The following is a 287,345-nucleotide window of genomic DNA, read 5'->3' as shown; positions in this document are numbered from 1 at the left end:
GCCAGCATGGCTTGGGATGGAGGGGGCCTTAATGATCATCTAATTCTGAACCCCCTGCATAGGCAGGGACAACTCCCACAAGACCAGGTTGCTCAAAGCCCCATCCACTCTGGCCTTGAACACTTCCAGGAAGGCAGCAGCTACAACCTCTCTGAGCAACCTGTTCCAGTGTCTCACCACCCTCACACTGAAGAATTTCTTCCTAATGTCTAGCCTAAATCTACCCTCTTCCATCTTAAAACCATTACCCTTTGTCCTGTCACTCCATGCCCTTGTAAAAAGTCCCTCCCCAGCTTTCCTGTAGGCCTTTTAGGTACTGGAAAGCCCCTATAAGGTATCCTGGGAGCTTCCTCTTCTCCAGGCTGAACAAAGCCAACTCTCTCATCCTGTCCTCATAAGAGAGGTGCTCCAGCCCCCAGATCATCTCTGTGGCCCTACTCTGGACTTCCTCCAAGAGCTCTATGTCCTTCCTGTGTTGGGGACTCCAGAACCAGACACAGGGATACCTATGACTGCACAGCCAGGTGTCTGATCAAAGTTATCCATCAAATAGCTCGGTCAGTGATACTCAGGCATGTAAAGCTGGGATGGCACAAGTCTGTCTTTCTTTGTACCAGGAAGCCTTTTAAAAGTAAAATGAAAATATCTCTTGAAATAGGTGGCTGTTTTGCAGGATGCCAGGCACTCCTGAATGGGCCCTGGGTGGCAGAGAACAAGGGCTTCATTTTATAAAGCTTTAAGATACCCTTTGCGCTTCTGGAAGCAGTCCCATGCCTGTCTGTCATGGTAAGGTGGCAACCTTATTTCCTGAAGATGCCACTTATTCTGTCAAATGAACCCAGGAAGATGCATCTTGGTGTGGCAGCTCAAGGCCAGGCCCCTTCTGCCTGCCTACACCAGACCTGTCTGCAGCTGTGGGGAGAGGCAGCAGGCTCCAGGCAAGGTACAGCCAAGCAGTGCCATGGGCAAGGGAAGGAGAATGTAGACCACAGAGCTCTGAGGTGGGGAGAGCACTGAAGGAGAGGCCCTCTAAATGAGATGAGGCTGAAGGTGCTGGAAATCGGAGATGGTGGGAGCAGAGCTGATTGCCTCATCCTGGCAGAGTGTTTTTGCTCCCCTCCCACAAAATCCCTGGCTAAGCAGTACCTGCCATTTTGGAAGAACATCTGCAGTGGCCGTAGGGGATGCATACCCTGCTGTGCTTGGGAAACGTCTCCGTGGGTGCTTGAACATGTCTCCCAGGCTAGTGCTGCTGGATACCTGATCCAGTTTTATGGAGATGGAGATGGTCACATGCAAGCATCATCATTTGGAAAGTGACTCAAAGTCAGATATGGATCTTAATAAAATGTATTGGGGAAAAAAAAAGAAAAATAAAATAAAAAAAAAAATAAAAAAAGGAGAGACATCAAAGTGAGCCATCAACAGAGGACCCAGAAACTGCTGGATTTCACACTCAGTTGATTGTTTGAATTAATTACAGAGGAGATTGTGTGTGTGTGTGCGTGTGTGTGTGTGTGTGTGCGTGTGTGTGTGTGTGTGTGCTCCCCCCACACAGCTGGAAGCTCCACTGTTAGCCAGGCCACAGGAATCAGATGTTGCAGAGGATCCAGTTGCACCCTACATTTCCACATCTCCCCAGGAGAGCGTCTGGGTTTGGTTTCTGCGGCACCCCGTCAGGGACAGGCGTGTCGGTGCCTGCTCCCTGCCTGCCCCCTTTGCCTCCCCGCGGGGGGGAGAGGGGAAGAAGCCGAGGAGCTTTTGGGTTTGCGTTTCACCGCTGCCTGCACAACCCAGGTCTCCGCGCAGCTCCCGCGGCCTCCGGGTCGCAGCGGGATGGGGAGCGGGAGGGAGGCCGTGTTTACACAGGCCGGCGGCCGCTCTGCGGTCACCATGGCAACCTCCCAGGGTCAGCTTATAGACCGAGAGGAAGTTCACTTTTGGGGAGTTCAGCTTCCCAATGCCAGCATCAAGCGTGGCTAAAAAAAAACCAACAAAAAACAACCCAACAGAAAAGGCCAGGCGGTGGGAGGAAACACATTTAAAGGAGTTTCCTATGTGCAAAACCACCCAAGCTTTCTCAGTCACCAGGAGATAGGATCATAGAATGGCACCTTATAGAATCATAGAGGGACACCTCCCACTAGACCAGGTTGCTCCAAGCCCCATCCAACCTGGCTCTGAACACTTCCAGGGAGAGGGCAGCCACAGCTTCCTTCAGCATCCTGTTCCAGTGTCTCACCACCCTCACGCTAAAGAATTTCTTTGTAATGTCTAACCTAAATCTCCCCTTCTCAAGTTTTAAGCCATTTCCCCTTGTCCTCTCACTACACACCCATGCAAAAAATCCTGCCTCAGCTTTCTTGTAGGCAATGGATGGTGCATTCCCTTCCCCTCTGTGAAAGGCCTCTGTAAAACACCATCCATCCAGCTGATGCCTGTGCCCAGCTCTCCCCTCTCCAAGGGGTATCTCCCCTCTCTGGCAAGATGCCTGTGTGCTTTTGAGAGCTGGGCAGTGGCAAATCAGTGCAGGGTGGTGCCATGCTTCCAGAAACACTGCCGTGATGGCAGCCCCAAGCTGAGAGACACAAGCCCAATGTCCAGAGGGTGCTCACTGCATTCCCTGGATGGGCAAAGGCTATTTGCAGACCTTCACAATGTCTCCCATGGCAGGAAGAAGGACCAGGCACTGCTTTTTCTGGTCTGGAAGTAAATGATCAGATGCCCGTGCCTTCCAGCTTGGGTGCCCTATGTGGAGACACGTGTTTTTTTCAAACTTACCATGCTGAGACTTAGTCTGCATGTTGCCAGGGTGTTGCCAGGGGTACCCTGATTAAATCCAGAACAAAAACCAGGAGTCTCTGAAGTGGTGCCCATGGAAACACCTTCTCTCCAAATACTGCCATCTTCCCAAGACAGCTCTCCTTGACCTGCATGTCTCCTTGCTGTGTTCTATCTCACTGCCAAAATGGCACCAATACTGCCCAAGAGCTAAGAGAGCATTTGTCAAATGTTGTTACAACACTGGGACAGTGTCAGAGTGCAGTCACCCTGGGGAATTGTTTTTTCTCAGGGAAGGAGGTAATAAATGCAACATCTCCTTAGTCACAAGGGAAATCAGCCTGTGGTCTGTAGTCATCCTCTCCCCAGCAGCTCCCATTGCTGGGTCCAAAGCAGCAAAAGAGAAAGAGGCTCCTTGGGGCACTGGTGGCCAGGAACTACTTTAAAAAAGGGTCCTCCCCCAGATGAGCAAAGCCAGCACTAGGTGGGAGAACAGTCCCCAAACTAGCTGAGCTTTCCTGTGCATCAACTCTGTGGCTTCAGAGCAGGGTTTCAGTTTACCTACCTTGCATGACATCCCTGTGTGATGGATATAAGGCTATAAAGAGATCTCTGCACCCAGCAGATGGTGGAGTAATGGCCCTGAGGAGTGCTGTGCTTGGTCAAGGACACATTGCATTGGACATGCAATGGTTACTCCTGTGCCTGGCCTTGGCAGGGGTGGGGAAGGTAGGGAGAAGGAAGCTGGTGAATTCCAGGGAGAAATTTTCCCCTCTAAAATGACAAGTTACATCAGCTAAGGATCATTCCAGTATAGCTGCTTCTTCTTCTTCTTCTGCCCATGAAGATCTATCCACCAGAGCTTAGAAGCTGGCTGACTGAGATCTAAGATGGGTGGTAAGAAACACTGGTGGAAAAACACAGTCTCTGGAGAGGGGAGAGTGACACCATGAAGCACTGTTTAGGAGAAAGAAGGACCACATGGATGGGACAGAGGCCTCTGAAAACAAAGTGATAAAAAGAGAGGACAGATAATGAAAATGCAGGGGGGAAATTGCAATGAAGACTACAGAGATGAGAAAGGTGGATTTGTGAGGTGAAGGAATTAATCTGGCCATACAAAGATGTCAGATCTACTTGAGAAACAGATGTACTGAAGGTGCAATTCATCTCATCCCAAAGCAGATGTCAGATACATCGTACATTTACTTCTCCCTGAAAAGAAGAGACGTAATGATGCCAAAAGAAGACATGCACACCCATGCAGGTCAAATTTCAGTGAATGGATCCTTTATGCCTAATAATCCTCTGTTCTTGGGTGGCAAGCGGAAGGGCAGAGTTTTGGGATGAGGGCTTCGTGTGTGTGTGTATTTGAGGCCAATTTCCTGGGAGATTTTCCCCAGGGCTGGGTGTTGCCCAAGAAAACATGAGTAGGTTTCAGTGCTGCTTTACTCCTGAACTCATCAGCAGAGAGAACTCTCCCAAGGAAACTCCACAGGTGGGTTTCACTTTTGCTGGCAACACCCATCTGGTACGTTTAACCCCACAGGCTTTGAGTGGGGGATGGCAAGAAAATGCTAAGTCCAGGAACAGCAGGCAACCTTGCAGGACAAACCATGGGGTTTAGCAGCACAGACTGCCAGCTGGCATGGACCCTCATCCTGGACAGTGGCTATGGCACAGCAGTGATGCCCACGGGATTAACCACTGCTACTGTGTGGCCGTGACAAGTGAGCTCCAACATCTCCCAAACAACCTGTGGTTCGGGCCCTGGCTTGGGAAGATCTTCTGCCATCGCCCTCTCTTTCCTGCTCTGCATGTGGATGAGTCAAAAGAGCTCCTAGTGTCCTCAGTGCCACCTGAATCCCACACAGCCTGCTGCTAGCCCTTGTTACAGGACAGACCTTCCTGATCTCCTTACAGTGATTAACAACAGCCTTTCAGATGCATTAAGGTGCATTCAGATGCATTAAGATGCATCAGGAGGAGCCTTCTACAGGGTCAGCTCTTGTCCTAGAGCACTGAGATATGCTTCCCACTTCTTTTCCCATGCCAATAAGCAAAGAGGTCTCTGCCATCAGCAGTTCCAAATCCCTGCATCTGCCTCACTGTACAGCCCAGGCACAGTGCATGGGGATGCTGCCATATGAGCTGAACCAAGCCACCTAGAATGGCAAAAAGCAGGAGGACATCCAGGTGACTAAGGTACCAGCAGCAGCTCTTTGGAAATACTACTTGGGGATTGGGTGTGGAGTGGTTTTGACATTTTCTTATTAGCATCGTATGAAGAAAAATACCCAAAAATAAGGCAGTGGTTATTGGAAGCAGATGCAAGGGACTTGCCACCTCCTCCCCCTGGTCCTCCACACCCACAGCAGCTGCAGGCAAGGGGTGACAACATCTGAGCAGTGGCTGTGTCCAACATGTACTCAGTCCTGTCTATAAGGCAGAGGTCCGTGTGAAGCCCCAGCCAGAGCAAAAGTTCAATCCAAGACGTTGCATAAAGATGTAAAAATGTAAGTGTTGGTACTGGCTCACCATCTGCTTCTAGCTACATGTAACAACACAGTAAATACCATTTGCATGTATTTTCAGATTTAATGGTCAGATAAGTGGTAAGAATGGCATGAAAAAAGGTATGCTTAGAAACAAGTAGCTAAAACCAAGTATCTTCATCTTTGTTGCTACCACTACTTTGTATGGAAATAATGCTTACATTAGTTAGACCATAAGTGGTCATCACAGAGAGTAAAAATAATTAGGGAGGAAATAATAGGAAGGATGTTATTTAAGCTTATAAATGTTTCTATATCCTCACCTGTACTTGGGTGTTGCCACTGCACCCAACTCAAAGGATGTTTATTGAAAGGGAAAGATTACAGAGAGAGATGACAAAAATGGCATTGAAAAAGGGTGGAAAAGGCTTGGGGAAAAATCCTTTACTCCATAAGCTCCTCTGGCTCATTAGAGAAGACTTAACACCCTCAAGCATAGAGGAGGCCAAATCAGCACAGAAAAAACTAGAGAAATATTTGTTAGCTCACTTCTACCCCAAGAAAAACTTCACCATTTTACAGTTTTCTAACCCTGCCCTGTGCTATGCATGGGCTTTGGACTCAGCACAGAGGCCTACCTACAGCCCAGGAATAGCTTTGCCCCTTAGCTTGGGAAGCATGTGGGCCCTCAGGTTTTGAAATAGGACACTAGTCACTGAATGATAGTTAGGATGAAAGTCCCTCTCCAAACAACTTAACCCTTAACTCTCTAACATGAAGTGTTTTATCTTGGCCCCAAAGCCTTGGATGCTCAGTGCTGCCCAAAACAGGCTGCTTGCTGCTGCCCTGATCCTGCACAGCACATGTGCCCTCACAAAAGCATCATGTTAGGTTGGATATTAGAAAAAATTTCTTTATGGAGAGGGTGATCAGGCATTGGAATGGGCTGCCCAGGGAAGTAGTGGATTCTCTGTCCCTGGAGATATTTAAAAAGAGACTGGATGTGGCACTCAGTGCCGTGGGCTGGTAACTGCAGCGGTAGTGGATCAAGGGTTGGACTTGATGATCTCAGAGGTCCCTTCCAACCCAGCCAATTCTATGATTCTGTGATTATATATAGGAACAAAAAAGCCAGTTAACTTCACCCATCGTGCTGTGCCCCTTCACTCTCCACTGAAGATGAAAGCCTGGGGGGTTATTTCTGTTTTCTGTGGGATGCTGCTGTCTGAGGGGAAGTGGAAGCCAACTTTGCACATTTTAGGGCACCCAGTCTGAGCCAGCTTTTGGAAAGGTGTCAGGTGTCAGCAACACACCTGAATGAGAGGTCAGGCCTTCTGAAGGCTGGGAGGCTGACACCAGCACTCTGGTGGGAGCTGGCATAGGATGAATCCTTGTGAAAGTGAAGCATCCTCAACTTGTTCAGCTTAGGGTAAAAAGTACATTTGAGGCTCCAAATGGGATACAGGGAGGGTTATGTTTTAGCATCTTTAATGCAGGAGTCCAGACAACACTTCCACTTTCTCATTCTCCTGTGCTGGCACACAGTGAGTGTATTTAGGTTTGTAGCTCTCTACAGGGAAATGGTTTAAAAATTATAAGATGTCCCCATGGAAACTGCACCACTTTTCAAACACGAGAGAACAACAGTATTCCTCCGAGGCAGGGAAACCCTTACTAAAAGAAAAAAACACCGCGTTTTTCATTCCTTCATCTTGCCGGTGTCCCTTTAACAGCACTCAACAGCTGTTAAATGGGATAATCGCCTGTTATCCTCATGACACTAATTCAAATGCTAATGGCTCTCAGTGCATGAGAGGTTATTCAGCCATCCAGCACCCCAGGTACACTTTGCATGAGGAGGATGCTGAAGCAATTAAGCTCCCCTCTGGGATTCTAGAAACACTGGAACGAAATGCTTCCAGATTAACTCAGAAAGGAGGTGATGTCCAAGACAGAAAAGAAAACCGGGCAGGGAGCAGACGGGCAGGAAGGATTTGCATGTTTTGATGCCTCAGAAGGGCTCCATCCCCATGCTGAGACCCAGTGCATGGTCCAGCCACTGTGCCAGCTCAGTTCGATACCAAATAACTATTACTAGTATGGTGGCAGAGCTCAAACAAGGGTCATCATTCACTGTCCTAGCTAAACCAGTGTCCCAGTACTGCAATATTTGCTATCCACCGGGGAAGAGAGGCATCTCTTCCCAAGGGTCTGAGTCACTGCCAGGAGGCTGCTAGCAGCAGAAGAGTAACTCTGCTCCTGGCCAGGTGACACCAGGGTCAGTGACCCTTCAGCTGTTGGCACTTTGTGGGGCAAATACTTTGGTGGTTTTTGGTCTGTGACAGGAAAAAGGCTGCAGGAGGAAGCAGCAAAGTCTTTAAAATCAACACTGCTTTCACGGAGCAGAGCTTGCAGCCAGAGCCACTCTTGTACACGTGTGGGTGCGTATGGGTAGAAAATACAGTTCGATTCATTCATTTCTATTATGCACATGCAACTTCCCCAAAAAATCTCCCAATCTCTACTGAAGTATTTAGTGTCTTTTACATGGTAAAAAACACAGATTCTGCAGTCACACTGTTAAACAGCTTACACTATTGCCCATTAATGATATCAGTGCAAAAAGTAGAGCTGGAGTTAAGCTTGAAACGTTTTGTTATGCAACTGCTGATAATACACAACCTGCAGGGAGGGATGCAACCAGTGTCTGTCCTTGGCTTTCACAGAGACCAGATCACAGTGTTATGGGTGATGCTGAAGGAAAGGAAGAGTGGGGACTTTGGCTTCCACTGCAGGAACTGGGGGATGTGTCTCACCCATCCCTCTTGATCTTCATGGAGGGTACCCAGATCCCACACACTGCTGTCATCTGTCTAGAAAGTGGCAATTAGGAAGAGAAAAGGGGGGATTCACAGATCAGTATAACACATGGGAGGTGAAGATACAGAGGGTGAGGGGTGTAAATGGCTGGAAAAACAATAGCTCTTCCACAGCTCTCAGCCATGATGAACTCAAATGCTTGTGACCACATTCTCTAAAGGGGTCAATAATCAATGAACACCTAGTTTTTAATTCTGAAAAATATATTTTGACACCAAAACAATTATTTATTTCTTAGCCTGCTTTTAGGCCCATGGAGGCCACTATTATGTAAGGAATTCACTGACCAACACAACTTCTCAGACTCAGTCTCCATCCTTGGCTTTCTTTTTAAACTTCGAAATGGTCCTGCATTTAACTCCACTGGCCTGCTATCTCCAGTCCCCTCAGTATTTCATTCCTAATTCTACTTTTTTGATATTTTCTCCTCTGAAGAGTTACTTATGGGCAAGAAAAGTTGCTCCATTGCATGTTAAAGAAATTTAAAATAAATAAAAAATTATATATCCGTTGCCATGGCAGCGGTGTGGGTTACAACCAACCATTTTAGCCACACTAAGTTTGAAATGGTAACCCAGTTAAGAACTCTTTTGTTTCCTCGGGGGAAATAAAGAACCAATGCAGTCAGCTCAGTGACTTACAGGTGATGGGCAGGCAGCCACGGCTGGTCCCCTCTACTGGCTGCAGGGCTGACCCAGTTTCTCCTCAGAGCTGTCATGGCAACCTCCATGGTTGCGTTTGCTGCTTTGCATGGGGAAACCTTCAATTTCTGGCTACAGCAAAGCAAGAAGGCAAAAAGGGCGGCTGTGAAAGCTGGAGATTGGCTCAGCCTTTCCCCCCGGGTCCTGCTCCCAAACTAAACCCACATCTATGGGGTAGCAAAGGGGTTAGACATGAGAGGGAAAGCAAACTGTCACTTATTTCTGTCCATTCTGGTCTTGCTTTCTTCTTTGGAAGAAGCACGTTCAGCTTGGCTTGATAAAGAAATAATGTACGTGCAGTCATTTCATGTGTGCCTACTGCAGGGCAGTGCCTGCCCCTCCTCTCTCCCAGTCCCCCCTCACCTTGAGGCCATTGCCCACACAGACTGAACTCAGCAGGGAGGTAGCAGCACCAGATGCCAGGGGAAGGGCAAACAGGGGAGGGCAATCATTCCTCCACGCAGGAGAAGGCGACAGCGGAGCTCAACCCACATTTGATGCCAGAGAACCTGCACAAGAGTGGCACCAGCTGAGGGGTCCTCCCAAGGCTCCCATCTCAAAGGTGGCTCTGCATTTACCCATCCCATTCATCACCAGGAGAGCTGGCTGCCTACAATGACAATGGAATGTCAGCACTTGGCACTAAAAACGTCAGCCTGAGTGGGAGAGAAAAATGTTCCACAGGGTCAGGCAGACACCCAAAAACCATTCACAGGTCATCATGGGAAGGAGGGAAAGGGAGAAAATAAACAAATAAAAAGACAAAATAGCTGGGCATTTTTACTTGTTAGGTAAATTAGCTATAAGATAATGTGCCTGGACCAGCTAAGCTGAGGTGGGCATGGGCAAAGTGGGTGACAGCCAAGCACCAGAAAGCCCAGGCAGTAGAGAGGGAAAAAGCATCAGCCTGCACAGAGGGAGCAAGAAATGCAGAAAGCACATGTTAAGTAGGAGCATCAGGATGACATTTGAAAAGGGGAAAATTTAGGCCGAATGGCAGAAAAGGCTTCCTGACAGTGAGATGCATACACTGGAGCCATCCCGAGGGAGAAGCCCTGGAAGCCTCATCACTTGGCATGTGAGGACTGAGCTGAAGGAAAACTGCAAGTCCTGGAAAGGCCTTATCCAAAGCTCTCTGAAAGTCAAGCACAAGGCTTGCATTAATTACAGGAGGCTTGGCTCGGAGACAAACTCCACCACCAGGAATGAGCCTGCAGGGAAAAGGGAAACTCCCAGTAGGTGATTGGGTGTGGCAGATCCCCAGCACAAGCATCCCCCTCCCCACAGGAACTGGGGAAGAAATGGGCAAGTGTGATGGGGAAATAAATGGGGAAATAAAAAAATCCTTTCTCCTTTAAGGGAACATTATCTCTCAGAAAGGAACTGCTCTGCTCTGGCTGAGGCACAGGCAGAGTCAGGGCTCAGGCTTCTGTTAGTATGGGCCCCTGGGAAGGCCAGCTGCCAAAAAAAAGGGCAATTTTGCTTTAGTCAGAGGGTAGGGCATGGGTGGGTGGGGAGGGAAAGGAGGGAGAGAGCACAGCAGTGCACATGGGAGAGGACATAGGCACCGTTTCTCTGGGTGTGCAGTAAGAAGCCCAGCAGGATGGGGCTTGGGATGGGGGAGGAGGCGACGGCCGCAGGCAAAAGCCAAGGCAGAGGCAGATCAGCTCCAGGGATGACGACGTTTCCCTCCTATCAGGAAGGAGCCTTTTCTGAAGAAACTCGCTTTAAAAACAGCTGGGACACTGACTCTGTCCCCAGAGCTCACTGAGCCACCAGCCCTCCCAATCACAAGAGGCAGGAAGCTATTTCCCCTGCGGCTGCGGGGAGGCAAGCATCCCATCCCTGGGCATGATGCTTGGTTGGCTCAGGTGGAACCTCTCCATTGTGGTGCAGAGAGAGCTACAGAGCACAGCTGCAGAACTGCTGACCGAGCTGGCAGGTACCCTGGTGTGAGCTGAGCATTATCCCACCGCTTCCAGTGGCCTTACTGGGAGCTGGTGTCATGGCATCTCCTCCACAGCACGGAGCTGAATTTCAGCCTCTAACCCTGCGTGGGTTCCTTCTCCCCGCAGCTGTGCACCAAGGGTATCCACACACTTAGGTGGGAGAGAGCCAGGCACCAGCAGTTAAAGCAATAGCCAGGCTGTGCACGCAGCAGCCTGAGAAGTGCTCATTGCACGTGCCATCCATCCCCCATCTCTGCTTTTAGTGCTGTGTTCCTTTTCTCGGACACACACCGCCTCTCCCAGTTAAGCAGCAAACCCGGCAGGGCAGGAAATGGCAGCCCATGATTTTGCCGAGCCAACAGAAACGGAGCTACAGTGGAAAGCCTAATTTAAGAGTCAAGTACAATATAGAGAGGTTGCACTTATTTCCAGCTCAGGAATTACAAGCCCTGGGAATTCAGAGTTAAAGTTACACTTAAAATAAATTCAAACTTGTTGAACTGTGGCAATGTGCAACCAAGCCATACCAACAGCCTTAATTCTGCCCTGCAGTGACACATAACCATATGACTGTGATTAAAATGTTTTAGTACTTGTGCTCCTAGACTAGATTACCCTGATAAATACAATATTTTTTCATATTCCCTTGCTTTGCCCCTCACCCAACAACTCTATGCCCCAGATATTGCCACTAGCACAGATTTCACTGCCTACCAGGAAAAAAAAAAAAAAAAAAAAAAAAAAAAAGATATATATCAAAGGTCCTTCACATATGTAGCGGGAGCCTCAGGCTAAGCGTTGTCTTGGAAATACCCTCCCTCCTACCATCAGACCCACAGCCACCCTGCCCAACACTCCACTTCAGTGTGCACCCAGCAAGCATTCAGTTCAGGTGAGGAGATAGGAACAGCTTTCCTCACACCCTTTTATATCACCTTATTCTACACTCATGTATTTATTTTACAAGCCCATTAAAACTTTGGTTTTAAAGTTTAGAGAAAATAAAAGAGAGACAAAGACAGATCATCTGGATAAACAATTATGGCTTTCTGTCAAGGACTCGGGAGCTAATCGAGTCCAGATCTGTTCCACGTTCACATTTACATGCAAAATTGTACTTACTGAGCTAGAAAAAGTCAGATTAGCATCAAGAGTCAGCTCTGCCCTCAGCTACATAGTGCAAACTCCATGGAATGAACGGGGGCTCCCAGGGTGTAATGGAGGGCAAAGTCTGTCCCCTAATACTTGAAGACCATTTGGCCTAGATGCACGTGAAAGTGGCTGCTCTGCACTTCAGTCCAGTCTGAAATGACTCTCCAGAAATTGTATTTACTTAAGAGTGTGGGTGGCCTGAATTGTCATGATGTGTTTAAATATTTGACACTAAATCACAGCTGTCCACTTATTTGCACTTTTGCTGCTGGGCAGCAGTAACACCCCTGGAATTAGTCAGCATCAGACTCATTAATGAGCTAACAGATATATTATAGTTTACAGTTTGGACTTCTTTTGTTCACATAAATACACACCCCATCTCCACTTCTTTCCCAGAACAGCGTATCTTTAAAACATGTTGACTTTCTCAGCTTTATTTTATTTGGCCCTTATTAACGAGCTTGCTAAGTTTTCTGTTCTGCGGGAAAGCACCTTGCCCCTAGCAGGCTTTCTGTGCATTACACACAATCCTGAAGAGACTCATTGTGCGAGGGGAAATGGTCCAGCCTCAGAGAAGTTCCTTTTCACAAGCCAAAAAACCATCCCCTGCATGTGAAGATCCAAGTAAATATGGAACCAATAACAACCACGAACCTTTGCATACGGAACAAATTTACAAAGTTGGTGTTGGAAATCACGCAGGAGAGAGGAAAATACTTGCACCTTTGCTGTGCAGAAAGGAGGAGATCTGTTGCACAAAAGGAAACAAAAATCTTGTTTTCTGAGTTAGCACTCCCACATCTCATTTGTCTCACTTCTCCACCATCAGTAACCTTTTATAAATCACAGGCATACTGTAAGGTTGTGATTTAATAACTTGCCAACAAACTGTATCCAGTACTGGGATCGCAGTGTCAGTATCAATTCTTTGTGACTTGTGTGCCTAATGGATACTAATTGCAAATCATAATAATTTGCAAAACACTGGAGATTTTTCCAGTGTAATGCTTGAGAGTGGACTCAATGAGCGCCAGTTTGTGTGCGTGAATAAAACAGTTTTTCCATTAAAAAAAATGCTATTTGCTGACACTGAGGTTTCTTGTGGGAATACATCACTTCTGTAATTAAATTTTCATCTGGAAGATTTTTCAGGTCAAAAATGGAATTTCTGGTCAAAAACACAGTGGGGAGGAACACACAGGAAGCTGGGCTCTGAACTGAGCAGAGACAAGCTTCTCACATCCTGAGCACTCAGCTTAATTGCGGAGCCAACAGCTCGCCTGCCATATGGCCGCTCCTTCCCTGGTCCTGCTCATTTTTGGCCATACTCCTCCAGAGCCGTTTCCCAGTTCCCCCCCCCCCCAGCCCCTCCCAGAAGCAGAAGGTGCAGAGCCTCACACACAAAGCTGCAGGCTGGAAGCATCTGTCTGCTTCGCAATTGGATTTGCCGGGAAGCATCCCTGAGCGGGTGGCTGCCTCCAGCTGGAGGAGAACAGAGGAGCAACCCCTCCACCAGCAGCCACTCTCACCCACGCAGCAGGGCCAGGGAGAGGATGTCTGGTCCTATCTGCCTTCCCTTCCATGCACAGGAATGCACCGTATCAGCAAAAGGCACCTTTGGTAAGGGTGTAAATACATCCTCCCCTAGGCGGCTGCACGGCTTTATCTGCAGCAGCACAACGAATGGTGAGAGCCGAGCTGCTGGGAAGCCTTCCTCCCCTCACAACCTGATTCACCAGGTCAGCTCGGCTGCCTTTTGCCACCACAATGACACACCAGAGCTGCCAGCCTGGTTTAACCGGGCAGTTTGTGACACTCTTGCATCCACAGAGTAGCTGGAAGGGGCCATCAAGCCCCTCCGTGAGCTCCTCAGCATTTCATGCCTCAGCCAGGCTGCTTCAGCAGAGGTAGAGACCAAGCTGGTGGAGACAGCACACAGCCTCCTTCCTCCTCCATTCACCTTAAGGAGGACAAATCAGAAGTGGCTCAGCTCGGCCTTCACAGCCAAATGAGTCTGAAACACTGTTAGGGATCCAAATCACATGTGCATGTGCGTGTGTGTGTGTGTGGTTTCACAACTACTCCCTCTCCTCACCGCCGGCCACACCAGTTTCCTCAAAGAAAAGCAGAACAGTAGAGCACAGACCCAAAGATATGCCATGATGTATTAAAGCCTTGTTTTTTCCCCACTGCTTCAAGGACTGACCCAGCCCCCTCAAATGTTCCCAGCATACTTGAATTCTGAGTCAGAGACCACAATGGAGATACTTGCCTAGCTTGACAAAGTTTAAGTATCTCCTGCCAAGTAGTAATCACTGATTTTTTGCTCTGTCACTCATGAGTCCTGTTTCCTCCTCCCTAACCATGCAAAATACAGCAGCTCATTGAGGAAGCAAGGATTACTGCCCAGATGGTTACCTGTAACTTCTCCAACTTCTTATGGTCACAGTGCAGAGTGCTGCTAACAAACAGGATGGAACTTGCAGGTATTGGAATCTCACATCCCTGTGCCCACAGTGGAAGCAATGAAGATAGAGGATGGAAAGAACAGCAGCAATACTGAAAAGTGAGGCCAGGAAAATCTTCATCTTTGCAGGCAGGGTCTCACACTGGAAACAAAGAATAATTCAATACTGAGATTTCCATGGACTGGACTAGCAACTCACTTAGCAAAGCATCCTGAGGCTTAGGAGTTAATCTGTGATCAACCATCATATCCTTAACTGGGCCACCACCACCACTACTGCAGTAAACTTTGCCAAAACAGAGCAGCCAGGAGCAGAAAGCACCAACCATGTCACTCACCACAGCTAAAGCCACCATCTGTCACAAGCTAGCATCCAAAGTGGCAAAGTAAGTTTTCACTGCTCTTTCTTCTACAGTAGCAACAGGGCTGCAGCCATGAGTGGGGCTCCATTTCCTCCCTCCATCATCCAAACTATTCATGCAGCTCCACTTGGGGCAAAATAGTAGAACACACTTTTGGTTATTATTTTACTATAGGTCACATTCATTTCCCATTTTTAAATTTCTGCACACAAGGAGTACTAGAAAATTGTTTCTGCTTAATTAGCTTTCCCTCCCCTCTTTTTTATGTCAAAAGCCAAAATTCTCAGGTGACCTCAGCAGTCTGGTAGAGAGACACAAGAGCTTCAAAGAAATCCCTGGGTATCACTGTGCAAGGCTTGATGTGGAGCAAGGAGAGCTGGCAGAGCTGCAATTCAGCTCCACACTCCAGCTATTGCTCCAGTGATGGAGCCATGTTGGGAGGAGTCTGAGGACCAGCAGCTGAGAAAAAAATACGGAGACAACCAAACCCTCCAACCTTACATGAGGCTGAGGTCATGTGCGTGTGTGTATGTGTGTGTGTACATTTTGGGGTTTTTGCCACCACAACTGGTCTTAATATTTCTTCAGAGGATTCGTGCTCGTACTTGTACCAAGAAATCCTTCCCATATCTTCTCCATCGCCCAGGCTGCCGTGCAGAGAGCAGCCTGCTGCTATCCATCCCTGCTGTCTGGGGTTTGGGACAGCTGGGCTGCAAGGCTGGCGAGATGGGGGAGTTTCTGGGCTCTGAGGTGCACTAGGAGGAGAGAGATCATATTGTGTGCTGCTAATCTCGCTCTGCAGGAGCCCTGACTTTTGCCTCTTCAGCACCTGCCAAGGGGAGCCTCGGGGGTGGTACGCAGAGGACAGCAAGAAAAAAATTTCAAGCACGATTTACTCCCTTCCTTATTTATTAATCCTTGCCCAAAGAAATGACGCAAGGGCAGGGGGGTGAAGAGGTCCAAATGGACTTCACGTAACAAATGCAAACATCCCACTTCAACATCTTTCTGCCTTTAGGAAGGGGGAGTCTTAGACTCAAGCTGTGTTCAAAGCCCTGGACAAAAACCCAGGAGCTCTAGTATTTCCCTCCCAGCTTCACTTCAGGCTTGAAATTTCAGGGCTGTGGTGCCTCGCTGACAAACCTGAGCCATGCTAAACTGCAGATAAAATAGCAGTGATCCCTTTAAACTTCCCATCCCCCCGCGCACATATTGCTCTGAGCTGAGCACATGTACTGACCTCTCCCAGCTGGGTCTTGGCGACAGGGTGATACACGGCCCAGACCTGCACTCCCCGAATGCCCCACGGGCTTTCCTCTAGCAGGGAGCCAGGCACCAGAGGTGCACAAGAGGAAGGAGGAAAGAAAAAGAAGCTGTTGCAGCAAGCAACAACTGCAGATCCTAAAATGGATCTTAGGATCCCAAAACAATGGTCCTAAGACCATTCAAGTCAATCAGTAGAAGCATTTCCAATGCTTTTACTAGGCTTCAGCTGAAAACAGTAAAACCAGTAGACAGTATCATGGCAGCAGGAACAGATTTTAATTTGAGTGCCAGCTGATGAGTCAAACCCTGAACTGAACACTGAATTAATCCACAGAGGTGATTGCTCCAGGATAGCCTCACTGACAAAGCCATGGGGAGTGAGAGAAGGGTACTTGTCCTCCCACCAATTGCCAGTTTGTGGGTGACCAGGTTGCTTCAGATGTCCAAACTTGCCAGTCCGACATCATCTGAGCAATCAAATGTGCCCATTAAAAGCCATCTACTCCAGTTAGAGCTGCTGGTGGACAGCTGACTGAAAAAACAAACAAATGGGGCTACCATAATGTTGGAGCAAGAGGCTTCAAAGCTCCTTTGCTGCTTGTAGTTCAGATGATACCAAGGTAACCTGGCTTGGAAGGAGAACTGCCAAGCTGCATGAGACCACTGTCATCTCAGCTGAAAGAAAAACCTTGGTGTATGGCCACAGGAGGAGGTTGGACCAACTAGTGCAGGGGGATGCAATGCAGGTTTAGAACAAACTATTCTGGCCAACAAGCTTTTGGAAAGTGTTCCTGGAGGTTGAGCCAATCTCACAGTGCTGGCCTCAGAAATAATTTAACACATGCCCTTCTTTTAAAAAAAGGGGGCCTTTTTAGAGAAATCTGGATTGCAATCTGAATGCAAGGAGCTTCTTTCCGTTCTTCATCCTCAGAGGGAATGCAAGCAGGCCAAGCAATTCAAGAAGCATAAGCTGGTCCTGGAAGAGCCTCATCTCAACGTCTGGGCCTGTTCCTTAAGCCAAAGAATAAGAAGGCAGCTGCAAAACCATTGCAGTAAGTAACCTGGAAAGTTTCTAATGCTCTTTTCCAGAGCAGTGGCTGCAGCCAGGAGAGCACCAGAGTCCTCTCCCTGTCAGGGTGCTGCCACCATGCCATCAGCTGGGCCATGAGCTTCTCAGCTATTACTCAGCAGCCCAGGCTACTCGCATTACAAAATCTGGAAGAGAGATGGAAACTGAAACCAGAGAAGCTGCAAACAAGGGCTAGGAGCCTCCTGCAGTAGAGCAAGAGAGGTTGCCCACCATGAGTAACTCTGGAGCCTGGGAGAGGACAGCTTTTCAGTGCTGGGTCCTTAAAAAACCTATGTGAGCACATGTGTTTGCACGATGCCCAACAAACCTCTGGTTCTGGACCCATGCAAGGTCCTGGTCCGTTGCATCTGGCACTCAAATGGACTTTCAAGGCCTCAGACAGGAAATGCACTTCTCTCCTGTCCCTGATAACTCTCAGTGGTTGCAAGGGGAACAACAGCAAGTGCCCCCTCTCCAGCCCACTGCTGGGTTGTTACGCCTCTAGGAACAGGCTTGGCAGAGCAGCCTCCCCAGCCAAAGTAAGGCTTGTATCAAGGGCTAAAGATAAAACCCTATCTAACTGTGAACACGCCTTTGTTAGTTTTGGCTGCACCCTTTCAGGTATCACCTGCCTCCCCAGACAAACACATTCTCATCCTGAGCTCCACAAGCCTCACTGTGCTCCTCCAAGGACTGCTTTCACCCAGCAAGTACCTGTGCACCTACAGCATCTGCAGCTGAGGAGGGAGAGCCCTGGGAATAAGGTGGCTGCAGCAAGGGAGGCTGCAGGGAGTGAAGGAAGGAGATGGAAGCAAATTCAGGGTCAAGCTGCTGTTTGGCTTTGCTGGAAACAAGAGTGGAAAGCTGGCACCACCATCCAGCCGCCCCAACAAACATTGCATTCATATGCAGAGCTATGGAGCAAATGATCTGTCAGTTGTTCATCTGGAGAACAGGTTTCACCAGCCTGGATTAAATGATTACGTTGCTGCAGCATGTGCTTCTTGCTGCTTTTGGAGATAAAGGAAGTAAGGCAAAAGCACTGCGGAGGGAGGCCTGATCCTGCCACCCACCTCCAAGCACTTTTACGCTTGGAGAAGGTTTGGTCCTGGCAGGGAACACGGGGTACCCAGACCAAGTGGATTTAAAAAGCAGCATTTCAGTGCTGATGAGCTGAAACCACTGATGCAAGAAAACACCTCATTCAAATACAGGAGGTGTATACTCTGCCTCAAGTTACTGCCTCCAGATGTGCACCAGACTGGCTGTGTTTCTGAGCCTTCTGCTCCTCATTCCCACAAAGCTGAAGGCCAGATAAGTGCACTTGGAGGTCTCACAGCACATGTGCAGCAGTGACAGGCTGCACCAAAGCCTGTGTCCTGCCGGCACAAAACCCCTGTTGAGTGACTCCCTTAGGATGTAATTGCAGTCGACTTCATTCCAGGCCATGAGCATATGTCTGGCTACGGACATTACTGTGAGCACACAAGAGAAAAAAGAAAGAAACATAAGGGAGAAAATGCAAAACAACAATCTTGTAATCCAAGCCCAGTTAGGATAAATGAGTGTTTTCCTATATAGGAAGAGGTTACTTCGCTAATTCTAGGAGCCTGGCATCCCCCCTGTATCAGTCTTTTTCAAGGCAGAAAAGAAAGGCTGACACTAGCTTAGCAGACCCAAACCCACAACATTGCATCAAACCCACGGCCCTCAGCAGCACCCCCTGAAGCCCTCCTGTGTCAAAATAGCTGACACAGCAACTTTAGGACTTTTCCAGACCTCAGGAGGCCAAACCCTCGCACCAGAGAGCCCACAGCACCTTTCTCCACTTCACTTTGGCAGGTCACCAGAGCTTGCCCCATGGCTTTGTCTCTCAGAGGAAGATGCAGATCTGCAGTGGGGGTGGTGAAGGGCACAGGGATGCAGGCACAGAATACCGTGGGCAGCAGGGCAAGAGCTGGAGCCACCACCCTGTTCCTCCACCAAGTTCCACAAGATGAGTGGTAGCAGCAGCATGATCCCTTTTGCATTTTCCTTCTGTTTTTTTCCTTTGGTTTTTGTTTTTTTTCCCAGAATGAGAAAACCCAGGCATCAATCCATAGCCCACCCTCAAGAACGGCACAAACACTGCTCTGGGGGAAGCTGTCTAGAAATACCCTGCAGCAAGCACACAGCACCCAACACTCCCAGCCCAAGCAGTTGCAGGCTAGGAAATTTCTAAGACATCCAAAGTAAGGTCCTATCAATGGGAAGTGTCAGGCAGGCTGATGCAAGATTGAGCTGCCCTCCCCACATCAAGTGGCTGTGCAGACACAGAAGATTTGTCCAGCTGGGATGGCTCCCAGTCAGGCATTTTTGTTTGTGACTCGTGGACGGGTCTTTAAAAATACATCCTAGTGCATGCACGAATGTACTCCAAGACACACATCCACAAGCACATGACCCAGGAGGTGGGTTCGAACTAAAGTGACTCAGCCTCCCAGTTACAGGAACAAAATTAGCAACCACTCATAAACGTCTTATGTCTTAGATGGGGCTAGATGGCACTGTAAGTTAGTTAATGTGCAAGCCCTTCACCTCAGGAGATTTCACTTTGGCAATTCTGATCAGTGGAAAACTAGGAAACCTGGTGCTCCCTAGGGTATATTTTCCAGAGCTGGGCTACAAATCCATACTGACAGCCTGATTCAACACATTTGTAGGTACCTAGTCAGGAACTGTGTCCAATAATTTACTCATTCTCTGGAATTTAATTTCTTTTTTTTTTAAGCAAATAGTTCTTGGCTTGCAAGCACTCGAACATGTAATATTTATTATAAAACATATGTTTTTTTCCCCCAATACTTAGCCTACATTTTCCCTGTTTTAATTTATCCCATTTCTCCTCATTAACCCCTGCCCCCCACCCCCGTTGTTCCCATGCTGGATCCCTCTACCTCTCCCAGGAGTATAGTGATGAAATGACATTCGCCTCCCAGACCTCCTGGCACATCACCCCTTCTCCTCGGGATCAGCTCGACGAGGCAGAGAGCCCTCTGGCCCCGAGCCCCTGAATCACTTAAGGATGCACAGCTGAAACAGAGCAAAGTGGAGGAGGGAAGCGAGGACGGGGCTCGTCCGGGCTCTATTCGGATCAGAACATTCAGGTCCCGCAGCCTCGGGCCTCTGCGTGAGCTGGGGAGGAGACGAATGAGCAAGGATCTGCCCGCATCTCACACACGGACCTTCCAGAGGCTCAGCGCTCCCTCCTCCAGCCAGAATGCCGCGGCTGATGGCACCGTGCCACCTCCAGGGAATGGCACCCACATGTCCCGGGGGAAGGGAAGGAGGAGGAGGAGGGGGGGGGGGGTGGGGAGGAAGAGGGAGATCTGCCTCTGGGGTTGGGAAGAAGCTAGCTACATCTTTAGCAGGGATCCATCCCATCTAATGCTCAGGTGAGTTGCCCACTCCTGTCATTTAACAAGGGGAGCAGCCCGCTGGAAAATAAATAAATAAACCCACAATTAAAAAAAAAAAAAAAACAAAAAACAACCAACCAACCAAAAAAAAAAAAAACAACAACAACAACAACAAAAAAAAACCAACCACAAACCACCAAACAAACCCAAAACCCCACCAAACTTTTCCCAGCAGAGAATCCCACCAGGTTCCTGACAGCCTGGGTCATTTGTGCCTGTGAATCTGCCCCTCCGTTCCTCAAGTAGCAGATTAGTCACGTACATTTGCAATGGCAGCGATTCTGCCAAATAGCTGAGGAGCAAGGCAGGAGGAGGAGAACAGCAGCCTGACCAGAACAGGCAGAGGCAGAGAGAGGGGAAACTTAATGTTTCTTCCTCTTCTCCCATGCCCCTGAAGTTTTTAACAGCGTTTACATGCACAGGCTGCAAAACAGCTGCATCATGTGCTGGAGGTGAAATCCAGAAGTTATCTAGCCAAGAGACTTGGACAACCCCATCTCTCCTCTTTCACCCCCAGGCTGGCAGGAGCATCACCCAGCAGCCAGAAAGCTGAGAGCTCCTCTGAAGTTGGGACCAAAAGCCTCTCTAAATACGGGTGATGTTTGGCAACTGGGAAAACCTCTTGCTTGAGTTCCTGTATTCAGAGTGACTGACAAATGCCAGACCCCAGCAGGGCTGACAAAGGCTCAGGGCTACACAACATCCTGCTTAGAGGCAAACCACTCAGAGAGGAAACCAAACATACAAAAGGCCCCCAAAATCTAGCTCCTGATTAGTACGTGGCTTACTGCAAACTGCTACTTCCTTCTTCCAATAACTTGCATGAAAAATCACCACCATCCTTAAGAGCAGCAGTGCATGGAGCCTGGAGGTCAGACTGCTCCTTCGTGCTGCATGCACAGAACAAAAAGCAGGCGGTTTCGGGTCATCATGCACACATTCCCAGATGCTCAGTCTGTCCCCTGTAGCTCAGGGAAATGCTAAATGGGCAGCATGGCCTGGAGAAACTCTGAAGAGGGGGAAAGCAGCTGAGTGCTTAGGGGAAAGCAGATGAGCAGGTTTTCAAGAGAAGTATTTCTACTGCAATAGGAGATAGGGACAAATGTAGGCAGTCCTTGTCCTGGTAATAAATGACAGCCACGAAACTCCTATTAACCTCTGCAGAACATGTTCATTTTGCCAGCACGTCCGTCATGAAGGTGTCTGTCACATGTTAGCACTGTGGTACCATTTCATTTGTCCCACAGAAAGAAAGAAAACATAGCAGGCTGGTCACAGCATCCCATATATCAGCTGAGGGGAGTCACAGTCTCAAAGGATAGGGGACAGCACAGAAAAAGGAGAATTAAATGCAAGCACCACTTGCATTTCACCTCAACATAAGATGAAATATCAAAGAAAACCTCAGAAATGGTGGTCTAGCTTTCCCTCCTGGAAATAAGCAGACATTAGCATTTGGGCACCCACAGCCCAGCACAGGTCTGGCCTCATCCACTGATGGGGATGGAAGCACTGTGCTCCTTTTCTCCACATCCCACTTGACAGAGGGGAATTAATGGAACACACATCCCAGTGCCAGTAAGAGAAGTCCACTCCCGCATGCTGCCAGGCTTCCCACAGCATGGAGGGGGAAGCACATGAACCAGTGCTCTGATATCTGGCACTACTCCAGAACATAGATTAGACTAGTCAATCATTTTAATCACCATCTAACAGTTATAATCTATTTATGCACTGGATGCTGAAATGTGCATGGTGAGATGGTCTGTTTTTAACTCTAATTGGGATGGTTCTGAACCAAACAACCACCATGGCTAGTGAAGACATGTATTTGGGGGGATTTTTTTTTTTCTTGCCTGTTTTTAGAACTGAGTCTTTCATTTTGCTTAGGCTTTTATTTCAACATGTATATTTTTCTTTGTTGACTTTTCAATGTCACATATTTAACAGACAGCAAAAAATGCAGAGCAGTAACCAATTCTACACATACTTACCATGCAACATAGGTTTATTCTTCCAGAGCACCCATGTCCTGGGTATTTATTTTTGTACTCCTGTGAGGACTTGGATGCTTGGAAGCTGGGTTTAGAACTATTGGACCTGAGAAACTGGAGGTAAATAAACAAGCAGTATGCTGAGACTCAGGGGGAGCCGATGGCTGTATCCACAGAGCCAGGAGTGCAGGGTGTCAGTGAAGGAGATAAGCTGGCTCCAGGGCAGACCTCAGCATGCATCTGCAGAAGAAAATTTTGTACTTAAGGGAGAGTACTTTGCACTTTGGTCCCCCTTAAGAGGGGCCATCAGAGAGAGTTCCTCTCCCTGCATCCACACCAGTGAAGTCGTCAATGTTGCATGCACTGGGAAGGATATGTTGGACACGTAGAAGCTATTTTCTACCATCTGCTGAGTAAAACCACAGGGAAAAAGATGGTGCAGCCTCTGCTCTGGCTGTGTCCATCCCAAGTGCCAGTGAATAATAAAAAAAGAGCACTGAAAAATAAAAACCACTGCTTTAAAAAGCCCTCAGGAAAGCGTCTTCAATGGTACCATTTTTTTTCCTGCTTCTTTCCTATCCTTTTTTAAACTGATGAAGTTGACATCTTTCCCTCTTGCTGAACCAGCATTTCCTGACAGCAAAACATTGTCAGAAATTTTCCATCCAGCTCTTGGGGTGTATTTCAACACTCGGTGTTTGTGCATATTTATGAGAAGAGGTTAATGTCAATCTCAGAAAATTATCTACAGGACAAGAAAAAGAAGAGAAGCAGCTCCTTCGTTTGGAGAAGTTCAGGCTCTGGCCCGTTTCTTTGCCATGAAACTGGAATCAGTTCCTCTCTGCTCCACTGCAGCTGTAATCCTCCTCCACACATTTACTGCCCAACTGATTGGTGACTTGGAAGACATCCTTCCATGGGGAACGCTGGCTTTTGTGACACAGCACATCCCCTTTCAAACACCCTAGGGACATCTTGATGGCTTTAAAACCAACCATCTCAGGGACAAGCACTGCTGTCCCAGAAACAGCAGTAGAGACAGGTCTCAGGAGCTAAACAAGCAAGGCAGGAGTTTGTGGGATGAGATGGTAATAAATGCAATAGCTAGCTTCTTAATCACCACCCCTGGTGCCTTATCACCATTGCATTGTCACAGCAGTGCTGTGTGTAGTGGTGATGAGATGGCTTTCCATGTTTGGAGGACTTTATGCAGCAAAATCTCTCCAGAGATGGACATGCACTGAAGTGTGAGCACACCCAAGTAACTTTTTATGAAGCTGGAAAAGAAAAATCCCGTGCCATCCATGCCTTAAGGCACAAAGTATCCCAGGACCATCAGCCCCAAGTCTCTAGCAGTTGGTCTCCAACAACACTAAAAGCCAAGGATTTTTTTGAGAGCAGGGAGGCACGCAGTGAAAACCAGCTTGCCCCCATTCAGAATTTCTGCCCGCAGGGCATTCAAGCCAGAGCTGCCTTAATATGTTTTTAAAGGCAGCAGGCAAATGAAAAGGGAGGCATCTTTCCCTTCGAAGCCCAGCACTCCTCCTCCCCCCGAGACATCTCTGACTGCTGGCATTAGCTTAAGGGGCAGTAACTTCACCAGCAGGTGAGGCTGCTTTATGAGGGGGAGGGGGAAGAGTTAACCCAAATTCATCAACCCACCCACTGTCATCGGTCAGCAGCGGGGGCGGGGGGATGTGGGGAGGGATAAGGAGGGACGGACACTACATCCTAGCAGCAAATCCAAGAGCGGATGCCTTTTTTTAAAGGATACAGCTGATTCATCGCTTGCTTAAGTATCACGGGCAATTTCAGCTGCAGAGCCCTGACCTGTTTGGCAGCAGCCGGCTGGCATCAGCTGCCTCCTGGAAAAAGGAAGGAAAGAAAGAAAGGAAAAAAAAAAAGCTTTGAAATGGCAGAGTGAGCAGAGGAATGGGGGAGGAAATGGAGGTGGGGGGTGAAAGAGGAGGGCTTGGAGTCTCTGGTTGGGTAACAGGCTAATTCGCCCCTGCTCCCTGCCTGTGACTCCATCTAATTACCCTGTTTCCTCTGAGCTGATTGGAAAGTGGCCTTGTGTCTGGAAAAGGCCATAAGCATCTTACATGCATCTGTTCCACCTAATCCCTAATAACTAGCGCCTGTGTGTTCCGGGAGAGAAGGAGGTGGGGTAGGACGAGCTGGGAAGGGTTTCCCATGTGCGCTGCCGTGTGGTGGTGGACAGGGCTGCCCAGCTGCTGGAGGCTCTTGGAGAGCTAATGCTGTTCCTCTTCTGCCTGTTTCTCCATCCGGAGGCCCTCTCTCCTCCTTCCCCTTGCAAGAAAGGAAAGTTTTAATTGGAAAAAAAAAAAAAAAAAAAAAAAAAAAAAAAAAAAAAAAAAAAGAGAGAGAGAGAGAGAGACAGCCAGGAGCTGGTAGAAGGACACATTTTGCTGAACCTTCCTGCAGTTTGGATCTATTTAAGCCACTCTTTTTCCCCTTGCCCTAATCCTGCATTATCCTTTAGGAATGACATTCAATTCCTGAAGGGGGGTGGGAAGTGCTCTCCAGGGCCCTGCCTGGTTTGCCCAGGAATTTGGATTGCACTTTTTATGTGCAGCTCCGGCAAGGGGCAGAGGGACAATTATTCAGCCATTTAGTAGCGAGGAAGGCACATTTTCAGCAAGCTCTGCCTAAGTGGGAGCTAATTCAACGCAAGGAGAACGTGGGGATAAACAGCTTCCTTCTCCAATAAAAGGATTGCCACATCTGGAATTTACACAAGTTACGAGGAGCCACTATTTTGTTTCCCTCGCACAGCATCATAAAACATTTTAGTGCTTTAAAAGCGTTGCGAGGCAGACACACACGGGATGACATCTCGCACAAACCTCACCATGCCCTCGGATGGTGGGGGATGCCAGGCTTGGCCCCACGTCTTGCTCAACATCCTCAACTTTGCTCCAGCCCCTGGGAAGGGAGGTTTTTTGGCCTCCAGAACAAACAGCTGTGGGTACCACATCACACCACCACATGGAAGCCCTGGAGGGCTCCAGGCATCTCCTGTGCCCCCTGCACATGGCACAGGGGATGCCATCCATCCCCCAAGGTTCAGCCCACATGAAGAACTGAATTACTGATGGCTTTAAACCAGTTTCAGAAAGGGTGTCTGCACCTCCACAAACTGTTTATTTCCAAGCGCTTTCTGCATTTATGCAAATGGTTTTCTGCTGTTTTACTTTGGGATTTTTGCAGTTGCAAGCCATAAGATCCCCCCTTGCAAGAGCCTCGTCGCTTATCCTTTGGCACACAAATGATGCCAGAAGTTGTAATGAGTCCCATGGGCTGAGCCACACCTGGTTCCCATTGGAAGCCACGTCCTCACCCCAAAAAAGGTGTTGGGAAGCATCCTGCAAAATAATGAAGGGATATGGTCCCATCCTGTCAAGTTAACAGTGGAGATAAAAAATTAAGAGGAAAAGATAAAGTCAATTGCATTAGCCATTGCTAATGGCATTAGCTGAGATTTTTATCTTTGGTGCTTCACACCTTACATAGCCCTTAAAGATAAGCAAGGCAAAGCCCATCTTTTTCAGTTTGTTTTTTCTCTGATTCTGTGTCACCGAGCAGAGGTTACCCAAGAAACTTGCTGCCCACTGACTTTCATGAAGAACTGAGCCAGCCTGGGTGGGAAAACAAGTATGAACACAAAAGTAATCTCTCAGCCCTCTGTGCTGGTTGAGAAACATTGTGCAGAGGTAAAGGCCTGCAGGTTACCATGTGGAAAACCCAGCTGTGATTTACACATCCTACTCATCCTCCCACCAAGGGACAAAGAGCTGCCTCAGGCAGGCTCACCGCACCCTGCCGAGGACCAGCAGCATTGCTGGTTCCTTTGCTGCCTGCCAGCAGGGCAGAAACGTGGTTTTTGTGAGTCATCCACCTAGCCCATCCAGCAGCAGATCCACTGCCCAGAGTCCCACCAGCGCTCACATGTGGCACCAGCCCTGAAAGGGTGATGGGAGAGTTGGCTATCTTCTATTTCAGCTCTTACGACTATCTGGAAAAGCAAAGTGAAAGAGCATGATGGGAAGCTGCAAACTTGCACTTTGTTTCCTTGTTCCCGGGATTTTTTATTTTTTTTTTTTTATAATAAATGTTCAACTTCAGCTTTGCCAGCATGATGTCGAGGGCATCCCACATCACTCTGACTAAAACTTAAAGCCCCTCAAGACAACTTGGTGCAACCTTCCAGTGAGCACAGGCTCCTGCCACTTCAAGATTAGCAGCTGACAGGAAAAAAGAAATTTAAAAGTATCTTCAAATCCTCCATCTTTAAGTACCAGATAAATGGCATAAAGACTTGAAACAGTCTGCCCAGAACCACTGGCAGTTTTCTGTTAATTCAGCCCAAGGTGCTGCAAAAATGCAGGGCCACCGTCCTCCAAAGCCACAAAGATGTCTTTGGTGAGGAGTGCCCAAGGCTCCTTAAAGTCAGGCTGTGCACTCAGGTCCCTACATAACCATCTTAGAGACTGTTTAAACCCTTTCTTTTCTCCCGTTCTTAAAAGAGAGAAAATAAACCTTGAAGCCTGAGAGCCTAAGGTGCAGAAGGACTGTAACAGGCAGGGCACTGACAACGCTTTCTGTACTCCACCTCTTCATGCTTTGGTTTGTCACTGCCTGGGAGTAATAGAATGGTCTGGGTTCAAAGAGATCTTTGAAGGTCATCTAGTCCAACTCCCCCTGTAATGAGCAAGGACACCTTCATCAAGATCAGAGCCCCATCCAACCTGACCTTGAATGTTTCCTGAAATGGAACTGGTGCACATCTGGTTCCCCGGGCTGACTGAGGGCTGGCTGTGATCACAGGGTGTCCCAGTAGCATGGGCTTGCTTGAATGTGCAAGAGCTGGCATGGAATATAAACACCACCAAGAAGATAGTGTTTCGGTATGAGAAAACATCCAGTTGAGCAAATTTATGGCCAGAAGTTGTGCTTACAATTCCAGCTGCAGTTCTCACTCCCTCCTCTTCATTATCTCACCAGCTCCAGGGAGGAAGAGACCAGCTACGCTGCAATGGCTCCAGCCCTCTAAACACCTTTTCCACAGCCTGGTTATTCCACCATCAGAAAAAAAAACAATCAAACAAACAGAAAAACAACCCAAGCTGTTCTTCAAAATACACACTGTGGTGAACTTGGAGCTACACCTCCAAATGATGAGACATGCAGAGGGGTTGGGAAGAAGAATGTTTGGCCTGAACATATCCCCTGTATTAAAGTCAGCACAGGAGGACATTTACTTGAACCAAAGTACCAAAGACAGGTATCCAGATAGTTCTGCAGACACAGGTTTGTCCAGCTGGTCAAAATTTACCTTGTATTTACTTGCAGAGCTGGGAGGAGGATGTGGAGCTTCCTCCAGTCAATGCCTATAGCAAGACCAAGTGACCACAGGTCAGGAGCTGTGTCCCCTGGTCCCATGCTCTACACAGAGACCTGCAACAAGTCCCTCAATATCTTGCATTCTGTAAGATTGCTTTCAAACTCTTTATAAGGGTGTTTACATAAAAAAAAAAAAAATCTTTGCATGACAAATTCCCCACATTGCATACATAGACATGTGATGGTTTTAAAAAAACTGCTAAAGGAATAAATTGATTGTATCTTGATTCATGCACTGCATATGGCATGACGCTCCCAGCCTAGATGTATGACATAAAACAATTGCTATATTGTATGATAGGGCTTAGCACGAAGAGGCCTCTATTTTCTATCCTTCTTTCACTTGTGTCCTATTTTTCCAGGATGAAACCTTCATAGATTTTCAGTTTGGAGATAACGAGCTGACACCCTTCTCTGAGGAAAGCCTGCAGACTCCAAAAGACAGGCCATGGATGCAGCATCACAACCCACTGAAGGGTGTTCGTTATCACTCATCCCAACTGAGCTGATTAATCTTTGATAGCAATGGCTTATTTTAATTGTCAGCAATGGCTTGTTTTAATTGTCCAAACTCTGTTAAGGCAGGACAGAATCCCCTTAACTCTTCTAATTCCAGGAGCTGGATTTTCAGCTCACTTCATGGTTTCTTTTTTTTTTCCTTTCAATCTTGCACTTTCTTTGCACATACCACAGGCCATCCCTTTGGGAAAGCCCATGTCCAGGCCAGGGCAAAAGTTGATCTAACTTGGAAGATGGTCCTATTCTAAAGGTGTCCCTCCAGAGGTCCTTTCCAACCAAAATGTCTCTGAGATGAATTACACAACTTGATGAAGTTTCAGAGCCAAAGCTGCATGAAGCTGGGCTGACCCAGAGGATGTTTGGGCCACAAGGCTCCCCTGGGAGCCTGGAGATGCCTGACTGAGGGGGTGGTATCACCAGGCCGGAGAGACATTGTCTCTTTTCAGGCTATTGATACTCAGCAATGCTTTTTAAAAAGCATAATGGCACACCAATGGGCTTCAGGACTAGAGTGACCACTCACGAAAATCTCAGCTGAAAGAGGTGGCCCAGAGCTAAGCAGAAAGTGAACTGGCAGAGGCACAAATGGTGCCTCCATTCTCCCAAATCCCAGATCTCTTCTTTAGCCACAGGCTCTGTGGTAAAAACTTAGCTGCTGCAACTTTATATAACTGTTATGTCACCTTTAGATTTCAGAAAGCACCTGCAATATCTAGTTATCTTACCACACACACACACAAAAAAAAAAAAAAAAAAAAAAAAAAAAAAAGTAAATAAAAAAATAAGGAGCTTCAGATGAGAAGATAAACCAACGGCATTATTATCAAGGATGAAGCCTTTATGGTTTACATTTAAATATAACCCCCTATTTAAGCTATTAACCTAACTTTAATGCAAATCCTTGAGAACTTTACCTATTACCATTCTGTCATGGGAAAATGTAAATGAGAAATTTCCAAGGCAGAAATGAAACTGCTTTTACAAACAGCAGGAGGTATTTGTCCACACCTCAAACTTTATAGATAATTTGACTGGGGGGGCTGAGCAGACAAAAACTGTACACAATTCCATTTTCACATGAGCTGGTGTAAATCAGGAAGAATCATTAAGTGTAACAGAGATCTAGTTTTTTGCTCTAGCTGAAGCAGATTCAACTATGGCTTTATATTTAAATGTTTTTACAGTATCTTTCACACTGAGGCTTGGGGGTTCCCAGACAGTCAGTGATATGATTAGGTAAAAGACCAATTTAAGGACTATTTGAATTTTCATCCTCCCTGCTTACTGCCTTGCTTTTGTGGGTTTCAAGCATAATCTTTTGTCTAATTAAATACATACGAATATTCTGTTGCCTGCACAATGAATACATGGTAAGACTCCGGAGAAAGATTATGTGCTCTCTAGCTGATACTAACACTTCAGCATGAAGGCACCCCAGACACCACTAAATGTAACCTATGAGTTTCTGCCAATAACATGCTGCTTCTGATTTCCAGAGGATTATTTTACTCTGGAGCTCTTATAGGAACCATACATTGAAAGGGATCTGAAACAGATACCTTGTAATTTATGTTCCTGCTTAGGGAAGGAGGCCTTTGCTCCAGACTGTAAGGCTTTCTTCCCTTATCTTTTTTTGTGGGGAGTCTGAAGTTAATGCATGTGATTGTCAAGGAGCAGGAGGCTGTAAGGAGCCTCTGTGTGGCTTCAGTGAAGACAGAGTATTTTGTTGCCCAAGCTCCATCCTTTTCCATGTCCAGGACCACTGTTGCCCCTTAAAAACACAGCGAAACCTCTTAAATAATTTGTATCAGGCACAGCCCTTTCTCTCTGTTCCAAAATTGAAGAAGTATGTCTGCTGCCTTATCCTCACCGAGCATACACTCTGTAAGCAGTACTATCTCCCAGTGCTATTATTTGCTATACCTCATGAATATTAGAGTCTTTTCTTTTCCTCCTACTTGGCACTGTTCCCATCACTTTTAGGTTGCTGGGTTTTGTTTTTGTTGTTGTTTTTTAACAGAGGTTACCCTCCCGGCCACCACATGATAATGCTTTTTTTTTTTTTCCCTCTGTGGTTAGATAAGCTCAGACAATTAGATAAATATTGTGGGGAACTGACCCTGAAATATCAGGTTTGACTGTATTTTTTCACCAAGGTCTTTATTTCTTTAAATTGTAGGTGGTCTCCTTAAGACAGCACAGAGACAAGCCTGATGTAGCAAAAGGGAGGAAACAGAAGAAGCAGAAAAATCCCCCCAGGATGTTTCCTGTGGTAAAACAGAGTAAAGAATATTTCAGAAACGGTAAGAAATGTTTCGGGACAGCTCCAAATTCAAATACAAATCTTCTGTGAGGTTCAGTGAACTCTGCAAATTGCATGTTTCCTCCAAATCCCCAAACCAGGCAACCTGAACCTGATTTTGGGGTAGGTAGTGGTGACATTGGCATTTCTGTACCCTGTGGCAACTGTGAAGAAGGTTGAGTAGGTTTTTATTTTAAATGTCTGTTTTTTCAGAGAAAGTCTGCTTAAAAAAACCCAGGGGGCTAGCTACTGAAAATCAACCTCTATCAATTAGTGTGAATCAAGGATTTAGACAAGGAGGGGGAAAGCTCCTTTATTAGAAGCATGGTCACAGTGTAAGTGATTTGCAAGTTTCCTCTCATCTTAAAAAAAAATATAAAAATACCTGGACAGACCAAGAGATAACAACAAGCATGCAGCCTCAACATTGGCAATACCTGTGCCATTGCCAGCATTACCCTCAACACAGCAAATCATGGGGTAATGCTGCAGTTCAGTCACTTTTCCATAGGGTCTAATTCCTTAAATAACTCCCTTCAGCAGAAGCCCAGCTTACTTTTTTGTCATTGTTGTTTACACTGTCAATAAACCATGTCCTCTGCTGGCATTGAGGAGAAATGTACCAGAGAGGACATAGGACCTGTGTCACTGTATTTGATCCCCAGATTTCATCATGCACGTAATATGCTTCATTGCAATTGCCTGCTCAACACAAAGAGGTACCTGGACTTCAGAGCTTCATATCCATGCCTAAACTTGAAGGTTGAGACACCTGAACATCATGAATGAAGTGCAGATCTCCCTTACAGCCCCAAAAGCAGAGAATGTGGAAAGTTTGGGGATGAAGCAGGTACTTGGGTAGAGAGCACCGTGCCTTTGTCTCATCTTATGTCAACCAACCCCAAGTAAAGCTGCTCTAGTTTCAGAACCACAGACAGTCATTGCCACCCCTCTGCAGCACACACCCAGCCGTGATGGAGCTGCTCCGTGTCACTCACTGTGCTCTGCTTGCAAGGCTTAGGGCAGGTTGCAGTTACCTGACACAAGCAGGCATCTGCTGGGACCCTTCACTCACTTTTCTCACAACCCTTTCCTTCTGGGAAGGAAAACCCAAAGTTTGGGGAGGAAAACCCCAAGTATCTGCCTACTCACATGGAAACACCACATATCTCAATCAGAGCTGCTGAGGTGGATTGCTAAGCTGAATTACCAGTTCCCAGGGCTGAGACAATGAATGACAGGTCAATTCATGCAGGGAGCTAGCAAAGATTGCTGATAAATGCTTTCTAATTGAAAGGATGATAAACCACCTGTTAGTCACTGAGGAGCTTGAAGAATGAGTTGGTCCTAGGTTTTGGTTTTTTTTTTTTACACTGCAAAGATCACAGTGCTAATCTCGTCAGCAGTCGTCATTTCCTACCAGCCTAGTCACTCAGAAGGCTCAGGAATGATTGTGACATTGCAGGGAGGTGGCCAGTCACTGCTCCCTCACTCCTATTAAGGAGATGAATAGAAAGAAGCATTAGCAGCCTGGATGAAATCTATTGTGCTGCGGAGAATGTTGGATATATTTGTGAGTTAGGAAAACATCAAAGAACAAAAATGACTTCTCATGCACAGCTCCCTTGGAAAACTGTCTCTATTAACAGCATGATATCTTGTTTCCTCAGCACCTTTTAGCCTGAAGCATATGGTGGATGCTAGAGAGCATTAGGAGTCCTGGTGCTTAAGGCTCAGAAACCCCAATGATCTGCTGTGTACAAGTAGTTTGAAACTCAAAGGCTGGACTTTGCCCTAGGAAGGCTCTGCGTAGGCACATGCACCTTTTTTCAGACTAAGGCATTGGTCACTGTGGCAGTAGGACACAGCAGTCATGTATGACATGAAGCACTCTAAAAACTGTCACAGCAGGAAAAGCCACAAGAGCTGCCCTGCAAAAGCCCTGTGAATAGATGTGATCCAAAAGTTACCTTCTGCAGCATAAAGGGACACAATACTCCCTGCTAGGGAGGCATGAAAACAGCCACCACCCATTAGCAGGAATCTCTGCTGCCTTGTTTCCGTGCTGTGTGATCCTGGAATAATTTTTTCAGCTGTTTCTCTATCCCTTCCTTGTCTTTCGCTGGTGGTTTTAGACCATGAGATGCTCAGAATGAGACTGCCTCCCACAACACCTTTGCTCTGTGCCTGCCACAGTGCGTTACAGCCCTCACTTAAGCCTCTGTGTACTGCTGCCATATAAACAATAATTCACCATTATTTCCACACCACGTTGCTGAAATGTAGCCACGCTAGAGTTAAGGTTGAGACCTGGCCAAGTGACACAACACCCAGAGCACATATAAAGCAAAGTTTTGCCAAAGACAAATGTCAAGCCATTTGTACAACCTTAAGGAACAGACATCACCTTATGTATTAGGATGTGCCTTACTTTCCCTTTCCTCTCTCACCAACATCCACACAGAGTTCTCACTACATGGTATTTAATATCCACATTTTCCATGATGTTGCAGCACTCCTGAAGCTGTGCATTACATGCTGAACTAGTGACAGGTTTACTGTGTCTACATCAAAAATTATGTAAATTCTTTACACAAAGAAGTGCATTTCTCATGGAAACAAGTGGACCCAGCTGGCATATCTGACTAGAAATTGGCATGAGAAAGAGAAAAAGTTGTATGTGAATGTGTGTGAATTTATCTTAATGATGGCATGATTACTGGTGCTTGTATTTATGAATTCAAATAGTGGAGAAGCTTAAATTCTAAATTTGTAAAATCCTAAGAACCTGTTCCTTTAATTTTAGATTCCCAAACTCTTGAAAGTCCACATCAATTGAGGTCTCCTTGCTCTTGTTGTACTTAATATGGTTTGCCTCAAGCCAAGAACCTCAGGCTATGGAAAGATGCCCTTTTTCATAGTCAGATGTACAGGCAGATATTTTGACTGAAGAGCTCTGCCAGTAAATCTCAGAGCTGTAACTTGCAGAGAAGGCTCAATGACAGCTAATGGAGGGCAAAAACTTCTTCCCAGCAGCTGGGTCCAGAAGATACACAAACCAGTAGTGTAATGCCTGCAATACTACATCAGCATGGCACTGGTGAGGCTGCATGATCCTGGGGTCAGTTTTGAGCCCCTCATGACCAGAAGGACATTGAGGGGCTGGAGTGTGTCCAAAGAAGGGCAGTGGATCTGGGGAAGGGTCCAGAGGACAAGTATGCCAAGGAACAGCTGAGGGTTCCTGTGTGACCTACTTTAGGTGATCCTGCTCTGGCAGGGGGGTTGGGCTTGATGATGTCCCAAGGTCCCTTTCAACCCCGAACATTCTGATCTAGTGCCTGGCCACAAAGAAGGTCATCTCATGCCACTCACTTTACAGCACCCATCTCAGACCTGTGCTCCATACAGTGTCCACACATTATAATTATGTATCAAATATAGGTGGATACTACGATTTATATTTTTTTTTTAATTTTTGTGGTGTCTGAGAGTACTATTGCTGCTGTTCAAGTAGTTATGCTGGTATAAAGCTTCCTTTTACTGATAAAATATATTTTCTTTATAACGTGGGGATAAGCCATGCCACTCTACATCCACATAGATTACTACACTCCTATTCTTACTGCAAGATTTTCTAATAAGTATTTGGAAAAGTAAACTTGTGGAGCAGGCCAGTCCACTGCTGTAGTGCCTACACAAAACTTCAATACATACCCCGGGATAGGGATAGGGATAGGGTTTCGCACAGACTTGGGAGTAAAGGACACACATCCCAACAAATCAGAAATTTTTCTCCCTTCCTCTGTATTCCAATCATCAGTCAATATCCTTCAGATCAAACATTGCTGCTTGATCCCAGGAAAAGGCAATTTCAGTGGTTGCAGAGCTTAGGTAGGTGCTTCATTCATTCATAGGACTGCACTGCAAATCAGATCAGGCAACTGTTGTTTGGTTGGTTTTTAAAATATATTTAATTTTGGAGGGGGGGGGGTTAGTTCTTTTCTTAGAACACTTTCTCAAGCCAGCTGCAGCCTCCGTCTCATCAAACCACAGCCTGAACTAGCATCCATTCAAATGAATTAGGCTGATATCCCAAGTTTCATGCTTACTGGGTTTGAGCAGATGTGAAGCATGTTTACAAATGCAGAGACATTTTGGGAGTTGCCCTGTTTGATGTCTGGACTTGTTTTGTACACACTTCTTATATTGCTGCAAGTCCTTGGAGGAGGTTCCTTCCGTGGTGACTTTACTAACAGAAATAAAACTGAAAATAAAATGAAGAAAGGAACTTGGCTTAAATTTTTTTTTTTTTTTTTTTTTTGGGGGGTGGGGGTGTTTGTAGTTGCAAGATAGCTCTTTAGCTTATATCTTACTGTGTCATCAGTAATTAGGCATGTACAGGAAATCAATCTCAACAGGGATGTAAGATTCCAAACCTGCCAGTAAGCCTTAGATAGCAACTCTTTTTAAACACAAGCTCTCCCAAATGATGCTTATTAGTGAAATACAGAGTCCGAGTCAAACTCCTAAATAACCTAACAATAATTAATTTGCTCACAGGAGTAAGGCTGATCTGTTTTGGTGACAATAGGAATACAGACCACTAAGATAAAGCCTGGCCAGAGTTCCTCTAGGATGAGAGGTATGAATGAGCAGTGTGACAATTGCTAGGAGGGACACCAGTGTAAAAAAGCAAAACAAAACAAACTCCTAGGAGAGTTTGGGAAGGGCTTGGAAAATGCAGATCAGCTTGTAAGAAGCTCTGTTCTTGTTAGGCTGGAGATTCAGGATACCATAGAACCATAAAGGTTGAAAAAGACCTCTAAGATCATCAAGTCCAACCATTAACCTAACACCACCATACCTACTAAACCATGTTCTGAAGTGCTACATCCACACATTTTTTTAATGCCTCTAGGGATGGTGATTCTACCAATTCCCTGGGCAGCTTGTTCTAATGACTGACCACTCTCCTAGTAAATAAGGTTTCCCAAGCTCCAACCTGAACCTCCCCTGGTACAACTTGAGGCTATTTCCTCTCATCCTGTCACTGCTTACATGGGAGAAGAGGTCAACCCCCAACTCACTACAACCCTCACTTCCATGTCTTCACCTGGTGTAAACCACAAGGACTGCTTTCAAGGCCTTTATTTCCTCTGATGGTCATTTCCAACAAAAAGTTGTCACCAATAAGTACTGTAGCTAAGATTTTGTGTTCATGTATGTACTTTCATCCCTCTAGACTCACAAATGCAGACAAACACGTAAACACAGAGAAGGTCAAACGTTGAGCAGAAGAGAGGCAGTGTCACTCCTCTGATTACATGTCTGCACACATAACCTCAGGTTCAAACATTGATGATGTAAACTGGAAATGCTATGTTTAAGCCAGCAGAGTTAGGCCATTTGATTCTTTTCCAACATATCTCCTCTAAGTAGGAAGGCAAGACATGCTCTCTTAAATATGAACATATCCACTGATCTAGAGGTGGTTTGCAAAGAATCAGATTTACCCTTGTTTTCTTCCACTTGCAGCCCATTAATTCATAACATTTGAAAAACAATTGAAACCCATTGCAATTTATTATTAGATTTTCAGCAGACCTGTTGGAGTTACTTGCAGGAGCTATGTTAGTGAAGTCACTGTAGCAACACGTCTTCAGACAAAACTAAAAAAAAGCAGCCCACATATCAAGACCACAAGGACATGCAACTTGTTTCATTGCTCCTGACAGGACAGAAGTTTAAGCCCTGCTTTCATTTGGGCATGTGCCCTTAGTGATTACTTAGTCCCAGTAACTGGAAAGGACCTATTAGATATGTTGAATTGGGGTACTGCCAGTAGCTATTGCTTTCAAGACCTTTACACACTGAGATGGGAAGAATGTGTCCATGAAATAGATACTGGACCATGTGTGTTTGTACATGTGTGTGTCAGCCTCATAAGCAAAAAGGCCTGAATGAGTTAGGTCTGTAAGCTTAGTTCCCTTTGGGAAAACTCCTCCTCCAGAAATCTTCTACTTTTTCAGAAAATACACATTCTTGTTATTCCAGCTCTCCTCATCTTGTATACTTTGTACTTCCAACAAGCAGTGAGATCAGTGTTTACACTGGCATAAAGGATTCCTGCAATTATGGCACGAATGAGGAATAAAAAATCAAGACTGCCCCACAGACACACAAGCAGGTCTATCGAAAGGCTGAACACGCTGCTTAACATTCATGAATAACAGTGCATGGGTACATGGATATATTTTCATCCTTGCTCAGTATAGTTTTCACTTAATGACTTTATTCAGTCAAAAATCTTCTATAATGTAGAAAGAGGCACTAGAAGACACTTGTTGAACAGATTGCTGAACAGACATCACAGCACTCTGCCTGTTTCCATCTTGCATCCACATCCTGTGGTTTCCCTTCCACCTTCAGGTTGGAAAGAGACAGGACTGAGGTGAATCATAAAATAGCAGCCTCTCCTCAGAGTCACTCAGAGAGAAAGATGTGGGTGGGATGGAGACTGGCTCGGAGGATGCTCAGCTGACTGGTTGCTCTGTGTTGCCTGCTGCACCCCTTGACTCCGCCACTTCCAGACATTCACTTTTGTGGTGGTCCATGGGCCCTTTCCTCAGCCCTACCTCCCAGCAGCTGTCTGTCTTGATGATTTCAGAGCTACCTGCTTGCTAGTAAAGGAAACAGCCATCCAGCTGGAACAACAGACAAATCCCTATTGCCCTCCCATAGAGTGGGACGTGCCTTCCCATCCATTTTCTGAGCTCTTCAGACTCCCAGGTTTGACCCCCTCCATGACCAGCAATGGGGATTTTTCAGATAAATGCTCCCACCTTGGAGCTTGTTCTCCTTGGCAGCTCCTCTGATCTTGAGTCTAATGACCTTCAGGACACCATATAAACCTAATTAATTTTGCTTAACATTCAATCAGCTGTTCACTCTGAGATTGAGGTCTCCATGGCAAACAGTAATGAGAAATAAACTTCTTAAAATTTTCTGCAAAAGACAGAATGGCATCAAAAGAAAAACAGTTGCTCTGTGCAAGTTAAACTAAAAAACACTACTGAAATTTACAGAAGAAAACAAACTGAGAAGAGAGAAACTTAAAAACACAGTCAGGGGTCTGCACAGAGTTTACTGCCTCTGCATGTCTCTTTGGGAAAGAAAGCCACTTCAGATAAAGAGCAGAGATGCAGTATAGGGCCAAATAAAATTCACTTTTTAAAATTTTTTTTTTTTTGTAACAACACCTGCTATGCTAAGGATGCAACAAAAACTTTTCTGTTTCTTCTCTCTCTGAATGATTGCTAGAGCTGCTACAGAGACATTTTGCAATTGTGAGTACAGAAAGAGGTGGTTTATCTGGCAGTCAAGCTGTGGTTCCCATGATGAAATAGTCTGAGGACTCTGGCACTGACATGCACATACCAGCTACTCCCTCTGTGCTGCAGCTCACCCAGTTCTCCCTTTTTATTTTCCACATCATGACTTTGTCCAAAAGTTTCTGAATGCCTTGCCCATGGCTGCAGATCCTCTCCCACCACAAACGAAGAGACTGCATCAGGGAGACAGCCTAGCTAAAGGCTGATGTCCTAGTTCCTAGGACAAAATGGGGGAGGGGAGAGATTTAAGAGATTTTAAAGTGTTCCCTGTAATTTAACTATTATTAAAATAATGTTAAAATAAATTAATATGTTAATATTAATGTTAATGTTAAATATGTTAATGTTAAAATAAATTAATAATGTTCCAGCTCTCCAAGTGCCTCCAACTCCTTCATAACTCAGTAGGTACCTGCAGAAATCCAAGGGGTTTTATAGAGCTGCTTAAGGTGAAAAGAGAAAAGATAAAGAGTGCTTCCAAAGTACTTTGAAATCCATTGGGTAAATTGGGCTGTTGAGGTTTGTTGAGCTTTTCCAGTAATCCTGACAATTCTCATGTACTGAAACAGGGTGGAGCTGGCTTTCAGAGTCAGCAGGTTTGAAGCACTTTGCATTTCCTCAAAGATAAGTGAGAGAATAATTTCACACTTCCCCTGGATCCGCAGTAACACTGGAGGGATGTGAATCATGATGATAAATGTTGCAATTCAGAGAGAACTCCTAATTCAAAATCTTCTCATATAAAGTTTGTTTTCTTCTCTCTCTGGGAGTATGTTCTAGCTCTTGGGTAGATAGATCCCAGACTGTGGAAACCCACTTCAGCAGAAACCCCACTGAGATGTCCATGGCTGAAGTCTCCTCTGCTCCTGAGAAGACAGTGCAAACACAAGCCAAACATGCTCCATGGGCCAGATTTGGTGAGATCTGGAAAAAAAAAGACACAAGTACTACATTTTTTGTGCCTCAGCCATAGAAAAGGACAGTCTGTTGCACAGTTAACTCCTGTTAACCTGACCATTAATGATGCATCCATTGGGCTTCCAGCTATGCAGTATTTTCAGTTTGATCCCTGGTAAGCTAAGATAGCATCCAGCACATATGCATCCTCACTATTTTGGGGCTGCTTGGGGAATCAAACAAAACTCTGTACTTCCCAAATCTAGATCTGCATCCATATTTTATAGCTCTTATCCAGCTCTGCTTTTCATTAATAGCTTTGGAAAATGCCATTATAAGAAGAAGGGAAAATAAAAAATTTCCTATTTTGTGTAATGAAGGTCCCACTTGGGAAATCACCGCCCCACTGTCCCTGCAAAGAAGATGCCAGGCATAAATACTTTGCCCAGCTGAAAGCAAATCCAGATCCCTCTGCTAAACCTGCAGTTCCAGACAGACATAAAAAGGTTTAAATGAAAGTAGAGGGGCCAACAATGAACTTCATCAGCATGAGCAGGCACACTGCTGGGGAGCATAGGGGTGGAAATCATTTAGCAAGAGTACATGGTGGGAATTTGAGTGACTCACAGGAGCAGCAGCTTTAATTATTTCCAGCTATCAAAAAACCATCCTGGTCCCTGCACCACAGTGTGGCTGTATATACCCAGGGGTGTCTTAGGTTCCAAGTGTCAGAGGCAATCATGGGGCACCTGGGCACCCCTGGGATTTCTTCCTGCACCTTCAATTCCCAGGCACAGGGGCAGGAGCTGTATGTTCCCTGAAGGGCTGCCTGCATCCCCACTGCTTCAGGCAGGTTAGAGTGGCCAGGGAAGGCAGGTACCCCCATGTGGGGTGGCTGAGGGATGCCCTCCTCTAGGGCTAAGCTAGCAAAGGGATTAGGGCCTGTGTGTTGCTCTGAAGATGACTTTGATCCTCTTCCATCTCCTGGAATAAGTGGGGTGGTGGAAAAGACACAGAGCATTTAAGCACCCAGAGGTATCATCCACCACCTGGGAATCCCCTGAATATGGGAGAGGGCTTCCTTTGCCAAAAAAATCAGCCAGCTGTTTTCCCAAAGGGCTCGTTGGGGCTACAAGTATCTACGCATATCAAGGAACATCTTTTAGCCTGCTCTGCTTTTTATTAAGGACTTAGTAAGCACTTCCTTCATTCATTTAATGACATCTTTCCTTCATTTCCCAAAGATAATCATACACTGAAATCAGGCTGACCTTAGTAAACCCCCCCAAAAGAGTATCACTTTTCTTGGAAAAGCTTGGCATTATTTCTCAGTAACAACTGCAGAATCTTTATGGAAGAAGCCAATTAAGCAATAAAACACAATAAGGTGCAGCCTATTATGCTAACATAGTAATTCACACCTACAGTATTGCTACTAGAATCACACCTGCAATGTTACATAAAGCCAAAAGCCAGGACCTATTGAAGCAAGCTAGCCAGTTTATTCTCACAATATAATTTGTTCTGGGGGATACACTGCAGAAATTATAAAATATTGATACGGGTTTTTTTTTGAGTGTGAACAAAAATCTGAATTTTAAAAGGGAAACGATTGAGTGGTTTAACAGTAAAATCAGATGGAGCTTCATTAATTTAAAACTATACAAGGCAAAATGCTGACAAGTAGCCAGTGGGGCTGTGATTTGCAGGAGAAAGGGAAAGGAGTGGATGAAGTGATACCACAGCATCTCACATCTGCTCTGTGGCCTGCTCTCATGGGGCAGGTACTCAGCTGACCTTAGCTGGGGGACCTTATTGAAGCCAACAAAGCTATTATGTACATCAAGCTAGCTGCTGGGCTGGAAGTAATTTGATGGAAAAAATTAAGTGCTTAGTCAGAGTCTCTAGCATGAATTCCCTTTGAAACATCCTCCAGTGATAACTATCATAATTATACTTCCTTGCTCAGATTGGTTACAGAGGAATTAGGCTGTCACTGTCCATTCTTGCTCTGTGAAGACTTTCAGCTGAGTTGAAGGCATCAGACATGGCACTGCTCAGTTGTGTCAGCAGAAGGTCGCCCCATCCTCAATCACTCCCAAACAAGGAGAAACTAAAAACAACAGATCCAGAGGCAGTAAAGACTCCCTCTCTTATAACACTCCCCAATTCATTCAGGAAACAAAATAATCTGCTGTTTTCTTATACTTACTGCATGAATGGGGCTGGATGTTCCCATTTCACTTGGTTATGACCCTAACTGAACCAGCTGCAGGACACAAACAAGGGAGTTGAGCAGTGCTTTAGTACTTGGGACATACCTTTTCCATTCAAAATTTTGGCAGGCCAGAGAGCAGATGTAGCCTTCTCCTGCTCTAACACCTGGCAGGTACTGGGAGGCATGGGGGAGCTGCATGCCAGCATTCATTGTTAGTGCACCTGTAACACGGTGCCTGCAGCCATCCCTGGTATTACAGGCAAAATAAAGGCATTGCCCATTCTCATGCAACATCTAAGAAACTCTGCTCACTACTGCCAGCTCCTTTGGCAGGCTGGCACTCTGACTAACAAGTCCCACAGCTTCTGAGCCTCCTTATCAACCCAATGGCCTGAGGCTGGTCACCTCAGCTCAGCTATTGCATCCGTCTCCTGCCTGACCTCCTCCTTCACATCTGCCTGAAGTCCTGCCACAGAAATTACCTTTCCCTCCCTCTGCTCTGCCCCTGCTGCCCCTGGGGGCAGTCCCTTCAGAGTGGTCCCTGCATCAGCTCTGCTGACCAAGTCCACGTCTCCAGCCTGGGACACCGAGGTCCCTCATACAGGTAGCCTCCTCACACTGTTGTAAACCCTGCCAGTGTCCATCCTGTCCTTGTCCTAAGATGGATCCACATCTGGAATCCCCTCCGAGTACCTTCAGAACAGACTGTGCTGGGGCTGCCCCCTCCAGCAGAGGCAGGGGATTATAGGGGCACCTGATCTCCAACCATTTCCCGTTGCCCTGCGTGGCTCCTCCAGAATCTCCAGACTATGCCAGACACTCCCCAGGACTCCACATGCTAGAACACCTTGGGGCCCATCCTCTCCAGGAGGAAATAAACACAGAGCCTGCAGAAACCCCATAAATTACAGCCCACAGTGTTGCTGGGGGTTACCACTGATCAGCTAAACAAACCCTGTCATTCCTAAGGACACCCAGTGGGCCCACCACTTCAGCAGAGGTGCTGAGAAGTTGTCACGAGCACTTGGCTCAAAACTGGGTTGTCTTGCAACACTTTTCTGAAGTACTGTTTGCTTTAGCCTGCTGATTTCTTGTGTACAAAACGGAAAAACAAACCAAAATACAACACAACAAGCTCGTAGATAAATTCTCGGAACAAAATAATGGCTTTAGGGATCAAGCTAGGCGAAGGGGGTGAGAAAAAAGCAGTGGGAGGTGAGGGATTTAAGAAATCCCTGGAGCATGCCCAGAGCTTATGCTAAAATGAAATAGGGTGAAAATGGGTCAGATAATTTTCTTTTAAATTTGTATTTTTACCTGTTATAGGGGCTCCTTGGAAAGCTGTAACAGTCAAAGTATGTTTCACATCACTGAAAAGTAATCTTACCTGTCCCTGCCTTTTTTATGAAACATCCTTTTCCAAAGGCACAGTGCTGTGCCCTCTTCAGTACCCAAGCTGTAATATTAAACTACCACACATTCATACATGCAGTTAATTCTAAAACCTATAGGTGAAGGGGGGGGGGGTACTCTATTTTTTTAAAGCCATTTCTAAAGATGAGTCATGGGGGTGGGGCAAGGCAAAAAGACACATTTTATATTAGGACCAGCTGGGGAAAGGGGTAAAAAATTAGGTTTGTGCCAACCAGCATCAAGGAGAAATTTTGTTTCAGCCTTGGAGTAGAATCTGTAGCATGCCACACCACATGCTGATATCCATCAGTCTAATGACTGCAGTGTATTAGCAGCATAACACTCCTACCAGCAAAAAGAAGAGAGTTGGTAAACTAACAGCAACCTCTTCTCTCCATCTATTAGAGTATAACCTTTTGGACAGTGGAAACCAGTTCAAACTCTGCTGTCGTCCAAACTTCAGACCCATTGAAAAGCTTGCCTTGGCCCCAGGCCAAAGTCCAGTGTTTTATTACCAGTTTCATGTCCTTCTGTCCCTTGCCTTCCATTATTCACTTATTTTCTTAGCATTTTAGAAAAAAAAATAATAAAAAAAGCATTCTTATAGAACAACAACTATTTTAAATTCTGGTACATGTCGTGGACCTCATTAATTGATTCCACATCCAAAACACAAAAATTTGGGCTATTTTTGTTGTTCAGAGCTGTACATTGGCCAACATCCTCTGCATATAATTAACCCCCTATTTCCATGGAATCTCTGCATTAACTTATTACAGACTCAGCTGGTAATGAACTCCTGGGAGAAGTCCACATACAAACACTGGCCATTGGCTTCGCTGCCCACGTGGATTAAACAAAAATTAATCTCATCTATTTGGTTATTCATTTGGTGTCTTTAAATTGGAGGCATTTTTCTGCTTCGTTTGATGCACACAAAGAAAGAGGGATCTGGCTACTGAACTTTATCCAGAAACATCCATGTGTGGAGCAGATTAATGGGAACTTTTCATACCCATAATAGCTTTACAGCAGCAAAGTAGAACATGCAGTTCTCCCTGGGTGACTATAATGCTCTGGGAGACAGGGAAAACAAATGTGGCTTAAAGATAGTAATGTTTTGCTCATCAAGTGCTGTGTAGTTTAGATATCATTAAAGTGACACTTTGAGAAACAGACCTGGGGGGAAACTTGGCTACCAGGGCTGATTTTTTTAATACTTTTTTTTTTTTTTTTTTTTTTTTTGAGCACTGAAGTTTTGGACACTGAAATATAAGTCATGTGACAGATAGAGATGTCCCAAAGCAGCTGCTGGTATCAAGTGACCATATGTAAAATGGTAAAAGGGAACTGACAGGTGGGGTAGTAAGGAAAGGCAGCAGGAGCAGAGCTTACCAATTCCCTCTCTACCTGCTTCCCACTGGAAATTAAGATTTCTAAGCAAAGAGAACAGAACAGGAATTTTTATACCACTTATAACTTAACTTGTAGTGTGCATCTGGCTGAAATCGAGCCCCAGGTCCTTCTCTGGGCTTTGCACTGACCATGGACCAGTCACCATACTGCTGGTTGCCTCAGTTTCCCTACAGGTTAAGCAAGGGTAAGAATAACAGCATCTCCTGGAGATGGCTCTGAGAGCTACTAGGGGAGAAGACTGTAAGAGGGTAACTAAACAAATCCCCTGCTTCTTCCCCACCTCAAACTCCTCAAAAAGAGTGCGGCTCTTGGGTTTTGGGGTTAGTTTTCAACACCATCCTTCTTTATACCATGTGGGCATCTCTCTGATATAGCACATTCACATGGAGGATTCTTCTCCCTGCCACAGACACAAAAGCTGCCTCTTGGCATGATTTGACCTCGCCAGGTTAAAAACATCAAGGTCAACCCAGTTGTGCTATGGAGCTTCCTCAACTAGCCCTTCCAAATTCTTGGTCTAACTTCAGTGGACGGTAGTAGTCAAAAATCTCACACGAAGTCACAGCATAGCAGTTCTGCCTTTTCTGTTAACACCCCTTCCTGCCTCTCATGTGAGTTTGGTCCCATTTAGAAAAAAAAAATGTTACTTGGAAAGGTATTTATGCAAATTCTTAGATTGGGGTGGGAGCCCATGTGCTGTGAAAGCCCACAGTCCTGTCTATATTACCTCCTCACACAATATTCATAGAATCATAGAATCAACTGGGTTGGAAGGGACCTCAGAGATCATCAAGTCCAACCCTTGATCCACTACCGCTGCAGTTACCAGACCATGGCACTGAGTGCCACATCCAGTCTCTTTTTAAATATCTCCAGGGATGGAGAATCCACTACTTCCCTGGGCAGCCCATTCCAATGTCTGAGCACCCTCTCCCTAAAGAAATTCTTTCTAATATCCAACATAAACCTCCCCCGGCACAACTTGAGACCGTGTCCTCTTATCTTGCTGTTGCTGTAGGACCTTTTAGAAGAGAAGCAGACCTGGCCACATGCTTAAAGGTCCTCAGGATTTCCCCAAGAATTCCTCTTCCTGAAAGCCAGGGATGCAGCCCCTCAGAGACCACAACATTTTTTCCACCTGAGGGTGGCTTGAGCAACGTGTAGGATCATCTGCAGTGCAGCCCATCCCTCATAAGAGAGCTGCCAGCCAGGATTTGTGTCAGACAAAACCTCTGCCTTTTGCTGCAACACTGCCTTTTCCATCCTGAGCTTTTCAGGCTCACATGGTACTCACACAGGTGATTAAAGGCTGGGGCAACAATTCCCTGCCTACCACAGCCCTAGCCAGCTGGATTAAACCTACACTCATCAAAGCCTTGGGTGGCCATGCAGACATCACCTTTGACAAGCAGGGGCAGATGGGTTTGGAGGAAAATCAGCATAGAGGCCCAACTCCATCTTGGAGGCATTTCTTCCCTCCTGTTCCCCACCTTTCTGGCCAGCATATGCCCCGTGCAGAGGGGCTGAGGCAGCTGTTCTCCCCCCATCCCCAGCAGCTGCTCTTTCCCTGCCACCTCAGCATCCCGCAGCCGTGGCGAGTTATGTCAGTGGGAAAGCAGCCAGGGCTCACTGGTGTATGGCGAGAAGCAGAAGTGATCTGCACATCCCCTCTACAAATAGCCTTGCCCCTCACAACACAGGAAGCACATGTGGGTAAAGGCCCCCAGGAAGGAGGGGGCTACCTGCCCCACACCCCAGCCTTGCTCAAGGGAAGCAGCAGAATCTGAACGAAAAGTGTTAAAGCTGCTGAAGGGCCCAGAAAAAAAAAGATGTTTGGAGAGAGTGCTCACATCCATGTCCTTAAGAGCTCTGCATCTGAAAACACCAACCAGTTCCCAAGGTCACACTGCCTTGAGTCTCACAGCAATGCCACCAGCACGGTATGTCCTGGGATGCCACTGTCCCTCGTCTCCTCCACACTGAAAGATGAGAGACAGGACCATGACTTGGTGTCCCATGCCCTCTGTGAAGTTTTTGGGCTGGGCAGAGAATAAGTAGGCTTTGTTCACCCAGCAAAGGTCTCTATCCACTTCTGATGGCCTGCCACAACCCACTAGCCAGCACATCCTGCCAAACAAGAAGAGGAACGGAATGCAAAAGGTGTCCAGAAACTGGAAATCAGGCTTGAGGGTGAAATAAAAAACCCAGTGGGGACGTGGCAGAGACCCACCCACTTCTCCAAAGCAGCTTTGCAAGTTTTTTTCTACCAATATTTAACCAGTCAACCAGTTCAGCTAGTCAGCTATGTCAGCAAGCAATTCTGCTCCAACCACACCACTCTGGTCCCTTGTGCAGTTGCTGCAGGGACATCAGGGCTGCTCAGGCACACCCTGGGTACTGAGGTTGTGGAAATGGGCAGCACAGCACAGAGATGGGCTGCTCACAGGAGGGCTGACTCAAATTGTCCAGCAGAGTTGCCCCACTTAATCCTTTTCCAGATGCAGTGTTTCTCTGGCTGGGTAACAGAAAGTGGAGCACAGCTATGACCAGCCTAGAGCATAGCAAGAAGAGGAAGCAAAGAAGTGGCACTTATGTTTACTGCATCAAAGGCAACACCTGAAGGATGTTCAGGCAACACCTGACTCTAAATAGTACAAGGTGGTTTCTGCAGGCAAGCAAATCAGGTGCACATGTCCAGGCCTGTGTTCATTACCAGCTTGAAGACAAAATCAGTGGGATTCCTGCGGTGCTGAATTACTTGGTTTGTTACAAACACACATTCTCACATATAATTTTTTTGCACTTAAGTGCAGAAAACAGCATGTAAGAACTGTGATTTTAAGACCAGGATTGCATCTAATCCAGCTATCGTACTTTCTTTCACAGTTCCCATAAAAACAACAGTGTGATTGCCCTTTATTCAATATTTACTAATGCTTCTAAAATACCATGAAGAATTTCGCTAATCATCCATTTCCTTACGCAAAGGAGGTGAAGTAAACCCTGAAAGGTTACAAGAGGTGTGACGACTAGTGAGGAACTTTAAGCAGCACCAGGGAAATGCCCAGCCAGCAGATTACAACACAAAAAACTTTTCAAAGGGCTCTTGGTAGCAGAGCGTTGCCAGGAGAGGATGCAATGAATTAAGAGAGATGAGTTGTCTCTGAGGAAGAATGTCACTTCCCATGAAGTCCATGAGATCCTAGGGGAGAGATTTAAGGAAATGACTTCTCATTCAGCCTGAAGTCTTCTCAAAGCAACTTGAATAACACAAAGCCTCCAGATCAAGCACCCAAAATTCAGACCACCCACAGCTCTCACACAGATTCAGTCTTCTTTTCCCCCAGCAGAGTCAAGGGGAGCCCAGTGGATCAGGAGTTCCCCATTTCTCTGCTCATATTTCCTGACCCTTTGGAAACTATGATAAGCACAGGATGGAGCTGCCTGTATTAACAAGGAGTTTGGACCAGAGAGGAAGACAACAGAAGAAAGCAACAGCTCTTCAGCTGACCTGACCACTCTGCAAGGCTCTGCAGCTTTGCAGGGCTCTGCAAGGAAGAGGATGAACCTTGGGGAACTTGCAGCACAAGTAATTGCCTGGTGACAGTGGTGACAAGCTGCCAATTAGGGGTCAGAGGACCCACAGACAGAGCAGTCATACCCTTGGCACGTCCCTCAAAAAAGACATCATGCACTGGAGTGAGATAAAGCTGCAGGATGCTCCACGATGGGATGCAGTCCATCTTCCTTACCTTCTTCTTGCTGGCAAAACAGTAAAGACTGAGTCAATGGAACTGGTGACCAGGCAGCAGACTGAAAGCCCTGGGATTTCAAACACTTCCCCACAGTTTAAAACTCACATCTCCAGATCAGGGATCCCATGACTCTCATCCATTTTTACCTTTATTTTCCCTATGATACTCTGGATAAAAGTTATCAATCCATCTGTAATCACACAAAAATTACTATTAAAAGTCCCAACAAGCTGCTAGAATACAAAAGTTTCTAAAGATCACATTTATTATTTAAATTCAGGGAAGAAAAATAGAAAATTCATCTGCAGTAAAAGCAGACAATAGTGTATCAAGCACCACTAGAACTTCCCAATTCATCAGAGCAGTGTCAGTGTGAGTTTTAAAACCCAACCTCTATGTGTCAAAAATGTAAAATGTACAGCAGATCCAGGTTTCCAAAGGTTTATCCACATCATTGCACATCTTCTGCAGCCAAAGTTCTACTAGCTCAATAAATAACATGATTTTTAGAGTGAGTTATTCTGACCAGCTCAACAATTTAGATTTCAATTGTGGTTTATTCTAGCTTAGCTTAAAATTGACTTCAACAATGATTATGCTGGTTTCAGATTTGTCCACCCAGGACTTTGTAACAATTTTAAACTTTGCTTTCAGTCATGGAAAGCAACTTTCCCACAGAGCAGAGTACAGGACAAGTTTGAATTCACACCTTTGTTCATTTGAGAATTCCTGTGTGGAGCTATTCTTATATTAGAATAAAAGCACTCATGCAGGGACTCGGGTAACGATATTTAGAGTCCATATAATTATTTCTGAACATTTTGTGGGTATGCCAGCTTTGTATCATAACATCCATCCTGTATGCCAGCCTGATGTGATGACATAACTCATCGTAATAGATTATTTGGGGTTTAAAAAACCAAAACAAACAGGTATTATAAGGAAAAAATATTACCACATGAGGGCATGCTTCATCTCTTTCAAGAGCTTGCCTTTTCATCTCATATATTTAAGAAAAGTTACATTCTGAGACCCACTTTTAGGAAAAAGAAAAGCTTAGGTTTCAATTATGATTTCCTAGGTTTCTTACATACCCATTAAATGCAAAATTATCACAGACTTAGAAAGTGCTCCCATCCATGGACATACTATTTTCCTTGCTGACGGCAGCATACACTTTGGTCTTAGGGCAAAGGAGATGAGCTGTCTGGAATTCCAATGCATAACATTCAGGTTTTTAGTCATTTGGTACAAAACAACCATGGGACACAAAAATCAAACTGAAAGCTATGAAAGATATAAACTTCACCTTTCACCCAGTGGAAACTTTCCTGGTTTACCAGCCACATCAAGGCAAAGGCTGGCATCTCTTACTGCCCTCTTGAAAAAAAAAAAATAAAATCATAACACCAAAAAAGTCCAAGTTTCTCCCCAAAGTCCACATTTTAGGCAAAACTAACACCATCAGTATTTCAGAGCCTACCTGGTCATTTGTGATAACACACAATAAATTAATTAGTTCTGTAAATGGCACTGATGGGCAGCAAGAAGTTAGTCTCTACACCCTTTCTGCACGGTAGCAGAAAGGATTCTCGAGGCCACAAACTTTCTCTGATCCTCAGAGAAGGATTTTGGACCCACAGTGGAACACAGTGATTAACTAGGAAACAACAGCATCCAAGTCTTTGAGTCACTAGGAGTGATTTTTCTTGTAGTGAGTCAGAGTATCTGCCATATCCTTGCTGCCTGGAAACTTGAGTACTTAAACATGAAACATCCCACTTGAGTATCATGGAAATTATTCTCCAAAACCTTAGGTTTCTCCCAGCTCTAGCCAATACCCAAGGATGCTCAAAATGTTAAAGGACCTGGCCCCAAGGTAATTTGTTAAAATCAGAAGGGTGTTTTCCTAAATTCCAGAGGAGTAGAGTCACATGCCAAGTTTCAGGTGCCTGCCATTCATCTGACCTGGACTCAGAAGTTCCTGCCAGAGGAGCACCAGCTCCCTTGCCTGATCCAGGGAACCAGGAAACTCCAGGGTTTGTAGCCCCGATGGCACCTGGCTCTGCAATTCTGGCAGTCTGGGCTTGTGCTGAGTAAGAAGTTCACACTCATGATAAGAGCCAGCTCACAGGGGAATCTTTCTTTGGCTTCTCCCTTTATCCCAGAGATGTAAATTCACTCATACATCTTTCACCACCACATCCATGCTCCAAAATTATTTCATCTGTCCACAGAAAAGACAAATGAAACACGAATGCTCTGATGCTTGTGGAAAAGCATGCAGTAAAAGCCATAGGTTCAGGGATAAATAAGTTGAGAGGCAGGCTTTTAATCCAATGGCCTGGACAATATTGAATTCCTACATATTTCTGTTATTGTAAATATATTTTGATTCTAAAGTTGAAAGACGCCTTGCTTGTTGTTTTCACTGTAAAACATCACAGGAAAATGCACTGTGGTATTGAATGGGAGCATCACTGGTATTCTGTGCTAGTAGTGCCTAAAATTTTTGCTCTTTCTTCTGTGATTTTACCAAAAGCAGTTTTGAATTTGCATCACCACATAGGTAAACTAGGTATTTTTAAGCATCAGTGAGGCCAGATACATTTTGTCATTGGACGAGCAGACCCAGAGAAACAACAACCCCAATTACCCACTAGCAGTTTAGGCAGAGATCAGCTTTCTCCCAAACTCCCTTAACAGGCCATAAACTGGTTTTTTTTAGTACACATCCTGTCTTACCCACCAGCTTTTGCACTGCAGCCTGAGCCCATCCATCCCCCAGGGCCCCACTGAGCCTTGTGGCTCCCAGCAACCAGGAGCCACAACCAGCCACCGCGGCAATGTTATCTGTACCTCTGAGCATCCCAGGCTTGCCTGGTGTGGGGAGATAAAGGAATCATATTGTATCTTTAAAGAGGGAGAGGGGGATGGGAGAGGTGGCCTGTGGCCCTATCTCGGACCTGGCAGGAAAAGGTCAGGGAGCAGATGGGAGCAAGAGACTGCTGGAGCACAGGACACTCAAGTCACACACAGCCACAGCAGCTGAGGAGGCTGCCCCGCACCCAGGTGGACTGTGAAGCTCTCCCTGGTTGCCCGTGCACCCTGATTCACACTGCCATTTCACAGGCTGCTCTGGCTGGGAGTCAGCAGGGACCCGGTACCCTGGTCAAAGGCTGGAGTGGCTCCCTGCTGGCCACTGCAGGCTGCCAGGAAATCATAGGAGCAGATTTAGGCAGTGGAGGAGGGAAAAGTGCTTCCTTCTTTGGTTCACAGACTCCTGGATTGGGCAGGACAAGGACACCTGACATCACCTGCCCAATCCAGGTGGCCCGTGCAGGTCCCTTTAGGGGATTGCCAACCTTGATGACACCCAGGCTTAGGTGGTGTTTCTCACCAGCCGCTGTTTCAGCAGGTAGCACACTAGCTTGTGGGTCAGTACCTGCACTTGGAGATCTCTCTGCCAAAACTTGCTTTTATTTCACAGTGCAAGTGTGGCCTGTAGGTCTGGGTAGGATTCCCTGACTACAACAACCTAAAAGTTTTTAAAAGGCAAAGCCTCAGCAGGAGTCACATGCTAAAGTTCCTTTGGCATCAGCTACGAAGGGGTACATGAGTTAAAGCCCTCCCAGCCATAGGCTAATACAAATTCTAAGTAGAAAGCCAAAGTATCAGCCATTTGAAGACAAACAAAAACCTTAGGGTGTACATGGCAAAAAATCACTGGTGGCCATAATAAAAAAAAAAAAAAAAAAAAAAAAGGCTAGGCTTTCCATGGAGTAAGGAGGCAACAACTGCGCCTGCTTCTCTCTCTGCAGAGGAGAATTCCTCTTTGACCAGCGAGAAAACAGGGAACAGGCATAAGGAAAACAGCACATGGCAGCAATCATGAGAGAGTGGCAAACAGCCATCCTAACTGGTGGTCACAAAGCTGTCCAGCAGCTGCAGAGAGGGGGGTGGAGGGGGAATAAGCCAGAGGGAGATGGAGCCAAGGAGGAGGGGAGGAAGCTTTAGAGACAAGCAGCCTCTCAAATGATTCAAAACTCACAGAGGTGTGGTCATGACTCCCTGTTTAGCAGGAGGCATCCACGAATGAATAAAAAGGAATAAAACCTGGGCCACTAGCAAGCAAAGTCAATCAGATTCATACATATTTAACAGGGACATTCATCCGAATAGAGGCCTGCCTGTAGCATGCTGGAAACAAGTCAGCTGCCTGGGAGACTCACAGAGAAAGCCTTGCTCCTGGCCAGCATGGGACAGAAAGGCAGGGGAGTGCTCACTGTGCTGGGGGAAAAAGCAGTCCTGATGTGAACAGAGGAGAAGAAGGAGCAAGTGAGAGGCCAGAGAAAGGGTATATTCCACACTGGTGGGATGCCAGGAAAAAGACACACTATCTGGACCCCAACCCCGGGAGACCCAGGGAAACCATGCTCTGTTTTGCAGCTGAAACCTTCCTCCTGGCACATGCTGCAGGGGACAAGCAGGGCTGCTGCTGCCTGTGGAGCTGGAGTACAGACATCATGGCTGCCCAGGCTGGGATTGCCCCAGAAAAAAAAGCTTAACCTCTCATTTTCTGGTCCAGAGCTCCTGTCCTCAGTGCAGCAGTACAGCTCTGAAAAGAAGCTCCAGAAAGCTGGAAGAATGTGTGCCAGGATCATGACTGACATTGGAAGGAGAAGGGATGGAGGGATCACATTTCCTTTAGCCTCTAGCAATGGGCTGGATGCAGGTATGGACCTGGGTTATAAACTTTTTGCCACAATATCCCAGTAGGTCCTTTCACACCCAGATTACTGGTAATTCAGGCCTAAGAGAACCACACCACATCAAACTACTTTGCTTCTGCTCCACCTCTTCCTGGGCACTGGCTGAACAGATGCCCTTCTGCGAAGCTCTGCAATGGCACGCCCTGCATCAGAGTTGCTCTACAGGCAGCCCTCATCAGCCTCTTGGAATTTGATGTGAGCCCCACTAGTATAGAAATGGGAAGCTCACCTTAGGTACTCCTGGCTTGGGAAGCATCAGCATGGGATTCCCCCTGCCTACTGACCTCCGCTGGCACCCCCACGCAACATCAAATTAATTCATACCAAGACAAGTTTCCTCTCTGTCCAGTACAGCCTGTCATAGGAGTTCTGCAACCCGTGCTATGTCCTCGCTGACACCTGCTCAACCTCAAAGCTCTCCAGGGGTTTGCACAAGCACAACTGGCTGAACTTTCTGACGAGGCAGAAGAACACAGGCACTCTCATCCCACAGGAATTGCTGCGGCCCTGTTGACACAGAGGCTGCTAGATGATGTTTCCAGAGCAGATTTCCCTCTCTCTTAGATGCAGAGGCTCTCCCCTGGGGCAGAAGCAATGGCTCTGGTCCACCCTGTCACCTGTGGCAAACAAGCATCAGCCTGACAAGGAGAGGCTCTTCTCTGGCAGATGGGAAGCAGGGTGCAGCTGAAGAAAAAAGGGGAGCACACCTACAGCACATGGCAGTAGAACGTGATATGTTCCAGAGATACGTGAAAGCCACAGTTATGAAAGAGACAGGAGGGGAAAAAAAAAAAAAAAAAAAAGTCTTTTGGCCTGCATCCAGGGGGAAAGGTTCATTTCTGTCATCAGACTTAATAGTTCTGTCTAGGGAGAAATGCAAACAGCATCAAGTCCTCCCTTCCCAGAGAGAGCAGGGTCAAAGGCAGCACCACCTTTCCTCTCCCTGTGTTTGCCATCCGCCCCAGCCTGACCCGAGGCAGGAGGTTGTCCTGAACTGCCAGGGTAGCTGGGTTTAAGGAGAACAGCAGTGCTCTGGTGTAAGGAATCAGAAGTACTTTTGCCTCAGGCACCACAGTAACCTCAGTAAGAACCAGTTTTCAAGCATCAGATATATTACATGGATGCCACACATCCCATTTGGCAACTCCCTCAAGTATTGGAAGCTTCTGGACAAAGGGACTCCAAACTCTCTGGATCTGGCACAGCACTCACTGGGCTTGAATTTAGACTTACATTCTTGGCCGGCAGCCTTGAGCACTGGGAAGGAATCATCCTTATCCCCCATCTCCTCCCTCTTTCCCCCTCCTGCCCCCGGATGGAAGAAGTATTGGATTGCTCCTCTCCACGGGTGAGGGAGTGCTCTTCTTCTGAATAACACCCTCTGCACAGGGAGCTCTGCTGGTCCTGCTCTTCTCCATCCACCAGGAAAAAAAAATCTCTGCTGGAATCCTGTTCTGCTGGAATCAAAACACATCAGAAAATCCAGCTGATTTTTCCAGGATTTCCCTTAAGAAGAAAATCAGGAAAACAAGGAGTTCCAGCAGTGCTGTAACATTTTTCAGTCCCTTTGAAATGCAACACAGAATTATTATGCTAAAACTACTTTCATTTTAATTTTTTGTCTATTTGTATTGCATTAGGTAACCTGCAAAACTCAAAATCAAAACCTTCAGTTGATCCAAAATGAAAAAAAAAATAATTTAAATTTGCCAGATCAAATTCTGAGACGTAAAAACCCCCAACAAAACTGAACCTAAATCTTGATTTTCACCCTCTGCACGAATGTTAAACATCATTTGAATACACTTCTCAATCTGGGAAATCTCCGGGTGTAGGTAAGACTTTAGGACTAGGTAGGATAGGAAAAGTGCTATATTGTGTAAAAAGCTGTTATATTAGTGTTGCAACTCCAGTAAGGGGTTCTACCAGTACAGTATCTATTTTTTTTTCAAAATATATACATATCTTTTCACCAATAAAAGTATACAGCCAAGAAAGAAGCTATCTGTACATCAAGATTTATATATTTAGGAACTATATAATCCTAAATGATTAGGATACCAGCATTAGTCCTCTAGACCACATGACTCTTGGGAACAAGAAAACAACTTCAGCATCCTGCTAACTCTGTCCTCGTGTGCATGCACATGGTTTCACTGCTCTTACAGGTATAAGTTAGGGCAAGATCTGGTCCATAGTATCCATAGTCCAAAAGAACAATTGCAAATCTTTAACAGAAAAGGGGAAAAAGAGAATAGCCATAAAATAATCAAGTCACATTAGAGATAAAAGAAAAACAATGTTGACAAAAGCAATGCTCTGTGTTAACCTGATTCTAAAGAAAACCTTAGATACTGGTTCACAAGTACGCTGTCAAAATCACTGAACTGAAGATTAAAATAAAGCCACTTTGAAGGGGACAGCAGCTTCACATACCAACCACAGGCAATGAAAACACTGTGTTTAAGCAGAAATTGCAGGAAGTGTGTGGGTGGCAATAGCCATCCTCCACTCTGGAGTTTAGCGACCATTCCTGTGGCTGGTATAGGAAATCTCCAGGCCATGGTGAGATACATCACCAAGGAGCACCCTGCTTTCCAAGGGTTTGGCAGCCAGGCTTGGGATGAGCCTTCGGGAATTGCCAGAGACTGAAACAGAATTAGAAGAGCCAGAAAGGAAAGGTGAGATCTTGGACCAAACACAATAGAACTTGGACGGTGTACAAAAGTCACAGAGATCAGATGTCACCCAGTGATGAGGAAAAGATGGGATAATATCAATGAGAAGGTATGCCAGCTATGCTAAGAGAAAGAAAATTCCTTCTATTATAGCCCAGACCCATGAGTCAAAAAATCTAGTTCATACCCTTGGCAAAGCTGAAAACTTCCTGCGACATCTTAAGCAATACAACAGGATAATATCTTACAGAGCTTTACATTCACTGAGGTTTGCAGGCTCCTTGGAGCTCCAAGGTGTAAAGTGCTCTTATCTTAGAACCCAGCACTAAAACCCTCTGGCTGGCTAGCTGCTGAGCCCAGTGGGAATCCTCCCACCAGGGTACCACAAGCAGCCACCTCCCACTGATGAAGTAAAAAATGCTTCAGTGCTTGCTGCTTTGTGCCATTGACAGTCAGGTCCCAGCATACCACTTCCTCATCTGCCTCCTCTCCCTCATAACCAGCTATATCTCACCACATTCTTTGGGAAGGGAAACTATCCGTACTGTTATACTAGGAGCAGCCAGGTAAACAGGAAAAAAAACCAGTAGATTTGCTAGTGGGTGCTGGGGAAGGCAGGAAGTAACAGAGATCAACAGCTTTGGCAGGTATGTAAATGGCACCAGGCATGGCAACTTCATTAACCAGCTCCCTGTCAAGACAGCCAGAAGAGGGGGGATTCTTATTTAGAGAAGGCTTTCCAACATGATGTTGGCTCTTATCTTGACCCAGCACTACATATACTGTTCATCACAGGCCATGACAGAAACTGTATCAGCATTAGCAGCAACCAGAGCAGCAGAATGTTGTGTGAAAAAAAAACCAACAACATCAAACAAAAAAGCCCACCCACATAACCCAAAACCTACCAGTGTTTACCACGAATAATGCCAGTTGTACCAGAGTTTCCACCTTCCTGTTGAAGCAGTTTGGCTCTGAGGTGATGAAAGTGTTTTTAGAGTATCAGCTGGAAGGAAGACAGCATCCAGATGTATTTGACAGAAGTAAAAACCTATGCAAGCCCTACATTTCTTGTCTAAAAGTCACCACCTCAAAATAGCTTGTGATCTAGTTATTTTTATTTAGAGAGGAGCCTGTGCCTTGGGTTCGGACCCAAGGCCAAATTCCACTAGAGTTTCAGACTGTGGTTAAGGTAGGATGCTCCATTCTGGCCCAGCTCAGAAACATGATGACCAGTAAGTCAGGGATCTCCTTTACAGCCAGACTTGGGTGGCCCATTTCTACAGGTTTGTGTCACAAAACAGATCATCAGCTTTACCAGAAAGGTCAGGTTTGTTTCTTGATGAAGGGAGAATTTTAAAATTGTGTGCTCGTTTCCATGTTTCAGAAAGGCTACGGGTTGTTTCCAGGATGCTTGGAGGCTCCTGAGTCTCAACAGTCCTTCAAGAGGACCATTCAATAGTGGGGAGCATGTTTCAGTACCTGAAAGTCATAGTAGTGGTTACTGTCAGCTCTCCATGCTAAAGCACTGCCAGCACACATTTACAACTGGGCCACACACGGTATTATAGCTTGTTCCAGTTTCCCAATGCATGCATCCAGGATTTTTCTACAGTTGTGTATTTTTGGATCTGCAAAACATGTAAGGACTCCAGCACTGTTTATAAACCAGTCACACATTTTCTTCCTGCTTCCTCCCACTTGTGAATGAGCCCTTGAGCACAGGAGCTTCCTTCTTTGCCCTTAACTGGATATTCTTGAACATTTTGTTACAACTTGTTGGTTCAGCTTTAACGGCAGTGATGCTAACATAACAATTAATACAAACTTCTTGTAAATGCTCTGTTAGTAAATTTGGCTACTAATTATCTCTTAGTTACCTGGGCTTCCACCACATTTTGTACCCATCCTACAGCTCTTAGACAGGAGGCTGGCACAGCTCCAAATACACCATTTTAGTTGTTCATGTAACAAGGACTTCACATGTATTTTAGGCACATGCTTGGCACAACACACCCAGCTGCATATACACTGAAACAGGAGTGATATGGTCTGTTCCAATAGATGTATCCAATCCCACACACATGCCTTACCCATCGTCAGCCCTGTAGGAGGCAATACAGGAACCCTGCTATGGACACATTCTGTGAGAAAGGCTGCAACCTTCTCCCCTTTCCCTCCTTTCTAAAACTAAGACTAAGGCTGTGCTAGTAAACAGCTCTCTTTTAAACGTAAATCAGTGTCAGCTGGGTTTACTAACACCACTTTTGTAAGCACTTAAAACTGAGAGGTATCACCTGACAGACTAGAAAGTCCTTGGACCACCTTTACTAATAGCAGAGCAAGTGGCACAGGCGCCATCAGCAGAGGATTGGTAGCAAGCGTCTGGAGTGCTGTAAGATCTACAGCCAGCTCAGCTGCTTGAAAATAAATGCCTGTCTGCAGCCTTAAGGAACTGAGCTGGTACATCTTCAGACATCCTTTCCATAAATCTCTTGTACACTCAAGAGATTTATGATAAACACTTGCTCTTTCCTTAACCTCCAAAACTTTTTCCACTTGCTGAATAACACAAGATTCTTTCCCCTCACCCAGCCTGTTCAATATCTATATAAAGCCTCTAGAGAAGGTTCAGTGGCACCATGGATTTTCTTGTCAGCAGTACACATATGACACCCATCGCTCCATCATCTTCACCTCCCATGCAAATAACACCATTACCCAGCTCTTCAAGGTCTTGGCTGAAATCAACAAATGAATGAAGAGAAGTTGGTAGAAGCTGAACTGTCACAAGAGACTGGGCTGATGATGGGACAGGAAAGTATTTTACACTCCCACAATGTCACCCATTTTCTATCACTGGCATTAAAACTAGTGGAAGATCTAATGTTTATCTGAACTCATTCATCACAGAAACCCCAATAACTGTTACTGCAAAACCCTCAGTTCTTCAGCACTATTTCTCATCAAGATAACATACTAGATTAAACTTGGCCCTTATGCTTGATTTCTACAACCTGGCAGGTTTAGAAATGATGTCCCGTACAAGAATGCTTCAGTCCATTTGCTCAGCAGCACCACCAAACAAGCTTGAGCTATGATCTTTGCTCTGCTGACTATTCATTCCCAGATTAAATTCCAGGCTTTGACTTTATCTGCAAAGTCTTCATGACCTTAGCAAAAAAATTTGGTTAACAACATCCCCATCCCAGTTTTTACTATTATATTGAAATCCGATGGTTATAGTGCTCTGTAACAAAATAAATACCCAATATGAAGGTAAGAATACCAGAGATACCCCAGTGCCTAGGACACACCTACGGATTCCTGATTACCTGCAGGAGACAACTATAAATCTCAATAGTGTAGAAAAAAAGAGAAACTCCAGTTTTTCAACTCAGCCTTCCAGTCCCTATTCTAGCTGTACAAAAAACCACCAGTACAGACAAGTAGTCCACAACTGACAGACAGGATTAAGTCTGATCGATTTCCAAGAGCACATTCCAGTGGGAGTTTTCTGGTGCTTGATCAAAGGTGAGCTGAGCTGACAATACCATGATGCTTGTAGCACAAACAGGCACTCTTTACTCATCTGGCTCTCTTGTTTAACCTTATAGGAAATTCACTTCCAGATGAGTATTCTTTTGCCATATTAACTGACCAACAGGCCCAAGCTTTTGGAGAGGAGCAGAGGTAAGGCACATGGAGTCATATACATGGACAGACATACAAGCACAGCATGTGAATTCAGAGGCATTGTTTTGCTAGGAAATACCTATGTGCAAAAGTGCCTCTGTAAAAAAAAAAAAAAAAAGAGATGAAAAGAGAGAGAAATTGTGTTAATTTTCATGAGTTCATGAAGTAATTGGAGCAAATCCATAAAGGTATCCAGACAGGAACATCTGAGGACTCATTCCTCTCCAACACATCAGTGACAGTCAAGGACTCAGAACCTCTAGAGAGAAGCACACAAACATTTTCAAATGAAAAATGAATCTCTCATAATAATCAGATCTAAAAGAAATTTAGTTTCTCCTAAAGGAAACACAAAAGCTGCTTTTCAATTATATAAGTTGCAAACCAAGTCAAAAAGTCCAAAAGATAACACTGAAATACACCTGAATCTATGTCCACAGGTTACTGCTGCACAGGAAGAGGTCTTGTTTTAAGGTTGCATTTCCATGTTACTTTTTAATTTTGGGACCCTGCTCAGCTGCGATTTATCTAAATATGTTGTCCCTTGTCTGCCAAGGAAAGCAAACCAGCAGTACCTCAGTAAGGAAACCAACCAGCCCTGTATCTATACAATGTTCAGGATAAATGCTCTGACAATGCAGAATACTCATGAGGCATCTAGCATTGCATGAACTGCCTTGCTGGTTTTCCCTGGATGGAAAAACATGGATGTATGAGCAGGTATAGCATTCAGAGACACTAAAACAAGTTTATAATACTCCATCCTGTTTTCTTCAGCATAAAAATAAGCCCTGTAGAATATATGCCAGATTTTATTTCTGGCATCTGGCAGTAACTTAATGCATTGCAAATTCCAGATAACTTTTCAAATGATTGAAAGGTGCACAAAGGTCAAAAAAGCTTGGAAGAATTGACAAGGATGATAACACTTTGTTGAATTTTTTAAACTTAATGTTCCCGTGAAATGTTCACAACAACCATTCAACCTGACATCTGCCTAAATCTGGCAGATTGGCCTTTGGGCTGACCTGACAAGAAATAAGTGACCAAGTGAACCATCAGAAGAGAAGCCTGAAATCACCAGAGTCCCACTCAAAGCCTGTGCTGTGGTGGGGTTATATCATCAGGCTCTTCCAGTGGTTGATTCCAGCAGCAACATTTTGGTTGGCCCATTGTGCCAGTGAGTCAGTATTTTGAACTGACAGAACAAGCAAAAAGAAAAGTTAGGGGGGAAAAAAAAAAAAAAAAGTTTGTCTAATTATTTGGTAAGACAGCAAGAAGCATCATTGCAGCAGTGCAAATTCAGTGCAAACCAACCTCCTCAAAATTTCCTCCCAAACCTCTGCCTTAAACTGGCTGTTCAGCAAACAGCCCCCATGCTGCTGCTTTCTGCCTAGTATCCTCTGCCCTGCTTGGCACATGTGCTTATCCAGTAACAGGCATCGATAGTGAAGTGGGATTACGTTCCACTGGTTCAGAGCATGAGCACAGACCTGGGTGGGGCTGCTGGAGGATCAACTCTTAGTAAGGTGTCCAATTCATAATCTAGCAGGGCAAGGAGCAACTGGCTCTCAGAATGAATAGCTCTTCTGTGTTACCATCTCTTGAGGCTGGCTGGTTGGCCAGCCCGCCTCATCTTTCTCTCTCTCTCTCTCTCTGTCTCACACAGATGTTACCCTCTTCACTAAGTTTTTTGCCGTTTCCCAGACTGGAAATATAAAGAGGAAGGAAGACAAGAAGTATCCACCCGCATTTGGTCAGACACTGCAAACTGCAGCAAAATGAAACAACTCTCTGCTGGCTTGATAGGAAATAAAACCCTATTCCAAGAAGGCTTCGCTTCAACCTAGAATCCTGCTTATAGGGAACGGCTTTATTCCAACACATGCAAAAGTTCCACGCAACAACCCCCCCAACCCTGGGACACTACACAGTGTGCGCAGCTGATGGGGAGAGGAGGAATGGCCAAGCGCTGTGGAGCAGAGGAGCAAAGGGATGCGATTCCCAGACTAACTCCCTCTCCGGGTTTGACTTAAAACCCCTCCTCTTGAACGATGCCTGCTGACTCCGCCGTGGAGAGGGAGGGAAGTCGGCAACCTGGTCCTTCCCAACAGCCCGGCAGCTCCCTCGGAGGTCACCCCCGAGATGCCACAACCGCCTCAAGCCGCCGCCGCCGCCACATTTGTTCCCCCCGCGGAGCTGCGGCGGCCCGCGGGCGCTTTCCTCACGGGAAGCCGAGGTGCAGCAGGTTTCGCCCCCAGGCCCAACACAGCATAACGCCGGGCGGGTGTGAGGTGAAAAGCTTGATGTGGGGGAAGCGGAGTGAGCTGGTTGCAAAGAAGCGGGGGGGGGTGGGGATCGGGTCCAGGGCCCAGGGGCGGGGCCGGTGGGGCGGAGAGGGAGGGCGGGGGCGGCCCGGCCCGGCGCGGCGCGGCTCCCCCTGGTGGCAGGCGGGAAGCCTCCCGCGAAACCTCCCCTGGAGGGGTTCGGTCCGCGTCCCGGCTGAGGGGAACACCTGCCCCTCGGCAGCCCTCGGAACCCGAGTGACACCGAGCAGCGCTGCCGACTTACCGTGCAGGTCGGCAAGAGTCAGGCCGGCCCGATGGAGGAGCAGCTGACGTCCTCAGACCTTGCGTCCCGGCTTTGCAGAGGAGGGCAGCGCGGCGGAGTGTCTGTCTCTCCCTTCGCCCATCTCCAGAGAGGTTCCCTGCCCAGAGATTCAGCCTGCCCCAGGAGACTTGTCGCAGATCCTCCCATACCTCCAGGAGATACGGTCGATGGATTTCCTTTCCACAGCGATGATCTAACCCGAGCTCTCACGGAGCATAAATCCACGCCGGATGCAGGAATGACTGCTCCTCCGTACCTACAGCCCTCCTCCCTTTCTGTCCCTGTGCTGGCACTGCACTCTGTAGAATGACTCCCATCTGCAGCATTTAAAACAAATAAGAATAAGTAAATAAATACATACATACAGGCATACATAAATTAAAGACAAGTTCAGGTGAAAACTCTGCATCATTCTGTGCTCCCCCCCTTGCCAAAGCAAAGTGAAAGATGATCCAGCCAAGCCACCCAACCAATCTTTGTCAGGGTTGAGGGCATCTGGCTCCTGTAGGGCTTTTTATATTAGGAGTTTGTTTCTAGGACTTTCTGTCTCTTTTGCAGCAGGATGCTGTTTTCGGCATCTGATTGAAACTGAGCTCCAAAAGACCACGGAGCAGGGACTGTGCACTCCACCTCCTGGAAAAGATACCTGAGCTGTTCTCAGGACCTCTTGCAACCACGGTCCATCCTCCCCAGGCTTTAAGGCTTACTGCAGCCAGCACCATGGACTCAAGAGGGCATGGGAAGCAGCCCACAGTTGTCCAAGGGACCGTGCCCATTTTGAGTAATGTTTTCAATTAATAGCCTGCTCCATAACCACATCATGGCCTGTGAGAAATGCTGATTGTCATTAGCGGTCTCTTGGTCCAAATTGTTTGGAAGAGCCACTGTTCTGTCCCCATCCTCATGGGGTCTTTGCATCTGGGAGGAGAGCCTGGGATGGAGAACACAAAAGGACAAGCTGGACCAGAGTACTCGTTATGCCATTGGAAAAAAAAGAAAATAAGATGTCAACAACTGCTGTGGGTTTAATTGTTTCTCCTCAGACAGATTGTTAGCTTGTGGGAATCAGGGTAGCTCCACTAAGCAAACCAAAGAATGGAAAGGGGGAGGAGGGAGAGCCTTGGGATCTGAAAAGCACAATATGGGTCTTTATCCCCACTACTTGCTGACTACCGAGTAACATTAACTTATTGCCACCACCCACCAAGACATAATGGCACAAAGAGAGATGAAGTGTCACAAGGTGGCAAAGATTAAGACTGCATTTCTGCAAACACCACTATGCAAGGTCACCTGAAGGATCAGTCCTTGACTCCCTTTGCAACTCCTGCTTTTGCCGTGCACGAAACTGAACCACACAAAACTAAGCTGATTGAAAACCAGGAACAGTTATTTTCTGAGCCAGATTGCTTCCCTCTTCTGGTCCAACTTACAGCCACATGAACTCTGGACTAGGTACAAGAGAACAGGTATAAAGAAAATACAACTGCTTCTTGCAGCATTGGTGCCAGCTTGAAGAGTGCATCAGACTGCAGCCTGGTGAAACGCTGGGAAATCCCACAGTGAGCAAAAGAGAAGGAAGCTGTACTTTAATTTCAGCAAAACACTGAACACAGACAAAGAGCAGGCAGTGAGTGCATGATGCAAATGCACCTAGTCAGATTTCTCCACTGGACCTTCAAGAGAAAAAAGAGGTAAAACATCAAGCACAAAGGGCAGCCTGAGCTCTCCAAACACAAAATCAGGACAAGCCAAATCCTGTCCAATTGCACAACATTAAAGAGTGATTCTGTGCTCTCTTGCCTTGTGCTAAGGGAACAGCAATGTTCTGACCTGCAGTGATTTATGTGTAGCAAATTTGTTCTCATAAACAAGTGAGAGGAACCAAAATCTCATGCACTAATCCTTTCAAGCAAAACCAAATTCTTTATGGGCATGCAACATTTAGCTGAGCTTGCTGTTGAAGGAGGTCATGTTTATCCATGTTTGAATCCAGTGAAAAGACCAAAACAAGAGGAACAATGCTTTAAGTGCTCTTTTTAGATTTGCAGATAATGCTATCAAGAAAAAAAAAAAAAGTTAATTGCTTCACATGCTTTACAAACATTAAATAATTTAGCCTGAGGTCTCCCCAGCTGGACAGGTGTTATCATCTCCACTGAGCATGTGAGCAAGCTGAGTGAGACAGAGCTGACCCTGTGTTTTCTAAGCAGCATCCAGTTTTCAGTGCACTTCTGTGTACAGGCAGCTTCTGTTAATTTTGGCTAGAGCTGTAAGTAATTAATACATGTGCTTGACCCTTTCTGGGTATCTCGAGCTAAAGGGCCAAAATTAAAGCCCATGCTTGAAAATGCGAACCCAAAGGACTTGCCCATGGCTGGGCAAGGCAAGAAATCTGTTTCAGGATCAGGAAAATAAGCCAAGTCTTCAGATTCCTTGGGGCTTGTCTCCACAAGAAATTTAGAGAAGCAACGTAAAATTGCAGCATGCCAGAAACATTACCCCAGGTGGACCCTTCAATGTTCACTGCTTTCAAAGAGCAAATTTTAACCCCTCCATAAAATAATCCCTGCCTCACGCACACTCACAGGCCCACTTTTGACTTACTGCTGAATACCATAGCTTGCTGCCACTTTCTAAACTGAAAGGTGATTAAGAAAAGAGAAGGATGTGGTGATGTGGGAGGTAGCTATAAGAAAGCCGAGGGTGAAGTTTCAGCTTGGTTTCAGCAGAAAAATTTCCTGTGAAGATGCTCTTACTTGGCAATCACTGATGAAGTAGCTTACCTGCATTTCACAGAGGTGTGAGCTACCTCCCCTACTGCTACCCAAAGATTATGTCTCTCCATTTTAAGCAGTCAAGAGACAATCTGAGCAGCTGCCCCCGTTAGCTGGAGCACAGTGCCAGACCAAAGGAGGAGCTGGGTGATTTCATGCTAGAAATAAGCAGGAGGTCTCTCCACAATAAACTCCATAGAGATAATTTAACAATATCCACAGAGGGGGCTGGACCACAGATACACATCTTCCCAAGTGAAGGTGCTGGTGAAAAATGCTGTCCTCCCAGCCTGTGGTTACCATCCCTTCAGTTTTGCTTTGCTGAACTGTGCTTGAATCCTTCTTACGTATTTTCAGACTGAATGAGGCAGATCAGCAGAAGCCTTGTATTTCAGCGTCACAAACTATGATCCAAAGCAAGATAGGAAGTGGTCATCCCACAGCCTACTCTCTGGATCTGAAGCAACAAAAACTTCCTGAGCCAGGGAAGAGCTGGAGATGGTAACTTCTGCCACAGTCTACATGAACATCTATAGCCTAAGTGCAGGGGCCAAGAAATTCCTGTTCTGGTCTGCCACATGCCAGCTTTCACATGGAGATGAGCCTAATGCAGTAGGCTAAATATTGTGGACATAGCTTTGCCATTATTTAAATTCTCAAAATGGTATGATATAGCTTAACTGGCAAAAATCACTGTAAGCTAGATCTGCCAAAACTGGTGAGCCCACAGGAATACACTGTGCTGTAGTGGGAACCCTGTGGTGAGGATGGAAGCTCACCACAGAGTGACCACCCAGTAGATCCATGCACTGCAGAGGCAAGCATAAGGTCACTGTATAGTCTTGGAGGACTTGAGAAGAACAGCAACACCTAAACATATGTAACACTGGTTTTGCCACTTCATCCTACAGACGTATGTTTGTTCAGGCTAAAGCAGAGCCCCTTGATGTAGCTCCCCCTCATCCCTTGCACACCCACAGAGACACACCTGCTGTCCAATGGCACCAAATCAACTGTTTGTGTAGCTGAGATTTAAAGATTTCTAGGGACCTTTGGGTTAAAACAAAATCACAAAACACTACACATGCTCCCTGAAAAGTACCTCTTTTCTGTTATGTGTTTTCTATCGTGTCACAAAAATGGCTTAAAGGGCAGCTAGACAAACAGCTGAATCAGCACAGCCAATGAAGCAGTAACAGGGCAGCAGAGAAGCCAACTGGAGTAGCAGCCTCACTCAGCTGGAAGCTAGGGCAGGATGCTTAAGTGCATCCCAGCTCTACCAATACTTTCCAAAGTGTGTGGGTTGTGGGGTTTTGGGCCTTTTTCCTTAAGTTTCCTAATGAAATTAGGCTTATGCAATTTCTCTGTCCCACAGTCTCCCTGTAATCACTTTCAAATCTGCTGTCCAGTCTCAGACACATCGGAAAAAATCTTGAACATAGCATGTCCCTCTAAATTGACAGTGTCTGGGTAGAAGCCCAAACTTTTGTCCCCTGCAAGGAGAAAGGCAGGAAAAACTCAGCTACCAGCCAGTTCTCTCACTTAGCCAACACTCAGGTCTGGCCTATGGTTTCAGAGTGACAGGAAGTGAGCTGAGTTGGTGACCTTGATGCTCATATGTGGCCAGGCTTTATCACCTTCATTGCTCACACACAGCCTGCTTTAATCCAGACTTTGAAACTTGTGGCACATAAATGTCAGTGTGTACTTGTGTTTTAAAATATAGTATATGGTCAAAAGTTGACCTACTTGTGTAGGTCATTACAATTAATTTAATACTTTTAACTCCATATGATCTTTTCTTTATCAGCCTATCGTAAGATTGTCTCAACAACACAATATTTCAGATATTCTTAGTGCAAAAAGGCTGATACTTACTTCTGTGCATGGGCTTAAATGTACCATTTGTGCAATTGGATGCCCAGTACTGTATATTACTAAAATGCATTTTCTGGGGGGAGCTGAACACAGACATATATTCCACCTAAAGAAATAACTTTTCAGCCAGATAGGTCATTCACTGATCTATAAATCAGAGAGAAGAGCAATGTTTACTGTATTCCTGCCTGCTCCCACACACTTCTTCTTGTCATTGCAATGGGTCTTTAGTACCCTGAAATACAGCTTGACAATAAAAATTAATTGAAAGTGTACTAGAATCGTTAACTTTTGGAGCTTCACAGTTTGACCATCCTTAAATAGCACTGGTTATAAAATCCTGTTTGTGCTACGATTCCTTGGCTGTCTGCCATGTAGCATGTATAGAAATCACCAATATGTGCAGCAGGGACTTAGCCAGCTATATGAGCACACATAATGGACTTTCTTCTTTAGCTCAGCAGCAAAGCACTGACTCAGATCTAGAGACTGGTTATAGTCCCAGCGACGTTTACTCCGTGTAATTAGCAGTATCAAGTGTGTTGTCTTTTGGGTAGCCTGATTGTTTCCATATGCACGGGTACCTTCTGTGAATGTAGACAGGGCAAGAGGCAGGCAGCATTCAAAGCGCACGCAGCGCTACAGGAAGCACATATGTTTTAAATACGTTATCTCTGCAATTAAGAAGGGTTTATAAATTGGTCATATAAATCTTCAAGAAGAGGGCCGGCAGAGAAAGAAAAAATACCTTTCTTTCCAAGCACGAACTTCACCCTGGAAACTACTCGCACACAGGTCCCTGGGATGGGGCAGACATCTCCCTGCCTGCTGATGGGAGAGCCACATGAATCAGGAGCTCACATGGAGCAGGGAGCCATGCTCCGAAGCTGGTGTGTGTCGCTCCAGGCAGGGAAAGGCTGCTGAAGCTGTGCTGGGGCCTGGAGGAAGATTGGTGTTTGAGGTGGGGCGTGCCTGGGAATGCTGCACAACATTCATCTTAGGGGCAGGTACTTGCTGAAATTCCAGTTACTGAGAGAGAGATGTCTGAGGTAGAGCAAGGCCTTGCCTTTGCTGTGCAAAGAGGTGCGGTTTTCTACTGCGGGGTAACGTTTCTGACCCATCCCGAGGTAGAAGAGCAATGAAGTCAGGCACCTTCAGCCTCACTGCGAGGCAAACCAGACGAGGTCAACCTTAAACAGGGGTGTGCTGCTGGCCTCACCTACTTAAACACATCAGCAGCAGTTACAGCAAGGTTTTGGGAAAAAAAAAAAAAAGCCCTTGAGAGGAGGAGAGACAGGCCCTGGCATCAGTTTCAAAAGAAAGGGTATAAAAAGGGTTTTGTTTGGGGTTACTTGCCTCTTGTTGTCTCTTTCACACACCCTGTGTTGTCCCCAAGCCCCAGGGCTTTACCCGGCTGCAGGCAGTGCAGCTGAAGGATGCAGGGAAGCAGGAGAGACAGGGAGAGCCATTCCCACTGCAGCCTGGATCCTCCTGCTCCGTGCAGTGCCACATGGTTCTCTGGGTCCTCTCCTTACAGCAGAGCCTCTCCTGGCTTCAGCTGTCCTGGGGTCGTGCCTTGTTGTTTGGGAAAGCCTCTCCCTGAGGATTCCCTCACAAGCCTGTTTTTATGGCTTGCAGTGGGTGCCTGAATAAAGGCCAGCTTAAGGAACTGCCTGGGGCTGCTCAGTGGATCCTGTCCTCGACCTGTTCCCTTGTACTGTTCCCAAGGCAGCTCAGGACAGCCCAGGACAGCCTCCCCACCACATTCCTATGAGCGTTTTGAAACTTTCTGCATGCACATTTGGTTTATTGCTTTACTAACCAGTATTTCAGTATCTGTTCTCTAGCAAACCACTCTTTAATGCAAACTCACCAAAGGAGAGTGCCTGACCAAGGTATTGCAGCCTTCATCTTTACTATGATGAACACGGTGCAGAGTTCACCTTAAAACTTGCCTTGCAATACAGAAAATAACACCTGTGCAAAGCAACTTTAAACTTAAGCAGCTGTGGCTAGGTTCAGTGTCTGCACCAACTTGTATATAATTTCACCTCCCTTTCTCCACTGCTTCTAGGAACTAGCAAAAAGCTAGTTGGGGGAACAAAAAGTTCCCTGAACAAGTTGTTTAATTAATAAATCTTCACACTATACAGTACTGCAAAGCAATAAATCCAGACAATACATTCTTCTCTACAGCTCTTCCTGGAAATATCTTGTACTTGTTGATTTGGATAGGATTGTTGCAAGCCTAGCAAAAAGTAAAAATCCCTTATAGAGAGTGGTATATGCTGCTCATCAACAATCATTTATTAAATAGCGTTACAGTTTGTTTCAACTATGTCTTCTGATATCGAGAATAAGGATGCCATTATTTTAATAACTAGGTATCAAGCAGCATTGCAAATAGTTGCTGTTCTTTTATTTCTCAAAAAGCTCTAAAGAGTTGAAAAATTAATTGACAGCATAACTACTGCTGTTTTCTCAGGAGTGTGTTTTATTTCAGCCAGAAGATTTGGTTATCTCAGTGAAAAATACTGTACTAAAAATTAGTAGCTTTTACATTTATCACTGTTGTAGTTCCGCATTTACTATTTTCTTAGTGGTTTCTCTCATTTTTCTTTTAATTTTTCTTTGCTCATTTCCACTTAAACATCTGCCAGTAACAAGTGCACTTTGTGGCATGCAGTTGCTACCATGGTCACAACAAATGTGGGAAGGCCAGGGTATTCGCCTGACCTAAAAAACATCAGGGAGTGAAGTAGTCTGTGTGCAATCTCTCATCCTTACAAACACCTCTACAAGCGTGTAACTCTTCCAAAGCACGTGGCTATCTATAGGCATCAACTCACCGTTGTGCAGAATACCTGAGGAAGGTTTGAAGATGCTTGAGGTACTGCTGCCATCTCAGTACTGGCAGCACAAACAACAGTGCATGCTAATTTAAATCCTACAGAGATAATAGACATATTTTAGGGCCTTTTGTTTGTAAAACATTAGGTTAAATGATAAATATGAACACTGAGTTCAAATTTAATAATAAAAAATACAGATGCACTACATACTCAGTACCTAAAACTCTGCCACATTAATATTTATATAGACTATCTGGAAAAACGCCTTTTCTGTCGTGATGAGAATAATATACTGCTAATGTGTCATGTTGTTTTGAGTTACTGGTGATCACTTACTGAACTAGTTTTGTAAATGTGGTACAGCACTAAAGATTTAAGGTGACATGGAAGATTCAGGCCTCTGACTCTGCAGACATAAGCATGTGTGTAACATGTGCTGAAATGCTTACAGGAACAGGGCAGAAATATGTATCAAGCCCAAACTTGAAAACAGGTGGTTTTCAGTTATACAAGCACAAAAAAATGGTGCACAACTTCATAAGCAGCCATTTTTTTAGTTCAGAAATTAAACAGCTATTTTTATTCACATTTCCAAGACCCCCCAAATGAAGTCCCCACTGGGATGAGAAAGCAACATGTGAAATATAAGTAATAATTTTAAAACTAAGGCTCCTTCCCACTGTGGGCAGGTGGAGAGAATCACATTTTCCCTTTATTTTTTATTTCCTCAGGGACTGCCGGGCTAGCATCAGCCTGCATCCCTGGACCAGTGGGTGTCTAACACTGTGGGGATGGGAGCACTCCCTTGGCACAAGCAAGAGCATGGTTTGCAGACTGGCTGAAGAGCAGCCTGCTCACGGTCATGGCTGGTATTTTGCAATAACAGAACCAGAAAAAAAAAAAAAAAAAAGCTTCCTTTAACATCTCTCATGGCCACTGCAGTGGGTGCTTGGGTGTCACGCTTGCCTTGTAGTTGCTGATTTGGATAGGATTGTTGCAAGCCTAGCAAGAATTAAAAATCCCTTATAGAGATCCCCTTCCCCCCAGTCCATTTCCCAGTGAGGAGGGAGCTCTGAAACCTGCCCCCTCCTCAGGGTGCTCGGAGCACCCTTCCCTTCTCAGTGCTTCAGGGCTCTGTGCCTCAGGGGGAGACAGGTGAGCCCTAAGGCCTAGGGCCAGGCCTTGTCTGCCTCCCTGCTGGCAGCCTCCATCTTAGACCCAGCCACACTCCAAGTGCTGACACCAAGAAGCTGTGTCTGTACCCCGCAAGCAGCACTCTGCCCCTCAGTTCGTCTTCCCAAGAGTTGGGGGCCTTCCGTGGCCTGCCATAGCTGAAGGCTGGGGATAGGTGGACAGCCCTCGCGGTGAGGTGAGGTGAGGTGGGGCTCAGGGGTTAACATCTGCCCCCAGCATGGGGTGAAATCCCTCCCGGCTGCCCAAGGGGAAGGGCTGCAGGGATACAAAACCAGTCGAGAGCTCTCTCCTCCTCTTACTTAGCTACCTACCTGCAGCAGGAGGTGATGGGAGGTTTTGCAATACCTGAGGAGAGGGATGAGCCCTGGGAGCCTGCGAGCAGGAGAGGAATGGCGGGGATTCCATAAAGGAGGTGGGCGAGAAGGGGAGCAGAAGGGTCAGGCCCACGCTCCCGGGCCAATCCAGAGGCAAGAGGATGGTGGAAGGGATGCTGGGAGTGGAAATTAAATGCTCTCCCAAGTGTAGGTGGCCAGCTGGGGAGCAGAGGGAAGGGGGACAGCCTTGTGCTGAATTTGGGGCGGCTGGGTTTTTGGATGGGTGTGCGTGAAAGCGCTGGACGAAAGAGAGAAGCAGCACCGCTGCACACACAGGGTGGCAGAAGGGAAGACTTTTCCAGGAGGTTTGTGGTTCCCCCTCCTGTTCCCTGCACGCTGCCGGGGAAACCTGGGCTTCTGCTGCTTGCTAGGAGACAGCACACAGCTTGGTGGCTGCTAAATGGAGGCTCCTGCTGCCCTGCTGGCTGCTGCTGCTGCTCTCAGGAAGAGAGGAGGAGATGGAGGAGGAGAAGGAGGAGGAGGAGGAGGAGGAGGAGGGAGGGATGTGAAAGTGGGTCAGGAATGTAACTAGACTCTGCCCCCCTTGTTGCAGGCACTGGCGGCGCTGCCTTAGCGATGGAAAGCAGGCATTTCCCTGTTGATGTTCCCCAGTCCCACCGGCTGACGGTTACTAGGGGATCCTGAAGGATGTGTTTCCCTGTGACCCTTTGGGAAGAAAAACTTAGTTGCCGCAGTAACCAAGTTTGGCTTGGATGCAATGATGCAGTAAATATCATAGGTGAGCCTTGCTAACGGAGGAGGAGGAAGCTGGAGCTGAGTAACTCTTGCAGCCAGGTCAGGAAATATTTAAAAAACATCCCAACAAAATGTGTTAGTTAAGTACATTAGTTTTACATTTGCTGATGCAAAAAACCCCCTCTAGTAACTTATCCCCGATGTATTGAAAACTACTAAGAAAACAAAGAAAGAAACAAACTGCCTTACTGATGTAGTGTGAGGTGCAGAACTCATCCACAACTCTCCTATAGCCCTGCGCAGTCCTTCTGCATGCAGGGAGCCATTACTTAACTTTTGTTTGATGGCTTGAATTTTTGGAAGGGGTGTGACATGAATGCTGACTCAAAACCTTAAGCTTGCATCCATCTTCTTCTCAGCATTGTTACTTTAGATTAACAATTTTCAGCACTGTGACTTAGATTAAATTTTTCCAGTATTGTTACTTAGATTAAAAGAGAGAACTGATCAATGCTGTTCCAGTCGGAAATCCCCAAACTAAATACTTTCAAAATGGAAAACAAACTAAAAGAAAAAGTTTAAAAAAATTTAACCTGAGGCCTAGTCATGCATCATTTCTCCCTGTTCCTTCCAGTTCTTATAATCTGATTTCTGTATTTCTCTTACAGAGAAATAAATCTTTATTCACAGGGGTGGGGAATTGCTTTTCAGAATTAGAATGAAGAACTGAAAAAACCCACAATAGACATACCATCTTTCTTTATACATCCCTTTCTTCTTTAGTTTTCTTCCAGAATTTTGTTTTTTTCTAAAGCAATGGTATTCTGAAGAAAAAAACCTAAATATATGCATATATTTATGTATATATTAAAATAGGAAAAAAAAGCCGGGGGGGGTGGTGGTGGTACTGTACATGGGACTGATTTTGCTGCCAGCCTGAGGACTGACAGAGGACTGATCTGTCGGGCTCACAGATGCATTAGTAGTGAGGGGACACACTGGGTGTGTCAGCATGACATGCAACAGGTAGGTATGAGGGTATGTGTGTACATTTCATTAAAGGAACAAAGTCACTGGAGCAAACTGTTCAGCTCTTCCTTTTGCTCCTTTGAATTGTTTGTCAAGAAGGTATTGCTATAAATAAACATCCCTTTAGTTTCTTTCATTTCTGAAAGCTACTCAGTGTTTAAAAGCATCCATGCCCTTTAATTCAAGGACATTCAAAGATGAACAGTGAATGTTACTTTTTCTACTTTTCATGTGAGATAATTTGCCAAGTTGATTTCTCAAATAATTTGCTACTAAAAGCTAAACTTAATAATATAATTTTCATGGGTGTAAGCAAATTGTGGTGAAATATTAAAAATCCATTGTACCAGTACTGTTTTATGAAAAAAGTAGAAACCAATAATGGTTTAAGTTCAGTGAGCCACAAAGCTTTTCTTCAAAAGAACTCATTAGAAGTCCTGATTGATACCTCATGGACAAATGTAGCCTATTATGTCCAGTCATTGAAAAGAATTATGCAGTCTTTATCCACAGTTTTAAGATCAGTAATTGCTGAGGTATGTCATGCTTATTTTTTGTTAAACCACATTACTTGGTTTTGTCAACCCTCCTGGCAATGCCATACAGTCAGTAGACACAATCTTTCATGCCATCTGCTTGCACAGGCCTCTGCTGACATGCAGTCAGTCCTGCAGATGCAGGCAGGGGGGTCCCACAAGTCTCTCTCATTATCAGGTGAAAATGCCAGGTTAGAAATCTTCTTCTTCTGGGACTGCCACAGAAATTCTTGATAGTCCCATCTGGTATCAGCATTTTTTATTTTGTCCATGCGTCTTGAGGCAACCCAGTGAGCTGGGAAAACTAAACATTATGGAGAAGGAGCACTTGTGGTAGCAACCATTCCTTCACTTACTGGCAGGGCAGGTCTGATTTCATTTTTAGGTTATGTCTTTTTATGCACCTCCAGACAAGGAAAAGTCACGTTAAACCTTAGGGAAACAGAAGAAAACCCTCCTGCCCTCAATGTAAGAGTGTGGTGTTTCTTATCTATTCCTTCCACCCCTTTCTATAGGCATGATGTGAGAAGGAGGTGTGGCCAAAAAGTTACTGCTTTCTAGTTATTCTTGGCTCTGGCTAAGGCCTCTCAATTCAAGGGTAAATGGCAGGGGCCTTGACACCACTGTAAATCTGTATTCCTGTCTTGGAGGTCTCCAGAAGGACCAGGGAATATCACAAGGCATGAAGTACAGCTTAGGTATAACGGAGAATAAGATTTACAACCTTTGGCTGCTTTGAACAGGAGTTGAATGTGGCATCCCAGACTCGTTCATTCCTGCCAAGCTTTGGGCATGGGCCTAGTCAGCAGTGAGAGGCTAGGTAATGCCAAAGTGTGGAGAAGGAAACATGGAAAAGTTCCAGGTCTGATACCTGGGTCCATCTGCAAAAGTATTATTCTTTGCTTTAACTTGTACACTGGAAAATTAAGAGGGAAAAAACCCCAAACTGTTTAAATAGGGCTTTTTTTTTTTTTTTTTGCTTTTTTTTTTTTTCCCCCAGCTGTGTTCAGCCAGGTCTCCTGATTATTAAAAATAAAAAAATATGAATCAAATTTTACCAAATCATGGTAGTAAGATGGTGAGCATGGTTTAGTAAAATACTTCTTTTCTGAGTAACTTCAGCATGTTTTGGCTTTTAAAACTACCATTTCCAACACAGACAATAACAATTTCAAAGAAGTAGTTAGCTTATCTTGTTTCCACCTTGCTGGAGAGCTATTTTGCATCCTACTAAAGTGGCTGACTGGCTTCAGGATAGACTGGACCCTATTAAGACTCATTTAAAGATTTACCCACATGCTACTTTGGAGATTTATTTCTTTGGTTAATATCTTGTTCTTCTTACCAGGCTGAACTGCAGAACCTTCTCTGTAAACAGGATGAAACAACAGCACCAAAGGTGTGATGCCATACCATGCTAAATAGGGACCTCACAGTCCATTACCATTTTAATGATGGCATTGTTAAGCAAAATAGTCACCAGATTAAATTGTTTACTTCATTAAGGAAAACATGCTATTTATTGTTTTACCTTTAGCAACCAAAATACAGTAGCAGTCTGGTTTTCTTTTGAAACTCCTTTCAGAGCTGTTTGCAGCTGGAGACTGTCAGCCACTCACTGTACTTACAAAACAGGTTTAAAAGCAGACCCGGATAACAGGATGTGACATAGACTCTCCTCAGCACAGTGTGTGACAGGCACATCCCTCTGCTTTTCTAATAAGTTTGAAAGAGGCTGCTCGAGCTCAGAATAAAACAGGTCTCCTTCAAGTTTTAACTCAACAAGAAAGACTTAAGAAAGGTATATTCCACATGTATCTTACTGAGGATTATTTCAGTGAACTTTTGCTTATCAGTATGAAAAGATGTGTTAAAACCAGTCTGACAACTTTTTTCTTAACGCCATGTGCTGGAGGGCCTTGAGAAAACAGTTTTGAAACAATATCAGAGCCGAACTACTGAAATGCTTTGAACAAGAAGAATGTTCATTAAACACATTTCCCTGGGTTCTGTAGTGTCCCAAAGAACAAAAGTCAAGCGTTTTGTGATTTATAACCCCTTTTCCAGTGAGAGACTTAAGAAGAAGATTTGCATCTTGCAAGTAAGAACATGGTGGACTTAAAATGCTTAACCTACATTGTTTTTCTTTTCAGAATTTTAGCCATGAATTTACTCGATCCTGTTTCAAAACATGTATGTAGAAGCCTTAATTACCCACCCAGCTGCCCTTATCTTAATTCACTGTAATCAGCCAACACCCACGGGAGAGGCTATGCAGTGACTGGACCATGGGAGATGCAGGCGCTTTGTACTTCATTGGAAACAGTCACTGTAGTATAATCCTGCTTTCCCTGAGTTCCCATTAACTAGAACTCCTCGAAGCGAAATTCAGTTTCATTGCCCGAGGCTGTACTCTTTTTCTCTCCTGCAAAAGGGTTGTGCTCCAGGTCACAGGGCTTTGCATGGGTCCTCCCACCCAAGCCCAGGGCACAGTGAGAGTTCCTGACGGATCAGCTCCTCTGCAGCCACCTGGCAGTGCTTACTCTGCTCTGGAGGTTTGAGGAGGAAAGGCAGGGGTGAGGGTTTTGCAGAGCTTCCTGCTTTGATGCTCCGAGCTTCCCAGCCGCAGTTGGGAAGCACCCCTTTTTAGAAGTGTGGCAAATACTTTCGGGTCAGAATGGATTATTCAGCACCTCCGAAAAACACAGTCTCATTGTGTACAGCTTGCTCTGAAAAATCAGAACTGAGTGGCACAAAAAAGGGATTTAGGAGAAAACTTAGGTGTCGTTTTTGGGGATATGCTTCCTAAGACAACGGATGAGCTAAACAAAAAAAAAAAAAAAAATAAATTTTGCTTAAGGGGCAGGGCCCTTCATTACAACGGATCAGCAGCATAAGAATTTAAGAAAAAACAGGATAGTGAGAGAACTGTGCATGTTGTGTTATAAAAATGTAGTTCCCAACTTTAGAAATGGACATGAGTCACTGGGGATTCTACCCAGAAAGGAATGGTAAAGGAAGAATCTTTACATCGAGGGTTGTTTTGAAAAGCTGCTGTTGATGGTGTTTCCTCCTAGGCATTCCCAGGAGCTGTGTCTGTGTCTGCTTTGATAAGTAGAGAATAGATGTGGATCCTGGTATTTGCAGGACAATTTACACATCCGTCTTTGTATTTTCTTTGAAGTCTTGGGTAATAGCAAACAAGAATCTCTGTAGAGATGATTTTTGCAACACAGGAAACACCTGTATACCCTCCTCAGACTATTTCTCTGTGAGCAAATACACATCAGCTCTGACATGTCAGGGCTTTTTCACCCTAAAAGTTAGATTCAGGAGGAGCATAACAGAAAAGCAGTGAGCAAGGAAAAAATCCTTCTACTAAGTCTTCCCTTCTTTCACCTCTTACTTCATATTCTGACTTTCTGCTTTTTTCCATTGTATTCTTCAAACCACAGCTTGCCTTCCTGAAAGCATCAATCCATCATTCCCTATAGTTATTTCTCTTTCTGTTCCTGAGTGGCCAAAGACCATCAGATTTTTTTTTTATTACTAGTGAGCGTAGAGCAGAGGTGCAGCTACAGGCTGGCTTGCCTTCAGGACCTGTAAAAGTAGAACAGTATCAGTCAGAGATGTGGTTTCTGCAGTTTCTAAAACTTTTTCTTCAACCATAGTTATAAAGCTAACACCTCTCTTCCTCAGTTAATGAGAGATGATTTTATTTCATGCTCTGAAGGGTGCACTGTGGATACAAGCAGGCCAGTAACTAGGAGAGGGACTCTTGCTCTTGGCCTTTCTACATCCTGCTGATTAGTTCCCCTCTGGCTGCCTCAGTTCTTTCAGCTGTGCAGTGGTGCTCACAAGATTGTCCTTATTATAAAGTGATTTAAGATTCTCAGTGAAAAACATGACGTGAAATCAGATGGCAATAGCTGTCGCAGAAGTGTTATATTCCACTGTCACTGTGTGGGGAGTTCACCCACACTGTATTAGTATACACAAAGCAGCAAAACTTTTTTCAAGGTTAGCATAGGATATCGAGGATATATAGGATATCGAGGAAGGATATCAAGGTCCTGGAGCAGGTCCAAAGGAGGGCAACCAGGCTGGTGAAGGGACTCGAGCACAGACCCTATAAGGAGAGGCTGAGGGAGCTGGGGGTGTTCAGCCTGGAGAAGAGGAGGCTCAGGGGAGACCTCATCGCTCTCTACAACTCCCTGAAAGGAGGGTGTAGCCAGGGGGGGGTTTGGTCTCTTTTCCCAGGCAACTCTCAGCAAGACAAGAGGGCACGGTCTCAAGTTGTGCCGGGGGAGGTTTAGGTTGGACATTAGAAAGAATTTCTTTATGGAGAAGGTGATCAGGCATTGGAATGGGCTGCCCAGGGAAGTAGTGGATTCTCCATCCCTGGAGATATTTAAAAAGAGACTGGATGTGGCACTCAGTGCCATGGTCTGGTAACTGCAGCGGTAGTGGATCAAGGGTTGGACTTGATGATCTCTGAGGTCCCTTCCAACCCAGTCGATTCTATGATTCTATGATTCTGTGATCTTCTGCTCTTCAGCCTGGCTGGAGTAGACTAGCATCTTAGATAAGAAAATGTTTGTGTAGTGCGATGTAATTTCTATGGTTTTCATAACAACTTGTCAGGATCCTGGCAGAAGTTATTTACAATAAGGGGGGGAAAAAAAGTGATTTTCTTTTAACCAGTTATTAACCTTGATACGGTCTACACTTACAAGGAGTATGCACAGTATGTCTTCCTTTGTTCTTTGAACCCAGGATGGTTTCTAATGATTTAAGTGTTGTTATTTTGTTACTTAATCCTACAGTATGTCTCAGTATTTTACAGAAAACTGACACTAGGCAAATTGCAGTTCTGGGATTCCTTACAGTTGGGCATATCAGCATTTCTGTAACTTCATCTTTTCTCAGAGCCTGCCTCAGAAGCTAGTCTTGGGGGATGTAGCAAACATTGGATAATTCAGGAACAGTTTTGTAAGCATTTAGACGTGTCTGTTACATTGCCTTACTTTCTTGCAGATGAATACGCTCAGCATGACATGGAGTCTGTTCTATGAGAAACTCAAAGTAACTTGGAATGAAAATGCTTCCAGTGAAGTATAAAAAGACATAGCACTGAATCATGTACACATCTTTGATACCAGGGGCACTGTTCCTTAATTTGGTATCTCAATTTACTAACAGATAGTTTTAATTTTGTTTTTAAAGTAACTGAAATGCACACGCAGATTTAGGGTTAGGTTGGTTCTGGAAGAGGGAGGATAATAATAGCTCTGCATCTTAACCCTCCCTGGATTCCCCCCCTAAAATAAAAAAATGTCCACTGAAGCAACAGACCCATTACTTATATATTTCGTACATTTTATTAATCTGAAGCTGAACCTTTTCATTCTTACACCATTTTGCCCCCAGGTTCAGCTTAGCACTGGGTCAGAAACCCATTTTCCAAATAATGCCCCCAGAAAGCACTGTGTGGGTGATATTACAGTTCTCTATATTCCTACAATGGAACAGTGTGCCTGTGTAATGGGATCAGGAATTTTGTTTGGAGAGTTAATGTGAATGCCAAATGATAAATAAATGCTGAAGTGAAAAATAGGTCCCAAAGAATGGAAAGCATTGTAATAAGACAACATTTATCTTTCTAACTGTGGGCCCTCTGAAGTCTGCAGAAAAGGTTTATGGATGAGACATGAGCAGCAGAGAGCGTGCAGGATCATCGCTAAAAGCAGATCACCAGAATTCTGTAGACTCACAAAACACACAGCTATTCGTGTTCAAGTTAATAATTAATAGAATCTTGTTATATTCAGAAGCATTTGGCAAACATCTTCTAATATCACTGGATTGTTTAAAGGTGTTTGCGGGTCACATTTGTAAGTGGATGCCTATTACCTGGCATTTTTTATATGCGATATTTTTAACATCCCTTTTTGCTGTTATCTGCACACTAACTCCTTCCCACTGTACAAGGAAAATGTATTCCATTCATAGATACCTGGCTTCATCCTCTCATTTTTCATTCATCTCTTTATGAGATCATTTTTGTTATCCTGTTTCCAAATTGTTATCATGGGTGCCTGATAATCCAAGAAAACCTTACTAATTGTATTCATTTTCAAATTATCTCTATAAAAAGGAATTATGTCACTCTTCTTTAAAGTTCTACCTATTTCTTCATTACAGGATTTGTATTCCTGAAAGCACTTTCTTTTGTATTCATAGCAACCTTCCTCTTTCCCTTTAATCACAGTGGCCTCCACCACTTTTCCCAGCTGTTTGAGATTTGTTGTGAAGAACTTCATTTGTTTTCTTGTTTTTCAAGTTTTTCAACATGCTGCAGCATATTTTACAAACTGTAGAGAATTCCAAATAAATATTTCTTACCAAGTTTCACATTTAAACTAACTTCCTGGTGTTATTCAGAGAGCAGATTATCACTAAATAGATTTGCTCTGGAATTTTCCCCAAAATTTCTGAAATGGAATTCTACTTTTATATCCCTTTTTTTTTTCACTTAAATGTTTGAGTGCTGATTAAGCCCTTCTTGGGAAAGTTTATTGAGTCAAAGGTGACTCATTCAGTATCCCAGTAGTCTGGGCAGTTACCTGGGATGATGGAAAGTATTTCCATTCATTTTCCTACCATTTTCATCAGAGATCACACATAGTTATATGCATTATGCTATTAGTTTTTAAAACTGAATGGCTATAGTTCAGCATTAATTCATACTCACGTGCTTAAGTTTCAGGACTGCTCAGCAGCCATAAAAGCAAACGACCATCTCTGAAAATCAAGCTGTGTAGGTGGCTAGAAAATACAGAATCAAGTATATAACTACAGGCACCCACACTGGGAAAAAATCTGCTTTTTAAAAAATTTTCAAAATTTTATTTTGTTGAACAATGATGAAGTATTGGTTCCTAGCAGAAGCAGAGCATATGACATAAGAGATCTCTTGCTCATTCAGAGGTGATAAATCTGATACGTACATTTATGATATCTGGCAAAAGTAATGATTTTTCTATTTAAAAACTGAAACATAGTTATTAACTCTACAGTCTGATTTTCAACATATGTTTCATTTTCTGAATTCTTAAAAACGTAGTGTTACATCCTGTAGAATTTGGGGAGAAACAGCTGGCAGTGTGAATTGTGCTATGGTGTGTTTTACTGATCCTGAAAGCTCAGTTTAGGCCCTCCTAATTACATGAAGTTCCCTCTTCTCACATAGCCCTGGGATAATTGGATGGTATGGCATTCCAAAGCCCTTGGGATGCTAAAATAATCATGCATTAACCCTATAAACATAGTTTTGCTTTGATGTTACTGCCACTAGCTGCTAGCTGAATAATTACAGTTCCTCTGTGATCAACTTTCATATGGTAAGAGTGATAGCAATGATAAAAAAGGATAAAAAAAAAGTTGCAAGACACTTGATATTTAGTTCATTCAAAGAAAATACATCGATTTATAGAAACTGATGTGGAGCACACCATGTAATTAAAGCTCCTGGTCCCCATTTCATTACTGCAGGCAAATGGGGCTTGCACTCAGCCGTGGGGAGCAGCCACAGGAACTGGTTGTGGCTCTTTGGCTGAGATAAGTTTATGCTGTTCCCTTTGGCAAATCATTGTCTTTTAAATTCCTCAACCCTTTGTTCAAAGTACAGCTGTGTTTCAATAATAACTTATTTCTGTATAATTCAAGTTCAGTGGTTATTATTACATATGCTGCTAACATTTTCACACGACTACTCCAGCTGTACAGCAGTTCTCTGCAGTCAGCACTAGCACAAACTCACACCAGGAACTGTCTCTGTTATTTACCAGATTTTGTGTACTGACCACATACACCACACTCATCTTACTTTCTCTCCATCCCACTGTGGTCTCAGCTCTCCAAAACTCTCCATTTTTATGGTTAGCTCCAATTTGCTGCCACAAGACTTTGCTGTAGTTCCTATTTACAATCAGAATTATTCAAGTACCAAGTTTTACAAGAGCTGCCAGTTTCCAGATATGAAATCTGAGCCCAGTCATTCTTTCCAGCGTGGCTGGGTAGCATGGTGTTCATCACAGGACAGGACTAATGATACCAGCTCTACAGAATCACTGCATGCAAGTAGGCACAGGGAATACTTCCTTTCTTCTGCTGTGTCAGTAACCTGGAGCCTAGACCAGAAACATCATCTGTGGATATGTCTTTAAGATTATCCCAAGAAGAGGCGAATTGCATCCATTGGCTGGTGGACTGGGTGCTTAACAGCTAACACAGAAATGACAGACTAGACCTTTTGAGGTGAATCATCCCCACATACTGAACCATAGTTCAGAATTGCAGGGGACTTGGGAGACTATTTGCTACCCAATTCTTTATTGCTTCACTATAACCATAGCCAAACTCCTATAAATACCAGGTAAAAATGAACAGGAAACAAGAGCAAGCTTACTTTTAAGACACAGAGACTTTTCAATAAACTTTTTAACCTTATTTAGCATGTGTGTATGGATGTGTAGAGGGGTAAGTAATTGTGGAGGGCCTCAGAAGGCTCTAAGGTGAAACCATCACAGTAATTTTTAGATATACTTTAAATCAGTCTTTGAATCCAGATCTCTAGAGGCAGAAAGCCACTGCTCCAGTCTGCTGTGCTATTGGCACCTCAGCACTGTTCTCCTCAGTCGTACTCTTGCACTGGCTTCTGATGTCAGGCTCTACCTTCAGGCCTTTTGTTTTTTTGTTTGTTCCTTTATTTTTTCCATTTCACCATTTTAAAAGTAATTTTTCTGGATTATTCACGCTGCTCATTTGTACTCTAAGGCTTACCTTCATCCACTTTTGAGAGGGAAAAAACAGAGTCAAACAGCTTAATGAAACAAACTCAGAAAGTCTATGGGAAATGAGTACTTAAGATTGTTCAGAAAACGACTAGAGAAAATTATATTTGCAGTTGTCTTACAATCAAAGTTCATAGCCAAGAAGATTATTCCACCAGTGAGTTTAGACAGCCACAGCTGTCTATTATCAGTTCAAAAGAGGCTGCAGGATAAATTCTGCATGACTGTTAGGAATCCAGGATGGTTCATAGACATGAGTCCCAAATAATTTCATCCTTTGCTGTAACTACATGGGCCGCTGATTGCAAGAAGCAAATGTGGAGTTTAAATGTTTTCTGCCCTTTCTAGTTACTCTGAGTTCTTTTCAGGAAGACTGAAGTCTGTCACCTGTTCCTAGAAAACATGCTTCAAGAGTTTAGATTGCCATTCAATTAATCATTTCAGGTAACAGCTCTCTTGCACTCATTTTATTAATAGTGGTTTGGGGTTTTATCCTTTTCAAGTTTTGTTTTAGATAGAGCATAGTTTTATCTGACCACCAAATTAATTGAAAAGAAAAAACAAACAAACAAATGAATATGTTTAGGCGCACATCTGCCAAATCTACCCTGACCTTTCCTCTCTAGGTGCTCATTAAGAGAGTTTTAACTTTCTTTGCATTGCACAGGAGGAAACAAGACTGTGGAACATGTTATCTGTTACACAAGTTGAAGACAGGAACCAAGAAAAATGTATACTTTGTTCTCAAGAATCCTTTATTTTAAAATTAAATAAGTGAGTGTTGAATGAGTAAAAGTGTCAGTTTTAGGACAGAAATGCTCTTATCCACATTTTCCTAATATTCAGACACAAGCACTGCGTTTTTGTTTCATAGAAGAAAGTGTTTTATATGAAAGCTCCAGAAATGATCTAAAACATGTCCCTATCTTACGCCCCTCAGCTCCACAAAGCTATCTTTTTCTGCCAGGGGGCACCTTCTGCTGACAGTTTTTGCTGTTGTGGAAGTCATTTTATTATGTCAGTAGAAAAATTCCTTTTCCTGTAGTATTAATCATGCCTGTGCTACAGACAGTCTGCTAGTACAGCATGACTGTTCTGACATGCAGAGAGCTCTGCTGGGGTAGTCAGGGCGCTGTGCATCTCCCCCAGTACAATTTACATCAGCAATTTACATCTGCTTTTGCCAGCATGGCTTATCCTTGTCTGAATGACAAAAATGGCCCTGGTGAATGTATAGTTCTGACTGCTTAACTGGGAATGGTCTCTACTTTTGGTAGCGTAGCTCAGTTTTAACCTCAGATGCAATCCATGGATCCCTTTGTACATCTGACCAGTGTAAGAAGGCCTGCACAACTTTATGGCATAGACCTGTCCCAAAACAAATTTGCCTCTGGTTTAAGGAAGCACAAGGCACAAAGAACAAGGTTTAAGTAGGTACAAAAGCACAAATGGCTTTTTACGTGCTCCTTTACCCGCATCTTACCATTTTCTTCTGCTTCTCCCCTTGACTCTTTGTCTTTCACATCCACAGGCCATTTTTCCCTGGTAGTTCAGTTCCATTCCCCATATCTGTCACTGCAGCCTTCCCCAAGTTACATTAATCTCTGCCCATGATAGTCATCCTGCTTTTTCCTTCCCTGCAGGATAACTGCTCCCCTGCATACTTTCTTCATGACTGCTGCCTCACTTGCTATTTCTTCACTTCTCTGCTCCATGCTGGCCCTCTCTGCCTATTTGCTGCTCCTGTGTACGCATCTCAAAGCACTGTCTGCTGCATTTTTCCTGGGGCTGGTTGGAGTTTCCTTCTTTCCCAGCCCCTTTTCTACTTGCACTCTTTGAGCTATAATTAACTGTGGTATGAAGTTAAGAAAATAAAAACGGAAAAATCAAGATAAACGTTCCAAACAACAAAATCTTCAAGAGTACAGACCAAACCCCCAGTGGAAGCTGTTGAATCCTCTGTAGCTGAGGATATTTCGAACTAAACTAAGACAGTACTGAAAAAAACATGAAAAGTATATTGCATTTGAGCAAAACTGTGGAAGCCTTGGGAAATGAATTGCACGTATTGTCTATTTCTAGCCTACAATACCAGAAAGAGAGTAACTAATGCTTCACCTGGATATTTCTGCCTTCCTTCAGGTGCTGCTGTCTCTGCTGGTGCTAGAGCAGCGCTTTGAGTAACTGAACACAAAGAACTTGCAAGTAGCATGAGCTTTCATTTTGTTTGCAAGATGTTTCAGAATCAGCTCTCCCTAGCAAGTGGGGCATGGGGAAACACACAGCTGGGTTACTACTTGCCTTCAGTAGGGAAAATAATCACATTTGAACTAACAATCAATTAGGTGTGAGAGGGTGGGTGGTCAATAAGAATGAAACATGTTACGTTCAGTACCAAATCAGAAGCTGGGCACTAAACACTAACTTCTTTTTGCACACCTGTGTTTTTTGCATTACCTAGCAACAAAAGCTTCTTGGCAACAATGCAGAGTTTTAAAAACAGTGAAAGCATTGCAGTGGGCGGTCTTGCTTACTGTTGTTCTTTTTCTCTCTCCATCTCTATGAAGACACGCCTGCACGCGGGCTATACAACCTGCTTCTGAGGCTGCATATTAGTGATCATGGAACTGATGGAGAATGTGAATGTCAAACACTTGACTATTTTTTTCATGCTAAGTTTTTTAACAGTCTGAGGAATATGTAGGCTGTTCTGTTCCAAAATTTCCTAAGTAATTAAGTATGCACTGGTAGCTCTTACTTCGTTTTATCCATTTAAAATGTACTATTTTAAAAAATCCCCCTCTTTTAAGAACTTTTGCTATTAAGTGAAAAAACTGTAATTAATAACACTTTTTTGTGTCCCTGCTATTTGTTTTGATTAGAAGGCTCAAGGACATGTCAGTTGCTCACATATTACTTTAATCATTCTCTACATTATCCAAGGACCTTCATACAAAGAACCTATCATATTGAGGACCTTTATGGTTTCTTGAAATAATAGTTTTCAGTTATTGATCTTTCCCAGATAGTATTCAGAAGCTCTGGTCATTGCTAAAATAGTTTAGGGAACTAGTTTATATTACTTTTTGCATGGTGATAATCAGGGCTGGGAAAGTTCATCAAGCTGGTCCACTCCCAGCAGCAGGGGCTTTGTGTTTATCTGCTGAAGACTCCCACAGTGGAAGGCAAGGAGATGGGGCCCACAATTACTGCAGCCAGAGATTTCAAGCAGTTCTCCAATATGCCCCATAGGCTGTGATCAACGGGGAAAAAAAGTGCTGTGGGTTTCAGAAATTGTCTTTGTATTTCCAGATGAGCTCTTTGACAAGTAGGCCTAGCTGGCTAGGTGAGTAAGCATGAAGTCTGTTTTGCATTCTTGAAATGGCTCTAAGCAAACAGGGAGCTGATACTTAGGAGCAAATTTTTTTATTGTTACTGTGTGTTATCACAAAAATACTGTCTGCTGTGAACAGGAAATAAAGCAGAGAGGAAGGCTTGTTACCTGAAGAACTACACCAGGATACTGGGGGAAAACTGTTTTGTTTTGGTTTTTTCCCAGCTTTGCCACTGCTAGCCTGTTGAGATACAAAGGATATTGCTCAAGCACGCTGTGTTACTTTAGCTTTTCTTTCATTCACTAAATGCTAATGTTTAGATAAGTTCGAACTGAAGCCCTGGCCTTGACTTTCTGATCATCCAGAGCTGCCCTTGGAGATAATGGGTGGGGCTGCAGCAGGAAAAACTTCCACCACTCTGCTCCCTCTCTCCCCAGCTGCCTAATTTTCAGAGACCAAGGTATCTGAGCACGGTGGTGAATCACATTTACCCACACGGGGAAAAAAGCTTTCCCGTATGATACTCTGTCATCTGACAAATGTGCTTTGCTGCATGCTTTTCCACCGCTTCTCAAGCATACTTTTGGGAATACATTTAGTTGAACCTTCTATCTTTTATTCTATTTACGCTGCCTGTGTGGGAGATGCAGTGGTCAGTTCTGCGTTTATACTGAAGGAGCTTTGAACCAAGAAACTTGTGTTTCACATGAGAAAAAAAATGTCTCAACAGGTAAACAAAACCCCAGCCTATGAGAAAATGCAGCAGTGGCATTTTTTTTCATTTAAAGAAATACCTGGAAATTCAAGCATTTATTTTGATCTTAGGTTTTATAAAGACTTTCTTCTCAAATCCCTTGGGGATGTATTCTCTGATCATCCAGGCAGGCTTTTCCCTGCATTACTATGTCAGCTGAGTTCTGCCTCATGGCACACGGGAGGGCATCAGGAATGAGATGGTGGTGAGAGGATTCAGGATGCTGTGCAGGCTCAGGCTCTGGATGGGGCCTCCAATGCCTCCAACATCCTCTGTGGCTGGACAGCCGTGTGTCAGGGCATGAGATCTGGCACCAGGCAGCTGTTCTCACCCAGCAGCTCTGAGGTGTTAGAAAGTCAGGGCCCACTGCTGCTTCGTACAGCATGTAAAATAGTCCTGGTTAGTAAGAGAAATGAAGTCCATAGGAATTGCTTGTAGATGCCAGCAGCAAACTGGTAGGTATTCAAAGAAAAGAGTTTTGAGTGATGGTCAGAGGTTTTTCTTGCAGTAAGTAAAGCATACCAAGAGGATGCAGTCCAACAGGCCCACCAAGCACACAGGTTTTAATTCAGCAAGGTGGTTAAACAGCTCCAAAAAAGGTTTTAGACAGGAAGGCTGAGCCCTACAGAAGTGTACCAGGCTCTGCTATACCTCCAGCAAGTCTGGAGAGTCAGGGAGCTCTGAAATGACATGAAGTGCCATATTATTTTCTCTCAGCTTGGTAGCAGCATTACCATGACATATGAAGTCATCATCGAGACTTTTGAGAGCTCACTAGAGATACCAACAGGACAAGCAACCTCTGTTCAGGGGAACTTAAAAGCCCAGAGAATCCACCCAAAATACCAGAACTTTTGGTCCCCCCAAAATACCAGAATTCTGCCTGCTATGATAGAGTTGTCACTACAGCAATGCAGAACCTCTGCCAAAATCCTCTCCAAAACCAGGATGGATGGCACTCAGCTCCTTGTTCCTTGTAGCTCTTTCAAGAAGCTCCCTGAGGATGTTCATCATTGGCCAGAACCAAACAGGATCTACTCTCTAGATCCAGTGAGGTGAATGCCAAGTGCAGAGAAGTTTCCATTTAAAAAAAAAAAAAAAAAAAGGCCTCAGGAGCAACAACCATGAGATAGCTGACTAATTCAGGTCAGCTACCATCAACACATCTCAGCTTCCCTGTACAAAGATTCCTTGTTGACAGTTTTCCAGGTTGCTACTTGATCAGAACCCCTTTCACTGTAGCTTTTTTTACAGTATTTTGGGTTTAAAAGATCTTGTGTTTGTGCCTCTGCTGGTGAGCACTGCAATCACTTGCAGCATGCATAGTGCTGTCCCTGCAGGCTCTGTTGCAAAGCCCATGGGCAGGAAAGAAAGCCTACACTGCTCTCCTGCTTGAAAGGGTTGTTCAGTAGGTCAGCCAGAGACTTACTACAACCTTCCAGAGGCAAGAGGAAATGGCCTCAAGTTGTGCCAGGAGAGGTTTAGATTGGATACCAGGAAAAATTTCTTTGCCCAAAGGGTTATCCAGCCCTGAAACCGACTACTCAGAGAAGTGCTGGAGTCCCCATCCCTTGAGGGATTTAAAAGCCTGTGTAGATGTGGTGCTCAGGGATGTGGTTTGGTGGAGGACTTGGCCATGCTGGATTAACAGTTTAACTTGATGATCTTAAAGGTCTTTTCCAATCAAAATGATGTTACTATTCCATGCCTTACTCCAAACTGTTTTGGCTGAAAGGGATGTGTCAGCACTCCAAGAAATTAAAGTAATTCCTAAATACCATGATCTAAAGCAGAGAACATTGATAAAGTCCAGTAAGATGGTGGGAATGAGAGTTTCTAGCTAACTTTTACCTCCTCTTTTAATGCCAATGTTAGCATTAGTCTCTGTGCTTTGAGACATTGTTGTACCCCCAAGTTGAAGCCTTCATATAAGCTATACATCCTGTTTCTCTTCTCCCCTTGAATACCTTTAATCAGCATCTCTGATACTTGAATTCTGGGTGGGCGCAGAGTTCTCCCTTTCTTGTGACCGCAGCAGGTGGGGTGGCTTTTATGTCACCAACATGGTGTGTCACCCAGTGTTTTCAATGAAATTGATAATACAAAAAATACCTTCCCAAAACATTTGGTTTTATTTGTGCTATTGTTTATTGCATTTAACATCACTATGCAGGATCCAAATGGTATGAGGGTTATAGAGAAGTCAGAGAGAGTCTGCTTGCACCTTAGCATGCTCACTATTCACTGTCAATTACTGATGTCATGATATCCAGAAAGTATACAAATAAATAAGGAAAATAAGGAAAATTTCCTTTAAGGAAATAAAGATACAATACTCCAGATGCCAGAGTGATTGGAGAAGATGTTATAAAACACAGAAATGCAGATGGTAGGACATGCAGAGCAAAAAGGATAGCTGTATCATGCAAGCACTGTAGTTACATTTTGGGATAGTAATTTTATTCATAAAAGTGGTTTTTGTTAGGAAAAAATCTTATTTTCCCTTTAATAATAATAATATAAAAAAATGTAACCATGTGCTCAGTAATTCACATTCTGTCTTAGAGTTTTGACCTCTATGATGCATCATTAAAGTCTGAAAAAAAAGTTTGAGTTATTGTAATTTCTCTTGCCTTGTGATAGCCCAGATTAAAATTAATTCCTGAACTGTTAAAGACACATCACTTTTTACTATTTCATAAATCCTGGTAGTTAATTTGGTTTTAGATGTCACTTTTTTTTTAATTTACAGCATTAATATAGTATGTGCTGGCTCATCCTTCATTACATCATCTTTCTGAAAGAACAGGGATGTTTAAATCATAAAAACATAAATATGATTTTAGAAATTACCTAAGTTTCCTCTAAGAACTACAATCCTGATATCTTTTTTCCAGTGAGAGATCTACTATACCTGTGTTACTTGCATGTTCACATTTCTGCAGCATATTTCAGATGCTGAATTGAACTACACCTGTTCTCCTATTCCATCCCATTGCTGAGCTTCCTACATGGAGGGCTGCTTAACTTCATGCAGAGGTAGGCAAAGATGCCTCCAATGCCTCTAGTATTCTAGAGAAACTAGGCACAGGTGAATGAGACATGTTGCCAGCCTCCAGATGATTATCCATACAGGTATTTGCACCAGTTTCAGTTACAGCAATTTATGCAAGTGTCTGAAAACAAGGCTTTAAATTGTAAACTTGTAGGCCTGATCTCCATGAGTTTAGATGGATGTGCCATGAAGGTTTAAATCACTGCAGTCACCTGATGTGAATGACTCTTTTGAAGGGCTGAGCTTGAAATGGACAAATGCTGAAGTTTTTGTTTAATCAGATTCAGGATCACCAGAGATACTGAAGATGTAAGCTGGCTATAAAGCTATTGAATTTACCTGACATTCTGTCACTATGAATTGTCAGGTATAATGGTGACAGAGATGAAAAGGTTAAAGATACTTTACAATTAATTTTTAATGACTTGCCTTGATTTTTTTTTTTTTTGGTAAAATAAGATCCTTGTAGCAGAACAATCAGAATGCACTTTTTCTAATGTTCGGGGCTGTATTGTGAAGTAAACATAATTCTTCTATCAGTCAGCAACTCCACTTTACAAGAGCTTAACAGTACTGAAATTTATACACAAAGCTGATGTGTAATACTGCACAAAATTTAGCTAACAAAAATTTGGCTTGCAGAAACCACCACAATAAATGCACCCAAGCTGAAGCTGCAGTTTCAAGTTCTGAATACACGTCTGTGCCTTTCAGTTTGGCAATTTTGGGATTGCTAGGTTCCAGATCATTGGACCTGCAGGTGCTTTACTTGGAGCCTGGAAGAGGAAAGGGATATTCCTGACATGAAGCACCAATTCTTACCTTTGAGGCAGGTCCTGTGTGTTCCTGACTTGTATGGCTTTATCCAGTATCTGAAAAGAATGGTTAAAGAAGTTAATAATGACTCCCCTTACAGGGAGAAGACTGCTTGTGAAAAGAGTTGATTGAGAGCTCACTGCCAGGAACCTGGAATGTAGCCTTATTTTCCATGTGAATCCCTTTTCAGTCAGGAGATAGGATACCAGGCACTATGGTACCAGCCTTTTGCCTACAGGCCAGGGCTCTAAAAAGCAGCCCATGACTTCAAGTTCCAGCTCACCACCAGCAGCTTTAAAAGGCCTCGTTTTAGTAGCTTTAGATATATTGCCAGTAACTATTTCCTTAAAGTATATCTTGTTCCTCCTATACTTACTCTGGCACTCCTTGCGAGCAGTTTCGCTTTTCGTTTTTTTTTTTTTTTTTTTTAACCCGCTATTGAGCTTCGAGCTTTCAGGATGAAGTTTTCCGAACCTTTTATTTTTATATTGTATTATTAATTTGTCACACAACTTTAAACCGGTACTGTCTTGAAAGCAAAATCCCTGCAGCTCTGAACACCTCTCCATCACTTGTTGAGTTCTCTCCATCTCTGAGCTTCCACTGCTGTGAAAGAGATGGAAAGAAGCATAGGGGCAGCCCCCGTACAGTTCTTCATAAGGAGTTGTATTTGCAAACATGCCCGTGATCAGGCACTGTTTCTGGACCTCCTGTTCCTACGCTGATGCTCGGGGTCTCGTGAAATTTCATGTCTTTCAGGTTTCGTCAGCCGGATGGATGACAGACCCCAGCAGGGACCCAAAAGGCGCACGGAGGAAAGCGAGCTGAGAACCCAAACAACAAAACACCAGAGGCTGAATTCTGCACTGAAGCAGCAGACTCCTGCCTGCGGCCGCAGTACCTGGTAAGGCTCCAGGCCGGGAGGAAGAGGAGGAGGAGAAAGAGGAGGATGCAAAGACATTTCCACTACCAGCGGAGAACCCGGACAAATTCCTAAAGCCAGCAGCCGGCAGCGCGGCACCGCCACCGACGGCTCCGGATGCGCTCCAGCCCGGTTCGCACGCCGCGGCCGGGACGAGCCTCCGGCTGCCAGGGGACAGGGTCTCCCGGCGGGGAGCGCGGCCGCCGCCCGGCCCGGCGGAGCCCCACGGGAGCGGCGGGAGGGCGCGGAGCGCCGCGTGGCACCTGGCCGCCCCCCTCTCCTCCTCCTCCTCCTCCCCTCCGCCCCTTTTGCCGGTTCGGGGCATCCCGCGGCAGCGTTGCCGGCGACGGGAGCCGGTGCTCGGCGTCCCGGGTGGAGGAAGGAGGGAAGGAGAGAGGGACGTAGGGGGGGGGGGGGGAAGTTGTGCTCACTCCTCTCCTTAGAGTCGCCCCTCCCTGCGACGAGGGCGAGATAGAGATGCTGTTTGCAACAGGCTGCTGCTCCTGCTGCTGCTGCCGCCGCGGTAGCGCGTCCCCGGGAGAGGAGCCGGAGCGACACGTGATGTGTCTCCTTATCAGGGTGCGCGGGGCAGCGCGGGGGCGGGCAGGGGGCGGGGGCGCCCGCGGAGCGCGGCGCGGCGGGGTCCCTAACCGTGCCCATCTCTCCCCTCCAGGGAGGCGCGGAGGACGGGAAGTTAGCGCGGAGTTGATGAACTTTGCACATCCACAGAAACGCCATTTTGATTCCTTTTTCCGGAACAAGTTTGCGGCTCCCTCCCGTGCGCGCTCCCCCCCGCGCGCCCCCGCGCCCCCCCGGCGGCCCATCCTCCCGGCATGTCGCGGCGCAAGCAGCCCAGCCCCAGCAAAGTCCGGCGTAAGTACCGCGGGGCTGCTCGGCCGCCGCACTCCCTCACAAAGGGCAGGAGCGTGCCTTAGCTCCGGAGAGATCTCTTGGTTGTTTTTTTGTTTTTTGGTTTGGTTTGGGGTTTTTTTTTCCGTCTTAAGGGGGGAGGAAAGGAGGAAAAATAAACTTCTGGAAGGGGGCAGGCGTGGGGGTGAGGACGTTTCAGTGTGTGGGTCGGTCGTGCGACTTCTTTTCAGGATGAAATTCTTGTTAAAGGGGGGAGAAAAAGTTTCCTTAAAAAAAAAAAAAAAAGGAGGAAAAAAGTTTGGCTGGCAGCGGTGGAGATGATGATGAGTTCGTGCAGCCTCCCTCTTCCCTTCCCCCGCTCCTCCCTCTCCTCTCCTCCCTCCGCGGCTCCTGTTTTTTTTTTTTTTTTTTTTTTTTTTTCCCCTTCCCTGTTGCAGACTTTCTACCAACCAGCGGCACCAGCCGCGGCGTTTTGCCTTCAGGACCTGATGCTCATCCATATTAAACCGTCTGAGCTCAGGAATCCGGCCAGATCATCCCCCCCCTCCTGCTGCAAAGTTTATTTTTAACCAGCCACCGCCACAATTTGGATGGGGCTGCGAGGAAGCAACATCTTCTAGCCCGGCTCGCCCCCGTCTCCCGAGCCCGCAGCCGCTTGCCTTTTAACTTTTCCTTCGGGCTGATTTTCCTTGCCGGCGGTGGCGGCGGGTCCCGGGGCGGCCCCTTTCCGCAGCTCCCGGACCGGAGGGCCGCGCCGGCGCTGGGAAGTTGGGATGAAGGCGCCCCTTCGCAGGTAGAGCTGCCTTGCGCCGCGCATCTCTCCGCTGACTTTCCGCCCCCATCCCCCGCGGCCGAGCCTACCCTTCCTTGGCACCCCGCTCCCTTTCCTCTCTCCTCTTTCCCCATCTTCTTTATTTTATTTTCTTTTTTTTTCCCCCTCTTTCCTTTTCTTTCTCCGCTACCCCCCCCCCCTTCCTTCTCCCCTTCGATAGGGACATGCGTGTCCTTTCCCACCTCCCAGCCCGAGCGGCGGCGCGGGGTGCGGGGAGAGTTAGGCCCGAGAAGAGGGGGAGCTCTGCCCCCCGCGGGTCCCCCCCGTCCCCCTGCCTTTGTGCGGTGCCAGGGACACATCCCTACGCAGCGGGGCCAGCGGCGGGCAGGGACACCCGGGCGGCGTCACCACTACAGGAAGGAGCCGGGCAGCATCCGAGCTTCAGGGGGGGCGGAGGGAAGAGGGGGGGTTTCGGGGGGGGGGGGGCATAGATGATCGGCTCGGAGTTGCTCTCTCTTACTTCACCCGAAATTTTGGAAGGACCAGAGGGGGAAGGGGGCCGTGGAGACCCCCCATGAGCGGCGACGGTGTTTGGGATGAAAACAAAGTTTCGGGCCGCGCGGCCGCCGCCTCCCCCCCCGCCGCGGTGCCTGGTGCGGATGGGAGCCAGCCGCGACCCGTCTCTCGGGAGACTGCTGCCCATCGCCGTTGCTACGGGCCGGGACACCCCCCCACCCCACCCCCCCGAAGGCTCCGCGGAGAGGATGCGAGGCAGATCCTCCCGCTCTGTTAGTAATACAGGGGGTGGCTTCTCCCATTTCTCCCACCCTCCCCCCCGCCATGCGCCGGGGGTGCAGGGGCGCGGGGGAAGCGGCCCGGGCCAGGCGCGGCTGTTGTTGGGCCGGGCCGGGCCGCGGGGATCGCGGAGTGCCGAGATGCTGCAACTTTTTTTTTTTTTTTTTTTTTTTTTTTTTTTAGCAGAGGAGGGAGGGCGGTGGATTGAACTTTGTCATGTCGCAGATAAGTTTCCTCTGGCTTCTTCTCCCTGCACTTCTCCCCCGCCTCCTCTCTGAAGGCACACTTACTTTTTTCTATTTTTCCCCGTTTTTCGATGGTGTTTTTTTGTTCTTTTGTTTGTTTTTGGTTTTTTTGTTTTTTTTACTTTTTCCCCGTTTCACCTCCTGGCTGCAGTATCTTCGCCTGCTCGGCATCCTCGCCGGGTTACGCAGGAGGAGGAGAACGCTTCTCCTGGCTCAGCACATTTCCCTGCCCGGCTCGCTCCGCTCTGCTGCGCACCCCGCGGAGGCCCGGGCGCCTCAGTGCCTCGCTGCCCTCCCACGGTCGCGCCGGGATAGCCGGCCCGGAGCTGATGCTCTCTGGTCCTGCCCTCCGAGGAACCATCATCCTGCCCCTCAGCCACTGAACTGATTTCTGGAGGGAAGCGGGGTGGGGGGATGAGCCAACCATCCAGTTTTAATCCCGACTCCCTCTTTCGCCTGTCGTATCTTGTATGTGAGATCAAGTGTGGTTATGTGTCTGGGAAAGTTACAGGCTGAGTTCAGCGTGATTTGGAGGAGGGTTTGTCTAGGAGAGACAGCAAATGCAGTTGATGTTTTTCACCATTCCAACGTCCATCCCCACACCTTGGAGAAAAAAAAATTGCTTCTTAACAACGGGAGCAGTTGCTAAATAACGCTGTCTTGTCACCCTGCAGTGCACAGTAGGCAGCTGCTAACTGGTGGCTGAAGTTTTTTCGTTGAGGTCTGCCGTTTTGACACAAGCACCGAGTTTTGTTACCGCAGTTCCTGTTTTCCACAGGGTCAGCATGCGTGAACGGGATGCAGTGACTCAGGGTCAGGCCAGCCATATTTGTTTTAGGTTTTAATTTTCTCTTTGAAGACTTAAGGGAATATAGTCTTTTCTTAGTGGGCCTGCATAATGCCGATTAGCCTTAAAGGGAGTTTGGGTACATCCAGGGAAGAATAGGCCCTTTTGTTTGTTAGAAACCCAGAAACAGCATGAATCCATCATCCAATCAATCAGAGTACCAGGGCTCTCCCTCACCTGCCGGCAAGGACACATCCAGCCTCCTCTCTTGCTACAGGGCAGCTGTGCTCAGCCCGGTGTGGCCTCTTTTGCTCCCTCACCTTCCTCCTCCCAGCAGCCATATTTGGAACTGAGTTAGTATCGTGAAGTAAGGAAAACGCTGTCCTTCAAGTACAATCCAGTAAACTTTTCTTCTGCTCTAATTTCACAGGCTTCTAGTTGTCTATCAGTAGTTGAATTTATGTAGCCACTCTTACACATCTCTTCTTAATAACTACCTACCTTAAAGAAAATACATTCTTATATCTATATATATTTGTCTTGGTATTAAGACAGACTATAACAGAAGGTTTGCTGTTTCTTGCTTTTGTTTGTTGTCTTCTTCTTCTTCTTCACTCAGATCTGGGAGTTTGAAGCTTTATTTGCCTGCAGCTTTCAGTGCAGTGAAACATCTTACTCCGACTCAGCTCACCCAGGTTGTGTCTGTTCTTAGTTCTTTGCAGTACTCAGTGACCCTCTGACCAGAAGGCTTTTTTTTTTTTTTTTGTTCAGAGGGTCAGAAGATTTTTGAAGTTTCAAACCTGGGAAAGCTAAATGTCTTCATTATGTTAGTAATATCTGTAATCTCCTTCAGTACCAATGGCAAGCACAGTGTTTCCCAAGGCATACATTGACATCTGTAGTGCTTTTCTCAGTCCTTAAGGATTTTATCACTTTGCCAGTGTTGAAGTCACACTGCAATCGATAGTAGCTTGACTTTGCCCTGTGAAAGTTTCTTAAGCAGAAATAGTTTGGGTTGCCCTTAGCTGGATTTCTCATTTAAAGAAAAACTGTTAATGTACTTACATTGTATAGATTAAAAACATATAGATAAATCCCTTTGGTTATATTCATTATCCCTTGTAAAAGTAGGTGGTGCTTAGAAGGTCATAGGATAAGTGTTGCTAAGCAGCTAAACTGAAGGATGCTAAAATTAACCTGAGTGTTTTTGTAAGGGATTCACTTTTTAAGTTGCAATAATTTTTTTATTGGCTTAAAATACATTTTTTTGATAGTAAAACATCTGAAAAAATACTTAGATGCACGAATAAAGCTTTCCAGGGAACTGTTTTGAGTGTTCAAAGTATCTGCAGACAGGAGTTACTCCTCCCTCCCCCCAGTATGCCTCGATTTTACCAGCAATGGGCCCTCAATTTGTGCCCTTTGCAAATGTCCTTCCAGAGTTATCTGTTGCTCCCAAACTATCTGATGTATGTTGGATAGCAGCCTGTAGGGACAGTCTTGGGAAAAAAGAAACTGCAAAGGTTCCCCAGGAACAGGCAGAAAACAAGTAAATCCTGTTAGTCTGAAATCTCTGCATTTGCAGAAAAAGCCCCTTTTAACTTTTTGATGAATGATGAGTACGCTTGGAAATCTGTGTTTTAGGTGTACACTCTTAAAACATGTGAAATCATGTCTTCTGCTTTCAGCATGGTAAAGGTTATTTTAAAATGAGTGTATCATTGGACCATGTTACTGGACCAGTTTGAGAGGGCTGCCCTGATGATGTGGTAGCTTCTTTCTTGGGAGATAATTGTCTGTATAGGAGGATGGTAGTGTAGCTTGCAGTTCTCCTGAAGGTAGTGAGAATGCCTGATGTCTCTTTCTTTTACCTCCTTTCTGAATTCAAGCAATATGGTAGTTCATGGCATTACAGCTTTAAAATACACTTTTTCAAAAGTATTCTGCAGGTTGGAAAGGGGCTAGAAACTGGGTGTTAAGTACAGCTTCGTTGTGGATAGAGTGCTCAAGTACCCTGCAGCTTTGCTGCGAAGTGTCTTGATGAGATGTAAGCTTTGGGGGTGAGAAGGAATTGCCCTCTCACAGACCATGCACCAGCTTGTTTCTTATTTTCAGATGGGAGAGCTGACTTTCCAAGTTGTTGTTCAGCAGTTACAGCTGTTTTTCCTTGGGGAGGCATATGAGCAATCCTTTCTCAGTGTGTTTGTAGATTTTTTTTTTTTAATTTTTTTTTAAAATATCCTAAACAAGCCAGCAACTCTGGGAACTGCACACCCTACAACCTCCCCCTTCCCTCCCCCCCATATTTAGAGGCATCCTTACAGTCTGTAATGTCAAACTCAGAACTTGAATGAGTATCTTTGGAAATGCCACTTTGGTGATACACTGAAAAGTTAGCTATTTAAGTGGAGCCAGGAAGAGCTTGAAACTTGCAGAGCTCTGCCAGGCCAGGTTTGGTTATCAGCGTTTGATTACAAATGAGAATAGGTGAGGTTGGCCGAGGTGGGAAGTGCTGGCTCTGTTCTGGGGTACTTCTGAACAGGAATTTCAGGAGCATTGGCTTTGTTCTTCGGTGCAAGAAATCTGATGATGGCTTATCTTTGATGTCTGCCAGTCACGATGTTTTTTCCCACCTAAAGGTGTTCCCTTCACCCCACCCTGCCCTTCTGTTTTGAATAGCAACATTTGAGGGCCAGTGACTTAGAAGTGTGCAGGCTTCTGAAGCAGCAGTACCAGAGCATCTCACCCTCCCTTTCCCCAGCGTTTTGCTCAGAGCAGGGTGACAAAACTTATTTAAAGCTCAGGCTAATGCTTTATTATGAAATACTAAAAGTACAAACAGTTGCCAGCTGGGGCATATGCTGTGAGCACCCGTTGGATGTCTCGTTCATGTGCTGGAAAAGGGCCAGAACACAGAAAAGGGCCAGGACAAAAGGGAGAAGTCAGTGAGATACTTGGCTCACGGTTGTGCTGGTGTTAAACCTGTTAGAGCAGCCTCCTGCAGTCAGAAAGGAATTGTCCTGATGCAACTCAGCAGCACCTGGACCTGTGCTTCCTTTAGAAACAACACAGGCCTTTTTTTTTTTTTTTTTTAATAGTGGCATTTCAGCCTTCAGGTTGGCCAGCCTAGCAATCAATAAAGGTGGTTGCCTTTGAATAGGTGCTTTGCACAAAAGAAGTAGTTGATGGGTGGAGACTGTTTGTTCAGAGTGATTCAACTAAGTAAGGCTAAGAGAATCTGAATACCTCTTTAAAGATGTAGAGAAAGGCAGCTGTTTTAACAACAGGATTCACCTGCAGAGTGCCAGCCATCCCTAGAGGTGCTACAGCAAGGGAAAAGAAGAGCTGTCAAAATCCCCCACGGGCATTGTTAGGCTCCTGAACTAAAATAGGTATTCCAAGGACCATTAGAGAGGGAGGCAGTTTAGGCCTTGATTACCTCCCCCATCACCTTTACTGATCTTCCCAGAGAAGTACATGGAATGTAGCTTTGAAATTCCACTGTGTTCCTGCACCTAACCTCCCTGAACAAAAAAGTTTTGCAATTTTATCTTATTTAATTATTTACTTGTTTCATTTCATTATTTTGGGAGATCTTTTTCCTTTTGAAGAAGACATTCCCTCATTCTGGTGTCTTAAAGTTTCTTTGAAGATCCATTTCTATGAGGGATGTTATTTGTGTAGAACTCTCATGAAGTGTGGGAGGGCTGCTTGCACACAGTGAACAGGTAACTTCCCAGTGTAGCATCTGACAGATTTGAAAAACTGATTTTTGACTTTTAAGTCACTCTGGGTAAAAAGTACATTAAGCATCTTGGACATTTTCTGTGCTGGTGACTTGCTTATTCGGTTCTAAAACACAGATGTATTTTGTGGTTAATGGTGGAAGTTCCAGCCTCTGAATCATGTCAGACTTCTCCACTTGTCATCTCCCAGTGGATATTTTAACAGGTGATAGCATGTGCTTTTTTGAAACAGCACAAATATACTTGTAGGTGTTTTAGGAATGGGTGGCCTGAATCATCTGTCCTTTGAGAACAGAGGATGATCAGCCCTTGACAAACCTTTTTTTTAGTTAATTCAGGTGTGTGCTTCCTCTCTGTAGATGAGAGAAGCAAAATGTTGATGTTGAAGCATAGCTGTCTTTGGCTTTTATTGTATGTGATTAGCTGGCTTTAACTGGTGCCCATGTTAGTCGTGTTTCATACAGCAGGTGATGTCAGTGTTCAGGTGTATCAGTACCTAGGAGTGCTTTGCTTAGAATGCTTGCACCACAGCAATAAATTCCATCCTGCTTCGGGTAGCAGGAAGAGCCTAGTGTAAGTTCTTTTTGTAACACAAAATGCATTTTCTTCATTAAATTAATTATGTCTCATTGCTCACAGTGTTTTGAGACTCTGAGAAGCAGCCGGGACATAAATACCTGTGTGCTGTGTGTACACTTTTGGTTTTTTTTTTTAGTGATGTTAATGAGGTTGCCTGTGTATTGAGGACAAAAGGTGGCTGTGTGGTGTCTTTTGCATGTGCTTGCCTGCTTCATCCCCTCCTTCTCTCCCAAAGCCTTGAAGTATTCTGAATTGGTGTTCACTTGGATGGCTTACAGTAGAACACTCAGATTTTTCTGTTTATACATCTCAGTGCTTTTGGATGGAAGGAAGGAAAGCTGCAGGAGGTTTGCTTTTAAAGTGAGACACTGAAGGTTCAAGAAGTGGAAGTGCCTGCCATTTGACTGTTGTTTTCCAGGGCAAGAAGTATGAAGGCATTGACAAGTGCTTTTCTATAGAGATGTAACTTATGCCTTGTATTTGGTTGATTTGAAGGGTATATATATATTTGGTCTGTTTTTCTAACAGCTGCAGGTCTCATTTTTTCTTCCTCTTTGTCAGATGGTCTGGCCAGGTGTCACTTAATACATCTTACTGCGTTGCCCAGTAGGGTTCAAAACTGTGGCCCATGGCATTTTCTGGAACGAGTCTTGGAGCAGCTTCCAGCCTTTAGGAAGTAAGCAGATAGGTGGCTTTTCAGCTTGGTAAGATCTCGTGGCAGCCTTTGAACTGTCAGGAACCTGACTGTCCCTGTTGCAGAAGGGTAAAGACAGCTGTACCAAAGTTCCTCTGTTTCTCTGGTGTAAACACAGATTGCTGTTGGAAGCTGTGCTTTTTTTCAAATAGTGAAGTATTTATTTTCGTATCAATACTACCTATACTTTGTGGGAGAAATCTCCATCCCCTGTTTCCATCCCTTTCTTCTAAGCATGAAGTGGCCACCACAGTTGACCGAACCAGAGGGTGAATTTATAGGGATGGGTGAAATAATCTGTTCCTTAGAGTGGGTACTTGTTACCTTGGAAGGAAGCCATGCAGATTCTGAACTCTGCAGGAAGGAACTGGTGGATTCTGTAAACTCTGCAGCACTTCTAACTGCAGTTAAAGCGATTCCAAATCTCTACTTGCAAAGCTTTTGGAACATGTAAGCTCTTTTAATCTAGTGACTGAGGATTTTCTATGGCTCCCTTTTCCCTTGAGAAAGAAAGAAAAAAAGATAAAAATAAATCATAAGGTTATCCATTTTAAAAGCTGCAGAGTTAGCAAACAAAAATTAAGGTGTTCACAGAACAGTTAAGTGGGCCAAGCTGAACTCGGGTCATGCCCCATTATGGTTGCTGTTATGTGTTTAATGAATGAATAGATGTGTAAATAGTATGTAGAAGTGGAAAACATGGCTTCATTCAGATCATCAGCAGAATTCCTTCAGGCTTCACTGGACTGAGATTTTATGTGGGGTATATACAGCTGAAAGCTCTTGAGCGTTCATAGCATGAAAGATGCCAGGAAAATTAAAAAAAGTGGAATACTAATACTGTAGTGTTTTTCTGATGCTTGAAATTCCTACAGGTGTAGTTACAAAGTCAGTGCATCTGTTCTGGAACCTTGTCTGATTAACAGCAAACTGAATTTGGGATGTAATAGCCTATTTTGGTTAAATTCTCTTCCATTCTGGTTTTGGGCATCACTGAAACAGTGTGGCCATTGCTGCATCCCTTTTCTAAATCCTAGAGGCTGTGCTTTAACTTTCTGGAGTGTACTTGCTCTGGTGAGTGGGAGGATGACTAGTCTTTCCCAGGCCTGTCCTTCCCTGCAGGAAGAGGGGAATGTAGAGAATTCTCCCCGAGGATGGATCTGGGGCAGAGATGGCTCCTGCATGTTTGGGGCCAGAGTTTTTATTTACACCATTGCGTAACTTTTAATCTCCATAGGAAAAGATGTGGGTTAGTAGATTTGCAACACCACAGACTTGCATGTGGCCACGGTCTGCCTGGTAGCCGACGTGTGCTAGTATTGCATAGTAGATGTACTGATGCCTGCCTGGGGTTGTCCTGGAGTATTGGGTGACCTTGTGCAGAAGGATCTGCTGTTGCCTGACTTTTGACCTGATGTATTGGCAGCCTCTCTTGTGCTTGCACTGCCTGAATTGTCTGCTTTGCAGTAAATGTTTCTGTGCTCACCGCCTTCAAAATGATTGCTAAAAAGTGTTTGGGCCAGACATAATTTACTCTGGACAAGAAGATGCTAGCAACCTGTGCAAGTTGCACGCTGTAGTTAACCATCCCAGCTAGTGATTCAAATGGAGCTAGTAGCACAGATGTGGATTAGGGAAGTCCAGACTGCTGATTTTAAAATTTCCACTGTTTCTGGTAATGGATGTTTGTAAGAGCTGCCTAGTACAAAGACCCAAGAAATGAGGTGGTGTGATGGTCTTTGTTTAGTTCCCGGTATACAGGTGCCAAGCATTATGCTTTGATTTCCTACACTGTAAACTCTTTGGGGCAGGGTTCAGCATTCAATTACCGAGTTTTGAAAAGTCACCTAACACACTGAGGAACTGACCTGCTCGGCACTATTTCAGTATAAATGTTTAATTATAACTATCTTCTTAACCCCTAGTGGGGCCTTTCCAGGTTGAGGCAAGGTTGAGGCAGGCCAGGAACCTGCACTGCTGTTGCTGAGGTGTCTGTGTGTAAACAGAGAGCTTTGGTTGCAAGGCAGAATTTGGGCAGCTCTCATAAATGCTTAGTTTGCACAGAAGGGACAAAAGTTTTGTTTTGTTTTTTCTAGGCAGTATAGATGCAAGCATATTATGTGCTTAGTTGTCTGCACCTGGTTGTTTGGTTTAGAAGCAAATACACTCCTAGGACTCATATGTGTTTTAAAGCATCACAGTCAGACCACATCCTTCTCTCTCTCTTTTGCTAAAGATCTGTATGTTAAAGTGATAAATGTCAAGATTCTAAAACTGAGAAATTAGAAGAAGAAACTGGGAGTAGTAGATGTCACCCCCTCAATCTGTCACCTTCCCAAGACTGAAGTGAACTTAATGGCTCCTGCCGTTCACAAAGTAATCTAATTCTCTTGCCTTGATTGACTTGTGTTGTAGCTTTAAACTGAATTCTTAAGTCACCCTAACAGTGATGTATGTATCATTTGTTATATTTATACAATATGAATATGAAAGCATATGGAGTAATGGAAACATCTAGAAATTAGACCTCCAGAGAAGACTCCCATTTAAATCAGGTTACTTACTTGGATTAAACCTACCCAAATTTAAAACATGTGGGCTCATGTACTAAACTAGTTGAATTTTCAGCACTCCAGGGGTGGTTCTTGGGTTTATTGGTGCGTTGTCTGTATCTTAGTCTGTTCTAGCTAGCTTTGTGGGAGCAGTTTGCTGTTACTAAGGTTGGAATAAGCTGATGTCAGATTTTTGTCCACCGTGCATAGCAAGTAGAGGTCAAACACTTGTACAGCCGGTGATACCATGACTTGTTAAGAATGTATGCAGCAGGTCGCTTTTCAAAACATCTTTTGAAAAGCAGCCTGTGAGAGCAGTGCCATGTAGAAGAGACGTGCATCTTCCTCTGGCATCAGCAAATGGATGCATCCTGTCACATTGGACTGCTGAGCATGTTTAGTCATGTTACTGTAATAAGCTCTGGGAACAGGAATGGGTTCTGCCCTGCTGTGCTTCAGGAAGATTTGAATGAATTTGACTGGTTTGTTCCAGGGAAACTCCTGTTTGTATCTGCTGCTTTTGTTCTGGGTACAGAGAGGGACGGAGTTGAATTTTTCTTGAAGAAGGGGGAGGGGGGCTTTTACAATTGGTAACTTTACTATACTTAAGTTATAATTCCTTAGAAGAGGTAAAATATTAAAAATCCTAAGTGACTCCTAGAATACTCAGTGTTTCTGGCACTGATGGCATACACATCTGCTTAGTTTTGAGACTCTTCTTTGCCCAGATAAACTGAGTATTAGGGACCCTGCTTCCAGCTGTAGCCTTCGGGCATCTCTGTTTCTCCTGCCCTAGCAGCGAATCATCTTACAACATACGTGGATGTAAAGTTTTAAATGGGCTGTGGTGGGGGTAACCATCTTCATCCTTTTCTTTTTGTGTTAACACAGCTTATCCTGGTGGCTCTCCGGCTATTTTTAAAATTTACTGGGGTGTGTGTATGTCGGAGGTGGGTCTAGATCACGCCAACACTGATCCTGCAAGACACTTAAAACACAGATATAATTCTGCTTAAGTAGGTTGTTCCATTTAAGTCAAAATACTGGCATGGGCGAAGTTAAGGGAAGTCTTTCAGGGATGGGGCCTGCATTTTAACTTTCAGAAGAAGTATTCCTGACACAAGCCAGAATCTTTAACCCGTGTGAGCTTCAGCTCCAAACTCGTCCCACTGGCTTCAGTTTCTGACCTACTTGAGAATCTATGGCTCAGCCTGAGGAAGTGCTGCAGGTCTTGCGGCCTGGAAAAAGAGTTGGCTTTGAAGAGAAGACTGCAAGAAACGTGGCCGTGAACCCAAGCTCCTTCAGCACACAGCCTCTGCAAGAGTTAAACAAAAGCACTCCAGCAGCTCATGCGCTCTCTGTGTGTGCATACTTTCCTAATCTTGACGTGGGGTCTGAGCTGCAGGCTCCTCCGCGGAGGTACCGTGGGGTTGGCTTGGCTGTCACCTCCTCGCTCCCCGCATCTGGCTGCGGCTCGGCACACGGGGAGGGACGCTCCCCGCCGATGGAATTGCTGGCTGCAGATAGCCAGCTGCCTAACCTAAAAAACTTTTCCCCATGGGGCTGGCTGGGCCGAAAGGTGCCCTGGCATGCCTCTCCTGCCCTGCCCTGGCTTCCTGCCCTCGCAGGGAACCGTAAAGGGAAGAAAAAGTGCTGCAGTGGCCCCTTTCCTGTGCCTGGAAGATGTCTTGCACCTACCTTGTGCTCTCAGGTTGTTTTGGGTGAGCTTTCTGCTGCTCTGGTATCATCATTTGGCTGGAGAACAGCTGCCTCCGAGGACAGGTTTGCTTTGAAACAGGGGAACAGCTGTAGAGAGTGGGGCCCTTGGGCCCGTCCGTCCCTGATGCTGGCAGGCTGGCCCTGCACGTGGAGAGAGGGAGGACAGAGCACGCGGTGGTGGGGGTTTTTTTGTATTTTGTTTTTTTCCTCTGGGTGACAAAGTCCTGAGGGCAATTTGGACCTTGGCTGTCCGGGAAGAATAACTCCAGTTCCTTCAACCCACAGCACCCTTACAGAAATTGCTGAGCATTTCTGACCAGAGGCTGGAAATGAAAGCTGCCTTTTTTTTTTTTTTTTTTTTTTCCCCTTAGGTTTCCTTGGAAAGGCTGCCAGTGGCCACCTCGCCCCACCCTGCAGACGTGTGGGCGGGAGTGGGGGTAGCCGGCAGGAGGGAACATCACCAAAAAGTCAGAGGGACTTGGCTCTTGGCCATGCACAGGAGCAGGAACAACAGCTTTGATGGCCCCCGGAGCCTCACTGATGTCAGTGCTCCTTAAAATGCAGCACTGCGTGTTGGGGGCAAGGGGGGAGAGGGGCTGGAGCAGGTTTAGGGAGGGTAAGTGGTACACAGGACAACCTCTGCAATTATTCCCTCACCTGAAAACTAAACCTCCTCCATTCCATTGGAATGGGAAGGTTTTGGATGAATGAGTGAGAGTTTTGAGAAACTTGTAAAAATAGAACAAATCACTGAAAGTAAGGAGCTGAAAGAATCCGCATTGTAAAATTTGCGTGCACATGCAGCATATCTGTTTGCTTGGGATTTTTTTTCCTTTTAAGAGAAATGTAGATAGGAACAGTTGAGCACTGTTGGATAAATCTGTCACTGTTGTTCCCTTCTTTCTCCCGTATGTTGTCTCTGAGAACCTGTCACACTGTGACACATCATATTGTCAAACATCCTACTGTGTTTGAAAAGTATCTGGCTTGCCTTGGGATGCTGTATGAAATATGGCAGGATGTGGCATCCTGCAGGGAGCATGTCATGTGTGCTCACTTGGCCTCCTGCCCTTGCTTGAGCAGAGGAAGGGAATGTACATCAGAAGAACACAGTTGTTCACAGCTCCCTTCCACTCCCCTGTGTTGTTCCAGAGAGATGGCACTTTGCATTACCCATGAGATCTACCAAAGCTGTCTTTCCTCATATGTTGGTGCCAGAGGTCCCTGATGGTGAGAGCCTTTGCAAGGCTATGAGTGGTGAGGCTGTCTGTCTGACCTCTGTGCCATGGGATGCTGTACTCCTGCTACAGGTACCAAACTGAATGAACACAAGTTCCTCTCAGGCCTGAGATGACTTCTTCCAATTTAATAGCTAATACAGAAGTTTCTAAAGGTCACAAGAGAATCTGACGTGTAGTTGGAAGTGCTGAGGGAAGAGGATACCAGCTTTTCCAGAACTGTGCAGCTCAATCACAGAACGAGGTTGGACTGGACATGAAACTGGATTCCAGGGTGACGTGGTGATTGCAGCCTCAGCTGGCTTTGCTTCTTCCCACAGCTGGGGAGTTGATTTTCCCAGTAGGCCTGTGCCAGCATAGTCCTGCTGCTGGTCTTGTGGTGTTAGCCCAACACAGAAGTCACGCTTGAGTTGCTTGCAAGTGATATGCAGTGCACAAATGTAGGCAACAGGGGTAAGCCAGCCTATCCAGACTTGTTGGCAAAGCTGAATTTGCAAAATGCTGTCTCCATTAAGGCCAGTGTAATAATAAGTTGAAGAGATTCCATCTTGAAAAATAAACAGCATAGCTTAGGTGTTTGGAGTGGAGGGTTTTATATAAGGCTTTTGCTTTTTGTTAACTCAGGTTAACTTTGTGAGTCAGATGAACATTTCCTGTATCAGTCAGAATTCTTGTAGGAATTAGCAAAAATGACACAGGGTCACAGTAGTTGTATGGGGCCGAGTAAGCATCTACTCAGTGTTCTTTTCAATTGTGACAGTGGCATGAAGAATGTATTTACTGAAGGTCACAGAGGGAGACAGTAACAGAAGCAGGAAAAGAGCCCAAAATCTCTACATCCAGTCCTTCGGCTTTACCATTAGATCATGCTTCCACTCTGGGCAGATGAACCTGCATAAAAACCTTGGTTCACAAATAGATGACGTTCAAGTACTACCAGCATTGTAAAATATGGCTAGGGCTAATATATTTGCTCTGACTTTCATCTTGAGTGCTTGGTGGAACACCTGTAAGTATTTACATTTTAACATGAGCTTTTGTGCTTGTGAAAGCAGACAGTTTGACAGCAATGACCTCTCGCACAAAAGCCTGAATAAGTGATGAACTTCCAACAAATCCATGACCTGAACTCTGCTGGATGCATATTGAAGGCGACAAGTTAATATAGCCTCTGGCAGCACCAACAAGAGGCCTGACTCTGCTGGACTCTTACGCTGGAGGTGGTCTGCAAATGTGCCTCTAAACGCTGTCCTTGCCCAAAGGCTTGGAAGTAAGTGTGCCTGTGCAGACTACCTAGGTGAAGGCCTCGGGCAAATGTTTGCTATAGACATAATGTGAGGTTTTTCCCAAGGCTTCTTGTCCTCATGCTCTGCTCTGACTCTGGGTGAAGGGCTTGGTCTGTGTAGCAGAGAAGGCAGAATGGTGAATGTGTCTCTCTCCTCCCAAGTGCTGCACTTGGGAGTTTTTGCTGTGCTTAAATTGAATTGAGTAAATTATGGGCAGCTCTGGAGTTGGACACATCTCTGCTGCAAGTGTGGTAACCTCTGGCTGTCAGACAGGAGAGACAGCTGTGGTACAGTAACCTCTGAAATCACCTTGACCTGAAACACACTGATGCTGTGGCTCCAGAGACATTTCCTCAGGACTGCCCTGTCCTGGAATGAGCAGTTCCTGGTACCTGCTTCTCCAGTCAAATTTGGGTTCAGAGCAGGTAATGCCTTTTCCAGCTGACACAACTGCCTCTGGATCTGTGGCAAAAGGTTTTTAAAGTCCTGTGGAGTAAGTCATGCTGCATTTTTCACCTGCAAAACTGAAAACTAGAGGGAGTCCTACTTGTGTCTCATGCCAGGTCAGACCAAAAGCCCATTTAGCCCAGGACAGGTGATCAATGATGTGGATTTATCAAAACAGAACATGGCAAAAGGGCACCTATTAATGATGCTTTTCTAGTATGGTCTACCAGCACCATGCAGCTTCTGAAAAGTGTATGCACATATAAGATTTAATATCTAGGTTCAAGAATCCCTTTTTTCTGACCTTGTCCAGCAGCTTTTTGAACCTGCAGAGACACCTGGTGCCTTGAGGTGGTGAGTTTTGTAGTTTAACTATATGCTATTGGAGGGGAGATGAAAAAAAAATACTTTCTAAACCTGGTGTTTGATGCTTCCACTTGGTACCATTTAGGACTTGTATTATGGGAAGGAGTGATTAATCATTCACTACCAACCTCCTCCATGCCTTTCACCATTTTGTGGACCTCTGCTGTATATCACCTCTGTGGTCTTCCTCCCAGGTTGTAGTCCCAATCTGAGTACCAGTTGTTCTGTATAAGTTGTTCCATGCTTTTGATTACTCTGTTCACTGACACTTGTTAAAGCTTCAGTTTGCTGTGTTAACATATATCACAGGCACATGCCAAAAGTACTTTATTTGCCTACATATTTATTGCTGTAAGACATTTACTTAGATAGGCTTAAAGATTTCCAGGTGCTTCCAGGATTCTCCTCTTCAACAGCTTTCCCAGGAAACTTTCTCAGTGCTGGCAGGTTACAGGCAGAAGATGCTGATTGGTGGGGGGTGTTTGCAGGTCTGGCTTCCCTTCTGATTGCTTGAGAGCTCCTTGCTAAAATGGTGCTTTTCTCTCTTCCTTCCTTCCCAAATACCCTACTGGTTTCTAAGAGCAGTGTCCTTGGATCCCTCCACTTAAGATTCAAGCCCCCCCCCCCCCCCCCCATACTAATGGTAGCCTGAATCACACCCTGCATATCTAAAAACCTTGGTAAGTCCCAGCTTACCCAGAGACACGGGGCATTTGTCCTTACCAGCTCTGGTAGTATTTATTTGAGCTCCATTCAAACCAAGTGAAACTACTCACAAAAAAGTTTGCCCTCTTTCCAGTGATAGCTCACCTATTCAGGATAATGACAAGGATTCAATCATCTGTTTGGTCTCAGCAGGTATTAGAGGAATTGTTTTGAGGTCTCTGAAGTAAAATGTTTACTGATGTCACTCTACTATGTTTCCATCCCTTTTTGTTGTAGTTTCCCAACCTACTTGTTCACTTGCAGGACTGCTCCGTGTTGGTGGACTTGGGAGTTTTTAATTTTTTGCAACCAAAAGAATTTTGCTTCAGTACTAACTGTACTGCTAGTATTTACTTACATTAGAGCACTCTCAGGGAGCTTTACAAATCGATGCCTGCAGTGCTACTGAAATGCAGCCACTTCTGAAGTGGGGAGTGAGGAAAGAGAGGTTTTAGATCAGGTTGTGCTAACCCTTTTCTTTCTCTGTGTAAAGTGCTGAGCATTCTTCAGTACTGACATCAGTTAAAAAGGAACCTTGTCTTTTAAAGCCCTCCCTTAACCTGCCCACCAAATGATGCGTGCTGCTTGATTTATGTTTGGCTGATGAAAAACTTTATTCGAACTTGCCAGAACTGGAATGTAGTTGCAAGTAATACCGACGGTGATGCTAATGATTTCAAACCTTTAGTAAAAACACTTTTCACAGTGGGAACTTGGCTTTATCTAGGTTACTTACTCCCTTTATTAAATCTCCTAGGACTGGTGAAACGTCGTGGCCTTAGGAGAAACAAGTCCCATTCATCACATGGTACTAATTAATAATGATAATCTTTCAATGTTGCCATGTATAAAACCATTTTAATAAGCTGTTCAGTACTTACTGCTATACTCCTTGGGCTCTGTGAGTTACATAGTGTTTTCAAGTAGCTATCATGATGAAGTAGCTTTATCATGAAGTAGCTGTTTGGAGAAAGGCAGGGGCTGTGCTTTTAAACTATCAAATTGTGGTTGTTGTTCTGATTGTTGAATTCAAAGCTCATCTTTCATTGCTGTGCTGCTGCTCTGTGCATATAGTGTCTGTGCATGTAGTACTCTAAAAGTTTAATGTAGCATCCTAAAGGCCATGTGAGGACCAAGGTATTGAGCCCTAGCGTGGCATATGCTTTGCAGGTATTTCTCTGCTCTTAGGTGTTAAATCAGGCAAACCTAAAAGCTAACATAAACACACCCTCCCACTTACACAGTGACTTTATGTTGCTTTAATTAGTATTCTCTTAACTGCCTTTTTTCTTAGGGTACATATCCTAAATATTAAAGGTCTTAAAGGTAGGTTGTAAAGTGCTAGGCCAGGAAGCCTAGTGTTTGTCTCTCTGCCTTCTGAAAGTTTAGTTCTGGCTAGGTCAGTTCTGTAGTGATTGTAGTGACTTTGGCATAAAGTCAGTTCTGACTTTATGCAGCTGATTTAGTTGTGCTGTCACAAGGAAATGTTGAAGAGGACATAGCAGAGGAGGACAAGCTTTCTGACAGCAGTGTAGGTAGGAAAAATTTTAAAAGCCCATTCAACCCATTAAAAAGACCTCAAAACGTAAAAACTGTCTTATCTTTGTAGTGACAGGGAGAAAAGTAGAAGAAATAAGCAGAGTGCCTTTTTGCCACTTTATCTTTGCTGAGCTCTCAAATCAACCTTCTATGAAACAGGAGACATTGCTTGCTTGGATGGATCATGGAATCCATGCAGCAGTGTTTCTGGGTTGATTAATTCCTGTGCACAGAGCCTAATCCAAGCTCTGGTGCATGAGTGGGGGGTCATTAGCAATGTCTGTTCTATCTGTCCTTGGATATAGGAACTGCAGCTGTTGTGTTATTGGGCTTAGAATCTTCACCAACTGAGAGCTGTAATATTGAAAAAAAACCATGCAGCTTTTTTAAGATGCTTCATTTAAAACTTGTATATTCTTAGCTGCATTCTGGCTTCCAGCTTTGTTGAAGGTAAGAGTGAGTATCCACTCCATGGCTGCTATCAGTTCATGGGTGTCTGTGTACTGTGATGCCAGTCACTGTAAGACTGGCAGGCTTATGTTAATAATTGAGTCACTTCCCTCTGCTCCCCCTTTTGCTTTTCTCACTTGCTGCTGTCTTTCAGATACCTTGTGGTGTTTGCCTTCAAAGATTGTATTTAACACCACTAGTATTTAATGCTTTCCCTCTACCACTTCAAGGCAAGTGTTCTTCCAGGTATGTGACTACAAACAATGCAAGGCGAAAAATCTCAATGGAGATCTCTGAGCGATGCTTGTTAACACTTTGAAGCTGCCTTTTTCTTAAGAGCCTTTTGATATTTAGGTATTTCCTCTGAGCTTTTCCCTGTCTGGTGTGTCTGCCTGGGTAACTAAAAAAAAAATAATAATGATGTTGAATTAGTGACTTCAGAATGGTTTCCTTGTCAACCTAAACGTGTATTTGACATCATAGGATGAAGGAGCAGTTTATGATCTACAACAAAACCATCTTAAGGCAGGGGGGGTTGTTTTTGTTTTTCAGATTTTGTTTACCCTCTCCATCAGTTCATTCCTGTTGTTGCACTGTAACCCACCTTCTCTTCAGAGATGGTGATATGAGGGTTGGATGAGGGTTTATGGGGTTTCTATGTAAGCCTTGTCTCTGAAATGATCTGTATAGTTAGTCCTCTTTCATTTTTTCCTGTCTTTCAACAGTCACAGCCCACCAAGTTTTGGTTTTGTCTCTAAAGGGGAAGCAAACTGTAGCCTTTCCCTGGCATGGGAATGAGCAGCTGGAGGAAGGGGAAGAGCTTCTGGGGAGGTGTTGACCCTCAATTTAAGAAACACAAAACTACATGCTGTTCAGCTGTAAAGATAGTCTTGTATTCCCACCTTAGCACACATTCACTGCTCTCTTGATGCAAATCTCTTTATTGCATTAGCTGTGCAAAAGTTCTGTTGCTTCTGTAAATCAGGCCTCCCTTAGCTGTCTTTCTGCTCCCAAATTAATTTCCATCTTGAGAGAGTATCTTTCTTAATTACGCTTGATATTGTGTAAGGAGATCATGTTTCATCACGTAAGATTGCGGTCCAGGTTTTATTCTGGCTGAACTGGTACAAATATGGTGAAACTTTGCCAGTGTCAGAGCTGCTTCTTTTGTGGAAAAAGTCAGTTTGTGTAGCCAGGAGCAGAGTATCAGTCACTGCACAGAGATACCAGCTTAACAAAAAAAGGACAGTGAAGACTGATGTAGGTTTTATTGGAATACCCAGACTTGTGTTACAGGATACAGAACTAGACATATGCTAAAGGCCAAGTGAGTACCAGAACTACAACAGCACATTTCCAAGAAAATTGTCTTGTTACTGTACTGTGAAGGGGCTTTATGGCATCTGCACGCTTGACACAGGCTCTATCAGTAGTTATCATCAGTTACAACAGTCCATTTGCTTTTAGATTTCTGAAGTTATTTTTTTACAACTGTGTAGGGGAGTAGCATGGAAAACAGGGCAATGTGTAGAAATCTAAAACTCCAGCCAAAAGACACCTCCTTTTTTGTGTCTATGTGTTGCAGCTGTCTATCTCTTGGCAGCAGGCAGCCTGTGTAGAATGTGAGGTTTTAGTGCTGAAGTGTGTGAGAGCAAAAATTAAGGAGTTTTGAACTTAAAACATTCTTCTTTTCTAGGGAATTCCACTCCTCACCATTGCATGTTTATTTGGAGACTATCTGTAGGACTGTTGTTTTTTTTTCTTTCAGTAACTCCTTCATGATCAGATAAACTGTGGCAGGCCACTAACTCTTTGCTTTTCTCAGTTATTCTGCAGTGAAATAATCCGATGAATTTGAGTCAGTTGCATGGATACCCTGCTGGAAGGAAATACAGAGAAGAGTATGCTTATATTTTTTTAAGGGGAGGAGAGGAGGAAAGGGGAGATTCCAGTTTTTTGCCATGAAATAGGACTTTTGTGTCAGCCAAATATAGAACATTGTTTTAGGAATGTCATCACAGTATTATCATTTTGGCTTGGGACATGTTGTTCCTGCATGAACTATGGGTAGCATCATAACACCTAGGGCGTAGTTACACCTTTTAATCTCCCTTCCTTACACCTGGAAAGGCTGAGGATTTTGTGAAGTGAGCCAGTGAGCTCCTTCCCTCTAACAACTCTACACTGAATATTTGCATTTTGGCCTAAGTAGATGCACTCTTTTGTACCATGCAAGCAAACTGGCAAACGTAAGGTGTAGTAACACATTGTGAGGCTTTCTACTCAGACCTGTTTTTAAAGAAATGCATTGTGTGTTCGGGTAGGCAGGTGGTGTCAGAGTGAAGTTTGGAAATGGTGTCCTCCTCTCTCTGAGAAACGGTATTGAGGTGATAAACGCCATTCCCCTTGCAGACTAAGTCCTTCCCTTCTACCCAGGCTTTTTAGTTTCCCAGCCTGGTCTGGGATACTGGGATACCTTTCAGATGAGACATTTGTACTGCTGTGGTTGTTGAATCTGCAACAGGCAGCTAAAGGCAGCATGGGCAGTTCCATACCCTGGTGGTAACTGCTGCCTTGCTTCTCTGACTGGAAAAGGTACAGTTAAAGTTGCTCAGCTTTTGTGGGCTTGGATGAAACCTGACTTCTTGCTCGATAAAAAAAAAGGCTAAACCTTACTGAAACACGTGTCAGTTTTAGTGTGCAAAGGCCGTGTGGTGCTTCAGCAGGTTTTAGCCTTGGTTTGGTTTGGTTTGGTTTTTTTGTGGGTGCATAACTTCTGCGTGGCTTTTAAGTCCTTTCTCTTCGTGAGGCTGGTACTAAAAGGAGTGGAAATCATCCCGGGGAGAGGAAAAGGACACGCTAACCTTGGCACCTGGGGCCGGGCTATTATGTTGCGCTTCCTCTGCGGGGCGGCGCGGGGCCGCCAGAGTGATGTTCGCACAGCAAATGGAGGAAGTTGCTCCAGCAGAAGCAGTGCTTGCTCCTGCTGCTGGATCTCCTCTCGTCTGGGGCGGGGGGAGGAATGGGGCAGGGTGGTGAAAGAGGGTTACACAAAGCGCCGAGGCAGGAGGGGAGCCTGGGGGGGCGGGAGGGAAGAAAAAAACCAACCCTGATCCCTCACTTAAAACTTGAGAAACTTTTTTTTTTTTTTTTTTAAAAAAGTGAATAGCTGGGAGAGGCCAGGAGGGGTTAGGGACCAGAGATTTGTTTCCTCGGCGTTAGGAGAAGGTACCACGGGAAGGAGCCGGGGAAGGATGGAGGGGGGCGGCCGCTCCTCGTCCTGGTTGCTGACTAAACAGTTATGTCAGCTGGCAGTCGGCGCGGCCTGGGGATTTGCGATATAGCTCCTGGAGGGTGGGGGTGGCTGTGCGGGGGGAAGGGAGGGGAAGGGCTGGCCCTGCTGCTGCTGCAGCAACTGCTGCTCCTGCCTCTCCCCGGGCCTGCTCCCGGGAAGATTTCCCGCTGATGCCCGAGCGGAGAGGACGCGCCCGCATCCGCCGTCCTTGTTTGTTTGAGCGTCGTCGGGGTGCCTCAGAACAGCAGCCCCGGCCCACTGGAAGGCTGTCCTTGTGCGGGAGAGCGTTCCTGTCGGACTGGTACCCATTTCGCTTCCTCGCCCACTGAGTCAGGGCCCTCTGGAGCACGTGGCTCTGCCCGCACAGTCCAGAGTCTGCGGCGTGAGGAGCCTGCTCCCGTCTGAACTCGGTGCTGCTTGCCGATGCTCGGGGAGAGGGCTGCCCTGAGGGGCAGAGCCGTGGTATTTATTTGTTCCTCGGCCCAGCTCCGGCTGGAGCTCGTGGTGACGCTGGGAAAGCGCAGAGGTAGCAGCAGCAGCAGCAAGACTTGGCCAACACGCTGCCTGCTGGTCTGCCACAGGTAGAGACCTCCCCACCTAAGCACCGCCCAGCGCTGTTAAAGAGAGCAGACAGTGAATTCTGGCTGCTGTTCAAGTTTACTGTTTCCTTTCTTGGCCTTGGAGGCAGATGGAGCCCAGGGTAGCCCTTACAAAGAGCAGGAGGTATTTATAGTGATTCTTTCAGATTGATAATGTTCAAATGCTGATTTTCTGTTCTTCTTGTTTTGTTTTCCATAAATTGTGTGCCGGGAAGTTGCAACAGCTTTAGAACAGCTGCATCTTTTCACCCATGTGCTTCCCCCACCTCCACCCCCTATTAGAAGTATGGGAAGGATGGGCTACATGTGAATCACCTCTGTACCTATTTCACTTCTCCTGTCCCAGTAATGAAAGACAGAGAAGGACCCTGTCCTGACAGGCAAAAAGGGTGTGTGTCTCAATTGTTTGAGGTCAACTGAGTTAGCTGAACACAATTAATAAAATAAAACCAAAAACCAAACAGCTCTCTGATGCTCCTTAAGGTACAGCCCACTGTGTCCGAAGCCATGTTTGTGGCTGTGCGAGACGAGTTAATGTGCTAACCTGCATCTTAATGAACATTAAGATAGATTTTTAGTAATGTTACTCTGACTCAACTGAGTTACCATGGTTAAAGTCATGAGTGAACCTGTCTGGCCCACATGGACAAGCTTGCTGGAGGCTTTAGTTAGCAGGACAGCACCAGTCAGTGTTTCTAATGGTCTAATTAAGATGATTTGCCTTTTTTGGTTTGTTTTGGGTTTTTTATTTATTTTATTATTTTTTTATTTTTCCAAAGCTGAGTGCACTATGAAAGATGAGCAAAGGCTGTAGAAAAATGTTTATATTGTGATGTGGAAATCTACAGCTCTCACCCAGGAATTGCTTAGTTGTGCCTTTGTGCAGCTCTCATCACCTCAGCACAGCTCTCATCTGGGTGTGTTGTACCTGGCACTCCTTCACAGCACACCTGGATGCTCCTTTCTGCACGAGTCAAATGGTAGTGTGATTTTGTAGGGCCTTGCAGTCCTTTGCCAAGTGGCCTTACAGGTGAGCTGGGCTGCTGTCAGGGTGTTCTCAACAATGTAGGTGTCTGCTGGCCAGTGTGGGAAGGTTATGAAGCGCTAATTGGGCAACATCGCAGTCTCTGTTCTGCTTTAAACACTCCACCTGCAACTGGCACAAGAACACCTTCTTACAATTGATAAAACCTGAATCCTTCAACATCAAGGGGTTCTCTTTCTTCTTGTAAGTAAAAAGGCTTGTTTGGTGGTAGGTTTTTTTAGAGCGAGGAAAATGTTTCAGAGATTGGAAGCCATTCAGAAGATACTGTTCAGCCAGATGTGTATCATCTGTTTTTTAAAGCAGTCAAGTTTTTTGTGGTTCAATGGAAATTGAACTATTTTGAAAGGAGAGGGGTATGTAACTGCTTGAGTGCTTAGATACAGGGTCTGAAATGTCGAATAACTGCAATTCTCACTAACTTCACAAGGATCGCTTCTGGAAACGGCTCTTGATGAACTGGGTACAAAGCACTACAAGTGCAGGTAAACAGTTCTTTAAAATATTTTGGCACACTGAGAAAACTTCAGTGAGTGCTACTTGGAAGCTGAACACTTGACTTTTTGCGGATAAGATCAGTTCAAATAGGTGCGTTTTTCTTCCTTCTGTGTGTATGAGAGAGGGGAACAGGAGGGCAATGAAAAAAACCGAGAGGAAAAGACCTCGCTGCTGACTTGGGAGGCTTCTTTGACCTTCTGAGCCCTGTGCACTTGCCTGTGGTTTCCAGCCAAAGGCTCTCACTTTGAGAATGCCTTGCTTCTCGTGCTGAACTATTTTTTGACGCACTGAATGAATGCAATATGTTAACACTCCTGTAAGTCCCAGAATTGCTTGGCTGCCCCTTGCCCTGCCTGCCTCGCACTGGCTGAAAAGGTACCATTGTTTGTTCTGCAAACAGTGGGTGATGGTTGTTTCCAAGGTGACTGTGGCACTGTTGCTGCCCTCTTGTAAAAAAAAAAAAAAAAAAAAAAAAAAAAAAGAGCTTTAAACACCTGAGAGCATCCCACTCTCACCAGGGACAGTGGGAGGGAGGAAAGAGCTGTTTGTTAGAGCTGTCTGAGCTGGTTATTACAATAAAGATGGAGGAAATGCCAGTAAGCTCAGAAGGGGCAATGCATATATTTGGTTTATGCCACAAAACATTCTTTCTAAATAGTGTGTGGGTACAGCTATGGAAACAAGTGATTATTTCTAAGAAAGTGTCTCTGATGAGACTTAAGGTGAATTTAAGGTCTGTCAGACATACAGACAACTGTTAATTGGTGTTTGCCTTAGTAATATGCTGCTTTTTTACTTAGTTAAGAGGTTTTTGAAGACTGCTCAACCAAGGCTGTGTGAACTCCCTACAAGGAAAGCTAGAAGGAAGGAATGCTCAGTAGGTCTTCTAGACTGGAAGGTTTTCAGACTGTTTTGGAAAAGAACTGTTTGGGGATAAAGTATGCATTCTCCAGAAAGAAAATGCCAGTAGTCAATTCTATCATTGCTTTTGTGTACTCATGGAAGGCCTGTGGTACTCAGAACAGTGACTTATTTTGAAGTGTCTAGGTTGATGGATTGGGAACATTTTTTCAGTCCTCTCCTTGTGCTGCTTGCCCATCTATTGATGCAGCTGTTTAGTATAGGGGGAGTGAGTTTAAAAAGAAAAACAAACCAAAACTACTTTTTTAGTTGATCATGGATGCTGCTAGCAGAACTTTGCCTCCCTCCCCATCAGGTTTAGTACAGTTCATGCACAGGTTTCAGTAAACATTAACCACTTTTATCAGGGCTCGCAGCATGCTGAATGGTTAGCAAAGAACATGCACTGAGAGAGACAGAGAAAATGAACAAGTCCAAGGTCAAAAGGATGGTAGGTTTTCCTTTATTAAAATAAGGGGTAGAGAAGGCTGAAAACCCTTTGTGGAAAGAAGTAGGCCTCTGTGAATAGCTTTCGTCCAGATGAAACAGTGCAGGGATATTACAAGGAGGATGTTCATATTTGATTTTTCTTCTGCTCTAGTGAGATGACCAGAACACACCAGCCCTCCTTGCGTTCTTGCTGACTGACAGCATGTACTCCCTGTGACTCAGGCCAATCCAGGGCAAAGTATGGTCTTTAGTGTTGCTTGTTGCATGTTTATATGGGCCTGTTCCTACACAGCATCCACAGAGCTCCCACTGACTTAAGCAGTGCACAGCCGAGTGCAGGAGCAAGGGATCACAGTTTCCTCCCATGATACAAATGGTACAAAGCCATCCCAGTTAGGAACAACTGGTTAAGGAACTGTGCTTTAGGAGTTTGCTTTACCTTTCTTTCTCATGGGTGACTGATGTTTCTTTATTGCTTTTGATGGGTGCAGTGTTGTATTTTTGCTGAAAAAGGAATTGCAGTGGTGATGAAAGAACAGCTGATCAGTGTAGCAAGGAAAATCAACTCAATTGCAGGTAAATGAATGAAATTATTTTAAGTTGAGTTGTGTAAAAAAAACATTTTGAAAAGAACGTGTAACCTGCCCTAATGAAATTTGTTGGAGCAGCTGATGGCAAAGTTCAAATTCTAAGTTATTTTTAATTGTGCAAATCAGCATATCCTGTCCCCCCTAGGTCCATTCAAATAGTACTTTGCAAAAGAAGGAAGCAGCAGCATTCACCTGCATGTTTCCTAGAAAACAGCATCATTGAAATGTTGTACCTCATTGGAAAAACGCAGATTTACTTAAATGGTACATCAAACAGCATAAATCCAAACCGCCTGTGGCTGATTTGACAGTAGTTTGAGAAACACCCTCTGCTGCATACCCCTCAAATAAGAAATGTGTGCACACAGTTAAAAATCTCATCTTTGTGGTGACACAGATGATTCAGTGCAGGAAACGAGAGGAATCTCATTCAGCAGTTAAGCGTTTGTGGGGCGGGGGTGTGAGGAGGTCATGGTGTTCGACACGTGGTTAGAAACCTTCAGACTTTTTTCCCTACTGTGTCTTATTCTGATTTAAATCAGGGCATCAGAGTGAGAGGCAAATTCCATCCCATTTGTTCCACCTGGATTATCTGGGAGATGTACGAGAGACAAGAAGGGACTTTGTTGCTGGTTTTAAATTGTAACTGCAGACATCAGCCATCCAACTCAAAGCCATCTCTTGTCATGGGAGATGCAAGGGCTCAGCTGTAACCTCCCACTGGAGCCGAGCTGTGGGCAAGGCCAGTGCATGGAGGAGGACCCCACCACCAGGTCTACTTAGGTGGAACATGTTCTTCCTCCTGCTGTGACTGCATGGTCCTGGAGGTGGCTGAGAAAGAGGAGCTTTAAGCTTGCAGTTATGGCCTCTTGGAAGATGCTGTAGTTCATCTATGTATAAAATACTGAGAGTGGTTTTGGTCTTAAATATTTGTGGGATTTTACCAAACCACCACAAACAAAATGAACAGCAATGAAAAGGGACAAATTTCAGGCAGGACTTACTTCTTATTTTTCTTTTTCAAGGTGATGTGGAGACTTGTATTCTGTGACTCCATGGTCAAAAGAAAAAAATTTTGCAAATTGAGAACTTATTTTTTCATTTCTTATTCATGAACTTCCCAAAGAGCTTTATTTTAAAGTTTTCCAGGAGGCTGGGATGCAATTTTCGTTTTAAATCTATTGATGTTCTCCCACAGCTTCCCAGGTGTTTTCGACTTCTTCTCCAATTTAAGATAAAAACAAACAAAACTTCCTTTCCTAAGAAGTCAGTCATGTGTTTTGCTAGAGGCCTTTGTGCAGTGTATGGAGGTAGAGAAAATGGTGTGCTACTGGAATTCTAAAATGCATTAATTTAGTACTAAGGGCACGTTTAGTGGAAGCACATACACAACATTGCATGTAAAAACATTACATGGAAACTGAGCAAGGAATAAAGTCAGAAAGACAATTTTTAGATTGCTTCCATACCTCTGCAAAAGCATTCACACTTCTGTATTTGCTGTAGGTCTCCAGCTGATAACTGGTGCTACTGAAGTGGCTTTTCATTCAGTTTTATTGAAATGATGTATGCAAATACAGTGAAAACTTTATTGCAGTAGCAATCATTTACAGTGCATAGCTGGTAAACAAAAGCATTACCATTCATTCAATGGTTTCTGCTTGGTTCTTGCCACTGTAGCTGACTGTGTGTGCTCCCAGCATTTGTGCTTTGACTCCAGGAGTCCCACAGGTTTTACCTGCTCATAGCACCAAGGTGCAGGAAGGGCTCACTCTTGAAGAATGATTCATCCTTTTTTGCCTATTTTTTTCTTTCTTTCTTTTGGATTTTTTTCTTTCTTTTTTTTTCTTTCTTTTTTTTTTTTTTACTTTATTTTTTCTTTTTTTTTTTTCTTTTCTTTTTTTCCTTTTCTTCCTTTTTTTCCTTTTTTCCTTTTTTCCTTTTTTCCTTTTCTCCTTTTTTCCTTTTTTCCTTTTTTCCTTTTTTCCTTTTTTTCCTTTTTCCTTTTTTTCCTCTTTTCCTCTTTTTCCTCTTTTCCTCTTTTTCCTCTTTTTCCTCTTTTTCCTCTTTTTCCTCTTTTCCTCTTTTTCCTCTTTCCCTCTTTTCCCTCTTTTTCCTCTTTTTCCTCTTTTTCCTCTTTTCCCTCTTTTCCCTCTTTTCCCTCTTTTTCCTCTTTTTCCTCTTTTCCCTCTTTTCCCTCTTTTCCCTCTTTTCCCTCTTTTCCCTCTTTTCCCTCTTTTCCCTCTTTTCCCTCTTTTCCCTCTATTCCCTTTTTTTTCTTATTTTTTTTCTTTTTCATCTTTTTTTTTTTTTTTTTTTTCATCTTTTTTAACCTTTGTGGAAAAATACTTGTTCTGTCATTCTGTGAGACCACGGTCCCTTTCCCCTATGAAACTGTTTCATTAAAGATTCTCAGCAGACTGTTAGGTGCTCTGTGGACAGGAGGAATTACATTTGCCCTCTGCAGATACCTGTGTAAAGATACCTTTCAGTGCAAGAGTACTCTATTAAATCTCTAATGCAAAAAGTATTTTGGTAATATAGTGAAGACATTCTGTCAGCCATTACCCAAAAATTCAGTCCTGCCTCCTTCAGCTGGGCTCCCCTTGACTGGGGAATACAGTATCATTACTCCCAAACTATTGTGGTCAAGTTTGGCTTGATAGAAATTTTTTATTGGGTGAGATGGGAGAGACCTTTGTGTTGTGTGAGCAACAAGAAGGACAGGGTGGATGTCCCACAGCAGCCTCGGGACAGACAGGAATGCTGGAGAGGCTTGGTTTTTTATTTCCTATCAAGGTGTGGGTGGGCCTCAATTAATTTATCTTGTTACTGAAGCTTTCACTGGCTCTCCTACTGAACTGCAGTTACAGTGTGTGATTTGGTTGGGGTTTTTTTTATGCAATAACTGAGTTCAGTATCAGAGAAGGTGACAGGTATGCTTAATAAGCTATGCTGTTTAGCTGACGTGTAGGAGCACTTTTGCATTGACTTGCATGGGTGCGTCTCGGGCGCAAGCAGGATTCAGCTGTAGCGACCCAGGTACCAGATGTGTTTGGGGCAGGCAGTGATGCCTGGCATTTCTGCTTCAGGAGCTAGGGCTTCCTGAGCCAAGGGCAGACTGTACAGCATCCTCCCATGCTGCAGCAGGGCCTGGGCATCCATAGCCTCGATTAGTGTGGAGTGTTGACCAGATGTGAGTTGAGCATCCGTGTGTGGGGTGGCAGGAGGCCTAGAGAGGTGGCCTAGCACACACCAAAGTCTCCGCTCTGCTTGGTTTAAGTGCCTGGATTGTTTTAGTCTTGCAGCTCTTGTGTAGGGTCTGAGATTCAAAGCACTAATGACCTCCTTGTTGGGACCCAGACTCTTTAAATTTTTATTAAAGGGATTGTCTGTGCTGACATTTAGCTAGTACCAGATGTTGGCTTTTAGTTACCAGTGTGGAGGTGGCATAGCTAATAAAGGCAAGGGTAAGCAACTTGTGAGAAACTGCCTGTCAGATGCTGCATTGTGTAGTGCAGACTGCGTGATGATGTCTGTCGCTTCTTCATGGGCCAGCGTTCTACAAGAAACCTTTTTTCTTACCTCCTTCTTCTTTTTCTTCTAAACTCTTGACTGCCCATGTGTTTTCCAACTGCATGTCTTTTTCAGGTGGCCTTGCTCTTTTGTTCAGTGCTAACTAACACAGGAAGAACGCTAAGGTAAATCTGGCAGATGCGGTTTTTTTACCCTTATATTTTGGCATTTCTTCTCTATGTAACTTTCCTGTAGTTCGTACTTCTCCCTCTCAACCTCCTTTTGCCATACCCTCCCTCAGAAAATGTCAGCAAGCGATTGTTTCCCTTGCAGAGCAGCAAGCCCCTAGACAGAGGCTTTTCCAGTTTTATGAATGCACCATTTGTTGCTGAGGGCACAACTGTTCGATATAACTGGCTGCATCCCACTCTGCTTAGGACCAGCATGCACTACAGCCAGGCTATGCATAAACCAGATTTTTGTCTTAAATGGCACCATTTTGTCCACAGCAGCAGTCTGTCTGCCTTTTGTGTGTGCACGTGTGAGACTCAAAAGTTTTCAGATGCGAAATACATAAAGAGCAGCAGTTTTGCAGAAACTCAAGTGAGTGTTCTGTGCTATTTTAAGGTTTATTTTTCTTAGGGAGTTCCTGATGAGTGAAATTTCTTCATTATTTTGTGTAGGCAGACCAAGGCAAAAGCACACTTTAAAATATTTTATAAAATGGATGTGTGGTGTAACATTACAAATGTAGTTGCTTTATTGAGGACATACGCAAGAAGAACTGAAAATACACATAGCACTTTGAAAGCCTATGTTCTTGTTTATGTTTTATTGCATGTTATCAACCTACTGTATTCCCCCCACCCATTTTCTTGTTAAGTGGAGACCGTATAGATGTAATCACTTAAAGATGCACCATGCTTTACATTTTTAGCTATGTCTGGGAAACGTCACTGGTGTGAGCCCGGGTGCTCTTTCTCACCGCTTGTCCCACTCCCCCCCTTCAAGCGTCAGTGCAATTCCCTGCTTTTGGCTGAAACAGTGGTCATAGCTCTGGGCTGCTTTGCTGGGTCAGGATGTGTCGAGGGACACCAGAGGGGCTGCGTGGCCATCGAGTGCGGCTCCTGTCCAAGAACAAGATGCAGTCTTTAATATTTTCCAGCACAGGTTTCTACAGAGTACACACATCTGCAATGCTTGGTTTACACTTAAAATAATGCAACACTGGCCTTCTGGTGGACTGGGAAGTGCGGGGGTGCAGTTGGGGGTTAGTGGGTACTGCTCTGTTGTTTCTCTGCCCTTTCCCCCTCAGCCCTGTAAAGCAGCTTTTGAAAAGTGCCTTCCCCATTCTGACTTACATGAGCACAGGCTGTAAAACAGGGAGGTTGCATGAGGTTGTGGTCCCAGCAGCTGAATCACAGCTTAGAGTTTTAGTCTACAGTGCATGCCTCATTTGTCTAGATGCCAGGAGTTTCTCCTCAGGAGCACAATGGGCTCTTTTCCCCATCTTTCCTTTCTCATACCTGTTGAGTGTCTCGCCCTCCCAACACATCCGAACACTTCCAAACCAACCTCACCAGCCTAGAAGTCACTCACTCATGCTTTAGTAAAAATACTTTCTGTGCTCTGTCGTCATTGTGTTTAGGAAATGGGGAAAACTGGAAGCACCTCTAATTTTCCCTCCTTACAGAAGGCAATGGTGAGTGGAGAAGATGAGCATTCCCCACTTCACCCTCCTGTGGGTACCAGAACGTGTCTGAGCATCAGGCAGGCTTCCCTGAAATTTAATAATCCATTCACCAAAAGGAAATAATAATAAAAAGTTCAGCTTTGTAGCCTTTCTGTTGAGGTTTTTCACCCTCCCCCCCGCCACCATGTTCCTTCATATATTCACTGCCCACGTAATGTTACCCACGGGATGAGGGTGGGAGGGGGGAAGCTTGTTCTCTTTCATGTGACTGTAGCACAGTTAATAATTGTACCAGACTTCAGGCTCTCGCGTGACCAAAGGGATTGATCGGATTCGGAACCGGACAGAAGTTTTTCAGGCATATCTTCGTGTCTCGGCATCCCAGCGGATTCAGAAAAGAAGCCAGATCTGCTTTCTCTGTGATTGCTCATTTGTTATAAGCTGGCTAGCATATAGTGCACAGAGACAAAGGCCATCCCGGCCTGAAAAGCCCCCAAAGAAAAGCAGTATAGTAAATACATCTGTAAAACGGTGTCCAAGTTACACACTGCATGCGTCTCACGTGCTCGCACTCACTTACTCCATATTCCCCCCTCCCTTGCTGCCTTGAAAAAAGGATAGCAAAATAGTTTTCTTAAATGCATCAAGTGCTAAAACTCTTGATACAGTTTTTTAAAATGCAGTCTTTGCTCAAGCATATGTTTCCAGCACTTCAGTCTTTTATGGACTGCATACTTGCTGTGGGAGTGGAAGGGGATGTTGCAGGCTTACTTTCAGTGTACTTAGAAATCTTTCCCACAGCATGAAAACTCCTCAGAAAACATGTGAAACAGCAGCCTGGAAACCAGGAAGTTTCTGATGCCTAGCACTCACTGCACTGAGGGATTTGCTGTGCTCTGGAGGTCATGTAATAATTTTTTTTTTCTTTGTTGTCTTCTCTAAGTTTATTTTACACACAACAGGGGTATCTGTGAGTTCCTGTGCTTTTAGGGGTCCTTGTTTCTGTAGCATGTTTTGGACCCTGCTTCTTTTGTTACTTCACTTCCATGATTAATATGTCTGCTGCTTAAAATGGCTACTGAACCACCACCAGGTTCTTGCCACTGGTTACCAACTGCTTAACTCCTGTCAAAAAACATGCAGCACAGCTTTGAGTTGATGCTTTTGTTGCTTAGCAGGTACATTCCTGATCTTCAGGCTATTAACCCTGTGAATACTGTGCACAATGAAGACATAAATCTGCTGTGGTGATGAAGGTATGTCCTGATGCTGTGATCACTGCTGCTGCCCCAGCAGCATGCTCTGGTTATATTAGCGTGGCATGCAGTCTTCTGGGTGTGTGGTTTTGGTTTTGTTTGTTGGGTTTTTTTGGCTTTGTTTCCCCACCCCCTTGCCACTTTACTTAGTTTTGGTTTTTTTCTAGTAGCTGCAGGAGCTGCTATTGTAGAGAAAGGGCAATGAACTTAGGAAGTTAGACTCTTGAAGGATGGCAGTCCTGGTGAGTTGTTTAAGGAAGATCCAGTTCCCTCGAGTAAAGAAATTGTGCATCCAGTTTCAGTCTGTGATGCATCCAGCGTTTTGTTTTCTGGTGTCTCCTTTCCATGTGCCTGTGTTTGTGCTAGAGTGCGATGGAGCATGAAAGGAGTCTGAGGAGAGAAGGCACTGCAGCTTGGGTCTGGTTGCCAAAAAAACCCAAAAACCCTCTAAAAAACTTCCACCAAAAGGAGAGTTAACTGGAACATACCACAAAACAGGTTAGGCAGGACGCTGAAGCCAAATACGAACTTTCTGCTGTGCTTTAAGGCATCTTCAGTGCACCCTCCTCCCTCTGTACGCTTTCAGGATTTCCCCCCCTCCTCCCCGTTATGAAATAGTCCTGTGCTGACTGGGTTTGAACGTGGGGCAGGCGGATGGTTGCAGCTCTTGCTCGCCTGCTGCCAGCTGTTTCTTAAGAAACAGAGGGTGCACTTGTCCGTGCCCGTCATCCTGCCGCAGAAGCAGTGCTCTGGGCGGCATGTGCCCGTGTGTGTGTGTGTGTCTGTGTGTTTATATGTGTGCCTGTGTGTTTGTATGTGTGCCTGTGTCTGTGTGTGTGTGTGTGTGTGTGTGTGTGTGTGTGTGTGTACCTTCGTGCTCTCCACCGGGTTACCTTGCAAACAGTCCTGGGCAAAAAAGGAGCGGGGGAGGAAGAGCAGCAAGGAGACAGGGAGCACTGGCGGGTGGAGCTCAGAGGGCTGATCCTCCACATAGTTAATCATTACGTGTAGCGTAACCTGTTCCTGTTCTAGAGGTTTCACTGGCACCCGCTGCCAGAAGCATATGAGGAGTATGTGACAAACTGCTTTCCGAGCAAGACAGTTTGCCTTGCAGCAGCAAGCCCAGCATCTAATACTAGACATCATTTCTTCTCTAACGTGTTTTGCCTAATCATTCAGCAAACATACCATATATAGTCCGGTTTGTGCTCGCTATAACACCCTGCTGCAAGGCGACTTTGCTAGTACCACACAGATTCCTCAGCTCCTGGTAACCGGCTGGCAAATGGGATGTTGCCATATGTAACATAAATATTCCACACAACTGGGGATTTTTACACTCCTGCTCACAGTGTGTAAAGCTACCTGATCACAACAGTTTTAAGACTAAGCACTTTGAAAAAGGAAGAGAAGTGTACAAAACAACGTACCTTATCAAAGGATGGGTTTGGTCCATGTGTGCATTTTTGTTGCAGAATAAGGGTTCCACTTTTTATGCAAATGTCAGATGAAGCTCATATTTATCGATCAGTGTTTCTGGGATTTTTTGTGTTCTTTCTTTTTTTCTCCTTTCTCCACTTTAAATGCCTGTTGCCTCATAGGTGATGGGTCCCAAGCTAGAATTTTTATTCACTGAGTACCTTCTCTTTTCATTCCAGCATCTTTCATAGAATTTATTCCCTTCCTCTTTCTCTGCATCTTCTTTTTTGTTTACCTGGTGCTAGCAGGGTCCTGAGTACGTCAGAGGACATGAAGAGCAACCCTGCAGCAAGGGTCACAGCTTTCTTAATCAGTTGTTACATCTGGTTTGCCTTCAGCTTTTTTATTTTAAATTCTTCTTCAAGTTTTCTAGCATTGTGAAATTATTACAGTAACATTCTGACTATTTCTATGCTAGGAGAAGTGGTTCAGGAAGAGGAGATGGAGCTTGCCTACCTAAGCAAGGGTGGAATGTTTTTGCCTTTTTTGTGCCTTGACCTGTTCCTTGATGCATGAGACCCCAGATAAACTTGAGCTTTCTGGCTGTCTGCTGAGTTATGGCTATTAGTACCTGAATCCAGCAGCTCAGTGGCTGGCAGTGTCTCCTGTATCACTGAGACAGTCTCTTCATCAGAGAGGGTGTTGTACGTTGCAGATCCATACAGGTGAATTTTCTTCCAGTGGCTTGCTCCTTAGCTCGGCAGCACTTCCAGGAGGGGGTGGGCTTTCCAGAGGAAAATGCTTGGGTGTTACATAAATGGACAGCACATGCATTTCTCCGACTTGTCTCTCACTGGCCTCGTCAGAGTGAATTATGTCTGACTGCTTGGCAGTTAATTGGACCATCCTTCCCATTTCCTAAGCTGATAAGCCCCTCACTGTCTGCCTCAATCAGGCTTCTTTGTTTGAGAAGTTACTAATGCTGCAGAAGAACACAATAACTACTTGCCAGTGTACTGTAACCACGTGAGGTGCACTGATCTATAAGTCTATGAAGATTCTCCATATTTCTTCAGCAAAATTCTTTATCAAGGTTTACTTGTACCGCAGAACCAGTAGCAGTTCACAAGCACTGAAAAGTAGGTAGAGCCATTGTATTTAATGCACACTTTGAAATAATTTCATTTGTGTTTAAGTTATCCTGTGAGCAGCTTTATTCTGGCAGATCGTGCACAGTACCATGGGTGTCTGTAGCTGTCTGTTCATCAGGATTGGGTCTCGGAAATGGCTCCCTTTTGCCACTGAGCCTTCAGACTAGTGCTGTCTTTCTTGATGTGTCTGGACAGTGCCTAGCTTAAAGTGGGTGTTGCCAGAAGGTGAGTAATAAATTATGATTAATCGTCTCTGAGCTATGGATGACTTTTTGTGAAAAAGCACTTGTCTAAAAGCTGTGCTTCAACAAGCTCATCAAAATTAACCACGCAGGAGACAGTACCATAGCATCCCAAAGGCCTGATTTTTCCATGTCTTGACTGGTATAGTTCAGACTTCTGTGGATTTACTACATCTGATTGGTAGGGAAACATGGATCCCTTTATATTCAGTGTTAAATTATATCAGTATTACAGATTGCAAATGGGCTGAGTGTCACAGAACTGTATGCACTAACAGTAAACACCCTTTTGTTGGATTGCTCAGTAATCTTTTTAATGCAAAGGTGTGGTTATGGACCTTGTTGGTATGCATCCTTGTATTTTTACCATTGATTCTGTAATATGAATACATAGGAAAGATGCAAAGATACCAATTCCTGTATTGCATGTAACTCGAGGTGAAAAAATTCTACAGGAGACGGATTTTCCTTGGCTTTTGAAACGGTAAATAAATAGAAGTAGAGAACCTAAAGCCAGTGATTTAAAAAATCATTTCCCTTCTGAGTTTACATATTAATTTGAGCACAGCATTGCATCTGGTCGTAGTTATTTCTAAAACCTTTTGGAAAAGTAGGTTTCATCACAGGTGAATCTGTAAATTATTCTTTTGGCTATTTCTGTCAGCTTTCAGGGCCCTACGCACACAGCGTGAGCGTCGGAGGATTTTCTGCTCCTCGCGCAGAAATTGGAGGGAATTGAAACTGAATTTAGTTCTCAAAAAGCTTTCCAAAATGGGGCTCGTCTTGACTTAGTCAGATCACAAAATCACAGTGGCCTTGCGAGGGTAGGCTCCGAGCTCGGGCGGAGGCCACCGTTTGGTGCTGTGTCACAGTTCTGGGCTGGCGGTGCCAGGCCTGGGTCCGTGTCCGTGTCTGGGTGGGTCTGTGGCGCTGCTGGAGGAGCTGAGAGGGTGCAGGTGCCGTTGGGAGCTGTGTCCGTTGGAGGTGCTCGGCCGTTACGTGTCCGTTGTGCCCCGGGAGCACCCTGAGCTGAGGGCCAGGGCCCTGTCACTGGGGCAGGGTAGGGGTGGAGAAGAAGGCATAAGCTGCAGCTGGGTCTTCTTCTCTCCCTCCCAAGGGCTTGTCAGCAGTCAGTCAGATCCCAGGCGGCTGGCCGGTGACCTTGCTGCCTGTTTGTGGCTTCTTTTGTTAGGGTAAAGCCTGACAAGTGAAGGTGGTGAGTGGAAAGTTTGGATTTTGGAAGTTTCTGGAGGAGCGGCTGGTGCTCTGTGTCTTGCCTAAGGCTGGTTCAAGACCAGAAAGCAGCCCCTGATTCTGAGGCCTTGCCATCTGCCCAGGGGATCAGCATGCTTTGGTCTTTCTGAGTGGAGGTGATGAGGAGAGAGGAGGTGTCTACATCTTAAAAAAAGGTATTCTTGAAGAGACAAAGCTGGAAAACAAGGAACTGTTCACTAGGAAGTTCTTGGAAAGAAAGATGCTGTGTGTGTTGTAGTTACTGTGGACAGCCCCCTGCATGCATGGTGGCACTTCTGTGGCTTAAGGGAGAGCATCTTGGTAAGCTGCAGTGGGGTCTTGGCAACTGTGAATGGAGAGAAAGCAGGAGGCAGCCTGGCTTCCCTGAAAGACAGGGAAACATCAGGAACGGAGAAGTTCAGGAAGTGTTTAGCCTCAAAATTAGGGCAACTAGAGAATTAACTGCTGGGCTTGTAGTGATCTGCGTGTTCATGTATGTATAGGATCTTAAGCAGAGAAAGGTTTGGGGTGAGTCTGGAAAGGGTCCATGTTTAAGGAATGTAGTTCTCCTAGCTTCTGAGATAGCTTTTTGTGTAGACAGCATGGAAAATGATTACAAAAACAAGTGTTGCAAGACACTTAATGAGATGGGAAGCTGGCAGTGCTAAAGCTGTGGCTCTTGGACTGAAGTGATTGTGTGAGAATTGCAGGTTTTTTCTGCTTTCTTTTTCCAAGCAACATTTTCTGACTTTGGAACAACCCCGAGTGGAGTTTATCCTACAGGCTTCAAGTCAGCAACCCAAAAATGCGCTGAAAATCTCTCCTGACTTTTGGGAGAGGAGCTGTGACAGCTACTGGACTTGAGGTAAAAAAAGATACTTTAAATGTTTGCTGGCAGTTCTACCCCTGTAAGTCTGAGACTTGATCTGCTGAGATGTCAAACTGTCTGCTTTCACTGCTTTAGAGTGGGGGTGACTGACTGACCAGACCAGTTTTTAGGGAGCTTAGTCAGCTTCCTAATTTCCAGGTATACTGAGAGTCATTAGGGACAGGAATGGAGAGAGAATGAAAGAAGAAGATGCATCCTCTGCATGAAAGAAGCTGGGCTGCCAGGAGGATTTCCAATTGGAGATCCCTGAGCAGCTTTATTACAGGCCTTGTCTTCTCTTGTATGCGGCTGTACTGAGCTTTAATGTACTGAGCTTTAACCCATTGTGCTCAAACACTGTCAGGTGTTTTGCTTCAGGCCACATTTGTTTTGGTTGAAAGAAAAGTAAAAAAAAAATAATTCTTCAGCCATTTCTAAGAATGCAGCTAAAGGAAGAAGAGTAACTTCAACCTTTGAATCATTTTTAATCTCCTCTCTTTTCTTACTGGAAAGAAAAAGGAACACAGCAAACTTAGAATCCCTAGAAAAGGGGCAGAAAGTCAGAAGTTTCCTAGTCTCCTAGTCCTCACAGCTTTAATGCAGGGGCACTGAGATTTGAGAAGGGCAAAAGACTGCAGTTTCAGCTATTGACTAAGTTAGTTATTGATGATCATAGCTCATCATCATCAGCAATGGTGATTTCTCTTGTGTGTTCTGTACTTTATGTCTGTTGCAGCACATGTGGTAAGAAGGACCCTGTATGACCCAGTGAAAGTCAAGCATCCTTGTTTCCCTTTTACTCCAGACCAGTAAGTCAGATCAGCTCTCTGAATGCTGAAGTTTGCAACCCAGTCCCACATCTTGAGCGAGCAATTAAGTGGTCTTGTGTACCTCTTTATTTGTCTGCTTTTTCATGTGCACAAACCACATGGGGAATGTGTGACAGTTTCTCTTGCAGTGTGATGTATGGGTATAGGTATAGAATCTCTGGTTGAGAGAAGTTGGGAGGTTTTTTAGTTGTTCTCATGTTTTTGCTTTACTTTTAGGTATTCTGTTCCATATGGAGTAAGGGTGGCTTGAAAGTTGTCTGACAAGATTTGCACACCTTGCCAAACACCTTGGTCTCCTAAATAAAAACAAACCCCCAGAAGTTCATAAATACCTGTGCCTGTGATGTAAACAAATTTCCTGATGAAGAGGCCATGTAGCCCTCTGCTTCAGACCACATCTTGCATGGGACCTTTGCTTTCTGTTGAAGCTAATGAGTCTTTTCCATAGAATGGGCCTGGTAGTACCAATTAATTAGTAAGACTGAGCCCCTGTTTTGTAATGTGCCCATAAGTAGAATTTGCAGGAGCTTTCTGACTGTATCTTACTAAGCTGCTATGGATGCAAGAGACAAACAGTTTGAGGCTGGAGTAATATTTAACTTAGCTTCCAGTTAGGAGGAGTATCTAGAGCAAAAAGGAATGTGCCACACCTAGGATCTCTCCAGAGTTGGCTTTTCTGGGAACTTCAGCCACAGAGAATGAAATATCCCCAATGCTGTACATGCAGGTTGAGGGTGGCTGCTATTTTTAAATATGTGCATGTGAAAATGGAACTGGAAGTTATTGCAAAGCTGCATTTGCAGGTACACAGTAGGGAGATTTTTAGAAATAAGACCTGAAAGATTTTTCAACAGCAAGTATATCAGGCTACTGCCTGACATTTCTCATTTGCTTTGCTGAAGCGTTAAAATAACCTCTGGCTTCTCTAGTGAGGGCTAGCAATTAATAAATTACTTTAAGGTTTTGTTTTGATTTGATTATATACAGTGTATATGTATTACATGTATTTTAATGTGCACTTTAAACCTCCTTTTTCTTGATTATGGAAAGAGAAACTATGGAAGAAGTATTGTAAGTTCTTTTACAAGACACTCAATTGAAGTGATTTATTTATGTTGAGCACCTCACAGCGATATTGAATAGGTCTGTCCTCTGTTTCTAGAAACATCTCAAAATGAAAGCAGATTTCTTCCTGATTAGGGTGGTGACATGCTGGCACAGGTTGCCCAAGGAAGTTGTGGCTGCCTCCTGCCTGGAAGTGTTCAAGGCAAGGTTGGATGGGGCCTTGAGCAACCTGACCATGTGGAAGATGTCCCTGCCCATGCAATGGGTTTGGAACTTGATGATTTTTAAGGTCCCTTCCAACCCTATCTGTTCTATGATTCTATGAAAAATTCCTTTAATTTGTTTTTTTTCCAGGAGCGAAAAGACTGAATTCAATAATGGGTTAAAAAGTTTAGTGATTGGTATTCCATTTGTTGCAAGCTTCCGTCTCTCCCCTAAGCTGAACCACTCTTACCCTCTGCTCTTGCCCACAGAATTACCATGCAACTAATTTTAAAGGTGCTTGTACAGTTTGGTTTTAAAAACGTTGCAGTCTCTGTCTCTGGTAATCCACCAGGTGGAAGCAGATGTGTAGAATATCTGTAAGTGTATTTGTACATCTGAGTTTGTACAGAGGGGGTTTCTAAGAGGGCAGCATATTTACAAGGGGTCCCTCAGCGGTGTAATACCATCAGTAAAGCAAAAAATTGGCAGTTAACCACTAGCAGGATTCGTTGGTGGTTTTTGTTCATGTGGTGAGCTGGGTGACATTGTATTAGCCAATTCTTCTGATGGATGGTTAGAGATCAGTTGCCTGGCAGTTCTGAATTACAATAGGGAGAAGGCTATTGGGGAGGGGATGAGGAGAATAAGATAGGAAGTGGTTTCTTAGAGTGGGGTGCTCTTCTTGTATTAGCAGAAGTTTTGGTCTATCAGTCTCGAGTGCTTTGCTGACTGAAAAGCTCATTTGTAGTTTACTGATGTTCTCCTCCCTTCTATATTTCTGGTAACCACCTGGCATCACTGTATCTCTCTCCTCTTGTAAAAAATGGCATCTTTGAAGTTTGGAGCATATCCCTTTTGTAGTCAGCCCTCACAGTGATTTTGCTTTCAGTGCATCTTTGTCTGGAAATATGCTACAAGTGCTAAAGTTTTTATTTTGTTTGGTTAAGGGATGGGTGGCAGGGCAGGGATAGTCCACATGGTGTCAAAACAGGAAGCTTGAGGTAGCTCTGAATGACCTCCTGAAAGCATCTGTCCAGCCTGTGAGTGATCGTGGTCCCATAAAGGCAGTCGTTTGGAAAGGGACTGCACTATCCATATTTAAACTGCCTGCTATGTTTCATACAAGAAAAATGCTGTGTTTGTGTACTGCTGCAGGATTTTGTGCTATCCTTCTGCAGTTTTTGGCATTATTTCTCCACTGACCTGTTGCACTGAAATTCATGTCACTACCAGGCAAACTGTGCTCTTAATAACTTAAGCTTTACTTATAGGGCGAAGCCTGGACACTAAGATATGTTGAATATTGAATTAAATAATTTTCTTACTGACTTGTGCTTTCTGAGCTTGGCTCAACTCTAAGCATGTTACAGAAACAATCAAATTGCCTAAAAGCAAAATGTTCTTTTCCAGCTATAGCAGTGAAGATATTTGCATTTTAAGTCCTGAGTTGCAAAACTTAGTCCTCTACTTGTACTCAGTGCATGTTAGAACAGAAATAAAATGGAGGAAGAGCTGAAAGAAACTGCATTACTTGAGACTCAGTGGAAACTGAGGGTCAGGATTGCTCTAAGTATTAAACAATTCACTGGAGATTATAGTAATAACAAGGAAATTATGGTATTGCAATAAGGTTTTTGGATTTTTTTTAAATTGGTAGCAGCAACTTTAAAAAGAGAGCAAGAGAAAGCCTGGGAGCACAGGTGGCCTGAAGGGGAAATGACCAAGAGCAGCTTAGAAATGCAGAGAATGATGGTTCAGGAGTGCTGCTTCACTGCATCTTCGTGTGAAACTTCTTTCTGTCTTGTGGAGAGAGGGATCACAGCCCTATGAAATCTGACTTCTTACTGTTTTGAGCAAAGCAAAATAGTTGTGGGCCTTTCACTTTTCTCCTGGAATGAGGGTTTTAAACAGAGAATGCCAGGGCTTTAGGAAAGCAACTGTAATCACAAATCTAATAGTGGCATGCAGGCTTTCTTGTAATTTTTATCAAGCCAAAATGTCACAGAAATCTGCCTAGGCAAACTTTTGGTCCTGCTGTGTCCCAGTGCAATAATTATCATGCAGAAACAGCTGATGGGTCACGTCTCCAGCCCTTCGCAGTGTTATGACTTGCTACCTACATTCCATGTTTAGCTTTGAGCGATCAGATGGTGCAAGCAACATGAGCTAGCAGGGCCTGAGGACATGCAGCCAGGCAACACGTCCTTTCCCTCTGCAGCTTTGGTTTCTTTTCTCCACTTCTGTCCCATCCCGTCCCCTTGAGGTGATGCATTTTACGATAAAAACCTTCTCTCTGGAAGGGCTCAGCTGCCCATGGAGCACGTGTGCCATTCCCACCGTTCTTTATGTTAAGTCCAAGGGCCCAAGGTTTGTAAATATTGTTTCTGAAGTATGTGAGGACTACAGGTGAGCTGTTTGCCCTACTTACTGCGGGCTCTGGAGCTGTGGTTGGTACATGTGGTGGCACATGGTGGCAGACTGTTTCAGCACTTAATGAAGCATGAATTGTATTGGTTGGGGCTGAATTGTGTCTTTCTGTGTGGGGTAATTTACAAATGTTTACAAACAAAGAAGTAGAAAGTTATACTTAATTCAGCCATGTAAAGGTGGAAGGAGGTGGGGAGGGAAGGGGATATTTTGGACTTGTGTTTGTTTTGTGTTTAGCACTGGGCAAAAGGTACACCCAGGAAAAATTGGAGAGGTAGGCAGAAAATTACTAACTGATTGTCTAGCACTGGTCTTGCTCTCTTAATCCCCTCTTCCAGGGATGCCATGGGTGAGGTGCAGTGCAGACATTTTAATTGTGGAAGTTTATGTTATTGTGAACTTATTTTCACTGGGTTTAATTGGAGAACTGAACTTCAGGTAGGCTTTTAAACGATAGGTAGGCTTCTAGATGATAAGCGTCTCTTTATGGCTGAGGGTTTGCAAGTGAGCTTTGAGCTAGGGAGAAGGGAATGAGGAGGAGTGGGAGGAGGGAGCCTGGAGGTGGAGCAGGCTGTGGTTTCGTTCCACTACATCTTTTCATCTTTCCCTGGTACTGCAGCACCACAGGAGTAGAGTTACAGACAACATTCTTGCTCAGGTCTCTCATCCCTCACTCAAATAGAGGGTGTAATTTGACAATGTCTCAGCTCCCCTGTGTAAAGGCTGTTGTTGAAACTATATGTGTGTATATTTTTAAGTGAAAGGCAAAAAAACCTGCAAACACCCACAGATCCCAGACCGAATCAATTCCATGATCCCAGATCACTGAGTAGTTGTACAAATGCTAGGACTGGCATCAGGCCGAAGGGAGAAGGGTGGCCAGAGCTGCAGGGTGAAGTGAGGACTGGGAGTCTGTCCTTCTGAATGACAGCCATGGCTTACATCAGGTTAAATCAGTCTGTACGCTGCAGGCTGAGGCAAAGCAGAATGGATTAAAAACAGGTTTTCACTTCTGGCCTAGAGTTTCCTCACAACTGCACTTCACCATCAGCTTGTGTGGGGTACACATATTTCTTTGCTTCTATTGCCATGGAATACAAGAGTCATGTTTTTACAGGACAGTTTTCACAAACTTCAGTAGTCGCTGAAGTTATCTGTATTTGAACTGCTGTGTCCACAACTTTCAGAAATATATTTTGAATCTGGGTTTTTATCTCCTCTTTCTCCATCTCTATCAGCTGTTCTAGCTGCAAACAGGCTAACACTGAGGCCTGATGGGCTGCTTAATGAGTGGCTGCCTGGTGCTGCTTTTGGGCTGATGCAGAACATTTCTATTGGCCAAGGTTATCTCTCTGCTGACCTTGTAGCCAGCACTCAGCCTCTCGGTGGCATGGTAATTATGAAAAGGGCTTTTTTTTTGAAAGAATTTGTAGAGTCTGGAATATCATTTCTGGTTTGTTAAAGCTGTGTTTTCTTTTCATCCCTGCTCTGAACAAGGAAAGTTCCTTGATACTAAGTTTGCAAATTCAGAGAAGGCTGTGTTTGAAGTTTCTTTTCTTCTAAAATCCACTGTGGAGACTCTCTGAATTTAGCATGGCAAGAGGCTGTCATACCACAGCTGGGGTTCAAAGCTGGCTTTTGCTACTCTACTTTCTCAGTTGTTTGTTCACCAAGCATTGATAGCTTGCTGTATGTGATACACAGCTTCTGATTTCTTCCTGGCTGTAGCTTGTCATACCAGAATGTCTTTTCCCTTGATTGTAATTTGTTGGGTTTTCTGAACTAAATATGTTTGCATACTTTCGGGAAGAAGAGGTGCTTCTGTTAGCTGTGTAATGGAATGAAGCGCGGGATTAGTGGGGGGTATGGGGAAAGAGGGAGTGTTGGTTTTTTTTTCTAGAGGCATCAGCAGGCTCCTCCTGTAGTGAGGGAGAGCATAGTACATCAAACCTAAAGACCTTTAAAGTACATGATGAAATGGATGCTGGGAAGATACAGTACAGTGCTTGGGCACAACTCCAACACTCCCAAGGCAAGTAATATTTAAACAAGCTAAACAGCCCCTTTAGGCAAGCAGCAGGAAATCCAGCACTGAGCTTTGTGTTGTTGCATGGTCAGCAGAAGATAAAAGCTCAGGCCATGCAGCTGTGGTTCCCTCCTATCACTGGATGGCAAACTGTTAAGAAAAGATAAAAGGACAGAGAAGAACAGGGGGTCGTCGTACTGAAAAGCATTCCTTCATATTTTAAGCTGTCAAAGTACTTTGAAATACATTGGGCCTGATGTAAGTCAGAAAACATCATCATTGGAAGCTCTGGTGTGTGTTCAAGTTTTTACATCAGATAGCAAGCAAAAGGTGAATTTGTCCCCCATGCTTCACCAGGGAGAAATACTTCATGGGTGGGATTGTGGTACACATAGGTGGGCAGGAGTTTCCCAAAATTTATTTGAGACCAGGGCACATAATGGTGGGGCTGTTGCTGACTGAGTGTTTCATTCTGTAGGATGACCAGCCTTCACCCATACATAGCTTTTCCAGGTCCTGCTTTCGGCAGCTGATCTTGGTTGAGGAATATTTTAACAATGAGGAAGAGAATTTAAATGAATGAGATTGCTATTTCAAGTCATCTAACCATTATTTACTGTATTCCTCCTCCCCACCCATCTTCCTTTTCTCCTGCATCACAGCACTAGTGTTTCAGGAAAGAAAATGCTTCAGAGCATTTGTTACCAATTTAGCAGCAAGTACGTGCTCAAATTTGGGATTTCTGAGATCTGTGTGTGCCATATGTAGGCAAAATGTAATCTTTCCTAGTTCTAGTAGAAGGGAACAAACACAAATTTGCTGTTCTTCAGATAGTGTTTCTTTAATCTAGTGAGACTTACATTTGTGCAGCCTTTTTGCTTTGGTAAGATGGTTAACTGTCCTCCCTAGGGTGCCTAATTGCTTATCATGAACTAATCAGTCCCCTGGGTATATGAAGGGATGAAAGGATGCCAAGATAGAGCCTGAGACTTCCCCCAGAGGTGTGATAACCCTCCCCATTACCCCACCCTTTGGGGAGCTGGCTTACTGCTATTTTAAAAACCTTGTTAATTTGGAAGTTATCCCTGCTCAGAGATTTTAGGAAGTTTTAAAGGGGTATATTTACTGAAGAACCTTTGAAATTTTCAGCTTTCAAATTTTTATGTGAAATCTGTATTGAATAACATTTCAAGTTCAGTGTGAAATGTGCTGAACATGTTGCTGCTGCCACTTCTCTTTATGAAAGTGCCTACTTCCACAGCCACTGGCGTGCCAGACTCTAACAGATGAGGAAAGGGCCGGTTTGTGTCTTCAGCTGTCAGTAAGGGGGGATGGCAAAAGCTTTCAGCTACAGAAACCCCGTTTGAAGTTTAGATGAAGGAATGCGTGAAACGAATCTGGTGGTGACTCTTTTCTAATGTTTGGTAGAATGATAGTTGCACATTACCACGTGAGGATAGGTTAAGAAAAGTTTTTCACCTTACAGTGAAAAATAATGTATTTAGTTGACAATTTTGCTTGCTTTCTCCTAGTTTCTTCTAACTCATTGAAACACGTGCTGTCTGCTCTCAGAGTGAGAGCTACCAGTTTCTTGAATTTTTCTTTTCTGTCTCTTTGTATTGAAAAGTTGAGCTCCATAAGACATATAAAACTGAAGTGGGAAATAGCTCTTGCTATTTAGTATTGGAGTGAAACTATGAGTTTTAGTGTTGAGGTTTTCTTTGTCTTTCACTTTTGGTCTGAATGAACGTAAGTTTTATATGAAGTTTGGAGGATGGGTCAATTGGGTGTAAATACAGTTTGTTCCTTTAAAGAGTTATAACTTAATTAAAGACCAATATGAGTTTTTAAATATTTTTTTTTTCTCTTTTAAAACACTTCAGGTCTTGGAATAGATTTTAAGTGACCTCAGCAAGATTAATGTAGATCCATGTATTGCCATAGTATATACTGGCCTAAAATTAAAAGAAAATGGTTTTGTGGGTGTGTATGTATATATCACTGAGAAAATGTTCTGTGGAAATGTATCTCCTCGAAAGAAGTATGAATGGGTCTGATTATAGTACTTCAATATTGCTTTGCTATGTGAATATATATGAAAGCGATTAGTCAAGTTTCCACTTGTGAAACTCTTGCTGTCCCACTGAGGAAATTGGGGTGGCTGTGAATGGGTACACAGGCCACTTGGTCAGGTTTTTTTGTTGTTGTTGTTGTGGGTTTTTTTAATGGTGAACGCTAGCAACTACTACATTACCCAGAATTGGGTTGAACCTGTTCATAACTCATACTGGTTTGTTTCAGACTAAAGTTTTGGTATATAGTATGTCAACAGGAGTCAGCAGAAGAAAATGAGTTTCCTTTTTCATAAGTGAGTTGTGGGAAGAATTTCCTTATCATCTGTTTGCTGGCAATGTGTGAAGCACTAGTGGTGGAATTGTTTTTTTGGAAGAGGAGGGTGGTTTTGGACTAGCAACAGACATTTTTTGGCTGGCGAAATAGGAACTTGAAACTTCACTAACTGAAGAAACCTGTTCACAATTTTTTTTTTTTTTTTTTCCCCAGCGTTCCTGAAATAAACTTCCTCCAATTCTTTGCAGTGTGCAGGTGTCCAGACTCCCCTTTACTCATGGTCGCCTGTGCAGCCCGTCAGGCGACTGAAGGCTGTACCTAAAGCTCTGCCGACAGTGCAGCACACTGCAGTGGTCTTGCTATAGTTACAGTGGACACCTTGTACAGCCACAGACTGTAGCATCCCTTCCTAGTCCGAACAACTGAGTGTTACGTTCCAGGAGTCTACACGTGTGGAGCACTGCCTGGAATAGAAAAAGGAAAGCTGCAGAGATTGTAAGCTGCTGCTGCTTGATCCGTGTGGCTGTTGTGCCGAGAAGCGTCAAAGCTTTGCTGGATGGATCCAACAACTCGTTGCAGAGTAGAGGGTCAGTCTCACTGGTTATTTGTGGTTATTAATCTTAGTGGATTTAACTTTTTTTGGCTCTGCTTTGTTTTTGTATTTTTCTCTGCATGCATAAGAGGATTGTGGTCTTGCAACCAGAATGCTCATGTTCAGAAAACTTAAGGCTGCTCCTACTGAAGGGCTTTGAAGATCAGCAGGCATTTTCTTCAGGGTTTACAGCATTGCTGGAGGAGCCAGTTGCTGCAAAGTTCTTCAGGCCTATCCACCCGACTTTGGTCAATCCTTACCTCACCAGCACGTGGACTGTGATGTTTGCAGACTGTCTAAGCTCCACGATGACCTCCATGGATTCCTCATGAGCTTTTACAAGGCCTGGCCTGTGTACTTTGGAAAATCCTTTAGAAATGCCTGCTAGGCTTTTAAAGTCCCAGAGCAAAAGCTATACTGCAAGGAACTTGGAAGGTCAGCAGCTGGATGTGGTTGTGGATGAAGGGGGATTTGTGCTTATGCAGTTTTTGTTTTTAAAATACATCTTTTTCAAGTCAGAGATACGTTCTTTTTGAAGAGTCTTCTTGTCTTCATCTGATGAAGCCGAGGGACTTAAAAATTCCATAAGAAATTGGTGAACTGGGTCTCTGTTTCCTTTTTTTGCACACATAGTCTATGAAAATTAGCAGATGCTGTTTCATTTTGTCAGTGTGCAGGAAGTACCTCCCACAGGTTAGTTTCAATTTGTGTACCTAGAAAAGCAGAAAGAAAACATCTACTGAAGAATACCATTGGCAAGCATCACCGCTGTTTAAAATTTTCCTAATGGCTTTCCTGTGTGGATCTTAGCTTGGAGGGGCCTGCCAGCATCATGTACTGCTGTAGTTAATTTAGCTATCTAAAACATGAAAAAAATGTTGTATTTCAGAATTTAGAGCTCTCCAGACACCCCTAACAGCTACCTGTCCAGCTTGCTTAAGCCAGTGAGGGCGCTCATAAGACTTTAGCAACTTCATCAGTGATGGGAGAGGCATTTTTCTCAAGGCAGGGTTCTCCCTTCACCTGACAGAACCACATTTTGAGTGATTTGTGGTACTCTGGCATCTATGGCAAATATGTACCTAGAATTACCCCAGGAAAAATCAAACACCTAGCTTGTGTCTCTTATCTCAGGTTCAGAACCACAGGAGAATGGCAACCAGTGGTCATCTATGCTTTGTATCACATGAGGATGATGTAGGTTGTGTATATCTGACTCCTTATCCTTAGGAGATTTCATGAGATGGTTGACTTGAGACCTGTTGTGCCTCACAGTGCAGAGTGGCTTTGCCTAGCAGGTCTGCTGTAGAGATAAGAGCTGGGAAGGGGCACTACAAGTTATCCCACTCACGAAAAGGTTGTGTAGCCACTTTGGATATTGTGGTTGTAGGCTAACATTACAAATGCCTCCTAGAATGGATAGGAGAGCAATGGTTTTACAGCACATTTCTGAAACCCTTTGCTCCATCGTATCTCTCTCTTCCCCTTTGCGATGTGGTTTCCCCTCTTAAAATTTCAAACTAAAACTTGCTAATTAAAAAAACAAACACCACACAGCGCTATTTTGTAGATGTGTTTCTGAACATTTTAAGTTGCTGTGTTTATGCATTTTGTTGTTGTTTGGAGACTGTTGATGGGGTGCGTAGTTTCTGTGCTGACCAGAAACAGAAGACAGGAAGATAATGATGTTAACAAGGTGGGGGAGAAAAGGAGGTGTTTGTTTAGAGAAAGCCTAGTCACTAAAGCCTGTGGAGCAAAGGAGCCCTGCTGATAACACAGATGAAATAATCTGCCTCTTTCCTAGCTGTAGAGGAGTGGAGCTTTGTAATAAATGGCTGCCATGTGGCAGCTGTCTCCCAGCTTTGTGAGCCTGGCAGTAGTTAATCCTGTCAGCAAGTCATGCTCCCTGGAAAAGAGCAGCGAGAAGAGCTGCAAACTCTTGAATCATTCTCTCTGCAAAATATTTGCATGTTGAATCTTTCTGCTTAAAACGGAGTTTGTTAATTCGGTGGAGGTTCTCATCTTTAAGTAGCATTAGAGTGCAGCTGTGTTGGTTTTTAAAGAAAATGTCAGAAATGTGCTGAGATGTTGCAATTCTTCTCTTTCTTTAAAAAAGAAAAAAGCCATTTTAGTTTTGGAAGGAATATGTTTCAGGGTACAGTATGTGCTGTGTAGCCTGGGATGCACTGTGTTGTGTTGCTCCCTATGTGTTATGAAATTACAGGTTGAACATCAGGGATCATGATAATCCTTAAAAGCTTGAGGCTTTTTGTATTTTGCTGAGCATGTAATGTTTCTGTCCTTTCCCCACAACTGGAATTGTAGGGCTTTGACTTGAAAAAAAAAAGTCTGAGATTTTTGTGCAGTAATGCAACACCATCAGATTTTTACAGGGCTTCTGATAAAATCATGATGGTTAACAATGCTGCTGCCAGGAAATGAGTTTTAATCCCTGTAATTTCTCCTCTTTCCTCATGTCATGCATCATTTTATTGCATTATATTGAGAGGCGTAAAGTGCTTTGGTGTGCTACCTCATACAGTACTCCAAGCAGAGACTGTGCTGTCAGCTCCCACAAAGTCAGCAGCCAGGCTGCAAAAGATGCACTGGGGGCCTGTGGCAGACGAATCTGTGCTCTCCCCCTTGGGCTTTCCTGCATAAAGAAATTTGCTAGCATGTGGATGCAGTTAGAGTGGTGAAACGCCATGTGGGACATAACTACTCTGAAAGGAAAGAGTCTTTTCCTGGTTTAGCTTACCCGATTTTCAAAACTGTTTTTGTAAAATTGCCCATCCATTCAGGGTATTTGTGAAGCTCTCTTTAAAAATCTGTCCTGGCGGAAGGGGATTGCAACTAGGGTACTGCACAAGAAGCAGGGCACTAGCACAGGAGATATTCTGTATCTTCCTTGGAGTGATTCATCATGCTTCTCTTTAATCCCTGCCAAAACGGTTCTGCTGCACGCACAGAGCTCTGGCTATGTGTGAAGAGCAAGCACGAGGGGGTGAAAAGTTTGCTTGTTTCTCCCCCCAGAGAACTGCTTTAAACCTTCGCCTCGAGTCCCAGGTCCAAAGGAGGCCTTGGCTGAGCTGCTGACCGTCAGGGCAAGGAACGTGGATAGGGACAGGGATGGGAACAGGCCCTCCCTCCCCGACAGCTGCAGGCGCCAATTGCCAGCGAACAGCCCAGCCGCATGGTTTCATGGCTTTTCTTCCTCTTGTTATTAGTGTTCTTTCTTGTTTCCACGATGCTTTGCAGAGGAACAACTGGACGGATTGTCTCCTCTTGGTGTGGGTGCCTGAGCATCTGCACAGCCAGTTGGTACAGCACAGGAGTCCCTGTTTTTTTAGTTACACCAGGAGCTATTGATGGCAGGCTGGGGCTGTGCTGCTGCTGCTGCACAGATGCTTGCTCTTGGCCCACCTTAAAAGGACAAGACATCCCGTGGTTTAGACTGGCCATATATTGTCAGGGATGTCAGCATCTCCGTCACAGCTACCCGTCCAAGCCCAGCGTCCCACTGCACCCGCCCTGCATCCTCTCCTCAGAGCTGAAGGGTGCTGTAATTCAGACTGCGTGGAGGGGAGGTGGCTTTTCTTCTATGTTATTCTGAAATGTTTTCCATCTGGCTGTCTCAAGTGCAATCAGGCCAGCTCACTCCTTAGGCTCTTGGACGAGGAACATGTTCCCACAGCACAGTGCTTGCTTTGCCATGTAGGTGATGGGACATCAACCTGTACCTTCCCCCTGCTCTGGGTTTTATGTTAACTGGTTTGGCAGGGCAAAGCAAAAATGAAACACAACAGCAAACCCACAAGAGCTATGTTTCCTCATTTTGCATCCCTCATCCCATCTGACTTGTATGAGCTGGCAGCAGCAGCAGAGGTTTTGTGTCGTGCTTCCCTGGAGTCACTGGGGCTCCCCTCAGACAGGCACAGCTCCTCTTCCTCAGCCTGTTGGGAAGGGAGATGTGTGGTAGAGGTGCTCATTGGTTCTTGCTTCAGTTTGCTCCTGCCTCTCCAGTCTCTTTTGTTGTCCTCTGCTCCTTCAGGGTGTATGTGGGCAGTAGCTGTTTCAGCAGGCAGTGTGACACCACTCACCTGACCCATTCCTGCCTCTGCAAGATGCCTCCATCCCGCCTACTGAGGGGAGAGCCTTCAGGGCCCACTCCCTTCAGTCCTTGACTCTGCTCTGAGCTCCCACCCCCTCCCACACTGCATTCCAATGTTGTCCCCTTGCCTGGAGGGATATGAGCCAGTCCTGGCCTAAGGGAGAGCTGCAGCACTGGACCAGGAAAAGCTTATGGGTGTGGGAGAGACCCCAGGCTGTGTCCCTAGGAGCTGAGGCCAGTGCCAACCTTAGGTGGACGCAAAGGGACTTTCTTGGGTCCCCACTTCATCTAAGGCAAATAAACTGGAGTCAAAGCCAAGAAACACATCGACTTCCTGGAACTCTGCGAGCCATCTGCACAGCTGTCCCTGCTCCCTGAACACATGCAAAGCAGAGCTTATAAGGACAGACAGTATTGCTTTTGTGTCCCTCCTCAGCCAGCAGGGAGGGTGCAGGGGAGGGGATGTGCTGGGTAAAGCCCAAGGCCTGTCTTGTTCATGTTCCCCCTGCATGGCTGTGGTTCCTGGTGGCTGGGGGTAGCCGGGACCCCTCCCAGCCAAACTCCTGAGGGTTGTGTGGGCAGACAAGGATGAGGATGGAGGGGTGTTCACAGTTGCCTGCATTGGAAGGAGTGGAGGGATGCCACTTGTTTTATTCTGCTGTTGTCCTGACTTTATTTTTTGTGGGTGTCTAAAATTAGCATTTGCAGCCCCAGGTTTGTTAAGCTGTCTTCAAATCTCAGTATTCTTTTTGCTTGAACAGACTCTCAAAGCTGTCTGCAGCTTGGTGACAAAGGCTTCCTGGAGGGCCAGGTGCTCACCCACAAGCTGATAGAAATAGTGAGGATGAGGAAGAGCTCATAGAGACTTCTTTGGTTTGGGGGGGGGGGGGGGAAAGAAAGGTGGGCTAAGGCATTAGAAAATCACAAAATTCAGCAGCAGCTGTTGAGCCTAAATGAGGCCTGAGGTTACTGCAGTTCTTGCAGTGCTGTGCATTTTCTGTCCCTTCCACCCCTGTAAAATGGCAGTGCTGGTTGGGAGCTCTGTGTAGGCTGGTGAGGTGCCTGACAAGGGTGCTGGTAGAGACCTAGGCTTCATTGTTGGAAGCCTGGGGGCCACTGGGTTTTGCTTTCACTTTGGGTGCTGGAGGAGCATGTTCCCACAGCACAAGGCACTTGTGAAAGGAGCAAAATTAGGTGGCCTGTTCAAGTTAGCAAATTGAACACAGGGCCAATGAGATAGTTGCAAATTTTATATTAAAGCTGCCTGGTGTCTCCGTGCATTGCTCTAAACTAGTTGGACCATTTAGGTGAATTCCATCCAAGAAACTGTTGCTTTGCCCATGCAGCATCTCGCTGTTACACTACTGTAACTTCCTTGTTTTCCATGTATTACATCAGTGTAATACCAGAGTATCATGGTGATATGAGTTGTCACTCATTTAAAACATTAATTAAGTCCAGAGTCTGGTATGGTTTATGGAGATAAGCTTTTGGTCATCTAAGCCAAAGACCTGAGGACCATTAGTAGTCCATAAGTCAGGAGAAGGTGACTTTCAAAATGTACATGAAAACCAAATGCACGTGCATATAGCATCATGTGTGCAAGGGAATAAAACAGGAGGAATAAATCTGTGTGAATATTTAAAATTTAGCCTAAATGTTAGGTGTTGTAGCAACAGTATACAAAATAATGTGGAAATATGGGGGTCATCTTGTTCTTGTTTGCGCTTCTTCCCCTGTCCCCAAAACAGAATATGGTCCCTAGCTCATTTTTAAGGCAACGTGAGCTTACACTTCACTTGTTTATTCTGTGTCTGTGTACACCTTAGGTAAGAACAGGCAAAAGGATGTTGTGGGTTTGTACGGTTATTTTAGGAAGCATAGTAGTATATGTGTGCTAATATAGGTAAAAACACTTGTGTTGCTAATAGCTCAGAGTTCATAGCAGAAAGAAGGTAATCTTGGAAGGTACCCTGTCTTTTAGTGCTCAGAGAGTACCTTCCAAGAGATTTTGGTTTTTAATTTTGAGGATTAGAGGTTTTTTTTGTCTTTGAGGAAAACATAAGTTATAGATAAAAGTTCAAAACGTTTGGGGCAACACTCTTAGGTTTTAATGAATGCTAGGGGAAAGGATGACCACCAGATGCTCTGTTGCACTGCCTTTCTTTTTATGCTTATCTGCCTTCCCCCATAGGCTGCTTTGTACTGCTGCTCCAGACAGTGAGGTGAAGCTGCCACTATAATTCTCTACCACTGGGGTGCCGAGTCAGCACCAACACTTCAGTAGCAAGGGCAGAGTTGGTATTATAAAGGTCAGTCGGGAAAACTTTTTTTCCTTTGCCTCGAGGCAGTGGCTTTGAATAGTATTAACCCTTTTTTCTTCCCACACAACACCTTTTCACCCTCCTTTCCTTCCTGCCAGCTTTGATGCAAAATCACGTTCAAAATACAGCGCGGGTGATTGTGCGCATCTCTCTGTCGGTGGGAGTGACTTGACTGTTTGTGCTTGGGAGTGTTGCTGTGTGTTCTGTGAGTAAAATCTGCTGCTCTGTGTTCGAACTTAGTAGGAGACTGGTGGATCAGAAATGGTTTGGAATGCAGTGTAGCAATTCTTAGCTATTATAATTTCAAGGGTAAACAGTAAGGGTAAACTTTTGTTTATTCAAATGCTATATCCCTCTTTGAAGTTCTGTTCTTGTCTAAATTTGTATGCTAGGAGGTCTGGCCTTCATTTAAGTGATCTTGGCTTTTTTTCTACCACGTAAAAAAAAAACAGTGGGAAAACCTTGAATAAGCTAATAGCCGTGCTGAGATGGAAATGATGAAGAAGGCTCAGGATTCCTGTTTGGCCCTGACGGGAAAAAGTAATTTGAAATGCTTGTGTAGGGGGGTGCACGTTCCTAAAATTGTCATTTGTTTCCTGTTTCTCCTCCCCTCCTATGTTCTCTACTATGTACTATGGCATGTTTAATGAAACCAATAAAAGTATTTGGCTGAGAGTGTTAATCTTTCCCTGGCCCAATTAGTGCATGGCTTCTACTTTAACATTAATGTGAATTTTTTCAGAAGGCAGAACAATGAGCAGCTTTGTGCTACATACCAGGTTTTCCCCCTCCTTGCCTGTATTGTGTGTTTCTTCCTATCTGTTCCAAGGGGAGAACTCATGTGCAAAGACAGTGGAGCAAACTGGAGCAGAGACTTGTACCAGCTCCCAAGGGTAGGGATGTGCCACTCTGTTCTTGTGTGGATGCCTCTCAACAGCAAGTCAAGTGACTGTGACTCTGAAGATTCATCATTTCTTCTTTCTTCTTCCTTCCCCTGTGGCCCGTGTTCTTCTTTTTGCTTCATCCAGGGTGCTCTTCACCAGAAAGAGAAGCAGCTGGAACTCTCAAGAGTGGTCTTAAAACAAGAAAATTAAATACAAATAAATGCACATAAGCAGCAGGGGAAGTAACTGTTGATGGGCTCAGCTTTAACATACGGTGGAGTCACACTGTATCCCAAAGGAGGAAATAGGTCTAGCAAGTGTCTTCCTGTACAGATTGAATGGGAAGCAACAAGGCCTTTTTCTATTATTTTAGCTCTCTGCTTTCTCAGTGATTCTCACATTAGCTGGCTGTGCAGGCCATTAGGGGTGGGCTTCTGTCAGAAGCTAGAAGCCCCTCAGGTTTCTCTCTAGGATCAAAGTTGTCCCAGTTTCTTGGTTTCAGCAATATCATCAAGTGGAGGGAACACATTCCAGCAGAGGAGACAGGTCTCTTGGTGTGGCTGTGCAAAGAGGGATGCTGCATTGTTTTGTTTTGCTGTTTTCTTTCTCCCCTCGTGTTAGTGCTCTCACGCCGTTGCTTGCTCTCTGGTTTTCCTCCTTTTCACACAGGATGACTGTGGCAGTAGGGGGTTTCTTCAAAGCAGAAGGTGACTTGTAGGCTTGTGACCACTTACTTCCCTGTTTCCTAGAGGCCTTGGTCAGATGTTGAATGCAACCTGAGGCAGCACTGTTTGCCAGCCTGTTTCCTGTTTGCCCTTGTTCCTGGAGGTCTTTGTTTTCTTTGGGGGAGAGGGAGGAAGAAGGTTCCATCAGCATGACCTCCAAGCAAGGGTGTTTGGTGGGAGCTGAGAAGGTTTGCAGTCTTGAAGGCATCATGGCATAGGGCATCCATGCACGTTGCTGCTTGTCTGGCTCCCCAAGTTTCAGAGGTGCTGTCGAAAAAAAAAAAACAAAACCAAACAAAAACCAACAAAACCCACACTTCCTCGTCCTCAGTAATGCGTTTCTTTAAAGAAAGGAAAAAAAAAAAAGGCAAAATAAAAAAGCTGCAAGAGAAATCTTGCAGTATGTTCCTGCCTGAAGGCATTCTGCCATGGGTTTTCCCACAGGAAGGAGTGATTTGGCCCAGTATTCTCATTGTTTCTATATCCTATTGCAAATAGAAAGTTATGCTTCTGAAATTAGTGTGTATTTTTTTATGCAGTCATCTTTGTTTCAGTGGTGCATTTTTGCGTCATGCAAGAGAGTGGAAAATACATATGTAAAAATAAAAGCATGTAGCAATAATAATTATTTTTTGAGAAATTAAGCTCTGACCTTGACTGCTTCCAAATAAGAAATTTTTAATGTACAGAAAACAGTTTTTAAAACAAGATTGGTAACTATACATTCTTTGTGTTAACAGGAACATATTTATGTTCAGAAATAAAATAGCTCTTGGTTCACAGAAATAATGAAAAGCTGTAATAGCATAATACATAGTTTTCCTCCTGAAAGAAGACCAGAGAGCAAGTTGTCAGGTGTTTCAAAACCAGGAGATAGGTTTGTTAATGTGTGCGGATGTGCCTGCCTCTTCTCTTTTTGATGAACATTTCAAATTTCCCCTGTTGCTAAAAGCAGCAGTAGGAATTCTGACTACCTCTCTGGGAAGCTCATCAGCAATCTCAGTTACCTTGGCCAACACAGGGGTGTTCACAGTTACACAATTGATTGACTTTTTCCAGGATGAATCAGTGGTCACATTAATGTCCTAGGTATTGACTGAAAGAGAAAATAATAGATCTACTTTGGAAGGAAGATTTGCTTGGTTTGGTTGGGTTTTTTCGGGACTGAAGCATTTGTTTGCATTGTTTTAACAGAAATCTATCCAGATAATTTAAACCAGACCAATTTAAATTAGTCTTTGGTGATACCAAGCAGATACAGCAGGTAACTTGGAAGATTGAGACCAGTCTTGAAAAATAACTCTTTTGTGCTTATTCTGTTAAACATGTAGTCTGCTACCACATGAGATGCTGGGGAGTAGGAAGAAGGAGAAGAAATTACTGTGTTGTTCATGAATGAGATAAGCTTTTAAAAAAATAAACAAAATAGCAGCAAAATTATAACAAATAAAACTAAACAAAATAAAGCTAAACAAATAAAATAACTCCCATCCTTCCTGAACAAAATACAGAAGATTGGGTGATTGGCTTCACCTTGGATGTATGAGTCCCTGTGTCACAGGGAACACTAGTGTTTTGCTTAGCAGCAAAGAACAAAAAGGACTAGGAAAGAGTTACTTTGAATTGTTCAGGATAGTATAAAAATAGTCTTTGTGTGTGTTTTTTGAAGATGCAGATTAAAAATGATGTTTGGTAAGGAGCTGGCCAGAGCCTTAGGCACTGGACTTAGGTGGGTCCTGGGTCTTAGGTTTTGTCTGTAGACTGCACTGGCTTGCTACATCAAATCATCTCTGTGTTGCTCTGAAGGTTGGTGGTTAGACATAGGAAACTTGCACTGGGTGAAATGAGGAACTGCTTGACACAAGTGGATGGAGCAGAAGCTAGGCCCTTTCACTTTGCCTCTTCTTGTGTGCTCTGAAGTGTCAATAATGATGCTACTGTAGTCATTTATTGTTTGCAAATTCTGTTTAAACAGCATTTGAAGATGGGTTGTGTGACTGATTTGCATATCATCCTTGAGAATATGTTTTTTAAAAGGAAGAGACCCTCTTGAGTTAACCACAGTTTGAGGCTGATGGCCTGTGCTTTCTGAAAAAAAGGAAAACCTTTATTAAATTTGCTGGATACAGTTTGGAAATCTGAGATAATGAAATGTCCACAGTGTGTCTATTTTCATAATGAAATAACTATTTTGCCTATGGGGTTATAAATTAAAATTATATCGATTTAAATTATTAAAAATAATATCATGAGTCTTGCATATTACAAATAAAATTTTCCAGAGGCTATCGCTGTGGGTGCCAGGCAGAGAACTCTTTTCTCTCTCTCTCTCTCTCTCCTATGCATCAGTCATTCCCTGTCACCTCTAAAAATTTTTAACTGCCCTGTCATTTTCCAGCTAGAGCAAGCATCCTTCCTGAAACCCCAATGATAGCATGATAAGTTTGTGGTTTCAGAAAGGGGTGTGGAGAAACTCTCTCAACGCATATGATGGTTACTTATGTCTTCAGCTCATCTGAAAACCTTGGGTAGTGGGTGTGAGGAATGTGCTTAATGGTCCCAGAAACCTCAGCAGTCACTTCACCACTGCTAAAAGGGAATAAGAAAATTCACCATGAAATCATACGTTGCAGTAAATGTTAATCCTCTAAGAAGAGAAGGGCAGGAGGCATGTGCATTACATGGAATTATTTAAGTTATCTAGCTACAGAATATTCTTCCAACTTCTTAACCAAATGTCACTGCCCACTACTGATGTGCTAGCTTACTCTCTTCTTGTCTCCCTCCTGGGTTTTTTAGCTGTCTTAATACTGAGGACAAAGCCAATAAGGGGTTCCTCTCTTCATTTGCACAGGTTTTGTCATCGGCAGAGGCAGCAGCATCTCCCAGCCCAGTGCCCAAGTCACTTGTGAGAGTGGGCTCTTGGCTGCACTGATACTATTTACATGCTTGTGTCATCAGACCTACTTGAGTCAGGGGAAGCCTCAAACTAAAGGACTGCAGTTTTACTTGGCTAAAATGGTTTCCAGAAAAACTTACTCTCTTTCTCTTTTTCCCTTTTTACATAGTGCTAGAGGGTGCTACTGAAGAAGAAGCTGAAGAGCCAGACGCTACTATACATATTACACTAAGTGAGGAGACCAGCAACCAAGAAGAGAGCCACAGTCAATCAGGGGATAAAAATGAAGGTAACAGGTTTGACTAGTTCTGTGTGACTCTATAAATCAAGGCATTGATAAAGGCTTGTAGAAACATTTCTTACCCGTTTGCACTCCTTATCTGTGTGAAGAGTGTAAGATACATTGAGCAGAAGCACTGGTGTATACATTTCTTCCCCCATCCCTAACCTTTATCTGTCTGAAAGGTATAAAATATGTTGAGCAAAAGCATGAGCACATAAATACTCAACTGCCACTACCAGGTTTCCAAACTAAGATTTTCTTGGCTCCCAGTAACTTGGCACCACATTACTTAGCCTCAAAAAAACACCTGTTTGTAATGCTCAAACTTATCTTCCCAAGACAGTATTATGCAGAGATCAAATGTTTACAGACAAACATGTTCCTCCATGTTCACCCTCATATCTTCTTGTGTTACAATGACTTTCTTACAACATTCATTAAGATTCTGTGCTATCCACCAGAGGTGACAGAGCAATAGACTTGCAGGGTGTTGCTGTTTATTGGGAGACATTTTTTAAGAGAAAGGAGTGTTTAATTTGAAAGCATTTTCCTTTTCAAACTTGTGAAGAGGGACAAACACCAGAGTGCTTGACATGTCTGTATGTTAAGAAATGAGAGATGAGATCCTAGGTATGTTTTGAATTTATATGGGATAAGAGCATCCCTGCTATATACAGAATGTGATGGAGAAATCTGAACACCTTTAGCTGTGGCATTAGTCATGGATGTATAACACGTGCTCCATGGACTGACATGGCTTGGTAGACCAAAAAGAAAAAAATCCACATAGATGTCAGCTGTGGCAGTAAAGAGGTGTTTGGGGGGATTTGGGATTTTGTTTTGGTTGAATTTTTCCTCATTGAGCTTATTCCATATAGAGAGATGAGTTAAGCTATGCTAGTAGGAGAACCCGGTACCCTACACAGTGTCTTAATTGTGCAGTTCTACTCAAAACACACTCTTGCTTGAATGATTGTGCTTGCCTTCATGGTTATTGTGATTACCTTCATGGTGATCAGAAAGTACCACAAATAATATTATTGTAGAGCAAGAGAGTTTAAGGTAATTCACTCCATAAGCCTCACACTGAACAAAGGTTGAAAATGAAGATAGGATGACTGTCCTGTGAGAAGAAATCCGCATCTTGTCTTTTGTGTTCCAATACGAGAAGCTTTTCTGGTTGCAAGAACTCCAATTATTATGGGTTGTTGCCTGTGCTCCATGATGATCCATGCGTGATGCAAGTTACAGGCCACTGGCTAAAAGTACTATGTGGTTTTGTTTTTTTGGTGGTTTTGTTCCTTGGTTGGTTGTGGGGTTTTTTTTGGTTGGTTTTGTTTGGTTTTTGTTTTGGTTGGGTTTTTTGTTTGTTTTGGGTTTTTTTGCCTAACAACTCCTATATGTGCTTCTGTTTTCTAATTCCAGAGAAGCAGCTGGAAAGCTTGAAGAGCTACAAGGTGTCACCAAGTTCACCAAACAGTTTGGACGGAGCAGACTTGTCCTCCATTGACGCCATGATGTCAGCAGTGATGAATGTGGGAAAGATTGCTGAAAATGGCGGGAGCTCTCAAAATGTCAAATCCCCCTCAAAATCTCCTGGACCAAATCGGATTGGCAGGAGGAACCAGGCATGTAAACCCAAATGCAGGGAGGGTGAAGGGGAAACAAGCAGGTGAATGGGAGGTGTTGTAGATATAATTATTTTTCTTTGATTGTTTCACCTTTGTTTCACCTTGTTTCACCTCACTGAATACTCAGTGAGTATTCTTGCTTCTGCCATTGCCATTCTGTTATGCATTCTGCTGGCTCTCCAGAACATAACTTTAGAAAACTGGGAATCAAAGGGTCCACTTGCTTGGATTCACTTGTAAAATATTTTGAGTACAAGGTCTGGTGTCATGCAATGGTGAGCGGGTCTAGCAGTGGCAAAACCATCTAAGAATTATCATTTCTTCTCCACTGCATCCTTTCTCAGGCTCTCGCATTCAACTAATCTGTTGGCTGACCATTTCATGAAACTAGTGGAAAAGAAGTAGCTTAGAAAGGAGCAGTGCAATGTGGCAGAGGGCTTGGCTTAGTCATCATGTGGGAACCATCTTGAGGTGTGCAGCTATCCCCAGTGGAGATCTGAGTAACTTAAGGTTAAAGCTGGTATTAGAATGAAGTATCTGTCAGGACAATCAGTTCACATGTGTGTAATGCTAGGTGCCCTCATGTAATTTTTAGTAGAACTATAAAGAGCTATTGCAGAATGCTTTGTACAAGTCTTGCAGAGCAAATATATGTAGCTTTTATTAGGATTTCTTTTTACATTTACCAGTTGATGGCACCAGTTGATAGTAATATTGATCCAAGCAAGTGGGAGTCATATCAGTTAAAGCAGCGATTATTTGTATACATGTTTTTCTTCTGCTGGGCCAGTCCTTACGAATGAGGGTGCTGCAGAACACCAAGAAATACCCCACATCCCTCTGTCTATTTGACTTTAGAGATTGCTGTGAAGTGCAGATAATTTGTAAATGAATGAAGATGTAACAGGGACCAGAAATGTTGAGAGGCATGACTCGTGATGTTCCTATAGTCGTTTATTAATAGCTTGCTGAGTAGCTGCCCAGTTTACAGACTTACGACTTGTCTTGGATTTTTTTGTTTGAAATGATTTAAAAGCCATTAGCTGTAAATGAACATTATTAAATGAAGAGCCTGGGCAGTATATGGGCAACTGTCTTAGTGGGCTTGTATTGTCTAGCACCTGTTTTTTAAGGTTTATTGGCAGTTTCCCATGTAGGGGCTGCCTTGGTTCCTTGATTCATCATGTGAAGTGAGGTGCTGGAGTTCAGACTGGTCTCAGTAGCAGTGCTAGTGCACAGCTGCCTCCCTGGTACACCATGTGGCTTGACTTCAGGGAAGTTTATTAACGTTAGTGACCTTTATTCCACCTGATATTTCAATGGGCATCAAATCAAAGGAAGCTGGAGAGTAAATGTGACAGGATTAAGAGGGATTCTTACAGCATAAAAATAAACAAACACATTGAAAACATAGTAAATAGCTTATTTCTTTTTAGGCTGAAAGAGCCCTCTTGCCAAAGGGGCAAATGACTGTGTTACTGAGAAAATATAAGTAAGATGTGAAATATTAAGTGGGTATCAATCTGGTTAGCAACCTCTGCTACAGCAAATTTCCACTTTCAGAATAGCAGAATAAAAGCACTTAATTGTTACAGTGTGTAGCAGTGCACAGATCTCAGATCCTGGTCAGAATGTGCCCCTTATTATAATTTCTAGGATAATAGCAATTAGCTAGTTTTCTGCATCTAACTGCTGTTTCCCATGAGTTGGCAGCAAAACATTTTGCCCTGAACCTTTGTCCCAAAGTCTATGGTTCTCTTTATAATGCTGACTTTATCTTGGCTCTAGTCTACCCATAGATTAATAAACATGTTCTTACATCAACCTGCATCCATTTTAACTTCGCATTTGCTTTGCTCTTGAAGAAAAGCAAAAGTGTAACAAAAGTCTTTCTTTGAGATGGAGAAAAACAAATAGACCTAGTGCACAACTCCAAAAGCATTTGCCATCAGTTGAATGCAGAGCAGTCATGCCAGGTTAACTTACTAAAGGGAGAGTAGCCAACAAATTAACTGCTACTTTTATCTTTTAGTTTGGGAAGTGTGTTTTCACCAGCCTGGCTCCTGTGCGGTAGCCGAGTGCTGTGTTTTAAATTTGGGAGTGGGGATCCTTTTACAGTAGGGATGCTAATATTTTTTGTTCTGGATGGGGTCAGTCAACAGCATTCCTGTTGCAGCGACTCTGGATTTGCTTGAGCTGTGTTATGGTATGCAGCATGTACCGTGTGTGACCACTGGAGAAAGTTTGGGTTTTAGTTAATAATAAACCCCAGATTCAATACTAATCGGCTCTGGCTGAGCTATGGTGTGTCTCTGATCTTTGCTTCAAGGTGAACCAGTAATCACTCTATCTTCTGTTAATTTGCTGATTCGAAGAGCAGGCAGTGTAGAAAGCAGGCTTTGAAACAGTCAAGTGCATCATGTAGAACTGCATCACTCATCTAAAGTTGGGAGGAAAAAAAAGACAGGAGGCAGATGATTTCACAGAAATACCCTGGGGATTAAACGCCATCTAAACTGGCAGCACAGATGCAAGAATTTTCCTCACTGCACAGTGTGTTTGTTTTCTGTCCTGAGCCAACTTTAACCAGGTTGCAGTATAATTGGATCTGAGCATTATTCCACAGGTTGCATATAGTAATATGGAAGTTGTATAAGTAGGATGGAATGTGCATGAGCAAATTGTATGTTTGTATATTACAAGTGAGGGGGGGGGACTGGGATAATGTGTTTTAATTATCTTGCGGTGTGCAGACTTCTTAATGGTGGCCTTGCTGGCTTTCTGAAGTTCTGTGTGTAATCGTACTTAGGCCTTGGCCTGTGAGCGTGGTCTACAGTGCTTAGCTTTAGGATGGAGACCCCTGAAATACAGTTAGAAAAAGACAACAAAAACAGTAGGGTGTAGTGAGAGAATCTAATTGTTGCAATCCTTATTCTTTTAGAAGTGAGGCCATAGGTTTTGTTTACTTAGGCAAAAATGGGAAATTAGCTCTTACTCCAAATCCACAGGTCACTGAAGTTAATAGAAAACAATCATGGCCCTATTTTGGAAAAACAATGTTAGATTTTTATTAAAGGATTCTCCAGAATGTTCTCAACATGCTGTAGGAGGGGATGTTCCTTTCCTGAGCCTTAAACACCTTCCTCTAACACTGTGTAAGCACCTTTCCTCCTGACATGCCAGAGAATTTGTCACAGAGGCTTGGGCTAGTCATTCTCAGTGTTCTTCACAAATGCTTGTGTCTGACAATCAGGAAATGGTTGTTGATGACTTTCTGGATGGCAGAGGGGGAAAATATCTATATGGAAAGAGAAAATGCACAGATACACTCATTCCCATCAACTCTCTCCCAACTAAAGAGCTACTGAGGGTGTCTTCTTTTTTGCTTGTTTTCAATGATAGTTAAAATGGTTCAGTAGAACACGTGCTTTTGGCATACGTATTATACATTCCCATCAGTCATATAGAGATGGGTTTTGTACTCTCTTGTCACCAGAAATGTAGGTAACAGGTGGTGGATCTATCAAGCTGATGAAGATTTGCATCATTCTACAGAAAAATGAGGTTTAATCTTCACAGCCAGACCATCTTCTTATTACTATACAGGCACTGGTCCAGGAGCCTCACCTGTCTTCTTATGAGGTGCTGAAAATACCCTTTATGTCATGCCATAGCCATAGCCATTCTTGAGGGTAATTCAGGCAAACGCCTTTGGTTCCTGCAAGAGTGCCATTTCATCCTTGGCTGAAAGAGTGGTGGTTTTGCTCAGTGTCTCAAGGGCATACTTAACTCTGGCTGAGTTCTATGGTCAACTTCATTGTTTGTGCTCGTGGTTTGACCATGGTTACTCCAGATTCTCATCTGGGTGGAGAATGAACCGGATTCATAATGTGTTCTTTTTGAGTCACGTACACTCCTTCTGCATTGTCACCTCTTTCTTGCTATGATCTCATCAGATCTTGCAAGCTTCAGAAGGGTTGGGCCTGGCTGCTGTGCCTGGATGGGATGCTTCCAGGAGAAACACAGGATGCTAAGGGAAATGGTGCTGGTGATTCACAACACTGCTCTTCCTTCTGAGTCAGCTGTGGAGCACAACTTACAGACTGTAGAAAAGGGCACCAAGCTAGTGTCTTGCCATCAAGATGGGGTGGAAAAAGTCCTTATAACTTGGGCTTATTAAATATCTTTTGGGAAGATGAGTGGCATTTGCCTACATATCCTGGTGGTGTTCCAGTAATTATTTTCTGCTGTCCTAAATTCCTCATGTCAGTTTGAGCTGGTTACAATGATTGCCTTCACTTCCTGTTCTAAACTGATGCTGCTGAGTATCCATGTGCTGTAAAAACAGCTGCTGCACTTCTCTGGTAGTTGAAATAGCCCCTATGTATAAATTCAGAAATTTCTGAAACTTCTGTGAGGGATCTACCAAGTATGATAAATGTATACATGCAAGTAGTTCTGTTAGCAGTGGTCTTTTGTGTTTAGGATAGATTCTGTGTTTTTCATCCCCTGCAGGAACAGCTTTTGAGTTCTTATATATCAATATTTGTTCTGATTTTGTTTTGTTTTGTACACAGGAAACAAAAGAAGAGAAGTCTTCCTATACTTGTCCTCTGTGTGAAAAGATTTGCACTACACAGCACCAGCTAACTATGCACATTCGTCAGGTATGCAGAGTGTCAGCTTTTGATTTCTTACTTCTATTAAGAGTGTGTGTCCCTGCCCCCGCAGTGTCTCAAACAAGGATGTATGTCCTGTTCTGTATAGCTTAAGGTATCCCAAGGATCCAGTTAACCACTTAATCATGAGGCCTAAGTCCTGTTTTCTTATCCTGTTGAGTACAGATCCCTTTACTGGTCATGCAAATTAAGAAGCAGGAAGGCATAGTTTTTAAACCATGCCAGTGTAGAAGAGCCTTCTCAGTCTTTCACAGGGTATAGCAGTTTGGGGAGGCAGAATTAAAAATACACTCTCTAATAGATGATGCACTTTTTTTGTCAGCTACAGGCCTTTTCTTGAATTTTGAATTATATGCATACTTTATAAGGATGTTTGGCCTTTTCTACATCAGAAGGTTCTGCTTTGGTTGCTAAGGCTGTGGCTCACCACCGTGGGTCCACTAGATACTTACTACTTCAGTTTTGCCTTCTGTACTGTAACTGTTACTTAATTTTTTTCTTACTCTCCTGGGTTGGGTTGTTTTGGGGTTTTTTTGCCATATGAAGAAATCGTTAAGTCTCTGAATGCAAGTAAGATACAGTGATACATACAGCACAGTACATAATGGCCATATTTTTAAGTGTCTTCCTTCTCCCATGAGGTTTTTAATTATATCACCTTTCTGTTTTCCCCCTTACCACTCACTCAACCCCAAAGCACTTCACAGCTAAAGTGTCCCAAGGTACTGTTTGATGGGTTGCTGCTGAGTCCTTTTCCATTTTCTTCTCCTGCACACCCATCAGGAATACTGCATGTGGCAGGCATTGCAGGCTGTACAAAACAGCTACTTGTGCTGGAGAACTAAGGAGTTAAAAATAAAGGGTGGGGGTGGAGTTGAGGGGGAGGGCTGGGTAGGAGAGCTATATACTGGGCACACCTTAATATAAGTTATTGTGCCCACTGGCTCTTTAAACCTGCTTTTAAGATGTTCATAGGTCTCGCTATTATTTTACTGGCACTTTGAAAGGGACACTCAATGAAAAAAAAATCATTGCTTTCTCTAGCATAACACTGACACTGGAGGGACAGACCATTCCTGCAGCATCTGTGGAAAGTCTCTGAGCTCAGCGAGCTCCCTTGATCGCCACATGCTGGTGCACTCAGGTGAAAGGCCTTATAAATGTTCAGTATGTGGACAGTCCTTCACCACCAATGGAAACATGCACAGGTGAGTGCTGATCATGACCCAGGAGTTTGGAAAGGGTTACAGGACAGGGGGCTGTTTTGTTGCCTTGGAAAGAGTTTGAAGCCAATAAGACACTTGAAGAAAATGTGGGCTATCCCTGTTCTACAAGGATGGCATAACACAGATATAGGCATGCACACTTTAACTACTAGGATGCTGAGGTTGTGGGGGGAGGTTAGAATTGATCAAGGTCTTCCAGCTCTCTTCACATATTATCAGGAGTTGTTATGAATATCCAGATACTGATGATGTACTGATAATTATTACTAATGTTATTACAAACGGGATGGGTTTTTTTTTTTCTCAAAGGACAAAAACAAATAGCAAAGCTGGAGAGGAGCTTCTGGTTTGTAGTATCAGAGTCATAGATGCAAATGGTTGCAGTATTAGCAAATGTGTGGTGGTGTTTTATGTTACATAGTTAAGTATCCCAAGTCCCACCATGAAGATGCTTCTTCATATAATTGATGCTTTTTTAAAATACATACATCAGTACTTGCTTGTACTGTAGACTACTTACTGCACTGAAGATCCAGGAAATTCTCTATAAGTCAAGTTGCCAAAAGGAATTAATGTAATTCCTTCATAGGGAGGTAGTAATATATACAGTTACCAACTGAGGAAACAAAATGTTAAATCACATGGATGTTTCATCCCTTCTCTCCATCCCTGGATTCAGTATTCATTTATTTGCATGGGTGGAGCACCTCAGAGCTGATTAAGATTTTTGTGAATTCCCACATAGCTTTAGTCCTCATATCAAAGAGTTTACAACCTACAAAGAAACTGCAAGACAGGTGGGGGAAAGGAATATAGCCTATAAGGAAGATGCCAGGAGTGGTGGTTACAGACTGGTTCTGTGTGGGAAGGAAGAAATCTTGTTTCCTTATTATCAGTCATTTTCCAAGCAATGTGCTATAGCTGGAATAAAAGAGGGGATTGCTGTGACAATGGGAAAGATAACATAATGCTGCACAAAGGAAGAAATAGCTGCTTGCAGCTTTCCCTTTTTTTATCAATTGTTTGTTTTAAACAGTTACTTGAAAACAGAAGAAACAGGAGGGAATACAGATTTGTAATTCCGCATTTATTTAACTTGATTGCAACTGGGCAGGGTTGGAGAGAAAACCGTAAAATGAGAAGGGAAAGATACAAAGATGTTCAGAGAAGATACTGGCCTTGGGCACTGAATAAATCACACGTCTGACTCATCTGACCAGAGGTGTTTTAAGCCACATGTTTGCCAGACTGGGTCATTCTTCTGTCTGCTCTGAGGAAGACAGCACAGCTGCTGAGTTGCAGCTGATGCTGCTGTCAGCATCCAAGGGTGAATTTTTGAGTCAGGACTCTGGGGTGGTCAAACACATGTGTCCAGGTCCTCAGCCTAGGCTGCTTGCTGAAGGGCTGCTTGTGGGGTTTGTTTGGCTGTTTGCTTGCTCGCTGGGCATCTTCTTGTCCTCTCCCAGAAGCAGGAAAGGAAGGCGTCCCCTGAGACTGAACTCCAAGTCTAATAGATGTTGATGTTGTCACTTTTTCTTATGGGGATTTCCCCTGCATTTTAGTAGTAAATTTGAGAGAACCACCAGACTGTGTTAGTTATTTGCCCAAAAAGAAGTACAGATCAGACCCTTCTGATGAGAAGGTTGCTTGGGTTTAAGTTTTTCTATTAACGAGGTGTCGCTTGAAGTTATCAGGATGGAGTGCTGTATATACTGACCACACCAAGAAGGATCTAAGTTCGTCAAGGAAAATCTTCCTGTTAAAAGTCCTTCCCATCTGATAGGTTCTTGTCTTCTGTGTAAAACTCCTTCTTGTGCTTGACCACACCACAGCAGCTCAGTGGGAGCTTGCAGAAACCTGTTACTGAGCCTGGTAGCACTGCAACAAGTGACCCCAGACCCTATGACAACTGAGATCCTGAGCACACTGAAACAGGCTAGTTTTGCTAAAGGAGGACTGTGCCACCATTTTTTTTGCAGTAAATAACTTTTTGATGTTTTTGTAGCAGACTATGATAGTGAATCCTGTTGCCAAAGTGGAAAGCATGAATGTGCAAGTAGGCAGATGAGAACAAATGCAAACCGAACTTAAATTTGTTATTTGGTGCCCGCACTCACAAGGAAGATGTTAATTTTGCCCACTGGGTACCTTCTTCCAAAACAAGTATTTCAGGTCTAAGACGGTGTGCAGTAAATTCTTTCCTAGACATCTCAAGCTTACCTGTAGCATGAGGTCCACTGGCCTTCCACTGCCAAAGATGAATGCCTCTCACATCATATCAAAAAATGCTTCTGCCTCAGGATCCCAGAGCAAGGACCTGCTTGCCATGTCCTGCCTCAAGAGGAACTTCCATGGGCCATGCTTGTAGTGGTGCTGTGACTTTCTTCTGCACCAGCTGGTCCACAGGATGATAATACACATCCATTTTTCTCTGCTTTACATCCATTTTTCTCTGCTTTTGCACATAGTTCCTTTATTGTTCTCCATTTTTGTGCTATGGTATCTAAGTAGTGACAGATATATGCCTAAACCAGCTAAGAACAAGATTCTGTCCTGACTGTGGTAGCTAACATGATGGTATCCTTCCACCATCTCATCCAGTGTGGGATCAGAGAGAGAAGTTGTAGGCATATCAGAAAACTGTGAATGTGCTGCTGAACAATCAGTGTAGCTTGTAGAAGGTTCTGCAGGAGCCACACCGAATACTATTGTATTTACACCAAATAAGCTCAGTTCACATGAGAGGAGTGAGGGAGAAGTTAGCTTGCCAGTATCTTAACAAAGGAAGAAATGTGTAGACACATACTACATACATACTCTGTTCTCTTTCTCCCTCTTTGCCTTATTCTGGACTTACTTAACTGTCTACCCTATTTTTAAAATCCAGACTTTCAAAAGAGCTTTTAGGGAAGAAAGTCCAAAGAAGTGAGTTTTTTTCGAGGGAAATATTGTGCATGTTACTCTTCTGACAGAGGATGAAATTTTTGATCCATTTTTCCACCTCATAGTGGCCAATTTGTTTGGCATTCAACTGAGCAGAGAAGGGAAGGAGTTTTGATTACTTTTTTGGTTTATAAAATATTAGTGTTGTTACATTCTGAAGTGTGTGTCCTCTCCATAGAGAGTAATTTTTCTTCTCCCTCACTTTATTAACTGTAGAGAGGAGAAAGCCCTCCAGAGCTCTTAATTGTTTTTTGGCATGTGGGCAAAACTTTTCTGTAGGTTTTTGTTGAGTGGGAACACTGGTTTCGGCCCATCTCTTCTCTGGAAAAGTTTAGCTGTGTTGGGGTGTTGTCTGTACTCCTCACCTGTGGAATTGATGCTACCCTTCCTTACTCCCACAGTACATGCAACACTTAATTTGTAAATGAGTCATAACCTCTCACATCAAGTCCAGTCTCTTTTTGTTGTGCTCCTTGGCTCCTCGTCAACAAGTCAAGTTGAATGGGCACAGCACACAGGGGTGGAGGGGGAAGGTTCTCTTGCGCAGCACCATTCAGAAAAAAAAGGTTAGAAGTTGCTTTCTATTCTGACCAGGGTGACTCTTGGCCAGGATTTTCAGTGGGAAAGTCCAGAACATCTCAGAATACTCTCTTACAGCTGCCAGACTGCAGTGGCCTGTGGGACAACTGCAGTTGTAGAGAACAAAGGTTTATGGAGAGTGCTCAATGTCCTGTGTGCAAAGCTTATTTTCTTACTCTTCTGAATGTGCCATCAAGCTAACTGCCTGCATATCAGTGCTGCTTCTCCTACTTGGGAAGGGTTGTTCCAATATGGTACAGTAACTGGGAGATCCATCAGTGTCTTGTATCATGAACAGGAATTGCTCTGAAGCAGAAGAGCTAGAGACAATACTTAATTTTTTACAGAGATTTGGTTTTTACCAATACTGGTAAAGGTGAGTCTTCTTGGAAATACAAAGCCTTCTAGAATCAGGGACTGATTTGGAGGTTTGGGAGGTGGTTTTCTTGAGGCTTTTTAGGAATTTGGAGGAAGGATTTAGATCACAGTAATTTTAAGTTCAAAATACCTGTAACTGGAATGACATTGCAGTGATCAGTACATAAGCAAATCTGCAGTTTGGGATATGCTAATCCTCACACTTTTAGGCTAGTCACACAGACACTACAGCTTTCTCTCAGTCACAGTAAATTGAAGTTGAATATTCTCACATCTCCAGCAGGATCATAAACTGTATAGAAGGAGGGTGTGTGTGTATAAAGAGTTTTCTGTAGCTCTGAAAGGGCTGGAGATTTCCAAAGTTTTGTCCTAAATCAATATATTGCATTTAATAAAGGCTTTCCATCTGTATCATCACAGTAGCTCCCTAGAGAGTTCAGCTGCAAATAGTGCCAACTCTGGGGAACTCTTTTGTGTCTAGACTCTGCTACCAAATAGGAGATTGCAAGCCTCTTATTCCATCTCCACTGCTGCATCTCCCCAAAACCAGACAGTGTAGTTAGGCTGCTGCTTTGGGTTTTGGTGGTGGTGGGTTGGATGCTTTAGCAAAAGACCTTGAGGTAGAGAAAAGGCTTAGCTTGACTTACCATGTTGCATTCCGGTAGAACATGCATCAAGCTTCATGGGAAAGGGTGATGCTTCCACTTGCTCCAAAAGAGTTTTCTTCATGGGTAGGAAACTTTGCCAAAGCCTCATTTTCTGTTGTTATGACTGAGGATGGTCTGTACCTATTGCTTTAAAATCATATGCTCTCCATGCAACTTGAAGATGTTAATAGGATATAAATGTGAGAAGGAGGGTGAGAAACCTTCCTGCCAGTTTCCAGTGGGTTAGCTCCATGGCAAATTTGAAAAGGCTAAAGGGATAATACATATATTCCAGGCACAGCTTCCCCAGTTTGGTAATTGAAACTGCAGTGTCCATGGTTGGTGTTTACCAGGCTGCCTATGCAAGTGTAGTAATTCAGACTAACTGAAGTGTTCATATCAAACTAAAACATCACACTCTTTCTCTCCTTCTGCTCCTTAGCCCATACCTAGCAAAATTCTTCATAATGGCTTTTTATTTACATCCTACTTGTAGACTGCGTATGCACCATCTCAGGAACAGGTCTCAAAGTTTAGGGAATTGTTTTGTTTTTGGCACATATGAAACACCACATGCAAGAACCACATGCAGAAGTCTTTGAAACTCAAATTGGAAGATCTGGATCACAGAAGCTATGCTTTGAAGCATGCTTACAAAGGGTCCTATCAAAGAAGGTATTTCTTCTTTTAATTAGGAAGGCACTTTCATTCTCAGTCTTATTTTCAGTGCTAGATAATTTTCCCAAACTTCTCTTTTTAATGTGCTGTGGAGAGACAAACAGCTGCTTTTGTTAGCAGGGTATGGTGCTATTCTGGTGTTTAAATTTAGTATTTTTTCAACACTCTTTGTATGCGTAGATGTTGCTGAGTGAGTTTTTTGAGAAATACAGAAAGTGCATGTGCTGCAGGGTAACCTGTGAATTTTGATGTTTTTATCTGGCCATTTTTACTGTCGAGAGTGTACATTTGGTGAAGATTGTAATGTAATTGGTTGGAAGATGGGTGTTGGATCCCGCTAAGGGCACAGAGGTAGAGATGCATGTGCTCTAATGATTTCCCTGACCTCTTTAAGATGGAACTGTGTTTCTTGGGCAGGCATGCAAACAAGCTGTATGTGACTTCAGAAATATCCAGCAGCCAGAGTGTCCTCCAGATCTGGCTGAATCCTTCATCTCCCCATGTTCCACCTATGAACTGCTCCTACGTTATTTGTTACTTATGGCATTGTCCCGCTTTCAGTACGCGGTGTGTGCTTTTGTAGGGTGCAGTGCAGTAACAATGCAGAGCCTCTAAGTCCAAATAGGATCTCTACAGCCCAGCACGTGAAGTCTGGCATTTGCTTAAGATGGGAGTTTTTTTGAAACAGAGCATAGCCAAATGTAATGGTGAGCTTTTTTTTCTTCCAAAAGAGGGGCATTATTACAACATGCTTTCATTGCTGGTGGTTTGTCAAGATCGCCAACTAGAAATTTGGTGTTAAACGTTGTGTAGCTTTGAAAAATAAAGCATACATGATCTTGAGTGTACAAATAGCCAAGGAACTAGCCACACTGAAAATTATTGATAATTCACATCCGTGAAAAGGCCTTCTCTTCTTGTCTTGCACAACAGATTGTCATTTTGGTCATCTAGGACCTCTAAGGAGCTTTTATTTCAACATAGTGTGGGTAGGTAGTGCTCTTAAATACGAAGAAGTAAGGTATATTCCAGGCTTTCAAATCAGTTCCTTATGTGTGAAGGATGATTTAACCACTGTCAGCAGGATAGTGAAAGATAGGCTTTGGCAAATGCAAGTACCCTAATTCTTCATCAGGGATAATGAACACAACTAATTTCTGCTTCTGGTAATTGATAACTGCACTTCAAGGAGATAAGCAAGATGTGATACCTGTTTTGGTTTTTCTTTGAAAATAAAATATGATTCTTACATTTTCACTAATACATTTTGTAAATGAGGATAAGGAAACAGGTGGAGAGAACGTTTTTTGGTCTCTCTCCTGTCAGCAGATGTATCCAGAGTAAATGTTTGGTATTCTGCTGAGATCCCCACGTTTTACAGAAAATGAAAAAGCAAAATGAAAAAAGAAAGAAAGTGCCAGGCTTTCCCAAAAGCAGAATAGTTGTAGGATGCTGTTTGTCTTTGATAAGAATTAGGAGACAGGTATTTTCAGTAGTCCCAGGCAGAAACTTTTGTCTGTATCACTGTTGTTGAGTAGATTTGTCGTCTTTTGTTAAGACAATATAATTTTTATTTAATTCATGTGATGCATAAATAGGGTGCTCCAAAAAAACCCTCAGTGGATATCTTCAGCAGCAAGAGACTCTGAAGGAGATCTTCTGCCACAGTACCTCTGTGAGCTGTAAGGGCCTAAAGGAGATGCCATGATTTTAGGCTTGTTACATGCTGCTTGTAGCCTTGGACAGTATCCCCCTTCAGTTATCATTAAAGAACAGCAAAGGAAGTCAACACAAAAACATGAATGCTGAGATCTGATTAGAATCAAGCGAAGCAAGGAAGTGCAGAGTTAAGATTTATATGCTGACCTTAATTAGCTCCATTGTTCTTGAGAACCAAAGCGTACACAATGAGGAACATTATACTTGCATCTCCAGAACCCTTCAGTACCTAAACATACGAAAGATTTCTGGGTGCTTTTCAGTCTTAGATTTTGTGTGCGTTGCCTTTAAGTAACAGCTAAGTCTGATCTTGTGCTTTGTAAGCTTGTGGATTTTTATCTTTTGGTTTTCAGCAGGCACAAAAGGCTGCTCCCAATACGTTTAGGTTTCTGCTGCGCCTTGTGCCAAGGGGTCCTCACAGGCAGTAACATAAATTTGCGTGTAACAGAGTGTATTGAGCATAGCTTAGTGCTGCTTTGTTACTCATGTCACAGTTCAAATGAGCACAAGCCACTTGACAGATTACCCTCTAGTCACAGAGCACAGGCAGCCTAAGACCTTGATCTTTCTGTGTACCCTTTCAGGAACATCACCTCCTCCGAAGGTTTAGTATTCTCAGGGATGTTACCTCCCCTTCTCACCTTGAAGAGCTACAAAATAGATACAAGCCTTAACAAGTACTAGAAAATCCAGACAATCTTTGCAGGGAATTGAGGTGCTTGTAGTCCTTTGCTATAAGCTTGACATTAGGTGTTTGTTGCAGAGATGTTAGCTCTCCAGGTTAGCAAGTGACATGTTCTGGTAGAATTTTGGTTGGTGGTTTGTATTTTAGTTTTTACTTTGGTTGGGTGATCCTGTGTGGAAAATGCTGGTGGTGAGAAAGTTTTCTGGGAGAGTTTGTATGTTAAGGTAATCTTTGCTCAGCCTGTTGTGTGTGCACATCAGAAATGCTTACATTGCTTCTCTAATGAATGCAAGTTCACTGTTCCTCCTGTTGTCTGAAAAGATTTCTGGGCCAAGTACCAACGAGAATGAGGAAAAAGTCTATCTCAAACTGTGTCTGTGGTTCCTGTCGTTCCACCTTTAATGTATGTCTTCAAGCTTTACCTTTTCTCTCCTCAGCATCTAACCTGCTCAACCTGTTCTAGTTTAGCATGCTGGAACCAGCAAACTGCAGAACCTACCCCCTCTCAGGGTCAGCAGGTTTTTTCCTTTCTTTTCTCCCCTCTTTTAAAAATAGGCTATTTGCTAACAGTAGATTGGCAGCGTTTGGGAAAACTAATCAAGCTGTAAAAAGTGGTGAGGGGAATCCTGATGTTTCGCCTTAGCCAGGGCCTTTCACCCGTGATTTTGAGACATGATACTCACTTGGATGATGTTACACAGCTTAGGCAAAGACACGGTCTGTAAAGTAGTAGTGCCATTATGAAACTGATAAATAGCACAAAATATGCAAATGCTTTCTCCTTCTTGAATGTATCTGTAGGTATGATGAGTTCTTCAGGCTGTTCTCATTGCTGAAATTTTCTAAACATTCTCAGCATTTTTTTTCTTTTTTGGTAAATCCTCAGAGTCAGGTCTCCTGTGCTTAATGTGGAAAGATGTCTTAATTGAAGGAGGTGTACGACTTCTACGTGGCTTGTTTTAGACATCAGGCTGCCTCAATGTTCTTGAAAGTTTTAAACTGAGGGTAAAGAGAGTGAGGCAATCCATGTTGCTTGTGGACTGCACTGAAATTAATTTCACTTGAAGGGGAAAGTTCCCAAACTCCTGTAGAGGAGCATTAGTCATGCAGGGACTTCTGTTGCCAGCTACTGTGCTAAACATACAACTAAACTAAACTATAATACTTATATATATATATATATATAATAAACTTTATAAACTAAACATCCATGTAACACGAGGTGGAACCTTTTCCTTGAGCTTCTCTGCTCAGCAGGGGAATGCTGTGAGATCACCACTGGTGAGGAAGGAGGACCACATGGTCAGGAACAAGAGAGGAAATGGGCTGAGCACGTGAAACCTCCTTTGCTAGGGTACCGTCCTCAGCACAGGGAAGAGTCTGCACAAGTGTGTGCACAGTGATAACCCCTTACTTCCTTGCCCCTTGAGGTACTTGGTGACTGCTGATACCAGGGTGATGCAGAGTCCCTGCTTTAACAAAGATGTGCTTCTCTTATCTCGGGTAGCTTCCTTGCATGCATGCCCTGGGTGGTGGTGGGTAGGTATTTGGCTCCATCTGTGCAGAATCCCCAGTATTGCTGTGACAGTTGTTTTGGTTTTTTTTTCCTCCTTGAGCTGTGTGACGCAGCAAGTTGTTCTGTACTGTGTGCCACCAGGATTGCTCAACAGTGGAGTGTGAGAGGGAACCAACTGGATGAGGGCTTCGCCTCATTCTGGGCAGTGGCTGAGGCTTCTGTTTGCTTGGTTGGTAAAGGGGTGTGGTTTGAGGGAGAGGGCCGGACGTACCTTGCACTACTTCAACCGTGTTTGCTTTTAAGGGTAAAACTTTTCCCTCTTTTGACATCCTTTCTCTAATTTTCTTCCCTATATTTTTTTCCTGATGCTACAATTTAAAACTGCTTTAATTGTCCTTACCATCTAATAACAGTTGTTTTCTCTAAACATTAGGTTTCCTTAAAAATCCACAATTAAGTCACTGACTAAGCTTACATACCATGGTAACTAAAAGACTTGACTGAAAACCACAGATTTCCAAAAAGATGAAAGAAAACAGCAGTTCAGAATGTCCAAGGCCAGGTTTTTAATACATTTTAAAGTCTTAGTTTTATTGCTTTTAATAAACTTTTGTCTCCAAGCTTAAAGAACCACAGGGAATCTTGTCCTCTATAAATTAGTTTCTTACCAGCTGGAAGTCTCCTTGCAGTATCTGGCATGGTTAATTTAGGTCTGCGCTGAACTGAATGCAGACGGCAGGCAGGCAGTTGTGCTGGAAAACTCACACTGCATTTCCCTCCTCTTTTGCCCTCCTTTATGCAAGGGTTGATGCGAACTCCAAGTGAATGCTTTATTTTGCTGTCCTTTGGGAAGCTTTGCTTTGGAGACATGGTTTGAATCACTTCCCTGTCACAGCATCACCAGGCAAATACTTGTCTCCTTTTTTTCCTTCGAGGTGTTATGACAATGCTGCTGGTAGGGAACAGGAGTAACTTTGAGACAAGCTGGGAATGCAGTTTTATCAATCTCAGCATGTTCGAACCTGCTGATTTTGCCTAGCAGTTGCTTAAGTATCTGTGAATACAGCATAATTATTCAGAAATGGTGTAGCCCCCCCGCCTTGTATTTGTAGATCAGTATCTACTCTCACTCATGCTTACAAGTTTATTCACAGCAAGGTAAAATCTTATTCTAGGTTAAAAATACAAAATGCTTTGTGTGCGTCTGTATTGTATATCCTTAGGTATCATGTACTGGCAGCTTTGTGGCACTGGTTAACTTTGCAGACTCTCCCGGGTAACACTGAAAAGGGATTCCTAATCTGTCATTTGAACATAATCAGTGGTGGATTTTGCAGCCTTAGCGCACCCAGCTAGTCTTGCTGGATTTAAATAATAACGCTCATCTCCTCCTAATGATGCTGTCTGCTGCCGTGCAGCGAGGCTGGTTTTGCTTTGCTGGGAGAACCTCATGGTGCGGGGAGACAGCACGGCAGCCCACGCGGAACTTGGGGGGATGCTCACGGCACGTCTGTGTGGCACCCTGGGATGCAGGGATTCCCAGGGGGACGCCAGAGGGGCTGCTGCACCCCCACACTGCTGTGCGGGGTGGCTCCCTGATAGACACAGAGCTGCTCATAAGCACTGGGGCCTCCTTGGGGATAATGAGCTGGGCCAGCAAGAGTGCAGGGCCTGGGTGCCAGGGTGAGCAGCACCAGCTGTGGGATCTCCTGCTGTGTCTCCTTGCAGACATGGGGTTAAAACGACTCAGTGCTTCCCAATCTGATCATTCCTGGGACCTGTTCGCCCCACCCTGCTCTTTCACTGCCTGCATTGCAGTGGATGCCTTACTAGCAGAGCCACAGAGATTTCTTGCTGCTCAACTTCATTTTGTTTATCCCATGCGAGTGTTCAGTGCTGGTTACCACTGGAATATTTGGTGGTACTTTAAATTTGTTTTGAAATTGCTCTGCAGTTTTAAGAGGGCGTTTCCCAAATGGCTGGGGTTTTGGTATTCAAATGTCTCTTGACTTCCTCTGAAGTGTGCATGCATGTCTGAGGGATTTTTGGGTCAATTTTGTTTTGGGTTTTTTTGGTGTGTTTTTTTTTTTGAGGATACAAATAGCAGATGAGCCAAGGAGAGAAAACAAACAGAAACTTGTCCAAGTACAGATCACATCTGATTTTCAAAATTACCTGCATCCTTATGGTTCCTGTGATTACAACTGGAAAGAACTGAGTGGATTGTTCTCTTAAGTGGGTGATGTTGGTAATTAGCACTGGAAATACATTGTCAATACAGATTCTCCACGTGTTTTAACAGACAAACAACTGACTAAACTCCTTCACCCAAGGTTATAATGTTAGTGCACTTTTGACATAAGGTCCAGTCATATTCACAAGACTCTTAAGGAGAGGGCTAGCAGCAGCATATTAAATGATTGCTCCTAAAAATGCTGCTGCTTCACTTTCTGCTTAAGATTTACTTACCATGGCATGTCAGATGACAGAAACCTTGAAGAGGAGTTCCTGTATGTTTAGACAATTTGGGCTGAACTAACTTTAATTAGGCAGAATGAAACTTAAAAAGTGACAAAAATCACATGGCCTAGAAATCTCTGGAAAGGCATTATCAGTGTAGTTTTGAAGGCTGTTTTCTGTTACTCTGAGACATTTTTCATTCCATAAGGCCTGAAGCAGATTTCAACCTGTCTTGGATGCATCCTGCAATCGGTTCTGACATGGTGACAGAAAGCTGAAGCTTAGACAAAGGAGGTGTTTTTTAAAACAGAGATGTTTGATCATGTTCTGAATGGTAGACATGCTTTTTCATTACTCTAGATTATTGACAACATGGGGGGGTGATATTTTTGGGGGTGAATATGTACTGTTATTTGAGTAGCAATGTAAGTGAAGGATCTCAGGGAAGAAAACACTGAAAGAGGTAAAACAGTTGTCTGGACAGATGGTACTCTGGGCATCTAACCAGCTTAGTCCTTTCCAGACTAGCTTGCTGAACGTGAGTTGTAGAAAAAAAAAAGTTCTATAGTGAAGGATGAAAAGCATTGGGGTTTGTTCTTAGCCTCTGAGTGGTTGAATGTGTGACTCCCTTGTCTTCATATAAGCATCAGATATATGAGGATCACCCCCTTCATTTTGATAAACGGCTCAGAAATCACGAGGGAGAAGAGGAACAGCCATGTGCAATAGAGTATAGGGTACATCTAGTGGTAAAGTGGAGAAACTTGGAATAATATGTAGGATGTGAAGCCAGAACCTGAACTTGATACTGTCAGATGATCTCTCTGGACTGATAATGGCTGGATTCATTGGCCTCCCCACTGCGTTTCCACAGGCATGGAGATGTGAGGGAGGAGGAGGGTGTTTATACATGCACTGGATCCTGTCCTCAAGAATTAATCTTGATTTAGGTGCTGGGACTTTCCCAACCAGGCCTCAGTGAAATTGCTTGCTGCTCCCCCTCTGGACATGCTGCTCCTTCTAATCAGACTTACCTGGCATAAACCTCTCTTGACTGAAAGCCAGCAGTGGTTGTACTGCTGTAGTTATAAGGGAGAGACTTAACCCTGGACCCTGCTCAGAGACTGCAGATACACCCTTTTGTTCCACACCTTCCTTTTGCCTGGGTCTTTGAGCCAGGTGAGCCCCTCTTTTTAGGGATGTGGAGTATATCAGCAGCCATGGAAAGGCAGAGTACAGCGACAGTATGGCTTTTCTCCCAGAGTTAGAGGCAAAGGATGCCTGTGCATGCTGAGGGATGCTTCCTCTCCAAGACCCAAAGGGGTGCTGATCAGGTCATCTGTATGCAAAGCAGGAGCTTCTGGTTTTGTTCATAATTCAGTGGGATCCAAAGCTGGGAGCAGCTGTGTGGTGCAGTTACCTCTTTCAGGGAGCTTTGACTCCTTGTTCTAGCCTTGAGCCAGCCAGTTAAAACCTGCCCACGTTCTGGTTTTGGCACTGAAGCTGTAGGCTGCCCTGTTTCAAGACCTCCAGAAAGCTTATATGATCAACATGCAAATCCTCTTGGCATTAAGAAAATACAGCAGCCCTTTTTGGAGATTCAGTAAAGACAGGAGCTGCACATCACTTCAGTAGGACACATGCTCTTTCCACACCCCCTCTCCCCTCCCCCCCACCCCCCTGAGTCTTCTCCCTTAGGCACACATCCAATAATATCCATTAGAAGAAAAAAGAGTAAGGCACTTGAGTTCTGCATTTGTTTATTATTACAAAAGTCTCATCTTCAATGACAAATAGCGAAGTATTTGCTTGTTACACTTCTGGTGGAACAGTTGCCCTTCTGTAATTATTCTCTGCATTACATTGTGAGGCTGAAAACGTTTTCTAACTATTTGTTTTAAAAAAGAAGAAGAAAAAATAAAAGAGGAAAGAAGCTGGGGAAATTCTTGTCCAGTATCATCTTAGTCATCCTGTTCACGTGACTTCTCCTGAGGGGAGAGGAAAGCTGTAGAAGAGGGGAAGAGGAAGGTGATTCTCACCAGGAGGATGGAATGAAAGGCAGCCAGGCCCTTGAGAGATATGATTTTGTGGGGGGCAATGACTGGCACACACTCATAACACAGCTGGATCCTTTTGGCTCACCTCTGAAATTCTTTATGCAAGGTGGGGGGAAAAGATGACATTGAGGACTTTTCCATGTACAGCTGTGCTGCAAAAATCATAGTGTGTAGCAAGTCAACTGCATTTTTTGCATAGCAGTTCTTAAACATTAAAAATTTAGTTCAGAGGCAGAACAGACCTTGTTTAGAAAAGACTTAATTTCCTCTTTGCATTTCAGGATTATTCTTTGTAAATTCTTCTGGCTCGCCATCTGACCTCATTTTAACTGGGGTTCCACCTCTTTCTCTGAGAGGTTAATCAAGGCTGTCTAGCACTTAGTGCAAAGGAGACCTCCCTAGTATTAAGCACAAAGTTTCTACCTCCTTCCTTTCATCCTGAGTATTGTGATTGCATTTTAGTGTTCCACCCTCAGTGCTGTCCAAGTGTATGTATGCTGGGAATATTAATAAGCATCGTGTGAAATGCAGGTTTCAGGGCTCTCTGTACCTTCCTAAGCTTTTCTGCTTTTTTTGGGTTGCTTTATAGATTGTCTCAGAGTCACAATTCATTGATTCAAAGTAGAAAAAAGTGCGAAGTGTCTTCTGCTGTGGCTCTGGCTCTCTTCTGAGCTGCAGTAGTGGTCGCTTCAAAGCTTCTAGCACACATTATTGTAAACTGTATCTGTGAATGAATATGAGCATTTCTCTGCATATTCTTATTTGCCAATCTTTTTTTTTTTTTTTTTTTTTTTTTTTTTTACCACATTCTCACTTAAGGTGTCAGGTGTTTTATATCTTTTTTTCTTTCAGGAACTGATGCATATCATATAATTTTTCTTCATCATTGTAAAATGCTGAAAACCTGGCTGGCTTACAAGCCTGGCTTTCATATTCAAACTATGCCAGTGTTGTGAGGCCAAAATGTGTTGTTACAGTCACAATAGGAAAATAACTTATAAGCACAGCTTTGTTCCTGTTCTCCTTGCATCTTGGCAGGCTAAACTGTGAGGTTGAGCATTTTCAGTGTTACAAGTAAGATCTAATCAAGTCAAACTCTTCTGAAGGAGGGTAAGAACACAAATACTCTTCCCTCTGCCCCCATCCACCTTAATATAGTTAGTAAACTTTTTAAATAAAAGAAACTTTACTGACAGGAGTGGTTAGAAGAGAGGTTGTGGATGTGGATGTGATTTGGCATCTGGTACAGTTCTGCCAAGTTGGGTGAAAAATGTTTTCTTGAGACAGAATGCCATCCATGTTGCAAAGTAAAAGAGGGATGACGATTATGTCTATCCTTTGTCCTTCTCAGTTTTATCTTCCAGCTTATCTCGAACTGTAGCTCTAGTAATATTTTTCTTCTCCACCCTTGATTTGATGTAGTGAAACTTGCTTAACCTGCCAAAGGAACAAACCTGCTGGCTGTTCTGTGGACAGGTTGTAACTCTCCTTGAGAACTCTGGAACCTGCTGCTTTGGTTTCAGATTTTTTTCTTTTTTCCTTAATGATCGCATGCAGAGAGCTATCACAGTGGCTCTGATATTTGACCTATGCAGTAAAAGTCAAAGGTGCAGTCAGAGTGTCTTCCTGTTTATAGCCCAATAGCTAGGTCTGCTTCCTTTCAAATATGCAAAACTTAAACACAAAGGGATTACCACATTCCTTGCTGTGGGTACAGATTCTGCTCTGGCTTTTAGGGCATGGTGAAATTGTGCATATTGCAGGAAGGAGAACTGCAAGGTGGGGGCAGCTGATGGCTTTGGCACCAGACACAAGGAAGCCCTGTTACTGGTGCAGCACCCACGTTAGCAAACCCTGCCTTACTAGTATAGATACTATATTGCAGACACAGCTGGACTGCTTTTGGTACTTGGAGGAGCCAGTGTATTTGAATACAGTAGTTAAGCCAAGCAGAGGTGTCAAGTTGGACTGGCACTAACCTAAAGGTCTCAACAGTTTCTCCTGTTAGTACACTCTGGATGTGCCATTGCACCCCTGTCAAGTAGAAGCAGCTCCATCTAAGTAGGCAGAGTTCAAGAGGTGGACAGAAGGCAAGAAGAAAGAACTCTCAACCATGGGGAAGCTGTTTTGCACGGGTAGCTACTAAGCATGAGTTCTTCATTCTGTTTTTCCAGCAGAAAGGAGACTTTAAAATAATACAGGAGCAAAAACTCCCACTCTTAATGCATAGCATTTGTTTGTTTTGTGGGTGGATATGATTTAGCTTGACTGCTGTTGCTCTCAAGGTCTCTGAATATTAACTGGCCAAATAATGTTAGCTGTGCATTAGCCAGTCTGGCAGAACTTTAAGCATGTGCATGTGTGTTTAGATGGGGGATAGACACATGCAAAAGCCTCTGTCTCACTTGCAAGAGCTCATCTAAACTGGAAATCAGCCTTTAGCAAAAAAACCACCCAAAAACAACAAAAAAACCAAACCACCTTCCAGGTTTTGCTTTGCCCATGCAACTGAATACTATGTTTTGCTGTTCCCATATGCTTTTGAAGTTTTATCTTCAACTGTTGTGGACAGAAACCCTTGAGAAAAATAGCTGGTTTCTTCTCCCTTATTCTTGCATAAATACAGACAACTGCTCCTCAGACTGATTATCACCCAGAGGAAGCTCTGGGATTGACTTAGCTAGCAGAAAAAGTTACATGAGTGCTATAGGTGAGGGGGGGAAGACCAAAAAAAGAATAAAGAAAATGAGGCAGTACAGTACTTGTAGGTGTCTTCTTCACAGATTTTGTGAGACAAAGTAGCACTGAATTAATGCAGATAAATCAGCTGTGGTGGCTATATGGTCGTGGGGCTACCAGAGGAGCAGGACAGGGGAGTGCACTGCACTACACTACAGAGGCTGTGTCAGCTCTTCATCTTCTCCTGGGGTCCTGTTGAGCCTGGAGGGAGCCAAACCCTTGGAGCTCCCAGTGGGGCAATCAGCAGGGAAAGAGGTCAGACAATTTTAGCAATGTTTCCATGATGCTGTGCCAAACCTGATGGGCACATCTGCACACAGATGCTCTCTACTCCTTGAACCTTTCATGGTGTGACTGAGAGGTGTCACCAGTGTCCATCCACCATTTGTGTTACAAGTGAGGGTTACTGGGGAGATGAGTAAGCTCCTCCGAGTAGCCTCAGCTGTGCCGGGTGTTCAGAACAGGCAGTAGCTGAACAGCCATTTTATTCTCACATTGGTTCTGCCACATGTGATGATTTTGGCTTAAGGCTGTTCCCACATGACACCCTCTGGCATCTGGCTGTAGTTTGAGATGGTAGTTTAGATGGGAAAAAAAAAAAAAAGAAGAAGAAAAAAAGGTTCAGAGATTGTGACAAAAAACATTAAAAAAAAAAAAAAAAAAAAAAAAGTATAGTGTGAGGACACTGTCCTCCCAGCAGCTCCAGTGGAGTCTGCCCATGGGTCTGTTTGGTCCAGTGTGTAATGTTTAAGCATCGTGCCCTTGGCAAAACTAAAACCAATTTTATGTCTTAACACCCAAGCAGTTACGAGCACGTGAGACTCGCCTAGGTTACAATATTTTCTCATGTTTGAATGTGGTGGTGTGCAGTCAAGCTAAATGGCACGGTTTGAGCTGAGTTGGGGGTGTGACTTCGAAAGGATGTGCCCAGATTCCATGAATACTGTCTTTCTTGAGCTGCTTTGAAATCAGTCCTAAAAGACTTTCTCCTGCACTACCATTTCTATCTATTAGAAGCAAAAAATTCCACTGTTTTTTGGGGCTTCAGTTTGATTTTTTTTTCCCTGAGCACTGCAAATTTGAAGTGAGGCTAGTGGCTCTAGATTAAATAAATAAAAAAAAAGTATACAGTTTGAGCTTGGAAGTAGAAGGCAGTGTCTTCCTCAGGTTGCAAATATGAAAAACAAAGAGGCAAGTGGATCAACTGTACAGATATTCGTAACATTGCTTCCTGAGCTGTTTTGTCCCTCTCCACTTTTCAGTCTCTTTGTGACAGTAAGTAGTTGTTTTCCTGGGGAGGCAGGTTTGTGAACATGCTTTGGCAATACAGTGTTTAGCAAGCCAAACCTGCTGCAGCTTAAGAGTATGACCAGATAAATTTTTGACTTCAAAGTTGCAGTTGAAATTTGATACTGGGGTGCACTAATGTGTTAAGGATGAGAAGGAAACAAATGTATTTAAGAAGTGTTGCTCTGATGTTGGCGTATACTGATTCATTTGGGGTACTGTGAAATGATAAAAGGGAAAGCAGCTTCCCTTTTGCACTGAGAGAAGTGGATTCTGAGCTGCAGGTTTTCACTTACCAGACTGCCACAAGACTGGAAGGCCAGGCCTGTAGTTTACTGTGCAGTATTATGCAGAAACAGGAAACCTGTTGGATGATGAGAGGTGGGCAAAATGCTCTCAGGGCCAAGAGGAGTGGTACAATTGCTGTGCTGTGGGTTGAGGGTTGGGGGAGAGCATCCAGTCTCCTTGCTGCAGCCTGGCACAGTCCTGGGTGGTGCAAAGGGCCCGTGCTGGATCATGCCCCAAGCCGTCTTTCTGAAATGCAGTCTGGTTTATGGGATCTCTGCTGGTATCCTGTAAAATCAAACCTTAGAAGTAGTGTTGGGTTTAAAACTGAGGTGGACTTTCTGCCCCAGTTTGCCTGCTGACAGTGTCTTCTTCCTCCTCCTGCTCAGGCACATGAAGATTCATGAGAAGGATCCCAACAGCACAGCAAGCACAACTCCCCCATCGCCGCTGAAGCGCAGGCGATTATCATCGAAACGGAAGTTCAGTCATGATGCTGAGATGGACAGAGAGGAGAGGACACCTGCAAAAAAGGTTCTTTCTGGGCCATGAAACAAAAGAGTTTCTTGGCTACCTTCTAAAACTCTCAGCTGTTGTGTTCATGCAGTCGGTGTGGGAATATTAAAATGTGGTCTTGTTTCAGCCCTGTATATAGTTAAGATGCCATGATTTTCTTGTGTGGCCAACACTGTTGTTTGAGATTGAAAATTAATTTCTGATTTCTGAGATTGAAAAAAATTATAATTTTTTTCAATTATTTATTGTTTATATTTTTTGTTTTGCTTATCATTTTGATAATTGATGGCGGATGACGAGGATAAACTATTCTTTCGCTAATGAATCTTTTTGCCTAGGGTTTTTTTCTCCCAGTTACTTCCTAGTAGTATTGCAGGATAGTAATTTGAATTTTTTTTAAAAAGAACAGAGCTTGCTTCAAACATAGCGATAACTGAGGTCTGGTATTGTCTTGATGTGGAGCAGAAAAAATCTGTAGTACATTTCCCTTGCCTTGTAGCATAATCATGCATTATTGGAGTTCCAAGAGAAATACTTATTTGAAGGCTAGACATTTTTCATTAGATTTTTGTTTATGCAGTATTTTAGTACATTTCAGACTTTAATACAAAATATATGGTGGCTGCCAAACTTAACTTGACCCTTTCAGCTTGCTGTCTCTAAATGGCGAGCTAGTATCCCTTGTTTCTGTGCATGCTTTCCTCCCAGCAATCAGAAGAGGGCTATAGAAAACATGCAGAAGTTCACTGCTTTTCCCTGGACCGCTTGAGTTAGGAGTTGGCAGTATCTCAGTGGCATGAATAATTGGGGCTGACAGCTTGCCTGGTTTCCTGAAGGGGGAAGAATGCTAGTTCAGTGGTATATAAACTCACAGGGGTTTAGAAGCTGTTCAAACTGCAGTTTCTTAGTACTGACGAACCTGTGACCTAGGCACACACTCATTTGATCTCCTGCGGAGCCTTCTTTTCGATCATGTATGTTCTCACACATGTGCAGAGGCTTTGTCACTCACTCTGTTGTCAAAATGCATGATTTCTGGTCACCTGCATCAAAATTATGGATGAAGTTCACTGTTTTGCTTTTAAGAGGACTTCAAATGGCTTACATGGTTGGTTTGTTACTTAAAATACAGTGTAGTGAGGTTTTTTTCCCTCTCTCTGAAGGTTGTCGAGGATGGCCACTCTGGTGAAGGGGATAAGAAGGCTGAGGAGGAAGTTTATCATTGTCCAGTGTGTTTCAAAGAGTTTTTTTGCAAGTATGGGCTGGAATCCCACATGGAGACACATCCAGATAATTCACTGAGGTAAGAAACAGTTCTCAGGGCATTTCTGGTCACCAGATGGCCCGAGGGAGCCTGCTGGGAAGAGCAGGGAGCCATTCAGCCCCCCACACTGTTAACTGCTCCCCCTTCATGATTTTGAACAGATTTTAAACATGTTTCTGTTTCATCATAAGTCACCAGAGTGCTCTGGTATTATTTTTTCACAAATACAGAAAATCTTGCCAGTTAATAGCTGGGAATGTTTGTAGAAAAAATTAAAGCACCCCTTCTTCCCTTCTAAACCTATCACTGCTGTTACATAACACTGTAAAATAAAAACACTGCAAAATTTTAACAAGTTAATGCTTAAAATATTAAGCAAAACTTGATAAAAGTATTCAGGTACCAACCTGAGACATTCTCCTGTTTGCGGATAAGAAGGCAGCTGGGTTTTGTTGTCTGTTGTGGGAGTGAATGAAAACAGAGGAATTCCTAGTTTTAGACTTGCAATAAGATGTGTTACGCTATGTGTTATTTTCTTCTTATTGAGGCTTGGGAATGATAGGGATTTTGGTTTAAGTCAGCTTCTCTTAAAAAGGAAAAAATATTTAATAATTTTTTGAGAAGGTGTTTGAGTATTGTGTTTCAGTTCAAGTAATTGTTCCTGGGACTCCTGAAACTTTTATGAAACTGATTTTTACCACAGAAAAATGCAGAACCAGATACTTGAAGATATAGAAGAGATATTTAAAGTTTAGTTTAAACATGAAGAAAAGCTACTATTTTAGTAAAGCAGACTGTCCATTTCTAGAAACTTGTCAGCATTTTTAGCTTACTGTAGGACATTGGACTCTTTAATTCAGAGGGATGCATAATTCAGTATCTGACGAGTCAACTCTCTTTACTGAATACACTGTCTTAATAGAATGGGATGGAGCAGAGCCATCCCATTCTATTAAATGGGATTAATTCTATTAAATTTTCCATTTCTAAAAAGATTAGAAGACCTTGGTAAATATCTGTGAAATAATTTTTTAAGGCATTGTAAGTGCTGTAATTATTGGCAAAAGATTTGGAAAGCTTTTTCTTAAACTTTGTCCAGTGAATTGTAGTTGATTAAATGGAGTTTGCTGTTTCTGAAGTAAATGAAGAAAATTTTCATTATAGAGCAAAACTGAAACAGCTGTTCTTGGGTAAGAGCTCTGTAACACTCATAAAATGGAACTGAAGATAATTTTGCCATACACTTTGCACTTTAGAGAAAGTAGCTGCCATGTTAGGCTTACCCTGGTGTTAGCCTCATTTTGAAGCTTCTCTGAAGAGATGACTTCTTTGCAAAGTTATATGCCGTGGAGGAGATTTGTGAGGTGGATTTGCTTGCTTTGCATGATAGATAAAAGATAACAGAATAGATACCCTTCTAGCTTCGCAGCTTTGCAGTCATTGGCAGCAAGGCAGAAGGACACACTGGCTGTGCAAACGTGCTGTTCCTCTTCCTGCAGCTCTTTCTCTAGGATTAGGACACTTGCCTATTCTCTCTCCTGAAATGGTTTTGCTACCCCTGATTATGTTGAGCAATGAAGACTGCAGCGTGCCCCTAAATGAAAGCTGTGATTGTCAAGCTCTGTGGCGTGAGTTCAGGGTGATGCCTGGATGCTACTCTTCATGGGCTTGTGCAGATGATGGTAAAGGGGTTTGTCAGATATTTGCTTTAGCAATTTAAGACATGTCAGTGGAGATAGGGCAGTACAAGGAAGCTGTAGCTCTGCCTGGTCACCTAACATATTCAAGTGGAACTTGCTCTGCCTGTCTGATTTAAAACGCACCTTTTGTCCTAGTCTAGACAAGTCAAATGACACTATCTGCTTGGCCCAGCCTCACAGAAAATCCTCCAGTAAGCAGAGCAGTCTAGGCTGCTGTTAAGGTGTCGCCTTAAAAGTTTCATCTTTCATCCTGAAAGAAATGGGTTAAAATCCTTGGCAGTCAGAGGCTGTAGTCCTCTGGTTCCCAGGGTTCTGCAATATTGTAGGATTCAGCAAGATAGGCTGAATGTGGTGGGCCATTTTCAGTCCTCAGTTTATGTGACTGAAATGATTCCTCTCAGTTAGGGTGGGGTTTTGTGTGAAGGAGATGAAGAAAATAGAATATTTTGCTGGAGTATCAGAGCAGGAGATGTGTGTATGTATGGGCAAGCTCATGGAGGAGGAGTAAACTGCATTCATCAAATCCTTGTGCTTCCTTATTGTAGGAGACAAGGAGGAAGAACTCTCCTTAAAGTTCAAACAAACAAAAAAGTGTAGCAGCGGTGTTCTAAGCAAAGGGCAGTGAGAAGAACACCCTCAGTCTCTTGAGATAGCCAGTCCCGTAAAAGTAGAGTCACTGGAGCTGGATTTCTGTAAGGCAGGTATCAGACCTTGTGCATCCCAGAGCCTGATGCTTTGGGTCTGACAGTAAGTTTGGAGCTAGCACTTCGGGTAGCCCCGCACAGACTGTGATGTTTGATCTGCCTAGCCATGCCTTTCTTTGTAAACCGCAGGGCAAACATCTGACTCATTTTTGCTCCCCCAATAGCTAGTATAAAAATTATTGCATGCACCATCTCTGGAGCGATGCACCAGTGTACATTTGCCTTGACAGTGGTACCAACCACCATGCAGGGATTCATCCCCAGCAGCAGCGAAGTGCCCGGGGTGTGCAGTAGCTTCTTGTGGCTTGCTTCTGGTCCCTTAATCCCGTCATTGTAGTGCATTGTAGTTGTGTAAATACAGCCTCTTGCCCACCAGAGTCTGTCTATCCTGGCCCCCCTCTGCTAAGCAGCAGAGAGGTAAGGCTGTCTGGCGGCTCTGGATCAGTGTGTGAGCTGCTAATTTACAGGGTGGGCCACTGCCCTTCCCGATATTGGCAAATGAACAACTTCAAATCACAGGGTTAGCTGTTCAAAGTCAGATGAAATGACACCCCTCATTGCCTTCCCCACTACTGCTTTTTTCATGTAAAGCGCTGAGCAGGGGAGCACCTTATTGTTTACTTGCCGCAGAATAAACAATACTTAATCCACTGATTGTGTGAGAGGGGCTCCCTCTTGGGAGAGTATCTCTTGATTATGTAAAATCCTAAATCGTGCATCTTTGTCTCCTAATTACGGTAAGAACTGCCCTGCTCTTGGGAGCACATAGGGCCCTTTGTCCCACTGACAATGAGCTGTTGCACTGCATTGCCTTCATGGCATTACCCTCCCTGGTCAGTCTCTGTCCCTTTTGAAGCCCTAGGACCTGCAGCCTAATTAGTGACATGAGCTGGTCCTAGCAAGGCTGTCTGCAGTCCCCATTAGCAGTAGGAGGTGGCCCCGGGGTGCTTTCTGACCCCGCTCACCTCTCTACCTGGATTATTTAAAGAAGATGTCTGTTACCCTGCAGCTGGGGCCTCAGGACACCATCTATTTTGGTGAGTTTGTATCTGAGTGTTGATATAATTAGCAGAGCACTGAAACGCTGTGCAGCCAATAGGGAAAATGAGAAACCTCTCCAAGCGGAGTAACTTCCCTGGAAACTTTTGTGGCAGAGCGTTGCTGTCAAACATGGTAATGTGCTTGTAAAGGTCGCCTGACAGACAGCTCTGAGCAACATCAGCAGTGCAAGCAAAGGAGACTTGAGGATTTCCTGGGGAGATGCCTCTCGAGGCGCTGTGTGAGGTTTCTCCTCTTTCCTTTGGAAAGTACAATGGAATCGGATTAAAGTAAAACGTGTGGCTTTTAAAAAAATACATGCACTGTAAAATTCCTCTGTTGGATCTCACTGTAACCAGATCATACCGTTTATATTTCCTCTCCTTCTCCTCCAGGAGATTTCTTACAGCACTGCCTGTACTGACAGCTAAAGGCTTTTTAATTTTTCCTTCCTCAAAGCAGCAAGGATACATGCGTGCTGTCTTTCATGTCTGTCTATCTTCCTGAGGAGAGGAGGAAGATGGTGGTAACATTACCGTTTATCTTATTTCTCAGAGACATACTTTAATATCACTTCTCAGTATAGATATTTAAGCAGTTTGAACATGGTAAAAGCCTGTATCTTAGTGAGTGTTACGGCAACTTTTTAATCACCTTTGGTTCCATGTGGCATTGCCTGTAGTTACAGAAGTTGCCTTCCTCTCTTACAGGAGAGAAGAAATAAAAGAGACATTGCAGAGTGTGAAAGGCACTGTTTGCCTCAGTCACTGAGCTGACCTGGTGACCAGAACTAGTGGATGCCTGTTGCCATGAATGGATTCAGTGCATATTAAGTTTTTTGACCTCTTAGAGAGCATGTCCAAACAGTGATATAATATATTAAACCTTGTAACTTGCCAAATCCCAGGCATATTTTCACAAGGACAGCAAAAGCAGTTCTCTAGCCCCAGGGTAATGTGCTTCTGTGGTACTTGCAAACAAAGAAAACCAAAAGCCATTTGCAGTCTGCCTTGTTCTTCAAAAAAGCCTACCCACGTTTTACTGAAACTTGTAAAGTCAAATTGGCTAGGGGTTGAATGCCACCATGGAAAGTTGTTGTTTTGTACAGTTAGATCAGTAACAGGCACAGCTACAGAAGAGCTCAAGTCCAGGAATGCAAGTGTCAGGACACCCTGACCACTGGTGTCTGTTGTCATCTGCCTCCAGTTTTGCCAGGGTAGCTGCTGTGAGATCTTGTTTCTGAAAATACTCCCAGGTGGAAAATGGTATTGTGTCTAGGTGTTACCTGACCTAGAAGGTACGGAAGGCTTAAATGCCATGGGAATGGTCTCCTGGACTCTGGCTGAATTGTTTCACATGATGGCACATGCACCTTGTGGTTCAGCCAGGCTGGTCACCAGATATCTCCCTTTGCCAGCACATCCTTACTTTTCAGTACATGATGTCAGGTGGTGGGACACCTGTCTCAATCTTAAATCATTCCAGCTAATGCATGAGCAGCCCTGTGTAAGTCAAAACAAAAGGAAGTGGGCTTTGAGTAAAAATTAATCCAGCTACTTAGAATATTGCATGTTTATTGCCCAGTTACTGTTCTTACGACAGTTCTGCACATTGGCATTGTGGAGATAAAATAGCCAAGAAAAAGTGTAGGGATATCATTACAGTCATTAGCAGAAGTAGAAAGGACTAGAAAAAGACTTAAGTTTTGTACAGAGCAGGAATGTGACTGAGTGAAAGTACATTGTACAGGATGTAAAAGAAAAAACACACCAGAAAAAGCCCCTTAAGTTTCATTCCTGTTTTTGCCAATGCCTACTTAAGCAACTTTAGGAATTCACTTTCTATTTTTTCTCTCCTTATATAGTAGGGAATAATCCTGCTGACTTCATTTTTGTGAAGCATGTTGTTCTCTACACGTGGTCAGCCTTTAGTGGGAAGAGGGTGTTGGTGACATTGCAAACTTAAAAGAATGGATGCGTTTGAACACTAAATGTTGTTTGAAATTCATATCACTTGTGAGACAAAAATGAGTTCATTGTGAGGAGAGGAAGTTTTTTCCTAGTAGCTGACTATTGTTACTGGAAGCAACTTCAAGGATGAATGGCAACTAGTCTCCATGCAGCACTGTGAAATTTCATACTATTCCATCTCTGTCACAACTGTTGGTGTGCACATAGATAAGCCTCATTCCTCTTTAGCACTTCAAAAATAAGAAATGGTGTGCTGTTTTAATGCAGGTGGATAATTCTGAGGTTGTGTTATCCTACAGAGCTGTACCAAGTACCAAGAGTACCAAGAGAGGTGGAGAGCACTCCAGCATAGATGCATTCATGGACCTCTTTGACCCTTGGTTTTGGCATGCTATATTTTGGCCTCAGTACTTCCTTTATAAGTCATTGTTTGAAACTGTACCAGCAAGGATAACTTAGGTAGAAACTGCTGCTGGAGTTACTAACAGAGTCAGTGCTACAAGACATGTTACAGCCAATGATGGAGGTATAGAAGGGGCATTTATGTGGCATTGCCAATTCAGCTGACTCTACTGCTCTGCTCTGCTCTGCCAACTGCTTGCTCAGTGTCTTGCTGACACTCATAGGGACTAGGAACTGAGTTTCAGTGCAGGGGTAACTCCATGAGGCAGCTGGTGATGATGAAATCCATCTCTGGTAAACACCAGGACCGAAAATATACTGTGGTACAATGCCTTAATGTCGATAAGGCAAAGGATAGGGTATACAAGCAAGCTGGTGAATGCATCGTTTTACTGTGCAAATGGAGAATTAAAATCAGTGGGTTGAGCATCTGGCTGTGTGCTGGCTTGCAAAAGCAGACCAGAACTGCGTTTTTAATGCTTTCTGAAGTTTGTGTTGAGAAAAGAGAGACAGGAAACATCTGAAGAGCAGCACTAGTCCAGTGCTAGCCTGGAAGTGGTCAGCTCACATCAGGAAGCTCATTGTGCAAGGAGACTGGGAATCCAGAGCAGCTAAGTAAAAATACCAGCTAGTGAATGGACACAGGGAGTGATGCTCTCATGTGAAACTGTGTGATGTGTCACATGGTGTAGAGTATCTTAGCTTGGTTGCAAGAATAGAAAGTGGGTAAAATGCAAAGCTGACTGCAGAGGAAAGCTTCTCGTAAAAGGAAATACAGAAGGGAAAGAGGGCTAAGCCAGAATAGGTTATTGGCATGCCTGCCTGATCCTGATGACCAGAGTTTGTTTATGTGCAGGCTCTCTCAAAAGTGCTGGCTGCTGCTAGTGTTAGCAGTCATGTCTGCGTGCTGAGCACAGCTTACCTGTAAATGTAGATCAGGGCAAGGGTGTTCAATCCAGATTTGGCTGCCCCTGTTGTCATCAGTGAATGACTATAGGATAGACAACTGCCTACAGATAGATTTCTTTTTATCTTACTTGTGAAAATCACTGTTGCCTTTTTAACAGAGTAGACAGATTATTTTAACTCTTGCCATTATTTTTAAAAGTACACAAGTACTTGGCTGCTGTATCTGAAAAATGTGTTTAAAGGCAGGAAGAGCTTTCTTCTTCTTCCCCTGAAAGAATACCAGAAGGTCCACTTCAGTTTGTGTGTACAAATAATGACTTCTGTTCTGGATGCTGGGCAGTTTCCAATTTTGGTAGCTGTAGAGGACTGTACTAGTCAGGCTTTTTTTTTCCCCAGGTATGCTTGTCCTTATTATTGAACCCTTTATTGTTATTTACGTTGATCTTCAGCTCTTGTGCCGTGATTCTGTCCAGCCAATTTGTTGACACTTCTGGTTTTTAAAACTTCTATTAAGTAAAAAGGTCATTATGAGAAAATGAATTACGTCATTTGTGGAAGTGTCTGCAGGACATCTCCCATTTTTCCTTTTTTTTTTAGTTGCATGTTAATACTGTTGAAGTAAATGGTAGAGTAAGATAGTGTTTCACTGGGGAAGAGGTATTTCAGTCTGGCACTGTTGAAGTGCTGCTGGTACATGAAATTCAGTACACCGTTAAGAAGGGGAACCTTTTTTTCCTGGTTTTTCTTTGCTCATACACGAAGAAAAGTTCAAAGATGGCACAGCATGGCTCACGCCTTTTTTATTAAACTGTATAGCTGTTAAATTCACTTGAGATACTCTTGACTCTGGGAGTTATGATATGCTGGTATGGACCCTGGCTCTCCAGCATGCCGACAAGTTTCTGAAGCACGACATCACCCTGGTTTATATCGCATCTGCCCTGGCTCTTACATGATACTTTTCTCGCCTGGACCACGGCGCGGCTGTAGGAATGCACATAGCATTGTGCATCCCTCTATTAATAGAAGGGCTGGCGCAGTGGTTTCAGTCTTTGCTGCATCCAAGGGTGGCTTCTTTGAGGGAGAGGATTAAAGGGAGCCACATGACACACTGGTAACAAAGTCAGACAGCCAGTGGGGAGGTGGGAGTGAGGAAGAGTTAAGAAGTCCCGCCTTTGCTTAGGAGGTGAAGCAGCCTGCGTTGAACTTCTCCTGAGTTGTATTTACCTCTTTGTGCACTGGGAAAGGGAAGGCTCTGCAGCCAATTACACCCAGCAGGGAGTTGGCTTGCAGTGCTACTGTGCTGCTTGCCATTTTGGCACTGAACCATAGCATTGGGCAAGGTGGAGGTGGGAGAGCAGCAGGTCTTTCAGGGTCAGACGTGCTGTGATGCTGCGGGGGAAGGAGGGAGGAACGGTCATTGCAGGACAGCGGGAGGACCCACAGGGATCCCTGGGAGGGAGGCAGGAGTGGCGTTCGCAGCACTGCTGCTTTTCCATCACTCATCTGCAACAAGTGGGAGAGATTAGTGCAGCTGTTGGATGTTATTTCCCAGGGCCCTGGGTGTGGAGGCCAGGAAGGGGTTTTCATCCAAAAGGAGATTTGTATCTGGATCTGGGTGGGGTTGCACAGGAGAAGAAACCAATTTGCACTCTCTCATCTCACTCCCTTTGCCTTGCCCCAAAAGAAGTGAAAGAGAAGCAAAGGAATCCTTTACTGAAGGGGAAAATATCTTTAACCTTCTAGTTTTTCTTTCATAGGTGGTGAAAGCCTTTAAGTTTAAAATCATCCTTTCTCCCATCTCCCCCTCCTTGTTGGCTTCCTTTGCAGTGCATGTTACCGGTGTGGAGGCTGGGGGCCTGCTCCTGCCCTGGTACAGACATGAATCAATGGCAGGGAATCAGCCATCTTTCTCTGCTGCCCAGCTGTATTATTTTTAGGTCAGCATAGGATTTTCTTCGCTCGTAAGGGGAGTTGCATTGATTCTACAAATAATGTGAGGCCTATAGGAAAATGCTAACAACAAAGGTAGAAATGTATGTATGGTACATACTAGAGATTTCAGTGGGAAGAGTTAGATGACTTAATAACATAACTGTGTTCATGAATTCTGTCTCAGGATATGTTTCATTCTTGTTTTGTTTTCCTTCTCTTTGTGGCAGTGGCTAAAGAGCACAGACAGGAAAGGAACAAAGAGAGTACCAAGCTTTTTATTTTAGATAAGGCCTAGAAATTAACATTGGTTTTATTTGTTGACATCTACAACATGGCCAACATAGTGTTAATGAGCTGCATGGCTGAATACTTCAGGTTTTAGTCTCCTCTTGTGGAGTTTCAGAAGTATAAGAATGCTAAATGTCACTTTCCCTTTCACACTGCCAGTCTCAGGTAGTGTGGTATAGTGCTTGTTTAATTTCCTGGTAACAGGATGATGGATATAAATATTTGGCATTTGCATCTTGACTACTAAAATCTAAAATTTAGAGGGATTGAGAGTTTGACTGAATTACCCTTCATCAAATTTAAGACCTCAGCTTTTCTCAAAATTTGTCTCTGCATTTCCTTTTTAAAATATCCTTCCTTTCCTTGAAGAAAAAAAAAAGCTTTTTCTGTTGCTGACAAATTGGAGTTGGCTGAGAGGAGAGTGTAATGCAAGGCAACAGGCATCACTTATGTAAACTTTTCTTGCATGGGTGCCCCTTGTCGTAAGTGTAGCAAATCCTGGCTTGCCTCTTGAACAAGCTGCACAAAGCATTGACTGTATCCTAAAGCCTGTTAAAATACTTTTATATCCTAATTAGCATTAAGGGTTTCAAGAATACTAACTTATTTTAGTAGAAAGCTTTTAAATGGTGTGTTTTTACACAGAGATCTTGTCTGCATTTAAAAAAAAAAAAAAAAAACAAACCAAAAAACAAACAAACAGACAACAAAAACAATTAAAAAGGTGCACTGGTGTAGTAATAATTAAACAGACTTGCCTGTTGTGATATGTGGCCTGAGTACCAAGGTCGGCCTGGTCATTGTACTGTTGTCACACTGCTACACTTCGGTTCTGCTTTTGTGTTTCAGCAATTCTCTTTTCTCACCAGCCAGAAATCCATAGCCCATTATGTTCACACTGTACAGGTATGAATGACTGAAACATAAAGGCAATTGAGAATGAAGCTTATTTTAAAGCTCTCTGAGCTGCTAAAAGAAGGGTTTTTTTAATTTTTATTAATATTTGAATCTCTGTACTTGGAGCTGAACAGCCTTTTTCTCTCTGCTCTGTCATCGTAGTTACAGAAAAATGGAAAACTATGGCCAAGGCTACCAGCCACATGATAACACAGCAGCTTTTATTTGCTACATCTGGAAACTTACCTTGCAAGTAGAGTGCTTTTATCTTTGCTCAGGTGTTGAGCCATTGCTCTGCCTGTTCTGCTGACAACCTCAGAACCTGTTCCTATCTCTGTTCTCAGCAGCAGTACCATCCGTGTTTGACTTGGCACTACACAAGCAGACTTGTGAAATTTTAAGGAAGGGTTTTTTTTCTCAGTGTCTTAGTTTCTTCTTGGGTTTTTTTGTTTTTTATTTTTTTGTTGCTTTTTTTTTTAAATTCATAATGAGCAAAGTACTACCACATGTTGCTTTACTTGATACGTTGGACTTTTCAGACTTTCCACAATTATATAACTTACTTTAGAAAAAGCAATTTAAGCAATATGAAAAAGATGTTTGTATATCTAGTATTCCTTTCTCTTGTCCTTCTTAGGCTGTGATTTTATATTTAAAAATACTGTGGGCATTGACATGACCTAAAGATGGAAAATAGTACTGATGACAAATGGTTAGACTTCCTTAAAAAAGTTAGTGCTTCCAGTTAATGCATTGTTAGGCATGGCAGCTTACACCATTTTAAGTTAACACAAGCCTTAGTCAAAATGCAGCGTGATGCTTGCCTTAACTAGTTAGGTTTTGAAGCTTAATACCTGTAAGTTTTTCTTGGAGGTGGTGCATGTCCATATCTGCATCTGCATTGCTAATTTTATTCATAGCTCAAGTCATGTCATTTGAGAGAAATTCAGACTCCTTTCTTACTTGAGGTGAGGGGGAGGGAGATCAACAAAACCAAAACACACACACATGAAATAAAAATCATGCGTGCACTTGGGCAAACAGGCCATATATTTTAAATAGTTTGCATCCGTAGGAAAGACTGACAAGCCCAAGTGAGGTCTGCAGAACTGGAGATGCCTCCTGAGCCAATGGCATGGTGGCACCCCTTGGCATCAGGAGCAGCTTCTCAGTGACCTCCCCCGTCCTTGGTGAGCAGCAGGAGCACAAGGTGCCAGCGCCCAGCTCGCCTGGGGGGCCTGCCCCAGAGAGGCTGCTCCAAATGTCTCCCAGGGAGAGCTTTTTTGATTCCAGCTCCCCAGGCTGCGGCTGCATCCACAGATGTGCCTGGACTACAGAAAAGGGAGGACATCCATGGTTCCCTCCAGTGCAGTGCTGCAAAATGTGACACAAGGGGAAGGTGCAGAGCCAGAGTTCAGTGTATTTATATGCTCTGAAGTGCCTGCATCTTGAGATGACAGATATGATTTACCAGGATGTTTCTTCTTTCAACCAGAAGCTTCAGTTTGACTAAGTGGAAAAAGAGCCTAATCCTGTTCCCAGCTTCTCTTTTTGATGCTTCTTGGTTCCCAGCGAGGAAAATAAGAGAAGTCTAAGGAAGAAAGAGAAAAATGTTCAGGATTGTTTAATTTTGTGCATTATAAAAGTTTTCCAAGATACAGTACTTGTGTTTTGAGGGATGGAAGGCGGTTCCCTTTGCATGGAAAATACCATTTTTAAATTGCAAATTTTTACTGTCCTGAGGCATAGTAGATGGTACAGGTGTACTGTGAAGGACTTTCACACGGGTTTCTGCTCTGAAAGATTTACTCTCAAGTGCAGCTTTTGATAGGAGCCCTAAACAAACCAGTGCTTAAAATCAGCATGTTGCAGTGCCAATGGAGGTGGGGGAGTATAAAATGGATGAGGCTCACCTCCCCACTGTGTTTGTGTGTGGCTGGCTGCTTGCCCAAGAGTGCTGGCTCCTGCTCAGCCCAGATCCTGGGGGTACCAGGGCAGCTACAAGCTCTCCCAGTGGTCCTGTCAACAGTATTTGTGCCTGCCCCATCATGCAGAGGGGGGTACAGCTGCTGCATTTGGTTGCTGGTCCAGGAGACACCAGGCACATCAGGGACCCCAGAGCTGCCTCATGACCGCCTGAGGTAAGGGTCTTCATCTCTCTGCAGAACAGCTGGCCCCACAGACCACCAGTGATGCTCCTGGTGGGGCAAGAGCATTGCTTGCCAGCCCTCGGTAATGTATCTGGAGGAGCAAGCCAGAAGAACTGCTTGCTTTCATGCAAGGCATTTTCTTCACCTCTGAAAAAGAATTTATGTCAGTAGCCTGCAAGTTTTTCAGGTGACTGCTCTAACCCTTTAAGGCCCTCCTTCCTCCAGTGGTTTTGGTGGTTCTGTGTTTTTGTTTTTGCTGAAGGTGAAAGCTTTGCTTCATGGAATAGGTGGTGCCAAGTGAGCTGGAGGAGTGCTGTAGATTCTGACAGTGGAGAAGTGCTACGTGTGTGCATTCCCCACCCCCATCAGAGATTGCTGTCATATTTAACAGACCTCTTTAAGTAAACATTTGCTTCGTAAATGGCATTGGTTCCATATTTAATGGAATGCAGGGACTATGCTGGCAATAATTGTAAAGGTAGGATGCAAGTAAATTGACAGGGGAGATAAAACAGATTAAACCTCCAGCACATAATATTTATGCCCCAGCCTTCTGGGTACCCTGATAACAAAGGCTGTGTTACATATACTTCACACTTGCTCCTTTCACCACTCAGAGACTGAGTCCGATTGCTGTGTGGGTGATTGGTTATCTCTTCATTTTCAGGGAATAAAAAAGGTCTGTGGAAGTTTATGTAGTGATAAAAAGAACAACAATGGAGTTTGTTAGACACAGGACAGGGAGGGAGTGGTTTCAGGAATTTGTCAGAAGTAATTTCTAATTGCAGGATGTTTTTTTAATGAGTAGGCACATGTCCTTTTCCTTGATGTGGAGAGTGAAGACAGCATGGGGGGAACTGAGTCAGGGGGAGATGTGAAAAACTCCTAGCCTATAAAATATTCTGACAATCTCATTGCTTCACATTCACTGGTGTTAGCTTCTGTGAAACCCATGCTTTGGTTGCGAGCTGGAGCTGAACCACAAGGAGTGAAACTGTCGCTTGTTCAGTACAGATTGGACATGATCTGTGATGATGCAGAGCTCAAATTCCAAATATTTAAAAGGCAATGGGCTTGTTTGTTGCTGTCTTGGCCAGGTGTTGCTGTGTGGTCCTTACTGCCTGCAGCACAGCTGCATTTCCAATACCTCTGATTGTTTAATAGAAGTCTACTTTATGTGAAAAACTTTTGTTTAGCTGAATTTGGAATTTGAGAACTTAAGCAAAACGAGAAATCATAGCAATAAGGTGTAGGGCGGAAAGGATGTTGCTTCTCCATATTTCTTAGGAGCATGCTGGCTGTGAAAGGAAGTGAGGCATGTCAGAAATTTTTAACCTGTTTCAGGTCTTCCTTCCCTCCTCCCCTTCAAGGAGCACTAGTTTTTCTTCCAGAACAGTATACTTCTCATAACAGCTTTAAGAAAAATCAGTGAATGTTTATGGAAAGTCAGCATGGAGGAAATATATACATAGGTATTCGAATGGTATGCAGTGGTACATTTCAAACAGTAGTTTAAAAAGTTATTATTTATAAATTTGCAGCTGCTCTCTGCTTAGGTCTAATTTAGCCTCTCCTTGTCACTGACTTTTAAAAAAGTCTTTTATTTTAATAGTTCTTTTTAGTAAAAATAAAATGGTGTAAAGCCATTGAAATATTTTATGTCAGACTATAAGGTCATTGTCAGAAGGCTGTGGTCTGAGCTGCCACTTCGCCATCTACCCACAAAGGATGCTCAGTTATTATGCACTATATTTTTTGAACTTCCAGTGAACTTAATAGCCAGAAACTGGTAAAAAGCGAATGTGACTGTAATGGACTTTACGTGGTGATAGGTTTCTGACAAACTGTGGCTTCGTTTTGCGTTTAGTAGGTTCTTAGTATCATGGGGTAAGGGAAGGGAGGCTGGCCTAATGTGAGAAGAATGTAGTTCTTAAGCATGCAACAGTCAGTAAGTCATTTCTGTTTCTTTCCTGTCCAGGTGTGACATCTGTTGTATTACCTTTCGTACTCATCGGGGCTTACTGCGCCATAATGCAGTTATCCACAAGCAACTTCCCAGAGATCCCATGGGAAAGCCTTTCATTCAGAACAACCCTTCGATTCCAGCTGGCTTCCATGACTTGGGATTCACGGACTTCTCCTGTAGGAAGTTCCCCCGCATTTCTCAGGTATGCTCTGTTTTTCATAGCTTGAGGTACCAACAGATGAAGTTCATTCTGAATTCATTGAAACACTCATCCTCAGTGAGGGAGAGATTTGGTATAGAATATTTTGTGAAAAGCATGTTACCACTTTGTAGGCTGCCAACACTTCCTGTCTTTCCTTTTTCTTTTTTCATCTAAAATATATTTGACTGGGGTTTGTTGTCATTTTTTTTTCAGTATTCCAGTGGATAACTACTCGTGTAAAGATTGATAAAAATAATTTGAAGGAAAACTTGATTTGTATTCGATCCTTGCCACTTCCAGCCTCCCCCATAGTTCTCACCTTTCCTAAACCATCCCACATTTAAAATCAATAGGGAGGACTCATAGTAAGGAAGGCATTATAGATTTTAATTTACTGTAACAAAAATGCCATTTTGTTGTTTTCCCATGAAAAACTGGGAAGTCACCCTACTTACTGTAGGGTGGTATCTTTAGTGACTTCTTCACAAAACATTCTCAAGTAACTTTCTATTATATGGTCCTTATGTGAGTTCTCAATATTTTGCACATTTGAGGGTAACTGACTGGAGAAGGGCAGAGAGGTTGTCTGTAAACCTGTAAATATTTCTGAAAGCCTTAAACCTTTCTATTGAATGGTATCATTCCTCCCTCTGTAAAACATTGCCTGTGCCTTGGTTGGTTTGGGTGTGGATGAAGCTGCTTATCTATATCTATATTAAAAAAAAAAGAAAAAAAGTAAGAAACAGCACAATCCATCAGGTCTCAGTATCTGAACTTTTCATATTCTACTGGGATTGAATCATTTATTTCCAGCTCTTCTGGCTGCAAAGTGGTAGACCTTAAATTTGCTCCTGGTTAAGAATAACATGTAGGTCATTCTGTAACTCTAGTAGAGTTAAAAGTGAGGAGAAGAGAGAGCTTTTAAAATAATTTGATTTTATTTCTTCTGTACCTAATGGCAGACATCGGAAGTTATTACGAGATTTAAATGTTGGGACTTCCCTTTGAGTCAAGACCTATGAAGTATATGAACAAGATGCATATCATATAAAGATCTTGCCAGTTTTACACTTAATTTATCAGTTGTACTCTTCCTTGATGTATGAAACCTTTGCATTTAAATATAGCATTTGGATTCATGTTTGTTTTCCGGGGCAAGTATAAAATCTGTATGTGAGGGTAGCATTTATGTTGGGAGAATAAATATAATCAAACCCAAAGTGTTTCCTGTTTGGGCTCTACATTTCACTGATTTGTATTTGGGGTGCTTTATTTTTATTGCTTCACCTTCTTAGATGCCATTTTAGTTTTTCTCCTCTGCTCCTGGTGTCTTTGTAATTATAAAGCCAAAGGAGGTTGTTTTACTGTCCAGCTTACTGAAGTTTGCGGTATAGTCTACTGAGGCTCATGTCCTGTCAGTGAAGTGGGAGAGGTTTCTGGAAGGGGAAGGTCAGGATGGAGAAGTACTTGAGAGTCGTAATAGCCCTCTGAAGAAGTCTGCCTTTATAGAAGGGAACTTTTGGAGAATTGGTCTCTAGTTTTGATACATCACTCAGATGACCAAAGGCTGTGGAGCAGGGATATCTCTGTGCCAGGTAGGTGATGGCTGCTCTAAAGTCCTTCATTTGGGCAGCGGAAAAGAGTGAGCTGTTTTTGGTTTGCAGCAACATGTGATGGTTTTCCAGTTTGAGATGTTCACTCTAAATTGTTTTTTGCACATCATGCAGGTCTGGTGCGAAACAAATTTGCGAAGGTGCATCAGTGACTTCCATCGATTTATTTGTGAGACATGTAACAAGGCATTCCCCATGCTTTCAGCGCTCAAACTGCACACAGAAACTCATGTGGTGGATCAGGGAAAAGACAAGCACAAGCCACAGTCCACGACCCCACCCAGCGAGAACCCAGACCAGAAAGCCTTTATGGCATCCTTGGGCCTACAGTACACCAAAGACATCAAGCCTGTCAAGCAGGAGGACAATACACAAGATGAGGTCCAAGAAATGCGGCTTAGAGCACTGAAGAGTAACCTACCTCAGGAACCCGGCAGCACTGGTCTGCTCAGCCTCTCTCCTCTGGAAGCTGCCTCAATGGGAGGGTCATTTTCAGTTCTTCCCCCTACAAAGGAAAACATAAAGCTCCTCTCCCTGCAGCCTTTCCAGAAGGGTTTTATCATCCAGCCTGACAGCAGTATTGTGGTAAAACCCATCTCCAATGAGTCTGCCATTGAGCTAGCAGACATTCAGCAGATCTTGAAGATGGCTTCTTCTGCTCCTCCTCAGATCAGTCTTCCTCCACTTTCTAAGGCACCTTCTGTCCCAGTGCAGTCCATTTTCAAGCATATGCCACCACTGAAGCCAAAGCCTTTGGTAACACCCCGAACAGTCGTCGCAACCTCCACACCTCCTCCTCTTATCAGTGCCCAGCAAGCCTCCCCTGGCTGCATCAGCCCAAGCCTCCCACCGCCCCCTCTGAGGCTGATCAAAAACTCAGTGGAGTCCTCCTCCAACTCTCACCTTCCCCAGCCAGGAGCCAAATCGAGTCCTTCCTCGCAGTTGCTCCTTCAACCCAAAATAGAGCCTTTAACTCAGCACGAGATGAAGACACAACTGGAGCAGGATAGCATCATCGAAGCTCTCTTGCCTCTGAGCATGGAAGCGAAGATCAAGCAAGAGGTAACAGAAGGGGACCTCAAAGCTATCATTGCAGGGGCAGCAAACAAGAAAGCCCCAGCCATGAGGAAAGTTTTGTACCCCTGCCGTTTCTGTGACCAGGTGTTTGCCTTCTCTGGTGTCCTGAGAGCTCACATCCGATCCCACCTGGGCATTTCCCCATACCAGTGCAACATCTGTGACTACATCGCAGCTGACAAGGCAGCACTGATCCGGCACCTGCGGACACACAGCGGAGAGAGGCCTTACATCTGTAAAATCTGCCACTACCCCTTCACGGTGAAAGCCAATTGTGAGCGGCACCTGCGAAAGAAGCACCTCAAAGTCACCAGGAAGGATATAGAGAAGAACATTGAATACGTCACCAGCAATGCAGCAGAGATGGTGGATGCCTTCTGCTCCCCAGACACTGTGTGCAAGCTGTGTGGCGAGGACCTGAAGCATTACCGAGCCCTCCGCATCCACATGAGGACACACAGTGGTTGCCAGAAGAAGAAGCCCTTTGAGTGCAAGGAGTGTGGCACAGCTTTCTCAGCCAAGAGAAACTGCATTCACCATATCCTCAAGCAGCATTTGCATGTGCAAGAAAGGGAAATTGAGAACTACATCTTAGCGGTGGACTGCAGTGCCCAGGAAAGTCAGACAGACCCTCCTTTATTGGAAGACAGCACTTACATGGACCACAAATCCATGACTCCTTTTCTGGAGCCACAGAATGGCTTCTTGCTTGGGACATCATCTCACGTTCCCATCAAACTTGAACCTGCGGGCAACTTCCCAATGGATTTTGATGAGCCATTAGATTTCTCTCAAAAGAACAAAAACCTGAGTGCTGTACAAGTGAAGCAGGAGAACCTATTTGGCTCTTCTCCCCTGTCCCTTTACGACTGTTCCATGGAGCCCATCGACCTGTCCATCCCCAAAGGCCTGAAGAATGATAAAGATGATGTCCCATGTGAAGCCAGGAATCAAGAGCTGGCTGCTTCTGGGAACACTGATAAAGCGTACAACTGTCTGCAGTGTCCTTTAGTTTTTGGTGCCAATGGGAACTCAGAGAAAAACAGGGCTGTCAGACATCCCCAGCCACTGAAAGGTTCATTGCATTTGACTGTCCCAATCATTTCCCCGGCTCTCCTTGGCAATTCTGCCTTGCTGAGACCCTTGAGGCCTAAACCACCACCACCACCTCTCTTGCCAAAGCCTTCAGTAACTAAAGAGCTGCCACCGTTGGCTTCCATTGCACAGATAATTTCATCTGTGTCTTCTGCTCCCGCTTTGCTGAAAACAGAGGCTGCAGATGCCAGTCCCATGGCAGTGAGTTGCTCCACTGGGTGTGACAAATCAGGGAATGCCAAAGCAAAAATGACAATCGTGACTGCAGTTCAGAGAGACTCCAGCCTGCCCAGTGACCTGACTCAGGCATGTGATCCAGAGCAGTCTCCCATTGCTGATGCTGGGTTGATTAAGAAAAGAGGTAGAAAGAAAGGAACAAAAAATAAGCCTAAACTTAGCAGTGGTGTGGATCTGGAGTCAAGTGGGGAGTTTGCCAGCATAGAGAAGATGCTGGCTACCACAGACACTAATAAATTTAGCCCATTTTTGCAGTCCACTGACAGTTTCAAGGAAGAGAGTGGCAGAAATGGAACAAGTGAGGATGAGAAGGAAACTGCTGAAGATAAGCTGCTGAGAGGGAAGAGGAATGCTTACTCAGACTGCCTGCAAAATATTCCCTGTCCTTACTGTCCTCAAGTCTTTCCATGGGCAAATTCCCTGCAGCGGCACATGCTCACTCACACAGGTAAGAGGATTGTAGCTCCTGAGGATGTTCCTCATTGAAGGGCCTCAATATGGAGGGATCTTCCTTCCTTGTCTCTCTCTGATGTCTGAATGGTATTTTTTGTTCCTTTGAAAATCCCTAGCTGTTGGTGTTGTATAGTGGTGGTGGTGGTAAATTTTTCAGCAATGGAATAATTTCTGTGCCTTTGAGTATCAAGGGGGCAAATTAAATTGCTAAAACCCATTTGACTTAAGTGGCATGACTTAAGGTACCTGGAAGAAATGTTAGTTTCAGGTGTTCTATTACTGTTGTCTTATCTTGAAGGTGAACATGCATGTTGAATATTTCATTTTGCCTTACATGGTTTGTGCAGCTGCTTCCAGTGGCTATTGATCTGCATCAGTAATGCTAAAAAGATCCACAAAAATGAGAGCAAATAAGTGTGGAATTGTGGAAGGAAAAGAAAATAATGCAGTGTTTAGCATACTTCTTCTTACCATGGCTTTTATTTGACAGATAAAAAAGAGAGGATGTGAAAAACATCATCCTGAGCTTTATGTAGTAACTTGCCTCTAGGACAGGTTTCTTCTCAGTACTAGACAACTAAAGGTCGGGAGATGTATATGAAGTTTTTAATATTGTGCCACTGTGTAAGTAGCCTCAAACCTGGTGTAAACAAAAGGAAGAATTGGGGAGGGAGATTTGTTCTAGTTTTGGGGTTATCTTTCATTCTTTGCTATAAAGAAAATGCTGCACTGAGTGTGTTGATTTGAAGTTCAGCCCTTTTTCCACCCACACTGTAACAAAGTAATGAGTAGATTCTCATCATCCTCAGAGAGAGGGGACAAAGCTCTACTGGCTGTTGCTCTCTTTTAAGTCAATCACAGTTGTTGATACTGTTTTCTTCATTATACAAAGCAAAATCCTGGTGTAGAGTGATAGTTAAGGACATTTGTAAGAAACTTTGAGAAACCGAGTGCAGCCATATAAGGCATAATTGAGTATTTTTTCATGGAACTGAGGTTTCATGAAGCAATGATTCATGTCTGCTAAAGAAGGAAACCTGAAGAGGTAAAAGAGGTTAGCTAAGAGGTTTAAAGGGAATCTGAGCTGTGGAGCAGTCCCTATTACAATTTGCTTTGGGTGACATGAGGACATAACTTGCAAGGTATCAGTGCAACAGTGAGGCTATTGTTTTCTGGCTCACAGAGCCCAAATTATTTCATCTTATTAAGCATACAGTTTGCTTTCAATGGTGAAGGAGAGCTCTTTATTCGTATCAATTGTTTTCTAACACCCTGCTCTCCAAAAAAAATATATAGTTACTGAAGAACTGTTCATGAGACAGAAAACAATAGAGAGGCTTTTAACAGACTAAGGGGTTTGACCTGCTTATTGGTGGCAGACTTCCAAGGTAGCAGCACTGGTGTAAACCCTTAATAAAGACAGGAAAATGCATTCAGCCATGAGGTATACTGGTAAAACTTGTCTCCCTTATCACCGCCAGGTTTGGAAGGAGACACTGTCCTTTCCTTAAGCCTGTGCTGCAATCCTCACAAGGAAGACAAGCAACTGTGGCTGTAGTAGGGCTGGTTCCTAACTGCAGATACAAGATTTTTGGTGATACTGTAAGGTCGTGGCGATAATCAGATTCTGGTTAGTGCACTCTGACAGTGATAATTCTGAGATTTTTCCTCCTCATCATCACCACAGTGTTGAGGGAGACTGGTTGCAGGAGGCCTAACTCACAGCAAGCTTTGACAGACCTTGGGGCACGTCACCTTTCAGGTGACACTAGCTCTCTGTTTCTAAACTGGGAGTTTGCAGCAGCTCCCATGGCAGCAGTGTAGATGAAGCTTACTTGAGAGGGAAAGGTAAGCCAAGAAGATTGAATGGATTTAGACCTGGGAGTTGGTGCCAAAGCAAGTGCTGGGATACATACAGGTAGAGTGAGCCTTGTGTTTTTGTGGTGCTGATCATCAGGTGCTGATGGCATGGGAGGAGTCTGGCATGATAGATACAGTGGTTTGTTGGGTTTCTGTTCTGGGTGGGCGAGTTGGCTTTCTGATGGAGAAATCTGCTGTGTTGTAGTACAGTGCATCATTTCTGTCCCCACCTATTTCACAGGCAGTGACTTGTTAGTTAGCTCTGTTTTTTAAGAGGAGTTAAGAAAAAATGCTATTCACTAATCTTCCTGTAAAAAGAAAAGGGGAGCTTTATTGTCTGAACTTGATGACTGCTCCCTGACCTGGAGAAAGAAGGGGCCAAGAGGCTCATGTGAGTGAGACTGGTGAGAGTCCTGGTGATCTGCTTCCAAACTGCATGTGTCGGGCATCTGCTCCATAGCAAATCACTGCAGAAAAGCTGGACTAGTCTTCTAGATTTAGGTAGTACACTGCTATTGAAAAAAGGCAGCCATTTGAGTTAAAAAGTGGCAGCTGGCTCTTTTCCATCCATTTGTAGGGAAGTTGTTATTTGGGTGAGTGGCCTAAACAAATAATGAGTGATTATTGGGCTGGGAAAAAGGTGTATAATTTTGTTCATTTAAGAAGTATCAATATATTACCAATTTTAAACTATGCTTATACACACATGAAAAGATTTTTGCAAGTGTGTCTTTCATGTTCAATAAGATTTCAACACGGAGGACTCCTTTTCACGTGGCGTCAAGATCATACGCTTAACCTTTTGTCAAAGTACAAAATGTGCATGCTGCTAGTAACCTACATCCCTCATGCAACCAGAAGTCTCTCATGTGAAAGCTTTCACCCTGCTTATTCTTGCTTCAACACCACTGTGTGTTTTTTAGTTCAAAAGCATTTCCCTGAAGAAGCGTACACCTTCTTGCTGTTTTTTATTTTAATGCAAAAGTTCATGAGTGGAGCACTGGGAATTTGGCTTAGCTTGGTTTTATACAGCATATGATACAGTGCCTGTGTTTTGTTTGAACATGCTTGAACACTTGCTTTTAATACTTTCTTTCTCTTGATGTCTTTATTGTTTAATTTACTTTTCTATGTTCAACTCAATTTGCCTATTTTTTTTTCTGCTTGTTTCCCCTGCTCTTGAGCAGCAAGTAAGATGTGCCCTACAGATGGTGCAGTTAGTTTTGCTCTTTTTATGGCATGTGCATCAGACTAGGTTCAATACAAATTAAAAATAATGGCCCTTTTTTGCCATTGTTTTTTTTGTAGATAATCTAAGATTTTTTGTAAGAATCACTTGAAGATGTTTTCAGAGTGATACTGTGAGATGTTACTTGGCCCAAGTTTAGTTTCTGGAGAAAGAGATTTAATGGCACAGGGGGGTTGATTTTTGTTTAGTTTTGTTTTCCTGTTATAACAGGGATGAACTGTACAAGAAAAGGTCTATAAGCTAAATAAACAAATGGAGTACGGTTGCACCTAGCCTCCAAACCTGAATTTTTCCTGTTGATTGGAGGAGACATATCAAAAAAAAGAGGACTGGAGGCATTTTTATTCTTTCCTTTTATGACTTAAATCAAAGTGGAATTACAGACATCTTTACTTTGCAGCATTTGTCCTTACCATGGAGGTAATGTGTTTCCACTAGGCCAATGGTGTCAGGAGGTATCCTAACTAAAGAATAATCTTCTTACATGCTGTGATTATTTAGATGACCCTTTATATTGAAAAAGATGTCCTTCAAGTGACTGGTTTCTATGAAGTGTCCAGCCTAGACAGTCAGTTCTGAGTCGGTATGTAGACAGATGTATTTTAATCCAGCCCATGACCACTGTTACAAAAAAAGTTACTAAAAAATCAAATCACATTGCATTTAAACTGACTGTTAAGGTTGTCCTCCAGTGAATGCGTGTATTTTATCAGAAGATCAGTAGCCTTTAAGGTACAACAGAGAAAGCAGAAAATACTGCTTTTTTGGATGTGCCTTTGAATGTGAGGTTTTTGGAGACCTGTGCTGATTTCCCTTTGGGAATAGGACCGTAACTTGGGGTAAGAGAACTGGAGTTTGAAGAGTAAGTGGGATTTTTGTTTGGTTTTGAGGATGTTCGTGTAGAAAGAAGCATACCGTATCTGTTGGAAGTATTGGTCTGTATGACAAATATTTGGTTGGGGCAGAAGTTCTAGAGGCTGAAAATATGAGAAAATTGTGACCTGAGATGCAGGTTGAGTTTCAAGTAATTAATCCCTAGCTAATCCTGTCATTGCATGCTTGAAAAGAAATGTGGAAAGGAATTGGGTTATCATGAGGCAAAAGGATTTCTGCTCAACTTTGAAGTTCTGTTTTGTATTTGCATTGTGAATGAAGCCAAATAAAAGTGAAGAAAGTAGTTGTACTCGTAACCATACATTTATGGTTGATTTAGCAGGCATCTAGAAAGAAAGAGTGACTTGAAAGCCACAAAAAGAAGTGCCTTGATGCTTCTAAAAATTGTGTTGACACTGAAAGAAAATTAAGAGAAAGAAAAGTGCCTGAGATGTCTGCGAGATGTGGGGGAATCCCTTGCATGGTTTGAGATGTTAATTTGAACAGAACCAATTTGCAGAAGATTAAAGTAAGAAACATACAATGTTGTATCAAAGAGGCTGCTGGCTGTGGGGTGTTCAGAGGTTTAGGGTGTGAGGTGGAAGGTGGGAGAAGAGCAGATCTCCTTTTATAAGTAACTATCCTTACAATCTCTTTCTTCATCATGAAGATGTCTTGCAAGGACTGCTTTCCTCATAGCACTACACAATCCTGACTTTTCTTTCAACTCTTCCTGCACTCAGTTCCCTCCCTTGTTCTAGTCATTTAATGTAATGGGAACCTTTCTCCTGTGGGGAAGGAACTGATTGCTTATTCAGCATATGGGTCTTTATTCCATATGGAATCAATGGAAAGATGCCCCATTGCTTTGATGGAAATTGTGTCAAAGTCACACAGGTGATAGACATCTCAGGAGAGAGCCTTCTGCTGAGGACCTTGCAGGCAGGATGTTGTAATCGGTCACTAAGCAGTAAAGGAGGAAAAGGGAAAAAAACAAGGAAGTCTCTTACTACACATCAGAATGACAGATGGACTTTTTTTTTTTCTTGTGTCAGACCAGAAGCCCTTCCTCTGTCAAAAATGCTTTGCTGTTTTTTTCCTACCAAATCTAACAGAGTTTGCACAAACCTGGATTTGCCAGCTGCTACCTGAAAGAGAAATGTGTTTATCCCCAACTCTAGGGAAGAGGATGCTGGATCTCTCAGTGACACACAGTTTTTCCCAGCTGTTCAGACTGGCACGCCCTAGTTGCATTTGGTCAGACTGAATGCGGCAGACAAGTGAAGTGACATGAAGAGTGCCCTGCCATGTTAGATTGATGCATGCAGCTCACTGCTTGGGTCTCTGATGATAGCAGTAGGATGTGCTATGCAGGGTGACTGCATCCTGCGGTCTGTTTCTCTAAATGCTCTATCAGCATCCATGACTGCTGTGTTAGGGTTGTGTGTTGGAGGGCACATCCCTGCCTGCTCCCATTATTACCTGTTTTTTGCACCTGCTGTCTGTAGGTCTCTCCAGTTGCTTTCTGAATCTGCTGTTTCTGTCTGAATCCAACTTCATCTGGCGTCAAGGTCTAGAAGTTCATCACCTAAGGATGATTAGTAAGGAACTAGTTTTTAATTTGTTTTCAGCTGTTCCCCTGCTAGCTTCAGAGAACTTCCCTTTGTTCCTGGATTGCAGGATTTGGTGAATGGCAGTTCTGTGTGCATCCTCTCAGCTGCCTTCACGATGTGTGACTCTGAATCATAACACCTTCTTCTCTCCTTCCAAATGAGAAGCTTGAGCCTTTCTGGTGTCTCCTCACAGGGCAGCTGCCCCATCACTTGGGTCAGGTTTGCTGTGTCCTGTGGTCTGGAGACCAGAAGTGCACATACCACCTGAAACAAGAGCACACCAAAGTTTTACACAGCAGCAAAGGGACACCCTTGTTCTTGCTCTCCATACTAAGAGAAGTACAGCCTCTGTACTTCTACAGTACAGACAGTGATACTGTTTCTTAGCTTTAGTTTGGCTTCTGCTGCAGGCCAAGCCACTGATTCTGGAGAGCTCTCAGTGATGGCTCCAAGATGTCTTGATGAAATGCACCTTCCAGTACCACATTCAGCATCACACAGGAATGTTTCAGATTATTTTTCCAGAGTTGTTTTACCTTCTGTTCATCTGCATTGAAGCTCACGTGCCATTGTATTGCCCTTTCTGTTTTGAGAGTTTAGCAGCAAAGGAGACTGGTTGTCAGATCATGCAAAGCTTTATTGTAGGCAGACAGGTGGCATTTAGTCAGAAAGGATGACACAAAACCAAGGGTGAGCACAATCTCTCAGCTTTTTCTCTGATGACCAAATGGGATGAATGTAAGAAGGAAGCTCAGCAGATGGTGCTACGTGTCCCTTGCCTGAAAAATGCTTGCACAAGGGAGCATTGCTGTAAAGTGCTCACACCTCCAGGAGAGACAGGGTCACTTTCTGTCACTTTGAGTTGGTTTCATGGGAGAGCTGTTGAAGTAGCAAACCTAAAAGCTCTGTACATCAGGATAGTTAAAGTTAGGAATGAGTTGTCACTCTCTACCTTAGGGCAGCTGTTGATCAGATTGCACAGAAGCATGCACAGGATTTTCCTCCTACATTTCCAGGCTCTGATTTGTTTGGGAAAGGCTGCTGTCTTCCCAGCCTCTCTCATCCTTTCTTCTAATACAACAGGTTGCCTTGCAGTGATTCAGATGTACTAACACAGGGATCAGTACTTGTCTAGCATTAAAAACTGTAATGATGGGGACATGTTACAACGTGATTTTTATCTTGCCTATCATGGGGAGACTGAGTTGCCTTGTTACCATGTTAACAGCCTGTAACTTCACAGGGCTGTAGCATGGTATCTGGGGTGTCACGTGGGCTCATCCTGCCAATGCTGACAACAGATGGCTACAGCATGAGAGAGGAAGACTCATGTTATAACATGATCCTCTTGCAGAACACAAGTTTGCAAAAAGGGCTCTGAAAGTGCTCACCTCTGTTGAATCTTCATGGCAGGATGAAACTAAAATGTCCTACCTGAGTCTGTTGAAAACTTTCTTTGCAGTCAGAGGGATCCTAACCCAGCTCAGCTGGTCAGTGTGGTGAGAAGGCAAACATTTCTAAAGCTGCTCAGATGAGCAGTGGCACAGCACGTAGGATGGGGTAGGACTCAGTGGAACGTAAATGTTGTTCTTAGCAGCCACTGGGCTGGTCAGAGTGGTTCGACCTGCCCCCAGCAGACAGAGCCTTGGGCCATGGTTGGATAACACAAAGCACTTCTTGGCTGTACTGGCTCAACCTGTTCCCATCTGTTCATCCCCACAGCTGTAGTTGACCCAGCTGCCCCAAAAAAATTAAAAGGGCAAGGGGAGGGACTGGCAGTTGTTAGATCAGTTCCCGGATCTGGCTGGCTGTATGGCCCTAAAAGAGCAATTGATGCAGCTGAGGTGTGGAGTTGGCAGCATCTCCTGGGAGGTGCTGGGGATAGCTGCTGTTGAAATTGGCTTTACTGTCAAATGCTTTGTGTCTTCAAATAGCAGCTTTAGACATCAAGGAAGGAGCCCAGATCCTATACTGTTATAGTTATTGTGTACTTTATAGAACAGCTTTGCCAAGTGGTGTTTAATCAGGGCCCAGAATCATTCAACAGCTTTGAACTTGTGGTCTCCCTCAATTGTCCAAGAAAAACGGACTTCAAAAGCAGTGGAAGTAAATTAACAATTTGAAACTGTAGCTTAGTTTAAAAAGGGGTCTTTTTGTTTTGGGGTTTTTTTTGCTGGTTTTAAAGGGTGGGCGAGCAGGATGTTTGCATCTCCCGTGCAGAGCCCATGCAAGAGCTGTACTTGGAAGTGAGTAATCATCCAGATTTCACTGTACTCCCAAAGGAAAGGGAATGAAGATGCTTGGATGGTGTTTGGTCAGCCATAAATAAAGTGAAGCTTTAAGATGAGGTGTAAGACAGAAAGTGTAGTTGAATAGAGTGTCACTGGGACCAAGTTTATAGAGGGTTTCTTTTGGTCTTGTTTTAAATAAAAACAAAAACCAAGATCATGGTTTTTAATGGGATTCGGAGATCAGGTGCCTGTGTAAATTAAGGAGCTTGTCCATGTCCTTGCTGCATGGAGAGGATGGGAATGGTCTGACTAATGTACCTGGAGTAAACTGAGAGCATCTTACTTGGCTTGCAGCAGGCAGACCAGGGGAGACTTGTACTGGCAGAAAGCTGTACAACAAAATTGTGGAGTAACTTACTCAGTTGCCCACTTTCATTAAAGCAGCCCTGCCTTTGTCTCCTTAAGGCTTTCTAAATGCTCCCTTATTGCAACAAAATACAGTTGATGGAGGAGAGATGTGGGATGGGAATGGGGTAAGGGATTATCTCTTACATAATACAGAAAAAGACTTTGCTAAGGACAGATTCCTTTCTTAAAGAGGCTTGCTCCTAATGTGAGAGGGTCAAATGCAACTGCTCTTTGCTAACCAGGCAAATATTGACAAAGTAAGTATACTGAACAGTGAATGTTCAGATTAGTGTTTAGCAGAATTCATCTTTGCTCTAGATATCTGCCACTCTGTGATCCCTCCAGAAATCATGTGAGCCCTGGGTATAGTGGGGGACTTTCTGTGTTTTCCAAACTACTCTAGCTGTTTGTACCTCTGAACTACATTTGTGGGTATTTCCTGGGGGACAAAGGGCTTGAAAACTGCATTTTCAGTGTTAAGCGAAGTTTAACAGCTGCTTGAGAGCTTCAGCTCAAGAGGTGCTTTCTGCTAGGGTTGACCTGAGTGTTAGAGCATTTGTTTGGAAGATACTGAGATGGTGTATAACTTGCTGATTATACTGCTGGCTTTACATCAAACTGCCGTTCTGCTAAATGGTGGAATTTACCATAAGATGAAAGTGTGGGGCCTTCCCTTCTCCACCTTCCCTTCAATACTGATGTCCACTTGGTAGATGCAGATACAGTCCTGAACACTTCTCTTTGTGTCTGTGAATTCAGCAGCTCTCTTGAAGGTACTGTGGGATCATACCTTGTGTCAAACACAAGAACGGGTTTTTTTTCCAGAATTGTTTTTTTCCCTCAGATATATTTGGTTCCATTTACTGTAAATAGCCTTTTTTTTTTTTTCATTTCAAGTGCTTTCATTTCAAAAGGCATGTAGATATGATGAAGCTCCCCTAATTGTGGGCTAATTTAACTTGTGTGTGTGCATGTGATGTAATGAAGGTGGCCAAGTTTTAGTATTTAGAGTATTTACAACAAAAATGGACAAAGTTTTTACAAGTTGAACCTGCAGGTGCGTGGAAGTAGCAGCAGCATTGTGGGAGTGGGTCCAAAAAAATCCCAAATTTACTAGACTGCTACCACCTACTGGTGGCTGCATCTATTGTAAAAGATGAGATTAGCTGGGGTTATTTCAGTTAATGTAGGGAAAATAACAAAATGTAGCCTCATCTGACTGATGATGCCAGCTGCTTGTACAATATCCATTTCCAGTGCTGTATATCGTCCAGTTTTAAGCATTATTTATGTGATGGGTTTTCCAACAGTTCTCTCAGATTGTCAGGAATGTTTGGCAACAAACACTTGCTTTAAAGTCACAAAATACTTTCCCTTTCAACATCTTATTTTATCTAAAAACTCCCTCACATCTAAAGCTCTGCTCTATGCTACCTTAGTTCCAGGAAAAAAGACCATAGGAAAACAGAATCAAACCTGCAACCTCCCCATCTTTATCTGTATCTGCTTTTTTATGTGAAACTTTCCACATTTGGTGTCTGTCTTGATAAATTGGTTTGTGTATGCAGGAAAGCAGTTTACTCTTTCTTTCTTGCCACCTATAAAAGATTAAGCTGACTCTCATGACTGGGCTGACTGAAAACTGCAGCTTGATTTGTAAATAGACTTCAGCAAAACAGTCTTTTTTTTCCACAGTTAGAAGGAAAAATTATTTTGGCTACAACTATATAGTGGTTTCTTTCATGCAAGCGGAAAAGTTTTTGGATTCTCAGATGAAGTCCTTGAGGTTTTGCTTATGAATATAACTCCTGAGAAGTTTGTTTTTTCCCAGGAGCTGACAAGGCAGCAGCTGAGGTGCCAATGGTTGCTTCATGTTGACTTCCTCTGTATGCTCTTACCTTCCTGCTCACCCCCTCTCTCTCCTTTAACTTGCCTATGGTCTTTGTCTCTGGTGTCAGAACTGACATCATCAAATAGTGTCACCTTCTTATCCCTGCTTCAGGGGAATGTCACAAACTCAGGTTGTCCATGGAAAGTTAATGTCTTCTGCTCCCACAGCTAATGAGAAGTAGCAGTGGGTGGGAGCCTTGGCAAGCAGACCTCTCTGCTGTTGTCCTCTCGACTGCCAAGAAATATCTGTGGGATAGCAAAAGGACCAGAAAGCATTTTACAACCTTAGCAAGTGAAGGATAGGAAAGAAACAGCAGGCCTTTCCCAAATACCTCAGCTTCCTCACTGCCTGGATGCCAGTGGCTGCTCTGCACCATAAATCAGCAAAATGACGGAAATGGGAATTGCCCATTTGAGAAGAGCTTGGCCTTGCTGGACAGATGCTTGCTCAGATCTGAATGCTCAGTCAAAATCCTCTCCCATGTGTAAAATCTAAGCATACTGGAGTTGTATGGCCAGCAAGGTTTTCTGTCTTTCTCTGCCAGAGACTTTGGAGCACAGAAAGTTAGGCACATAAGAGGGAGAAGCTAGCAGTACAGGCCAAACCTAACCTCTGCTGGAACAGAGTGGCTACCAGAGCAAGACTGCCCTTGCAGCCATCCCTTCAACTGCAGGAGAAACCCCATGCTGGACCTGCTACGGCTGTCATCACAACCTTCATGTTTCCCACACACCTTCACAGCTCCTCTGCTGCTCTTCCAGTTCATCTGCAGCAGAGCCAGGCTGATTCTCGCCCATCCCCAAACAGACAGAGTTAGTGCAGAGCAGCTTGCTTTTTCACCAGCTACGAAACCAACCCCACAGGCTGGGGGTAACCACAGAGCAGCTTGACTAGTCAGGAGCTGCCACTTTACGATATGCATGAAATTTCATAAGGGGCCTGTGAAACTCCTCCCTGACAAAAAGAATGGCAGGTCTGGTTTGTGCAGGTGAGGAGGAGGAGTGCTCAGTCAAGCACGTACGCATGTCACCATGTTCCTGGCTCTGTCCCTGCTTGAGTTTTGAATGTGTTCATGTTCACTCAAAGGTGGTGGGCCAGCACTGGAGGAGAAAGTCTGTGTGCATCCATGCTCCTGGGGTCTGAAGTGGTCCCTGCCCATCGTGAAGGCACATTGTTTAAACTTCACATTTGTTCTTCTTGGTGTTGACCTAACCCTGTGTTAGTAAGGCAATGTCCCTGTGTATTTTGTGCCCAGGAAAATGTAATTATGGGCCAGCCACACAGGAACAGCATAACAGCTGGGAAGAATCCCAGAGCACAGAGGAGAGGAAAAAACTAGATAGAGCTCTTTTGTGTATGATTCATTGAAGGATGAGTATACCATGACAAAGAAAAAGAAATTAAAAAAAAATTGGAGATACTGAAAGCAGCAGAAGAAAAAAGTTAGGGGAAAAGTGGGAATTTATGTATGGTATACAACACGTTGAACATAAATATTATGGCTTTTGCATTCAAGTGTTTTAAAATGTTTTGACTTAGATTTCTTTTACTTGAGTGGTATATACTCCCCTCATTCACTTTGGTCCTGATACATCATGTTGAATAACGAACTAATTCTGCATCTGCTGTCTTCTGATTGGTCAGCAAAGACTTATCCAACAAAAAACATGTTCTGGTGAAAAAGTCCCTGGTCATTGTGCAGCTGTGTGAGTGTTCAGGATGTGCAAGGGCTGGGGTGGGCAAGGAAGGACAAGGATGTTTTCAGCAGCTGTGGGAAGTCACACTGGTTGCCATTAATCCTTCCTTCCATTCCCACTCTAAGTCCAAGGTGAGGCACTGCCAGTGAGAGCCAGATGTGCTCCTCCTGCCCCCAGATTGCAGTGTGTGGAAAAAAGGCAGCAGACAGGAACCCATAGCCATGATTTTTTCTAAAACATCTCCCCTGTGTAGACAAAGCCTGCACTGGCACCTCCAAATCTCGGCTACCTGTCTTGCATCCAGGACCACCGTGTGTGGGCCCTGCTTCTCATATGTACCTGGCTCCTGTTCCTCTGGGTTGCAGAGCTTTGCTTCCCCTTACTTAGAAAGCATGAGCATTTCAGCTTGATTTTTAGAAATTACCTCTTTTTGTTTACAGTAGCTCTATTTTTTTGGCCTTAATATAGCCTAGAGATAAGCAATAATTGAAAATACAGAATTCAAATGCAGATGCATAGGGCATATGTAGGTGATCTTTGTTTTCAGATGCCCACATCCTCAAATTCTCTATCATGATATGCAGATTGTGGCTCAGTTAGTTGCATGTTTTAATGGGCATTTAGATGAGCAGTGAACTTTGTGGAAAGCTTTTTAGTCTCTACGGACAGATGTGTTTGATTAGAAGGTGAGATTATTTTTTGAAAGGTTAATTCTCCCCCTTTTAACACCCCCCCTGGAAAAGCATATAGAGGATTATGCTCTAGTAAGTGATTGCTCACGATTAAGGCAAATGCTGTTTAGTTTTGACATTTGTTTAATGGTCATTTATTATAATTGTGCAAGAAGATGGGGTCAGTGCAAGTTATGCATTTGAAATACTGAGGAATATCTTGTCTTCTGTCATTACTCCTTGCTTATGGAAAAAAACCTGCAGTAGGAAAACTAGGCAATGAGACAAGCACATGTACTGCTCTACCAGAGCTTCTAAATCCTTGTTACTCAGCAGCTATCAGGCTTGCAGACGAATGCAGAAATGCTTGTTAAGTTGTGTGCTCCCTTGGCTGCATGCTGTCAACAACGTAAGGGTGAAGGGGAAAAGTTTCAACTTTCAGCAAGTACAACATGCTAACTTTGTTTCCTGGAACAGCTGCTGGAAAGTGGCACTAGGGATGGAGCTTTAGCCTCTAGATCCCATCCAGTTTATTTCCTATTTGCATGTGTACTATTTGCGTAGAGCTTGGAAGCAGCACAGCTCCAGCCCTTTGTTCTCCTGAACACCTTATCTGCTTTTTTTTTGGACATCTTATGTCTTCAGCAATGTTAATGCTGTAAACAGATAAGGAAGCAGAGGGGGTCATTAAGGTGGGTGTCTTAGGTGGGTTTTGCCTTCTTGTTGGGAGAACTGTGAGACAACAAAGGATGCTGCCTGTTACTACATCTTGGTTTTTACGTTTCAGTTCCAGGTGGTATCAATGCAGCTAAGAGTTTGGGTCTAAAGACCTGCATGAGGGGTTACCTTTTGCTTAGCTGATGTATATCCAGCTGACCTCTGTGTTATTGTCGGCACTAACCTTTAGCATATAATTGTACCTGTTGGTTGCATGAGGCCTTTACATACCCTTTAAAAAACATTTCCCAATTTTTATAGTTTATAAGTTAGTTTAGTACGTGGTTGTATGTTATTTCCATTTATATCCAAATTTCATACATGAAATATTCAAAATAATACAGCCACGTGTCTCTGGTATGGTGTATTTGTACTACTAGTGATTTCAACTCTTTTTTGGTGTCTCAGCATTTTGTGTTCTCTGGTAAAAGTGATTACGTTAAAAAGTCACTTTGAGAAACTGCCAAGAAGGTGAGTGTGTTTTGGAAAAGAAAGCATTTTGTTACAGATCTTTAATCATCTTGTTAATTGAGTTCAAGTGCAGTTTTGATGTCTTATCAGATGTAAGTTATTGGCTTGGGTCACAGGTGAGAGAAACAGATGTTGGGATGCTTAATCAGAAGCAATGCTCTTGGATCTGGGAAGAGCCTGGGTAGCTGTGAATTAACAGAGAGTATCCCACTGAATGTTTCTCTGTGTTTGCTTGCAGACAGCCAGTCTGATGTGGAAACACTAGCTACAGGAAACGAAGTCTTAGACCTGACCTCCTGTGAGAAGGAACAGCCAGAGGAAGTAACAGAGCTACCAGAGAGTGAGTGTAGCCCCAAGGAGGAGCCAAAGGCTGATTCCCCTCTGGCAGAAGAGGATGCTGGAGAAAAAGCAGATGGATATGAAGAGGGCCCTGAGGAAGATTCTGTAAGTAACAAAAGTCTTGACCTCAATTTTGCCAGCAAATTAATGGACTTCAAGCTGACAGAGAGTGACCAGAGTGCAGGCAGCAGTTCTCAGACTGAAAGGAAACATGCCTGTGACATTTGTGGCAAAACCTTCAAGTTTGCTGGCACTCTTAGCCGTCACAAAAAGGCCCACACTCGTGAGGACAGAAAGGATGAAAGGAGCAGTGAGGATGAAAGCAAAAGCATTCAGGATGATGCAGGAGCTCCCTCGATGCAGGACTCTGGTCTTGAGCAGGAAGAGTCTCCGATGGACTTGAAGGTAGTGGAGTCTCCTGTGGACTGTGAGGCAACAGAAAAGGAGAATGAAGAGAGCGAAAGCATCTCTGAGGGGGAAGACACAGAGAGAAAGTCCACTGAGAAGAGCAGTGATGACAAAAAACCAAAGACTGATGGGGCTAAGAGTACTGCAAAAGCAGATAAAAGAAAGAAAGTCTGTACTGTGTGCAACAAGCGTTTCTGGTCTCTGCAAGATCTGACGCGACATATGCGGTCTCATACAGGTAAGAGGAGATTTAAGGGCAGAGCAGATTGCAAGCAGGTCTGCCACCAGACTGAGGCATCTGTTGCGTAGGTTCACGATTGCTGCTAGCCCTTGAGGTTGGAGACACTGTTTTAGTCCTACAGGTATCTGCAAGGTGTCTTCTCTGCCTCACTCCCTGATGCTGCATACAAAGGTTATTGAGGGAGCAGGAATCGTCAGAACTGCCTTATCTTCTATTCCTGTACTGGTTTTCCCCATGCTTGCTTGCAGAGAGTTTAGAGTTGAGGGCAAGTATGAAGATCCCTGTCCAGCATCTGACTGCCTCCTGATCGTGTTCTTACGGCTCTTCCTGGTACTTCGATGAGCAGTGGAGAAACCTGGCAGTATAGGATAAGACTTTGTTTCTGAGTAAAAGTTCAGAGAGAGAATCTGGTTTACTCTGATTATCTAAGTCTGGTAAGGGTAATGTGCTGGTGATCTGTGTCACCTGCTGCTCGAGTGGAAGGCAAAGCTACAGCAGCCACTCTGCTCTTCATTCAGGCTTGGGCAGGGAAGTTGGTGGAATACTGACAGAAGTAAAACTCTTGTCCAGTAACTTGGTTCAGCATTTAAAATATGGGGGGTCACTTTGTGTGAGACACAGTTTGCAACAGTGCCATGCAAAAGAGATGAAGCCATGAGCCAGCTCTTAGGTGAATTAGTCATTTATCTTTACTGATGCTTCCATATTACCTGTCAGTGAGCTGCCCTGACATGGGAAGACACCTAGAGTTCGACATTTTGTATCTTTTGAAGGTGCTGTCTTCTTGAAGACAAGATCTTTGTGTTTAACAAAATATTTGTGCTGTTATTGGTGGTGATGTTTAACAAATTACAATGGAGACAAGTGGCTTAACCAAACTTTTTACCCTTTAGAATCATAAATATTGACCTCTTGAATGCAAAAGTGACCCCTTCTGGCATTGAGCCTCAAGTGAGCCAGGGGTTAGGTCTCATTCTGGTGCCTGCTTTGACAGAAGATAAAAATAATGGAAGTATAGATCTTAAACTCCAGATGATGTGTGTCTGTTTTAGTTGTTTTCATTGCATCCTGAGCTGTGTGGGCCTTGCTAGTATGGTTTTTTTCCCATTTGTTTCTCTTTCTTGTTTGACACTGAAAGATATTTTAACAAAGAATAGGTGTTGAATAGGAAGCTGGGACAGACTTTTTTCAACTGAGGATTTTGCCTCAATACTATGGGTTGCCTCTCCTCCCCCTCTACTTCCCACTTGTTCAGCTATATTGTCAAAATAGGATCAGGTTGAAACTTTGTTTATATTTTGGCGTTATGGAGCGGGATTTTCCAGAGATTCCTGCAGTTTTGGCATTTCTTTACTCAGAAGAGGAATGTTTGGGACATGCTAAAGTGTGCAAGAAACCTCTGCCTGCCTGTTGAATGGCCATCGGGCTGGAGATACTTTGTTCTCCTAGAGCAGACTGCTCCCTAGCAAATAGTTACAGGGTGCTGTCTTCCCAAGCACAGGGTGAGCTATGGCACTGTATCAACAACAGCCAAGTGCCATGTGGGCAAAGGCTGTCCGTGAAAAATGCTTCCAGGGAGCTGTTCCCTTCTTTAAGAGCAGATGCCCAAGCAGGACACCAGGGAGAAATATTTCTAAGAAGTGTCATGCTTTCCAGGGCCAGCATAACCTACTTGCACATTTCAGCCAGTCACCTCAAGTTTGTCATTGCTTTTCTTCAATGTTCCAAAGCCTTATTACAAGTGAGAAATTAGTCACGAGTGTCTTATTCTGCATGCTCATTGGCACAAGATCGTGTCTCGATGGAACTGCAGCACTGAAAAAGCTTTATTACGTACAAATAGAAACAGAGAATGAAATGGTCAGGGTGGGACATTTGTCTCTTCAGGGCAGGCAGCACCTGAAGGCACGGTGCTCTGTTGGGACTTTGGAGGAATTTTGTCCATGGGGCTGTGGTTCTTTGGTTTCTGATGAGCTCATGCTTAAGAAAGTATTCAAGCATTTCAGATGCAAAAAGCAGTTCAGAGATTGGAGCAGACTACATGTTGGTTACAGCAAAGGATGCCTGCGGCTGTTCTGTTGCTTAAGATTGCAAAACAAGGGGAAGAATTTTGTCCTCCAAGCAGCATTTCTGGAATGGGTGTGAAGAGGTTTTTCAGGGTTTTTCACATGTTACTCCTGTTCTAAAGCACCAGGGGGCTGAGGAACACCAGCAGCTTTGTAAATAACATCCCAAGGCAGTCATTTTTCACTCAGTCAGTAAATTTTGATCGCCTCTAGTGGACATCTCCCATGTCCCATAAATGACTGACAACTTTAGCTGCTCTGCATGTTATTTGGTCGTACTGTTTTCTGCTTCACAGAAAGAGGAAGGGCTGTTGTGGGAAGGGTGATTCCTGACAGCTTCTCTTTGACTTTGTGGTGAACTAGTGCATTTTGTTGCTTGCCTATCTGTCAGCATCTCAGAAAAAGGGAGATGTTTTCTCATATACTGTTTGGTTCAGATCCTTAAGTGCTGTTGACCACAGTTACTTGGGCAGTGTTCTCATCCTTCTAGCTCAAGTCCTTTCTCTTATTGTGTATCAGGGGCTGATCTGTATCAAGGAGTCCCCATGGTGTCCTGGTTTCACAGAGACTTTTGAGCTCCAGAGAACAACAGTAAACTTCTAGAAAAATTGTGAACTAAATTAAATGGGATAGTACTGAGCACTTGGAGCTTATGGTCCTCCTCCTTCCTTAGTGCAGGGCCATACCAAACTTGTCAAGATCTCAAAACACTTCACTTTGTTTTTTCGTTTGTGCCCCAAGGGATTTATCTGTATTTCTACTTGTGTGCCATCTGCTAGTTTGCTAGTACAGAAGCAAAAAATCTGCATAAATGCGGCATCCACATTTGATATAGATACTGAATTTCCAAAACGCTGGGTGTCCTGCGCTGCTTGAAACAAGAGGGAGGTGCATTTGTGACCTTAGAGCTGACTTTGTATTTTTATTCTCTTGTAGGTGAGAGACCATACAAGTGTCAAACCTGTGAACGGACCTTCACTCTGAAACACAGCCTGGTTCGTCACCAGCGCATACACCAGAAAGGCAAAAATGCCCGGAACCACGGGAAGGAGAGTGACAAAGAGGAGACCCAGTCGAGGTGTGAAGAAGATAGCGAAAATGAGTCAAGCCACAGTGGCACCAACCCCATCTCAGAAAATGAGTGCGACTCTGCAGGGGGCATTGGTAGCCACACATCCCTCACAGGAAGCCGAAAAGAGTCCCTGGCTGGCCCAGCCAAGGACTCCCCCTGCAGAGAGGAGAGGCCATGCGTGCGAGGAGGCGGCACCTGCCTCACAGAGCCCACCAAGAGTGCACAGAAACAGATGGCGAAAGACCAGGAGCCTCGGGGTAGCTCCGAGCACGAGAGGCCCTCAGGTTTCATTCAAGACTTGCTGGAGATGCACAACAAAAAGTCTCCCATGAATCACATCCTTGCCTCTGCAGACAGTGCGCCTCAGCTGCTGGGGGTTGAATGACTTGCTAGGAGGTTGGACCCGTTGCAGCACACAAGCCAGCAGAGCAAGGTTCCCAGAGTCTTTGTGTTTGGAAGAGCAACGTAGAGCTGTGGGGAGAGTATGGCAGACTGGATGCAGTGCCATAAGCCTTTCAGTATAATAATGCAAGAGACTACAGTATATATACTGATTTGAGTGCCTTACTACTTTATTAGATCTTTTGGTATCATAGTTTTTTTTCAAAAATGATTTTTTTAATATTTTAATGAATTATTTGGAGAGGACCTTTTTCATTTAAGCATTAATGTTACCTTTTGTATCGGTGTGCGTGAGCTTGTTCTTGTATATCTGTGATAGTCGCTGTGTTTGTTCTCTGAGCTGGAAATGGGGGCAGTGGGGTGGGAGGCCCTTGGATACCACAGCCAATAACTGGAAGAAATCTTATGTGAATTTCATATGAAATAGTCGGAGAAAGTCATAGCAGATGAGATGCTGATACATAGTTTTTTTTCTCGGTAGATGTTCTCGTGCTTGCCACACGGTGGAGCATTAAGCCTGCTCCGGGCCCGAACAACGTGGCAGTTGAAGGTGTTCAAAGTGGTTCGAGCCAAAAGCAGGAAACAATGAATTTCAACCTCACGCTTGTTTCCACTTTTCAGCGCTAGAAATGCTCTTCTGAATCCTAGGGGGTTTTTCTGGCCATCGGGGACTGAGCCTATATACAGAGAAGAGTTACATAGCAACGTAACCTATGGAAATTATGCACCCGCTGTTATATATGTTTGATTTGCTTCAGTATGTTATTATTATTATTATTTTATTGTTATTATTATTATTATTATTTTATAAATCCATCAGTTTGCCTGTCTCTGCAGTCAGCAGAAACCAATGGGCAATATTTGCCCACGCAGATGTATAACGCAGCTTGGATCCCCCTCTCAAAATGTTTTTGACTTAAGGCTTTCACCAGCTCCTCTTCTTATGTTGCAGCTCTTCTACTGTATTCTAAACGAAACCCTTCCTCTGACCAGAGAGAGTCACATGGAGGCCAGCCAGGCATCGTCACACCCGTGCAGGGGAACACCTCACTCGTGGCGGGGTCCCCGCCAGTGCCTGCGTGCGAGCGCGTGCGTGGGTGCGTGGGTGCCTGTCAGGGGGAGCGGCGTGCGAGACCGGGGCCGCCCCAGGCCCCTCCGGGTGCGTGAGGAAGGCACCGAGAGTGTGAGCTTCACCTTGTGTCAGTCACCTCGGTGAGGGTGAGGGCGTTGTTTTACTCAAAGAGCAAAGTTATCCCCGTCTTCCAGCTGAAAGCAAGCAAGAGAGAAACACGAGCCTTACCGTCATCTTGCTACTGTCGTGTTCTAGAGCAAGAAAATACTACTGGTAATAAAACTACAGATATAAGACATGTTAAAAATAAATAAAATAAATTTAAAAAAAAAAAATTAAATAAATAAAATTTCTTCCTGAGATTTTGGGGTTGATGCTTGAAGACTTGAGGTGTGTGTCTAAATTTCATATCAGCAATTTAACCCCTTTAATGCTGGCGGATGGGATTTCTCCATGTGGCTCCTGTTGCCGGCAACAGGTGACGCTCCGGCCACCAATATTGAAGGGGTTAAGTGAAATGTATCCTACTGTAGCTGCGCATTTTTAGGAGTGCCCAGCGTTTTTGTTGTCCTTGTTGTTGTTGTCATTATTGTTTATTGTTAATTGTCCTTCAGTCATAACCTCTGGGACAGACAGAGCCATAATAGCATTGCCGGAGCCTCACTGTGCTATTCCACCACTGCAGCCCCCCAGCCCAGCCCCACACTGTGACACCCCCTTCCCCTTCAATACCCCCTTTCCCTCCCTCCATCCCCCCTGCAAAATCGCTTTTCCTGCTATCACCAGACATGGAGGAAGTGGGCCTTGGACCCAGCCTATATTATATAATATATATATCTATATATATCTATATCTATATTAAAAATTCTCTGAAAATTTCTGGAGGCTGAAATCTCACTGTCCAGAATTCAAAGGAAGAGAAACGTTCTTGAGTAATATTCTTGCAAATAGAATAAGAAAAAATGGTTGAGGTATATGTGATTTCTATTTTTCGTTGTTGTTGTTTTGGTTTTGTTGTTTTGTTTTTTTTTAATAGGGATGTTTGAACCAGTTCAGAAATGAAGCTAACGCCAGATATAGATAAATCAGTCACAACCAATGATTCATTTGACACTCTACCCAGGTGCATTCTACTTAATTAAAACCAGTTCACACATCCCTTAAATTGTTATTACTATTATAATTATAATAATAATTATTATTATTTTGGGTATTTTTTGGATTTTGTCGTTTTGGTTCTATTTTGGTTTTTTTTTTCCTGTTATTTTGGTTTGGTGTTTTTTTTTTTTTTCTTTTTTTTGCAACTCTCCACACTAAACTGCGCAATACTGTGGGGGAGAAGCCATTACTAAACTTTATGCTGCAGAACAATGTAGCAAGTAATTAATTCCCAGCAGCCTGCCGGGACATCTGCTAGCAATAATCACTATTGATTTAAAGCTTTATTTAGCCTTTATCTATATCTTAGTAGAGTATAAGATCTTGCCACATTTTATTGACATTTTTATTAGTTGAGTTTGACTGAGAACTGTTGCTGTTGTTGGGTGTTCTTGTTTCCCCTCCTCCCCCAATATTAAACTGTGAAATTTATAATGTGTTTAAACTATGGGTGAATCTTAGGCTTTAGTTTGCATGTTCAGCTAATTTGTCTCTATACGATTTTTGTTTGAATCTTTTTATTTTTTTTTTCCTCTCTCAGGGCTTTTACAAAAAACAAAAACAAAAACAAACAAAAAAAAGGATCTTCTGAAATTCTTTTGCCTGAGTTGCAATGGACTTAACGTTGAGATAATTCAATCACTACATTAAGCACTTGACTGTGAAAGCGCAAAAAAAAAAAAAAATAAACAAAGGAAAAAGAAAAAAAAAAAAAAGAGAGACCCTTGTTTGAGGCTGTTGTGAAATAACTCTTGGGGGCTATGTGACAGTCTGATTCCATTTTCAGAATGATTCATCATCTTCTCTCTCCTCTCTGTGTGTCTCCTTTCTCTTCTCTCTCTCCACGAAGGAAGTTTAATCCTAGTGATTTCATCCCATGCAGGAAACAGTAATAAATGTGTAGAATTCATATTTTTCTAAAGGGAACTTAAAAACTGCTGCTACGAATTGTGTACAAGACTGGTTTATGCCACATGAACAGAGAATCACACATTTGTTTTGGTACTTTTATTCCTCTTTTTATTCAGTTGTACAGTACTTCCAAATTCGAAATAAAAAGTAAAAGTTGTTCTGTATCAAACCATCTAAGCAATAAAATGTTATATTTAAAAATTATAGGTTACAAAATGGACGTGGCTTTTCTTGTGGGTTTGTTACAACTTGCTTTCCAGACTTCTCTGCTAGAGGATGACGTGCAAGCTGGAGCTGATCTCTGTAAATAGCATCGCTGTTTCTCTTCCTTTAGTCGGACTGAGTTTGAATTGGACATGACTTGTAGCACTTTGAAAACTCACGTTCATTTTGGCCACTGTTTTCTGGTAGTCAAAACACTTGACTACAGCCACACCAATGACTGCCTTTCTTTGGTAGTCAAACCCCATTAAAATTACTCAAAATTCAGTTTCTTAGCGAAGCGACCGAAGGCAGCAGGAAGGTACCTGGGTGCTGATTTTCCTGTCCAGGTGTCGGGTCATGGTTCTCCGTCCTTTTTTTTTTGTTGTTGTTGTTGTTAACTGTAGCCCTGTGATCATGTAAGTGAGCCTCCTCCTAGCACGTTGTGGTGCTTAACCAGGGTATCAGTCATTTTCTGTATAAACGAAGTAGATTCCTGCCACCGTAGTTTTAATTTACATAGATGTGTATGGCTGTGAAATCTTCAGGTTGTATTTGAAAGCCACGTGCATGTGTCAAAAAAAAAAAAAAAAAATCCTTTGTTTTAGTTTGTTGGAGCTACCTTAGCTGCATTTTACATGCTTTCCTATAAATAAAACACATTTCATGGGACAGTGAGCCAAAGAATCGTCTGAGTTGCATATCCAGTTCTGGAGGCCAGGGAATTGCAGTGAAGCTGAAGCATCCACCTCTTCCTAAGTCCTGGTGGGATGGTGCTTTCTGGTGGAGAAGTAAACCAGATACAGAATCAGAGAAATACCCAAGGGGAAAGCTGCTGCTGCTCTCCTCCCTCTAGCCTCCTGTACCATCCTGACAGGTTAGAAGTCCCCACAGCACACGCTGGTGTGACCCTGGTCCCTTGCCAGCAAATAGTGACAGGTTAAAAAAAAAGCCAGCTGGCTCTGCCCTTAGCCAAGGGTACCTGGTGAATCCAGGCTCTGTGAGCTACCTCTGGTGGGCTGAAGGGGTAGAAACAGGAATTCTGAAGGAGGAAACTTGTAGGAAAGCTCTTTCTTCCATCTCCCACCTACTGGCCTGAAAAGTCACCCCTCCTTTTGTAAGAGGGAGAGGAAAACTCATATCCAAAGGGTGTGGTGACCTGTCATGAGGTGTAAAATAATATGGGATGGGTTCATGTGGCCAGGAAGTGATAGTGACTTATTACTTTTGAAACTGATGACTTAGAAAGAACTTGGCCATGGAAAGTGGAAAGGTGCAATTTGTGGACCCAGCCCTTTTCTCTTTCTGTCTGACTTCAACTGTGACTGTTCCTGAGCTGGGAATTTCCCGGCTCTTCTTGGCTTCCTCAGGGTAACATCCTGCGGGCCAGCAAAACTTTGTTCCTTCTGAGAGTTTCCCTCTCTCCTCCCATCTTCTCCCCACACCAACTCCTGCTGCAGCAATAGCCAGAGCTGGCCTGAAACACCAGGGTGATGGAGGGCTGGGGAGGTTGGTGATGTCTCCATTTATCTCCTCCAATTTACTGCTTCCTTGCCTCATTCCCTAAAGCTGTTTTGGGTTTTTTTTTTTTCCCTCCCCATTTCAAAAGTAAAGCTGCAGATGAATTCTTGATGTGGGTTGATTTGATGTGGATCTCTGTCTCTCAGATTCCCTCAGATATGGAGCCCATACACTCACCCCACAGCATTAAGGTTCAGAAGTCCTCTGCCACCATGTGGGAGGGGCACGAGGAGGGGTAGCTCTTTTTGGAAGTGTGGAATATGGATCTGTGGGCCATGGGGATGGGCAGGAGGGCTGGTTTGAGACAGCAAGCTTGGGTGAAAAATGGCTGTCCTGAAATTGGACATGGAACCTGGTTGGAGCATCTCTTGCATATTTACTGATACTGAAACACAAAGTGGTAAAGAGAAAGATATAACTGTATTTGTTTTCCATTCTTCAGCTGTCACAAAGTACTTCGTATCAGGGGGATGGGAGAGCCATATACCTACACTTAGATCTTCAGAAACTGAATACAATGAGAAATTATTTGCTGTTGATACTCTTAACAGTGTTTTGCTCTTTCTGTATATAAAAAAAGTCTTTCTCAAAAAAGATTACATTAGTTACAATTTCATTAGCAAGGAAGGCAAAGGGCAAAAGTTTACTTTGATACCTTCCTTTGTTTACAAGCCTGTGGTTTGGGGAATCACACACAGGTTTTTCTTCAGACACTTCTGCAGCGACTGGGAGATAGGAATTGACAATGTTACTTTTGGAAATCCTATCAGTGGGTCCACCAGCAAAAGGGAGACAGAAGATGCCAGCATGGAGTTAAAGGCACTTCTGTTATGTCAATCTAAGAGGCACTATCTTATATCTCCCACTTTGATAACACAGGAAAAGAAAGAGATGGAGAAATACATTGATTGTATTGTTTAACCAGGACACCTCTGACTGCTGGGCTGTGGAAAAATGGGCCACGCTGGCATTTCCCAGGACTTGGATACCTGAGCAGCCAACATCATAAAGGAAAGTGAGTAAAAACTGTACAATCCACCAGTATCTTCTGGTGACCTGGGTCACTTAAGATCTCCAGCTTAGGAGCTGCATAAAATGTTTTTCCTTCCTTGTTCCTTGACAAGAGGGAGAGGGAGTATCCCTAAAATGGCAGGAGGTTCAGCACACCTGGAACTCCTGAGGCAACAGCTCTACTGAGGGAAGTATATGGTTGGAGTCTGTTCCCCTGGATTTTAAGTAATAAACAGTTGCAGGGAAAGTGAAAGTGTTTGGAGCACCTGCCCTACAAAGACAGACTAAAGAAGTTTGGGTTGTTTAGCCTGGAGAAAAGGAGTCTCTGAGGTGACCTTATAGCAACCTTCCAGTATCTGAAGGGGGTCTACAAGAAAGCTGGGGTAGAGCTTTTTACACAGGTGTGTAGTGAGAGGACAAGGGGAAATGGTTTCAAACTTGAAGAGGCGAGATTCAGGTTAGACATTAGGAAGAAATTCTTCAGTGTGAGGGTGGTGAGACACTGGCACAGGCTGCCCAGGGAGGCTGTGGCTGTCCCCTCCCTGGAAGTGTTCAAGGCCAGGTTGGATGGGACCTTGAGCAACCTGGTCTGGTGGGAGGTGTCCCTGCCCATGCAGGGGGGTTGGAACTTGATGATCTTTAGTTCCCTCCCAATGCAAACCATTCTGATTCTATGATTCTATACTGCAGCCCCACCCAGAGCTAAAGCCCTTCCTGCAGGGATTTGCACTTGCAAGTTTGAAACTCTTGGTCCTTCTCATCAAGGCTGGTGCCTTTCCTAATACCCTCAGCTGAGGACTGTGTAACCTGGAATGCAATTTTGGGTGATTTAACCCCTCCCCACCAGTACTGAAAGGATGGTTTCTCACAAGTAAGCACAAGGTGTTTCTCCTACACCTTGAGTCAGTCAGAATCTGGTGGTGTGTGCTGAATGAAAAGTGCTATGAAAGTGCTATGAGAAGTTACAGACTCATTTATCCTGTGGTGTGCATGTATTTCCTTGGGACTTATTAGAGGACTGAGGGGACACAGCACTGTGAGGAGTGCTTTGGGACAGTTATTTGGTGTTTTAGGATCTCTGACCAGCTGCACCTCCTCCAGGTAGAAAGACTTCAAGATCACCCCCCCCTTGCGTGCTGTCAGGGCTCATCAGTGGCTTCACCTGGGAATTGAGACCTACTTGAAGAAAGGGGTGGGATGAGGGCCAGGTGTGAATGAGGAGGAGGGTGGGGTGTCTGTGCACCAATAAAGCAGTGGCAGTTGTGTTGTAAAAAGGTATTTCTTTAGCTCTCTTGGCACTAAGGTCTCTTTTCTCAAAGATGTTAAGGGGACACTTGAGAGAAAGACAGTGGAGGGGCAAAGAGCAGCTGGCATGCCCAAAGACAGCAGTGCAGACACTGTTACACAGCAGGTTATTGCACACAACAGGATGCTCAACAGGTACAGGAACGTCTGCCTTGCTGCTGTGCTGGTTGCGTGTCACTTCAGGTAAGTGATGTGTCCTCTGGTTGTGTTTATCATGGTGTTTGGGGTGCCTGACAGAAAAAAGTTCATTGAATTTTTTACAAATGTGAGCATCTGAAATCAATCTGTAGAGCTGAAACTGAGTAAAGATGGGAGCTGAGAAGCATTGCTGAGGCTTTCAAAAAATTTAGTATTGCCTCTTTCAGTTGCCAAGTCTCCTCTCGGCCTAAAATAATCCACATTCAAAGGGAGCAGGAGTTTTTCATGCTAAATGCCAGTAAGTGGGAAGGTTTCTCTGGCTCCCTAAACCACACTGTATAATGTGGTAGAAAACCTTGTAGCAATCCTCTGAGTAGCAGGAACTAAAAATAGTTTTCTCCTTTGCTGTGCTTGTTTATTTCTCCTGCCAGATCAGTCTCGTTTGGCAGGGAAAACATCCAGGAGTGTATGAGGAAACTCTGGATTATGGGTGTTTGGAACATGCTGCTGTGAAAGTGTTTGAACTACTCTGGGGCCTTTCAGCAAAGGGTTGTGAAGCAGTTTGTGAGCTTCAGTTAATAGGAGGCTGTAAATAAGAGAAATTTGCTGGAGAAAAGGCTTTTCATTGTGAGAGAGAGGCCTGATCTATTCTCATAATCTCAAGAGGCAGAGTTTAATGCAGTGAAGGCCAGTGCTGACTTTCTGTCAGTAACTTTCAGCCTGTAACTGTGAAGGGAGCGTGGCCCTGATATTCATAAAAACGTATGAAGGTTGGGACAAAATGTCAGCCAGAGGGATGGCTCTGCTATAATGGATGATCTTAGCTGCTGGGACATGAGGAACAGCAAAACCTGCTGCTCTGCAGCAAGCATGCCAAGCAGCATCCCTCTGTCTGTGTCTCTGCACTCAGGACTGGCAGACTCTGACAAGGAACTGGGCATGGGAAGAAGTTTAGTTATTTAGGCAACTAAAACAATGTATTAAAGGCTCCTCCCATCTCCTGTTATCTGACTAGATAGACAACAGCTTAGATTTGAAATCAGTTTTGTTGTTTTGAACAAGCAACATCTGATTTTAATGAACCTGCACCCCAAAGAAATACCTGGTTCCTATTTTAGGGGTATGGTGATGGTGGCTGTGAGATGCAGGCTTGATTTGACCAATAGATATGTCTCCCCACAGTTTGTAGCTCAAGCTTTCCCACATGACCTGTGCTTGGGAATGGAAAAATGACCAGGTAGAACCTGGCTGTAAACAAAACCCAGTAACTATTTCCATTGCTGGCTTCCTCTGTTTCTACTGACATGTTGCTCCACTTGATGCACAGGGCTCCCGGGTTAGCAGTGAGGAAGAGGTGGAACACGGGAGGACACGTGATATTTTGTGCTGTTGGTGAACTCAGTACCATCCGTGTATGTTTGTTCACTGTGCCAGGAAATCCCTTTTTGGTGGCAGGGCACTTAACACAACTGCATCTGCCTTCAAGATGCTTCTAGGACTAAAGCTCTACAGGCTCCAAGATTACATGCATTAGGTCCATTTTACTCCACAGCTGGAGAAAAATCTAAGTATCAAAGTGCCACTGTATACACAGCAAGCTGGGAAAAGTCTGCACCACAACTGAGCCCATTTAATTTTTCATCTCCTGTCTAAGACCATTATCTGTCAGTATCTTTTTGAGCTGAAACCACGGATGCCTTCCAGAGCAGCTACCTGGAAACCAGAATCAATGCTGAGCTGGTTGGCAAAGCTTGCCAGGGTTGTAGGTAAGGGAAAGGAAGGGATTTGAAGAACAACTGAGCCACGTATACACCTCACATTAATGCAGTTTGGCACAGGGTGCAGAGCCATATGCTGCTTTTAATATGCTGGGTTATTACATTTTAGTGAATGCATCTCTTATGAACAGTTTTGAAGTTTTTTTTCTGAACCAAAATATTCTCTTTAACAGCTGCTTAAAAATGAAGGTACTCAATTTGAACAACACTTAATTAAAAGTGATAGCAGTGCCTCCAGAGTTCCTTGTGGCAGTGTTTAGCTGAACTGCAGCTGTGGGATGTTTTGCAGTTTGTTAACAGATCCTTGGTGGCCTGTACTTTTATCACAACAGCAAACCAGTGACATCTGTTTTGGTGTAATTTCACCAGTTTAGCAAAATAGCAACTACGGGGTGATGTCCCTTGGGGACTGCCACTAAAGGAAAACTGGAGGAAGCACAGGGAGTGCTGCACCTTGCTGAAGGTTCAGAGAGATGCTTTTAACAGGAGCAGAGAGAGTTCAGTCTCAGTGGGTCCTTGGGGAAACATCTTACCCTGTATGAGCAATGCAACACCACAGAGTGCAGTCAGAGATTGTTCTGGCTGTGTGACTGCAACTGATGCCCCAAACTTCATCCTCACCACCCCTCCTAGTTGTGGGTGGTGGTAACAGGGTGCTGCAGTGTCACAGCCTGACGGGCTACTAACACATTGGAAAGCAGATGGTCCCTGCACAGTGTGATTTTTAGAATGCAAGCTAAATCCTGTTTCATTTGGTTTTCCTGTCTGGAAGACTGCCTTTCCTGGGCTGCTGGAACAGCAAGATGTGCTTCCTGGTTTTCAGCTTGCTTACAGCTGCAGCCAGTGAGGATTAGTTGGGCAGGATGTCATTTCCAGCTGTGAGAAACACCCTCTAGGAACAAACCACTTTACAACCAACCAATCAAGCATTAACGAAGTCTTATATTAGCTCTGAAGAGGATATAACATGCTTAACAACCAAGTTGATTAGGGTATTTAAACTGTTTTAATGATGTTATTTTGGTGACAATGTTTGCCATGCTGTAAGCAATAGCCATGAGGTGCTATTTAAATTCTAGCTCCTCCTTTCCAATGGAAATGTGCAATGTTTTAAGACTTTCCTCCTTTCTGTATAGACTTCTGCTAAAGACTTTGTTCTTTTGGAGTCTCCTGGAAACATCCAGGTGGATCTGCCAGCTAAGGCTGGGATCATGGATGCTGTCAGGGCAAGGTCCTCTGCACTGCTTGCTTGTGGATCCAGTGGGCTCATGCAAGGAAGGACACTTCGGTGTCCTGCATGGACTGGACACTTTGATTCCGCTTTCATGGAAAAAGTACTCCAGGTGAAGGCAGAATATGGACCTGTTTGTGTCTGAAGAGGGCTGAGGTGCACAAAGAGTTAAAAGGCCCAATTTAATTCAACTTGAATGGCAGGAAACCTTGTTGAGGAGCATAGGACCAGGTAACCAGGTGACTGGAGAGGTAGTGTGTATGCATTGCTGTTATCCCTGCTTCTGCAACACCTCAGCTCTGATTTTTATGTTCTGGTGTTGTGTCTTTTTGTTTGGTTGGTTTTTTGGAAGCAAGTGCAAGATACTATGACACACGGCTTTTCAGAGTTTAAGCTTCAGACTGTCAATTATTTTCTTAAAACCACTGAAAAATGCAGTGCTTGGGCTCACTTCAGGGAGCCAGATACATCAGAGGATGATTAAGGAAAGCCAGGCAGAGCTGCCCTGGTCCATCCATTTATCTGCCGAGATACCGACTGAAGCTCCCTTGTGCTTGTGTTAGGAGAAGCAGCTGGCACTGCCTTGGGGGGTCCCTCAGCTGGCAGCTTTTGGTACTGCTGCCCATGGTGATTTCCTCCTGGTGACTTAGTTCTGTGTTTTACCATCTTCAGGTAAAGGTTTACACCACAGTCTGTCACCACGGCTTCATCTAAATGAAAACTGCACTGTCCAGCTCCAGCCAGGTCCTCAAGGGCACAACTATCACAACTGTTTTTCTAGAATATAGGAGGCTGCCTTGAAAGTTTCTCTTGTTCAGATACTTGTGTGGCTTACATAGATTAACTCCCAGTATTCTCTATGTGGAAGAGCTCGTTTTTAAGCTAGTTTCCTGGTGTGAATTTAAAAGGCACACAGAAAATAGGGCTAAGGCCAAGGTGTGGTTCCTGTAGCAAAAGTGACAAGGAAAGAGAGGTTAAGTTTCAGATTTCCCTCACCAGGGACCACAATGTTGCAATGCTGAAGTTTTCCCGCATCTTCATTAACAGAAAAATGCTATCAAGGCACTACCAGGAGGGGACAAAGAGAGCCTACTGAAGTTAAGGCTGCACCAACAGGATTTAAAAGGACAGAGACCCATGGGCAGTCTCTAATCTATCTTGATGGTTCCAGGGGAGGATCAGGCACACTTCAAGTTTCAGTTATTTTTATGTTCCTTGGGGGCTAAAAATACATCTCAACACATCTGCTTTTAAGTTTTCCCTTATTTATCATAACAGATGTTAATTCACAAATACAGGAGACACAGCATCCCCTCTCTTCAAGCAAATTTTGTTTTGCTTTCATTACCTTTTTTAACATCAAGTCTTATCCTCTCCTGCTGGGATAGAGTTCACCTGCTTAAACTGCTACTTTCAGTATTACTGCCTGGAATATAATTGTTTGCTTGAATAAACAATGGCACACACTTGGAAACTACAAGGGTCTGGCCTTGTTAAAACCTTGTGCTTCAGCAAACTCTAAGCATCTTAAAAGATCCTTCTCATGCTGACTGCAGTTTAACAACAAGTTCTTCTTTCTGGAAATTCAGGGGACTGTGGCTCTGTTTTAACAGATCAGGATTCAAGAATTTAGTGAACATTTTCTCAGGGCCCCTTCCTTCTTCTTATGAAGAATTTTAATATTAGTTCACTGACCAAAACAGTATTTCCTTGCTAATATTCCCATTACTAATACACTAAGAAAAGCACCTTTAATAGCTTCATATTTGCCACTACAGGTTGCTTACCAAGGAAAAGAGCACGAGCACACCACTCAGGCTTTTTGGTGCCATACTCATGCTTTATTTAAAAAAAAAAAAAAGCTACACAATGCTAAGAAAAAAAAAATCAAGTTTACTTTACAAAAAACCTGCAGCCATTTTCAAGAGATTTAATCTTACTTATAAATGAAAAGTCAGCAGGTAGGAAAGTAAATGTTAATTTCACATTTCAGTTGCAGTATATTATCTGAACTTAATCATCCAAAACAATCAGTTATTCTTAAACTGACTGAAGATTGTATCTACACAAACAATCATCTTGTTTTATTTTTTAAAAATCCCTGGGAAAAATTTGAGATAAATTGAAAAAGTGTCAGAAGAATGTTATTTAGCCCACCTATAAACTCTTGCAGAAATGAATTATCTCTCGGGCTTTGCTCTCCTCTGTAAGTTATTTGCAATTTCACTGTGTATTTTAGAAAAGTCCTAGAGTAAACCTGCCACATTTAGCTCAGGAAGGGATCTTAAACCAGTATAACATGGCTCTGTGTAGTTACCATTCAAGTCACACTAATGCTGTGCCTGACTGTCTCCATGGAAGTTTTGTGCAAGTCTCAAGCAACTTCAAAACACTTCTGAAACAGCCCTTGTGTCACTCCTATGAGGTAGGTACTGTCCTTCCTTTGGAGAAGATGATAGAACAGGCTTTCTACTGCTGCTCAGTACATCAGGCACACTGAAAAACAGGACAACCAGACTCCTTCAGCATTTGACTTCCCTAAACTCAAGAGCTTTTTGTGTTTTGTTTAGCACCATGCATTCCAGGAATAAACAGTGAAAAACTGTTTCAATTACATCCATTCCAAGGTAGGGGAAGATGTTCAGCCTCGCTGTTCTGAAACACAGGCACTGCCATCACTAGGCTGCTCCATTCATCTGCAGAGCCTACAGTTTAATTATTATGCACATTAATGACAAAGATGGTACTTCATCCTTTAGTCTGACAAAAACCACCTCTCAGATTAAATGATACTGGGGAAAAAATGAAGTGCTGTGTACAAAGCAGACAGCATACAGAGAGCTACAAGTACCAAATGCAGTTCAAGTGTAGCTAGAATTAATGTTCTGATAGCACTGTAGACATGAACTCTACAGCAGTTTTTCTTACCCTAAGTATAGCCACATTGTCTTCAATTTTTTTTTAATTATTTCATGAGCAGTGAGAAAAGAATCCATAGTGCTTCTTCACACTAAGGCTGTATTTTATTTTATTTGTAGTCTAAAAGACTCTTTTACTATTATGGAGAAAACCTTAGTCCACAGCTTTCAATCCTTGCTCCTCATAACCTCATGTGAGCAGCAATTGTGTGAGTTGTGTGGCAGCACAGCAAGATTGCTGAAAACCAGGCTGGTAACAGTGCTGTATTATACAAATGCTTCTGCTACCACATGGGAGTGGCACAGAGACAGGATTGCAATTTGTTTGATGAAACTATATCCTACTCAGATGATAACTGCAATAATGATAACCAGAAAGACCCCCATGAAAAAAGCTATTTGTATGTGCTTAAAATTGAGTAGAAAATTCAAGTACCAAACTAAAAGTTAACCAGCAACAATTACGTTCTCCCATTTGAAGAAATCCAAGTGTAGCAGCCTGCTTTAATCACCAGAAATAATGCAAGAGATGCCAAAGTTCTATTAGCACTACACACTAGGTTGTTATTGCTGAATTTCAACTACAGCAAACTAACAAGAAACAAATCTCAGAACTGTTACTTCATTTATCAGGAGCAGTAATCAGTCAGCTGCTGGGCCCTCTTATTATGAACTGCTGGCTGAGAAAGTTACTATGAACCACTGACAGTGAATGACAAAGTGTATATGATCAGAGAGACGGTCTGGGTAAAACTGGAGTTCCTGCTACTAGTTCTTCTTTAAGATGCTTAACTCTCTCCTCTGTTTTCATGCTTAGAATAAGCATTTGGGCATTAACCACTGAGTGCAGAGAAGAAAGCTGCAACCTTCAAATACTTATTTGTACTGTGCTTCAGTCCCCCAACTCTTCCTAAATCCTGGTCAGTGTAAGGTTTGCCCCAAAACTCAATCACTAAGAGCTAAACTATTTATCTGAACAAAAAAATAGGGTATGATCAACTAGTATCCTCTGTTCTGAGCCTTTGTCTTTTTTTCCTGGAGTACAACTATCTAGAGCCACTGTCATCAGAGGCCCCTCAAAAGACCCTTCCTATCTTGGGAAGAATTAAGATTATACAGTTTAGGATGACCTATTACCAGAAGGTAAAAAAAAAAAAAAAAAAAAAATAGTCAAACATAATCCCAGAGGGAACTCAGAAGTTCAGTGCATCAGGTGCTGCAATAGCTACAGGGCTTTATCATACAAAGCATTTAATACTTCAGCACTTTGTTGAATCAGTGCAATCTTGAATAGAAGCCCACAAAACTACTGCAGGCCCAGTCAGAGGACATCACTGAAGGCAAAGTTTCTCCAAACAATTTGAATGGACAAACCTCTTATTGTATCACTTAGGTATGCCCCTTGGGTAGCACTCAACTGTGTTAAGTGATCTGTGCAACAATTCAGAAATCTTAACTATTGAAAACAGCCTGTGCTTGCTGTATTGCCAGGAAGCTGAACAAAGCCTCTGTGGGGTTGCTTTTCCTATACTTGTCTTTTCCATAGCAAGCTGCATCAAGAGTTCATTCTGGCAAAGTTTATAGTAAAACAGTGTCAAGTGCAGGTAGTTCTGAGTTTAGATGCTTCAAACACATTACACAATAATTTGCAAATATTGCTCAGGATTCACTGCCTCAACAGCTCAGCCCTGGCAGAGCAAATATAAACCTGAAACAGCACTTTCACATGTGGAAAAGAGGAAAACAGAGGTCTCAAATCAATGGCTCTTCCTGAACTCAGCACAGTTCCTGTTAACCTTTGGACACAGGAAGAGATGCAGTTCAGATGCAAATAAATTCAAGCCTTACCTTAGTGCCTGAATGGCAGCAAAGTGACACTGAACTATCTGCTGCTTTTACTGTCAATGACATTCCTGAATGCAGTGGGTGTGGACCAATACCCCCAGTACCTGGCAATCTTGTAAGCTGTGCCTCCAAAGAAGATAATTCCATTTTTATTGCATATAGCTTTTCTGCTTTAGTACTGACCCAACATGTAGTTAATAATGGGCATCTGTGTGACTAGTAGGAAAGACAAGGTGATTTTTAAAAAAAGCACCAACCCTCAGCCCAATGTACTGACCAGTGGAAAGAAGTCTGAGATTTAAAAACTGTAAAGGGTGAAAAAATAATAATAGAAAAATGAAGCCAACATTTTTTCAAATTAAGTTTCAAGTATGTACAGTAAATGCAAAGTCCTTGCCTCATGTAAAGCTTTAAGAAAGTCCATATTTTGATACAGATGACATTCTAATTTTTGAGAGAACTTAAAAGTTGTTCTGGCTTATTCAATTATTTCTTGAGTAAACATTGCAGAGCCACCACTACAATCAGAATACCTAAGCTGCTGGCACGACTCAATAACTAACCATTTAACAAGTTGGGTATAAAAAAAAATTTATGTAGTAATACCAATTCAGCACACAAATTCCATGCTTCACAAGTTCTGCTGCTGTGTAAGAGTTTTCCTAGCAGCTATGCAGGTTAAGTTCAGATTTTTAGGTCACTGCATGCCCAGGTCAAAACAGCAGCAAAATATCTACCACTATGAGCAGCTATACCCAATTGTGCCTTTAGAATGCAAACTATGCACAAATCTAGATGCTCAGGGCTTTGCCACTGAAATAGGACCAACACACACAAACTGCAGTGTGTGCACACCGTAGAGAATAAAGTTACTGAAGAAGAAAAATACATACAGATTCTGATACAGACATGACACAATCCAGACAGAAGAAGTCAGCAGACATTCAGATTAGGGGAAGGAGGAAAATCCTTCAAGATGTGTACAGATGACAAACCAGCATTACAAAGAACTCTAAAGGCACATTTCAGGTAACACGGTTCTGTTAAAACCCAACTGCTTACACACGCAGGCACAAATCTTAATGGCCACCTCCCTCCCACCCCCCTGCCAATTAACAAAAAAAAAAAAAAAAAAAAAAAGAAGTGCATTTCAGTAATATTAACACCATTCAGTTAATCTGTTCAGTCCAAATGTTTAGCAGTATTTTCCTTATGGTGATATGGATTCTCTGCACTACTCCAATCCAAAAAAACCCAACAGGCAGGATTAGTAAAGGTTCAACTGTTGTACTAGTTAACATTTACTCATCAGAGCCCACTGCTCTCTTCTGTGCCCTCTTGTAGGGCAACCTCCTTGGTGATGCTTTATCTAGATAAAAAAAAGAGAACAAGACAATTGCATTAATTATTACAGCACCTTCAGATTAGATATTATAAGACCATGTATTTTTCTCCCTCCCAAACACAAACCCAACTGCTCTTCTAATGCACTTCATCAGCACAGATAAGCCAGTTCACAAAAAACTTAAGGCTTTTTTTAGCTATTAGCATCCTAAATAGAAGGCAGCAAAAGAAACTAATATTCCTGTTCTGTAACATGCAACTGCAGGTTGAAGGTTGTTCAGTTTGCCAGTTACTAAAATGAAAAAAAAACCCAAACCAACAAACACAAACAAACCCCCATACCATCTCCTGAAACTGCATGCTCTGCTGTTTAGAAAAGTTTCATGTTCAATAATTACACTTGTAGAAAGTTAATGAATAATTTCCATCATTACTGGGTTGAGTTCAGCTGCCTGAAGAATGTGATTGTCCTTCTGTTACTCAGCTTTGCCTTGCATTAATTATTTCCACATTCATACAAATCAACAGCAGAAGGTAAGTTTTTTTTTAAAAATGCCCATGCTTTTCCAGAAAGCATCCATATTTGGCTATGAAGTTGTCATTTTGCAATCTAATATCCCATATGGGGAAGCCATCCAGCTTTTTCTATATGACCACTGGATGCCAGAAATGTCATCCTATGTTTAAGACTTTGACAGGCCTGCAGTTGCCCTTTACAATTACAGTCCTTATGTAGGTAGAATATAAATCCTTGTAGAAGTCTGGAGAAGCCACAATATTTTCTAACACCCTGAAATAATTGCTAAGTGTATCTGTTGACTTAAAACCACAGATTTTTTAAAACAGAACTATCTCAAATCATTTCACTCTTGACAGTATCAGCAAACACAAGGCGCAGCAATCATGCCACTACAAGCCAATCAATACAGGTGTAAAGTGTCTTTCAGCAATAACATAGCCAAGAACCTCTGAGGATCTTGAAGACCATGCATTTCAAAGGATTGTGGTATAGAATTCTAATTAAAACTAACCTGGAGCTAAAGAAAACCACAATTTAAAACAATTTAAATACCAGGTTTTTTTAGACTTCCTTCCTATCTTCTACATATAAATACCAATTTAGCTTAAGACAGGAATGGGGACAGGCCATAAGCATTGCCAGGATTTGAACCCATTTAAAGACAGCCTGCTCTTTGGAAAAAAAATTAAAAATAAAAAAATCCAGCATTTAGAGCTTCAGTCTTTCTTGCTAGATTAAGGCTTTTCAAATTCCTGTGTACAGATTTTATACTAGAAATCTCCTGTCTCTCAGAAGACCATGTACAAGAAAGCTCATGTTTTCAGAAGTAAAACACCAGCCCTTATTCCTGTGTAATCTATGTTCAGTTAAAAAAGGTGAAGGAATCAAAATAGAAAAGGTGTTTTCATGGTTGCATGCATCTGTTCTGTGATCTTTTACTGCTCATGCTACACCACCAATCACTGCATGCAGGAAGCTCTACTTCTGTCCATGCCTAATTATCACAGGGACAACACATCAAAGCACTCCCACTTTAAAACACCAGTTTGCCTCACCTCTTCTACTCTGCACTGAAGCCACGGGAAAACAAAACAAGAAACAGCAAGAAGTCAGAAATATCCACAAACACACAGTCAAAATAAATCAGGTATTGGATTTACTACTGGCATTTCAGCTATTGAGTAAAACTTAGTAATTCTGGACTTGTGAAGGATGTTAAGGGATGCTGGTTGGGGCACTTAGCTGGCAATGTGTGCCTGCAGCCCAGAAGGCTGACTATATCAAAGGAAGCATAGACAGCAGGTTGAGGGAGGTGATTCTTCCCCTCTACTCCGCTCTTGTGAGGCCAAACCTTGAGTACTGTGTCCAGTTCTGGACCTCCAACACAAAAGGGACATGGAAATGTTTGGAGTGAAACTAGAGGTGGGTCATGAAGATGATCAGAGGGCTGGAGCACCTCTGCTATGAAGACAGGCTGAGAGCTGGGGTTGTTCAGCCTGGAGAGAAGGATCCAAGGCAGTCTTAGAGCAGCTTTCCAGTATCTGCTTCAAGGGGTCTACAGGAAAGCTGGAGAAGGGATTTTTACACAGCCATGTAGTAAGAGAACAAAAGGTAACAGTTTTAAACTGGAAGAGTGTGGATTTAGGTTAGACATTTGAAGGAAATTCTTCACTGTGAGGGTGGTGAGACACTGGCACAGGTTGCCCAGGGAGGTTGTGGCTGCCCCCTCCCTGGGAGTGTTCAAGGCCAGGTTGGATTGGGCTTGGAGAAACCTGGTCTGGTGGGAGGTGTCCCTGCCCATGGCAGGGGGGTTGGAACTGGATGATCTTTAAGGTCCTTTCCAAACCATTCTATGATTAATAACACATCTTAATGTGGTTTAATATACACTTCTACTGCATATTTAAAAATTTGGTCTATAGGAAAGCTTCTGAGCAACTTACAGAAAGTTTGAGATTATATTTTCTCCTATTCAAACCTCCTTTATGATCCAGGTTTTGGGTAGAAATTTTATAATGTTGAAAAAGAGTGTACAGAATGAATCTTAAAAATCACCAGCAGTCACTGTTCTATCAACCAGTGAAGTCTGCTCTATACAAGAATAGGCTGCTAATGTAATAGTCTAATCATTAAGCACAGTGCTTTGGACTATTTTTTTACACTGTTCTAGGAAATTGCTATCAGCTATTTATTCAGTTACAACCAAGTTTCTCACGCTCTAGTTTGTCAAAGGCAAACTACTTACTTATTTGATTTAAAGTTTCTTGGGGAATCCAGCTCATATCAACATCATTCTGATTGGATGTTCCCATCTCTACTTTCTGTACTGGTCTTTTCCTCTGAAAAAACAAAAAAGAAAAAACTATTTTCTTCAAAGTTTTGACAGCATAAGTATTAGGAATAACCAGTAATGCTATATTTTCTGAACTGCAATTATTGCACTAAGACACAAACTTAAGAGTAGTCATGGCACAAAGCTGCCTTTGCAGCTTAGCTGTTACTATCTTAACCTTTAGTGATTTTGGCTAAGCTTAGCATTACCACTTCTCATGCCTTGCAACACATATTCCACACAAAGATATCAAGATTTCAAGCATGCCTGGGCAAGTTTGTTATATCTGCAACAAAAAATGGCTGATCATTAATCAAACTTTGTGATAACAGGTTTCATGATACTTCCTCAGATTAGCACAGTATTGTTGTGTCACCTTGCAAAATAAAAAACTTCAAAACACAACATTCACTCCATACTTCTTCCCAAGGGAAGCTACTTCAAAGGCATTGCAAGCCAGGCTGCATGAAGACACAACCTATGCATTGCATGCAGATGACACTTAAGCTCCTACTTGCCAGACCACTTACACAGACAAACCCTTAGCTGCTATAGGATTATAAATGGAATCCAGAACATCCAAATCAACATTATGGTGAAGCATTGGGAAGATCTAAAGGACTAAACAAAATGTTTTCTCTAAAATTTGACCCAGATTAAGCCAACAGGTACATCAGTGTGGTGCCAAAAAGCAGATGCAAAGAGCACTAGAGAAGCAATCTGAATGTCTCCAATTACAGACATTTTTCTAACAACATTCTGGTTTTCCCAGTAATCTCTCTAAGGTCTTAGTTCTAAAAGTATATGTCCTAAAGTTCTACCTGCACTTGTATGCCAGAGGCAACTACTCAGTTGCTTTCTTTTCATAGCAGTAAGGTCTTGTATTAGCAAGTGCATAGACAAAACAGACTACTCACCTTCCTAGATTCTAGTAACTGATGTAGGCCAACAATGACAAGTAGACCAAGTCCAGCAAGGAACATGTACATGAAGATCCTTTAGAAAAACAATTTAAGAAACCATTAACTAAACGTTTACAGCATTTAAGAGATTCTGCAAGGAGAAACAGAAACTAAGCCTAGCTCTGGCCATGTGCCCATGTGATCTTTCCCAAGAACTTTTGTAGGGGGTGGGTAGGGAAAAAACCAGGTGCTAACAAATATTAAGTAATTATTCTGACTTCAATTTAAGAAACTGTAAGCCTAACTTTAATTCTAAACAACAGAGCATTTGAAATATGCCTCATTAACTGGAAAACTGCTATAAATTATTGAAACTGAGGAATTTTAAGACTTCTTAAGCAGTATACTCTTTCAAGACATTGTGTCACAGGTAGTATTTCTGCTTTTGACAGCTTTAACCACTTAAGAAACCCTTAAAAAATCTCTTCTAAGCTTTTAGTATACTACTGCAAAGCATGTGCTACTGGGATAGGAATTTATCTTACTTATCCTTGCTTATCTTGCTCTGCATACCACAGTATGAATCCTACCTAGGCAAACAATAATTTTCTAATCTCTGAGGTTTGGGTAGACTTGAAGCATTCTACCCAAAATACCTGCTGATACTTAGCAAGAGGAGAACATAAATTATATCTAAAATTATTCTGGGGAGCAGGTAGGAGTTCACAGATAAAGAAACCAGTCCAAGTTGAACATCTTATCTCAGATTTATGGAAAGGAAATCACGGAGTCAAACTGCAGAAAAGACTTTACTGAACATCCCTGTTCTGGAATAATTATCTAGTCACTGGACGTTAATTCATCCTGACTCTAAGGATCTGAACGCATTTGAGAACTCCTTTATCAGAGTATCACACGTTTTCATATGACCAATTGTTCTTTCAGTGATGCTACTCCTTTTGAGAAATATGAATTAATGCAACAGCTGTTTTTCTTGGTTGACCTTTTTTAAAATGAAGCTTGCTGAGCAGGCAATTTCTACCTGTGGCAGCAGAATTCAAATGTTCAGCATTGTTTACAGGTACTTCTGAAAGTTTTTTTTTAACCCATAGGTTCTCTTAAAATTCCACTCCAGTGATAGAATATTTAAAAGCATATCAGCACAGCATATGCTTACAATATGTAAGACATGTTAGGTGTGTTAGTCTTTAAGACAGAAAAACAACACTGCTGAAAGCCACCTTCTACAGACAGAAGTAAGCACAACAAAGAATGAGTGTGAGTTCCTCTATCTCATATTCCATGTCCATAGTTTACACTATCCTGTATTACACTGGAGTATTCCAGAAGCAAGTTGTTCCAGTCTTCATAGTAGGACCCACAGTACAATACTATGTGCCCTCCATATCTTTTAAGTCTTTGGAAAAAGTACAGTAGCAAAACAACAGCTCAAGAGCTTTGAATTGCTATGTAGCTGTACAACATCAGGTCTTAATGCAGGTTTAAGTCCACAAAGCCAAAGCAGATGTATACATTGCTCATGGACATAGTACCAACCCAGGAGATCCTTAGTATTAACACAGAACTTAATTTGGGGAAAAGTTAAACTTTTATCTTTGTGATTTGTTAACATGGTACAAGTCAAATGCTTGCTACATCATCAGCAAAACACAGCAGACCTAACATTTAATAAAATGGACACAAGAACTACTCTCACAAGTGCCATCAACGATCTGTTCTATCAGTATACCAACTAAAGCAGACTTTCACACTCCTTACGTTTCTCCATCCAGCCCATCTTCTTTTTCAATAATTGTGACAGTTTGATTGAAGACAGCATCTTGGAACACATTGCCCTAAAACAAAGTTTTCACATAACATTTTAAATTAATTTCTTCAACACATACACAAATGCTTATCTTTTTCCATGTTCTTGAAAAAACACTAGAAATCAGTAACTACTGATTAAGCTTGTAAGCAGTGCAAGTTTGATTCAACACAGAAGCACAACTTGTTTGGTGCAAGTAGAGTCTCAACAACAGCAACAAAAGTCACATCTAGCCCTCAATGTTATTTCACTCAGATTTCTCTTCAGATCATGTATTACAAACAGAGAGTTCTTAGAAGATCAAAACACAAAGGTAGAGAAGCCCATTAAACTTCAACCTGCATTGAAAGACTAAAGAACCTTGTATTTTAGTCCCCCCTTTATGCTTTTGGATAGCCTTCCCTGAGGTTACCACTTCTGGCCATTTATTTGTTCAAAGTCAAGTTTGCAGGTGGGATTCAGGCTGATTGTTATGCTTGTTAGCAAAGCCCACTCTGAAAAGCACAGTGAAATTCTAGCTACCCTAAAGTGAATTTCATGTTTCTGTTTTATTGGTTTTAAGGTAGGTTTGTTTTGTTGTTGGGTTGGGGTTGGTTTGTTTGTTTAAAGTACAGCCTATTACTGCAGTTCTTAGACTCAGCTTCCAGTGCTGACATAAGTCTAACATATACAGAACTTAGAGTACATGGAGGGCTATTGTGAAACACAACATAAGCATAGCAAGTCACTGTCAGCATCTACTGATTTGCTTAAAAACCACAAAGGCGTTTGTCCTCTGAAGAGGCAGCAACTTGATTAAGCAGCTCCTTCCTGACATTTCCAAATCAAGTAGAAAGATGAAAATTAATCACAGTATCAGGCTTACATTTACATCTCTGTAGTTGAGATTGATCACCAGTCCAAAAGGACGACCACCCATGGGCTCAGCAGGGATGAATGAGTACTCAAACGTGGCTTGCCTCTGTGGTGGAACTACTGTATTCAGAGGGAGAGCTGTGAAGTTCTGGATATAAAACTGGTAGTCTTGAGGATATCGGAAAGAGGCATCAAGAGACTCTACAATGAAATCCTCAGTACCCTTATTGGTGAAGCCCACCAGAAATTTTACAATGTTGTTCGCTGGGAAGTCTAAAACAAAACAAAATATAGTTCAACCATTAGAAACTTCACACACCACACCTAGCCTGTTTCTTAATGGAGAATGTCTAGAACAGAGATTCTGGGTTTTTAGACTCTCACTGTTTTATACAAACATTGATATGGTAGATTAAAGACTCTTACCTTCACCTTTCACAAATAAGATTGTTGTATCAGCACTAGGTGAGGCTTTAGGTTCTCCTGATAAGTCTTCTTCCTCTTTTTCTTCTGTCTAAGACAAGAGACGTTTTTGAAAAATCTTATAATGAACAGTGAAGCAAGGACCATGCTTGTTCCATGAATCAAAGCATGCAACAATAGCAAGTGCTAGTACCCATTCCCAGTGTTGTGGGATAATCACATAGTCTGTTCTCCCTCTGGATTTGATGAGCATAATTTTCAGCATTATCCTTCTACTTGTAGTATTTGATGCAGTGATTAATCTGAACTATGCTGAGCTGCATTAAAAGGTCTACAGTTTGAAAGAACCAATAACATCTGTTTGAGGATGGAAGGAAAAGAATAGAATCAAATTCTTAACTGTTCACATCTAAGCTATTTCTATTTAGGAAACAAGCATTTCCATAGTGACAGGCAACCATAAGGCAAATGAGAGTTACTTCACTGCAGAGGGAGTGTTCATAAAAGCTTTCTACTCAGTTTGAATTAGTTAAGTGCCATGTATGCCTGGAAATGGTTAGAAATGGTTAGACTGTTGGAAGTTCATGGATTCACTTGTTAAAGCTCACCTTTGTGAAGATGCACTTGCAAGCATTAAGGGCTTTTTTCCACATGGGGATCACAGGATAACCACCTCCACTATCAAATAAAAACAAGGCTCTCCCATTTTGAACTATCTGAACTAAAAGCTTGAAGGTTTTATTGTTCTATTTTACCGTTTTATTGTCTTTATTTTTACTTGTTTTATTTTACTGCTTAAACAACCACTTGAAGCACTGGATAGCCTACTGGATCAAATACTAGGATGGATACAGGGAAGCCATGGATCAGACCTGAGCACCTAGAATCTTTATTTCAAGACTCTTTGCAGACCTCTACCTTACATTTCTGTGACAAATAGAAGAAACTGCTTTAGAAGTGCAATTTTAGTACCCAAGTGATACACTATTTGTAACAATCAAATCACACTCAAGAGGTTATTTAGTAATATTCTGTGAGTATTAAATACCTATAATACATCCTACCACTTAGAGAAGCTGGCTGACCATACACTCATCAACTTACCAACATCAATAAAAATTTAGTAGAATCAAAGAACAGTTTGTCAGGTCTACATAACTATTATGCATGTTGTCTCCTAATCATATCCTAAAGTTTCTTATTTTACACCAGAAATTTCATGCATGTTTTGTACCAATTTAAGAAAACTAAATGTTTAATATAGGCATACCCTGCAGCACCTGTCAGAGACTAGGATGTTAAAACAGGCTGCAAAACAAGGTTTCAAAATTAATATTAAGCTCAACTAAGAACTAAAATTGTGTTATCTCTTGAAAATCAGCACCAAAAAGGGTAGAATGAAGTACTACTATAATCAAACATCCTTCACAGTTTACCGAGATGCAGCTTAAGTTGAAAAAGAACTTTTTGTGGGAACTGCAGTGTCTGTAACCAGAAACTGGGCTGTTCCCATGTGGTTTTCCAACTGGTACTTAAGGAAGAAAAGATAAATCTTCTGAAACTTCAAGCTGCACATAATTTATATTAGAGACTTGGAAACAGCTATTTGGAAGTAGCAATGCCATTAAACTCATATTTAAATATATCTAAACTTTCTAGCTTCAAGCACTTCTGGTCTAATTCATACTTATGAAGTAACAATCATGTACAATTACCAAGTCTGTTGGCTCATCTTCTTCAACTTCAGCTTCATCATCTTCATCTTCAACTACAGTATCTTCTACAGCTTCCTCATCCTCTGTAGCATCTTGAGCTGCAACTAATAAACCTGACCCTATACCAAAATAAAAAGCAAACACAAGAAAGACTGTTAATGAAAACTGACTTAGTAACACAATTTTCAAACCAGTGTTTAAAGAATATTTTAAAATTTTGCCAAATAGTGTTTGGAATCCTCAGTTGCAAAAACTTTGTTCTCCAGTAACTTTCTGAACTACTAATTTACATGCAAGTAAGTTCAAAACCAAAAAGTTCACTGCTGGATCACTAAAGTCCAGCATTCACATAGTAGTACTTAAATTTGTAGAGGGCAACCAACTTGCTTTAAAAGCCACTGTTAATTTTTTCAACATGTCACCGTAATGAAATATTTAAATTTTGTTTTGTCATAAATGTGAAAATAGAAGACATGGATATTGTCAGGAAATCAATGTAGTGAGTACTGTTTCTTCTAAGATTAATTATTTGAATAAATCAATAGCACATCCTTTTCATCTTCTGGTATCAGAATACTACTTTCATAGGTAGGTAAAAATTTACCAGCTTCACAGTTACTTTCATTCAAGTTTTAATACAGAAAAATGTTTGTGTTTTTAACATGACATCCTCATTATCAAATACTATTATATCCATACATTCAACAGTAATGGAACAATGGTCAGAAAAGAAACCCAACCTAGAGCATGGCTACAGACCAAGGCTCCAAGACAAGGTCCTTCCCCCTTTGCTTTTCTGCAGCCAAGTCTCATTCAAACACTGGCCAGATATGATTAATACAACTCTTGGCCACTGGACAAAGTTCTGTCTGCTTGCAGTTCAGAGCACATGCAAGCTACGTTGAGAACTTTTAGAACATACACACAAAGCTAGATGATTTTTTGTTATTAACCTGACATTTTTTAAAAACTGAAAAGCAGAACTGGCTGTGATTTACACAAGCCTCCAAAAGATCTCATTGTGACGAGGAGACATTTAAACTAAGTATTTAGAAACTTTCATGGGAAGCAAGAACCATTAAGCCACACAAGCATATCCAAGGACTTCAGGGCTGCAGAGCTAGAAAAAAAAATAAATCCAATCCCCCTCCCACGTGTGGTTGGAAGGCATATTCAAAGACTTTTTCACTCAACCGAGTGCAACACTTAACCTAGGATTGACAACATCGATTTTATCTGCTTTAGCTCTGAAGTTAGGAGTCCACCAATAAGTAACTTTTGTTTGTTTGTTTGTTTTTAAACTAAAACCTTTGCTACAGGCATTCTTCACCAGCACCCTCGCTAGCACATCCCCTCCCGGCTCTCCGACTCGAGGTGGTTCCGATGGATGTCAGCGGGGCTGCTGATGTGGCAATAGCGGGGGAGCAGGAGCTCACACCAGCGCCTGCTGGAAGGGCTGGGCGAGACCAGACGCCCGTCTGTCCTTCTGGCGGGACAGGCTTGGTCGATGGAAAGGCGATTTTTCCCACCGCGCAGCAGCCGCGCACACGCAGATCCGCGAAACGAAGGACACGCGAGGGGGGGAGTGGATGGAGGGAGAGGAGGTGGGAAGGCCGCCCGGCTGCTGAACGAGCCAACAACACTTGAAAGGGGAACGAGGAACCAGACAAACCCCTTGATACAACCTCCGGGGGGGGACTTTTTTTTTTTTCCCTTTTGCTGGTTTCACGAGTGGGTGTCGATTTGACGGCAGCGGCGCCCGGCCTGACCCCGAGCAGCGCGGTTCGCTCCGCCGGAGGGGCCGCAGCAGGGCCCTGCCTGAAGGAACCTGCGGCCCGCTGGAGCGCTCTCGAAAGCCCCCACTATGCCCCCGCACAAAAGCGGAACCAGGCACCGGAGCCCGGTCCCAGGCCCAGGCGGGACGCACCGGCGGCGGCCCACGTGCGCCCGGCGGCGATGAATGAGCAGCGCTCGCCGCCGCCGCCTTCCCCGCGACCGAAGGGCCGCTAAAGTGGCGCTGGGCTCCCAGGCCCCGGCAGAAGCGGACCCCCTCCCCATCACCCCCGGATCGCCAAAGAGAGCCCGCCGGAGGATTACCGCTCCCACTCCTTCAGGCGGCGACAGCCGCTCGCCTCTCCTCGCCCGCCCGCTCTCACCTGAACCGCCGCGGGCTCCCCCAAGCAGCAGTGCGGCGGGAAAGACGAGGAGGGCGAACAACACCAGCTGCGACAGGCGCCTCATGGCGACGGCACGAACAGATACCACCAGCCCCCCCCCTCCCCAGCGGCACCGGCACGGCACCCGATGTCTAAATGGCGTCGGCGGCCTCCATCCGGGGCCCCGCCCGCCCCGTCCCGTGCCCGCCCCCGTCCCCGTGCCCGCGCCGCAGCGGACGTGGCTCCGCCGGGAAGGAGGCAGGGCGGTCACGTGACCTCGCTACGCACCTCCTCGCCATGCATTCCTCGCCATGCATTCCCCCGCCCCTCTCATTCACCGCCCCTTCCGGTATCCCGGGCCGGCCCGGCCCATAAAGGGGTGGGAAGGAGGCGTCCGACCTCCCTCATGCGGCGGGTACTAGGGGGGCTGAACCTCCAGAGTGCTCGGACGCAGGGTGGGAGGGTGGTGCGGTAACTTTCAGCCATCGCCCCGTCTGCTGCCGGTGTGTGGGGCGGGCGGGGCCGTACTGGAGCTCCCACTCCTAAACCTGGCTTTCGCTTCTGCCTCGTGCTTTGTTTGAAAGGGGTAACGCGTAGGTTAAAGTTCTCCCAGGTGCTTCAGAAGGGATTTGTTTGGTTTTAGCCTCAGCAGCCCCTGCTGCAAGGGGTCTACGGGAGAGATGGGGAGGGAATTTTTGCTAGAGCATGGAGTGGCAGGACAAAGGGGTAATGGCTTTAAACTGCGAGAGAGTAGGTTTAGGTTACACATTAGGAAGAAATTCTTTGTTGTGAGGGTGGTGAGACACTGGCACAGGCTGCCCAAGGAAGCTGTGGATGCCCCCTCCCTGGAAGTGTTGAAGGCCAGGTGGGATGGAGCTTGGAGCAACCTGGTTTCGTGGGAGGTGTCCCTGCCCATGGCAGAGGGGTTGGAACTAGGTGAGCTTTAAGGTTCAACCCAAACCATTCTGTGATTCTATGATCCTTAAAGCATTTGGTTGCATGAGTAATGCTTCCTGTGGGACTGTTGGCCAACTTATAGCTTTAGGTTCTCCTTTGTGAATGTGCCTGTCATTTTACTTAGATCTTTAGTACCCTTTAAATTGTTTACATTTTTTTTCCTAAATAGTGTTGCTGTATAGTTTTGTTTTTAAAAATTGGTTTTATAGTAAGAATACTATACTATAGTAAGTTTGGTTGTCCTTTGATTCTACTTCATACTTCTAGTCACATAATCTACACCTGAATTCCCTTTGTTAAGCAGTAGTTGTCCCCTGGTTTTTTTTTTTTCTTTTTCAGAAGAAATTTCCTGTTTTTGAAGGTAAGTGAATGTGACCCAGCATTATGAAATGATGAAACTGCAGGCTCCTACCCTTCTACAAGGCCAACAGTCCTTGCATCTGCATCAAGATCCAGTGGAGTGAAAAGTCTAAAAGTGTCATTGTCAGTTTGTCCTAACTTACAGTACTTTGACTTTAAAGCAAGAGCTTAAAAAATGAAAATGAAATGCTCTATGCCTTGCCCTATTTACTGAATTTTGAGAAGGCTGATAAAAGGAAGATAACGACAGAGGGAGAAGGCAAAGAATATGCTTGAAATGTTACTTAATTAATCTGTTCAAAGGAGTGGGACAGTCAGAATATCCTATAGTACTTTATGTAATAGGCCATACAATCTTACTGAATTTTCCTAGAAACTACTATAGGACTAATAATAATAAACTGGAGTAGAGTTGAATCAACCATTTTTAAGTGCTTGGTTTTTGTTTTTTTTGTTATACGCTGTAACTGAAAAAGATAGGAACCTATAAATAGGAAGACATTTCACAGATTGTAGTGGAAACTCTCAGTACTTCCCCTTTTGGTGTACTGTTCTTTATACCTCTTCTCATTTTTCTGTATCAGACCTGGTACGTACTCTGTTCTTATGCAAAGAATCGGTTGATATATTATGCTCTCTCCATTTTTTTTGGAGGGTTGATCTGTTGTCCAGTGGCTGCTTATCAAAAGCATGTAGTTTTTAACCTGTTATATTTGTAGTTTGCAGTAATTATAATTAAGCATAATTATATTTTGAAATTAATTAAAGTGAAAAAATTTAATCATCTGCAGTCTGCAAATGAAAGTGCATTGCCCCCTTCATTCAGAAATCAGTTAATTCAAGGTGCCACTTCAATACCTGCATTTGATATTCTTAGTATTTCTGTTTTATATTATACACCTGAGAGGGCAGGCACTCACATATAAAATATTGCAATATGCATATTATTTAAAGTACTGCTACTAACTTCATCAGAGAAAGGTATTTTCATCATGCAAACAGCATGAAATCTTATCATGACTTCTTCTGGACTGGGAATTTTTGCTAGCCAAGTTCAAATTATCTTCTCTAGAACTGTCTCTTGAATAGACAGCCACGGGACTGAATGAGAAAATAATCACTATGTTTCCTCCTGCACCCTATAGAGGGTGGAGGGTCTCCCTGGTCTGTTTTTGGCTGTTAATGTATTTATAGAAACTTCTCTTGTCCTTTGCCACAGAGGCCAGATTAATTCCTTGGTGGGCTTTGGACCTTCTCATTTTCTCCCTGCATAGCCTCACAATGCTTTTGTAGTTGTGTGTGGCCTGCCCCTTCCTCAAAAGGCCACAAGTGCTCTTTTTCTCCTTGAGTGCCAGCCAAAGCTCCCTGTTCATCCAGGCTGGTTTCCTATGCCTCTGGCATGCCTTACAGCACATGGGAATGGCCTGCTCCTGCACCTTCAAGATTTCCTTTTTGAAGAGCATCCAGCCTTCCCAGGCTGCCTCAGAATTGTTACCAGCAGGTCAAGGGAGTTGATTCTCCCCCTTTGCTCTGTTGACAGTAGAGACTCCACCTTGGAGTACTGTGTTCAGTTTTACAGCCCACAACACAAGAAGGTGTTGATCAGAGAGTTGGAAGACTCCTCCTATGAAGACAGTCTGAGACAGTTGGATTTATTCAGCCTGGAGAAGGCTCCAAGGCAATTGTATAGTGACTGGCCTTTCAGTACCTGGAGGAGGCCTACGAGACAGCTGGGGGGAACTTTTTATAAGGGTGTGTAGAAATAGGATGAGGGGTAATGGCTTTAAACTGGGAGAGGGTAGATTTAGTTTATATGTTAGGAAGACATTGTTTCCTCTAAGGGTGAGTGATATTCATTCCAGGTGAGACACTGGCATCAGCTGCCCAGAGAAGTAGTGGATGCTCCATCCCTGGAACTGCTCAAGGCCAGGTTGGACTGGGCTTGGAGCAGCCTGCTCTCATGGGAGGTGTCCCTGCCCATGCCTTCAGTGTAAACCTGCAGCAGGAAGCTAAAAATAAGTTACCTCTTCAGAGAGATTGAAGGCAGAGGGCAGTATTCTCCCACTTTGTGTCCCATTGAGGTGGAATAACTGTGGACTGTAATTGCTTAACTCCATCCTTCCAATCAGTTCATTATATTTGCCTGATGCAGCCTATCCAGATAGTTTCATCGGCCTTTCTCCTCTCTAAATACCTTCTAAATGCTAATGCATTTATCTTCATGTCCTGTTGTCTGAAAACAAGAAATATTGCTATTTCCATTTTTCAAATGAGAAAATACAACCCTGAAACTTGCACAAAGGGAGTCATAGAAGGCCACATAGCAGTTCAGCTGTGACAGGTCTGGACAAAAGGTCAAAACAATCCTAGGACTTTGAAATGTAGGAGATTCTCCTTCTGAACTATCACTATCACCTAGTGGCCTCTTTTGCTTAACCATGTTGCAGGTGAATCATTTGTAGAACAATTTGCAGCCTTTTCCAAATGAGTGCTTAAAGCTCCCCAAAAAAACCCAAATGGAAACAAAAAGGCATGTTGCCATCTACTGCTGTAGTGGAAGTTAGATGGAAGCTTGGAGCAAAAAAAAAAAAAAATCAAAATTAATTTGGGAATAATCTGGCACTGTTATCTTTCAGACAATTCTCTGTCATTAAACAGGTATTCTTAAGAGCACTGAATAATTTTAGACAGTGAAATATTAGACAGTAATATTAGACAGTGAAATAAATCTGTAGGGCAGCACATTCCCTGCAGCTTCACTCACATGGATTAAGAATCATCCAACAGCTGTTTCTAAGACAAAAGATCTGTAAACAAGTAATCTTAATCCAATTGCTGTTGCATGTGGCTGTAGGTTGGGAAAAAGAGCTTAGAGCATGCCTGCATGAAGACAGATCTTGCCTCCCCAAACTGCAGGCTACCTGGATTGGGTAATGGAGAGGGAATGCTGGCAGGGCATCAACTGGAACTAAGCTAGATAGCCACGTGTCTTGGTGTGTGGCTGGGCTACTGGCCTGAATGTCCCCAAAACAGAGGTGAACCTTATGCTGCATTCATGTTGCAGCTAAAGAATGTCATATATAGTATCACACCCCCTTTCAGGGGGGACATTTGGCAGTGAGTTCCTTATTGTACTGGCTCCCATTTTTGTTCAGCACTTGTGAGATGCCTGGCACAATGAAGCATGATGGGCATTTCCAGATAATTTAAGAAGGCGTTCAGGGCAGTTTGTTTTCATCCGGAATCGACTACCTTCCTCTTGATAGACCGGGGAGATTGAGTTGGGTGTTGTAGCGGTTGTGTAGTATGAGGGCCCCCCAGCAAAGTTCCATCTGTCTTCTGAGAGAGATTCCTGACACGATACTCCCTCCTTCATACCGAAAGAGGATTTAGGGTCCAGGTGCTCTAGTGGCAGAACTTGAAGACAGCCTGAAGTAAAGCTGTAGCTTTGGAGATGTCAGGAACTGTCTCGTTGCTTTCCACACTCAAGAGACTCCCACGGAGTTGACTTTCCAGGAGTGTTGTGGTTGTAAATGATGTCTGTTCCATTCATTCTTTTTTAAAAGCTTCTCAGTACAAGCATCCCTGTTTTCTGCACAATGGTATATTTTTGATAGCCACCGACAGCCACTTGGAAAAACATCTACAAGGAAACCAGCACTTTAAAATGTTACTGTTGAGTACCAGGTAGCAAAACCCCAGCACTTAATTTTCTTAACCCTACATTATACTGGTATATAAACAGATTAGCACATCGTTCTGTGTTAGCAGCCACCTAAGACGCTTTTTGCAAGGCATAAAAAACGCGGCAATTCCTTTGGCTTCAGTCGGCGCTTTGTTTTAATAAGGACAGCAATTTCGTGTTTCAAAATTATCAAAATTATATTATCAAAATTATTATTATTATTATATTAGATAGAACTAGAAAGTTCTGTTACAGGTTACAGCAAAACTCCGGCTGCCGGATCTACCCCCACAGAGCCCGGCGGGCTCCGGCAAGGACGATCCCGGTTACGGGCTTATTCCCTACACCCCCCCGGCCCGAGTCCCCTCCCGGCCCCACTCCCCCCCCGCCGCCATTTTCTCCCCCCGGCAGCTGGCTGTTGTATGACGTCACACACCCGCATCCAATCCCCGCTCCGGAACCTGAGAGAGGAGGCGGGTGGCACCCACCTTCGCGAGACGGCCGCTCTCGATGGTTTTCGGCCCTTTCCGGCCGCCGTAGGGGCAGCCCGGCGCATGGTGTAACCGCCACCGCTACCGGCGCCGCCATGGATTACCGGGCTGTGGTGATGAGCCAGGTGGTGCCCGGGCAGTTTGACGATGCTGAGTGTTCCGACGGGTACGAGGAGGAGGAGGAAGCGGTGGCGAGGGGCCCGGGGCGGGCTGTGAGGGCTGGGGGACTCTGTGCTGGCGTGAGGCGAGGCCGGGCGGGCCTTTGGGGGGTGTGTGTGTGTGTGTGGGGGGGTGGTTCGGCCGCGGCTCCCATGCGGCTCCCGCAGACCGCTCCGTAGCCGCCGGTGCGGGGGGTGTTTCGGGTGCGTCTGTCCCTGAGCGTAATAAACGGGGAGGGGAGTGACCCCCACGTACCTCGCGGGGTGGAGAAGGCGTGAGGGGAGGCTGTGTGCCCTCTCCCAGCTGTTCTGTTACTCGTGATTTCTGCTTCATCACTAAAATGGGCAGGCTCGCCCCCGGGTTAGGGGTGATCGAAGCGGTTTCACCTCGGTGTTACTTGGTTGTAACTGAACGTGTGAATCCGTGTAAGAGAACAGCGAGAGCAAATCATGAAATCATAGATTTGTTTGGGTTTGACAAGACCTGATAGATTATCTGTCAGGTATCTATCAGTTCCACCCCCTTTGCATGGGCAGAAACATCTTTGGTTTAGCTTGCTTTGGTTAATTTTGGAATAAAAACGCATTTTCTGTTGCTCTGGAAGTCTAGAGCTTTTTATATTTCGTGGTGAGTGAATAGGACTCTGGAACAGGATGAGACATTGGCACAGGTTGCCTGGAGAAGCTGTGGATGCCTCCTCTCTGGAAGTGTTGAAGGCCATATTGGGTGGAGCTTTGAGCACAACCTGGTCTAGGGGGAGTTGTCCTGACTCATTACAGGGAAGTTGGAACTAGATGATCTTTAAGATCCCGTTCAACCCAGATCATTCTATGAACAGTTTTGTGTTATGTGTTAAAGACATTTTCTTTCCAATTTACCATTTAATTAAATAAATGTCGAGATGCCTGTGGACAATCTGCTTTGGGACGCACTTTTTCTGGCGGAAGAATGTGATGGACATCAAGACACGACTAAGTCAAAAGGATTAATTTCTCCCACAAGTTCTTTTTTAGGTCTAACTTTTTCTCATGTGGGTTGAACTGGTGTCCTGAGCTCCCAGCGGGTTGGCTGTCTGCCCCCAGTGAGATTTTTGCTTGATACCTTGTCAGGTGAAAAATCTGCTGTGGCAGCAAGCAGAGTGCTTAATATCTGGTGAAGGAGCCAGCTGACCTGATCTGATGTGTTCATCTCATTGTCGTCAGGGAAATCCAAATAGGTGTAACTGCAGAAAAAGTTAGAAGGCAACACTGAGGTGGTAAAGAAGATAATTTAAGTGTAGGCCATCCTTTAAAGCAAGTGATATCCTCATATATGTTTGCTTAAACACAGGTGAAATGAGAAACATCCCATGGAGAGCTAACCTTGTGAAATCATTAATTGGGATAAATGTGTTGAGTTTTTTGATGACTCTAACAAATCACTTGTAGCTGTATAAAAATCTGTATTTGTTTGCAGTGAATTTACAGAAGACACAGGAACAGCTAAGGATGGTGAGGTCACAGAGAACTGCAAGTCATGCATGTGCAAAGAATTTAATATTGAAGAAGGAGATGGTGATGATGATAACGATGATGATGAAGAGGAGGATGAAGACTGGGACTGGGATGACGAGGTGGGAAGGCTTACGAGGCGCCACAATGCTGCTGGTGGATGCAATCCACAGGTATGGTGAAGGCTGTTTTGTGAGCATCAGGGGCCAGGTTGGATGGAGCTCTAGTGGAAGGTGTCTCTGCCCATGACAAAGGGATTTGAACTAGATGATCTTTAAGGTCCCTTCCAATCCAAACCTTTCTATAATTGTATGAAATGTGGCTAGCCTGGAACCCTTGTTCATTGATAGTATTATGTTGAACATAAATGCAAATGGAAATTTTCTCTGAGAGCATTCCGGTCTCTTCCTCTTGCCATGCTACCTATGTATGTACATTGTATCCAGACCTCTGCTTGATGTCCTTGTTTCAGACCCTATTGCTGGATTCTCTTTGTCACTTCAGTTCTCCTTCCATTCCTTACCTTGCTCAGTTTTTTTTGCCTGCCCTGGTCTCTACTGATGGCTGTTAATTTTTGGTACTTGTTCAGTGTGGTTTTGAGCATCTTCCCATCCCTTCTATTTAATTTTGAAACTGCACCTACTTGTTGCACCAGGGGTCAAACAGTTTATTTTGGACTAGTAGTGAAGGAGGCAAAAGAAGGCGTAGGAGGTTGAAGGAATGTGCTAGAAGTGGATTAATTTAGAGTGTGTGCTGCTAGCATAGAAATTCTGCTGTTGTGGAGACTGAAAAGTGCATCTGATGTGAGAACCAGCACCCCTCTTCCCACAGCTTGGGCACTGGAGGTTCAAAACCTATTTTTTCTTATTCTGATAACAGGCTCTATGTTCTTATAACAGAATGACTGAGATAAATTAAAGTGGAGCTTATCATAGCATATGATGTCTGACTTGCAGCACTTGTTCTGAATTATTTTTTTGTTGCCTTTAGTTAGAGGTTTATGCTGTCCAGTGTTGGTGAAGTTGTGCTCAAATATTAGTTACATATGGAGAAGACAACCTGTAAGAAAAGATAGCATCTTGGAAACATTTTCTCTGTTCATTACCTTTCAGATTTTTCTCTCATTTTTCTCTTTGTTTGCTATTTTACTTCCTTCTACAGATAGAAAAATTGTTAATACGAGAGGCTAGCATCTCAATTCTTAGACTAAAAATAACCCTTAGTTAGGGCACTTTTTGAAATTTTAACTGATATGTCACCTGTATTAACTTTTCTTGAATTAAGCAAGATCTGATACTAACTCGTATCCATTTCCTCATCCTTTCTGGTTTTCCATTTATAGCTTTAGGTATAGGCATTTGGATAGACTTTTCCAATTATATTGTCTCTATTTCAAAGAGAAGGCAACTTATTAATGAATTCTTTTGTTTCAGGCAAATAGACAGACCCCTAATTGCTATTCAGCAAAAATGTCTACCCCTACAGACAAGGCTTTAAGGAAGTTTGAACATAAGATTAATTTAGGTGAGTATAACTTCATTGTCTTCTTTTATGAAAACAGGTATCACTCTGTGATGTACTTAGACTACTACTACTTGGAGCTAGAACTCACTGGGGTAGCAGTTGACTATTGCCAGACAGATTAATAAATGTTTTTTTATACCTGAAGTTGCCTTTAGTCTCCATTAACCAGTTGTCATACCCCTTTCTCTCAGTCTTCAGAACCAAAAGGTTAAGGCTGGTGAGGGGACTAGGGGAAAAGTCTTATGAGGAGAGGCTGAGGGAGGTGGGGTTGTTTAGCCTGGAGAAGAGAAGGCTCAGGGGGGACCTTATAATTCCCTACAGCTACCTGAAGGGAGGTTGTAGTCAGGGTGGGGGTCAGACTCTTCTCACAGGTAACTAGTGACAGGACGAGAGGGCATGGCCTGAAGCTATGCTAGGGGAGGTTTAGGTTGGCTGTCAGGAAGCACTTCCTCATGGAAAAGGTGATCAGGCATTGGAATGGACTGCCCAGGGAAGTGCTGGAGTCACCATCCCTGGAGGTGTTTAAGAAGAGGCTGGATGTGGCACTTAGTGCAATGGTCTGGCTGATGTGGTAGTGTTAGGTCATAGGTAGGACTTGATGATCTTAGAGGTCTTTTGCAGCCTCAGTAGTTCACTGTACAGCTGAGCTTCTGGGCTTGTTAAAAAGGGCTCTGCCTGTGTCTGAATATTGTGTAGTGGCATCTTGGCTGACAGCAGAATTGCAGGGGCAATTCTGAGAATAGGAAACTTCTTTGATTTTATTTCTCTTCATTTCTTCTTACGTGTGTTTCAGATAAGCTGAATTTTGATGACTCTGTTATAAACCGAGTCACAGAAAAGTCTAGACAGAAGGAGGCAGACATGTGAGTATTACTCCTGGTTCTGTTTTCATTTAAATAATGTGTACTGAGAAGAATAGTTCTTATTACATAGTGTGATCCTCAATACATTAAAAAAAAAAATTAAAATTTGTAAAGAATAAGCATGCACTTTGCTTTCTGGTTTTAAACTTTTTTTGTTTCCATATAATTTGCTTAAATCATTTCAAAGTGTTCTTGCTTCTGTTGCTGCTTCTGGTAGCACTTCTGATTGCATTGGTGTTTGAGACAGAAGCGTTGGGTATCATTCTTCTAGCAAAAGATTGTTGTATCTCTGATACCCTTTTCCTAAACAGAGGTCTTTAAGCATTTTGGGCTAGAAAAAATACTGTAAGCCGTTTGAAGGTTCCACTTGATGATTTGGTGAGGAGAGGTACCTTTTTAATTTCTTTTTTTTTAAGCCTGCATCTTATAGTCCTAAATTGTTAAAGACAGATTTAATTTTCTCCTGAGTGAGTGTAATTCAGTGGAGGCAAGATGATGTCTGTGAAAGTGAAGTGGATTTTTTTTTGTTTTTTTATAGAATGTCACGTTTTACTTTGTCAAAGTACTGAGTCCATGTCTGGGGATGTATCATTTTATTTTCACTTCTGCTAGGTACCGAGTCAAAGATAAGTCAGACAGAGCAACAGTAGAACAGGTAAGTTCTTAATGCATCAAAGTTCTCTTTTTGGCTGGAGCAAATAATGTGGAATTTTGCAATCAGTGATAAAAAATGGATGCTGTAGGAACATTGTTTTGCCATGGAATTCTGTTTCCCTTGCTATCCTGAAGAGATCTGTTGTTTCTTTACCTTGCTTTCTTGTATGAAGGTTGTATTTGTTTCCATAAATATTTTAGAGCTCATTTTTGTGCTTAGCATTGCAATTTGTTTGTATATGCAATGCAGAATTCCACTGTAAGCTTTTATTAATTTTCAAAAAAACAAGAAAAAATGATGGGTTTGCTTCTTTTATTTTCTTCTTTGGCAAGGTTGAACTATTACTGGCCCAAGAACACATAGCTGCTCTTTTTCAGTTACAGTAGCTGTACCTTAAGAGAAACCTAATTTTAACACATGTAATGCAATTGTGGGCAGGAAATAATTCAATTAAAAAATCATGCTGAAAGGAAAGGTGAAGTTTCATTTCAAAATCATGGCAAAATTCTAGGTGCCTGCTGTGTGGATTGTAATTTGATCCTAAAGAATAGTCTGATGTGGATCCTTCAATACAATACTAAGGATAGGCTGCATTTAGGTTTTGTCCTCTTCAGAGAGAACAGTTATGCTGACTCTTCTGTGTTGAATTTGAGGTGTTGGATCCAAGGACCCGAATGATCCTGTTCAAGATGCTGAATAGAGGTGTCATATCTGAAATCAATGGCTGCATCAGCACAGGGAAGGAAGTAAGTCTTATTACAAGTGACATGTTAGTCTTTCTTCTAGGCAAGCTAGCTGTAGGCTTCTGGTGCTCAAAAAATTAATTGAAATACTTGTTTTTTGTAATACTGTGGGGTTTTTTTGTTGGTGGCTGGGATTTTTTGTTTTGGCTTTTTTTGTGTATGTGTATTACTTGATTGGCAAGATGTTATCTTTAGGTAATCTGATGTTACAAGAAACAAGTTTCCTCAAGTATGAAAGATTTCTCAGATTATTTAATATAAATATTCTTTTAAATCTGTGTATCTTGTTAACTGTGTCTTATGGGTGAAACTTTTGGGAAGTGTATGTGTACACACAATACTAAACATTGCCTGAAAACCATACGAACCCAGGTAATTCTTTCTTCATGGCAGATTCTTGCATGTAGATCAGACCAACTCCACATGTCAGCAGACACTGTAGCATCTAGATGGTGTAACAAAACTCTGTTTAAACCCTCATTGCTTTTACAAAACTGGTGTGTTTGTATGCTGTTATTATCAAGTAAAATTGCACAAATTTCCAAGTAAGTTAATAAATCAGTTTTAGAATGTCTATTCTCTGTGCTGAGCTTATTTTCTTCTAAGTCCTTGGAAAATGCCAATTTAACATTCACTAAAGGCATACTCTGTCCTGTGTAGAGGTGTCACTGTGAGATACTTGGGCAATGCTTTAGAGCCTAAGTAGTGCACAAACTCAAATTAACCCTTCACACAAAGGCATGTTTCTGTCTCCAAAATGTGGATGAGGTGGAGTTTTCTTGTGCGTTGTTGGTTTTGTCCTATATGCATTATCAAACCCCTTCTCAGTCTTGGGGACTTCCTGTAAGGTGCCTCTGGTAGAAAAAGAAATTGCCTTTGTATGCAGTTTCACTCAGGTGGGTGCCATGTGGGCGCTGGAATGAGATTAGATCTTTTCTGGTTGTTAGAAGAAGAGAGAAAGTTATGTTGGTTTAAAGAGTGGGGTTTTTTTAATTATTGTTTCTTCCCTTCATAATCTGATAGGCCAATGTGTATCATGCCAGCACTGCAAATGGAGAGAACAGAGCAATAAAGATTTACAAAACCTCTATTCTGATGTTTAAAGATCGGGATAAGTATGTGAGTGGGGAATTCAGGTGAGTTTGACTGCAGAAGAAGCATTTGACAGGTTGTAAAATCACTGATGCTAATACTGGATTGATTGGCTAAGAGTCCCTGTTATGTTTTATTTCTTTAAATGAAGATTTCGTCATGGATACTGTAAAGGCAACCCAAGAAAAATGGTGAAGACATGGGCTGAAAAAGAAATGAGGAATTTAATAAGGTGATTCTTCCATTTTTTATTTCAGCATGCAAAGGTAACTGAAACTTGAAATTTGTAGGAGGCAATCTCCTACGGCTACAATGTAGTTATCACCACCTTTTAGGGTCTCTGGAGTATTTAGGAAAGTGTCTTAAGCTTTCTTGTGGGAGAGGAAAGAAAGGGGAAGGAAGAATAAAGATGTTCTTTTGTCTTGCTGCTCTCTAACCTCTTCAATATCTGAATGCTCTGTCTGATGTGACTGAAAAGTGAGGAAAAGTTAGAAATAGCCTCTGCTGAGTAACAGTACACTGTGTGATAAAGGTTATTGTAGGATTAACCTGAACCGTGTGAAGATTTTTATGTCCAAAAATAGGAACGCTTAGAGAACAGTTAGACCCAGAATGGTTGCATCTTTTTGTATTAACTTTCTAGTTGTTCTTCACTAGAGAGTTTTCTGAGTACAGGAATTCTTATTGTGTATGTATTATCTTTAAAGCAGCATAGCTCCTATAGGCACTAGTACAATGCAAGTAGTAGTTTGGTTTTATTTTTCTGTGGCTATGTTCCTGTGTTACAGGTTGAATACAGCCCAGATACCTTGCCCAGAGCCACTTATGCTAAGAAGTCATGTTCTTGTCATGGGCTTTATTGGTAAAGGTGATAGGTAAGTGTCCTTAGAAAACAAATTTTTTTGTTAATTAATAGCTTTCCACAACATCTTATTAACACAAGTCAACCAGTCCTCTGGATTTACCTAGTATTACTTTATACCAGTAAAATTAATATGTTACTCTTACATTGCATGTGATCTGTAGAATATCCAGATGCTTACCAGCTTCTGCAGATAATCTGCATGATTCTGAAGCCTCATTTGTGTTCAAAATCAGTCTATAAGGGTGCTTAACTAGAGAGTAAGGCTGGAAATTCTTGCTAATCATACATGAAGATAATTCATCGTTTTGTAGTACAAACATTTAGTGTTGTCCAAATTAGTGCAAATTGGAAACCAAGTTCCCTTGTCTTTGGTAAGCATATACTGAGCTTTGCTCCCTGCACTTAGCAGCTCATTCTGACTTGCTTAACTCTCTCAAAGAGCAGAAAGATCAGATACAGCAGTTAAAGTATTTGCAGCTGGTTTGAAGTAGGAAAAAGTATTCACCTTGTTATTCGTGTTGTCGTTTCAAGACCTGCTCCTCTGCTGAAGAACGCTCAGTTATCTGACTCCAAAGTCCGGGAGTTGTACCTGCAGATCATCCAGTACATGAGAAGAATGTATCAAGATGCCAGACTTGTTCATGCAGATCTCAGTGAATTTAATATGCTGTATGTTTTTAAACTTCGTTCTGAATTGTGACATCTAAAATGTATGCTGTGGCAACTTCTGTGTGAGAGTACTAATCTACCTGTAAGGGAGGGTGGGGTCCTCTTTTGTGACCGGGTTTTGTAACTTCTGTACCTAGTTATGTAGCTTTTAAGCCAAGTCTGAACTTTCCCTGTTTAAAAACCACCACCAACAACAAAAAAACCCACACAAAAGCACAACCAATCCCTCACTCCCAAAACAAACAGTGGGGAAAAAAAACCCACACCCTACAAAACCCCCCCCCCAAACAAAAAAAATAGAGAAAAAATTGGCGTATTTTTTTTCCTTTGTCTCCCCCCACCTGTAGTGCTGCCTTTTGTGTTCACAAGAAGACTATTTCTGTAAAGTTCAATAATACAGCTCACACAGGGGAGAGAAAGGATTGACCCCATAAAACTACTCTGGCCTTCCTATGCGAGGTGCATGTAGAAAAATATGTTGAGATGGTTTGCTGGTTCTTAAGTGTGAAGCAGTGTGCTCCCTGCCCCTTAGTTATCTCCCATATAACAGTGGAAGAGTTAATGCATCTCTCTTGATTGTTTGCAGGTACCACAGTGGGGAAGTTTACATTATTGATGTGTCTCAGGCTGTGGAGCATGACCACCCCCACGCGCTGGAGTTCCTGCGGAAAGATTGTGCCAACGTTAATGGTGAGCAAGCTGCACTTCCAGCTTTTTTTGTTCTGATAGCTGCTTTATTTAAGAAGGTGAACTGTGGTCACCTATGTTTTTTCTGGTATAACTGACTGTAGAAGCTGTCAAACTTAGTTTGAAATTCTCCCTCTTCTAGGTTCTCTGGGCTTTCTTAGGGAGCAGTGTACTGGGCCGAGTTCAGAAGAGTAGCCTATTTTGCTGGAAATCATCGGGCCAAAATGAGTAACCTGGGCAAGTCTCAGTTTTAGGATAGAACAGAGATCAGTCTCAGACTGCTTGGAGAACAATCCCAATCTGCAGTGGTACCCCACCCCAGTCTTACCTTCCCTTAAAGGGCTGCATAGGCATGTTGTTGTGTTTCCATCTGTGAGTGGAATCCACATCTGGAATTCCTCAGTTGGCAAGAAATTATGAAGTTGCCTGCACTTGTCCAGGTCATCTGAAAAGATCAAGGCATGTGATTTATTAAAGATGTTACCACTTGTCATAGTATTTTGATGAAAAAAATTCCTTCATAGTATTTTTTCTCTTGAAAATTTGGTCTTCATGTGTGAGTATGTATGTTATATAACAGATACACTTCCTGGTAGGTTGTTTTTCTCTGGGTATAGGAATTATGCCACTGCAAGCTGCTTTTCTCCACCCTTTCTTTTCAGATTGACTTTTCTAATTTTACAGAGACTCTTGAAAGTCTCTGGAAAAAGAGCTGTGTGCATTTTCATGCTATGTGTTTATTTACCCAGCATGCTAGTTGACTTTTCCTCCTTTTCTGTACATGAATTTCTAATAACTCCTTTCTGACTCAGATACTTGTACCCTTGCTCTTTTTTCATGTCTGGTTTGCTCTGTGTAGATATACTAGAGTCTTGGTGAGTTCCAGTGTTTCTGGTGTGGTTTTTTTTGTTTGTTTTCTGTTGCAGCTTTCTCTGTGTAGTCCTCCAAGAAACACCTTTCTTTATGCTCTGCCCTTGCTGTGATCATTGTAAAGACCAGGGGTTCCATGGGCACAGAGAGCTGCCTCCAAACTTAATTTTTGTTTTTTTTCTTCCTGTGGTTAATTTCAGTAGTTCAGTAGAAAACAATTATTAAGAAGTGTTCAGTGTCTTTCACTGCTGTTTTTCAGTACAGAAATGCAGCCTCTGCATTTGGTAATACCTGATTCAAGAAACTGACTCTGAGTGTAGTATTGAGGAAATTCTAGTATATAAATGTGTCTTCCCTTTTAGGTGGATCATTATTGGGCTGTACTGTGTTTCAGTGGATAGTTCAGTTTCTCTTTGGCAAAAGTTTGAGGTCTGTGTTCCTTATTCTTTGAAATACATTTTTGATCTTAGCCATTGCATATACTAGACCTGTCTTTGAGACTCTACTCTCTTAAGCCTGGCTTCTGCTGAAATTGATTTGGCTTTTATATTTATCCAGTTTTATTCTTCTTCCAGGATTTGTTGCATCTGGAAGACAAATAGTTTTATTTCAGGTGGCCTAGTAATCCGATTCCTAAACCCAGTATGAGACAGTACTGCTGCTGAGACCTTCCCAAGTCATTAGGGCCACTGGCTGGATTGAACTGTTACTTTTACATCACACGTTGCATATGTTATACTTAATGACTTAGTTTTTTGTCTCTGCCCTTGCTTCCTGATAGACTTTTTCCAGAAGCACAATGTTGCAGTGATGACTGTGAGGGAGCTGTTTGAATTTATTACTGATCCTTCTATCACAAGTGAGAACATTGATGACTATCTGTCTAAGGTAAGTAGGAACAAGGTTCCTACTTGTTGCTTATGTAGGAAGATTTGAACAGTATTATCAGATCTAACTCAAGCTCATTCATCTCATTTACTCTACAACTTACAATTGAAGGAACCTGGAACCTTATCTTGTTATGCAAGCCCTTAAAAAAATGTAAACAGGTCTTTATCATTTATACCATTATAGGATGACAAGACTTTAATTTTGTATTTTCTTCAGAAAGTCTAATCATGAAAACTCAAATGTCTGTTTCAGATGCTACTAAACACAGGATGCTTTAAATTAGGTCTTTCTTTTTAGCAAGGAGAAGCTCTGCAGAAATATAACCAAACTTACACAGACAATGAGGTTAGGAATGCAGGTTTGAGCAGGGTGAGCTAAGGGAGGGAGAGAAGGACTCAGGGCAATGTTCATAGAATCATAGAATTGGGGGACCTCAGAGATCATCAAGTCCAACCCTTGATCCACTACCGCTGCAGTTACCAGACCATGGCTCTGAGTGCCACATCCAGTCTCTTTTTAAATATCTCCAGGGACGGAGAATCCACTGCTTCCCTGGGCAGCCCATTCCAATGCCTGATCACTCTCTTGGTAAAAAAATTCTTTCTAATATCCAACCTAAACCTCCCCCGGCACAACTTGAGACCATGCCCTCTTGTCTTGCTGAGAGTTGCCTGGGAAAAGAGACCAACCCCCCCCCCTGGCTACACCCTCCTTTCAGGGAGTTGTAGAGAGTGATGAGGTCTCCCCTAAGCCTTCTCTTCTCCAGGCTGAACAGCCCCAGCTCCCTCAGCCTCTCCTCATAGGGCCTGTGCTTGATATTGCTTCAAGATACATGGTATTGCTGGCCAAATATAGCATCTGGCACAACATGAAGGCTTTTTAAGTTAGTACAAGAGAAATGGGGGATGTGTTGTGCTCGTAGTGGAGAACTGATATGTCATTTCTGTTTAGGACTACAGGGTAGAGACTTGAGTGTGGTCCAGATACCAGTACTGCATGGGGATTTCCATATGCTGTGTACTTTGTCATATTGGAGGTTGAACAAGACAGAGCTGTGCAATGTGGCTGGCCTTGCTTGTGCTCCTCTGGCTTGCTCAATGTGTGTAAGAAGAGCCAAGTTCCAGGACTCAGCAATGCTGACTGTATTCTCCTTGCACTTTTATGACCTGTAGTCATGCTGAGCCTGCCATAATTTGGAAGGAGCAGCAATCATGTTTTCCCACAGTTTATAGAGCAGATCTACAGTTTTAAGTGTCCTTCACAGAAATACTGGTTACCATGAGGTGTCACTCAAGACATTGCCATAGGGAAAGCTGGAGCGAGTGACTGTGGAGTACAGTAGCAGATAGGAATGATTAGTTTAAGTGATGTGATTCTGAAGAGTGATAACTTTGTATGGGTTTATATTTCGTTAGGCAATGGAAATAGCATCAAAAAGAACAGAGGAGGAAAGATCCAGTCAAGATAAAGTGGATGAAGAGGTAAGTGAGGATTTTTGTTCCTACAGTGAAATTAATATTAACCTTGCCTCTTCTAAAAAAAGGAAAAAGTGTTTTACTTGGCAAAATGCATAGTTGATGAGCAAAATTTTGTTTGTGATGCTAAGGTGTCTTGAACTAGTAGAGATGTGAAGTATTAAGGGATGCCACATGTAAAAGCTGACAGTGGTAAGGTGATAGAAGTAAAAGACTCAATTTCCTAAAATAATATATTTGTTTGTAGCTAGGTCTCTTTATATGTCTTCCAGTTCAGATTCAGTTAACAAAAAAACTTAGTAGAAAGATCTGATTATGCCTGTGTCTTTGGACCAGTGACACTGCAGCAGGAGAATACACTTGATATTTGGATATGTGCATTGAGCTGACTGGGCTGTAGCTCTTTTCACAGTCTTAATTCAGTTCTTCCATGTGCTGTTTCTCTCTCTTGTTTTTACATTAAGCCAATTCAAGTTCATTACTGAAAACCCCTAACATTCTGGAAAGGCTTGATGTAAAGATAAAACAGTTTCTAACTTAGTCTTATCTCTCTCTTCCAGAAGAGGTAAAAAAAAAAAGCCAACCAAAAGGAAACACAGCTGTGCTGAGCTGAATTTATATCAGTGAAAATGTATTTGTAATGGTTCATATAGTGTTTATCTTTGGAGTCAATAGTACTTGATTTATCAAAGGCTTTTCTTTTTCTCTTGGACCTCTGCAGGTTTTACTAACTGCTTCTGTGTCAGTCTGGGTCAAGGAAAGACTTTGTTGTTACTGCTGTTGTTTCCTGTGATAACCTCAGCATACAACTTCTGGACTATATAATCAGTTGCTAGTATTTTGATGCAAGCCCATCTGTTGTAAATGAATTATTCTTTGCTTGTGTAAAGATACTGACCTGTAAGAAAGGTGGTTTAGTTGCATCTAGTTAAGTTTATTTCTCTTAGACTTCTCGTGACCCTGGCTGACTTGTAAGAGTAGAGCTGATTAAGGGGAATCTCTGTGGAGGTGGGGACCTCTGCTATTCGTGCAGCATTTGGGCTAGCAGTTGTGATCAAAATGCACTGAATTTGTACTGGGATTGAACAGGTACCATGGGAAAGAGAAGCAAAGTACTTCTCTCTGATCTGGTAGTGACTGAAGTTTGGAGGACTGTTTCAAAAAGCAGCACTACAAATTTTAAGTGTGTTGTTGTTGTTATTGCAAATTAGATTTACTGTACCATACTGCTGCAGGAACCTTTTCTGAGTTGGACTGCAGGTTGTAGCAGGTGTTACTACCTAAAGAGGTTAGGTTCCAACAGTGCATTTTAATGGAGTTGCTTCTTTAAGGCATTGTAAGCATCCCAAAAACATTACAGAAAATCTGTAGAATACAAAACGTTAGGACTCAAGTAAGTTAAGAGAAAGTTAGAAGGATTGAAGAAGTGGCCTGGTGGTAGTAATTCTAAGGAAAGAGCTGTATTAGTCATGATCCCTATTTGTAGTGTAGGTTGCATGTTAAATCTGCTAATTTTTATCTTCATTTTTCAGTTTCTCTGAGCTATGAAATCCCTCATGACTGTTCTCGTAAGGACACAAAATTAAAAAGGAGGAAAATCATTCAAGTATGTGTAAATTAGTAAGTCTGTGTTTCCTTTCACTCTTTCAGGTGTTCAAGAAGGCTTACATACCCCGGACTTTGACTGAAGTCAAGAACTATGAGAGGGATGTGGATATAATGATGAAATTGAAAGAAGAGGATATGGCATTGAATGTTCAGCAAGATAATGTGAGTAGACATGCTGAGGCTCTGAAAAGAAGAGGGAAAGAATGTGTGTGAATTCTTAGTGGAAACTGGTAGCAACAAAAAAAACCAGAAGCCTTATCACCAAAGCTTGGGGTACTCGGTCTGGTGTTGTATTTCAAAATTGTCTGGTTAGTACTAATGCTAACATTGTGGGGGTTTTCCTGGGTGGTGCTTGGTTTGGTTTTGAGGTTTTTTGGAGTTTTTTTGTTTGGGATTTGGTTTTTTGGGTTTTTTTTGTTTTTTGTTTTTTTGTTGGTTTTTTCTTCTTTTTTTCTTTTTTTTGGGGGGGTTTTTTGGTGGCGTTTTTTGTTTTTTGTTTGGGGTTTTTTTTGGTTGGTTGGTTGGTTGGTTAGTTTGGGGTTTTTTTGTTTTTGTTTTTTAGTTTTTTTGGGGTTTTTTTTGAGATAATTTCTCTGGTTAGGAAGAGTTAAGACTCATATTTTGATTAAGTAATTTTTTTTCTCTCTCCATGGATGCAGATTCTCTACCAGACTGTGACAGGACTGAAGAAAGATTTGTCTGGTGTTCAGAAGGTGAGAGGGTCTTTTTTAAATCCTTCATTTTAGCCATTTTCACAAGAGCAATTACAAGAAATACAGAGGTTGCCTTGTCTTGCAGCTGACACTATGAAAGAAGCCTCTTGTCTGCAGTGACCATTTCTGTCCAGGATGGGTCTGGCATGACAGTGTCTGCACACCACATGGATTGCTTTCTTGCACTGTGGCTGTTGCTGAGTTGTTTGAGAATGAAATGATAATCTTTGCTGTGGCCATGAGCTCTAAAGTAGGGTGGGAAGGAGGGGAAGGTGTTTTCCAGTTACAGAAAATGTGATCAATTTAAATTGCAGCATAATTACAAGTTTTGACATGTTTATTGTAGCTTTGCTGTAATGTGTAAGGAGCAGCCCTATAATATAAGGCATAAGATACTGTGGCTTAAAATATTTGAAGGACTTGAAAGTGACACTTCTTTAAAGTACATTGGATAAGAAATTAGGTACAGCTCAATCTGAAGCAGTGTCATTGAATGTGGAAGCCTTATGTGGATTCTCCTTCCTTTGCAAGTGTTTACTAGCAGTGTGCAGACCCTGTTTTGAAATGGAACTATAAATATGGATGAGAACAGGCTGTGGCACATTCTCCAGGCTTGTTTAAGAATAAGTGAGTTTTCCAGTGTAGATACTTGTGTTTGCAATTAAGCCTACATACAGTGCCCTCCAGGGTAGATTTGGGTATGATCCAAGTAAAATTAAAAATTGGCTTCCACATACATTAGCAAATCACTGTTTAACTTTGAAATCAGTTTGGGAGTGCCTGGTACAGCTGTGCTGTTAGCCCTGGCCCAAGTGATTCTGTATTGTAGATTCTAGATTCCTTAGTCTTAAATTGAATTAGCTTGCTGTTCATTCCTTTTCCTTAAGACTCAGTGATGGCTGTAGTAAAGGAGATAGCACAAGCTTGTTCAAGGGTTCTTTACAACAGAATTTGGTTTTTATAATATATATATTTATATATATATACGTGCGTGTGTGTGTTGGCTTCTATGACTTCTATGTTTTGGTTTGATATAATTCTCTCTTGATACATCTTGCAGGTTCCAGCACTTCTTGAAAAGAATTCAGATGATTCAGAAACAGATGATGATGATGATGATGATGATGGCAGCTCAGAGGGCTCTGATTCAGACTGTAAAGAATTTGTACATCCAAAAGATAAACCTCCTGAAGTTAGCATGGACAAAAAGGTCAGCAGCCAGGAATCGTTTATTTTTTCCTCATGTACCTATGTGACAGGAAAAAATCCAAACTTAGTTCTGAGTGGTTCCTGCTACTTCATGTCTTAAACAAGCTATGGACTTTTCTTGTTGTGAAGAATGTAAGCAGAGAAAGTGAATCTCATTGTGGATGCTTTTTTAATGGTGTTTTTATGTAGAGGAATATGTGACTGTAGCCTAGACAAAACTAGGAGAGATCTCTGCAGGGAATACTTAAGGCTTATGCAAAGCAGATTTGGTGAAGCCTGGGCAGCTTTTCTGTGCCTGTGGCTGCTCTTCCAGGCTTTGCTTTTCAGGTTTGTGGTCAAGGTCCCCTGATAAACCTCTTTTTGCCCAGGGAACTGAGATCACTTGATCTGTAGGAGAGACTTGGTGACAATGTTTGTACCACAGTGGCTTTTGCAATAGCATTAGCACAGACTGGCTAGATTTGCTGTGGACAAGAGATACAAAGCAGTCATGCAAAAGGATTATAGTTTAGGGTTGGTGGGTTTTTTTTCAAAATTGCACAACACATGCTCTGTTTTGGTGAGGATCTTCTGCACAGTATCACCGATGGGTGAGAGCCTTGTGGCAGCTTTTTAGCTGTGCAAAAGAAAGACGAAACTTGCTGGGCTTAAGGGAATCAAAATTTGGGGCTTTGCTCATTAGGCTTTTTGTCCTAAAAAAGGTGAGATAATACATTGCATAGCTGTCAAATAAAAATGCAGTGGCCTACTAGACACTTCATACCAATGTAGAAGTGCTGCCTTTCAGATGTGAAACAGTGAAGTCTTGGTCACTTCTCAGCCTTATGGATAGTTTTTCATTTGGGCTTTTTTTTGTGTGAGTAAATGAGATTAAGCTATAGGTTGAACAGTTGATTTGCAGAAATTCCACTTCCCACCCCAATAAGCTGACTTTGTCTTTTTTTTGAGTATAGTCTCTTCACTCTCTGGCACAAATTAATAGTGTGCTCCAGATTCGTAGCACCCTTCCTTCCCAATACTGATAATGATCAGATCAGTCTGAGTTGCCAGCAGTTACTGAATGGGTATCTTTGCATGACGTAGAGAAACACTCACTACAGCAGCCCTCTGGGTTGCAGAAAACCTAGATCAGGCATCCTGTTGTAATCTTAGGTGTGAGTACCACGTGCTGAGGGTGCTTCTTTTTCCCTTTCTTCAAAGCTTGCATGAAACTCAGGCTTTAAGTAGTTTTAGTTTTGCCTTGTTATTACCAGTATGTGCAGCTCTTAGCTCCACCGCCAACCTGTAATTCTTTTTTCCTTCCAAGTCTCCATTCCTTTTTTTTTTTTCTGTTTTATTTCTTCCTCTTGGTAACGTAATTTTTGTGTTAATTTTTATATTAACTTTTTAATATAATGGTTGACCTACCCAAAATCTCTCCTGGTTTTAAACTAATAGTATTTGGTTCTTTATAGGAAAGGAAAAAGATGGTTAAAGAAGCCCAAAGAGAGAAGAGAAAAACCAAAATCCCAAAGCATGTGAAGAAACGGAAAGAAAAGACTGCAAAAATGAAGAAAGGCAAATAAAGTCAGCTTTGGCTTGGGAAAAGGGTTGTTTCATGTGGGTTATTTAGTCACCGTATTTTTTCTTTAAATTAAAAATCCTTTATTTATATACATACAGTATTAGCTCTGTGGGTGTTTTTGTAAATAATACGGTGTTTGAGCAAAGTATATGCCAGGGGTTTCTCAACAGGACAGGAGTTTAACACGTGTGCATGGTTTGCTCAACCAGATTCTTAGAGGAGTGGGAATGGCAATTCAAAGGTCTGTACCTTTTTCATAGTATAGAAGCAAACTGAGCTACGTGTCTTTGACAGGCTGACAGTCACCCGTTGTGCAGGCATTGTGTCTCCTCCTGTTTGCCATCATCTTTGTTATTTTCTTACTGAAAGCTGAATTTTGTGACTAGAAAACATCTGCCTGCACTGCCCAGTGTCCTGAATCAATCAGGCAGGTGCACCCAAACAGATCAAACTTTTTTTTTTTTTTTCTTTGGATACCAGCATAGGGCACTGATGTTCTGAACAGTATTGGAAACCACCTGTTTTGTAAGCTGGTCAAATGAGTATTTGCTCTCAAGACTAATCATGTGTTTGAATTCAAGGCTGTGTAAAAGCCTGTGGCAGGGACTTGTGTCTCAGTATCACCAGCCCATCTTGTGCTAAGGTATCCCAGCTCTTTATTAGGGAGAAGCTGGCAGAGCTCTGCTTTCCAGTGACCCACTTGGGCTGGGGCAAAGGCCACCTTCTCTCTTGGCAGCTGCTTTGGCCGCTGAGTCTGACAAGTCTTGGGAGAAGTGTTTTTCTCATCCTGTAGTACATCAGCTGTTCTTTCCCACTGCCTGCAGTTTCAGAGCTCCCTATTCCAGCACAGAGGAATATTCTGACTCCAGTAAATGTCTTGATGTGTTCTCCCACGTTAGGGTTGGAGTTGATGCCCTGGGGATACTCTTACAGGACGTATATCCTCTGCTGACAGAGGACAGCTTCTGTCCATCAGTGGCTATCCAGCAATGATGGGTTGGCCAGGGGTAGGGTGAAACTTCCTTCTCTTTGCTCCTGCTCCTCACCTCCCACAAGCAAAAGAGAGATGATGTTGGCCATGGTTGCACTCCCCAGTTTGATCTTCAACATTTTTGGCACCTTTGACTAGAAATCTGGTAAGAGAGGACTAGTCAGTGCTTCCACATCTCTTTCTCTCCCTCTCTTTCTTCCTATCCATACAGGGACTGGCAGCACTCTGGTGTACAGTATGCATGTAAGTGTAGACAGTAATGTGGGTATATGGGGGAAAGCAAGACTGGTATTTTCTTAGCAAGTGGGGATGGTTGTTGGGAGAATAAGGTGAAATACCTGCTATTCGGGAAACAGCAGTACATCAGGTGAAAGAAAGGGGGCAACCTATAACTTGGTAGTGAAGGAAGGAGGAGGTGCAAGACCTATATCCAGCAGTAAGGGATATTTGTCTTAATGCCAGGGGCTGAGGTGCTGCTAGAAGTATGAATGCATTAATTTCTGCTTTTTCCTTGCCATTGTGAAAGTTTGTGTAGTGACACAATCAGGTAGAGGTCACCTTGGTGATGGCTGCCCTGAATGTGAATGGTTGTGTTCATAGGTGCAGTGCTGAAGCTGCCTGAAATGGTAACAAGCTGCTTTATGCACTTTGCCCTTAAAATCCCCTTGTATCAGGGATTCTTCCTGCTGGCTGACAAGGCTGTGGTGTCTGTATCTGTCACAGCAATTGTGGTTCAGGAAGTGTGTGTAGGAAATAGGGGTTGGATGGGATGGGGGGGATTGTGTCCAAGCACTTACTGTCTGTCCTCCAGCAGCAGGTTGTGCATTGGCCAGAGCTCAGCATTTTTGGTGAAGTGGGCTTAAGTGTAAGTGAATAAGTGCATCTTGAAAAAGTGAATCTCAAAAAAGCTCTGTGTGTGCTTTAACTTTGTGCACCTCAGCAGTGGTGACTCCACCAGGAAACTGGTCCATTGATGATCAGTGTGAGTGGAGGGTTATCAAACACAAGAACCAACCTTCTTTTTGTTGGAGCTGTGTGCTTTGAAGACAAGGAGAGATGGCAGTTCCTGGCAAAGAGCCTGGAAGCCCCAAAGCCAGAGTGGGTGTCCCACAGGGGGATGTTTGCCTCCTTTGCCTGAAGAGACACTTCAGAGAGAGGAGGCTGCTATTATCAGTGCTTGAGGGAAGAGGAAATGTCCCAGCCCACATAGCTTTCTCTTTTCAGGCTGTGCACCACAGAAGAACTGAGGCACAAACAACTCATTGTAAAGTCTTCCCCTGCTCCCTCCTCTCCCCGTGACTGCACTTATTGGTAGAATGCTGGGGTCTCTTGTGGGCTTTTGCAAGTGGAGCTCATCTGATGACACCGCACAAGCAAACAGACCCTGGAGAGGTGGACTCCAGTGTAACTGGTGGGCTGTGGCTGCTGGAGATGGCTACTGAGAGGCTACTGCTGTGGTGAGGCTGAATTGTGGGTGTGTGATGCCTGCTCCTAAGACTTGAGAATTCCAGTCTGTTGACTGCAAACCTGTTCCTTTACTGCTTCACTGCTCACTGAGTGTTCCAGTGTCACACAGATTATTACTGGTGTTTTTCTCCCTTTTGAACATCTGTTCTGAGGTCAGGGCATAAATTGCTTTGTCACCGTGGCTTTGGGAATGTTTCTGCAAGCAAGGCTTTTTATATTGTTTGACATATTTTTCAAAAGCACAGATGTTTTATTTGTCTTCTTTGGAGTCTAATTCTGTCAGGCAATCACTATGAATTTTTACAGCTGCAAAAGCAGTTAACTGTTTTGATACTCCTTTCTGGCTAAAATAGAACCACTGAACATCTGACATACCAGTTGTGAAAAAAGCCCCTATAGGTAAAATTTTCTATTGGAAAATGATGTATATTTTAATTTGAGGAGCATAAAGGTTTCAAGCTGAAGACAAAACGTGTTTGACTACATCTTAAAAGTTAACATGCTGCCTGCAGCTCCAGTCCCAGCATCATAGATTTGGCACAGGGAAGAGCATAACCAAAGGGATGGAGTAGCTGCCTTGTGAGGAGAGATTGAAAAAACTGGGTGAGGCTCCTCCAGTTGGAGAGGAGAAAGTAAAGCACAGAAATGAGAGATTTAAGAAATAATGAAGACAACATACAAAGTGAATGCAGGAGTGCTCTTCATTGAACTCTGCAAATGGTGGAAGGGGATTTAGCTTAGGTTAGTGGAGGATTGGCTTAAAACAGGTGAAAGCGTGTTACACAGGGCCTGCTCTTGGTGGTCTGCAGGTGACTGCGGCTGTGGTCCTTGTAGCAGTGTAGGTAAGCATAGCCTAAAAATTAGCTGCCTAATCCAAGGTGCTGGCCATTTTTACTATTAATACTGATTTTTGTTTGGTTTTTTTGTTGTTTTTTTGGTTTTAGAAGAACCTGAGCATATGAAAGACATCAAGTCCTCGCGCACAGGTCAGATGCTTGGATAAGTGTACTTCAGGGAATTTGCGGCCAAAAGATTCAGTGACATTTGAAAGCTTAAGTATGTAGTGTGGAAATACTTACAGCTCTGCTGTCAAAGATAAAAATGTAAAAAAAAGCAATTAATTTTGGCCTCCAGGGCATTCCCAAGTAGTCTTATCTTCCCATTCATTCACTTGGGTCTGAGTCGGAGAGGTAGAGGGAAGAGGACTGGGAGGGAGATACTCCTAGCTAAGACATGCTAAGTTCCAAAAGAGTTGATCAGTGAGGTGTTGCAATCTTTGGAGGGGTTCACCCTCTTCCATCCCCCCAAAGTCCACCAATGCTAATGTGCCTGGTTTGCACTCTGAGCAGTTGGCATCAGGTTTTGTCTCTGGTATTAATTTGTTCCATCTCCCACGCTATAGATTTTATTATATGCAGCAAGAGAAGCATTGGAAGGTGGAGTCTTGTGGATTTGGTTTCCCTGTGATGAAGCCAGTAAAACCAGTTTTGCATGCAAGGATATGCCTCCTTAGAGGGTTTTCATTTCCATGCTGAAATATTTTGATTAAACAATGCAAAACTAGCTGTGGCAGGCTGCATGCTTGCTTGCGACATGAGTGCTCAGGCAGGAGTCACACCTGTGGTGCTTCAAGATATAAAAGAAGCCAGGCCAATGTGTTCTGGGGATCAGTGTGTCCTGCAGTTTTTGGTGACAGCTAGTGGAGAAGCTAATTATGAGGGGGTGCAGAGGCAAGAGATGGGTTCCAAAATACTAGGTTGCTTTCCTGGTTCTCCAGCTGAATCTTTCATGTGCAAAATTGTACAGCCAGTTTGAGTATAATAATGTAAAGATGATGGATAGATGCAGAACATAGCAGGAGCTTTGTTTCTGTGTGCCCTTCACCATAGGCTTCGATCATGGGGTGTGCTTAGAATCACAGAATCATCAAGGTTGGATAGGACCTTCATGATCATCAAGTACAACTCTCAGTCCTACAGCACCCTAACCACTACATCATCTCCTGAAACACCACATGTACCCATGTTTTGAACACTCCAGGGATGGGGACTCCACTATGCCCCTGACAGCCTGTTCCAATGCTTCACCACTTTCAGTGAAGAATTTTTTTTCCTAATATTTAATCTTAACCTTCCCTGCTGCAGATTGCAGAATGATGGAGGACCACTGGGGTGGGGAAGTGTGTAGGGGTTTCATCTGATTGCAGGTACTTGCCTTCACCTCCCCCCACTAAGAAAGGTAGAGGATTTGGATACTTAGTGAGTGAAGGAGGATGTAAAGCAACTGTTTTGTCACTCTCAATGCACTTCTAAAATTTTCCATGGCAAACAACTTCACAGATTGTTTACATGCAGAAAGCTGACAATTTATTTTGAGCTTTCTAGGGCATTGCTTTAAAAATAAATACATACCTTTGTAACTCATTGTTTTTACAGTAATTCTGATCCCACTAAAAAGGCTACTAGACTTTCAAAGCAAAAATGCTGAGCCGCTGTTGTATTTTGTTACATTCCTGGTCTTGACATAATCCTGTATTCCTTGTGCTAATTTTTGTATCCTCTAGAGGGAGAAGTTCTTGCTCAGACTAAATTGCAGTGTTACTCTTCCTTTAATATCAGAAAAGTACTTATGATGTTTCAGTTAGCTGCATAACTTCCTATACGTTTTGGTGGATTTGTATGTGGCACTGAGATTGATTTATTCTTTTCTCCTCCTGAATTTGTAGTTCTAGGACAATGTTCTATAATTTCACAGGTGACAGGGACATGATTTGTTCTCAACCAGACAGGCTGCAGCTGTATTATTGATGCTGGGCTTAGAATGAGGCTCTAGATAGCACATGACAGGCAGCAAGGAGGTTCCTCCCCTTCATATGTATGAAGACTCATGGTGAGAACCTAAAAAATGGTAAAAATCTTGTTCCAAATTCACGGACACAAATGCCAGTCTTTTGTGTAATTAAATGGTTTCTTTTTTTTCCTGTTTTTTATTTTTCCCAAATGGTTATTTATTTTCAAAGGACTGACAGAAGCATGAACTTGGCCCTTCTTCCTGACATGCAACAACCTGCCTCTGACCTCTGCAGCCTGCATGGTACTGTAAGCTCTCCTAAACAACTACATGGATGCTACACCTAGCCTACAGCACTAGATTTAAGGCTGTCTCTTTAATCTAGCCCAGAGATCCATGTCTTCTTTGGAGCTTGCAAAGGCCACAAGTCTGAGATTGTTGGGCAGGACTTGCAGTTGGCAGATATTGCTTCTTGGGTTTTTTTTCTTGGGTTGTTGTTTGGGTTGGGTTTTTTTTGGTTTTGTTTTTTTTTGGGGGGGAGGGTTATTTTTTGTTTTTGTCTTTGTTTTTTTTTTGGGGGGGGGATTGGTGATGGTTTTGTTTGTTTGTGGGTTTTTTTGTTTTGTTTTTAAGGTAACAGGCTATATGTGGTTGCTGCATTGCAGGATGAAAATTGGGCAGTGACCATTTTCCTGGCATTACCATTGGGCTAAGGGCTGACATATAAGAACAGAAAGCTTGGTTCATAGCTATCTGCTGGAAAGGTGGCTATACCTAAAGGGCTTATTTGGAATTCCTGCTATTAGCTTTGCTTTTGATCTTTTTACCTCATCTGAGCTCCAACCCTTGAAGATAAGCATCAACCCCATGCTCTGTGCTCTTGCCCCCCTCCCAGACTAAGCCAGAACTCATTTACTGTAGTTGACTGCAGCCCCCACTACTCATCAGGGCCTGGGGGCAGTCTGGCTTTTTAGCACCTCCATCCCTGAGCTGTAACCCTTGTTCTAACTCTAGCCTATCCTGAAACAGGGAAGTGCTGGATTCCCCAGGCATCATCCTGGGATGTATGATTGGCACCAGCTGATCATACCAGTCACCCATCACCCTCATCCTCTGGTGCTCAAATGAGCAAGAAACAAAGCTGATACTTCAGCCCCTTCACTTCCCTAATCAAAACCTATGATACAATGCAAACAGAAGCGTGCTGAGCTGGTAGGGTCCAGAATCATCCTAGGTTGGTGCTACTTCCAGGATCCAGACATTAAGTTCTCTTTTCAGCCCTCTGTTTTGAATGCCCTGACTGTGGGTTGTCTGAAAGATGGGAATCTCTGCAAAGCCTGAGTAAATATTTGTACCATTAAAAATGATGCTGATTCCAGAGCAAGGAGATGATGTGGGGCTGTTAACCAACACTGTGGTTTAGGATCTGGACAGCAAGTCTGAAAAGTCGTTTCTTTCTGTATCTTCACCATGCAGATAGAGGTTTGTAAATCATGAGTTAGTCACATTAGTAAGGTTGCTGTTAGCCTACAAGTAGTCAAAGCAGATTGGAGTCCAGGTTTGGAGAGGGTGGGGCTGTGTAAGTAAGTGTCTTGCTAGATCTAGTAAGGATTGAGTGTTGAGCTGGGATCAAGTGCATAGAGTTGTTTGTTGCAGGGTTTGCTCTGAGGTGGCAAGAGGACCAGTTTTGGTCTCCATAACAGGGTTTGTCTGCAGAGGCTGCAGAGCTGTGAGTTGGCAGGAATGGATGAAGGCTGATGCTGACTAGAAATGGGCAGTGGAAGGTTTGCTGGTTGTTGTTATTTAAAAGAAAAAACCTGCTTAATTTGTGTGCTGAAGATAAGGTGTTGCTTTTTATGCTTTTATACTTCTGGTTAGAACCTTGTTAGGTTTTTTATACTGTGGTCTTTGGACAGGCATGAGCTTGCAGATTATGTTCTCGTGCGTTGTAGAGCATTGGGTCTCTCTGGGCTACAAATAGACCTTTATATGGACTTGAGAACTACCACTATAGTAGACCTCAGGTCTGACAAATGGGGCAGGCTGAGAGAGTTAGTGTTGTTAAACCTAGAGAAGAGGAGGATTTGGGGGGACCTTATTGCAGCATTTTAATATTTAAAAGGGACTTCAAAAAAAGATGGGGACAGAAATTTTAGCAGGCCCTGTAGTGATAGGACAAGGGCTAGTGGTTTTAAACTAAATTTGGATTAGATATAAGGAAGAAGAAAAGGTGTTGAAACACTGGAACAGGTTTCCCAGAGAGGTGGTAGATCCCATCCCTGTAAACATTCAAAGTCAGGTCCTGAGCAACCTGATCTAGTTGAAGATGTGTCTGGTCAGTGCAGGGTAGATTGGACTACATTACTTTTAAAGGTCCCTTCCAACCCAAACTGTTCTATGATTCTAAATATTTGGGCCCTTGAGGGGCCGAATATAAGGAGATAATATCAGACAGCATGAAACATACTGCTGACACAACCTGCTTTTCTCTAATAGTGGTAAATAGAGGAAATGGCTGTTCTTTGGAGTTGGTGATAGCTTAAGTGATAGAGCAATGGTCTGGATAGACAAAGCTAGAGGGGAAAGAGCTGTTTGAGGATGAGAAGAAAGGGTTGCCAGTTTGTGGTTCTCCATCCTCTTTTGCAACATTGCTCTTTCTGGGTGCTGTCACTGATCTATCTGCCCTGCTCCAAGTGCTTGCCAATTCCCCTCCACTGTTGGTCCATCCTTACCTCAGTTCCTCATCTTTACCATTGGCTGCACACCAGCTACATGTGAGGCAAAACAAAGAAAGAGCAGGGAGATCTCAAGACTCTTTTCAAGGCAGTTTTGACTTGTTTGAAAAGCCACTCCCTGTGGGGGTATGTGACTGAGGTGGCAGACTTGCAGTGACTTGCCTCCGTGACATCAGGAGCATCAGTGCAGCACAGGGCATGGATTCATTGTTCTAGATGGGTAGGGACCAGATCAAGAGCTTAATCCTGCAAGAGGCTCAATTCCTGGTAGAACCAATGGGAGCTGAGCTTTAGGTCTTGCTTAAAATGGAGCTGAAGAGTTTGCAGCTGTGTAGGGGAGTTTCCAGAATATGTTGCATTTTTGGTATTCTGGTATGTCAGTATTGGTGCAGCGGGAAAAAGTGAGGGCTTCCTTCAAAGATGTTTTCAAGGGATTTAAAATAATAGTTCAGAAGAGTCAGTTGAGTGTGGTTTTTTTCTTTTTTTTTTTTTCTTTTTCCCTGAAATTCCCATGTTTATTTCTTCCAGCACTGATAAATAATGAAAACCAAGAAAATATTTGTAATAACTTCTTTCAATTATTCAAAATGCTTGCATTAAGATGTACTTCAGCATCATACACATGAAAGATGGTGGAGAGAAAAGCCAGGCCTGATCTTCCCTCAAAGTTGAGCAAGCTTCAGCCTGCAATGGAAGGATTTATTTAAAAAGAAAAAAGCCAACAACAAAAAAAAACCCAAAAGGCAAACTTTATTATTGCATAAAGGAGTCACAGAACAATTTGAACTTGCCTTCAGCTTTGGCTTTCCAGTTCCTAAACAAAGATAAAGCTTTCCTAAGATACTGACAAGCCCCTGTCAAACATGTTCTATGGAGTATTTCCCCTCCCAAGGCTAAACCAGGAACTCCCTCTTGTCTTTTTCATTCGGAGAAACCAATAGCAATGCTCACAGATGCTACTCTGCCAAGTGATTTCCACTTGAATAAAAATAAGATGTCAGCTTTCTACAAACAGCCAGGCCCTTTTCTGAGGAGTCCATCAAGTACCCTGTGGCTGCTTATGGATTTTGTGCTGTGCAGAATTAAAGGATTACAGATTGTATGGGATTAACAATATCCAAGCTGTTTGCAAGTGTAGTTTTGAAAGATGTTTAATGAACACTTTTTATTGACAACTGGTGAGTTGGGTGGCACAATGTTCTCTTGCTTTGACCTGGCTGGGATGCTGGAAGTGTTAGAAATGGGAGCTGAGAATAATTATCAGTGGCCAGGTTTAAATGAAAATGAAGTGCATTTTTGTCAAGTCTTGAAGGCAGCTATTGCTGGTAGTGCAGCCAGGAGAACCTATGAGTTCTGTGCACAAAGAGGACAACGGAGGGAGAAAAATCAGGTGACGCAACTGAAATCCTTCAACATAAGGCACAGATTGCATAGAGCTGTCTGTGTGTGCTGTGCTGTCAGCCATGAGTGCCTTTAGGGTGTTAGTGCATGGTAAGAGCACCTCCAGACTTGAGCCAAGCTCTTTGCTGGGGCTTTTTGCTATCTCATAGTTATGTGAGCCAGGACTGGAGAGATGTGAACTCCCAGAGCAACACAGCAGCTGGGGCAAAAGCCTCAAGTCAGGGATCCCTTCTGGGAGTTTGCTTCATATGTATGGGGCAGAACAAGCACAAGATGCCTGTGGGAAGGAAACTAAGGCAGGCATATCAAAACTGAAGCTTTTTAGGAGGTGTTTTACTCCCAGGGTAGCCCGAGCAGCTCCCAGGCTATTGGATCTGGCAGCGTTGGCTGTGCTGCACAAGACGAGGTGAGCGAACAGCCTGTGCTTTGGGTGAGGCTGTGATGCCCAACTATCTCTCTTCCAGATGATTTTTTGGCAGCTGGGCAGTCTGGTACCACCATGCTGTGTAGACGTGCCTAAAAAAAAAAGCTGCAGAGCTCTTTCAGCCTTTGTCAATGGCAGGACCCAAAAGCTGAGTGAAGCAAATGGCCTGAGGGGCACAGGTGCAGGGGCAGCTGCACAGGTCAGAGCTTGGAGGGAGTTTTGGTACAGACTGTGTAGAGGCCCAGTTTGGTATCTGTCAGCATTTTGTGGGAGAGGGGAATTCAAAGGAGGAATGGATGTACTGAGTGACACCTGGAATTCCTCTCATTCAGAAGAGGAGGATGAGCAGCTTTTGTGGGCAGGAGATGGATAGCAGGGGTGGTAGTGCTACCTCTGCTATTTAAAAATGAGGATTCTTCCACATCCCTCCTGCAAGTTACAGTGAAACCCTTCCAAATGCTACAGGCCAAATTTTGTTCTGAGTTACGCCCATGCAACCTTCCTGAAGTCAGCAGCTGTCTGTTTTGCAACAATTGCCTGATGCAATAACTTGAGGGCTACATATCTTAAAAGGTTTAAGATGTGCTTGCGTTCCCAGCACCGTGACAGTGAATAATGCTGGACATGAAATTGCTGTTACCTGTGCAATTGCTGAAGAATAACTGAGGTCAGAGGCATTGCATGGTTGTAACTAACTGCACGGGGCTGGGAACCCTCATGTGGTATCTGTGAGTTCATTGGGACTCAGGAGAGACAGGACAGTCTCTCCCTTCAGCTGGAATGCCACTTTCCCACATCAGACACTCCCTGCAGTAATTATACCCTTTTCAGGCTCACCCTTTAGCCATTGCTCGCCTAAGCCCTGCCTCAAACTGACATCACTGGAAAGTCCAATAAAAATACAGCAAGCTTTCAAACTCTCTCAGGAAAGCAGAATACTGTTTGATTAGCAGTAGTATTTCAATGCAGCTGTTTGATTTTCTTAACTTTATCTTGTAGCAGAAGGAGTTTGAGTTCCCTCTGAGCAAATGGCCTTCAGAACCAGCAAAGTCCTTGTCTCACCTTCAGTAATGTAGTGGCCTCATGTGGTCTTCATGTGGGTTCCTTTCTTTTTTTTCTTTTTGTAACTCTTCTTTGGAGTACTAAATGCTTTCTTCTGGAAGACCTACCCTTAAGTTTTTCAGGCTTCAAGTATCAAGTATCAACTATCACTGAGTCAGCAATCGTATTGGTTGCTGTTTTTCAAAGTGCTTACTCATTCCTCTTTCTTTCCTTTTTTATTTTGAAGTTGACCAGCTCTTTAAAAGCATAAATGTGTATCCAGAATTTCCTTTTGCTCTGGGAGAAAGGAAAGCAATGGCAGCTTGATTTACTTTTAAGTGTCTTTCACTGTTCTTGTTATATGTAAAACTGACAAGTTAAGCCTGAGTCAGAACAAATGGTTGAGGGTTATGTTGTTTTTTTTTCCATTATGATTCTGTCTGAACTGGCATACAGCTCATCCTATGACATCAGAGTTTTTTTGGGTTTGGTTTGTGTTTTTTAGATTCTTGGCTTGCATAGGAACAGTACTTCAGAAGAGAACTTCCCAAACAAATCGTAAGAAAGGAAACTACATGCAGAAAAAGTCCGGGAAGGTCACTGGAAAAAATTTGCAGGGAATGATTCCTGTTCTGTAACACCTGATGATGGAAGCGTGAGGCTTTGCAATTGTAAACAGAATTTCTTTCCACCCTGCTTGGCAATCGTATTCATTTTTTGGGTGTAACCCTTTCATGTACGCAGCTGCACACCCCATTCCCATAGCTAGGCATGTCGGGTAAACCTTTTGATCTTGCCTTCTACCCTTTGCTTGCTTGCATTGTGTTTATTACAGCTTTTCCAACTCCTCTGGACCAGGGTGTGATGGGTGATCCTGGAGGAGCTGCCCTATAGATCTCTGTGATTATACGGAGTTGATGGTTTCTCCCTGACAGGTGCAGGCAAGCTGATTTAAAAACAAAACAAACAAAAAATCTTTTTAGTAAAGCGAAACCTACTTGGTGTCAGCTCCTTCCTCAGCTGTCATGCTCAGGTCGGGAGAGCAGAGGCTTTACTTGGCTTCCACTTCTGCCTCTGGCACAATCATCTCTTTGAACTCTAAGTGCCTCGCCTCATCCTGGCTCTTGCCCTTTAGTACCAGCAATGGCTGGTCCTCCAGAAGCCATATATTCCAGCCCCTGGGAGACTTCTCCAGCTCTTAGTAATGAGCTTTTACCTTTTCCTTTTTTCATTCAGTTGTGTTTTGTTTTATTTTTTTTCTCTTTTTTTATCTTTTTCTGTGGTACTGACCCACTGGCTATGGTCACCAAGGGGCTTCTCCCACTGTTTGCAGTAGGCTCTGCAGGAGGAGTCAGACTAGCTCCTACTCTGGTTGCACACTGCAAGTCTCTATCAGCATCAGTCTCCATATTGTGCCCTGGTAGATGCTACAGACCCTTCAGAAAGGTACTGACAGTCCTCCCACCCCTGCCTCTAAGCTATGGCACAGTTTGCAAATGTTTGGCATGTCTGCAAAACACTAGTAAAAGCAACTGTCTGGTTTTTGGGTTTTTTTCTTTTTTTTTTTTCTTTCTCCCCTCTGTATTAAATAGCTTAAAAAAAGCAGTTGCAGGCCTCAGGCTCCTTGCAAATCACCATTGTGTCTTCTTGCTGGGGTGGAGATTACAGCCTGACTGTGATAAGCCAGAGCAGACACTCTTGAAAGATGTGAAATGCCATTTGCCATTCCCTGTGGTGTGGTATTAAATGAACCTTTTAATTTTTGAATTGCTGCACATGTGTTCTTATCAGGTTCAGGGAGCTAAAAGTGGCACAAAGGATACTTTGATATCGAGGAGAGCCAAGCACCTCTCCAATTAGTGCTCTGCAGGTGTATTGGAAACACTTTGGTTGTCTGTTTTAAGATAACATGAAGCCATCGTCTGCATATGTGACTTGGGAAGCGATATCAAAGAGCACATTTCTTTAAAAAAATATATGATCTTAGGCATCTATGCAGGTTGGAACAGATTTTTCTGTATTTTTGGGTGTACATGCATCACTTCAAGATGATCCTTTCAAAAAATATATTGTGGATTTTTCTGGTTTTATAATGGAGGAAAAAAAAACAAACCACATCCCCAGCCCACCATTTGATGCCTGAGGAATTTGGATTGAATCGTATATTGAAAGAAGATGATATACAAAGCACATGTGTCAGCTCAGCTACTTTTTAATCTGTTCTGTGATTTGTCCACACTCAGCAACTTTTTTTTTTGGCTGCAACAGAAGCCAGCACAGTGCTTCAGGCAAAGGCGTCACTCAAGCTACCTTAGTTGATGAAACTTAAAGTTGCTTCCTGAGCGTTAATACTGTCCTGCACATTGTTGGATGAGCTGGCTCTGCATCTGTGGCCAATTTGGAAGTCTGCAAGTGATTTACTGTGCTCTGAAATGCAGCTGCTTCATGTACACCATCGGATCTGGGACCACCACCGGGAGCCATCCTTGCTGAAAATGAGGGAAAGATTAAAGCCAGTTGGAGAAAAAAATGTTTTTTTTTTTTTTTTTTTTTTTATGGTCCATCTTGGTAGTTTTTTTCCCATTAATTCTTTTAATAAAATATGGGAAATTCAAACTCTCTGAAATATCTGAGCTTCAGTCTTTCATGGTGGTTTCCTTTTGGTAGTGTGTTATTGGGAGATGACATGAAGACTTGCAGAGGGCTGCCTCTTCTGAAGCCTGCACAAATTTCAAACTACAAATACAAAACATACACATTCTGAGCACTCAGGCCTGGAATAACATAGGAAATTCATTAGGATGCATTTGATCTTCAGGATTTGAAGGCAACAGTCCTTCAAGCTCTTGTGTATAGGTGAAACTCCCCAGGGACAAGCTGAGAAACAGTGATATCCCATCAGAAATCCTATCTCCTTTTCCCATTTCTCACAGTTATCTGAAATACACTGAGTACCTGTTGGAAAGCTTTGATGCATTGCTGTAGTTCTTGGAAGTGGAGCATGTTGTGTAGGTACATGTGGAAATAACATTTGGCACGAATATTATGAAGATTCAATACTTGATCCACATGATGACAAGTGTCACAGAAAAGTAGGATGTATGTAGTATATGTGTAAGTATTAATACATATTTTCTTTACAGAGAGATGGACTAAACTTGTCTGATTTGTAATGAAATATAAAAACAATTATAAAAGACATTTATCAGAAAAAAATTAATACATAACAAGGTAAGAAAATATAATCTGTTGTAATTTTTTAAAAGATCTATTTTTATAATCTATTCTAAAGCTATTTTTGTCTCTTTCAATGAAAATTTTTCTATGTAAAAATATGCCATAACTGTCCTTCTCCTTCCAACTACAACTTATAAGTGTACCCCTTATGAATCTAATACGTAGGGCATACCCAGCTATGAATATTTAGAAAATGAAAAAAATAATCCCTTTTGATACTTTGTTAAAGAAAGGAAGATGATATAAATAATGGTAACATATTTTTTAAATTCTGTAATCTTGACACAAATATGGGAATATCCTAAAAGAGAAAAACACATACAAATGTGTAGCACTTAGCATGACAGTCTTAGCACTTCTTGAAAGAAAGGATAGATATATTTCTTATTTATTTCTATTCTAAGTTAATGCATGAAGAACTATTCTGCAATGATATTTCTGACCTGATAATGACTGACTGACCTGATAATGATATCTGACTGATAATTTCTGACCTGTTGTCATGGACTTAAAGCTGAGATGTGTGTTTGCAAACTCTGATGAGCTTGGAGGGGAATGTGAGGAATGAGAGTGTCTCCTGCATGTTTCTTGGGCATGAATGTGCATCTGACCTTTCCTAAATCTATTAACTCTCTGTGCTAGAAGAGCCTATCTCTCATCCACAGGCACTGTGTGGCAGCTGAGAAGAAGGACATTCCTCAAGGAATTGTGGAAGCTTATTTCATCCCTGGTTCTGTCTGGTACCGCTTAGTAGCTGCTGTGAGGGGTTCAACAAGAGGTTGAATGCCTTCAGGATCGAGGAAGGTGAGGGCTCTCTTGAGGGAGGCCTTGCTGCAGCACACCTGGTACTCTGCTCAGCTGGTTGGTTGTTTCCTCACTGGTGAAGGGATGGGATCTGGTGGGGTATTTACAGAAATCACTTGGGAATTACACTGAACAAATGGACCAAATTTCCTTTCAGTCACAGAAAAGCAATGCTGACCAAGGGCCAATGCAGTGCCAGCAAACGTTGGGCATACCAACTCTGCTGCAAGAACGAGCCCTCCAGGAACAGCACCTGGACTTCTGTGGAAAGCCTCACTGAACTGGGAGATGATGTGCGCACGTGGATGGGATAAAGGTTTGCTGTCTGTTGCTGAAGTCAGTGTTTGGGTGGAGTATGAATCCTAATTTTTATAGGTTCTCTGGTGGATCTGTTGTCCCATGTCTGTTGCACCCATAAATGCCCGCACGGTGTAATTACTGAAAGAGCAAAGTCAGTTAAAGGGAAGATTAGTGCTGTGGTAATTAAAGAATTATTGAAAAATGAGAAGCCTTCACCAGCTGCCATGAGAGATGTCATCCCTCAGGGAAAGAAAAGTAAATGCAGAAGCATGGTCGTGGAGGGAGGCTGTCAGTGGTGTTTTCCCTGAGTCTGGGCTGATCAACAAATCTGTAAATGATCAGGAAAAAAGTGTGCAGTGAGGTGAGAAATTCTGAGGGTGATTCTGAGCTAGCAGGGTGAGGAGGCTGAGGATTGTTTGTTAAGGGCCTCAGAAGTATATCGTGGTAATGACTGAATAAAGAAATAGCAGGTGAAATATAGTACAGCTAAGTGCAAGGTGATGCATATGATGAGGAACTGGGAAACAACCCCAACTTTATGTATACTGTGATGGGTACCAGGCTGGTGGTTGCCAGGCAAGAGTGAGGTCTGGAGTCATAAATGAGCTGTGAAAATCTGCATGATCCTCACTTCTAAAAATTACTTTTTTTTAAAGAGATGGTGAATGGAAGGGAAGGCATTGACATACAGCATCAGTCAATGGCTTTGAGGGGTCTAGCTCAAAAACAAATTTGTAAAACTGGAAAAAGTACAGGCCAGATAGGAAGAGCAAGACATTAATACATTTTATAGTACTGTTTCTTCCTCCAGCAAGGTTTAAGGACATTGAATTACTTTGGGGTCCCCTTTGGCTGTAGGAATACTTTTCACAGAAGAGCGTAGAAGCTTAATAACCTGTATGATAAGCAAAAGGTGGGGGAAAGGAATACATCTTACTATTACCCTTTCCAGCTATGCAAGACTGCACTGTGGTTCATCTGAGGCTGGGTGGGAGCTGGGCACACAGACTGCCTTGTGGAAGAATTGCTCTGCCCTGGCAAGATAAAAAGGCTTTCAAACAAAGAAAACGGATGAAATAAATAATGAAATCCAGCAGGCATGAATATCTGCTGGGAACTCCTGCTTGCCTTTTTACTCCAGTGGGGAAAAGGAGGCAAGAGCTGAGAGTAGGGGCAGGCTTGTGGAAGCAGTGATCTAAAGGATTGGTTTTATGCACAGCATGGGGAATGGTCACAGCCTTGGGCCTTGTAGCAGAAAGGGCTGAACTCTCCTGATGTCACCTGGAGATGCTGTTCTTCCCTGTCCATTCCTGAGATGGAAGATAGCACTGCTTTTATGGGTGCCAGCTGAGAGTGTAAGAGGCTGGGACTAGTTGTAACAGGATATGTTCATCCACACAAAAGATCAGTGTACTAGGGAAAAAATCTTGTAGCAGAAATATAGCTGGGCATCTTAACAAGTGAAATCTTCCTGGGTACTGCAGCGTTGGTTCAGGTTTCCTGTCCTTCCTTGTTTTACCTGCTGTATCACTTGTAATCTCTACAGGCAAGGGACAATGTCTAGCTTGGCTTTTATCTTTCTGCAGTATAAAAGCTGTTGTTCAGCAGTCATTATCAGTATTGTTTGCTTGGACTATATTATCTTTTTGGGTTGAATACATAGTGCATTAAAAAGCACATGGTAATAAAAAGTAGTAAACAGTGGAACTATAAACATATTTTGGGCTGCTTCTCAGCTGCTATAAATTATTCTGTATACACTGAAACCTCCTGGTAAAGAACTGCCTTCTTACATGGTATAGTAAAAGATAGGTTTAAGCAGGTTTAGGAAGAGACATTCATAACTTAAGGCCAAGTGACAGGCTATTTGGAAAAGTTGTTTGAAATATAAAGCTTTCAACTGAGATATTCAGCAGGATGGGTTTATGAGCTCTGTGCTTCACAGCACAGGAAAAACATCATGACCCCTTGCAGGCTCCCCCCCCCAAAGGTCCCTGGGGCATCCCACAGAGCAGATCTCCAAAATGGGCTGCTTTGCTGCTGGGTTGCAGCCACCACTCAGACCACTTGGGCTGAACCATTGATGAGAGCTGTGACTGCCAGCTTGGGCTGCTGTGGCAAGGTGATGGAGAGCAGCAGGAAAGGGGATCATAGTAAAAGATGGAGTTTGTTCATAAAGGCAGAGCTTGCACTGGGCAGCAGGAAGCTTTAGTACCAGAGAGTGTCTGAGACCAGCGCTCAGGGCTGACATTTAGCATTGGCAGGAAGCACCAACACTTACTGTCATTAAATGCTACACACCAGTCACGTTGTTTCAAGTTGCACACCCTGGCATTGGTTAGGGGGAACGAATTGGAAAGCGAGTCCTTCCCTGAGCTTCTTTTAACCTCTTTTTCCTTGGCATGGTATGATAATGAAAGCCATAGCCCAGCTCTTTCATCTTGTCCCACATTTTCCTTTGTTGATGTGGAAAGGAGCATGGGAGGGGGCCCAGGGTGCAGGATGAGAGATAAAGCATGAAGATGTTTATGGCTGAGTCAGAGGACAGTCAGATGGAGAGTTTTCCTTGTAACTTAATGGCTGCATTAATCACTGGGACTGCACCTACTCCCACTGATGGCCAGAAAAGGGCTTCAGCGTCTCACAACTCTGCTGATATCAAATGAGCTCTCTCAAAAAGCTCTCTCCTAGCAGGTACAATTAGAACGCGTTAATAGGCATGCAAGATGTGGCAAGATTTTTAATTGTCTTGCATTAAACAGAGCCTAACCTCAGCAGGAACAATCTCTTCATGTAGATACTGAGTGAAATCATTTTGTATGGTAGTAATGTAATGGAAGCATCCCTAATTTTGTAGGGTAGTAATGTAGTGGGAGCATCCCATGGCAGCTGGCTAAAGGTGGATGTTTCTGTAAGGGAAATGATGTCTGATAATGCTAATACCTTATTGCAGTGCATACACTAGCATGGGGCTTAGTGAGAAGCAATCAGTTTGGTATGGCCTACATGAGGCTGTAGGTCAAGTTTACAGAAGCCTTTGGCTGTTCATGCTTAAACGCATGTGTGTTATGTTATGACATGTCAGGGTTATGTAATAAGGGGATGGGGGTTCTCCCCCCAGTGTTCTTCAAAGAAGGAAGAGGTAAGATTTCCTCAGTGAACAATTTATCCCAGTGGAAGGAAGTTCAGCACTTTACTCACTGGGCTTTGGCAGGTGTCTTTCATTCAAGCTTTTTAGGCTCCCAGCTTTCATCTAGATCCGTATGCCTCAGTGTCAAGCAGAGACTTTCTAAAGCAGCTACCTGAGTAACTATAAATCCCAGGGAAAACAAATGAGACTCATTAAGACATCTTTGAAGAGCCTCCTCTTAAGTTGATAATAAGGTAGAGAAACGAAAGTGACAGATTATTTATTTATCTGAATGTGGATAGTACAAGAGTGGAGGAAAGTGGGGTGAAAGACTGCAAAAACCCCAGTTACTTATTCCAGTCCTTCTTTCCTCAGAGATACTACATAGGTTAGTGTTGCATTATCCCAGTTTCTGACTCTCTGGGAGTGCTCAGCCTCTGCTGTGGGCAGGGGCATGTTCAGTGCCTCTAAAATCAGAGCTCCTCTGTCTTGTTCCCTGATGGGTCTCCTGCCAGTGCCCACATTGCTGGAAGGTTGCAGCAGCAAGTGCCAGTGGCTTTCCCAATCCCACCCCCACCCTCTTCTTTGGCTGGAACTTACTCTCTCTTCCCTGGCACTGCTGATGGTTCCCACCTATCCTTGGCTTTCCCCTGTGTTTGCTGGGGCCAATTTAATGCCTACAGTACATACAGCCCACAGAGTTCAGGGCTTCTATTTATCTGATTGCCTAGTGCTTGTGCTTTTTTATATCCTCCCTATAAATATTACAGTTCTTCAATCTTCACAAGTCCCATGGATAATTGCTTAGGCTCCCCTTCACTCCCAGCACCATGTGGGCTGGCAGTGCAGGCAGTGCTCCTATCCAGCCCCATTGCTCCATGGCTCTGTACTGTATCACTACAGGTTTTTAAAATTTTCTTCTCTCTCTTTTTTTTTTTTCTTTTTTCCCCCTTCCATCTTTCTCTTTTCTCCTTTTTGCTTTCCCCCTTCCCCCCTTTATCTCTTTTCTGCTCTTTCTCTTTTTTTCTCCTTTCCTTTTTTTTCCTCCTCTCTCTCCTCACATTTCGTTGTTGGCAATCTGATTGCCAAGCCAGACACTCATTTTCCATCTGGAAGGCAAGTGAACAGTGGGAAGGAGCTAAAGGATGTGCAAATTGAGAGAGGTGAGGGCTTTTGGCTCTCTGGTACAGCAGCATGGTGTAACTGCTGAGGGAAATGGGCATTCCCTCAAGTTTAGAACACGGAAAGCTGGCTGGATCCGTGCTGCAGAGCACTCCCTCTCCACTGGCAGCTGGCTGTGTGGGTTATTTACAGCCTTTATTGTGGTCCCTAATGTAATCGTAGCTTTCTAGGCCCATAAAAATAGTACCTCATGCTCTCTGCAGGGCTAACTGCTAATTACTTGCAGCCATCAGTAGCAAAACAAACCCAGGCAGAGGTCCAGACGGCATGTTCCTACCTGTGATTGAGCATGAATGATTTGTGTTTTATTGATAGTGAGGGGATGGGAAGGTGAAAGCAACCCACTGCCTGCACCCATTGCTCTGTGCCTTATGGGAGCTGTGAAAGGTTTTCCAAGCCCAGGACAAGGGCAGGCCCTTTGGAAAGCTCAGATCCTCTTCGATCTTGGGAAGAGGAAATAGCTTGTCCTGGGGCCATTTGGTGTGCATGTGGCTTCTTGCAGAGGTGGCTATACTCTCAGACCAAAAACTGCTGGCTGCTCAGCTTGAAAGTCCTTCCCACTTAAATGCATGAAGGAAATACCTCTAGACAGCCTCTGCTATAAGGTAAATGCTTGGAATACATGGAAACTTGTAGGTGCCACCTGCTTTTTGCTTCTTCTTTGCAGGTTTACTCTGTATGTGCTCAAAGGTCACCTGTCAGATGTTCTGGAAGATTGTCACCAAAAGATGGATTTCTAAGCCATTGTTTCAGATCACTTCTCATTAGTATAGAGGAGAAAAGGGAAATTATTGCTTCTTTCCTCTTGAAACAAATATTCCTTAGCACTGTTACAATCATGCTCACCAGGGAATTATCCAAATGCTCTTCCTGAAACAAAAAAAAACCCCATTTCATTCCAGAGACCAGTGCTGGTGGGAGAATGCTGGGAACATATGAAAAGCAAGTCTGGGACAAACCTGGAACCTCTATGTTCCTTTTCACATCGAATTTGCTCACTTTGGCTTTCTACTTTCCACACTTGCATACCTTCCTAGCCTTGCTGTTTCACCTGGGCTTGATGTTAAATAGTGTTGTTCCAGGAATCACATAAAAAAGGAGGTGGGCTGAGGTCAGTGTAGCCAGGACATACACACAGAAAGCAGATAAAACCATGCAGTGTTTGCAAATAGCAATCTCTGCTATCCAGTGAGTAGCTGCAGTGCAGCAAACCCATCCCTCATGCCACTGATAGCAACAGATTTAAATGTGAGATGTGTTTAGTGCAGCGGGTGGAGTTGAACATTTAACTAATCTGCTCCTGTGGCTTTTAGCATCCAGGATCACAGTTTGCAGACACACACCATCCTCCTTTGGACCTCCCAAGAAGGCTGCAAGAGCCTGAGGAGCAGGGCAGGGAAGTCAGCTCTCCTAGGTAATGTGGGAGGGGGCAGAGGGCCAAATCCTTTCCTCCTTTGCATGTCGTTTATCTAGACAGAACTCAGACAAGTTTATTAAGGACTGGGGCCATTTTCATTTCATATGGGGGGATGGATAAGGGCCTTCCTATACTTCTCAGTTCTCCGGGACATGTGCAAAGATGGCAGATACAACAAAAGGGACCACAGATGGATCATCTTGTAAAAAGAAGGTAAGTTGTCTTGAACACACTGCAGCTTAGAAACATAGCAACCTTATAACCAAAAAAGATATTTCTGCGTCAAACTCTTCTGTGTGTGTAACAAATCTATTTCACCAGGAATCAAATAGTTATCCAGGCCTCGTGTATCTACAGACTCACCTTATATGCTGGTCACTGAATTTAGTCTCTGGTCTTTTTGCATCTCAGAAGCCCTTGGTGCAACAGTGCAGAAGTGGAAGCACTAAAAATTATGCCTGTGATGTGGATGTGGATGTACATTTACATTTGCTAGTCTAAGTCAGGATTTAGATGAAGAATACGTAGCTGGTGCCAGGCAGCACCTAATCTGATAAGTCTTCTAAGTCACCATAAGCATGGAGTGCTACTTCCCAGGCTATGAAAGTTTAAATTAATTTCCTTTTATTGTGTTAATCAGAGGAGGACAGGTCAAACAGCTCATTCTCCACACCACCCCTGACCTAGAGGAAGCTGACAGTGCACCAACACTGAGCAACTTCCAACTCATTTTGGAGTTCAAGAGAGATGGGAGTTTGCTTTCCACTGATGGGATGGTAAATGCAATGGAAAATCCTTCTTGTTTCAGTTAGGGGTCTTCTGTCCTGGAGGAAGAGGGGCCATGCTGCAAGAAGAACAACATGAGGATTTCTGGTTTGCAGCTGTGCCCCGTCTTAACCCTCCTCTTTTTGGAAGGTAAGTTTGGCAAGATCCAGTTTTCTGGTGTGCCAGGCCTCCCTGAGGATACACTGGCTGGCCAGGGTTGTGAGGGGAGGGGAAAGGAAAGTCACAGCAGCTCTCTGTTGAGGCAGCAGCACTTGGATGGAGCATGCCAGGAAATTTCTTAACCACAGATTAGCTCCAGCTAGCTAAAAGGCATATTTTATGAAAGTAATTCATTCCAGCATTGCACGTGCAAGTCAGGAGATGGACAGCATGCATATGAATGGATTGTCTGTTTGTGTGAATGCATTATTTTGTGTCTGTAGGATCAAATGTTTGTTACTTAAGCAATGCTTAATAACAGATCTTGAGACCATCCTACCTGGCTGGGAGCCACACAGTGGGGGTGTAATGTGCTTTGGTATTTGGCTGTGGTTTTCTCTTTTGTTGAAAGACGTTTTTTTGTGCATACTGTTTTCCAAGGTGAGATGCAAAATGCAGGGGTAGAACTGTAGTAGCTGGGATGATTTGAGGATAAAAAAGAAACAAGTTTTGTCAAAAGACTAAAAATCTTTTGTCAGATCAAGTAATATGACTGGAACAACAGACAAGCTTTCTATCTCAGTATCCCTTTATCATATACCTTCTTTTTTTTCTCCACCTAAGCTTTCCCAGCTGATCCTATAAAAAGTACCATTTCTCACAGCTGGACAGACTGAGGACAGACTGGTTCTAATCCAGGGGTAGGGGAAAGTGAAACTCTCAGCTTCATAGACCTGTGATCCAAAACAGTCCTTTGGAACTGATCTTTTCCTCTGGGAGCTCTTAATCATCACTGTTGTACAGTCGTCTGAAGCAAAATCACCATTGTCTATCTTTCCAAAAGTTATGCTTTAACTCAGCCACAAAATAAAGCTTTGATTCAAGATTAGATTTACAAGGTGAGATTATATAGTCTGTCCTGTGCCAGGGACGAATTACGTTATCAACATAGTTCCTTCTGGCTTTAAAATGTTCATCTCTGTGAAAAGGAGAAAGCAGGGTTTTTTTACAGCTATGGCTGTCTGGAGGACATGGCATGATTTAGAAAATGGTCTCTGTTACAAGTCTTACAGCCATCTCCTTCTGGCATACCAGTTGCTCATTGTGCTAGCTCTTTTTCTGCCAGGTTTTGCTGACCTCTTGACAGTGTCTGAGGCCTTTCACTGACAAGAGGAAGATGTGGAAAAAATATCCTTTACTATGTTCAAAGAGGGATTTCTGCAGTTGCAGTGGTGGCAGTGCCCAGATGCATGAGTCTCCCTGTTCCTTTGTGCTGGGGGCACAAACTGCAATTTTGCAGGCTGTGGGAGTTCACCACAGAATCCTGGATCTCTCTAAAGCTACTGCTGTGCTTCATGCAGCAATCAAGTCTGCTTTCAGCCCTGTGTGTACCCATACCTGCATTGCTCCTGAGTTTCAGAGTTGTCTTCCAAGGCACTGGTTATTGTTGCTAAGGCTCATGCCATACCTCAGCTCTGCTGGAGTTTAAATCCTCAGCACAGGGTCAAACTGCCCTCTGCTAAATGAATATTACATTCACAGAAAAGCATGAATATTACATGCAGAAATACATTGTGCTGGTCCTTTCTCAGAGCAGTGATTCTTCTTGAATGTATTAAAGAAGGAGATAATGTCAGTAGGTCAGGAGAGGGAAGTTCTGTAAATCACACATGGATTTTTTTTTTCTTGAATCCTTTTAAAAAAAAGGACGAAATGTCTTCTTTTTGACAGAAACATCTATATTTAGAACTTGTAGGAAAAATCAAAATGGTATCTTCCTAAGTCCTTGCTTCCCATCATGGATTGTCCTAGGTGCTTCTATTGCTGAAGTCATCTTCCCTTCCTGCCACACTGCTCCCCTCACATTCCCTCTCTCCAGGTTTTCCTGTCTCTCTGACTTTGGAGCCTCTTGCCTTCAGAAACAATGCCCTGTGTGACCTCCTCTCTCTGTATCTGCTCACACATTCCTCCCTTATCTTGCTCTCACACAGCTCCAGATTCCCTTCTGACCACAGACCATGTATGTTTACAGATCCCAACTTGGTGCCTTCTAACAAAAGTGGCTTTCATACTGACACTGAGTCATACAACCTTACTCTCATTTTTCCAAAACCTCCTGTATGTGCATGAATCCTTTAAACAGCAGCATCCAAAGTGTTTCTCCATCAGTCTCCATATTTGTATGTCTGATTATAAGACCAGTGTTTGTATTAGATAGTTATTATACTCTTCTGAATCTGTTCTAGCTGTATTTTGACTAAACTGTTTGATCTGTAGGCAAAGGCTTTGCTGTGTGTGTTTACACGTCGCTAAGTATACTGTTGATACTCAATAAATAAGAATATTATTCATCTTTGAAATTACTTTTAAGTGAGGAAGAAGCTTAAGAAAATCTGTGGGGTGAGAATTTGGCCAATAAAGTCAATGGGAATCTTGCCACAGGGTGTTTTTGCATACTACCTTACAATTATTATTGCTGTGCTATAGGTCTAGGTTATTAGTGTGCTTTGCCCTTATTTTTGATATAGATCAAATATTTTCTATATAAAGGTTCCCTGGTTATCTTAGGTGTTGCAGACCCAAATGACTTGTGGTTTTGCAAATTTGTAATTACTACAACATTTTTTGTGT

The 287,345-nt window shown here is 43.5% G+C and overlaps 3 protein-coding genes and 1 long non-coding RNA gene across 14 annotated transcripts; 2 read left to right on the top strand and 2 right to left on the bottom strand.

Moving 5' to 3' along the window:
• Nucleotides 1–91,057: 91,057 nt before the first annotated feature.
• Nucleotides 91,058–215,012, top strand: RREB1 (ras responsive element binding protein 1). 9 transcript variants are annotated; one of them, XM_030444168.1, is made up of 13 exons: nt 91,058–91,320; nt 91,415–91,614; nt 137,433–137,771; nt 148,889–149,008; nt 150,428–150,630; nt 155,211–155,300; nt 156,357–156,520; nt 174,901–175,045; nt 176,191–176,330; nt 190,263–190,452; nt 192,180–194,922; nt 208,847–209,593; nt 212,599–215,012. In XM_030444168.1, exons 3-13 carry the CDS (start codon nt 137,741–137,743, stop codon nt 213,117–213,119), a joined length of 5,094 nt encoding a protein of 1,697 aa, XP_030300028.1. In that variant the 5' UTR covers nt 91,058–91,320; nt 91,415–91,614; nt 137,433–137,740; the 3' UTR covers nt 213,120–215,012. The 9 variants fall into 9 exon arrangements, with proteins under 9 accessions (XP_030300028.1, XP_030300026.1, XP_030300025.1 ...); XM_030444166.1 differs by having other exon boundaries at nt 137,398–137,771; XM_030444165.1 differs by lacking the exon at nt 137,433–137,771.
• LOC115597786 lies at nt 185,973–188,636 on the bottom strand. The gene is made up of 3 exons (XR_003987163.1): nt 188,430–188,636; nt 187,606–187,725; nt 185,973–186,153 (listed from the first exon to the last, which is right to left on the bottom strand). It is a non-coding gene; the product is annotated as an uncharacterized LOC115597786 (long non-coding RNA).
• A 1,834-nt stretch (nt 215,013–216,846) lies between the features above and the next one.
• SSR1 (signal sequence receptor subunit 1) lies at nt 216,847–240,505 on the bottom strand. 3 transcript variants are annotated; one of them, XM_030446543.1, is made up of 10 exons: nt 240,302–240,505; nt 238,146–238,264; nt 236,434–236,521; nt 236,018–236,280; nt 235,104–235,180; nt 233,340–233,418; nt 232,336–232,429; nt 231,146–231,160; nt 229,532–229,595; nt 216,847–217,259 (listed from the first exon to the last, which is right to left on the bottom strand). In XM_030446543.1, exons 1-10 carry the CDS (start codon nt 240,384–240,386, stop codon nt 217,235–217,237), a joined length of 909 nt encoding a protein of 302 aa, XP_030302403.1. In that variant the 5' UTR covers nt 240,387–240,505; the 3' UTR covers nt 216,847–217,234. The 3 variants fall into 3 exon arrangements, with proteins under 3 accessions (XP_030302403.1, XP_030302404.1, XP_030302405.1); XM_030446544.1 differs by lacking the exon at nt 231,146–231,160 and having other exon boundaries at nt 240,302–240,504; XM_030446545.1 differs by lacking the exons at nt 216,847–217,259; nt 231,146–231,160 and having other exon boundaries at nt 226,475–229,595; nt 240,302–240,504.
• Nucleotides 240,506–245,799: 5,294 nt separating this feature from the next.
• On the top strand, nt 245,800–262,971 carry RIOK1 (RIO kinase 1). The gene is made up of 17 exons (XM_008492576.2): nt 245,800–245,960; nt 247,409–247,616; nt 248,877–248,967; nt 249,761–249,830; nt 250,443–250,485; nt 251,139–251,231; nt 252,252–252,364; nt 252,472–252,552; nt 253,109–253,195; nt 253,717–253,854; nt 254,441–254,544; nt 256,193–256,299; nt 257,718–257,783; nt 259,428–259,547; nt 260,045–260,098; nt 261,159–261,308; nt 262,762–262,971. Exons 1-17 carry the CDS (start codon nt 245,890–245,892, stop codon nt 262,870–262,872), a joined length of 1,707 nt encoding a protein of 568 aa, XP_008490798.2. The 5' UTR covers nt 245,800–245,889; the 3' UTR covers nt 262,873–262,971.
• Nucleotides 262,972–287,345: the final 24,374 nt, after the last annotated feature.

Source organism: Calypte anna, chromosome 2 (genome assembly GCF_003957555.1).
Source record: "Calypte anna isolate BGI_N300 chromosome 2, bCalAnn1_v1.p, whole genome shotgun sequence".
Classification (NCBI taxonomy): domain Eukaryota; kingdom Metazoa; phylum Chordata; class Aves; order Apodiformes; family Trochilidae; genus Calypte; species Calypte anna.
This window is presented reverse-complemented; position numbering and strand designations above follow the sequence as displayed.

What these genes read in the sequence shown, in the direction of transcription:
- RREB1 (XM_030444165.1), top strand. Translation starts at nt 91,575, where the DNA reads ATGTCGCGGCGCAAGCAGCCCAGCCCCAGCAAAGTCCGGC. An exon ending in ACCAATGGAAACATGCACAG is followed by an intron (nt 156,521 to 174,900) that starts GTGAGTGCTGAT and finishes CCTCCTGCTCAG; the next exon opens with GCACATGAAGATTCATGAGA. An exon ending in AGTTCCCCCGCATTTCTCAG is followed by an intron (nt 190,453 to 192,179) that starts GTATGCTCTGTT and finishes CACATCATGCAG; the next exon opens with GTCTGGTGCGAAACAAATTT.
- SSR1 (XM_030446543.1), bottom strand. Translation starts at nt 240,386, where the DNA reads ATGAGGCGCCTGTCGCAGCTGGTGTTGTTCGCCCTCCTCGTCTTTCCC. An exon ending in GGGAGCCCGCGGCGGTTCAG is followed by an intron (nt 238,265 to 240,301) that starts GTGAGAGCGGGC and finishes ATTTTGGTATAG; the next exon opens with GGTCAGGTTTATTAGTTGCA. An exon ending in GATGGGCTGGATGGAGAAAC is followed by an intron (nt 233,419 to 235,103) that starts GTAAGGAGTGTG and finishes GTTTTTCTAAAG; the next exon opens with GATCTTCATGTACATGTTCC.
- RIOK1 (XM_008492576.2), top strand. Translation starts at nt 245,890, where the DNA reads ATGGATTACCGGGCTGTGGTGATGAGCCAGGTGGTGCCCGGGCAGTTT. An exon ending in GATGCTGAGTGTTCCGACGG is followed by an intron (nt 245,961 to 247,408) that starts GTACGAGGAGGA and finishes ATTTGTTTGCAG; the next exon opens with TGAATTTACAGAAGACACAG. An exon ending in ACAGAGCAACAGTAGAACAG is followed by an intron (nt 250,486 to 251,138) that starts GTAAGTTCTTAA and finishes GTTGAATTTGAG; the next exon opens with GTGTTGGATCCAAGGACCCG.